Genomic DNA, 288,358 nt, shown 5'->3' on the forward strand with positions numbered 1-288,358 from the left:
TAAATATAATTGTTACATTCTCTTGTTGTGTTGTAGCTGTTTATCATTATGTAGTTTTCTTTGTCTCTTGTCACAGTCTTTGTTTTAAAGTTTATTTTGTTCAATATAAATATTGCTACCCACCTTTGTTTTCATTTTTAAAAATCTTAAAATTCAATTCAATTTAATTAACATAGCATATTATTAGTTTCAGAGGTAGAATTTAGAGATTCATCAGTTGCATATAACAAACACCCAGTGCTCATTCCATCAAGTGCCCTCCTTAATACCCATCACCCAGTTACCCTATCCCCTAACCCACCTCCCCTCCAGAAACCCTTAGTTTGTTTCCTAAGATTAAGACTCTCGTATGGTTTGTCTCCCTCTCTGGTTTTGTCTTGTTTCATTTTTCCTTCTCTTCCCCTATGATCCTCTGCCTTACTTCTTAAATTCCACATATCAGTGAGATCATCTGATAATTATCTTTCTCTGATTAACTTATTTTGCTTAGCATAATACACTCTAGTTCCATCCACATCATTACAAATGGCAAGATTTCATTCTTTTTGATGACTGTGTAATATTCTGTGTGTGTGTGTGTGTGTGTACACACACATCACATCTTTATCCATTCATCTGTTGATGGACATCTGGGCTCTTCCCATCTTTTGGCTATTGTGGACATTCCCAGCTCTGTAAAAACAGAAAGTAAAAACTTCTGTTTGTATGATAAATGTTTTATCATCCCTTCACTTTGTCTTAGTGTGTCTTTAGATCTGAAGTGAGTGTTTTGTAGGCAGTGTATTGATGGATCTTGCTTTTCTATCCATTCAGTCACCCTGTGTCTTTTGATCACAGCATTTAGTTCATTTATATGCAAAGTAATTATTGATAAGTATGGACTTATTGCCATTTTGTTACTTTATATGGTTGTTTTTGTAGTTCTTTTCTGTTCCTTCCCTTGTGGTTTGATGGCTTTCTTTAGCGATATGCTTGAGGGTTCCTTTTTGTTTATTTTTTGCATATCAATGACACGTTTTTGATTTGTGGTTACCATTAAGTTCACATGTAACATTTTATGCATATACTAGTCTATATGAAGTTGATGGTTGCTTAGTTTGAACCCATTCTAAAAGTACTAAATCTTTATTCACCACATTTTATGTGGATGATATAATACTTTACATCCTTTTGTGAATTCCTTGACTGACTTTTATAGAAATAATTGATTTTACTACTTTTGTGCTTTAACCTCTGTACTGGTTTTATAACTGATTGATCTAGTACTTTCATTATGTTTGTATTTACCTGTGAAATTTTTTCCTTCCCTGGTTTTCTTGTTCTTGATTAGAGTTTTTCCTTTTCACTCAAAGAATTCACTTTAACTTTTGTTGGTGTGGGAAACTCTTTATCTCTCTTCTGTTCTGAATGATAGCCTTGCTGGGTAGAGTATTCTTGGTTGCAGTTTTTTTTTCTTTTCAGCACTTTCAGTGGCATGACATATCATGCCACTCCCTTTTGGCCTGTAGTGTTCTGCTGAAAACTCAGCTGACAGCTCTATGGGGTTTCGCTTATATACAAGTAATTGTTTTCTCTTGGTGGTTGGTTTTTGGTTTTTTTTTTAAAGATTTTATTTATTTATTTGACAGAGAGAAAGATCACAAGTAGGCAGAGAGGCAGGCAGAGAGAGAAGGGGAAGCAGGCTCCCTGCTGAGCAGAGAGCCTGATACGGGGCTCGATCCCAGGACCCTGAGATCATGACCTGAGCCGAAGGCAAAGGCTTAACCCACTGAGCCACCCAGGTGCCCCTCTTGTTTTTAAAATTCTTTTTCACTACTTTTTGTCACTTTGTTATGTGTTGTGGTATAGGCCTTGCTGGGGGTGAAATTTTGGGGAGTTTTCTTTACCTCCCAGATGTGGATGTCTCTTTCTTTCCCCAGATTTGGGAAGTTTTCAGCTATTCTTTATTCAAATAAGTTTTCTTTTCCCTTTTCTCTCTCTTCTTCTGGGATCATTATAATTTAGGTGTTGTTATACTTGACAATGTCAGTCAGTTCTCATAGCCTATTCTAATTTTTATTACTTTCTTTTTTTCTGTTCAGCTTGGTTGCTTTCCATTACTCTTTCAGTTTGCTTATCCATCTTCTGCCTTTTCTAGTATGGTGTTGATTCCGTCTAGTATGTACAATTTTAATTTCAGATATTGAGTTCATCTTTGATTGGTTCTTTTTATCTTTTCTATCTCTTTGGTGACAGTCTCACTGAGATCCTTTACTATTTTCTCAAGTTTTATAAGTATCTTTATGACCATTACTTTGAATCATTTATAGGTGTGTTGTTCATCTTCATAATTTCATTTAGCTCTTTTGCTGTGATTTGTCCAGTTCTTTCATTTGGGACATATTCCTCTGTCTCCTCATTTTATCTAACTCTGTGTGTTTGTTTCCCTGTATTGGAAAAGTCAGTTACATCTCCTGTTCTTGAAAGTGTAGCTTTATGAAGAAGAGGTCTGGTGGTGTCCTATAGTACAGCATCCCCTGGTCACCAGAACCAGGCACTTCAGGGGTTTCTCCTATGTATGTTGCATGCACCATCCTATGGATGTTGTGCCTGAGCTGTGTTTGCCTTAAGTTCAGTTGGTTGGAATGGCCCAGTTTATCTGCTGTTTGCAGGGTTTTGGTTCCTGTGCTGTTAAGTGGCTAGTCTGGGGCCACTGTGGACTTGTAGTTGGGTGATGTTAGTAGGTCATACCAGATACCTGCCCTCAGCTTGTGTGCTGCAGCTGTGATAACATTGAATTTCAGGACCCTGAGAGGCTTTTGTTGGTTGGCAGCCTGCAATCAGACCAGATGCCTGCCCCCAGTAAGTCTTCTGAGGCTGCAGTTGCACTGGTGTGTGTTGTTATCTGCCCCCTCCCCAGCGCAGGGGTCACTTTGGAGTGGTGCTGTTCCCCACTTGGGCTGTTTATAGGATGTTTTGCAGCAGGAGCTCCTTTGGAGGGATGTTTGCCGAGTGGGACAGTGTTGGGTGGGGGAGATCTGCAGAGAATGCAGGGTCAGGGCATGTGGTGTTAGCAAGCTAGATGGAGTGTATTCCCAGAAGTGTCCAGCAGTCTAAGCCTGGGGTGGGAGGAGAAATGGTACCTGCCAGCTCTTTCATTCTTGAAGAAGTCTCCTTAAGATCCCTGCCTCTCTAGTGTATGTTCTGAGATTAAAGGACTTTTCTTCCTGCATACCCCAGGTGCTTTTGAAATTGTTGCTTTTATGCTGGGTGTTTCAGGGCAAGGACTCAGTTTCCTATCATCTTCTGGCTCTCCCAGTGCCAGGCCTTGCTGATTTTAAGTATTTGGAGTTAAGCCCCAGTGACTGTAAAAACTCACGAAGTTAATCCTTACTGGTTTTCAAAGCCAAATGTTGTGGGGATTTGTTTTTCCAGTGCAAGTCTTGATGTGGGGTCTGCCCTTCTCCCTCCTCTGTGCTTGTGGAAACCCTCCATCTGTGGTTAGTCTTGCCAGTTTCCTCCTTAACACTGCTTTCACAGTGGCTACTATCAGTTTTGGTATCTTGTGTTTTTGTTTTCATTTGCTAGGTATTTTTTTTTCTACTATTATTATTAACATGTATTATTTGTTTCAGGGGTACAGGTCTGTGATTCATCAGTCTTATGCAATTCACAGCACTCACCCATAGTACATACCCTCCCCAGTGTCCATCACCCAGCCACCCCAACCCTTCCACCTGCCTCACTCCAGCAACCCTCAGTTTGTTTCCTAAGATTAAGAGTCTCGTATGGTTTGTCTCCCTCTCTGGTTTCATTTGTTTCATTTTTTCCTCTCTTCCCCTATGATCCTCTGCCTTGTTTTCTCAAATTCCACATATCAGTGAGATCATCTGTTATTGTCTTTCTCTGATTGACTTGTTTTTTTTTTAAATATTTTTAATTTTTTAAATTTCTTTTCAGTGTACCAGAATTCATTGTTTATGTACCACCCAGTGCTCCATGCAACACGTGCCCTCCACAATACCCACCACCTGTCTCCCCCAACCTCCCACCCCCCCCCGCCCCTTCAAAACCCTCAGATTGTTTTTCAGAGTCCATAGTCTCTCATGGTTTGTCTCCCCCAACCTCCCCCCCCCCCCCGCCCCTTCAAAACCCTAGATTGTTTTTCAGAGTCCATAGTCTCTCATGGTTTGTCTCCCCCTCCAGTTTCCCCCAACTCCCTTCTCTCCATCTCCCCATGTCCTCTGTGTTATTTCTTATGCTCCACAAATAAGTGAAACCATATGATAAATGACTCTCTCTGCTTGACTTATTTCACTCAGCATAATCTCTTCCAGTCCTGTCCATGTTACTACAAAAGTTGGGTATTCATCCTTTCTGTTGGAGGCATAATACTCCATAGTGTATATGGACCACATCTACCTTATCCATTCATCCATTGAAAGGCATCTTGGTTCTTTCCACAGTTTGGCAACTGTGGCCATTGCTGCTATGAACATTGGGGTACAGATGGCCCTTCTTTTCATTACTCTGATTCACTTGTTTTGCTTAGCATAATACCTTCTAGCTCCATCCACATCATTGCAAATGGCAAGAGTCTATTTTGATGGCTGCATAATATTCCATTGTGCGTGTGTGCATGTGTGTGTGTACACACACCACATCTTTATCCATTCATCTGTTGATGACTATCTAGGCTCTTTCTATAGTTTGGCTATTATGGACATTACTGCTATAAACATTGGGGTGCACATGCCTCTTCAGATCACTACATTTGTATCTTTGGAGTAAATACCCAGTAGTACAATTGCTGGGTCATAGGGTAGCTCGATTTTCAACTTTTTGAGAAACATTCATACTTTTTCCAGAGTGGCTGCACGAGCTTGCATTCCCACCAACAGTGTAGGAGGGTTCCCCTTTCTCTGCATCCTTGCCAACATCTCTCACTTCCTGACTTGTTACCTTTAGCCATTCTGACTGGTATGAGGTGGTATCTCATTGTGGTTTTGATTCGTATTTCCCTGACTCCAAGTGATGTTGAGCACTTTTTCATCTGTCTGTTGGCCATCTGGATATCTTTTTTGCAGAAATGTCTGTTCTTGTCTTCTGCCCATTTCTTGATTGGATTATTTGTTCTTTGGGTGTTGAGCTTGATAAGTTCTTTATAGATTTTGTATTCTAGCCTTTTATTTGATATGTCATTTGCACATATCTTCTCCCATTCTGTCAGTTGTCTTTTGGTTTTGTTGACTGTTTCCTTTGCTGTGCAAAAGCTTTTTATCTTGATGCAGCCCCAATAATTCATTTTTGCCCTCGCTTCCCTTGCCTTTGGTGCTGTGTCTAGGAAAAATTTGCTGCAGCCAAGGTTGAAGAGGTTGTTGCCTGTGTTCTCCTCAAGGATTTTGATGGATTCCTGTCTCACATTGAGGTCCTTCATCTGTTTTGAGTCTATTTTTTTGTATGGTGTAAGGAAATGGTCCAGTTTCATTCTTCGGCATGTGGCTGTCCAATTTTTGCTAAGTATTTTCCTCTTTTCCCTTGGGATTTCTTCTTTGAGTCATTGGTTGTTTAAAATGTAATGATTTTTCCAGTCCCGCCAATTTTCCATTTCTCTTTTGTCATTGATCTCTAAATTCATCCGTTGTATTAGAGAAGATACTTGGTTTGCTGTTTATCTTTTTAAATCTGTGAGACTTAATTTGTGGCCTAACAATGGTCTGTTCTGAAAATGTCCCATATGCACTGGAGAAGGATATGTTGGGTATGTTGTTGGGTAAAGTGTTTTTATGTCTTAGACCTAGTGGGTTTATTGTGTTGTATTGTTCTCTATTTCTTCTGTCTGGTTGTTCTTTCCATTTCCATTTCCATTTGTTTCCAGTGACAAAACAGTTCCAGGATAAGAACTGGTGACTGGAGTATGGAGTCTCCAGTTCTTATTCTGGAACTGTTTTGTCACTTCATTTCTATTAGCTTCTGCTTCATGTATTTTCATGATTTGTCATTATATGCATAAATCTTTGTAATTACTATATCTTCTTGCTATATTGATCTTTTGTTAATATATATTTGTTTCTTGTAATATTTTTTGACTTGAAGTTTATTTTATCTGGTATTAGCATAGCTGTATTTGCTCTATTTTGGTTACTATTTGCATGGAATATTTTTCTCAGTCCTTTCCATTTTAACTTGCTTGTGTCTTTGGACACAACTAATTATTAAATTTTGATTTGAAATTTTTTATTTTTTATTTATTTTAAAGTGTTCTCTTCCCTTAAGTTGTATAGGAAAAAAGATTTGGTGTTACAAATGAAAGTTACACTAATACCAGCTTTTACATTAATAAATGCTTTTTCTTCTTTACATGTATTAGTCTCTTAAATCTGTAGAAAACAAAATGTGGTTACAAATCATTACTACAGTAATACTAGCTTTTGTAATTATCCATGTATTTACTTTTTCTGAACTCTTTATTTTTCCATATGGCTTTGAGTTACTGTTTAGCATTCTTTTCATTTAACCCTGCAGGACTCTCTTGAATATTTCTTACAGGCTAGGTCTAATGGGTCACAAACTCTCCCAGCTTTTGTTTATCTTGGAATGTCTTAATTCCTCCCTCACTTTAAGAGACCATTACTGCCAGATATAATATTTTGACCGTTTTTGTCTTTTACTACATTGAACATATCTGCCCACCCTCTCTGGCTTCTGAAGTTTCTGATAAAAAATCTGCTCCTTCTCTTATAGAGGAATCCTGTATCTGACAATTCACTTTTCTCCTATTGTGTTCTTTTAATCTTTGGCTTTTAGAAGCTTGATTATAATGTCTTTGTGTGTTTTCTTCGAGTTCCTCTTATGTAGAAGTTCTTGAATGTTTATATTCATGTTTTGCATCAAATTTGGGACGTTTTCAGTCATTATTTTTTAAAAATATTTCCTCTTCCCCTTTATCTCTTTCTTACTCTTCTAGGATTCCCACAATGTATATGTTGGTCTGTGTGATATTCCACAAATCTTTTAGATTCTGCTCATCTTGCTTCATTTTTTTCTGGAGGGCTGATAATTTCCATTGTGTTGTCTTCAAGGTTGGTAATTCTTTCTTCTGCTGTTCAAATCTGTCCTGAGTCCCTCTAGTGAATTTGTCATTTCAGTTAATTTACTTTTCAGTTCGGAAACTCTTTTTGGTCTCTACTTAGTTTTATGTTTCTTTGTTTGATGGTATTGGTTGTTTTCCTGACTCCATATCTTCCTTTAGTTCTTTGAGCATCTTTGAAAGAGTTGTTTTAACATTTTCATTTAGTATAAATCCCGTTAGTTCCTTTTTAGGACAGTTTGTTGTTTGTCTGCCTGCCACCCCACCCCCCCAATGTGTTCCATCATATGTTTTGTGATTTTTTTTTTTTGTTGAACACTGGACGTTTGAATCTAATAATGTAATTCTGGAAATCAGTGTCCAGATTTAATCCAATTCTTCTTTAAGGTCTGCTATTTTTTGTTACTTTCCCCTCCTCTTTTTTATTATTGTAGGCCATCTGTGTGCTGAAGATCAACCTGAGATATAATTTAAGGTCTTCTTAGGTCTTTTCTGAGCATTTCCCTTGGCATGCATTGTCATTTTCTAATTTTCCTTGTATATACTCTTGTTTTTTATGTCTTGCTTCTGAAAAGGGAAAACCAAAACTGAAACAAAAATTGAGTGGAAAGGAAGGACACAAACCTTTTAAATTCTCTGGAAGTCACTTCAGCCAAGAGGGAGGGACTTGTAACAATAGGGAAAGTGTATTAACAATGGCTATCTACCTCTTTTATCTACACCTCTGTGATCAGAAGCAGTAGTCAGCAATCAGCAGAGATCCCTGATATTTGGAGAACTGAGTCCTTTTTGTTCACTCTGACTCTTAAAAATTGTGCAAGCTCTCAGGAACATGCACACAGCTTATTACTTGCAACCTGACTGAGGATGTGGAGATGGGCTGCTGCTACTGCTTAAATTGACCAAAATTAAACATGTCAGTTTTTCTGTGGAAATTGCTAGTCTTCAACAGACTCCACAGAGTTCCAAAATAGTTATAGCAGGCAGATTCAGCCAGTGCAATTGTTGCCTAAGTGGGGAAGACAGATTCCTGATGCTTCTATTCCACCATCTTCCCAGAATTTTCAAATTAGATTTTAAAGGAGTCCCTTCAACTGGAGTAACTGAGGTAACTTATATGACATTTACCATAACGCTATGAAGTTAATTGTTCTTTTTAAAGTAATAATTTATGTAGTCATTTTATATATGTAGTTTGGTAAACAATAATTACTAAAGATTTTTTTCTTCTGGTTTTTTTATGTGTTTTGTTTGCTTTTTAATCTCAGGAAACTGGACATCAATTTGAGTGGATTTTGAAAAATGTCTAAAGGTTAACAGGTAGCATCTACATTCTGCCTTCTCCCCACTCTTTACAAAAGAATAAATGAGATGTTTGAGAAGAGAGCTATATTAAAAGAACAATGTTGCAAATGGCTTCAGAATCTGTGAATGCAAAACAAGTTAGGAATCACTGCACAAAGGTGAAAAGGCAGCAGCATCAGCAAATAAAGAATAGGTCTTCAATTAGTGATGGTGATGGAGAAGACTCCTTTATCTTTGAAGCAAATGAAGCTTGGAAAGATTTTCATGGTTCCCTTCTCCGGTTTTATGAAAATGGAGAACTCTGTGATGTCACATTAAAGGTGAGACTCCTTTTTTCTTTTTCAGTCTCTTTATTGCATTATGAAAAATGAGGGTTTCTAGAACCACACAAGGCAAATTTTTGGTGCCATACTTATTACAGTCAAGATGATTTTAGTCTTAGTCCTTTTTTATTGAAGGTGAAAGGACATAAGGAAAGGTACATAAAGGGAGGTTAGCATAAGATAAAATTATTGTACTAATAAATGTTAATATTATTTCTTAGTTAATTTAACTTCTGAGAGTTCTGGAACCTTAAAACGTTAAAGTTAACTATTAGTGAAATTCATAAATTGCTGTAGACCAATAAGCTTTTAACTCATGAATTTAGAAATTACGTAGAAAGGTAGGAAGTCTTGGTGTTTATTCTGTTGCACTAGTGTTTTAGTATATGTTCCTATCTGGTAATTTACCCTCTAAAACAATTGTCCCTTAAGTGAGATTATCTATATCTGATAGTGAAGTAGAATCTATTCAGACTTGGATAAAAAAGTGTAGTAAATTCTAAGTCTGTGGTCTATAGAATCATGCTATTCTGTTGCAAAAGACAATTTTAGTAAAATTGGAAAAGTGATAAAGCAGTGTGGAAGAACCCGTGTTCTAATTGTTCCTCACTTGTTTAAGGTGATTTTTTACTATTCTTATATGTCACTGTAATATTAAAGATTTTTTGGTGATTCATACGCATTCATGCAGCATTTTCCACCTTTATTTTGCCACTTTGGAGTCTCTTAGATTTTGCTTTCCACTCCTGATCAGACAAGTTTTTAGAGCTGAGTCATAGGGCTTGAAGGCATTCTTGAAGAATCAGATCAGAGGACACTCAACAAAAGTCTATAATAAGCTGAAAGCATAGGCTTTGAGTTTCAGGTCCATAATGTCTGGGAGTGTACTATTACATTACAAATAAATGAGCTATATTTTCTTTCCTTAAACTGTTACTGTCCTTACGTATTTCTGGGCCCTAAGATATTGAGAAGAAAACCATTATATAATTCTAGTTCTGTGTGAAATTTAACCATGTATATGTTTTAATGTAGGAACACTTAAGTTTTTTGTTCTGTATGGTATGTTTAATATTATATATACCATTGTTCTAATTTTCACCTTTGTTGTGAAATTCAGGGACCCACACTAGCTTTGGCAAAAACAAGAAATGTAAAGTCGGCTATTTGAATTCAGTTACCATTCAGCATATCAGTGTATGAATGGAAAATAAGTAGAGTATTACTGATTTTATAAATTTTATTATTGAATTTTAGAATGATATTTACAACATAGTACATATTTCTTAAGTAAAAAATAGGGATATAGCCATTTTGGGATGAGTGAGAACTAAACTCCTAACTTTGTTGTGTAACTTGGTCAATAGATTGAAATAAAACTCCCATACAAACAGTGGTTAAAAACTAAAATACTGTTTAAAACAATGACAGAGATCTTTTGGGAATGAGAAATGCTTCATTAATTTAAAGGGACTATCATTTTTTCAACTGTACAATAAGAGTGATGGTTTTTGTGAGGGATAAGTGAATTGATACAGGTGAAGTCCTTATGGCAGTGCTTGGTATAGAATAGATAACAAATATCAGCTATTTGGATCATTATGTGTACTATCATTGTTTTTTTCCAAGGGTATCAGATAATTCTGCTATGGTATATTTTGTTCCTATTCATTAGAAAGTGTTACAACTTGAGATGCCTGGGTGTCTCAGTTAAGTGTCTGCCTTTGGCTCAGGTTATGATCCCAGGGTCCTGGGATCAAATCCCTCATCTGGCTCCCTGCTCATCAGGGAGCCTGCTTCTTCCTCTGTCCATCTCTCCCGCTGCTTTTGCTCTCTTTCTCTGTGACAAATAAATAAAATCTTAAAAAAAAAAAAAAAGTGTTACAACTTAATCTTTTAACAGGTCTGTTAATGGATTTCTTTTTTTTTTCTTTTCTTTTTTTTAAAAGATTTATTTATTTATTTATTGGACAGAGATCACAAGTAGGCAGAGAGGCAGGCAGAGAGGGAGGGGGGAAGCAGGCTCCCCACTGAGCAGAGAACCCAATGCGGGGCTCGATCCCAGGACCCTGGGATCATGACCTGAGCGGAAGGCAGAGGCCCCAACCCACTGAGCCACCCAGGTGCCCCTGGATTTGTTTCTTAATTCTAAGTCAACATTTCTTTAACTGTCATAGAACAACTAAGTCAAATGGGATTATGGACAATTTATAATCCTCAGTTCAACATAAACTTCACTTTCTGTATTCATACAACTTTGAGGATTATTATTTAATATGAAGTCATATTTACATTCTTTTATTAGTATGTTTCCTTCAACCATTATTGCTTTTAGGGCAAACATTTTAGAAAGACCATTGAGCTGGCTAAGTCATTGGAGTGTGTGACTCTTGATCTTGGGGCTGTAATTTAAGCCCTACTTTGGGTATAGAGATTACTTAAAAATAAAATCTTTAGGGGCGCCTAGGTGGCTCAGTTGATTAAGCATCTGCCTTCAGCTCAGGACATGATCCTGGATTGTTGGGATCAAGCCCTGCATTAGACTCCCTGCTCAGTGGGGAGTCTGCTTCTCCCTCTGCCCCTAACTCCACTTGTGCTCTCTCAAATAAATATTTTTTTAAAAAAATCTTTTTAAAAAGGCAGTTGGCCAGATTTATTTTACTATTTGTATATAATGTCATTAGCTGATTTTTAAATTCCAAAATGAGCACCGTTTTATAAATAAATAAGTTTATGTTGGGGAAGGTATGTGCTATGGGGAGTATTGTGAATTGTGTAAGACTGATGAATCACAGACCTGTACCCCTGAAACAAATAATGTATGTTAATTTTAAAAAGAGTAAAAAAAAAAAAAAAGTTTATTTAGTATATATTTACTGAGGTCTTACTTACCCTAGTACATGGAAGGTATAAATAAACTTGGAATTTGAATAATATTCTATTCTTGCTTTGAAGGCATTTGAAGATTTTAGGTATTTATTTGACAGAGAGAAATCACAAGTAGGCAGAGAGGCAGGCAGAGAGAGCAGTGGGGGCAGGGGTTGTGGGGGGGGGGATGCAGGCTCCCTGCTGAGCAGAGAGCCCAGTGCGGGGCTCCATCCCAGGACCCTGAGATCATGACCTGAGCCGAAGGCAGAGGCTTAACCCACTGAGCCACCCCGGCACCCCATTTGAAGGTATTTGAAATTTAGCCAGAAGATAGGCACAAACACAGCTAACAAGGGTATAATTTAGTGATTGTCATTTTTGTGTTATTTTTTGGGTAGCATAGGAGAAGATTTATAAATTATGCCTGAGAAGTGATTGGAAAGCCTTCACATAAGAAATTATTATCTTGAGATCATTCCAGGGAGAGGTAAAACTTGTATTTGTATTATTTTGTTTATTAGTGAAAACATTTTAAACTGTATATCCAGTAGCAGATATAAAATTATATAGCGGGCAAGCTTCTTAAGGGCAACAATTTGGTTGGATAAAGGATGGGGAAATTTTTCTTGCAAGGGTATTGCGTGGCACTCATAATGCTTAAATTATACATTATAGATCAATAAGTAACATTTACAAAGATGCTTATACTCACGCTTTATGTAGTTTGAGGAAATGTAATTATTCTTAGTAAAGATCATAGATAATTTTACTTAAAGAGGCTAACAGATTATTAGAGGAAGGAAACCCCCTACATCACCTGTTGATGCAACCACTGAATATGTATTATTCATAATATTTGGCTTTTTTTTTTTTTGAAAGTACAGGTTTCTGTACTTTTTTTAAACAAATGTTTATAGGATTCTAATAAATACTTTCAAGATTAAGTGTCATTATTTTTTGGCATCAAACTTCTAAGTGACCAGGTTAGACAAAGTCCTCCAAAAGATTTCAGGGAAAAAAAAATATATGAACTATATTATAATAGCATACTTCCAGGGGGTAGAAATGATAAAATTATTAGCCTTATAAATGTAACAGATAACTCCTGACTGGAAGGCAGACATAATCTAATAAAGAGAAATGAAAAAGGAGGAGGTGATTTTATATTTAACATTTAAGCATTCTTTGTTAATCAGTGTAATAAATGATGGCTTTTACTTTCTGACATTCAAATAATAAATTGATATTTTGATTATTTTTTAAAAGATTTTATTTACTTATTTGAAAGAGAGACAGTGAAAGCACGAGAGGGGAGAAGGTCAGAGGGAGAAGTAGCCTCCGCATGGAGCTGGGAGCCCAAAGCAGACCTCGATCCCAGGACTCTAGGATCATGATCTGAGCCGAAGGCAGTTGCTTAATAACCAACTGAGCCAACCAGGCACCTGATATTTTGATTTTTTTCATGTTCAGGAAAGGAGGTATTTAAATATTTGTATTTGTAGATCCTTATTTATTCATCTCTAAAATATTATCCATTGTTTCCATTACTCAGGTTTTTAAAAAGATTTTATTTATTTATTTGTCAGAGAGAGAGAGAGAGAGAGAGAGAGCAAGTGAGAACACACATACAGGGGGAGTGGCAGGCCAAGGGAGAAGCAGGTTCCCCACTGAGCAAGAAGCCTGATGCAGAACTCAATCCCAGGACCCTGGGATCATGACCTGAGCCAAAGGCTTAACTGACTGAGCCACCCAGGCATCCCTCATTTCAAAATTGCTAACTAATGGTGTACTGTATGGTGACTAACATAACATAATAAAAAAATAAAAATTTTTTAAAAAGAGAGGAGAAAAAATAAAAAAATAAATTTCTGATGAAATGTTTTTGGTAATTTACTTTTATGTACCAGAACAGAAAATATAGAAATAAACTTCTGGTAATATAATGAAACTTTATAACGTCAAAGAATTAATGCATAGAAAGCCAAATGTTTTGATGTTGCTATTTCATACACATGGCTCAAAGACCTTTTTAAAATTAAGATGGGTATTTATTCTAAAAGGGCATATAGGGGATGTGATTGTATGTGTGTGTATTAAATATTCAAGTTTTAGTTTATATGAATCAAAGTAAAATAGCTATTGAAGGACAAAGCCTTATGAACAATATGAAAATAATTTGTGGTCCATTGATTTATACAGCTTGGATAAGAAAGCAGTGTTAATGTTTAACTGGAAATTGTAGAATACTATTTATGTAATGACAGGTTGTTGAAGCAGAGTTACGTCACGTGAGATTTACAAATATTTGCATAAAAACTAAATCCCAGTCATGGCATATGCAGATATTCTTTAAAAAAAAATATTTTTAGCCTGTTTTAAAAATGTTTAATATCAGGTTTCAGATCCCGCTTTAGGGCTGAAGTAAATTTGAGAACATGCCAAGCTTTCTGCTTTAGTCTAGGTTACACCTTGAATCTCAATAGAATCTAAATCTTGCCTTATAAATTCTTTTAAAAAAATTAAATACAGTATAACTAACAGAAATGATAATCTTGTATTTGTTGAAGGGATATTCATTTTTCCTCCACATTAGTGAAAAAAGGTCAGGGAGGAAGATTTATTAAAAAAAACCTTTATACATTGTAATACTCCTCAGACCTTTTTCTTTAGAGGTTCTCATTTTAAAATTAATTCCTAAATAATGAGACTCAACTATAAGTGTATTTATATAGTCAAAATGCTACATGCAAACAGGAAAATTGGTAAAACACTATCCTATTACTTGTACTTAATGATTATTTAACATAAAGTGCTGGGAAAACTGGATACTCAGTACCAAAACCTTCCCCAGATGGAAATAAAGATGTAAGTATTAAACAGGAAAATCATAAAAATACTGGAATACCTGAAGTTAATATTAATGGAATATTAGAATGATTCCAATTTTAAGCATAGCACCTAAGGCAGAAATCATAAAGACAAGGATTGATTTGATTGTGTAAAAATCTATAGGGGTGAATAAAAAAGTACATCATAAAAGAGAAAAGCTTGAAATATATATGACAGATGATTCACACTCTAAACATATGAGGAGTTCTTAAAAATACATATGAAAAAAGTCATAGAAAAAAGTTCATAGAAGAGATACAGATAGCCCAAAATTAATGAATGATTCAGTATTAGTAAAAGACAAACTGAAACAGTGGGATAATATTTTCATTCATCAAATTGACAAATATTTTTAAATAAGTTACAGCAAAAATATGGCACAAATATTGTAGGTAGATTAGAAATAGACAATTTATCAGTATGTATCCAAACTGCACCTAAACTTTGAAATACCATTTCTACTTTTAGAAATTTATCTATAGGTGATAATGGAGTGTGAACAGATTCAGTGACAGCAAAGTTTATTGTGTCATTTACAACAGCAAACTATTAACAGTAGTGTAATTTTTTATCAAATAAGGTGCTAAGATTTCATCACTTTTTATTATATTATTTCAAAATAATTTAAGAAATGAAAAACTTTAGTTAAGCTTATAGTAAATACTGCTAAATAATGGTTTATTATTTCTGTGCTTTGGTGTTCTCACTGATAAATTGTGAATCTTTTTTTTTTTTAAAGATTTTATTTATTTATTGGACAGAGAGAGAGAGATCACAAGTAGGCAGAGAGGCAGGCAGAGAGAGAGGAGGAAGCAGGCTCCCCGCTGAGCAGAGAGCCCGATGTGGGGCTCGATCCCAGCACCCTGGGATCACGACCTGAGCTGAAGGCAGAGGCTTAACCCACTGAGCCACCCAGGCGCCCCAATTGTGAATCTTAATAGTACCTACTTATATAGGGGCATTGGGACCACTAAGTGAGTTAATACATGAAAAGCACTTAGAATAGTACCTGACATGGTGACTATAATTAATAATACTGTGTTGTATATTAGAAGTTGCTAAGAAAAGAGATCTTTTTTTAAAATGAAATTGTTTATTTATGTGAGAACAGAGTGCATGTCCCAGCACAGGTAGGGGGTGGGGTAGAGGGAGAGAATCCCAAACAGACTTCCCACTGAGTGTGGAGCCCAACTCAGGGCTTGTTCTCATGACCCGTTGGAGATTAGGAACTAAGCCAAAACCAAGAGATGGGTGCCCAACTCACTGAGCCACCCAGATGCCCCTAAGAGAAGAGATCTTAAAAAGCTCTTATCACAGGGAAAGAAAAAGTTGTAATTATGTGAGGTAATAGTTACTAAATGTTGTAGTATTCATTTCATGATATATATATGTATGAAATGACTGTGTTGGACAACTTAAATTTACAAAATGTCATGGTCAGTTATAGCAATAAAACTGGAAAAAAGTTTTTTTAAAAAAGGGACACACAGATCAAAACAAGAATAGTGCCCAAGTAGTGCTAGAGGATGTGTCTTCTCATTCATTCACAGAATGCTCCTGAAATTTGAGATAATATAGAAAATCATAGTTTATGATTTTAGTATATATACATAAATAGACAATATATAGATGATAAATGGCTTATTTGGAAGAAAAAAATTGCAACTGGCCTACATTAAAATAAGTGACCAAAGGATTGCATTGTTAGAACAAATATACTAAATCTGTGTGGGTTTTGTCCCTGCTACCACATGCTCAATGCTGATCTAAAACTGATTTTTATATTAAACTGAGTCTTCTTTTGTTTTTTTGTTTTGAATAGGTTGGCTCAAAGCTCATCTCTTGTCACAAACTAGTATTGGCTTGTGTTATCCCCTACTTCAGAGCCATGTTTCTCTCCGAAATGGCTGAAGCCAAGCAAACACTGATTGAGATCAGAGATTTTGATGGTGATGCAATAGAAGACTTGGTTAAATTTGTCTATTCTTCACGGCTCACTTTGACTGTTGACAATGTCCAGCCTCTCTTATACGCAGCCTGTATTCTACAGGTTGAACTGGTGGCTAGAGCTTGTTGTGAATACATGAAGTTACATTTTCATCCGTCCAACTGCCTGGCAGTGAGAGCCTTTGCTGAAAGTCACAACCGAATAGACTTAATGGACATGGCGGATCAGTATGCCTGTGAGCATTTTACTGAAGTAGTGGAGTGTGAAGACTTTGTAAGTGTGTCACCCCAACATCTCCATAAGCTTTTGTCCTCCAGTGATTTAAATATTGAGAATGAAAAGCAGGTCTATAGTGCAGCCATCAAGTGGCTTCTTGCAAATCCTCAGCATCATTCCAAATGGTTGGATGAAACACTTGCACAGGTAGGGACTGAAATAAGATTGTGTGTAGAAATGAAGTGATATGGAAGCAAATTAGAGTGTTTGGTTGATCATGAATAGTGTAGATTATCCAAAGGAATGTAGAAATCCTTGTGTAATACAATATGAAAATGGCTTTCTCTTTACTTCACTATTTACTCACTGTGCTATTTAAGGATAAGTCTGAATTTGTTATATTTAATTAGAAATATCATTCTTTGTTTTTTAACCTGAATGTTGAAGATAGCACTTTGAAACTGTAGTAGTAAATATTTTATTTATGCTGATAGAAACAGGTTCTGAGGAAACAGCTCTAAGTAACTATTGTTTTATAATGAAGTTTCTAAATTGTAGTGAATTACTTTCCTATCTGGAAAGAACCACAAGACATAACTTTCCATTTTCTTTCCTCACACAGTTTCACTTCTGTAATCTCAGAAACGTGGCTTTTTTCTTATTTATTTACTTATTTACCTACTTACTTACTGTCAACGGGGTAACCTGGGTAGGGAGATAATAAATGGGCCTTAGAATTACTTTGAGGAGCGCCTGGGTGGCTCAATGGGTTGAGCCTTTGCCTTCAGCTCAGGTCGTGATCTTAGGGTCCTGGGATCGAGTCCTGTATCAGGCTCTCTGCTTGGCAGGGAGCCTGCTTCCTCCTCTCTCTTTGCCTGCCTCTCTGCCTACTTGTGATCTCTCTCTGTCAGATATATAAATAAAATCTGTTAAAAAAAAAAAAGAATTACTTTGAAAATAAGTTTGTCACAGAAACAAAAAGTTTCATTATTTTGCAGCTATCTTATTGGTGTGTATGCATATGTACTTTTAACTCCAAATCACATTACCTGGTTTGATCATCCCCTTAATCCACTAGAAAACCAGTGCATCTTTAAGGGAAGAAAGGTGAGTGCCTCTATTTAAAGTGGGGATGCATCCCTGACTTAATATATAACCTTCCAAGGTGACTGATTTGGAGAAAACAACACTGATTTCATATTATGAATGTTTCTGTGTTCAAGTAACAAAGAAATCCCGTTTCCATTTGGTCAGTTTGGCTCTAAAAGGCCAAAAAACCCCAAACATGGCAATTTTGTTTTGATTGTGCCTTTTCTCTGGCAGCAGTGGGGCCTTGTGATTATGACACTACCATTTTTGGAAGTGAGAAACTTGAATGAATACAACTGAATTATTTTATCCAGTCTACTTAGATCTGTATGTAAAGGGGGGAGGATGCATTTAATATGTAATCTGATTTCGTTAGACCATACTAGAAATCACTTTAGAACTTGGCTCATTGAATTTCTTCACATGTTAGAAAGGCTTTGTGTGGTAAATGAGTTTTAAAAAGACAACTCAAAATACTTAAAATACTACAAAGTAGAGTGTGAGCTAACTAATTACAAATTAAATTTTACATTTGTGATTATTCATGATCTTAGGTTCGTTTGCCGTTGTTGCCAGTTGATTTTCTTATGGGTGTTGTGGCAAAAGAACAGATTGTCAAGCAAAATCTAAAATGTAGAGATTTATTGGATGAAGCAAGAAATTACCATCTTCACTTGAGTAGCAGAGCAGTACCTGACTTTGAATACTCCATTCGGACTACCCCAAGGAAGCGAACTGCTGGTAATTAAATTACTCATTTTATCATCTCTACTGGAAGGATTATATTCCCAAACTTAATTGTAAGATGATTAGTATCTGATTACCTTAAAGTGGTAGTAATTGGCAAGTAAGGTCATATGTGAATCTTACTAGACATGATTCACGTAGTTTTGCCAATAAGCCAATTTTTTAAAAAGCCTTAAGTCCTGTGAACTTTGAAGAGCCTGCTGAAATAGCTCTCTCTTTCCCTCCTTTTTTAAAGGTTTTCTTGATACTTTCAGCAGAGTTAATTTCTCTATCATTTGTACTTTTAGAATACTTTGTTTGCACTTGTTTTATTTTACTGTGTTGCACTGAAATTTATTTGACATGTTTTGAGCTCTTCAGAGACAGGTAAATACCTTATTCACGTTTATATTTCTAGTGCCAAGGATGGAATGTGACACATATTTTGTGTTTAAATATTACTAGATTTTGTGTTTTATTAAAAGAAAGGCACTAGGGGCGCCTGGGTGGCTCAGTGGATTAAGCCACTACCTTCGGCTCAGGTCATGATCTCAGGGTCCTGGGATCGAGCCCCGCATCGGGCTCTCTGCTCAGCAGGGAGCCTGCTTCCTCCTCTCTCTCTGCCTGCCTCTCTGCCTGCTTGTGATCTCTCTCTGTCAAATAAATAAATAAAAATCTTTAAAAAAAAAAAAAGGCACTAAATGGGGCCCCTGGCTGACTCAGTTGGAAGAGCAATCTGACTCTTGATCTTGGGGTCATGAATTTAGCCCCATGTTGAGTGTGCAGATTACCAAAAAATTTTTTTAAAAAACTGAAAGGCACTAATTACATTTAAAATTTGTATAATAGATTATGTTAGACTCTTAGAGTCTAAAGGTCTTATATTTAAGTAGGCATGCAGCTTTACCTTTATTTGCCATAATTTTCAAACTATATTTTCCTAATAGTTCATGTTCACTTATGTTACTTTTTACAAGTATGAAAAATATATTTGAGGGATGATGGAAAGGAAATGAAAATCCAGGAATTTGGGAAGTGGTACTTTGAACAGAGAGTTTATCTACATTTGTTTTGCTATCCAATATAGTTATCAAATAAAGAGATCTGTGGAATAGCCTAAAAATAACAACAAAGGGGAGTACTTGATTATGAATAGTGGGATTTTATCTATGTAAAAAAAATGTGAATGTCATATATGTACTTATGAAGAAGTAGTTCTTCTAAATAAAACTGACCGTTGAACAATACGGGTTTGAACTACATGCATGGGTCTACTTCTATGTGGATTTTTTCAGTACTATAAATGTATTTTCTCTTTTTTTTTTTTTTTAAGATTTTATTTATTTGTTTGACAGAGAGAGAGAGATCACAAGTAGGCAGAGAGGCAGGCAGAGAGAGAGGAGGAAGCAGGCTCCCTGCTGAGCAGAGAGCCCGATGTGGGGCTCGATCCCAGGATCCTGAGATCATGACCTGAGCCGAAGGCAGAGGCTTAACCCACTGAGCCACCCAGGTGCCCCTTTTCTCTTTTTTCTTATTGTATTTTTTATTTTAAGTAGGCTCCATGCCCAGCATGCAGCCCAGTGAGGGGCTTGAACTCACAACCCTGAGATCAAGACCTGAGCTGAGGTCAAAGGTCAGGTTAACTGACTGAGTGACCCAGACACCCCTCTTATGATTTTCTTAATAACATTTTCTTTTCTCTAGCTTACTTTATTGTAAGAATATGGTATATAATATATACATAAAATATGTGTTAACTGACCATGTTACAGCATGTTAATAGCAGTAGGCTATTAAGTTAAGTTTTGGGGGAGTCAGAAGTTATATGCAGATTTTCGACTACACAGGAAGTTGGCATCCATTACTCCTGGGTTGTCCAAGTGTTATCTGTAGTTTAACATGGAAAGGACTGCTTATTCTCCTTTTTTATAGGTTTATGTCAAGAATTAAATTTTTTTGAAGTATAGGGTTTTTTTAAGTTGTGAATCCTGTTTCAGGAAGTAAAGGTATTTAATTAAATTCCTCTTTAAATTCAGTTTTGGGCACTTGGGTTGCTCAGTGGGTTAAAGGCTCTGCCTTCGGCTTAGGCTATGATCCCGGGTTCCTGGGATTGAGCCTCATATCGGGCTCTCTGCTCGGCGGGGAACCTGCTTCCTCCTCTTCTCTCTCTGTCTGCCTCTCTGCCTTCTGTGATCTGTCTGTCAAATAAATAAATAAAATCTTTAAAAATAAATAAATACATTCAGTTTTAAATTTAAACAACACCTTGGTAGCCTGATTTATATATATATAGTAGGCATATAGTAGACCCTTGTGTACATGATCTCTTACATGATTGCAAGAACTTAATGAGTAGGTTTTAGTGTAGGATTCAGTCCTTATTATGAGATAGATGGTTTTATTCCATTTTATGGATGAAGAGAACTCAGCATAAAAATGTGCCCAAGGCCACACAGAGAAACAGTATAGAAAGGATTTGCATCCTGATCTTTTTGTTTCATTTTTAGCTTTTTTTCTTTCCATTCCATGTTCTTAGGTGAACTGTAAAACTGAAATACTAGTTTCTACTGAAAATCTATTCAATAATTGAGATTACAATCTGGGATTATAATTGCAGTTGTGCCATTTAATAGTGTAATTTGGGGCAGATATCATAATATCTGAAGGCCTCAGTTTATTTATAAACAATTTTGATTTGCATAATCTTTAAAGCCTCTTCCAACTTTAAATTTCTTTGATTTAAAGTATTGATTTAGTTGGAAAAGATGACACAAGCAATTTTGTACATTTTTTAATGCCATTATTCAGCAAATATTTATTTAGTACCTACCACATGTCAGGTTCTGGGTAGGCATTAGAAATGCAGATGAAGAGGGCGCCTGGGTGGCTCAGTGGGTTAAGCCTCTGCCTTTGGCTCAGGTCATGGTCCCAGGATCCTGGGATCGAGCCCCACATCTGGCTCTCTGCTCGGCGGGGAGCCTACTTCCCCCTCTCTCTGCCTGCCTCTCTGCCTACTTGTGATCTGTCAAATAAATAAATAAAATCTTTAAAAAAAAAATCAGCTTTAAAAAAAAAAAGTTGAGGGAAAATGGAGGGGGAGGTCAACCATGAGAGACTATGGACTCTGAAAAACAACCTGAGGATTTTAAAGGGGCGGGGGTGGGAGGTTGGGGGAGCCAGGTGGTGGGTATTAAGGAGGGCACGTATTGCATGGAGCACTGGTTGTGGTGCAAAAACAATGATTACTGTTACGCTGAAAAGAGATTAAAAAAAAAAAAAAAAAGCAGATACACATAGAATATAGCCAGCCCTATTTTGAGAAAACTTGCAGTGCAATATAGGGAAATAGACATGTGAATAAATAAATGCAATGAAGTGGTAAAGGGATGTTGATATATTTATAAGGATAGTGGGGAACACAAAGAAAAGTGTGGCTATTTTTACCTTGGAAGGGTCAGAAAAGGTTTTATAGACAAATCAAACCTCAGTCTTAGTTTTGAATAATAAACAGATGTTTTTCTTGGTGCCAGTTAAGAAAAGGGGTATTCAGTTCATTTTTCATCTGTTGAATGCCTAGTACGGGCCAGACACTGGGCTAGCCCTGATTAGTACAAAATGCTTAACACACAGTCTAAACCTATCTTAGGCTCTGGAGACAGATACAGCATAATGGATCATTTCTATACCGTGTTAAGTGAACAACAGTTACCAAAAATTGGCTTTGAAATATCAAGGATGAGCACTGTATGCATGTTGCAGGAACATGAAGTTTAAGAGAAACTGAGGGAGAAGATCGGATTAGACAGTGCGAGGCCTTTATGCTGTGCTGGGCTTTAACCTGTAGGACAGTGGTTCTCAAAATGTAAAGGAAGTGGTGACCCCTTCCCATTCCCTTGGGAACTTGTTAGAAAATAAATTCTTGAATCTACCCCATGCCTATTGATTCAGAAACTCTGGAGGTCGGGACCATCAATCTATAGTTTATGCCTTCCAGGTGATTCTTGAACCACATGGAAGTTTTGATTTTTTTTTTTTTTTTAAAGATTGCAGTGAAATATGTATAATCTAAAAATTATCATTTAAACATTTTTAAATCTATAATTTAGTGGCATTGGCTAAAGTTTTTTAAAACTACTGATTTAGGTAATAGAAAGCTGTTGAAAGAGTCTTTTAATCTATTCTGTTGAAGGTCTGCAAGCAAAAAGACTACTAAGTGATAAAGGACAGGATTTTGCAGTAGTTGTAATAGCAGATGAAGGCCTGAACTAGAGCAGTGGCAGGGAGGGAGGGAGAGGGAGGGCAGGGCACCTCAGGGAAGGAAGAGGTTTCAGGTAGGTGAGGAAGAGAGAGCATTTGAGTATGTTGGGTTTTAGGTGCCTGTGGGACGTCAAGTGGAAATGTGGCTTAGATGTGTTGCTTAAAAGGCTAATTATGATACAGATGGAATTTAAAATCAAGGCATGTTCTCTTCCTGTGTGAACATGAAGTATGTGAGAAGCAGGCAAAGGATGAAACATGGGAAACATAGGAAAGAAAAATTATTGCAGACAAAGGAGACTTCAGTATTCTGGAAATCAAGAGAATTTAAGAAGTTTTCCAAAAAGCAGGGTGATCAGCATATCGAGTTGCATTAGTATTCAATAAGAAATTAACTTAAGGGTCACCTGGGTGGCTCAGTTGGTTAGGCATCTGCCGTCAGCTCCACGTCAGGTTCCCTGTTCAGTGGGGAGCTTGCCTCTCCCTCTGCTGCTCTCTGTGCTCATGCTCTCTCATGCTCTAGCTCACTCTCTCAAATAAATAAATAAAATCTTTTAAAAAAAAGAAATTAAGAGTTTATTGGATGTAGTTTTGACCTTAGCAAGAGCAATTTAACAGAGTGGGTGAAGATCTAAACCATACTACGATGGGATGTTAGCAGAGATAGCTGAGGTATCGTGTTCTTTGAGAAATTCAGATAAGGTGAAAAAAGAAAATTAGGTTTTTAGTAACCTAATGACATTGAAGTTATCCAAATAACTCATTTTTTTTTTTTTAGCAGTTCTTCAAAATTTTGACTTCCTAAGTATTTTTTCCACACTAATTTAAAAAAAAAATTAGGGAGCTATAATTCTGATCTGTATTTTCTGGCTTTACCTTTAGGTGTGCTGTTTTGTGTAGGTGGTCGAGGTGGATCTGGTGACCCCTTTCGCAGTATCGAATGCTATTCTATCAGCAAAAACAGTTGGTTTTTTGGGCCAGAAATGAATAGTCGAAGGCGACATGTGGGTGTAATCTCTGTGGAAGGTGGGTCCATTATTGTCTTAAGTCATAGCACATAATGATAACACACTTCTAAATATTTAAACTTTGAGAATTTCTATAAGAAAGTTGCTAAATTATAAAATGTTTCACTATATCACTAAGATATTTGTGTGGTGACTGTTTACTTGCCTTATGCCCATAGATGCTCAGCGAACAATCTCTTGCATGTAGGTGTTTATTGGGAGAGGAAAGTAGGGAAAAGGGAGTTAAAGAGTTAAACTCTTCTAAGTTATATTTGCAAAATAAACTAAAAAAAGTATTGAACTCAAATAATAAATATATATCAGCTTTTTCTATACCTAATTATTATTGAAATGAGATTTTTTTTTTTAAACTGGTTACTGAAAATGAACTAATTACAGAACCATGGGTAAACTGTTAAGGGGACTTTTAAAAAGTAACTTTTTTTCTGATTATAGAAAATATATTTTTTGGGGGGAAAATATGAAAAGATTCTAATAAAAAGTAAAAATCATCTGTAATCCAAATACCCAGAAATAGTTACAGTTGACAATTTTGTATGTAACCTTTAGCATTATTTATTGTATGTGTATTTTTAATAACTTCATTTAGAAAGTTTGATCATACTGTATTGAATTTTGTATTTTTTCATATAACATTTTTCATATAACATTGAGCAGTTTTTAATTTTACTAAACATTCTTTGAAACCACGATTAGTGATTTCATCTATGTAATAAAAAGTTGGGAAACCAAAGGTAGGGATAGGTTTGAGCATTTAAATAACTTCATATAGAACACATGTTCCCAGCATTTTATTAAGTAGAAGTTTACAATTATTTTTATTTGAGGGATGCCTGGGTGGCTCAGTTAGTTAGGCGGCTGCCTTCGGCTCGGGTCATGATCCCAGCGTCCTGGGATCGAGTCCCACATTGGGCTCCTTGCTCGGCGGGGAGCCTGCTTCTCCTCTGCTTCTGCTGCCACTCTGCCTGCCTGTGCTCGCGCTCTCTCTCTCTCTCTCTCTCTGGCAAATAAATAAATAAAATCTTTAAAAACAAAACAAAACAAAAACCAATTATTTTTATTTGACTATTTAAGTGACATTATTCATGATGATGAATAGACGAATATTTGTTGAAAATTATCATGCTATTCTAATTATATGTTGATCTCATGTATACATTATTTACATAAATAACTATCAGTTTACGTACTTGGAATCAAATGAAAATGCCTCTCTGTTTGACAGGTAAAGTGTATGCAGTTGGTGGACATGATGGAAATGAACATTTAGGTAGCATGGAGATGTTTGATCCTTTCACTAATAAATGGATGATGAAGGCATCAATGAACACAAAGAGGTGAATTAGCATGGAAATTTTTTTGATTTATTGGTGGAAAATAAAGCTTCCAATAATTGAAAGGGCTAATTTTCTACTTTTTATGTTTTTAGAAACTTTAAATACTGCCTTAAACACATTTTGTTAAATTTAGCATCCAATGTGATGCTTTGTTATAACTTTTTATAATTTCTTTCTTGAGAATGTATTTTATATTTTAGAATATAGTAATAAATAACATAGTTTCCACCTAAACCTGAGCCTGAACATTGATTTTTTTTTAAATTTTGAAATAATTTTAGACTTAGGGAAAATTGCAAAAATAACAGAGTTCCTACATACCAGTGATTCTCAACAAAAGATGATTTTGCCTCCTCTGTGGAACACTTGCCAATATCTGGAGGCATTTTTGGTTGTCACAGTTTGGGAGTGGGGACGTTGGGGGAATGGCTGCTGGCATCTAGATGAGAGAGGCCATGGATGTTGCTAAAAATCCTGTAATGCACAAGAAAGCCCTCCACAGCAAAGAATTTTCCCCATCCCAAAGTTTAGTAGTGCTGAGATAGAGAAATCCTGCTGTATACTCTTAACCCAGCTCCCCTAATGTTGACATCTTATACCATCATAGTACAATTATCAGGAAACTAAAATTAATACAGTGGTATTAGTTAATATAGATCTTATTCAACTTTTGCCAGTTTTTCCACATATTCCTATGCTTTGAATTGGGTTTTCTTGTCTAATTATATTGCTTATTAATATAATACAATGTAAGTAGTAGCAGAGATGGTAGGTGTTTTTGTCTTATTTATTTTTTTTAAAGATTTTATTTATTTGACAGAGACAGTGAGAGAGAAAACAAAAGCAGGGGGAATGGGAGAGGGAGAAGCAGGCTTCCCGCCAAGTAGGAAGCCTGATGTGGGGCTTGATCCCAGGATCATGATCTGAGCCAAAGGCAGATGGCTGTCAACTGAGCCACCCAGAGGCCCCCATTTTGTCTTATTTTTTATCTTAGTGGAAATATCTCTAATGTTTCCCTATTAAATGAGATACTGGCTTTAGGACTAAGGTGTAGGTACTTTAACATACTAAGAACATACCCCTCAGGGCACCTGGGTGGTTCAGTTAAGGGTCTGCCTTCAGCGCAGGTCCTGATCCCAAGGTAGCGGGATCAAGTCCTCCTTCGGGCTCCATGCTCAGCAGAGTCTGCTTCTGCTCCTCCCCACTGCCTGTGCTCTCTCACTCTCTCCCTGTCTCTCTCAAATAAATAAATAAATTCTTTTTTAAAATAGCCCTAATTTTTTACTCATTCTTTATTATGAGCATTAATATTAATAATTTTCATCTACAGTAAATTGAATATATGTTGATAAGTGGATTAGTCTAAAGAGGAATAGTTTCCATAACATGACTTAGTAAATGTTGACTAGAATTTTTTTAATGACTTGAATATCAAATTTTCAGATATTTTATGGTGAACAGATAGCTAATATTTGATCAAATCAAGATTCAAAAGCATAGGGCTCCTGGGTGGCTCAGTGGGTTAAAGCCTCTGCCTTTGGCTCAGGTCATGATCTCAGGGTCCTGGGATCGAGCCCCGCATTGGACTCTCTGCTCAGCTGGGGAGCCTGTTTCCCTCTCACTCTCTGCCTGCCTCTCTGCCTACTTGTGATCTCTCTCTCTCTGTATTAAATAAATAAATAAAATCTTAAAAAAGAAAAGAAAGAAAATTAACCATGTTTTCTTTATCCATTTATCTATCAATGGATACCTGGGATGCTTCCATGGTTTGACTATTGTAAATAATGTTGTAATGAACATTGGGATGCGTATATCCCTTTGAATTAGTGTTTTCATATTCTTTGGGTGAATACCCAGTAGTGGATCTTAGGGTAGTTCTATTTTTAATTTTTTGAGGACCTTCCCTACTGTGTTCCACAGTGGCTGCACGAGTTTGCATTCCCACCAATGCACAAAGGGTTCCTTTTTCTCCACATCTTTGCTGATAGTGTTGTTTCTTGTGTTTTTGATTTTAGCCATTCTGAGAGGTATGAGATAGTATCTCATTGTGGTTTTCATTTGCATTTCCCTGATAATAAGTGATATTGAGCATCTTTTTATCTGTTAGCCATCTGGATGTCTTCTTTGGGAAAATGTCTACTCATGTCTTGCTCCCATTGTTTGGGTTTGGGGTGTTGAGTTTGATAAGTTCTTTATAGATTTTGTATACCAGCTCTTTATTGGTAAGTCATTTGTAAACATCTTCTCCCATTCAATAGGTTGCCTTTGAGTTTTGTTTATTGTCTCCTTTGCTGTACAGAAGCTTTTTATTTTGATGTAGTCCCTATAGTTTATTTTTCCTTTGTTTCCCTTGCCTTAGGAGACATATCTAGAAAGATGTTGCTATGATCAGTGTCAGAAAATAATGCCTTTGCTTTCTTCTAGGATTTTTATGGTTTCAGTTCTCACATATAAATTTTAATCCCCTTTGAATTTATTTTTGTGTATGGTGAAAGAAAGCAGGCCAGTCTCACTCTTTTGCATGCTACTGTTAGGTTTTCCCAACACCATTTGTAGACAAGACTGTTTTTTTCCATTGCATACTCTTTCCTCCTTTGACAGAGATTAATTGACCACATCATTGTGGGTTTATTTCTGGGCTCTCTGTTCTGTTCAAGTGACCTATATTTCTCTTTTTATGCCAGTACCATACTGTTCTGATTACTATATATTTGTAATATAACTTGCAGTCTGGAATTGTGACACTTCCAGTTTTCTTTTTCAGGATTGCTTTAGCTATTCAGGGTCTTTCATGATTCCATACAAATTTTAGGATTGTTTGTTTCTAGTTCTGTGAAAAATGCTGTTGCTATTTTGATACAGAGTGCATTAAATCTGTAAATTGCTTTGAGTAGGATAGACATTTTAACAATTTGTTTTTACCCATGAACATGGAATATTTTTCCATTTTTGTTGTCTTAAATTTCTTCCAACATTGTTTTATAGTTTTCAAAGTATAGGTTTTTCACCTCTGGTTAGGTTTATTCCTAGGTATTTTATTCTTTTTGGTGTAGTTGTAAACAAGATTGTTCTCTTAATTTCTCTTTCTGGTGCTTCATTTTTAGTGTATAGAAATGCAACAGGGGCTCCTGGATGGCTCAGTTAGTTAAGTGTCTGATTCTTGATTTCAACTCAGGTCATGATCTCATGGGTTTACTTCTGTAGATTTTTTTTTTAAAGACTTTATTTATTTGAGAGAGCAAACAAGTATGAGCACAGGAGGGAGAGTGAGAAGCAGACTCCTGCTGAGCAGGGAGCCTGATGGGGGGCTCAATCCCAGGGCCCCAAGATCATGACCTGAGCTGAAGCAGATGCTTAATCGACTAAGCCACCCAGGTGCCCCAAGGGCAATAATTCTAAGTTTAGGGTAAGAAAAGGTTGCTTGAGAATGGGGAAAATCTTAAGGAAGTTCCATTTAAATTAAGATCTGAAGGAGTAGAAGAATTTATCCTAGGTAAGTGTTGGTGGGTAGAAGGGTGATGGGTGGAAAGAAATGAAGTCTGAAAATCTGGAGGTCAACATGAACAGAGAATATAAAGGAAGTCCAGTATGGTGAATGGTGTGAAAAATAAGGCTGAAATATTAGGAAAGGTTAAGGGACACCTGGGTGGCTCAGTTGATTAAGCGGCTGCCTTCAGTTCAGGTCTTGATCCCAGCCAGGGTCATAAGATCAAGTCCCGCATCAGGCTCCTTGCTCTGCAGGGAGACTGCTTCTCCCTTTCTCTCTACCTGCCTCTCCTCCTGCTTGTACTCTCTCTCTCTCTCTCTCTCTCTCTCTCTGTGTCAAATAAATAAATAAAAACTTTTTAAAAAAATAGGAAAGGATGAGGGTCTTTCAGGTTTGCCAAGAGTTTTTTTTTTTAAAGATTTTTTTTTTTTTTTTTTTGGGACGCCTGGGTGGCTCAGTTGGTTGGACGACTGCCTTCGGCTCAGGTCATGATCCTGGAGTCCCGGGATCGAGTCCCGCATCGGGCTCCCAGCTCCATGGGGAGTCTGCTTCTCTCTCTGACCTTCTCCTCACTCATGCTCTCTCTCACTGTCTCTCTCTCTCTCAAATAAATAAATAAAGATTTTTTTTTAAATTTATTTGACAGACAGATCACAAGTAGGCAGAGAGGCAGGCAGAGAGAGACAGGAGGAGGAGGCAGGCTCCCTGCTGAGCAGAGAGCCCGATGCAGGACTCGATTCCAGGACCCTGAGATCATGACCAGAGCCGAAGGCAGAGGCTTTAACCACTGAGCCACCCAGGCGCCCCCAAGAGTTTATTTTATCTGGTGAGCTTTCTCTCTCTCTCTCTCACACACACACACATACTTTTTAATAGCAGGGGATTGAAATGGAGAAAGGATTTGAGGAGGACCAGAGTGAAAACAGTTTGGGAGACCAAGAGGGTTATTGTAATATTTTAGTCAAGAAAAAATAGTGGCTTCGACTAAAGTAGGAAAAAATGGGATACAAAGGACATATTTGAGAGATAATTTGGAAGTATACAATCAAGATTTTATGATAATTAGATGTGGAAGGTGAAAACAAGAAGCAAGGATGATCCTTCAGTTTTTGACTTAAGTAGTTGGATATGGGTAGCGGTACAATTTTCTGTGTTAGGAAAAAAGATAACAGGATAAAATTTTTGTTTCCCTTGTGATGGGTGTATTCCTTTTCTATTGCTGTGAAATATTTACCCCACACTTAGCAGCTTAAAACAGTACCTGTTTATTAAAGCTCACAGTTCCATAGGTAAGAAGTTTGGCAGGTTTGACTGAGTTTTCCCTTTAGGGTCTTACAAGGCCAAAATCAAGGTGTAGGGTGGGCTAAGCTGTTATCTGGAGGCTCTAGGAAGAATCTACTTCCAAGGTCATTTAGGTTATTGATAGAACTCTGTTCCTTGAGATTGTGGGACTAAATTTTTATTTTTACTGGCTGTTGCCAGGTGTCACTCTCAATTCCTAGAAGCCACTTTCAGGTCCTTTCCAGGTGCTCCTCTCTGTCTTTAGACAAGCAGTGGGATGCAGAATCCATCTCATTCTTTGAGTTTTTGAGTTGTCTCTGCTACCAGCTGGAGAAAACTCTCTAATAGGGCTTGTGTAATTAGATTAGGACCATTCAAGTAATCTCCTTTTTGCCATATAATGTAATAGGATCATGAGAGTAAAACTAGAGGGTGAATATACTGGGGGTGGGGGGGTACATCTTAAAATTTGCTTATCACAGGGAAGTAGGCATGAGTTTCAGCTTAAAGTTAAGGTCGAAGAGGGGTGCCTTGCTGGCTCAATTGGTTAAGCATCTGACTCTTGATTTCAGCTCAGGTCATGATCTCAGGGTCAAGAGGGAGCCTGCTTAAGATTCTCTCTCCCTCATCCTCTGTTTCTCCCCCCCCTGCCCCCCACACCTCTCTTACTTGCAAAAAAGTAACATTGAAGAGCTAGCATGACAGATTTAAGGTAGAAGTTGGATATATGTCTGGAAATAAACATTTGAGTTATCATAAATCCATGGAAAGAATGATGTTGCCTTGGGAGAGAGCGTAAAATTGGTAGGAGGCCTTAGGCAACTTCATAATTTAATGATGGGGTAGAGAGGAAAGCACTGATAAAGGAAACAGAATAGCACCAGCCAGAGATTTAGGGGGAAATTCAAATGTGTGATTTCATGAAAATCAAGATGGTTTTGAGGAGTAGGAAATAACATTATTAGTTATTTTGGTTTGGGATGGTGAAGGGGAGGGAAAGGGAGGGACATTTACTAGGTACACGTCTGCATTATAGAACACCTGTATGTTCTAGAGTGCACACACATGTTCACACACCTGCAAATTTTTATAGCCACAGTATTTTATGTCATTGCTCTATACTCAAGAGAAAAGAAATTAGGGGGATTGAAAATGAGTAAAAACATTACCCTTAAGAATCCTCCCTAGGATTCTCTTTGGTAAACTTAGAATCTCGGTTGACCAGCTGCACTCTCCAGGAATATGGCTAATACATAGCTCTAAATATGGGCCAGTCACTGTTCTAAGTGCTTTACCTATATTATCTCTGCATCACAAATGGGTTACAGATGAAGAAGCATGGTAGAAGTTTATAAAGAACACTGTCCAAAGAACATACCAAGTTAGTGGCAATTTATAGTTTTAGGATAGTTTAATTTTTATTGCTGTGTTTTTAAAGAAATTGATATAATTTTTTTCTGATCACCATTACAGTGAATTAGCGTTGAAGAGGGCTAAGTCTCCCTCTTTCCAAGAAGAGAAATAAATGCCCTTCAGAAGTAAAGCAATGTGATATAAAGCTTGTAATATAAAAATTGATGTTCTTTTGTGTGGTACCATGAAACCCTGCATCAAAACACATGCTCAGCAATGACTTGAATTTAGAAATGAGATTGACTTCTGACCTCTACAGCAAAACATTTCTGCCAATTCATTAATCTCTCATTAGGCGATGTTTTACTATTGAATGTTTTGGACTCCATTTATATTATTTTGTTGGGTTTCACTTTATTTCATTTGATTTTAAAGTAACCTGTGTAGACTGTGTGTTATAAAACTCCAGAGGGCACTGTTCACATACAGTCACACAATTTGGCAATCTTGTAGCCACCTATTCAGAAACTCTGATAAATCTAAAAATAATGGGAAAAAACCCTCATTGAAGTTAACAAAGTAAATGACTTCCTTTAGCATATTTTTACTACCTTTTTTCGGAAACAAAACCAGATGCTAAAGTATGTTTTATTGTCTTTGCAGGCGAGGAATTGCCTTGGCCTCCTTGGGAGGTCCAATTTATGCAATTGGTGGGTTAGATGACAACACTTGCTTCAATGATGTAGAAAGATATGACATAGAATCTGATCAGTGGAGTACAGTGGCACCAATGAATAGTCCTCGTGGAGGAGTTGGCTCTGTGGCTCTTATAGTAAGTTATGTGGCAGTTTGCTCCTAGATTACATTGTATGACAGCCCTAATAAAGGTCTGCTATAGTCCTTTCTCCAGGTTGCAGATAATGATTGTATACCATATTATCTCATGAAACACTGCTTTCTTACACATTCTGGTCTACTGATAGGACCACATATAATTCAATTAAAAGTCTAATGTCACATTTTTTTTTCTTTCCTCATTTAGAACCATGTTTATGCAGTAGGTGGCAATGATGGAGTAGCTTCTTTATCTAGTGTGGAGAGGTATGATCCACATCTGGATAAGTGGATAGAAGTTAAAGAAATGGGTCAACGAAGAGCAGGCAATGGAGTTAGTGAGCTCCATGGTTGCTTGTACGTTGTTGGTGAGTGGATGGTATTTGTTTTAGTTTATTTAGTTTAATTTATTGCAGTATATACAATGATAGTGTCAAAGACAACACACATTATATTGGATTTAGGCTCAAATGGAATAGTCCTAAGATTTGCTTTCGAATTACTAAGGTTCACCTTCATGTTTTTTTGTTTATGCCTTCATCTTTCACATTTAAAATTTCTACCTTCATATTTTTACTAGGAGTTGCAAATATATCTAAAGTAGAGGATTATATTTAAATATGTATTTTTTAATGTAAAGACACAAATGTGCTTTGCTAAAATCTTTAAAGATTTAAGAAATTTGTTTCTCATCTTCATTTCACGGGAATTATGTTGACTCCTTTAAGCAAAGCAATGGATATTTCATATTTCATATTTCATAATGGCTGTTGGTATCTCTGCCTTGCTTTTTACTTACTGAATTGCAGAATTGGAAGGAACCACAGGCAATGCTTTCTCAACCTTTAATATGCATATGAATATTCTGAAGATACTGTTCAACTCAGGGGCGGAGCCCAAATTCTGTATTTCTAAGGCTCCCAAGTGATAATCAGTGCTGCTTCTGGTCCATTCAGCACACTTTCGGTAGCAAGGTTTTAAAGAACTATGAGATGGGAATAATGATGAGAATTATCTTTGAGAGAATTATTCTAATAGAGACAGTATACATGAAGCATCTCAGACTGCATCTGATACTTTGTAGTTACCCTGTAAAATGGGTGGCAGTATTGTGATTAGTAATTCCCTCCTTTACAGAAAAAGAAATTGTTCAGAGAGGTTGTAACTAGCATATGTCACACTTAGGTTGATGTAAACTGTTTGGAATTACATAACTTACAGTTCTTGATAAGAGAGTGTGGGATGTTATTAGCATTGAAATATCTGCAAGTAATAGAAGTAATGCTGAATATTCCAGTGCTTATGTGTATTAAAAGAAATAACATAATTTACCTTTAGATCTTGTCTGATCCTTACAGCTCTGTGAGGTAGCAAAGATTCAGCCTGAATAAATTACCTTATCATCACATGCCTTCTAAACCAGTGACAAAGCTGGAATTTGAACTTGGGTCTATGAGAACTCACAGTTCTTGCAGTACACAGTTGTTATGTCTCACAGCTCCCTATTTAGGAGAACTAAAGCCTTTATTATAATGAGAATGTGTTTTGTGGTGAAGATACTACTGTACACATTTGTTGATATTTATCAAATTATACACATAAAATTGGTGAATTTTAGTTCAATTAAATTGATTTAATTAAACCCATTAGAGAAGTTAACTGTTGTGTGTTGTGTTTTTTTTTTTTACTGACCTGAATAGACTGATCATAATAGCAACACTTCCTGTCCTCAGGAAAATAGGCTTAGTTGCTAAAGAGAGTTATTACTCATGTAGACTGAGATGGAGTCTAGAAAGAGGCACATTTATTTTTAAGGGAAAGAACACTGTCCAAATAATAGTCTCTGTAACCTTCAGGAATATATTAAGTAACATTGTTAGAATGGTGTATAGAGAGAACTGTCATCATCTAGATTATGTAGCATGAAGATGTAGTTTTGGCAAAAATTGGTGAGAATTCAGTCGTAGCCGTCTCGAATTATGATGACTATTACAGTATTAGGGGAAACAGTTGGAAAACTTTTGAGTCAAATGATTTCAGTGGTATTTTAGTCTCTTCTCAGGCCCTCTTACTATTTAAAAATATAATACACAACGTACACAGAGAAGGAATCTCAGTACTGTCTTGGATCCCTCTAGGAAGTGAAGGACAAATTATGAATGTTTGTGGGGTTTTTCTTCTCCAAAATTATCTGCTTCGATATGGGGACTTCGGTTTTTTCTATTTTAAGATTTTTAATCTTCGTATTGAGGTAAAATACTAAGTTATCTTGAATTGTAGAAAAATGTCTAATAGGAGTTGTGGGGTGAATTTTTTCCCTGATTTTCTCTTTTCTAAAATGTTTTTAAAGGATTGGGTTGTAGAAGCTATTGGATTGAGGTTTAATAGTTAATTTCTGTGACATGTACTATTTTTTAAAATCTTTTTTTTTATATATATATATAGGTGGTTTTGATGATAATTCTCCTCTGAGTTCAGTTGAGCGGTATGATCCTCGGAACAACAAATGGGATTATGTAGCAGCACTTACCACTCCCAGGGGTGGAGTGGGGATTGCAACAGTGATGGGCAAAATCTTTGCAGTTGGTGGGCATAACGGCAACGCGTACTTAAATACAGTGGAAGCATTTGATCCAGTGCTGAATAGGTAATTTTCATGTTTCCTGTATGCTTTAATGGGATCTTCCAGTAACAGATTATTCCAGAGTGCTAAAATACTACTAGATATAGCTATTAATATAAAACATTAGGGATATCTTATCTCCTTGAGGAAACTTGCTTTCAGTCCCAATAACAGGGAGTTTTTAGCTACGGCTGTTGATATTTTGAGTAAAGTAAATCGTGCTTTGTTTTAAGATAACAATTTTTTTCTTCTTTTTCAGGTGGGAGCTGGTTGGATCTGTGTCTCACTGCAGAGCTGGAGCAGGCGTAGCTGTGTGTGCCTGTTTAACCAGCCAAATTCGAGATGTAGGTCATGGATCCAATAATGTGGTTGATTGTATGTGATTTGAGTTCCGGCCACCAACAATTTAGTCGTAATTGATATGCAAGAAGGACAACCAGGATTTTGTATGACCACCTTTGAACAGTTTTCACTACTGCTGGAGTCTTATTTTAAATGAAAACTGTTGTATTGTGACTAAGTGCAACATTTAGAATGGTAGCTAAAGATCTGTTGTAATAAAAGTAAATTTGATACTTTCCACTTTAGCAAATAATGGGGTAGGGAAGAAAAACAATTTAACCTGAAACCATACCTCCTCTGAAAAATGTTTAAAGTAGTACCAGAACCTTGAAATCCCTCTTTAAAGACATTTGGATAAATCAAAATGTAAAATGGAATCATTTCCATTTTACCTGAGTTTTACCTTCTCTTTTGCCTAACAGTGTTAACTGTAGGCAGTGGACTTCTCCTAGAGGGGAGATTAGAACCTAGTCTTCAACACAAGTATATCAGGACACATAAGAGACCTGCTCCTTTTGAAGATCATTTCTACTTCGTGCTGATGAATTTATGCCTTGCTTTTTTTCTAGATGTCGATTTTTCAATTTCTTTGATATTTATAGAAGTAGAAAAAATGTTTACTCTTTTTCAGTGTCACTTGGCTGAATTTTCAGAAGCTTTATGGGCTTCTGCTGTAAGAAGCCCTTAATTACAGTTTGACTTATTTAGGGTACCAAACACCTACCTGAACTAATCCCATCTGAATAAATCTATACTTGTATTTTTTCATCTCATGCAAAAAGGACTTGTTTCATATTAGCAAAAATTGAACCAGAAGAAATATTATAGGAGAAGGCTTTAGAGTTGATATTATTCTGGTGCCCCGATGAGAGACCTTGAGAAGAAATGGTGCCGATTACATGACTCCCTGAGAGGAATTTGAAAATATGTCTCTTGTTTGATTTAATCATTTGGTTTTGAGCCTAGGATTATTATCTTTCCATTTTGCTCTTTTCCACCATCTTGATTTAAAAAAAAACCGGAATTTGGATGTATTTATTATCAGAAAATGAATGCATTTTTACAAAAATTCTTTATAGATTATGGTTTACTGATTAGTTCAAATCCATTATTACCAATAAAAGATATTGTTACTAAAAACAGCAAGATTGAAATTTACTGTTTTTTCTGTTTAATGAACTTCAGTATATTTATTGAACTTCAATTGAAAATATTTCTGCGCATTAATTTGAAGCCAGAATATTGATAAACCTACTGATTTAACAGCTCTTCGTGGTTTTAGCCAATATTATAAAATGGCCTATTCATTATATGTAAATATTTGTGTGAATATTTATGAAGAATATTAAAATACTCTGTTTTGTATTTGGAATGCACTTTGGTACCTCTCTTCCAGGCTTCCTTGAATTTTCCTGTCATCATGCCTCCCAATTTAGTGTAGTTTATTGCTGGTTCACAAGGAAGCTGGGGTATTGAGGAACCCATCCAGCCAGCTCTGAAGTTGATTGCCTATTAACTCTGATGGTCCTCGTTAAAAGGTAGCCTGGGCTTGTCCGCATAGTAGAGTAGAAAGCCACATTACAAAAGCCAGTGTCTATTGAGTTTATTAGACCAAAAAAAGAAAAAACAAATTGTAAGAGGATCTCAGGCTAATAGATAAAGGTCTTTCATGAAGCAGATTTAAAAGTTCCAAGTTAGGCCACTTTCTGCTGTCAGCAGCCTATAGGCAAGGTTATAAGTCTTTGCTGGAACTAAATCAGTGTTCTCTTATATAGCTATAACCATATTTCAGTCATTCCTCAAAACATTGAACTCTCTAGCACTCACTGGACTGGTTACCGTTAGCTGGGTGTGGAGCATAAATGTCAGCACCTGGCTTCAGCTGTCTCTTTCTTATGTCTGATAAGCTCTTATGTTATACTGCTTGTCTGGCTATGGTTACTAGTAGGTTTGTTATATTTATTTTGTGGAAGAGAGGATCATGGTCTTATTTCTAAGATTATTTCAAATAGTTTTTTTCTTTAACATATTTCTGCCTTTCATGTTTGCAGAATTTGGGAATATATAGGTATTAAATTTCTTTTTTTTTAAGGTGTTAAATTTCTATTTTTGGTTTTTACTATACCGTAGTCATCTAACATACTAACATACCCTAGCTACCTATAAAATAGAAACTACTCATAAGGGAAGTAAAGTGAAGTGAAGAAAACATGTTGGCTGTCTGTTATATTATGTGTAAATCATTAGAAACAGAGTTTGGGAGGACCTGACAATGGTTATGAAAAGATGAATAGTGGAACCAACATTCATAATTTATTAAAAACATTCATATAAAATGAGAATCAGGCTGAAGGAATCAATGCAATTGAAAAATGATTAAATTCACAGGAATAAAGAGATGACATTATTAAAAGAATATGGTTACTTAATTGTGAGGCCTTTCATTTTAACCTTAGATGTTAGTAAGAAAAGCAAAAAGTGATATAAAATTTTGAAATGATAGATGGGAGAAAAAGAAAAAGTGAAAATTTCCATATTATTATTTCTTCAAAAAGTATTGTAGGTGCTTTTGTGTGATTCTCCCATAAAGTTATTAAAGCCACTGCTTTCCTATATTAATTGTGTTGCCACTTAAAAAAAAAATTACCTAATACTGGTTTTGGTTAATTTCACTGTACTCTATGTAACTGATTATTTTAAATTATTTTAAATGTTTGAATAAACTTTGTATTCCCTCTAAGGAATATTATGTATTCTCTTAATTCCCACACACATTTTGAATTTATAATGCTGTTAAATGCCTAGATAAGAGATTGTTGAAATTATATAAACTCCTTTTGCAAATGGTAAACTTAAGAATTTTCTTTGTTACTTTTTTCTCCATTTCTTACATGATAGAGAATGCATTTAGAATCCAATGCATATCTTATCAGTTAAGAATGTTTTCTGTGTTTTTTTTTATATCAGACTATAAAGAAATTGTTGGGGTGTCATTTGCTCTTTCTCTTCTTTATGTGGAATTAAATGTTGCAATAAAACTCTAAAATATTTTCTTAAAACTGTATATAAATATAAATTTGTGTAGTAATACTCCCAACAAATCAAAATAATAAATTATCATATATATTGCTAAGGGCTGTGATTACAGTACTTGGATTCACACCAGTACTGTTTATTGATTCAAAATGTACTAGGGCGCCTGGTTAAGCATCTGCCTTTGGTTTAGGTCATGATCCCAGTATCCTGGGATCGAGTCCTTCATCAGTCTCCCTGCTTCATGGGGAGCCTGCTTCTCCCTCTGCCTCCCTCTCTCTCTCATGAATAAATAAAAAATTTTTTAAAATTTATATATATACTACATGTATCTATTATGAATAGCAACTTCTGTAAGATCTATGCAACTTCTCGTTTTTGACGCTTTTACAGAATCCTATGAAAACTATGTAATTGCTTATTCTCCATCCCTGAAACTTATTTAGTAAGTTGACTGTAATATTTTTTTTTTTTTCTCATAGGAAGGATTATTTAGGGGCGATGCTCAGTTAAGCATCGAACTCTTGATCTCAGCGTAGGTCTCCATCTGAGGGTCTTGAGTTCAATGCCCACACTGGGCTCCATGCTGGGCATGGAGCCTAATTAAAATAATAATTAAAACATAAAGGATGTAGGCAACTAATATAAGTAGTTTCACTAATCTTAGTAACTGATTAAAGCAATAGTCTCTTCAACAACTGTGGACTTGTATTGAAATGAGATTCTTGATGCATTAGGATGAATGTTGTTCTTCCAAGTAAGTGGTTTTTTTCCTCTTTTATAATTATGTTGCCAATACTAAACATTTTTCTGAAAATGGCCAGAAAAGTCCATGTGTAAGGCATCCAAGAGAATTAGTCTTGTCACTCATTTTAGTCATATGGTATTTTTTAATTAAAAAAAAATTCTTTTAAAGATTTTTTTTAAATTTTTTTTAATGATTTTATTTATTTGAGAGAGAGAGAGAGAGAGCATGAGAGGAGAGAGAGATCAGCGGGAGAAGCAGACTCCCTGCCGAGCAGGGAGTCCAATGTGGGACTCGATCCCAGGACTCCAGGATCATGACCTGAGCCGAAGGCAGTTGCTTAACCAACTGAGCCACCCAGGTGCCCCTAAAGATTTTATTTTTAAGTAATCTCTATACCCAGTGTGGGGCTTGAACTTACAACCCTGAGATCAAGAGCTGTATGCTCTACCTGCTGAGCCAACCAGGTGCCCCAGTCATGTTAATTTTGACCAGAATCTTGATTATGGCCATGTATACTTTATTCATTAAGCTTGATTAAAAATATTTTGTGTTACCCTCAAAAATTAAGGTTTTCCTTTACTGGGAAATTTTTTCATAAATAGACCATTCCAGTGGAAGATTTCTAAAATCACCCCGAGCCATAGTAACTTTTTTTTTAAGTTTTTATTTATTTGAGAGAGAAGTGAGTATGTGTGTGTGTGAGCGTGTGTGAGAGAGAGCACAAGCAGGGGGAGCAGGAGAGGGAGAAGACTCTGCTGAGCAGGGAGCAGGGTGCCCTAGGACCCTGGGATCATGACCTGAAAGGAAGGCTTAACCAACTAAGCCACCCAGGCGCTCCAGAGCAATAGTAATTTTAGTGAAAGAAGTATATAGCTTTTTTTTTTTTTTAAGATTTTATTTATTTGACAGAGAGAGAGATCACAAGTACACAGAGAGGCAGGCAGAGAGAGAGGGGAAGCAGGGTCCCCGCTGACAGAGAGCCCGACGTGGGGCTTGATCCCAGGACCCTGAGATCATGACCTGAGCCAAAGGCAGAGGCTTAACCCACTGAGCCACCCAGGCGCCCCACTGGTCACTATTTTTTTTTTGAGATGTAATTGACATATAACATTAGTTTTAGGTGTACACCATAATGATTCAATATATGTATACTTTATGAAAGAATCAACACAATCTAGTTAAGATTCATCACAATACAGTTATAATTTTTTCTTAAGGTGGGAACTTTCAAGATCTCTTTTATTAGTAACTTTCAAATATAAAAACACGGCATTATTACTACAGTTACCATACTGTAATTATAGCCCCAGGACTTATTTTATAACTGGAAGTCTGTGCCTTTTGACCACCTTCAACCACTTTGTCCACCCCCCCACACCCAACCTCTGGCAACCACTAGTCACTGTAGTTTTTTGTGTAATGTCTGATTCATAGATTAAAAATAGATGCACTATGGAAGTAATAAGCATCTATGTACCCACTCCCTAATTAAGAACTAGAACATTTCTGGATGCCTGGGTGGCTCAGTGGGTTAAGCCTCTGCCTTTGGCTCGGGTCATGAGCTCAGGGTCCTGGGATCAAGCCCCACATCAGGCTCCTTGCTCACCGGGGAGCCTTCCCTCTCTCTCTGCCTGCGTCTCTGCCTACTTGTGATCTAATAGTTAAATAAAATCTTAAAAAAAAAAAAAAAGAACTAGGGGCGCCTGGGTGGCTCAGCGGGTTAAAGCCTCTGCCTTCGGCTCAGGTCATGATCCCAGGGTCCTGGGATCGAGCCCCACATCAGGCTCTCTGCTCAGCAGGGAGCCTGCTTCCCTTCCTCTCTCTGCCTGCCTCTCTGCCTGCCTGTGATCTCTGTCTGTCAAATAAATAAATCTTTAAAAAAAAAAAAAAAGAACTAGAACATTTTTGATCACATTGACTATACCTTCATGTTGTTCCCAATTCCAGTACCCAGCTTACCTTCTCCCCAGAGGTAGGTAACTATTGTACTAAATCATTTTTTTGTTGTTGTTTTGTCTTTGCTTTATATATACATATCCCACATAATGTTTACTTTTGTTGGTGAACTTTATACAAAACAGTATTGTACTCACTATATAGTCTTTTTTTTTTTAAGATTTTATTTATTTATTTGACAGAGAGGTCACAAGTAGGCAGACAGAGATAGAGAGGGGAAGCAGTCTCCCTGCTGAGCAGAGAGCCCGATGCGGGGCTTGATCCCAGGACCCTGAGATCTTGACCTGAGCCGAAGGCAGAGGCTTAACCCACTGAGCCACCCAGGCGCCCCTCACTATGTAGTCTTAATGGTTACTTGATTTTTCCATTTAACAAGTTCATTTTATAATATATATTGGGTAGGGGCGCCTGGGTGGCTCAGTGGGTTAAAGCCTCTGCCTTCAGCTCAGGTCATGATCTCAGGGTCCTGGGATCGAGGCCCGCATCGGGCTCTCTGCTTCGGCGGGGAGCCTGCTTCCTCTCTCTCTCTCTCTGCCTGCATCTCTCCTACTTGTGATCTCTGTCAAATAAATAAATAAAATCTTAAAAAAAAATTATATTGGGTAATAGTTTTCCTTATTTTTGTTTTTGGCTTTTACAGACAATTCTAAATGAACATTCATAGTTTCTTGGTACAGATGTACAAGAATTTCTTTAGAGTATATATCTACAAGTAGAGTTGGTTGTAAGGTATGTGTCTGATTAGCTTTGTAACAGTTTTATAATACAGTTATTTTCCAGAATGGTGTGCTAGTTTACAATATGGTTTATCATGTGCTTACTACCAGAAGATCTGATTTTTGCCAATCTGGTAGGTGAAAAATGATATTTTATTGTGGCTTTAATTTGCATTTTCCTAATAAGTTGCACATGCTTTCAGGAGTTATTCTTGTTTCTTCAATGAAATACTTCTTGGTGTCTTTTGTCCTTTTATTTTTTTCTTAAAAGAGTTCTTCATAATAGGATACTAATATTTCTATTGTTCATTTTAATGCATTCAAATGTAGTTATTTTTATGTCTTAAGATTTTTTTTTAAGGTCATGATCTCAGGGTTGTGAGACCTCCGCGAGCTCTCCATCAGGCTCTGCACTCAGTGCAAATTCTGCTTAAATGCCCTCTGGTTCTTCCCCTGCTTGTGTGAATGCATGTTTGCTTGCTCGCTCGCTCTCTCTCATCCTAAAAAAAATAGGATTTAGTTTTTAAGGTATCTCTACACCCATCATAGGTCTGGAACCTACAACTCTGAAATCAAGAGTTGTATGCTCCATCAACTGAGCCAGCCAGGCACTCTAGGCCATAAGATTTTTCTTATGGTCTCCTCTAGAAGTCAGAAAATCTCAAATTTGTCTTTAGTCCATTTGGAATTGACTTATGTATGTGTGAGAAGTAATTTTTTTACTATGTGGATAACGAGTTTTCTTTCTACTGTTTATTGACTAATCCATCCTCTCCCTGGGGACTTTATCTATATGGCAAATTTCCATGTAAATATCTATTTTGGGACTTTCTTTGTCATTCCGTTGATCAATTTGTCTAACCAAGAGCTAAGGTGGCACATTATTTTAATTGCTGTAACTTGATTAAAGGTCTTGTAGCTTACAGGGCAAGTTTCCCCTCCCTTTAAGGAGTATTCTTGGCCTTTGGCTTTTTCATTACATATTAGAATCAGTTGTCAAATATTTGGGGAAGAAAAACAACGGATTCTTTTTTCTGTTTTTTAACTAGAATCATATTTAATCTGTAGTTACTTGGGGGAGTACTGACAGCCCTACAGTATTGAATTTTACTAGCTTTTGCTACTCTTTATCAGGGCAAGGAAGTTTCCTTCTATTTTATTAAGCTTTTATTATAGGAGTAGAAATTTATGAAACACTTTCCTCTTTTTTTTTCTTTTTTTTTTAGATTTTATTTATTTGACAGAGAGAGAGAGATCACAAGTAGACAAAGAGGCAGGCAGAGAGAAGGGGAAGCAGGCTCCCCGCGGAGCAGAGAGCCCGATGTGGGGCTCGATCCCAGAACCCCGGGATCATGACCCCAGCCAAAGGCAGAGGCTTTAAACCACTGAGCCACCCAGGCACCCCTGAAACACTTTCCTCTTGAAGTAAATGTGTTTATTTCACTTTAATCTGGTAATGTGGCGAATTACACATTTAAAATTTTTTAAATGTTGAGCCATCTTTACATTCTTGGGCTAAAGCCAACTTGATCATTAAGTAAGGATCATTTTTTTTTTAAATACAGTTCAGAACTTTAATTGCTGATATTTTGTTTAAGACTTTACATCTGTGCTCAGAGTGAGATTAATCTGTAACTTTGTTTTCATTGTTTTTAGCCTCATAAAATGAGTTATGGAATATTCTGTTCTATGAATTACTTAACATTGAGATGATCCACTTTTTGAACATCTGCTAGAACTTAATTATAAAACCACTAGGGCCTACAGTTTTCTTTTGTGGCAAAATTCACTACCAGTTCATTATTTTATTGATAATAGCATATTTTAGAATTTTTAAGTCGGTTTGGCAAGTTTTATTTTTTTAAAATGCCAACATTTTCTGGATCCCACAAGTTTTATTTTCATTATTTCATTTCATTAATGTTCACTTCTAAATAATTTTATAATGTTTATTACAAGTTTTTCTTTGAGCCATGAATTTAGAAGTGTATTTTTTTTTTTTAAGATTTTATTTATTTGACAGACAGAGATCACAAGTAGGCAGAGAGGCAGGCAGAGAAAGGAGGAAGCAGGCTCCCCGCTGAGCAGAGAGCTGGGGCTCCATCCCAGGACCCTGGGATCATGACCTGAGCCGAAGGCAGAGGCTTTAATCCACTGAGCCACCCAGGCGCCCCCTAGAAGTGTATTTTTAAATTACTGTTTTTAATTTCATTTGATCAGTGATCATGATCTATTTGATTCCACTTCATGGAAATATATCGAACTTGTCTTATGGCCAATTATGGAGTTAAATTTTGTTATTTATATAAAACTATTTTTGCACTATATCAAACTAGCAGTTCGTGCTGCTCAATCTTCTTATACGTTGCCATTTTTTCCTCTTTCTAATCTCTTCCTCAACAGAGGAAGTGTAATCATATTATAATTAGTTGTATGTGTTGAGGTTTTAGATGAGTTGAGCATTTTAAGTTGTGTGTTTTCAGATGTGTATTTGTTTCTAGGAACTTTATCCTGAAAGGGAGTTCTCACTGGTTAGTTTTGAGAGTTCATGGCCCAAAAATACTTCAGTGTTTTCAGACCTGTCTCAGAACCTTTGCTTTCTCAGTATTTGAGAAGGCAAAACCCCATTCAGTTTCGGTACTGTCCCGGAGCTGCTACTCCGAATTTTCCAGTTGTGGTTCACATTCCTGGTTGCTTTCCCCCTGCTCAGCACACTAAAATTCATCATCTCTCTTCCAACATTTGTTACTCAGTATTTTAGTTGTTTCCCAATCCACATGTAAACATATTTCTTTGGGTTCACTTTGGTCATTTTCTTTTGTGATCTTGGACATTCCTTCTGAGGTACTTTGTTTTCTAAAGGATTTTTTCTAGAAGTTACTTTAAGGAAGTTCAAAATCATTCAGTTTCTGTTCATCTGAAAATGTCATTTTACTGCCATTTTTAGATCTAAAATTTTTTTTTAAATGTAGTTGACAAAATCATGTATTTATATATTAAAGACTCAGGGCTGAGTCTGAGGTCCATACTGGGTGTAGAGATTACATTTATATATTGGGGGGGGGACACGATTTGACGTATATACATCCATCACCTCACTGTCGCTCTTATGTGTCTGGTGAGAACGCTTACAGTCTAGTCTCACCAGATTTCAAGTACACAATACTTACTGTTAATACTAGTTAATACTTTTCTTTCAACAGTTTGAAGTTATTACACTATCATCTGGTTTCCTTTGTAGTTTAAGATAACTACTGTCCTTTCCTTCCTATGGAATCTCCTTTTACTTTCTGCTACTATTCAAATCTTTTCATCTGTTCTGTAGTGCCTTTATAATGTATCTAGATGGGTGTCTATTTAGCATGTCATCTTTCTGCTCATAAAATTTCAACCCCTGACTCTGAATATCACTTCTTTTTCTGGGACCTTGCAGAGAGCTGAAATGAAAAGTAATAAAATAGTTTAATCTGCTGTTACACCACTGAATCTCTAATTTCAACTGCTGTTTTTCATTCCCAAAATATTATCTCATTGTCTTAGATAGCCTTGGCCTAAAGCTTTTTGATTCTTTTTTGCTTCTTTTTGTTTCTTTGAGCATTTCATGCATAGTGAACTTTATATCCTGTGGCTGGTAATTCTAGGTCTGAAGTCTTTGGGGGGTCCTAAATCTATTTATTGTCAATGAATTTTTCTTTATGGTGCCATGCTACCACTGCTTGTGATGATTTTGTGAATGCTTTCTTGGTTGAATTTGTGGGACTCCAAAGGTTCTAAATCGGCCATGTTTTTCTCAGGTTTTCCATTTCTTTTCTAGGCCATGAACTGCCCCTTGGACACTACAGCCCTCTTCTTGGTTCCTGGTCTAATTTGGGGTACTTGGCTCCGCTCCTCCCCTTACCATTCATGCAAGGTTTAGTCTCAGTCCCAGTGCTGATAAGGGCAAGTGTCCTCAGGACAACTATGGCTTTTCTATTTACCATTCCTGTTTATACATCATCCTTGGAGGCTTCCCTGCTTTCCTGAAAATCTAGTTAGCATCTTAAAATGTTATTTTATCCAGTAACTAATAGTAATGGGAAAGCCCTTCGGAGGGTGCTGGCTCACTTAGCAGGCACAGCATAGGACTCTCGGTCTCAAGGTCATGAGATCAATCCCCATGCTGGGCCTAGCACGCACTTTAAAAAATAGTAAGGTGGGGCACCTGGGTGGCTTAGTGGTTTAAAGCCTCTGCCTTCAGCTCAGGTAAAGATCTCAGCGTCCTGGGATCAAGCCCCGCATTGGGCTCTCTGCTCAGCAGGGAGCCTGCTTCCTCCTCTCTCTCTCTCTGCCTGCCTCTCTGCCTACTTGTGATCTCTGTCAAATGAATAAATAAAATCTTAAAAAAAAAAACCCTTCATTTAAAAAATAGTAAGGTGTATTTTATTTTTTTAAATTAGCCTTTAGTACTTCCACAAGTAGAGTGTTGCCACTGCCGTTCTAGAGTCAAAGAAAATGATGTAGCTTTGTCTTGATATTCTCTTAACTTTCTCTTACTACTACCGGACCCCTTTGTACAATTTAATTGAGTATATTAGGGGTGCCTGGGTGGCTCAGTGGGTTAAAGCCTCTGCCTTCGGCTCAGGTCATGATCCCAGGGTCCTGGGATCAAGCCCTGCATCGGGCTCTCTGCTCAGTATGGAGCCTGCTTCCTCCTCTCTCTCTGCCTGCTTGTGATCTCTATCAAATAAAAATAAAATCTTAAAAAAAATCATTGTAATTGAGTATCTTAGTAGACCTTAAACTGAGTTTTTAGTCCCAGGTATTTGTTATACCTGGAGGTTTGTTTTTCGTGTGTGTTTGTTTTCTTAAGATTTTATTTGAGAGCGTGAGAGGGAGCAAACAAGGGCAGGGGAGAAGTAGGACCCCCCCCCGCCGAGCCACTCAGGGTGCCCCCTGAAGTTTCTTTCTTGAGTAAATTTAAAAATCAGGAATTTATAAAGGATAATTCAGGATATATAACATTACTTTAGAATAGATGTGTCTATCACTTCTTGTCTCCAGTATGAGTTTTTTTATACACACCAGACCCTTAATTTGATACTATAAATCCCTTTATAAATGTGACTCCACAGTACTGGTTTTCATTAAGAGAATATTTGTGTTCTGCCTGAAGCTTTGCAACTTTTTTTAGTGTTTCCATTTTGGCCTCTGGCCAAAAGTAATAAATTTTTTACCTGATTCCCCTGCCCCCGCCACATTCATCTGCAAACAATGTTCTTTTTTCCTGTCTGGAAACCAGAGCCTAGGACTGAAATGATTCAGGGCTATTTGTATTATATTCTAACAGTGCTCTCATTTTTTCCTTCTACTTCATTTCTCAGTACCTATTCTAATGCAGTATTAAATCAGTGTGTTTTGGATCCAGCTTTATTGAGGTATAATTTATATAAAATTCATTTACCATGTTCATAATCCATCCTTTACGAAGTTTAGAGTTGTGCCAACATTACCATAATCCAGATTTAAACATTTTCATCAATCCCTGCCCCCACATTTTTATGACCCTTCCTGCAATTCATCTCCACTTCTCCCCAGGCAGCCAGTGATGTGATGTGGTTTCCTTCTTTAAATTTGCCTTTTCTGGGTATAGGTGAAATCGTATTCTAGACAGTTTTGCATCTGGCTTCTTAGTATAAATATTTTGAGGTTCACCTCAAAAACCAATCTATACTCTAGCATTTTTATTGCTGAATAGCATATATCCTCTTCTGTATATATCACATTGTTTATCCAGTCACCAACTGGTTACCAACTTTTGGCTATTTCTGAACTTTTGACAGCAGCAGCATACATAACAGAAGTAATACCAATTACCAAAGTAGTAATTAATAAAAGTTTATTGTGCATATACTGCGAGCATTCAAACCACGGGATGAGGCTCAAGGGTGTATTATCAAAGAGTTTATGGAGTGGGAAAGCATGACTATTTATTCTTCCCAGTGATTAACAAGGAACTGGTCAGTACTCACCTCTTATCAACTTTGGGAAACATTTCAAGTTTTGCTTATGAATTTTAGAATCATAAGCAAGAAATGACCCAGGTCAAGTTAATCTTGCAAAGTGAGTTCAGTGTGTATGACTAAACTGGTTTTGTCGGCCCAAGGAATTTTTAAGGTTGGTCTCCATTTGTTTTTAATAACCGCCCCCTTTTGGTCATTTCCTTGGCAGGCTGAGAGTACTATTAACCAGTACAGTGCTGTTCTCAGTTACCACTGTTCATCGAGTCACGCCACAGAATCACGTGTTCAGGGTTTTCATCCAGTTGTCAGACTGGAGGGCCGTGTAGTCACCATCTTCACTGTACCTGTGGTTACTGTTGCGTTCATCCAGTTGTCTGGTAATACGGTATGTCGGCGGCTGTGACAGGCACCGAAAACCCTCAAGAGCGGACAACGCATCGGAGAGGTGAGTATGATGGCTGTAAGGAAAACAGCACCAAGGACTGGAAGATTCCCCAGAGTGGAGATAACCACTTGGGGGAAAAAAATGAAACCCACTTACATACACAGGCACAACATGATGTGTTAGCATTCATGTCCTCACGATTTCTTTAAACACTCTTATATTCGTCCTGCCCTGATTCAGCTGAGCTTTCACCTGAATTAGGTCTCTGTATAATGTGAGCCAACAGGTAGTTTAACAAGATGCATTTCAGCGGAAACAAAAGATAAAGATTAATAGTTCCAGCAAACTGCAGAGCTGTCAGTTGAGAAAATTTCTAGCGTTGGGTTCAGATGGAGTGGGGGCAAAGCAGTGAGAGTCTGACAGGTTTTCCTGGTTTGCAGTGTGAACGTGAGGGAGACAGTGGAGCTGTGGTGAGGATTTCTCTGAAGTTTGTATCCAACTGTGCAGCTTTAAGCTTGCATGGCTCTGGGGGAAAAGGGAAGTTTTAGTTTTATAGTAATTCTAAGTCAAAAGAGTGGGAGAAAACTGGATGTGTTAGTTTTTGGAGTTCTAGCCAGATACTGGAACAAACTAGAAGAATGCAGAATCTAGTCTAGTTTACAGGTAGAAAACAAACCTCAAAGACAACAGCACTAGAATCTTACTGAAAGGCAATTTTTTAAAAGAGATTTTATTTATTTATGTATTTGTTAGAGCGAGCACAAGTGGAGGGAGCAGCAGGTTCCCTGCTGAGCAAGGAGCCTGACTCCGGACTCTATCCCAGGACCCTGGTCAGACACTTAACCCACTGAGCCATCCAGGTATCCAGAAAGGTTAATTTTTCTCATCGCTCCCATTATGATCAGAGATAATGACAATAGACTAATTTGTTTGCAAAGTAAATCCAGTTTCAATAAAGTTGACCTAATTAACTACCCAAGTGCAGCAAGTAAGAATAGGGACTGATTGGTTTGCTGGGACTTTTTTTTTTTTAAAGATTTTATTTATTTGACAGAGAGATCACAAGCAGGCAGGGAGGCAGGCAGAGAGAGGAGGAAGTATGCTCTCCGCTGAGCAGAGAGCCCGATGGGGGGCTCAATCCCAGGACCCTGAGGTCATGACCTGAGCCAAAGGCAGAGGCTTAACCCACTGAGCCACCCAGGCGCCCCTTGCTGGGACTTTTTTATGATAAGGAATCTCAGATGGGACTTTAAAAAGCTTGAGACTAGGAAGCCAAGCCTAGGACTTACCCAACAGTGTCCTTTTACAAAGAGAACAGATTCTTAATGAACCAATTAATTTTTTTTTTGAGAGAGAGGGAGAGAGAGCATGTGTGCACGCACGCGAGTGGGGTTTGCAGGGGAGGGCAGAGAGAATCTTAGGCAGCCTCTATGCCCAATGCAGAGACCTGCATGGGGCTCCATCTCACAACCCTGAGATCATGAACTGAGCTAAAAACAAGAGTCAGACATTCAATTGACAGCCACCCAGGCTACCCTGAACTAATTAAATCGTTTTCAAAATCTGGAGAGATCAGGTGGAGAGAAAGTGATAAACGCTTCAGCCTTTGTTGCAAACATACACTTTGCCAAATTGCTGTAAGTTACAGGTAGCTTAAGAGAGGAGAAAAAGGGGTCCTTTGAAAAAACATTAAAGAACCAGCAGTGTTTTAAATGAAATCATAAAAATTCTAATCATCTTCATAAGTTCATTTAGTTGTACGTAATTGTTTTGTTTCATCTTGCATTAGCAGCTTTATGAATCAATTTTCCATTAGAGCTTTAGAAATTCTTACCCAGTTTAGTGTTATGAAAGTTCCCAGAAGCCTGCATCTTTGAATAATTGTCAAGCTCTTTTCCATGAATTTCTTTTAAAATGAAGTATTTTTGCAGGAACATTTCTGCAAAATCATCAGAGTAAACAACTACTGTATATAATTGGCAAAAGACTTAAAAATCTGGTGACAACGGGGCGCCTGAGTGGCTCAGTGGCTTAAAGCCTCTGCCTTCGGCTCAGGTCATGATCCCAGAGTCCTGGGATCGAGCCCCGGATCGGGCTCTCTGCTCAGCGGGGAGCCTGCTTCCATCTCTCTCTGCCTGACTCTCTGCCTACTTGTGATCTCTGTCAAATAAATATATAAAATCTTTAAAAAAAAAAAAAAATCTGGTGGGACACCTGGGTGGCTCAGTTGGTTAAGCAGCTGCCTTCGGCTCAGGTCATGATCCCAGCGTCCTGGGATCGAGTCCCACATCGGGCTCCTTGCTTGGCGGGGAGCCTGCTTCTCCCTCTGCCTCTGCCTGCCATTCTGTCTGCCTGTGCTCGCTCTCTCTCCCTCTCTCTCTCTCTCTGATAAATAAATAAAAAATAAAAAAAAATCTGGTGACAATTCCTATATATACACCCCCAAAATGATGCAACTGGCAAGTAAATTTGGTTATTTTATATGATCTATAATATTTTAAGATCCTACTTGAAACTATGATAACACTGTACCAGGACATGAAATTCTTGAAAATCTTATTATTTCTTAATTATTTTAATGACCTCTATATCCCAGAAATAGGCTCTAAGAAGGTTAAGCAATTACAAATTATTTGACATTTCCCATGCAATTTAATGTATCAAATAAGACTAAATAAATTAGTACTTCTCTTTTCCATTCAGAATTTGATTTGGGGAAGTTTGCCAAAAATGTCAAAAGATTTAAAACATCTGATCCAATATGATCATTGGCCACTGTGACAAAATACTTTGTTATCCATTCAACCAAAGTGCTTGATGATTTCAGAGGCAAATACAGAGAAGTTTCATAGTTGTAAAAAACCTTAGCTTTTTTAATAGAGAAGACTCAAAGGTGTGAAGCAGGAAATATTTTCTAAGACACAGCTTTGTTTCCTAGGCAAATTACATTAAATTAAAAAAAAAAAACCCACTTTGTTGACAATTTCTTATTAAAAGCAGACCAATAATCTAAGAAAAAAAACTTGGTTCTTTTAACAGAGAGGAAACGAAATTTTAATTTTGCATCAGTACACTTTTGATCTTAAGTATCTTTTTAAAACTTAATGAAGGGGTCCCTGGGTGGCTCAATGGGTTAAGCCTCTACCTTCGGCTCAGGTCATGATCTCAGGGTCCTGGGATCGAGCCCCGCATCGGGCTCTCTGCTCAGCGAGGAGTCTGCTTCCCCCTCTCTGCCTACTTGTGATCTCTGTCAAATAAATAAAATAAAAATTTAAAAAAACTTAAATCCATTCTTATCTTGGCTTGATCACACACGAGATTCCTTTCTCAAGATTCCCTTTTCACAAACCCTCTGTAACTTTCTATATCCAATTAGGTTTTGTCATTTTTCCTTTCTTCTTCTGGAACATTTTACTTTAGGACAAAATTATTTTTTTTCCTAAAAAGGCAAAAACCCAAAGTCCTTCATACCTTTCTTTATGCAAAAAACACATTCTATTTTCCTTACCGTTTTTTTTTTTTTTTTTTTTTAAAGTAGGCTCCATGCCCAGCATGAACCCAACATAGAGGCTTGAACTCATGACCCTGAGATCAAGACCCAAGTTGAGACCAGGAGTTGGATGCTCAACTGACAGCTACCCAGGTGCCCCTCCTTACCTACTTTTCATCTACAGTTCATTGGGGTTTTTTTTCCCCCAAAGATTTTATTTGACAGATCACAAGTAGGCAGAGAGACAGGCAGAGAGGAGGAAGCAGGCTCCCCACTGAGCAGGGAGCCCAATGCGGGGCTCAATCCCAGGACCTTGGGATCATGACCTGAGCCGAAGGCAGAGTAATTAACCCACTGAGCCACCCAGGCGCCCCTACAGTTCGTTTTTTTAGCCCTATTATTTCTAATAGTTTTAATTACATATATTAGAATTCTTAGCTGTTTTCACTAGGAATTATGGATTCTAAGGAAAAAAAATTGTGGGTTGACAAATTTATAAATATATCTCATAGTTTCTAGAAGTATATTCTTCCTCAGGTTTTCTTGGTGTGGCACCAACCATGTTTACTAATGAACCCAAATATCTTTTATCTCCCTGTAGAAAATTAAAAAGCCCAAAGTAGGTACACATTAAATGCTAAATGTAAGTTTAGAAATGATCTAGACATTCAATGAATATCCATCATTCAGTGTAAATTAGTACAAACGTCAAGTTACTGGTTTAAACACTCATGTTTGGATTAGGCATCAATCAACCAACCATCTTATTTTTCTTTTTGGCAAATTTTGAAGACATACCTGGCTTTTATTAAACTAGCAAACTTAAACAAGTTTTTATTTATCTAAGATTATCTCAGATCATATGACCTTGAAAAACATCTGGGTTCGTTCTTTTATACTTCTGAGAGTATACTTGGTAAAACACTTAATTTTCTTCAAGTGAATTAAATAGAACTCTTTGTAATTTAATTTGGGTAATACCATCTGGAAGAAGAAAAATAATCACACCTGTAATATACAAAGGCATACATAAACATACAGACCCACAGAGATCTTAAAGCTTTTGTTGTGAAAATTTTACCCACATCTCAGGGACAAAAGTCAAAAGAATTGTTGGATCCAAGCTGGTTTTTGTTTTTTTTCTTTGTCTGTTTTTTGGGAGAGCGCACATGCCTGCGAGAGTGGAGGGAGTAGGAGCAGAGGGAGAGAATCTTAAGCAGGCTGCAAAACCAGCACGGAGCCCGATGAGTGGCTTGATCTCACGATCCCAAGATCATGACCTGAGAAGAAATCAAGAGTGGGACCTGCAACCAACTGGAGCCCCCCAGGTGCCTCCCAAACTGTGTTTCTGACAGATGGACATTTGTACACCGTAAGAATGCTTTCAGAGCTCTTTCTGGAGTCATTTGTCTTTTAGAAGCTTCTGCGTATCAGTGAAAGGATGCATTCCATGGTCTCTGAAAGGTTTGGAATCTTCTAAGGTGCTTCTTAAGGTAGACCTATCTACACTAAACGTTCCCCAACGTGGTCACCACAATTTCAAAAGTTCACTCATTTTCCGAAAGGGCAGAAGAGCCTCCTCCATAGACCACGCGGAAATTATCTTTGCCTTTAGGTGTCTAGACAGAGAGCCCTATTTTCCTAATGGTTTCAGAACATGGGGAATCACATTCCATGCCCCCACCATTCACCCTCTGAACAGAACAGAGTGACTCACCAGGAAGCTCCAGCAAGCAAAATGCAGGTGTGCACTGGCGAGCTCGAAGCACAAAGAGCAGAGCTCAGATCCCACAGACCTCCCCTCAGGGTCCAGGATCAGTGAGAAAGCAGGGAGCCCGGGGGCTTCGTGGGTACCAGCACCTGCTGGTTCACTGGCCTTGGCAGACATTTGGGGTCTACTCTGGATCCCACTTCTGTTGCCAGGACATGGGAAAAATTCAGAAATAACAGAAGTAAAACCAACCCATCACCAAAGCAGTAATTAGTAAAAGTATATTGTACACAGCAGGAGCACTCAAACCAAAACATGGAATGAGGCTCAGAGGAATATTTGTTCTCAAGCAGCTTATATAGTGAGAAAGCAGCAGCTGTTTGTTTTTCAGCGTTTGGTTGCAGGAGAATTTTCTTAAGTGGCGGGGAACTGGTCAGTGTGTTTCCTCCTACCACCTTTGGGAACTGTTCAGGTTTTGGTTATGATTTTCGGAGGCATAAACAAGAAATGACCCAGGTCAAGCTAGTCTTGCAAAATAAGCTAAATTAAGTTTTGTTTGTGTGACTAAATTGGTTTTGTCTGTTCAGAGAATTTTCAAGGCTAGTCTCTATTTGTTTTTAAACACTGCCATGAATGTTGATGAGCATGTCTCTACATGTTTTCATTTATCTTCATAGGTTCAACTGGAACTGTTGGGTTGTATGGTAACAATTTTTAAGAAACTACCAAACTTATCCACAGTGGCTGTATTATATCCTATTCCCATCCGCACAGTATGAGGTTGCTGGCTGCTTTTCATCGTCTCCTACACTGGATACTGTCTTCTTTGCTTACAGCCATTCTACTGGGTGTGAAGAGGGACCTTTCGTGGTTAAATCCATGTATTTTTTCCTAAGGGAAATGTCTGCTCTCTAGTGGTGCATTCTGCATATTGCACTTGGAATAAGGGCACTAATGAGAAGCTTAAAGCTAAAACTTGTTAAAATTTACATTCATTTCATGTTGTGCCTGCATTGCTTAACACAGAGTGCAATTTGAGGCCCAGGTTCAAAATGTTTTCCTCATTACCACTAATAGTAATCCTCAGGAGCTGGCTGTTGGCTTTGGTTTGGACTTAATCCCTAGAGGCACATTATGGTCAAAACTCTACGTTTTTGGGCTTCAGATCTCCCCACTTTACGCACGCGGATCTTCTGGTGTGTGGGTTTACACCTGTGAGTGGCTAATGCCTATGACTAAGGGGAGGAAGAGGACAGAGACAGTTTTGTTGACTCAAACCTACCACATCCTTTCAAGTCAGAGCCAGAGAAGGAAATAATTCTTACTAGGGAATGAATGTAAATTCTTTTTAATGAACTGCACACAAATGGAATGTCTAGTGGCTCCTTGGTATTTTCAGGTAACACTCTGTAAATATGCCTGTAGAGAGCTGTAAAGTTTTAGGAGAATGGGTCTCAGCTGACCACAGGCTCCCGGGTTCTGCGGAAAGAAGAGAGCACTATGCGCATTAAAAATAGCAAAGAAATTGATCCAAGGAAGGAACCTGGCCAGGGATTTACTTTCTTACAGGAATGTATATTTGGTAAGTAATGAAAGATGTGGCTTCAGGAAATGAGGGAAGTAGAACCAAACATTTAATGGCTTAACGTAAGAACCTACAACTTGGGCTTTAATAGAACAGGATATCACACTTTTTTTAAAAACGGAATGTCCGTCTGTGAAATTCCCCTAACTTCCTGTGTTGTAGGTGTACGCGTGATGCTAACAACGCATCGGACTATCCTTCCACGTCCATTCAACAACTTTGGATATTCGTTGTGTGTGTGTAGATACACATACACATAAATACATATGCAAAGGCCTGAACACAGAATAGTAGAGAATATAACGGATGGCCTCCCTGTGGTTGATTTCCTGCTCCAGTCACATGGAGGCAAGAGGAAGCAGAGAGGCCAAGCCATCCGTGTGACATTTTTGTACACAGTAATTCTAATATTCCGAACCAAGGTAGCTAGAAAAGTGTAAGGTTTAGAATAGGAGAAGGTCTATTCAACTTCAGGTTAAGCACTGGATAGAAGGGAAAATTAAAATACTCTGGAATTAAAATAATTTTAAACATGTATCAGAACTTTAAAGATGTTGCTATAACGAATGCTGCCATATATAAAGAACATGTAGAAACTTTGATTCATCCATTATTGCTGCCATGATGACCAAAACAAAATAAGGAGATACTGGAATTATTAAACAGGGACATATTTTTTTCTTCTGCCTTTTGAAAACTGGTGTTTTAGAGGCAAGTCCGGTGAACAGTATTGTTTAACTCTTCCCAGAAAAATGACCGTAAAATAAGATGTATGCTTGCCCATCTAGTCCCGCAAACGACTCCAAAGCGTTCTGTGCCTGTTTGGAACAGCGCTCACACAATGCACATGTGCAACTGTCCCCCACCCCAAGATGATGATTTTGAAGGACACTGGCTGTTTAATAAGTTCTGTGTATCCCTAAATTTTAACCCATCACACTTAACAAATATATTACTAACATTATTCACTTCACAGACTTTAGGATAGCCCTTCTTTTTAGTCACAAGTGAGGAAATACAGCACCAGACATTCAGGTGACTTGCACAAGGTAGAGGATGATGGAATACTGTTTCTGGCTTCTGGTTATTTTTCCTAGACACTGTATTGTGAAAGTGAGATGTGTCCTGCTGAGCCAAGGCATTCAGCCTTCAAAGTCATCAGTGTCTGAACTAAAGTTTTATTTGGTCCTATATTCTCCAACCTGGAGGGCCCTGGGTGGCTGGGTAGGGGGGTGGGTGGGAATCCATGCTGTTGCCTGTTTCAGTTATTTCATATTTGCTGGGATTTTAACCTTTAAAGCTTACTTTGCACTGCTCATGACTTTAGACTTTTGTTTTATGCTAGTTTCTTTAAAGGTTTATCACTAATTTGCTTTTTTATTGTATTAAATAAGACATGTCCTCATAAAAAGAAAAAAACCTGTCAATTTCAGCATGCACTAGAGGTATACTTATTAGTTCTAGTAAATGGAGAAAATCTGCAAGGCATGCGCAAAGCAACATCAGACTCGGAAAATCCCCCACGGTGCTGGTCACTGTCTAATGACACAGATTCTCAGGACTTCCTTCTCAAGTTGTATTTTATAGACCTTCTAATTCCTACCCACAACCCGATTTTATGAATTGTTAGAACAGAGTTAGGATACTGGTTGTAGATGACATTAAAACAGCTTATTAAAAAGCAAAAAACAGCAGCTTATATTGGTGCCTGGGTAGCTTAACTGGTTAAATGTCTGACTCTTGGGTTTGGCTCAGGTCAAAATCTCGGGGTCCTAAGATCAAGCCCCGCATCGGGCTGGTCGGCTTGTTCCTCTCCTTCCCACTTGGCATGTGTATGTGTTCTCTCTTAAATAAAATCTTAAAACAAACAAACAAACAACAACAACAACAAAACCCACAGAAACAGCTTAAAAAAAAAAAAAAAAGCCACATTTCCTCTAGCTCATTCCCATAAGCAAAATCCTTCATCATAAAAGTCAGACAAATCTGTATCATAATCTGGGTCTCACATTTTATTAGCTGCTTGACCATAACTTACTCACCTTTAGTTTATCACCTATAAACCATAATAATGACTAATTTGAAAGGTGGTTTTAAAAATATAGACTATGGAAAATATACAGCACAAGTAGTTTTTAACCCATGATCCTTTCCCCTTCCCCAGGTTTCCATTTTCTAGGTCTATTGTGCCACAGGGATGGGGATGTATCATGGATATAGTAAATGAAAGGAAAAAAGGCTGAGCAGCTCCATTTTGCTCCAGGGAATTTAGGACAAATACACAACACACAAGAGGAGTGCTGTCCTCTGCCTAATAGATAAACTGGCTTATACCATGCTGTGAAGCTTAAAATAACTCAGTCTGAACAGTGAAGCCATAGGGTGTTAGTTTTACAAAAGCATCTATATTAGGACTGGCTGGAGGTAAGGACAACGGCGATCTGAAGTTACCTGTCACCTGGATGGAAAAGAGACACGCCCATCCGGCAGCTGGGCACCCGGCCCTATGCTCCATGGTAACACATTCTGAGGCAGGTCACTTGACACAAAGCTCAGGCTACTGAATGGACCGAAGTAAACTTCACAGGGATAAGAGATCAGTCTTCCCTGGTTCTTTTACCTTTATTAAAATAAGCAAGTATCAGGTTAATAAGATTGCAGTCAAGTGAGGCTTGGGACTGACCTGTGACTAATTTTAGATTTAATCTCTGTAGGCCATAAAGAAACCTACGGTGACATTCATTCTGCACATCCAGTGGGCTGCAAAACTGCCAGTATTTCAGAGTTTTCAATTTATCCAGGATGAATGTCATTTGCTTGGACAAGTAATATGTTCTAAAGATTAATGGACCTTCAAATTCTGTATGTCCGTGTTGTGTATATGGTCTCACTTAGGGATCGATCATCACCTCCGACAGGGTTGGAAAAAAAAGAAATGGGAATTGTAAGCAGCTCATGGATGATGTTTGGAGCAAACTTGGGAACAGTCAATGCAGTGGGTTAGAGGCAATCAACAACCTAGTCCAGGTCTCCTTATTTACAAATTAGAAGAAAGATAACCTCATAGAAAATGAGCTAAGCACAGGAACAGGCATTCCACGGAATCGGAAACAAATGGCCAATACATTTGTGACAAAATGGTCAATTTCAGTTGTCAGAGGAGTGCAAATTGTATAAGGTTTTTCACATTGTATCCAAAGCTGGCAAAGATGTATGCCCAAGTTGATAAAGGCCTTATGTAAAAATCCCACAGCCAACATCATACTCAATGGTGGAAAACTGAGAGCCCTTCCCCTAAGGTCAGAGCAAGACAAGGATGTCCACTCTCGCCAGTTTTACTCAGCATAGTACTGGGAGTCCACTATAGCACTCGATAACGAAAAGAAATAAAAGGCATCCTGATTGGTAAGGAAGAAGTAAAACTCACTGCTCACTGTATGCAGATGACAGGATACTACAAGGAGAAAACCCTGGAGACTCTACCAGGAAACTACTAGAACCGATGAATGAATTCAGTAAGGTCGCAGGATACGAAATCAATGCACAATGCCATCTGCTGCATTCTTATGCACTAATAATGAAGCAGCAGAAAGAGAAATTAAGAGAACAATCCCATTTATAATTGCATCAAAAGGAATAAAATACCTAAGAATAAACTTAAGAAGGTGAAAGACCTATCTATACTCTGAAAACTGATTTAATGAAAAAAAAAACAAAACCTCTCAAACACTGACGACCGGAATTAAAGATGACGCAAAGAGATGGAAAGACATTCCATGCTCATAGGTTGGAAGAATAAATGCTGTTAAAATGTCTACATTACTCAAAGCAATCTACAGATTTAATGTAATCCCTATCAAAACACTAGCAGCATTTTTCACAGAACTAGAACAAACAATCCTAAGATTTGTATGGAACCACAAAAGACCCCGGATAGCCAAAGCAACTAGAAAAAGAGAAAGAAAACTGGAGGTATCACAATTCTGGATTTCAAACTGTATTATAAAGGGGTGGTAAATAAAACAGCATGGTACTAACATAAAGATTGACAGATCAATGGAATAGAAGAAAACCCAGATATGAACCCACAATTACATGGTCAATTAATCTTCACCCATAAAGAATATTCATCAATAAATGAATATACAAGGGCACCTGGGTGGCTCAGTTGGTTAATTAAGCCACTGCCTTCGGCTCAGGTCATGATCCCAGAGTCCCAGGATCGAGGCCTGCATCAGGCTCCCAGCTCTGTGAGGAATCTGCTTCTCCCAGACCTTCTCCCCTCTCATGCTCTCTCTTACTCTCTCTCTCTCTCTCTCTCAAATAAATAAATAAATAAAATCTTTTTAAAAAAATGAATATACAGTGGAAAAGAGACAGTCTCTTCCACAAATGATGTTGGTAAAACTAGACAGCTACATGCAAAGGAATGAAACCAGACCACTTTTTTTCATCCATAGAAACAAACTCAAAATGGATTAAAGACCTAGATGTGAGACCTGAAATCATAAAAAATTTTTGGAGAGCACAGGCAGTAATTTCTCTGACGCTGGCCATAGCAACATTTTTCTAGCTATGTTCCATAAACTATCGAGACTATGTCAAAATGAAAAGCTTGTGCACAACAAATCAAGAAAAGTAAAATGCAACCCACTGAATGGGAGAAGATATTTGCAAATAACTTATCCAATAAAGGGTTACTATCCAAAATATATTAAAAACTTACATAACTCAACATCTAAAAAAACCAAATAATCCAGAAGACATGAACAGGTGTGAACAGGTATTTCTCCAAAGAAGACAGACACATGAAAAGATGCTCAACGCCGCTCACCACCAGGAAATGCAAATCAAAACCACCGTGACGGGGGCGCCTGGGTGGCTCAGCTAAGCATCTGCCTTCAGCTCAGGTCATGATCCCAGGGTCCTGGGATCCAGTCCCACCTTGGGCTCCTGCTCAGCAGGGAGCCTGCTTCTCCCCCTGCTTGTCACTCCCCCTGCTGGTGCACTTGTACTCTTTCTCTGGCAAATAAAATCTTAAGGGAAAAAAAAAAGCCAAAAAAAGAAAAACCCTAAACAAACCACCATGAGGTATTGCTTCATACCTCTCAGAATGTCGAAAATCAAAAACACAAGAAACAACAAGTGTTGGTGAGGATATAGAGAGAAAGGAATCCTCTCGCACTGTTGGTGGGGATGCAAGCTGGTGTAGCCGCTGCGGGAAACGTTATGGAAGGTTCTCAAAAAATTAAAAATAGGACTGCTCTATGATCCAGCAGTTGTGCTATGGGCTACTTTACCCCCAAAAACACTAATTCAAAGGGATACATGCACTCCTATGTTTCCTGCATCATTACTTACCATAGCCAAACTATGGAAGCATTCCAAGTGTCCACTGATAGATGAACGGATAAAGAAGATGTGTTATATACAACAGGAGAGTATTATTCAGCCATTGAAAAGAATGAAATCTTGCTATTTGCAACATGGATAGAGCTAGAGAGTATAATGCTAAATGAAATGTCCGTCAGAGAAAGACAAATGCCGTTAAGATCTTACTCATAGGTGGAATTTAAGAAACAAATGAGTGGGGGAAAAAAGACAAACCAAGAAACAGACTCTTAACTATAGAGAACAAGCTAATGGCTGACCAGAGGGGAGGTGTGGGGGGGTGTGTGAAAAGATTAAAGAGTAAATTTATCACGATGATAAATAAATAAATAAGGGGGGGTGGAGAGTACACGCCCATCCACAGTTGGTATGAGAGCTTTTTGGGAGAAGTGGTTTGGTTAACATAAAAAATTTTAAATTTAACTTATCTTTTGATGCAGATATCCCCCTTACAAAAATTTATCCTATAAAAATACTTAAAAGAATGCAAGATGATGTGTATATCAAGATTCCTCAAAAAAAAAAAAAAAAAAAAAAAAAAACCAACAAAAAAAAACAAACCCAAAACCTCAGTAGAGCACTGTAACAGACTAATAGGATTGGGGGTGCCCAGGGGAGGCATGTATGCATAATGCAAGAATGTTTACAGAAAGGGTGATATATCCTTACTGCATAATATTTTGTAGCCAAAATAGGATTATCATAAAAAGACTGAAGAAACTGAAAAGAATGAGAATACAGTATATTCCACATTTATGTTTATAAACAAGGTGTAAGTGCATAATAAAAGTTCTGGAATGAAATGCAACAAATTTCATGGCTCTTAACTCTAGAAGGAAAGGGAGGAAGTATGTCTGCCCTTGCAATTTTTGCTCTGTATGCTTTTTATGTCATTTGATTTTTTTTTTTAATAGCCTATTTGTAAATCAGTTGAAAACAGGACTTTTTAAAAAAAATCCCAAAATGATCTACATGTATATGTAGGCTTGGGAAGCTCTGCAAAGCCACTCTAGCCTATCACTTATTCCCACCTTAAGATGCTTGGCGAATCCTCAGTTGCAATCCTGGGTGCTGAGTCCTGCCCACAAGAAGAGTTTCTTCAAAGACTGCAGGACAAAGATGGAAAAGCAGGGAGCTGACAGTGAAACTTGAAGACATACTTCTAAAGCCCATGCCGTTGAGTACAACTTATTTTTCAAATCCAAGAGTGTACGTAACTGTAGAAAAATATGTGTGTATGTGTGCCTGTGTGTGTGTGCTGTTGTTTAGATGATAATTTACAGGAATATTTAGCAGTAGAGAGCTACAAACCCATCATTGTTTCTGCCGCCTACCCATGAAGTAAGGTAAATGAGAAGTTAGGACTGGGCCCCAGTAATAGAGAAGGGTGATTTACAGCACTTACCCAGGACAGGAACATAGTCTTTTGAAGCTAAAATAGAATTGTCTGTTTAGAAAGTGTTCCAGGTCTGCCCTCCAGTCTGTTGGAACGGCACAGGTCTTTATTATCTGAGCCTTGATGTCGCACTAGAGTCTTGCCTTCAGTGGAGTGTGGTCTACGGGAAACCACAGACACCAACAGAGTCCTGTTCTAAGACAAAACAGACGAGACAAGGACATTTATCTGAGCACAGCCAAAGTACCCGCAGATAAACCTCTGGTCATATTACAGTAAAGACCCGTTGTGCTTCAGTCGTTTAGAATGGCTTGGAAGATTCTCAACAGCTAGACGTCCCAAGTAGCTGGGGATGTGACCATTGTCATGTCCAACAACCCTGGCAAACAGTGAACAAACATCTATTTACATAATCCAGGCTCCCAAAGTGCAGAAATGCTTGCCAATACAAAGCCTGAGAAGGACACAAAGGGCAAGGACAGCTCACCTGAGTCGGCACCAGTACTCAGTGATAACACCGCCGCCTCACGGCACCCCTAGACACCACAAGCAGAAACTACAAAGACATTGGTAGAAGTTGGCCTACTTAAAACAAACTTCACTTATAAGAGCCATATTAAAAACTGAAATGTGAAAGATAGAAATCTTTCTAACACAGTAAGAGGTTAATATCCCAAATACAGAAATCAGAAAGGAAAAAGAGGAACAGCCTGAAAGGGATCATCTATTCTTTTCTGTTGCTCAGCTTCCTCTCTCTTCCTTGAGAACCCTTCCTAATGGTGAACTCACTACATGATTGAGGTGAAAACCTTCCGCCCATCTACTGAGCTGGGCACTTGAACTGGGTGTTAGGGTATTGGTCATATAACCCACACTCTGCGAATGGCAGCTTGGTATGGGATGGGAAAAAATAGTACCATAGGGACAAAATGTAAGAAGACACCGTTTCCCACCTAAAGAATTAGGTGGGGATTCCCGCCCCTCCCCGTGCCTTGCATTCTCCAAACAGGATACCCAGGCTTGGTAAATGAACGGGTTATCAGTGCATGCTAAAATCACGAAGTGTCAGAGGTTGTGGGACCAGGGAAAAGCCCGTATTCACAACAGCGTTTCAGTGGTTGTATCCTAACCAAACATCCAAAGTCAGCATCACTAACAATTTTAGCTGCCTCCTGATAGGACACAATGTGAAGTACACCACATTCCCCCATGGGATCCTGCCAAATATCATCCAGCCTCTGAGACCTAACCCAGTTTGCGGGAAATACAGGATTTGGACAAATGAATTAAAGGATGCTTCGGGAAACACACAAATCCAAGATGTAGGACATCATATTTTTTAAAAGATTTTTTTATATAATGACTAAATGTTACACACGAAACTTGACTGAATCCTGGTTTGAAAAAGAAGCTCCAAGACCTCTCAGGGACAATTACACGAATTTTAACATGAACTGAGTATTAGAGGTCTGTTGAAAACTTTTCTTTTCTTTTTTTTTTTTTTAAGATTTTATTTATTTACCCGACAGAGAGAGATCACAAGTAGGCAGAGAGGCAGACAGAGAGAGAAAGGGAGAAGCAGGCTCCCTGCCGAGCAGAGAGCCCGATGCGGGGCTCGATCCCAGGACCCTGAGATCATGACCTGAGCCGAAGGCAGAGGCCCAACCCACTGAGCCACCCAGGCGCCCCTGTTGAAAACTTTTCTTAGATGGTACCAAATGAAATGCGTGAACTTTTTTGGACTGAAACCTAATTCAACATACATATATACATGGCACACATTTATCTAAGGACAATATGGTAAAATTTTAATTGCTGAATCTGTCCAAGTAGTTTGATTCAGGGATGGCTGTGGAAACATTCTTTACCGTAGCACCTAATTAGAAATAATCTCAGTGTCTAACAAGGAGGTTGGCTAAATAAACTGGTACAACCAACAAAGGATAACAACTACCAACATCTGTAACAGACAAGATAGGACATGGGACTTTTTTGTGTGAAAAAGATGAAAACCACAGATTTTATGACCTGTCAAAGCCTAGTCCAAATGAGATATCTGCCCTTTAGCTTCTCTTAATGAGAACTAAAAAGACTCCCTTTTCCCCACACATGCTTGCCTTTTTGTGCTTACCAGTTCCTGCTGCTTGTCAATTTTACCACAAGCTTGCTGAGTGAGGATGGGGGTCTGTTCAGCAGGACCAATGCAAGTAGAGGTCACCTAACCTACAGAACAAAAAATGAAACAGAAAGAGGAGGGTAGTGAGGTCTTTCTCAGTGTTCAGTCAGAGGCTAGAGGGTAGCTGTGGGGATATTGTGGTGCAGTAAGGGGAAGAAGTAAATTAAAGGAGCCACGAACATTTGTGAATGTTCATGCCAGGTACTATGCTAAGCTCTCCAGAACCATCTAGCCCAATCCTTACCATCTTACTACTAGTTAGACACCAAATCAACGAAGCTGATAAAGGAGAAAACCCCAGAGAGGTTAAGTGACTTGCCCAAGGCCACACAGCAAACTCAAGAACCAGGATTCAAATTCACCAAGTCAGATTTCAGCACCTCAGTTTTTCCTGATTTACTAAAATCACTGAGGAAGAACATGAGTTCTTTCAGAGTAGCAAAGGGAGGAGAGATCAGACGGCCTCTCAAAGCCTTTCAGTACCAACAAATCTGTCCACCCAACAAACATTGAAAACAGGCAAATTATGGTCACCGGTGCACCTGGCACTCAATGTCAGAAGAGAAGATACCACACTGGTGAGAGGTTAATCTGTGTGACAGAAGTTCTTAAAAATAAAAGAAGAGAAGGATGAGCTTCCCTCTGCCCACATGTCTTTCTTTTCCCATTTCAACAAAATAAATAATAAATGAGGGTGTGTTATTCCACCATGTCAGAATCTTCTTGGCTGTAAGTGGTAATTATATATAGCAATTTTAGGAATTACTTTATTCAGGCAAAATGAAAGCATGGATTCAACCCCAGTGATTTCTCTAAATTTTTATTAATTTTTTTTTTTTACAGCTCGATCCTCCTGTGAAAAGGAAAGAATTTGAAGATTAACAAGTCAATTACATTTTTTTTAAACAGCAATTAATCCTCATTACAGAGAACAACAAACAAAAGATCTGTGGCACATTATCTTTGGAAAGATCTTTTGCAAATTTTTCTTCTAAAAAAAGAAAACTATAATTTTCACAGATCACATATGTCTCTTTCAAAGGACTATACGAGGCGGCTAAATTTTATTCACAAAAGCCCCAAGTCGCAGTTCCATTGCTGAAGTAGATAAAATACATGGAGTCCCCGTCACTTGGGTTGCACATCTTCCCATTGAGAGCATCACTGCTTCCCTATCCTACGTACAAACTCACTGTGTGGACTAGACAGCTGGCACGTTATTCCACAAGAACTAAAGACAAATTCATATTTCAGACCAGTGATCGTTTATCAACTGGACCAACTTACTCCTTTTTTAAACAATTTTAATACCAAGATTTGACTTCCTCTAAAGTTATAAGAAAGCAACAAATATATAATATAATATAATATATAATGGTAATAAATAAAAAAAGGCAACCCTGCTCAGGTATCATCCAAAACATGATCACATTCAGAAAGAAACAAAAAACAAAGAAGATTTGGGACACATGCCTATAAACACACACACACACACACACGCACACATGCACACGCACACAAGAACAGTGTATACTTGATATCTGAGGGGAGATGTGCAGTAATTTTAACAATACACGTCGATGGCCCGAACAAAAGGCGAAGTTAATACTGCCCGTGTTAAGCATCACTTAAACGTCTACTTTTAAGCAAAGCACGTTACCTTCCTTAGGTTGGCCATCGCCTGGTCTTACCAGTGCAGCGGGGCCAGCCTTGCTGCCAGTGGTCTTATTCCCTTGTCCTTCCAGGCCAGTAGAGTATCATCTAGGCTCACAGGAGCTGTGTTTCCTTCCTGCCCTTGTGGGTAGAGAAATACAGGCACTTTCTTACCCATCACAGTACCTGTTGAGATCTGTTGCACAGTGGAACATAGTGTGATTTCCCTGGGACAATGGGAAATTCACAGCCCCCGTAAGCAGACAGATGGTGCTTGCCAGCTCATCGTTAAGAACTCCAGAACACGGCCAGTGTCGTCATTCTCAGTTGTCGAGAAACCAACACAACTGGATTGCATACTGGAGGTTCATATGGTAGAAATACCACCTGCGGTGTTTGAAGGAAAATCTGCAACACCATGTAATTCTGCCACTCCACCTCCAGCAAACAAAATGATGGAAGATAAAAAGGCACAGGAGAAACCTTCTATTCGTTAATTCTCAATAGGACCAAAAACAATCAAAAGAGACAACCCACTGCAGAAAGGGACAAATAAGTACCGCCATGATCTCCACACGCCTCAAGAGCCATATACACAACTCACTTTCCAGTGAGCAAATCTCTGCATCTGTGTTTCTAAAAGAAGCCCAACTACTCTAGCAAAATGGAAATACTGGTACTTGATGGTAAAGACTGTAACAGAATAAGTGGCAATGTTTTTCAAAGATTTGTGTAGTGTCTGGGGAAAAAAAATCCTTAAGAAAAAAAGCAGACCCGGTGGTGGGAGGTAGGGAATCAAGCCTTCCTGGATTCATTAACCTGAAGATGAATAAATACACATCAAACTTCATGAAGCAGGAGAACAAAAGGTGTAAGACCCACATTAACATGTCTTAAAGCCGTATCAAAATAAATACAGCATTATCCCCAAATTAGTATTATTTCAAAACTAGGTTTGGTCAACAAAGGCACAAGGAATACATCTAATTCAAACAGCCTTACACTCTGTGTGTGTGAATGTTTGCATGCATACAACACACACATGTCCTTTCTAGATTAGACACAAAAGCTGTTCATTTTGGAGGACATAATGGTTCATCTTTTTGCTTCTAAAATTATTGGGCAGGAATCCTAACAAAATAGTAAGCTCCTGATTCTACTACCATGAATATTTAAGGTACCAATTAAGGCAAATTTTCGGCCAGAAAGGGGTCGACTGTTAGGTTCTCAAAAGCCTGAGATCTGGAATTAAAGGATATAAACGTGTTCTAACTTGTCTGGGGGAGAAAGCAAAGTATCTTGGTCAAAACAGATCTATAAAATAAAGGTCCTTTTATTTAAAAAAATAAAATGACTCAGTGTCATTCACTGAGTGTGACGTAGAAGCCATTCTGTTGCGGTTCTCATCCTGACAATAGGCCTGCTGGACCCTTGCTTCTTCACCACAGCTTGCATGTGGTCAGTGTTTTCACATTCTTAACCCAGTGTCATTTGGCAAATTTCAGTGAAGCGTCTTTCATTCTTTAGCAGGACCCCTAGTTTGGCTAAAATCTCAAGCTCAGTGATTCACATTTTAATTATCTCCAGAAAGGACAGAAACATTCAACATTTTAAAAAGTAAAACAGTGTTCTTCCATCTCTTAGTAAAGACACACACACAGATACACACACGCACATGAACACACATAACTGTAGTGCCAAAGGCAAGATTTTACAATTTTCACTCCTTAAGATATTTTTGTATTTGTCTCATTTTATAATCTAGTCCTTTCAATTATCTACCTCAGTACAAATTCTGCCTTTGGGAATTTAAGCATGCAGTGAAAAAGTGCAGTGATTTTTAAAATTCTCTAGATTTCTATATACAACTGTAACAGGAAAAAGACCTTATGAACATTAAGGATTCATCAGCCACTATTTTTCACATACTCTATTTAAAAAGTAGCCACCGGGAATCCTTTTAGGTACAATGCAGTAAGAATCAGAAATATTCCATGTTCAAAATACTACAAATTGATCTCTGCAAATTCATTAGTTTTTTAAGGGACAAATTTTCAATATAAAGGTCAGGGGGGAAAAACACTACTCACAAAGAATAAGGCCACTGAGAAAGCAATTGGTTTTTTGGTTTTGTTTTTCTTTTTTTTTTTTCCTTTTTCTTTTAGAAGTGGCTGAGAAATGGACTCAGAAATGTCTTCAGTCACAGGTGCGCTGTTGCTCATGGATGGCGCGCGCGCATACACACACACACACACACACACTCCAACACAGTCTGCATAGATCAGAACCTGTCCGAAGAAGACATGGCCTCCCAAACTGACTTGTGACTTGTACTGGGGAATGGTGGGTTAAGGGGGACAGAGAAGACCAAGTGAATAAGGGGGGAAAGGACATTAAATAATCACATAAACCTCATTCTGGTGTCCTGTTTCACACATATTAAGAGATGGACACGATGTCACAACCCACCAGACAATTACTGCTTAATTAACGGAAGGTTCTGTTGAATGGCTCTGCTTCAGAACATCAGTGAATGAAATAGGTCCATCAAGAGATCACATATCCGGTTCTCATGCTCAGATATATTCCTGTTGGACGTAACTCTCTGGCCTTCACCTAAACATGAGGTGCCAAACCTCTGAACTAGCTACCGATAAAAAAGAATAGGTTGGATAAGACACTGAAGGAACAGCTTCACACAGACAATTCATACGTGAAAATCATCACCACTCCCATCCTCTACACATCCCTTTATGTATTGACCAAATCACCAAGTTCTTACATTCCTCATATGGACTTCTGACCTTTTCATTATAAAGATGGCATTCCCTTCTTCATTAGTAGTATGAAAATGACAAACATTCTGGGTAGGAAACAAAATGTAAAGGGGCAGAATGGGATGAAGGGAGAGAAAAATGAACCAAGGGTAGTGATAACACTCACTCCTCAATTTTAATACATGTGCAAATTCTACTTCTAAAAGGGATATCAAGAATTGGCTTTTAAAAATACTGAACTCAAAATAATGCTTCCAATAACCTTCAAAGTTTCAATTTAAAAAAATCTGTGCTTATGGTTATGTGGGAATTTTGATTGTTTTCTTTCCTTTTAGGTCATTCCCTATGAACTTGGTTTAATATCTCTAATACGGCAATAACAACATATGGGAAGGCCACAGTTCCTCTTCAATCCAATCAAATCTAGTTGATTGTGAACACTTTGGAGTGAAGGCATGCGGTGACAATTTTTTTTTTTTAAGTCTAATTAACCACCCAAATCTCCATATCCTCTCAGGAAGTTAATTTACCCTAGACAATCAAGGGCTCAGAAAGTCTACTTTTGCTATAAATATAAAATAATCTGTAGCAGAAAAATATAGCCTCTCTAAGAAGTAGATTTCATTTTTGTTTGCTGACAAAATTGTGAGTTGGTTAGACAACATGAGTTACCACATAACTTTAGACCACAGATCAGCACCTCAAATTCCAGCTCTACTTAAACAAAAATTAAAAAGCACTTTAGCCATCTGGTCAGGTATAAATGTTGGTTCCCTTCTTCCCCAAGGTAGAAAATTCAGAATATAGTCAATGGTGACTGCCTTTCGCTGAAGCAGGGGGTAGGGACCGCAGCGCCAAATCCTCCATTGTGCGTGCGAGCTCAAGATGGCTTCCCCGTGGGCGGCAGCTCCTCCCTCCACTGCTCCGACTTACGCTGACTCCCAGCAGTGACGGACAAATCAGAACTGGGGTGAACGCATGGTACTCCAGGCAATGGGGGAGCGGGGTGGGGAGGGGGAGTTGCCTTCGATTTCATAAATTGTGACAATACTTGGTATTATCAAAGCCACTGTTCACAGGCAGAAAGTGGGGTACAGTGGAGTCCTTCCCAACTTAGCTCTATAGATGACCGTCAAAATTTACTAAACAAATATTTCCCCCAAAACTTAAAAAAAAATCATCCACAGAACCCTACACCAAAATTCATTGTTTACAAAATTTCCTTCTGCGACTAGACTAGGGTGGCTACTGAGGTGACAGGAACGTGCTCTCAGAACTGAAACTGCTTCTCCTCATTTCATCTGCCATTTGCATCCTGCTGGTTAAAAAAAGTACGGAAATGTTTCTAGACCACTCACACGCCCACTCAGTCTACATTGCACTTCTGTCCTTTAGTTAGGAAAGGCAAGATCATCTCTGAGGCCAGCCTCCTCCTTTCTGCTTCTGCATAACCACCATGTCCAACCAACGATCACATAAGTTCTTGAAAGTTTAAGTGGACAAATGTCCTGGCCATCTCATGGTGCTTCTCTTCTCGAGTTTGGTGTCTTGATGAGACAAACGTCTGAACTGTTTTTGAGGCTTTCAATGTGCAAAAAAGTCCCCAAGCCATCAAATCAACTTGGGCCTCCATTAAGGTGTTTTGGTTGCTTGCTTTAGCCGCTGAAAACCCTGTCTTGTATAGTGCACCAGATCCATCAAACTGCTGTTGAGGGCCAAGGCACACACACTTGTGCTGAGCTGAGCAAAAAATTCTGCAAACAAAGCAAAACCAAAACCAAGTAAACACATTTGCACACACAGAAATAAAAATGGAAACATAAAAAGTCAACATTCCAGCAACTGTATCCCCACAATATTCCGTACACTTCATCACAGCAAAAAATCGCAGTCTCCTGTAATGGCTCACTGGTTCTCCACGTCCCTCTACAACACTGGAATGTAAGCCCTGGGCTGGTTCTTGATCTGAATCCATAATGCCTGGCACAGTGGCTTGTGCTGAAAAATACCCAACCTGCACTACTGGGTCAATGGATGGGTGAATCAAACAAAATCAAACCAAACCCCCAACATGTGAAGAGCATCATTAGTCTGCTAAGAAAGAAAGTAAAATACTAGGAGGCAATGAGAAATACAAGTGGCTACAGGTGGTGGGCCACTGCCTTCCCTACAGCCAGGAAAGAATCTGGAACGGCATTACTGGGGCAGTTACGTATCAGCATTTACTCAGTGGTCGCTGGACTGACAGGGAGCAGTTCCTCTAACAACAGGGAGCAGTTAGAGGGACAGGGAGCAGTTCCTCTAACAACACACACTATCCCATCTCCCGAACTTTCTCCAAGGTTTCTTCTTCTCAGAGTCGTCTCAGGAATGTTTTCTAGGCCACACTTCTTATACTGTTGCTAACCGTCTTTCTCAACAGATACTGAAAACAAACGTGCGACTCAGTATTTAGGTCACACGACCTCAGGTACCGAGCTGGTCGTGCGCAGAGACAGCAGGTCCCTCCCCCTCTTCAGCTGCCTCGCCCCTCTGCTGCAGGTCAGTTCAGGCTGACACAGTGACGCCAGAACTTCTGGGGGCAACCACTCCTAAGTTAACACGGAAGTCTGACTCTGCACCACAGAGCTCAAGAAAGAACTGCGGCTGGGTCACGAGGCAGAACGGAGGAGAGCAAATACCTACACACTCCCTTCTCTTCAGAACACGGAACATAAACTCCAAACCAACAACGTTCCTCCCTCCTGCTCCCCATGCCCCAGGAGTTACCACCACAGAGCCATTTACCTTTATTCTTCCTTGTAAGGACTTCAGCCTGCTCCCAAAGATCAAAGGCGGTAAGGACATGGGAAGTAATGGTGACATATGAAGATGTCATGTTTTGGATGGTGACAGGCATGCCGCTGCTCCCTACGCTGCCAGCACTTGGCTGGGACCCGACAGAGCCAGCAGGAGAAGGCATTGGAGAGAGAGGGGACGGTGTGCCTGTGGTTCTGGAAAGCAGGAGAAAGAAGAGAACTGGTGAGTCACCTAAACCCGCAGACTACGGACTACTTGTCTCTGGGATGCAGTCCAGTTATAGAGTTCTGAGGTGTACTAGCCAAAACAATCACTTCCAGAAGATCAGAGATGCCTTTCACCTTCAGTATTTGGGGAATTTATTTCAGGACACACAAGATGGGGCCCATCAAACAGAGAATGTAACTGGGTGGAAGCAAGGTGTCCTTTGCTGGATACGGAATCAGGAGGCACATTATGTTCCAAATACGCTCGTTCCATTTCCAGTCCACTCCCTCGGCCTGGAAGCCCTTCCTTCCCCCCCCACCCTCAACTCAGTTCTAGCTTCCACCAAGACAATGCTTCCCCGTGAAGATGGTTCTCATCTCCTACATCTTCATTCTCTCATCCAGTCAAACACGGACCGACACCCGCTCCATGCTCGGCACTCTTCTGGACCCCAGATAGACAGCACAGCCTCCCTCTGGCCACCACCTGAACTGGTCTCTTCGCATTTACCTATTAATTTACCCATTGCACTTCTCACATCCCATTATACTCTTGTGCCTATTTCTTTTCCTTCCTTGAAGGTTGGGACCATTTCTTACGAATCATGGCATTTCTGGCACTTAACACTGAGAGGAGGCTCTTCCTAAGTATCTACTGAATCGGTGCTTGGCCGAACCAAGGACAGGACGCCTCCGAGGAGACTGGGCAGGAGGCACTGCACCTCAGGGGATGCGCTCTTCTCCCTGTTCTCCTTCTGGCTACCTACCTGCACGGGCCTTGATGGGCCTCAAGTGAGAAACATGAGGAAAACACTGAGATGGGAAAGGTAACGGAAAGATCAAGGTCAAGCAGCAGGAGCCTCATGATTGGGTCCATCTGCCCTTTGGGGCTGCAGGGACCCCAAGTGTCCCCCACAGAATATATACCGTGAAGGACTAGAGAGCAATCTCCACAAGGGCAGAAATTCTTGTCTGCTTTGTTTACTGCTTTATCCCCTGTGCCTAAAAACAAGGTTTGGTAGAGAAAACCAAGTTTATAGTTTGCTATAAACTGGCTGGGCAAATGGGGAAGGAGTTATCTAAAATAATGTGACTGACAATTAATTAACTTAGAATTAACATCTGAGGTGAGTGGCATGAAAATTTTCGGAAGTAAGAAGTTACTTCTCAGTCAGGACTTTTTTTTTTTTTTTTTTTTTTTTTTTTTTAAAGAGAGGCCATATGGGAACCTCTCCTTTTGAATGTGCTAGAAATGGGGCAGTCTTCTAGGTGATATTCTTAAAATAGCAGAACTTATCAGAACTGGGAACTTCTCAAGGAATATAACCAAATTAAAAAAAAAAAATACTAGGCAAGTACTACAGGGTAGAAAATTTTAACTTCATATTAACAACACCTGCACAAAAATTCTGTTTCTCACCATCTTATGGCACAGATGAACACCTTCAGTTCACAAAGGAGGTGGGAGTTGGCGAGAGATAGTTTTCATTATTAATAGTACTGTCATGGACCCTAGATAAGGGGATTTGGTTCTAGAAAGTTCTTATTTACTGAAATGCCAAGACAATATGTCCTACAGACAGAGAAAAGACTTTGGCTCTAGTTGGCTCTGCCTCTGTTTTGTGTTGTCAGACTTATCTGTAGATCCTCAAAGCTCTAAAATTTTGACCTGAGATTCTCTGTAATTATCTTATGTTACTGACTCAGCAGACTTATAAACTTTCCTTGACTTGTAACCATTCCTCAAAGAGGTAGAAATACACTAATAATTTAAGTTTAAGGAGCAATTCAGCACACAGATGTAACACAATTTTTGGAAAGCCAAAGTCATACAAATGGCTGCAAAAGCAAGAGGTAAATATAGAGGTATATAGAGGTAACCTGATTCTGAGAATTATTTAAATTAGACTTTTCATTACCTTGCAACGCATGGAGAAGGCGCCTGGGCAACTTTGAAAAGACTGCTGAAGTGTTCGTTAAGAGCACGAGAATACTTTATTGCTATATCTTTTTTACAACGAAACATCGCCATGTTCAAAATGGACTGGCAACGCATGCTATGAACATAAACAGAAGTGAGAGTGAAGTGTTACTTTTGTAAACACAAGTACCAGCACTACACAAAGCCATCTAACTAACTTTTCACAGTCTAAGGAACACACAGAGCTTTCCTCATCTACGTGAGGAAGAACATCTTAAGACTCTTACTGTTCACACTATCCTCAAAAGGAAATCAGACATAAAGGGGTGCCTGGGTGGCTCAGTCACCTGAGCACCCCATTCTGGATTTCGGCTCAGGTCACGGCTTCAGGGTCCTGAGATCAAGCCCTAGGTTGGGCTCTACACTAGGTGTGGAGCCTGCTTAAGGTATTCTCTCTCTCCTTCTCTCTGTCCCTCCCCGCAAAGTAAACATTGGTGGAAAAACACTAATACATAGAAATATCATTTAAGTTATGAGATCAAAGCATCTACTGAGTCAACAGTAAAATGGCGGTAGATGCCTTTCATAAAAAGTAACTATCAGTGGGATTAACCCCTTGCCCACACACTCTACTTTCTGGTATTGTTTTGCCTTTCACTATTAATTTCCATGTGAAGAAAACAAATTTCAAAATTTTTTTTTTGTAACAGCAAAAGATGCAACAGCAAATACCATTTAGACAAGTGAAAAAAAATGTACACACCATAAAACAGCAAATATTTTCTCTTGTGGAGCAGAGGCGTCTGAGAAGGATTTTAATGACATTATAAATCTATAGGAAAATGCAAAAATACATCAGGTTAACCAAAGGCAGTTAGAAAAGCCAAGGCGCAAAATCATCTTATTATGTTTGTCTTGGTTTTATGTTGATTTTCCTGAAGATGTGAAGACATGAAAACCACGTAGAAAAAAACCCCAGGCTTTACAGCAGTAATTCAGGCCATTCAGCAAAGCAGGCAAAAACACGTCTCTTCTCTGGCCTGTCTACCTGCTGGGAACCACGTAGACTCAAGTCCTCACAGAGTCCCCTGCCCAAACATAGATAAAGAAGGGAGCTGACCCGGAGCTGCCAACACATCTGATAAGACAGCCAAACTGGAAAAACCCGCCTCTCCCTGAAAGGCCTGGCACTTCACAGTCCGCCTGGCAAAAGGACGGAGCTGGACCGAGTCCCTCCATTCTAGCACTTCAGCTAGGATACAACTTTCATGTTGGGCCCAAGAGATGGTCCTGGATCAGTAACTTTTTTTAAGGCTCTCTTTATTACGTCGTCTTCCTACTACATTTGAATCGATTCCAACAATAAAGGCGAGGATGGAGAAGCGCGAAGGAAGATGGCAAAATGACACGGCACTTACTTAATGAGGTCCACGCTTTCTGCGTACACCGAGTAAGCCGACTTGCACGCCGGGCTCTCCGACTCCATGGCAATCCCGCACTCAATAAGGGACAAGGCGGCCTCCAAGTACTTAAAAGCCTTCCCAACCTTGTCCGTCTGCAGAAGAACATGGTCAGCATTAGGCCTCAGACAGACTTAACTGTTTATTTTCTCAACGACATTCTTTACCTCAGCTTCCCTCCACTGTCTTCGGTTAATTATGGCTAAGGAAAAGCCTGAGAATAACTCGAAATAATAACCAAAGCCTGCTGGCCCTGACCCGCTGCAAAATCTCCTTTAGCAAAAAAGTAGTAGGAAAAAGAAAACAATCTTACTAAGACTACTCTCTCAAAGTCTTAAACTACATAATCAAACCAAGGCAGTAAGCACGTCATCGTTATGCATGTACAACTACTCACTATGTGATTCTCCTAAGAAGCAGATTTCCTACGCACCTAGACTGACGCAGACACAAATTTCTTTGTATGTGTTGAAGTTTATCATATAAGCAACAGGAAACATTATGGTTTAGGAGCATCTAAGGACTTCTGTCTAACAATAATTGTCTTCTGTATTTTAGAGCCAAACAGATTATCCAACCTCATGTGGAGGTCAGGGTTAAATGTGCAAGGCTATCCCTGAGCCAGCGAGGTTAAAACTTCAGAGTCCCTTAAAGGACAAGGAGAAACATGGAGGAGATCAAATCCTGGCGGTCACCTACACCTGAAGGCGTGCAGCATCGCGGACACGGCCAGCTCCTCCGGGACAGGGATGGCACCTCCACCTTTCCTCTACACTTGCCATATGCACCACGTGTTACGAGAGCAACCAATTCACTCGTATCCAAGTCTGCAGTTTCTGCTAATGCTTTCAATTTGCTACATTCAAAGAGAATTAAAAAGAGCCAAGATGCAAGTGGAGTATAAGGAGATGGTGACATATCGGCAAAGAAAGACAGTGTGGGGCTGCTAATTTTTAAAAAAATAACGTGGATCTTAAATATTTTTTCTAGAGAAAGTCTGGCTCAGAAAATCAGTAACAGTATGGAGGTTCCTCAAAAAGTTAAAAATACAAACACCCTATGATCCAGCAGATGTACTACTAGGTATTTCCCTAAATTATACAAAAATACAGATTCAAAGGGGCACACGCACCCCAGCATTTACAGCAGCGTTAGCAACAAGAGCCAAACTAGGGAGAGCACACCCAGATGTCCACCGACGGATGAATGGATAAAGATGTTGGGGGGAGTGTGTGTGTGTGTAAACATATATATGTATATATAAATGGAATATTACTCAACGATCAAAAAGAATGAAATCTTACCATTTACAGTGGCGTTGATGGAGTCAGAGTGTATTATTGTAAGTGAAATAAGTCAATCAGAGAAAGACAAATACTCTATGATTTCACTTATGGGGAATTTAAGAAACCAAACAGATGAACATAGGGGAAGGGATGGAAAAATAAAAGAAGATAAAAACAGAGAGGGAGGCAAACCATAAAACAGACTCTTGATTGTAGAGAACAAACTGAGGGCTGCTGGAGGGAGTGGGTGGAAGGTGGGCCTGGTGATGGGCAATAAGTAGGACACTTGTGATCCAACACTGGGTGTTGTATGTAAGTGACGAATCAATAAATTCTACTCCTGAAACTAGTATTACACGATATAGAAAAATAAAAATTAAGAAAAACTTGAAACATTAAGTATTATATTTAGTATGTGCTGTCAACTTCTTGTACTTGAAAAATATCTTATATGTTTAATAAAAAGTGTTTTACACATTTCAAAAAAAGAAAAGGAAAAAGAAAATTAGTGACAAAGAATAAAGATCAAATTGGCACACCCCCCACTAAACCAGGGGTACATGGCTTTACTGGTTTGCTTCACCGGTGAGAGTATAACTCCTCAAATTTGTTTACTTAATGCCATCTCTTTCATGGAAATTCCAAGATTTATACGGCCTCAGTTCATAAATGAAAGGAACTACAGTAAAAAGAACTATAGTAACTATATATAAGGTTACTATATATAAAATGACTATATAGTTATTATATATAAAGTTACTATATAGTTACTACATATAGTAACTAAAAAAAGTATAGTAAAACAAAAAAATTGCCAATATCCACTTCTTTGAGCAAAGTATTCTATAAGGCTAACAATGACAATATTCCTGTAATAGCTTCCTGGGTTGCTCTGGAGACAGTGTTCAAGCAGTTGTGTCCTCACTTCCCTACTCAACACTGAGTAACGCAGAGAAAAAAATACATTCCTCTATGCTCAGAGGTGCACTTAACTATGTGGAACACAAAAGGGACTGATGTGAGACCTTGTGCAAGTAAAGGAGAATTATTACTTTTCTTTATTTGACAGGCGGGGTGGAGAGAGAGCTTGACAGCACATGCAAGGAGAAGGTGCAGAGGGAGAAGTAGGCTCCCTGCTGAGCAGGGAGCCTGATGTGGGACTTGATCCTGGGACCCTGGGACCATGACCTGAAGAAAGATTCTCAACTGACTGAGCCACCCAGGTGCCCCCAAATAAAGGAGAATTAAAGAAGAATAAAGAGGCTGCCCATTCAGGTTTTTGTCCAAACCAGAGTATTTTCAGAGTGAAATGAGCTATTATTAGGTATTAAAATGAGATGCAACAAGGTATAAAGCAAGACTGAACTGGGCACACTGGGATATATGGGCAGCTTAGGTAGGGAGGAAGAAGAGGTGCATCTGTATAAATTAATTTGTATATAAAACAAAAACAAAGTTCCCTGGACTACTGTTTGAATCATGAAGGAATCCAGTGGCTGAAAGCGTGCAACGTCAACGTTAAGTTTTAGACAACCGGCTGACAAAGTACTGAGTATTTACTCTTTTGCAGATCTCAAAAGGTTCTTACAGTTCTGGCACCAACTTTGGGGAGCTCTGCCTCTGGAAGGCAGAGATGGGAAAAACACTGTCCTTTGGTGTAGACGTGGCCATCTTCATCGTAATCCGGCCGTCCTAGGGTCCTGGGAACCAGGTCACTCTCGAGAGGGGTCTACAGGTAGAGGCTTACCTCTGACCCACAGTAAGCAGCCCCCACAGCATCCCCATAGTAAGGACTTGATAAACATCCCACCCTGGTGAACAGGGGCTGATAACAGGTTCTTGGTCCAGGCTCCCCAGCTGGTCTGAGAGAGATGGCTGCCTACAGACTGCAGCCGGAGCACAAGCCAGGACCTGGGAGGGGGTGGCGGGCGGCCACCCTGCTCTTCCCCCGTGGCACAAGGTTCAATAGATGGTATCTGCAGGGGCTGAGGCTCAGAGAAAACATTAAATAAATAAAAGCCCCTGAGTCTTAGATGTTTGAACATGACAAAGGGCCGGCATTATCTAATTATACTGCCACAGCAATGTAAGAGCACATTTAATTATGGATGCAATTAACAACAAAAGCACCACTTCCCAGAAAGTTCCGACAGCCACTGGGTAAAGAGAGCTCATTTTGTAAAAGCATGTTTACCAACACTGCAATCATTATTACCTTCATCTTAAAACTTTACCTAAGGGCACTTGTCTACTCTTCCCTCCGGTTATTATCTCAAGGGCTTGGAGACAATTTTGGAGCAACAGACTACGTCAGCTTCCGAAATCTTTCAGGCTGAACACAAACTGATCGACTTTTAAGAGCAGAACACGTCTCCCACATCCAAAGAACTGACTCAGTGGCAAGAGGAAGCCCTCGTGTATTAAATCAGCACCAGGCAGACTAAACTTCCATTCATTTAGATACAAAACTTGTCACCAGGTACCCTGTATATTCGCCCACGTTCAGACTGAGTCAAAGCAAATAATTTCGCTAAGAATCTGTTACCCCTCGCTTGTTAAAACCCACTGATCCATGGGGCGCCTTGGGGGCTCAGTTGGTTAAGCAACTGCCTTCAGCTCAGGTCATGATCCCGGAGTACCAGGATCAAGTCCCACATCGGGCTCCCGCTCTATGGGGAGTCTGCTTCTCCTCTCTCATGCTCTCTTTCACTGTCACTCTCTCTCAAATAAATAAATAAATAAATCTTTTAAAACAAACAAACAAACAAACAAAACCACTGATCCTGCTTTACTTTGTGGCCTCCATTGGCCCTCTCCCACCCCCTCCCTACCCCCACCCTCACCCTGGAGTTCAGTGATAAGGAATTCAATGAGACCACAGAGATCTTATCAGAAAACATTCTACCAAAGGGACGGAAGAGCCAAACTGACCATTAATTCTGCTTTCTGCTTCAACTTTTTGGCCTCCTTCATGTGAAAATCTGCTTGTTGTCTGAAAGAGAAGCAAAGACCAGGGGTGGGTCAAAGGAACCTGGAATTACTAGACTGGACAGGATGACTGAAGACTAACGGGGTGAAAAAGGTTGGGAGAAGCCAGGGCAGAGGAGGGGGGAAGCTGAGAAGAGGCAGAGGAAACAGGAGGAAAGCAGCAGCAGGAAAAGCCAGGGTCTTACCTGTCAAGCTTCACCGGAGGCTTCCCTGGTTTAGAGTTACCATTTGGCAAAGAAGGCACTAGAAAAGGATATGCAGTATCTCCAGAAGACCCCTTTAAAAAAAAAAAAAAAAAAAATCATCATACAGGTCACACTCCAACAGTTAAAATCATTGACCTAAATATACCACCCCTCTAATTTAGCCCAAAATAGTAGCTTAAAAAAAGAGGAAATCATGCACTGTACAATTTAGCTTAGCAAAGCATTTTCCTAGCTAGATTCAGCTTAAACTGTAGGTTCTGAATGTACTGAGGACCACAACGACATGAGACAAGAATGTCCAAAAGCCAAGATAACCAACAAACCTAATCATAACGTTTTCTCTTTGTCAACATGCACCCGCCCCCACCACCGCCCCCGCAGGCTGGCAGGAAAAAAGGACCTTGTATTTGAGAAAGTGGCTACTTTTTTCCCATTACGACCAATAATGTAAGTATTTGATACCAAGCATGCAAACCAAGAACTAAGCTGGGTAACATTTTTTTACTGCAAAACACCTGATAGGAAATTAACACAAAAATCTATTCCAATTTTTCACCCCTGAACCACTTTGTTAAGGAAGAATAAATAGCCTCTAAACTTACATGGAAAATTTACCATCTTTTTCACTCTCACAAGGAGAACTTTAACCAGAAGTAACTCATTACTGCCTTATTAACAGGGATGAAGAGTCCTGAAATACCATCACGAGGAACCTCTCTTATTTGGGAACTTAAAGCTGTACTGATGGATAAGTTCCATAAGTTCCAGCCATCATCCCCCAACCCCCAACCGCCCCCCGGCCCCACCACCAACTTACTTTGTGCTCCTGACAGCTTCCAGATCCCTTCCCCTCTACTTTTCTGTGCTTGGGAGCAGAAGAGTCTTTGTGGCTGCCCTTGCTACTACTGGCACTTTGGGGAGGGTCCTGGCTGCAGGGGTCGGCTTCCCGCTTTGGCCTCTTTTGTGCAGGCTTGGCTGGCTTCTGGGAGGAGGAGGAGGAGGAAGAGGAAGAGGAGGATGACGCAGATGGGGGTGGAAGCGCTTCCTTCTTTGAGGGCTCAGAGGAGGGCCTGGATGTTCTGGAAGGAGACATCATGCAAAATTAACAAGACAGAACACGAACCATATAACTTAGTAGTTTAAAGAGAAAATGGCTGCTGACACCAAAAATTAAGAAATCATAGAGCACGAAATCCATTCTTGTAGAAAGGCCAAATTTCAGGGACTTTGGGTACCTCTGAGATATCTAGACCAATCTATGAATAATGGATTAAGCTGTATGGTTTGTCACTAAGCTCCCAGAGTCCACCACCCTACTCTCCCAAGTTAGTCTTATTAGCTGCTCCCCAACCTGTACCTTTCTCTGACAAGCAGGCTAGCCCAGATGCCACCTCCTCTTTCCTCCTCCATCCTCCCCTCCCCCAAATCTCTGTTGGCTCCCACCCAGTGACACTCCGCACTTTCTTTTGCCAAGTCATTTCATGAAACGAATTCTTGAATAAACCAGAGAATGAATAACAGTTATTTTTTTATATTCACACCTTCCTGGAGCAACCCCCTGTCCTGTGGCCACCTTTCTCCAAAGCAAGGGACTTAGGGAATAGGCCTGGGCACCCTCGGTAATCGCCTGAAGAAAGAGCAGTGAGCCCAGGCTCCCAGGGTTCAACTGTTAGCTCCAACTGTCAAGAATCTTATGACTGTGAACAAGTCATTTTCTTTCTCTGTGCCTCTGTTTCCAGTTCTGCAAAGTAGGGATAATAATAATAGCACGCTTCTTGTTTTTGTGAAAAATTCTTTTAGAAAGAAATTACTTCCACATGTTCAGGAAGTTTTCCATAGTTAAAATGTCTTTGAAAAACCTAAGTTTGGGCTCAACAAATTGTGATTTCGCAAAAGGTCCTCATGGATGAAAGCAACATGAAAACAGAGTGCATCACCAAAATGAGCCCAATGGTGCGCTGATCTGCTCCTACCGCATAGGAGAAATGTTTTTGCCCTTCAAGACCCAGGAAGACTCGATCACCTGTCGGGGCTATTGCTAATCTCTATACTCACTTTGTTTTAGAAGATTCTTTGTGGGAGGATGAAGATGATGACTGTGACTTGGTTTCTTTCTCCGGTCTGGCTTTCTTGCTATCATGGTCTTTCTCTGCTTCAGCCTATTAGTGTATTATAACAAAGTACACTGTTAAAACACAGATGTACGGACAAAACAGAAAAGACTACACAGCAAAGGTAAAGAGAGTCACTGGACTTTCGGCGACACCTATACGCACACAGCAAACTTCTAAGTACCTATACTGTGTGTGTTTCAGGGGCCAGAGGGAAGTAGACAATCAAGATTTGGTAATTTGTACAGAGACAGATTTTCGCACAAGGAAGGAGTATTCTTCCCGCCCAGAGAAGGGAGGATGTCTATGTCTAAGTAAGGGCTAACAACAGGAAGAGTACGTAATAGTTCTCATCACATCACTGACGTTTTTCTAAATAGAAAAGGATCAATAAAGCATGCATATTCACAGCAAGTGACAACGGATGATTTTATGAGTAAGGACATCCCCCTTTCTTTCAAAATGACCATCCACTTATGCCCACTAATTTATTCTTTGTATAAAATTAGGAGTGGAGTATTTAAGGCTCACTTTTCATCTAATGAAAAACAAGAATACTGTTGAGAAAGAAACAGGGTTACAAAACCCTCTGTGTCTGTAACTTATAGAGAGGACTAGAAAGACATACAACAAAAAATGGTTACTTTGGGATTCTCTTTTTTCTCCTCCACTGACACAACTGTCTTCCTTCCTTTTTAAGAGACTGTCTTTCTATCTCTCTATACATATATGGGGACACATGTTTCTACTTCTCAAGAAACTTGGAAAAAATGAAGGATAAGTATAATTTTAATGAAGGAAGAGTACAAGCAGAATTCTAATTCTACAGAGAGTCACATACCTCAGAAACATCTGTCTGCACCAAATACAGTGCAAGCTAAATACACGCAATGATTAAGAGAACAAAGAACTCTTCCCGGCAGAAGTCTTTCTCCCTGGTCAACAAGCAGACCAGGTTCACGTAGACTCAGTGACTTCACAGCGGCTTCCTTCCCACGGGTCTGAGCTCACAGAAGCACTCCATGGGAAGAACAGCAAGTGACAATAAAGTGATTGCTGGGAGTCCTTCAATTAATTCTGATGCTCATTTAGAACTAAACTCCTCCAACTGTCAGTTCACCAAGAGAGAAATCTGGGACACCACCCAGTCAATCTAGGACAATCCCTAAAAAACCTGAAATCCTCTGTTAAACCCTTAGAGGAAAGAAAACATTCTTCACGCTAACCGATTGTGAGAGGCCCCGATTTTCACCACTGTCTCTCCCTCATTCCCTAATTTCTCCAAGAAAAATGAATAAATTAAGATGGGCAGAGCTTATTAATAAGCAGCTTGGCCCCGCTCAGAGGAAAGGGACTGGGAAAACTATGCCCTTCCCCCACCAGACATTCTGCAAACAAATGTGCCAGTGTGCCTGTCCATTCAGCCCTTTGGATCTCCTCTGGAAAAGCGTTTTATCTCTTGTTTCAAAATGGATCACTCAAGGTGGCTTACAAAGGTACAGGTTCCTTGGTGTGTACACAAGTGAGACTAGGAAGAAGGGAAAATGTGGGGAGAGAAGAGAAACGAAGTGCAAGGGAAGGCTTTCCCCTCCTCCAGGCTGATTCTGCATGGCCTGCACATAGCCGACAGCCGCCAGACGGCCTCTAGACAGAACTTGGACATGGCTGGTCCAGAGTGACTAAGCTCAAAGACTCAGTGCACAAATGGGAAATGTAATTATTTTTATATTGATTAAATGCTGAAGTGGTGATGTTTTAGTTATACTGGATTAAATAAAAATTTAAAAATTATTTTCACTGTTTTTTTGCCTTTTTGTATTTTTAAATGTGGTTACTAGAAAATTTAAAATCAGATATGTGGTGTACTTTGTATTCCTAGGAGACAGTGCTGTGCTACAGTTTTCTAGAGGCGATCTGCAAACTGGGCTCTGAACTTTCAATTAGCAACACAAAGGAGGAATTATAAAATGTACAGGTTAGGAGTGCCTGGCTGGTTCAGTTGTTTAAGTGTCCGACTTTTGATTTCAGCTCAGGTCATGATCTTGGGGCTGCAGGATCAAGCCCCCGTGTTGGGCTCTGTGCTCAGCAGGGAGTCTGCTTGAAATTCTCTCTCCCTCTGCCCCTCCCCTTGCTCTAACAGCAAAGGTACAGATTACAGATTAGATAACAACAGAAATATGCTCAGAAATATAACCATTTATTACAGAAGACTGGAGAAAAAGCGCCCTGGGGGACCCTAGTAAGGAGAGAATGTGACGTAAACAAACAGGCACATCTTAAAGGCATAGGTGAAAGAGGAGAGGGAATTTCACACAGCTGTTTCTCTCGTGGCCTTCAGCAAGGAAGTCGGGGCCAGCAGCAGAATTCTGGAGCACAATTCAGAAGAAATGAAAGGCGCTGGCACATGGCCAGGAGAAGCCTCCTGGGGTTCCACACAGCACACAGATGCCCATCCAACAATTCGTAATGGTGACCCTTGAGAGACCATCAAGTCTAGCAGAGAAGAGAGAGTAATCTGGAAATGACTGGGTTAAGATAGAACCTTACCATTCTCCTTGTCAGTTAAGAACCTACTGTGCCCAAGATTGTCTGCCACCGGTGAGCCCACTAAATTCCCCTCCGTTTTAGATTAAGGGCTGGGAAGTTGGCCCAGCAACCAGTGCGAGAAGATGGGGGATTTCTCTCTGGGCAAAGTCACAGATTTGCTGAACTATCCAGACAGGCATTAACTTGTACACATGGTAGTTAGCAATATATACTTTTTCCAGTGGAAGGTAATTAATGACACATAGGATAAGTCCCCACGGGAAAACTAGGCATAAACTGTCCACAAGGTTACTTCCTCAAAGGTTACTTCCTTTAAAAAAAAAAAAAAAAACAAAAACCACACACACACACACACACACACACACACACACACACAAAAAAAAACAAAAAAGCCCACCAAACCCCAGAGGTGGAATGAGAGTTCATTTTTGTTTGTCTACCTTCACACTGCTTAGGGCATGCTGGTTAGGACCATAAACCAAAGTGGCAGACCTTAGACACCACACATGAGTATAAGCCTGTCACAGGGAGTCAGCCCTCACGAACTGGACACACCCCTGGCTTGTACCAATCAGTGACTTAAGAGAACGGCTACAAAACCCCCAAGAAATCACCAAACACAAACGCTGACACTAACACGAAACGCCCGTGTTGGCGCCGACTAGAGTACTATGCTCACCGCACTGACAGGCAGCGCGGACAAACCATCACATTTTGTAAGCTGGGACAAAGTAAGCCATTAAACCCAATGAGCAACACTCCCCTCGTGATGGCCCTTGCCTGCCTGACCTCAAGCCTGGGGGCCTAAGGTGAGGGTCTCTGTACACTGTGCACTTGAAACGCCATCATCTGCTGTCTGGAACAGTCACAGAGGCTTCCCTGGAGTAAGCATTTGTGAAGTGGCACAGAAAGTAAGGTGAGTGGCTGAGGTCCCCAGGAGCAGGCCCAGTGCTACAACTCTAAGCGGCTGGATTTAGGAAAGGGCCCTGAAACAGCACGCCAAGCAGTACTGAGCGGCGAGAAATGCAGTCTTGAATTCCAAGGCTGAAAAGCAGGAGGCAAGGTGTTCTTCAGATGTTTCTGGGACAAGCAGCCTTTTGAAGATGAGACGAGGGTGATGTATTCTCTCTTCAAGAGAACAAAGAAGTCTCCTGCACCCTGTGGGTTAGCCACAGACCAAGCCCCATTCCAGGGAACCCTGTGTCTGCTCTGGGCTTTGGGCTTCCCTTTCTCTAGAGGGATAAGCGCATCGACAGCACCTGATCTGCAACAGGAGGAGGCTGGGGGCTGGTGACTGGTTCCTAACTGACGTGTTTGCTTTTTTTAACCTGTGGGTCAGGCGGCCAAGGATTACCTGCCCGAGGCTGCCCCACCCGCAGAGTCACAGTCAAGTCCCAAGACCATAAAAGGAAGAGCTCCGGCTGTGCTGGGCCAGGTTGGCTGCCAAAGAAGAGCTCCTGCAGGGCAGCCGCAGGCCTGCCCCAGCATCTGGCTCACCGTCCAAGTACCCACAGGTAGCAAAGGGAAAGCGAGAGCAGCTTTTCCAAAATGGACACTCATTTTAGGCCACAGAGTTTCTACCAGGAGCTTAGCTACAACAGAGCCAAGGAGCATCTAAAAGGGAAACAGATGTAGAAGGTAGAGGGGTGTGGGGGTGGGGACGCAGCACACTGGAGTGGCAGGAATGGGGACAGCAGAGGGACTGAGCCAGGATGACACTCTGTCAGAGTCAGGATACTACCAATCTCGAACCTCTCTCCAATAATCCCCCCAAGAAGACACTTGGCCACCAAAAAAAAGAAAGAAACCAACCATCGTGTGTGAAAGAGAAGAACATCGCTAGACCACAGGAGCCAGCGCGAGCTCCAGCCCTACTTTTGCTAAGCAGCCAAGTGATGTTAGAGCCTTCCGCGATCCCATTTAGAAAAGGGAACAGCTGAGCTAGTGACCTGTAGTATCTTAGCGCTCAAAACTCTAAGACCGTTGTCTCCCTCATGGAAGCAAGCAGGCTTGGTAGGACCTGGGGACAGGAAAAGTAAAGAAGCAGCCTTCTGGGAAACTCAGGATTTGCCTCTGCAGGAGGTTCACTAAGACAATGACACAATGGACATCAGGTCCAATTAGCACCAAGAATGAGGGTAGGGATTGAGAAGACAGATTACAGTCACTAGGATAAATACTACAGAAAAGGAAAAATAATGCGCTTTCCCCCTTCTTCTTGGTGAGGAAATACACAAGCATAAAGATCGGTTTAAAACAGCCTCAGCAGGGGTGTCTGAGTGGCTCAGTCGTTAAGGGTCTTGCCTCTGGGTCAGGTCATGATCCCGGAGACCTGGGATAGAGCCCTGCATCAGGCAAGCCTGCTTCTCCCTCCCCCACTCCCTCTGCTTGTGTTCCCTCTCTCACTATGCCTCTCTCTGTCAAATAAATAAATAAAATCTTTAAATAAATAAATAAAATACAACTTTGGCTACCATCTCATACAGTTATGATGCTCTTCTTAGGGCAATTAACAAGGCATGAAGAAATCAGACATCAGTGACTTTAGGAAACTGTAAGGCATGACTTTTCAAACCCTCGATTTTGAAGAAGACTAACGGAAAATGTTGGTCTGAATAAACCATCAAGGAAAGACAGACCCTGGATACAAGAAGGGACTGAATGATCTGCAAGCAACAGAAACACAGTTTCCCACGACATCCCAGAACTTCCTCTTCCCATTCCCCAAAACTGACATAAATGACAGCTCCGAAATGTTACTTCCAAAAATGCCAAAGCTTCTTGGTCAGAGAAGCAGTTATTTTGAAAAATGAAAAGGCAGACTTGAATGAATATACCTCCTTGTTCGGCTATCTGTCTACACAATGGTTAGGACAGTCTGGCATTTTATTTGAGAGGCGATCCAGACAGTGACTGAAATTAAATGAGATATTACAGGGACGCCTGGGTGGCCTAGCCGGTAAAGCGCCTTCAGCTCAAGTCATGACCTCAGGGTCGTGTGAGATCAATTGCTTTATCTGGATCCTTGCTCACTGGGGAGCCTGCTTCTACTTCTGCCTCCCGTTCTGCCTGCGTGCTCTCTCTTGCTCTTTCTCTGTCAAATAAAATCTTTAAAAAAAGAGAGAGAGAGAGAGAGAGAGAGAGAGAGAGATCTACAAAATGCCTAGAACGCTTAACCCGCACACGGAGCGCCATGCATGTTAGACGTACTGTTAGAATGCTCTCTACTGCTCTGGGCTGACTGTGCTTATTCTACTGTACCTCTCGACTTCCATTTGTCCTCACGGCCTGGGAAACTAAGCATGGTTTACAAACTGTAGAAATGAAAACACAAGTTGTATTTGAAGTTCTAAACTGTAAGCTAGATGAAGAAATTTGTGGTTTTTGTAGGGAGCACTACGTCAAGTCACGCCTATTTTCTCCCACAGTTTTCTCCATTTTTCGTCATGAACTGCCCCCTGCCTAGTCCTTTAAAGGAGTAAATACATTTCTGCAGAGGCCATGGCTGACAGCTTCATCAGAGCCGCTTTTACCCACCATTACGTCCTTAGGGTGATCTTCTGCTTTTAAGTCTAAAGTGGCTTCAAGGATCTGTTAACCTCCCCAAAATTTGTGCTACATTTTGCACCACGAAAGGAAGAGACAGGATTTAAGCGAAAAACTAAAGTTCAGGGGCGGGGCAGGGGGGGGGCTGGTTGCCTCAGTCAGTAGAGCATGTGACTCAGTCTCACGGTGATGAGTTTGAACCCCATGACGGGCATGGAGTCTACTGAAAAATCAAAAAAGATAATAGAGAAAAAAAAAACAAAATTTCACTAATGTGAAGAATCAGGCACATTCTTCAACTGCTCAGAGAGTTTTCTAGTGTTCACACTTAAAATGAAAGCAATGAACAAACCGTCACCATCCACATTTGTGGCAAAGCGCTGAGGCTTGAACAGAGACCAGACCTGCCTGCCTCGGGGCCCAGGCACACATGCTGAGGGAGGCAGCCGCTCAGTGGGAAGGCCTGAACAGTGGGAGTCAGGGCCCCAACAGGAAACGGGGGAGCCCACCCACTCCGTGAAGGAGCTCAGATTCATACTCCCAATATTCATAATACCTGGAACCCAGCAGAATAAAACCAAAAGACCATGATTCTCTGATCATGAAATAAGTACACAGTTGGATTATTTTCAAATCAATTTATCAGACAGCTTCTAACTAGTGACATAGTTTAGGCAAGGAATTCCTCACTGCCTAGATCCATGATGTCGAAGGAGCCCACCAGAGGATACTCTCGGTCCAAAGAACCAGCTTTGTACAATCCCCAGCCCTGCTGTACAGCTCTGCTCCAGCAGTTCCCAGCTCTGCCAGACATCAGGATTCAAAAAACACCAATGAAGGGGGCAAGGGAGGGAGTGCAAACCCCGTTGGCAGCCATAAAGGCTCCCGGGGTGACCATCATGTGTAGCCAGGGTCTGGAACAGACCAGTCTGGTTCAGACCCCGATCCTGCCGGTATCACAGTGGAGGGGCAAAACAGTTCCCAGGGGCAGATCTCTGGTGCCTGCCAAAGCATTCAAGAAAGCATATATCTGACTCAGCTGAGAGTCATTATTTCTCCATCCTCTAGACAGAGAGCTAAGTGAGCTGCCCTAGTGGAGCAAGGCCAAGGGCTGGGAACAGCTCTTTAGAGGGCACGACTCACATACTCAACAGGGAGAGCTGAGACTCCCATTCCAGAGCTGCAAGCAATGCTTCTAGATTTGCACTGGGGTATGGACTGGGCTGAGAACTGTCTGCGGAAGCCTCCAATTTCTAACATTCCCAATTAGTACGTATTTTAGAAGCAGATACTTTGCCCCACTCCAGCTAATGCAGAAGGCTCACTAGAGACTAGGTAAGACCATGACGGCTGGGAGATGAATGATAAAAAGATATCGCAGGAGGAAGGGGAGGTAAAGGAGTGCCTTCTTAAAAAATATTTATTTTAGAGCAAGCGAGCAAGAGAGAGCATGCACAGGGGGAGGGGCAGAGGGAGAAAACCTTCAAGCAGACTCCCCGCTGAGCACGCAGTCTGATGCAGGGCTTGATCCCATGACCCACGAGACCATGATCTAAACCAAAACCAAGAGTAAGAGGCTTAACCGGCTGAGCCACCAGGTACCTCCAAGGAGAGTACTTTTGAACCTCTCTTGGGAATGAGATGTAGGGACCTTTTTCCTAGCCGGGCCCATCACAATTTCATCCATAAAGTTTTACACTTTTAACACACACCCAGACCGTCTTAAAAGTTTATCCAACCTGGGAATATACCCTCTTCTAGCTGAAACAGCACTGACCGGAACCGGATCCCACCCAGCCTGAGTTGTCGGCTGCAGTTGCGGTGGTGAAACACACCCTCACGTCTCATTTAACAAGCTTCTGGAAAAAACAGTCGCCCTTTGCCATTTGATAAAGTCATGTTATATTTTTAACCTAGTGGAGTAATTGGTTGAATCACAGACAGGACAGCAGGCTTCATGATCTTTCTGTCCTTTGTTATTCTTAGCTCAACTTCCAGGACTGAGTAAGAAGTTTTTTTGTGTACTTCTAAGAGTGTTAAAAAAATTTTTAACCCTTGTCAGCAGGAAAGAGTTGGCTCTTCTTGCGCCTTTCACTCTGAATCTTGAACAAATTTGGAAAGAATGCCACTGGAGGAAAAAGTCACTTATCTTTTGCCATGAAGCACCAGCAACAGTGTATCAGGAGCTCAGTGATTCTAGATCTAGGACGCAAGGAAGGAGTCTGTCCAAAACAGTGGTGTGTCCAAGTTAACTCTGGATCTTAAGTGGTGTATGAATGGTTTTTGTTTTTTTAAAGATTTTATTTATTTATTTAACAGAGAGAGAAAGAGAGAACATAAGCAGGGAGAGCGGAAGAGGGAGAAGCAGACTCCCCGATGACCAGGGAGCCCGAGGTGGAGCTCAATCCCAGGACCCTAGGGATCATGACCTGAGCCAAAGGAAGATGCTTCACCCACTGAGCCACCCAGGTGCCCCATGAATGTTTCTCTTTCCCCATTTTGTTTGTTCCTTAAATGAAATTTCCAAAAATTGTGATAACAAAATGACAGATTTTCAATACCTCATAATATACCATTATCAGTCCTGCTTATTACTCCACAAGGTATCCTAACCATGTGTTTAATAGCTCTATAACTTTTTTTTATAATGTTCTGCTTATGAATAAAAGCCTTTTATAGAGGTCACAAATTCTAAATCTGGTGGTTTCAAATTAATGAGGTGCTAGGCAGCCATGAGTTAAAACATAGATGTAGTACCGGTATTAAAATGGATCAGACCACAGGAGTAAAACTGGCATATAGCAGTTCTTTCAGTAATTCAGAACACTGATTAACATTTCAGTTCATGGAAGATATTCATTTCTAGGGCAAAACTTAATAATGGGTTGGGTGGTAAATACCAATGTTATCATAAAAAATAAAGGTGTACCCCAAAATGCTACATTATCCTATAACAAGATATCCTTTTCCATGCCTGCCGCACTTTTCTCAAACTAGCAAAACTGCTGAAGGGATCTAGCATTTGCTACTTCTTGGAGGCAAAGTGGGAAGCCTGTAGGTCCACAGTGACAGGGTCATTCTGGTGTAGGAGCAAAGGCTACATGAGATCAGAGCAGATTTCCCTCCTGTCCTAAGACAACTCAGGGCTCACAGCCAGCCCCAGGCCAACAGCAGGTACAATCCACCCGCTTCACTCACCTTTCTTTTTTTGGCCAACTTGCTTGAATTGTCTGCGCCTCTCTTCTCCGACTCCAGCTTCTTCCCTGCGGGGTGCTGCTTGTCCTCGGGTTTCCTCGGACGGCCCCCCTTGCCAGGAAGCTGGGGTATCCGAGAAAGAAGGTCCAAGGTTATCTTCACCATCAAGATTGGTGGGGGAGGAGTGTCCCTGAGTGGGGACAGCAGCTTGGGGTCTCTCCCAGGTCCTGGTAGCTTGTCCTTCCTGCGGTCCTCCTGGACGACCACAGCGCGCCGGCAGCCACTAGTCCTGCCGCTGCTGCCGTTGCTGCCACTGCCACCGCTGCCATGAGGCAGGCCCTGGCTCTGCGTCAGGGGAACCAGGGCAAAGTGCTCGGGGCTCCTGGCCCCCACATTGTCCTTCGTGGGCTCCGGGCCCGAGAGTGCCTTTGAGGGGGCCAGCGGCCCGCTCCTGTGCTGCTTCCGCTCGCTGGGGCTGGGCGCCACAGGCTTGGGCTCTCTGCTGTCTCCGGCACGGGGCCTCCCTTTCGTCTTCACCTTGGGCTTGTCTTTGGAAGGCTGGTCTTTGGAGCCATATGGAGGGGGTCCTGGCTCACTTTCCACCTGCAGGCCGGCCCGTGGGTCTGCCTGGGCCGAGGCCTTGACAGGCTTCTTGGGTTGTTTGGTTCCAACGGTCTGCCTCTGCAGGGGCTCCTGCTGCGTGGGGGACTTCTGACAGCTTCTCTTGCCGGTGTGGGGGCCTTCAGAGGAGCCCCGAGGGGCTTTGCTGGAGCTTTTGAGGGGAGGATCTTTGGATTCCGTGCACTCTTGACCGTGACTGGAGGTGGGGCCGCTGCTGTCGCCTCCACCCTTGCCCTTACTGTCTGGGTGCCGAGACGGGGGCTCTGCGTTCCCCTGCGCGTCTGGGGGCGCTGTGGGCTGGCTGACTTTGGTCAGCCAGTTGTCCAGCTGCCATTTGTTCGTTGTGGGAGGCTCAGGCTAAAAACAAAGGACAAGAGAAAAATGTGAACTGACCAAGGATGATAAGCTCTTCTGTGTTAGTCAACCAATTGTACAGGACTCCCCCAGGGAGATGCAGCCATTCCCAAACCTAAGAATTCGGTCTTTTTTATCCTTCTCTTAATTACAGGTCAGAGTCTCTCTCTCTCTTCCCCCCCACCCAGGTCAGAGTCTCTTAATAATTAACTCTTAACACAATCTTCCAATCTGTTTGTACTACATGAATTTTTGTTGTAGCACATGCTGACTAATGACAGACCATGAGGTACAGACCACTGACCACTGCTGAGAAATCTTTGTAATATTAAGTATTTTGTTTTCATGGTAATTACAGTGCGATTTAGACAGAACTGACACATTTGGCCTGTAAACAATCAGAAAATAAAGGGGGAAATAAAGAATGAACAGAATCCTTTTATCAAAAGGATTTTCAGAAGGCTAATGAATAAATTAATTCTTAGTGATTACCTACAGGCTTTATTCTGTTTTCTGAGACACTTTTCAATTGAAAATGACCTTCCTCAAGACTTGATTTCATCTCTTTACTTAAAAACATTCAACATTCATACATGACAAGGCTGGCAGTATATCACGGATTACAGCCTGACTTTCAAATTTTCACCTTGGTAAAAGAACAAGTGAAGTCATGTTAACCAACTAAATTGGTCCCTAACTTCAGTCCCACTTGAATTCTTTAAAAATCAAACATTAAGTCTCTTGTTAGGGACAATCTTATCTGAATAGGATCTGTTTTTCTGAGAAACACAGGGAGGCTCCAGAGCACACAATTAAAGCGGTGAGATTAGACTGATGATATGTACATCTGATCCGAGGAATAAACAGAGTTCCCAGATTTCTGGTATCTTAACTGTTGTTTAAATCTTTGTTGCTGACTGACTACTGATGAATCCCAACAGGTCTCTCTAAGTAGATTATTAAAAGCAGACCCAAGGACATTTGGATCTCCAAGTTCCACTCTATGTCTTGCACATAGTGGTGGACGTGCGATATTTACTTGAGCATTTTCACGGGCATATTACTGTATGTACACATCTTACGCCATATGGAAATAAATTCGCATCTAAAAGGGTGGGCAATGATTACACCTTTTGAAAGGGCAGTACATCACCGACATGCTACATGTTTCTAAGACCCATTCATTCTGATGGGTGGTTTGTATGAATCATATACATAGCACACCAGGATGTTAACTGAAAGATATTCCACGTGGAATCTAACTGGTGAGATGACAGATAAGGAGATCACTACAGTAGGTGGACGGTATTTTACAGGGAGAGACTGCTAACAATTTTCCTGAGTGGAACGTCCCAAACAATTCAACTCTGTAAGAACACAACAACCTAGTACAGCGAGACATGCAGATATATCGTAAATAGCTGGGAAGAAGTTACGTTAAAAAATGATCAGGTAGGTATTTCCTCGGCTTGGTGTGATTACAAGAGAAGAGGAACTTTAAGGAACCAGGTATGACTAAACTTTGGCCACAAAGAGGGCTGCAGAACTGTTTTTTCTGCCTGCCCCTTACTGCTGCTTAATCTAATAGATCTCCTTCAGTATCAACGCTACACCCAGGCTCTCATTTGAATTTCAGAGCAGGGAGGAGGGAAGAAGGAAAGTGCTCTAGCGTGCCAGGCATTTATTTTGCCACAGGAAATCTAAAACCGTATTCCATATTCTGAAAAGACAGGAGGATGGTGAAGGGTGGAGAAAAAGATCAGCACCCAATACCTACTTGTCAGACAGTATTTCCTGCAAACACTTTAGGGGGTGGTAATCCAGGCGGCTAACTGGGGACAAGGCATTACGATATATCCCTTGCCGCTCACCTTAGGAACTGAACCCTTCAAACTCTGTCTTGGGAGGGGTGCGGCTCTCCCACCCGGGCTGAGTTCACAGCCCACTGGAATCACTGACACACTCTACAGGAGAGGATTTATTCATGAACCAAAAAGGAAAGTCATTCCTGGTATAGATAACATCTGCTCTCCCCCCACCCCAAAACAGGGCAGTATAAGATACATTTAGTAGGAATGTCCTACTAAAGGAATGTCCTGATTACAGAAATAAAACACATTTTCTTCTACCGTGGTCCTAAAAATGTCCAGAAGGGAGGCATATGGCCCAAATGCAGGGTAAAATTGAGTCTATGTACCCAGACAAGGAGAAAGGGTAAGGCCAATCCTTTCTACAGACCTGCTATGGAGACGGGAAAATGTACAGAATTCTTTTAAGGTCAGATATTTGGATGTTGGGAATGGGAAAAACTTTAACATAAGGGATCGACTGAAACGGATTTCACAATGAATTTTAAGTCTAAGTGCTGGGTAGGATCAAGGTTTGGCCTTTGCTTTCTTGTCCTGCCTTTCCTTGTGCCCCACTGCCAGCCTCCCAGGGCTGGCGCAACCCAAACACTGCACACTGGGCGTGAAAAAATACCGGACTGGTTTTCATCTGGCGCCTTCATAAACGTCTGTCTGTCCCTTTACGTCTCCTAACTCCTCAAACTGTCAGAAGTTTGTGTATTTTAGGATGAATTGTAATGCTGAATAAAAAGTTTTGAGGTATATGCAAATATGCCCTTTTTATTATTTTATTTTTAGTAAAAACATCATCATTATTAGTGAGTAGGAGTCCTAAAATGAAAGGAAAAGAAAAAGGAGAGAAGTGTGAGAGAGGCCTGCTGTCATAGTGAAAAAGACCTCAGAGTTAGATGGCCATGGGCCTGAATCTTGGTGTCACTACCTTTTCACAGGGAAAAGACAGCTCCCCATCTCACAGGGTGGACAGAGAGCTAAGTCAAATAATTCATGAAAAAGTACCAAGTGTCTAGGAGGCAAATCAACAAAGGCAGTTTACTACAAAAACAAACAAACAAAAAAACTGGACAATGAATAGATTAGAAAACTAAGGAGATCCTCCTTGAATAACTAAGAATAAAAGCATTTTTTTCTGAACCGAAGCAATAAAAAGACGACGGTTTGTCCATCCTACATATTCTCAAAAGCTGAGATTTACATTTTGATTCACACTATAAAGCAGACACTGAAAGTGGCTTTCCCCCAAGTTCGCCGTCAGCCCATTGACAGACATAGGACATTTGAGATCTCATAAGATCACTGGACTACTTTGTCAAATGAACTTAAAATGGAGCCATAAAAAGCAAAATTCTCAGTGTTAAAACCAGATTTTTAAAAGGGTGAGAAAGTTAAAACAAGTAACTGTGGCCTATTGTGGAATTCATGTTACTCTCACACAGATTTACAAAAAGGCAGGTATTCCTTTTCAAGGCAGAGAAGGTAGTTAAATACACTAGAAAAAATCAAAGACCCAGACTAAGTATTTCTGGTGAAGTCAAGTGTCAGGATATGACATATAAACTGTGTCCCAAATCTAGACAGATCTGCTCATCAACACAAAGGTACAAATAGGAGCCTCTTTGGTAAGGTGCTTTAAAAAAATAAAGTAGGATGGGAACATTTATTTTTCAACTAAGAGTCTCTAAATCTACTCCAGTAACCTTCTGAGCAGTAAGATACAACGGTTTCAAAAAAGATACAATGGTTTCATTAATACAAACACCAGATTAAATTTTTCTTTCAAGTTTCAATTATTCAGCCAAGTCTGTACCATTTCCATTTTATTTCAACTAAATTTTATTATGTAATCTAATTCTCTTCCTTCTTTTATCAACCAAACAAGCATGCAGATTTTTCTAATTGAATAAGGTGAGACATAAAGCAAAGATCTTATAAACAAGGAAGAATCACACAATTTGTCCGCAAAGCCTAATCAGTATCTTTTTCCCTGGGGCACAGAAAAATGATTTCAACAGTAATTAGTATCACGCAAGGAAACATTCCCCAGAAATACAGAGAGTAGTGTCCAAAATCTGAAAGGCATTTTAAGTAGAGTTAATGCTGATTCATGTTTATTCACGCCAGAAAATATTTATTGAGCACTTACTCTGTGTCAGACATAAATTCGTATCTAACAAAAAAATGACACTCAGTTATTTTTCCGGCCTCCCTTGCCCTCCCCCGGCTGTTAAGCTCACTACGTGTCCTCCAGATGCATTCGGTTAATGCTCTAGTGGGACTGCCCTGATTGCTGCACGCAGAGACAAACACCGGGAACTTTTAACGCTTTCTTAATCAGAAAGGCTCTTTCCCAGGATTCCCATCTAAAATATGCAGAGTAATTTTCTCTATACAAGCTGGTCTAGCTCACCAAGAATGTCTTTCTTCCCTTTTCATGCTGGAAGACTACTGGAAGTAGTCTTCCCCAGCATAATTTTTACATGGCTACTCCAAATTTTGAGGGCATCTGGCAGCCCAGATTGTTATTAAACTTCTTGTACTCCACGATCCATAAAAAAAAAAATAGAATAGTATAAATCCTCCAGATAAACTTAGTGCTGGCGATTTGCCATCTCATCGGTTTATCTTACAGAATCTCCCAAGGGTGGGTGACAGGCAAACACAATTATCCCTGTTTCACATGGAGCAAAGGGAGCAAGAAACAGCCCTGGCAAAGCCACTTGGCCATCCATTTAATGCATGGCTTTTAGTGATTCAAAAATAGAACCTCTGATGACTTATTGTAGTTCACGTTCCTGCCATCTGCTAAACTGGGCTGCCTCCTTTTGATTTCCTTAATTCATGCATTCCTGAAATTTCAAAAAGAATTTTCATTAAGATTAAAACAGCAGCCTACTAAAAAACGAGTTCTCTTTTTCAATAGAAGGGAAAAGAAAATGGTGTGCAAACATTCTTAATGAGTTGCTCTTCCCAACAACGCTAGCAACAACAGAGAAGAACTTATCATTTTAAACAGGAGAGAGAAGACCGCTCTCCCAAATCTCTCGTGCCGAACGTCTGGTAAGAAGTCAACGGAAACGGCAGACTCTACGCAGCACGGGAGTTGGAAACAGCCGTCCCAGGGGGCAGCACCACTCAGCCCAGGGTCAGCACTGGCCCACAGCAGACTCTAGCCCCGAAAGACAGGACGCCGCCATCTTAGATGGCCTCTCTGCCTCCTGGAGGGGACACGGTACCTCAGGAGCCGGAGTTTCTAGGGGCTCATTCTCTTCGCTGTCACTTGAGCTGCTCTCGCTCTCCGAGTCCGAGGAGCTGTCTGAGTCACTGGTGCTCTCTGACTCGGCACTGCTGGAATGTGCTGAGGCCGCTGCTGCTGGAAGTGACTGCGGGGCACTGCGAAGCAACCCAGACAGAGTCTGAAGACACCTCACAAGGTGGATGTTTTCCCTCTCTACGTATTTCCCCTCTTGGCCACTTTGTTGCTACTCAAAAGAAAGGGCCTCAGTATTACCTAGTATTACTAAATCAACCATACCATCCAGTTCAGAGAAAGGCCCAGAGGGGCTCAAAAACCAGTGAAAAATCCTGAAAATAGCTCACCAAAGAATTACATAAAAGAGAAGCCTGTGGAATTTTGCTCCTCAAGAACATTTTGAGCCACAAAATTTACATTTGATGGTTTACCAAATTCTATGAGAATTTGGTAAACCAGAGCATGGACAGGCCACCTATTTTTCTAAGTAAAGTTTTGTTGGAACATGTCCACTCCCATTATTTTACATATTCTCTATGTCTGCCTTTATACCCCGGAAGCAGAGTTGAATAGTTTCCAGACAGGCTAGACAGCCCACAAAGCCTAAAATACTTACTTTCTGACCCTTTAAGTTTACTTTAAGTGGGTATATATTAGCCCAAAGAAGTTAATTTACCAAAGAAGAACAAAAACATTAAAATCTCCCTCTATTCTCTATATGAAAACTACCCAAATGGTAACCAGAGAATATTGAATATACTGAATATAAATGGGTGTTCCTCTAGACAGTGACCTCAAAGATAATCCAGTCACACTCTTGGGTAGGATGATAAAAGAGGCCTTTCTTTACAACTGGCTTAGCATCACCCCCCAAATACCACCCAAAGCAGAGATTAACTACTCCAGTTTTAAGAATAGGGCAATCAGGGCATGTGGGTGGCTCAGATGGTTAAGTGTCTGCCTTTGGCTCAGGTCATGATTCCCAGCTCCTGGGATTGAGTCCTATGTCTGGCTCCCAGCTCAGCGAGAAGTCTACTTCTCCCTCTCCCTCTGCCTCTCCCCTCTGCTTGTGCTGTCTCAAATGAATAAATAAAATCTCAAAAAAGAAAAAGAAAAAAGGAAGAAGAAGAAGAAGAAGAAGAAGAAGAAGGTGGTGGCAATAATTCTAGGTCAGTGAGAAAACACACAATGATCGCACTCCTGGAGACACACACAGAATTTCACAGCCCGTCTTAAAAACTTGCCCTGGATGGAATTAGCCACAGCAATAAATCAATAACTGAAATCTTGAAAGCCTCCACATCTACCTAAAATATGAAATAACTTACTAAATGAAATTGTTTATTAAAATAATTAGAAAAAATATATTATATAAAAGTCACTAGTTGGAAGTAATTTTAAAACACACACACTATGCTATGATGTAATTTCCTCATATAAAAACGTTACATGGAGCTTGTGATCCCTTTCACACTGGTAGCTTAAGTCAGTGATGACTGGAATGAGATGCACTCTTAATGTTATTCCTGCTTCTAATTTATGGCCACCTTTCCTTTTTTCTTTTCTGTCACTTTCAAGTTAGGCTGTTTTGTCATAATTTACAGGACCTTAAAAGCTACCAGAATTACTGAACAGAATATAAACAAATGAGCAGAGTTTAGGAATATACGATCTTCCTCCACATGAACTATCACATCGCCTGTTCGACAGGAAGAGTTTATTGTTGTGCTTGTCTCAGAATGCATGACCTCATCTCACCAAGTACAACAGCTACTGCAGTTTAACTCTTTGTCAGTGGAAGGCAGGTAATGGAATATTAAATCATTAAATTCAGTACCAGAGGAAAATATTATAAAGGTAGTTCAGATAACTCCCATTTCCAAAAACTAAAGCATCTTATTTTCTGAAATATGGCTGCTGTTTACAAAGTGAAAAGAGTGCCATTTTTCATCACACTAACATGCATTCTAGCTCATTTTTAAAAGCAGCTGAGGGGCACCTAGCTGGGCTCCATCGGTAGAGCATGGAACTCCTGATCTCGGGGTTGTGGGTTCAAGCCCCATGTTCGGTATAGAGATTACTTAAAATCTATTTATAAAATGAATTAAAATAAAATGAAAGTAGCTGAAACAATTAGAAATTCATGACTGAGAAAACAGGCACTATAGAAAAGAATTTACAGAAATGATTCAGCTTTATGATTTTTGAAAACAGCAAATAAATCTTCCATAAAAACTTTCATAAAAACATTGGGCTCTTTATAGCATAACCTTTAAAATACTGGTTATATAATACTGATGAAAGTGATTTCAGCTTATTTTTAAACTCTCAAAAAATTATTTTAATTAAAGATTTTATTTATTTTATTTGACCAAGAGAGGGAGCGCATGCACAAAGAGAGGGGGAGCACCAGAGGGAGAGGGAGAAGCAGACTCCCTACTGAGCACGGAGCTGATGTGAGGCTGACATGGGCTCTGTGCCAGGACCGTGGAATCATGACCTGAGCTGAAGGCAGACGCTTAACCGACAGAGCCACCCAGGCGCCCCCAAAATTTTATTTATTTTTAAAGATTTTATTTATTTACTTGAGAGAGTGAGAGAGAATGAGCACAAGCAAAGGGAGAGGCAGACCTCCACTGAGCAGGGAGCCTGATGCAGGACTTGATCCCAGGATCCCAAGATCCTGAGCTGAGCTGAAGGCAGACACTCAACCGACTGAGTCACCCAGGCGCCCCATAAACTCAAAAATTTTAAACATCTAAACTGATGTTTTAGGTGTGTACAGGGACTTTCTCTTTTATAGCATTAACAACCTCTCCAGGCTGACTAGAGCTTCCAAAAAATTTAGAGCTTCCAAAAAATTAAATAGGTACTTTCTTCTAACTATGATCCTTCATGTCCTTCCCCAGGATGAAGCTATGAAAGCACTAAATAGGGCTGTATTTCCTTCATTTGGTAGAAAAGGCAAACACTTTGTTCGCACACGCACACGATACCTTGGAGGTGCAGATGCAGGAGGAGGCTTCTCTGGGCTCTAGGAATTCACAATAAGGGGAAGGAGGACAAGGAAAAGAACAAACAACAGGTTAGGATACGCAGCTCAGCAATACCAGATTTAAAAGGATTCCTGGTATGTTGGGGTGTACAAAACTTACTTGTTCGTTGTCACTGTCCTCACTGTCACTGAGCTGAAGGTCATCTTCAAGCATGCTGAAATGGGCAGGGACAGAGACATCGTGGGATTTAAAATATTTCTAGAAACTTGTTTCAGCATACAAATAGAAAATATGCTTAATGATTAAAAAAAGAAGGATGGGATAGGTCTAATTTTAATTTATTCATCAAATGCTTCATTTTCCTGGAAATGAAAGTTTTACTACTAGAACACAGAAACACGTTTAGTCCACACTCCTTACCACCTCAAGACTGACTCTCTGACACATTCTGAGCATTAAAAAAGCAGAACTACCACAAGATTGGGATCTGTGGCCAGCCCTGAGACTCAAGTTCCCAGGTCTATAAACACAAAACAAACAAGAACAACAACAAAGACAAAAACACATGCACAACACACTCTACTTTCTTCTATAGTCTCTGACTGGAATAAGTGATTAACCATTAATAAGCTAATAGTAGATAAATACTTGTGAAGTGTTGCGAATGGTGTCAGGGCACCTTAAGAAGTGCTCTACGTGAACTCCATACACAGTAAGATACAGGAAGCTATTGAGGCCGTGGTCACCAAACCATGCAGGTACCTTCCATTTCTGTCCAAAGGACATGATTAATATTGTGCTTTATTTTTCACTGCCCCCCCATGCAAATTCTCACACACAAAGTCTGCTTAAACACTAATTATTTGAAAGAGTAGTAATACAAATAATCTTGTTGTCTAAACAGTATGTTTAACCTTACTGATATCACTCTGGTGAAAATAAAACCTCAGTTCATTTCCTCAAAGTTATCATCATACTTATATCTACGCATTCTGGCTTATGAGCAACCTAAATATTAAAAGCAAACATGACACTTCAATTTTTAAAAAAGTCATTTTCCAATCTGTACATGTTTACTGAAATCTTAGCCCTTCCCTGTTTCCTCCCTCTTACCATCTTCCATGGGGATGCCTATGTGATTCAAAAGAATGAATTAGTCGTTAACTGCTTGCTCCCACTTCCCCCCAAATTTATGAGCATAACTATTTGAGGAAATATTAGTGCAAGTGAAAACAAAGCCAATCTGCTTAAGTATTATTAATGCTCCAAAAAGCAAAATTATGTTGGAGGTTATAATTCTTTAGTATTTCTAAAAACACCTCTTCAACCAATAATCTGACCAGTGATTTTTACTACAAACCCATTAGCCTGCCACTGAAGTTAGCAAGCATGATTACTTTGAGAATCCTTGGTAAAATCACTGTATTTTCTAATGAAAATAAATGCTAAAACTTGGCTCTTTCATAAGGACCACCTACATGCAGTGTTGTAACTCTGCCAAGGAACTATTTTCACCAACAAATGTACTAAAACTATCCTGTAATCAAGTTTCTAAAAAATATGAAAACTGCTAGCTACTTATAAATGTAGAGGCTGCTTGATATTTACCTAACAAGAGCTCCCTTATTTTAGCAAGGCTAGAAAACACAACCTTCAGATGCAGGACTTAGCAGTAGATATCATAATCATGATGGTATACAAGAAAAAGTCACACAACAGTGTTACTTGCCAAGTCGTGCCTTGGCTGGGGCATACCTAAGCTAAAGATAAACGATGTATCTTTGAATAAATATAAGGTATAATACAACCCGAAACAAAACAAAACAAAACCCGACAGTGTATTCAATATTAACCACCACCAATAAAACCACAATAAGTGGACCTCTTGGTTTCTAAGTCACTGAGTTTTGCATAAAACTGATTTGCTTTAATTTCCTGAAACATCAATAATCAGGTAACTAATCACAATTCCTCTTGTAAGCAGGGGGTTAAATATTCTAAGTTGTCTGCCTGGCTTCCACAAATACATTCTGCTAACACATTAAGCTAGAAAGCATATGTTCTGACTTTTTGCTCTACTTGTTCTTAGGGAATAAAAGGGACTGTAAAAATGTCCCAGATTCTAAGAATTTCACCTTTAGAGTCTTACATAGACAATAACAAAATAAGCCTGCAGGTATGACACCTACAGAGATGAGGGACAGTGACCTCAAGGAAGAATGCTCCAGATATCACCAGAGAAACACTCAGAAAGCAATGATAAACCAATAGGGTCAAACAAAATCTACCACTTATGTAGGATATACTGGTTATTTATACATGATATTTCATTTAATCAAAATTCATGGTCCAATTTATTTGATACAAAAATCAGTTTGTTATTGTTAAGAGTGAGCTCCAATAGGCCCAATGTGGGGCTTGAACTCACGACCCCAAGATCAAGAGTCGCATGTTCTATCAATTGAGACAGCCAGGCACCCCAAGGCAAAAATCAACAAAGTGAATTGTCCATGTCTGCCACCTCTGCTAAAAGCAACCACAGAATCTTCCAGAAACCAGAGTTTATTATATCACCAGAACAGCAGCTCAACATAAACCAGCATGCTATTAGTGGGGCTAAGAAAGATACTTCTAAAAGCTTTTTTTAGCAAACCTGTACTGAATCTATAGTAAGAAAAAAGTTATTTAAAAACCGTATCTAAGTTTTACTAATACAGAAAATTATGAATGCCATTGTGATTTAAAAAACAAAGAATCCATATAGTTGGGGGAAATCTAACCCGATAAAAGATAAAGGTTTTATTTTTAGAGATAAGGACAAAAATTTAAAGGAAGCAGCTGCTAAAATCGCCAACTTGTCCCACCAACAAATCTATCTGAGGCCAAGCACATAACTCTAGCACACCTCCCATGGTACATGTGGGAGAACTGGTCCTTAATGTGAAAAATGGGAAAACTAATTACAGCACATCTGGGTGACCAGCTCTGTACTCACTAGATGGGAATCAAACCTCTTAGACCCTGTCTCACTCCTACCAGTTAGATCTAGGTCAAGAGAGCATAAGGCCCAAGGGACATCCTCAACTAGAAGCTTTTCTGGGACAGGACCAAGTCATTTTCACCTTCACATCTTCTATATCCAGGACTTGGCAGGTAACCCTAAAAGGCCAGCTGAATGAGTTGCACCCCACCTGCTGAGGACGTAACAGTACCAGAGAGCTGGCCCACCATGTCATCAGAGTCTCCAGACACTGCCTTTACTTACGGCCCTGCAGGCTGCCCCTGATCATCCCCTCACGCTCTGAGGGCAAGGAAACGGCTCAGAATGGCCGCCGAGCTCGCGCGGCCCCAGATCTGGAACGCAAAAGCCATCTCACACGATCGCCTTGCTCCGGCCCATAGAGGGCGTAATGGCTAGAAAACCTACGTGACAGGACCGAACCTAAAGCTCCAGACTCCCTGGACAGAGAAAGACTTTGATTTAAAAAGAAAACAGTAATTATCCTGTTGGAATAAAATGGATACACTCTTTTTCCCTTGTGAAAATAGATGAATTATAAACCTTCTATACTTTTAAAATTGGTTAAATGACTAATCTCACTTCCAAACACCAAGACAAAAGCAGCTATTTCAAAGCATATGCCGCCATGCGGCCTACCTTGGCACCGTTCAAAAGAAGCCCAACACTCAGGTACAGCAACTCTTTGAACTAACACGTAGACTTAACCACATTTTACATTACTGGTGAGGTACAGTTTTTACTTAAAGGTTACAAACAGTCCTCAAACCCCTTTGTACAAATACATTCTTCAGGCAGCTGCTCTGCAAAGCTCAGAGGGCCATGGACACGTTCCGGCAGGCAGGCTTCGGTGACTCAGAGCCCGATTGTTACTGTGTGAAGACACACAAGACAAGCCTTGATTCCTTTTCCATTCCCCAGTCCTGGGCTTGCCAGAGACTTCACTGCCAATAGTCTGTAACATCTCAATTCAAACCCCAAAACTACTTAAATAAGCTGATTTTTTAGATCAGCATTTCCCCCAACCCGGCCATACATTTTATTTGGGAAAGAGCAAGTGAAGGCAAGATCACGGTAATTAATAAGTCACACCCCAGGTATTAGGTATGTATAAGATGGCTAGTAATACTTTTCAGAAACCGCTAATGGAACATGTGAGAAGATGTGAACTTGAACAATCTCACAAACTGAAAACTGACTTGAGGATAGAACAGGCAACAGAGGGCAGAGAAAGAGAAAGAGGCTGGCTCCAAAGCAGAAGTACGTAATTCCCCAAACCTAAAATTCAATCAGGCTGTGATTTCCTTTTTTTGATCAAGGGTGGAAATAAGGACTGCAAATGTTTTGCAGGAGCCGGTGGAAGGCGACAAATTATGGAGAAAGCTCCACATATAGGAAATGAAAAACTGGAAAAGCAAAGCTCAAGAAGTTGTGCTACTGCATATGAGGGGAACTGTCCAAATGGGGACAGTGGCTGGCATTATTCAAATTCACGGAGGGATGGTCTATGGGAGATGATAAACAAGACAGGGGAAAGGGACCACACACAGAGTAATTAAGGTTTCGGTCGATAAAGTAAAAATTGTCACAGGTGTAAAAGACTATTTAAAATCCATGGATGGGGGTGCCTGGGTGGCTCAGTGGGTTAAAGCCTCTGCCTTCGGCTCAGGTCATGATCTCAGGGTCCTGGGATCGAGCCCCACATTGGGGTCTCAGCAGGGAGTCTGCCTCCCTCTCTCTCTGCCTGTCTCTCTGCCTACTTGTGATCTCTGTCAAATACATAAATAAAATCTTTTAAAAAAAATAAAATAAAATCCATGGATGAAGTGAAGATTATCTGAGGTCACATAAGAACATGAGAAAAATTACAAGAATATAAACAAGGGGAAATCTAAAGTTAGTAAGTAAGATTAAATCAGTAATCTTAACAGGGGTGGCTCAGTTGGTAGAGCATGCAACTCTTGATCTTGGGGGTTGCGAGTTCGGGCCCCATGTGAAGTGGAGAGATTACTTAAAAAAATAAGTATGACAGGGGTGCCTGGATGGCTCAGTTGGTTGGGCCTCTGCCTTCGGCTCAGGTCATGATCTCAGAGTCCCGAGATCGAGCCCCGCATCGGGCTCCCTGATCAGTGGGGAGTCTGCTTCTCTCCCTCTCCTTCTCCCTCTCTCCCTCCCTCCCACCCCCCTCTCTCGCTGCCTCTCTGCCTACTTGTGGTCTGTCAATAAATAAATAAATAAATAGTAAGTATGACAAATAAGGTATTAGTGCAAGAATGACATACTGGACAACCAGGAAAAACCTAGAAAAATTATTGCTAGAAATCCCATGTATTTAGTATTGTTTATACATGTATTTAATGAATTATCTGTGCGACAGTCTTCTTTTCACATTTACTCTCAGTACTTACTACATGCCAGGCCCTGCTCTAGATTCCGTGGATATAACTCTACAAACAGACAAAATCCCTGCCTTCTGACACAGTCTAAGAGATAAACAATAAAATATATACTTTCCCAGTGAAAAGGGAAATAAACAACTAAAATATTTTTTCCCAATGGGTAAAAAGCCTATGGAGGGGAATAAAAGAGTAAAATGGGTGTGAGTATTGCTTTTCTACATGCGGCAGTTAGGGAAGTGTACACTGGTAAGGGGATGGCATCCACTGCAGGAATAGAAGGTAGAGTGACTGGGGCACAGAAAACAGCAAGGAGGGGCGCCTGGGTGGCTTAGTGAAGCATCTGCCTTCAGCTCAGGTCATGATCCCAGAGTCCTGGGATGGAGCCCCACATCAGCCTCCCTGCTCGGTGGGGAGCCTGCTTCTCCCTGTCTGCACCCCACCCCCGCTTGTGTTCTCTTTCTCTCTCAAATAAATAAAATCAATAAAAAGGAAGAAAGAAAGAAGAAAGGAAAGAGGAAAAAAAAGGAAAGTGGGAAGTAAAGGGGAAAGGAAAGCAAAGAAAAAAAGCAAGGAGGCCAATGTGGCCACAATGGGAAGTATACCAGAATATGGGGGAAGAGAGATTGTAAGGGGGGTAAACGGGTAAGTTTCTGGCAGGCTCTGGAGGTCCTTTGCAGGGTAGGACAGAATACACATTCTTATGGAAACAGACCACATCTTGTGGATTTAATAGCCCAGCATCCCACAGTGGGTGGAATGCACAAACTGCCCTCAAGGCTAACAGATTGTTGGTGAATTAAAACATATCTTATTCAGGGGCGCCTGGGTGGCTCAGTGGGTTAAAGCCCCGGCCTTCAGCTCGGGTCGTGATCCTGTGGTCCTGGGATCGAGCCCTGAGTCAGGCTTTCTGCTTAGGGGGGAACCTGCTTCCCCCTCTTTCTGCCTGCCTCTCCCCCTACTTGAGATCTCTGTCTGTTGAATAAATAAAATCTTAAAAAAAAAAAAATCCGTATTCAATCTTTCAGTCCATTTTAAATTAGTCTACAGTCACTTACTGCAGGAAATTAGCAGTTACGATCAAATGTGAGACTTAAATGGACCTCCACAAGCTCCTTCAAAACCACGCTTTGCAAAGGCAAAGGAACTACTTCAAAGTTGTCACTGCCTGTAAGAATTACGACTCCTGATGTTTTCAAATGGCTTCAGAGCCTGCTGCAAGATCTATCAAGCCCCTTTAGACGTGGCAGAAATTCTCTGCCTCCCTCTCTCATCATTCAGACTCCAGATCACATGTCACCTCCTCTGTGAGACCTTTCCTGACCTCCCTCCTGGAAGTATCGCCACCACCCAAAAGAACTGCTTGCTCCCCAAGCCTGTCACCATCGCAGCACCTAGTCTGTACAACATGCCACCACATTAAGTTACAAGACACAGAAGACAAGAATTCTATCTTAGTGGCCACTGCTTCCAAGTACCTAGAACAGCACCGGGCACACGGCATGCGTTCACTAATTATGCCCCGAACGGAGGAGTGGAAGCAATTTTTGGAAAGATCTCCAAGTCACCTGGAACCAAGTCCAGAGAACAATATTATAAGGATTCCCAACTACTAGCAACTGAAAGAAAAAGCATTAAGACCTAGATTGGTTTTTTAAAACCACAGTACACAGATCCCAAAATGAACATTTTTTCGCCCTGACATTCCAAGTGCATGAGACCATCTCTCTGGCACTCTGCCACTCACATACTTTCACTGCACGTCCAAAAGCCTTCACACTGACACTAGATCAGACTGACCAAGGAGCACTAACAGATGGGACATACCAAGTCTGAAACCAGGACTGCACTTTCCAAACTAATCAGGACACAGGAGTGATTCCTTTCCCCAGAGGTAAGCTCCGGGATCCATCCCGGCAGCCCCACCCACCCAACCACAACCAGAGCCCCCTCCTTCTCTCCAGAGCCCCGCTACCACTTTCCTCGGTCATGCTTCCCTTTCCTCTTCACCTCCATGGGCCCGGCCTTCCTCCCCTCCTTCGGTCTCCTAGGATCATAACAAATACTCTTTTCCAGGTGATTTTATATATGGCAAATGAACAGTTCTGTAAAGAAAGCACTATCTATGTCGGAAGACAGAAGCAGGGCTGTCACACACTTGCAGGCACCTCTGAGTCCAGGTCTTGAACTCAGAAGGAGGACGGCCCGGCTCTCTGAGGAGCAAAACCAGCACAGAAAATGGCCCAAGACCCTACCAACTCCTGGTGCCTGAAAGCTGATGGAAATGGGTGTGAGAGGGTGTGACATTGGCCTGCAAGGTCTGAAGCTGCTTCCTGGGTCCCGCTCCCATCCAGTGGCCTTTCCTCCTCTCCCCACAGGCTCAAGGACAAGACCGCTGCCTTCTCTCCGTGCTGCTGCCTCCACACACTGCTCCGTGGGGAACCCTGCCTTCTCTTCCTCCAGCAAAGGGGGATGCAAGCTCTTCAATCCCTCCTTCCTTGCTGCTCCAAAAGACACTGAAGGTAAAAGGCCTTTTACCATCTAAAGGGCTTTATTACCAATCATTACAGAGAGCACAAGGTGTAAAACCTTGGGGGAAGTTCGAGCTTCCACAGAACCACTACAATTGCGGTCCCTCATGCTACAGTTTCTGTTCTCCCCCAGCCAGCGAATGGTTTAACAAAGCTCCTCCTTATTCCAGAATTCAAGAGCCAGTAACATTTAAAAAGGAAGGAAGAAAGAAAGAGAGGGGAAAAAGGAAAGAAAAGGCACACAGGGTTAAAAACTTTTTTGTTTTTTCCTGGTAAAGGACAATAAAAAGAAGCAAAAATCTCACCATGTGCCAGTACCACAAATGAAGTAAGTTTTATTACATGCACCAAAAAGTCCATCATTCAAACTGTAATAAATTAATCTTTATAAAAAACATCTCGCCATATTGTTCTCTTTTTCTTATTTTGCAACAGAGAAGTGAAATAGGACATCGAGGAGCTGGTGCTTGGGAGCAGTGATTTAACCGGGTCCCACATTCAGTCACGGTTAAAAGATAAAACAAGCTCTCTGCCTCGAGGACACAGTTTTTCAAAATATCCAGCCCCCAGCAATGAGCCCTTCCGAGATAGACGGAACCAGTGGCGCCCAGAGCCAAGGTGGAGCTTTACCCTGACATCCTGGGAGGCTGGCAGCTCAAGGGCAGCGACCAATTAGATACTGAAGGAGTATCACTTTGTTCTCAAAAACCTTTGGCAGTCGGATGAAAAGAAATAAGTATTACTTCAATACCATCAAGAAATGACAATGTGGGTTCAATCGCTGACTTAAAAACCTTTATTATGTACTTTAAACTGTTCTAAAAACCCCAAATGTATCTAGACTTACTTGGCCTTAATAAAGAACAGCTGGGCAACAGGACTCGTTCTTTATTACTTAGAATTAGGCCAAAAAAGTGGCAAAAAAAAAAAAAATCTCAAATTGTACACACCCCTAAAATTTGTTTTCCACAGCAAAAGCTATTTAAGACTGAAATTTACAACGCTAAGACCTTCTGTTTTCCACAGTTAATATGTAAAGAATGGCTCAAATGCTTTTCTTTTGAGAAAACCCCTTAGCAAACTCTCTTGTGGTACCTGACCCTTCAGCAGAAGAACTTAATCCAGGCACAAATGTAGGGCACTGCTTCGTTTTATAATGCAGCGGTAGTTTATGAAAGTCATTACTTGAAAGCAGTAGGAAAAAATCTAAGCAATGGATTTACATGGGAAATTAATGATGTCACGTTATAAACTTTTAATTAACAAAAGCATTTTACTTACGATGTCCCCTGCTGAGAATTAGTGTGGATTTTTGAAGATGTATCATATTGTTCTGTGAGGGGAGGAAAATGATCAGAGCAGCACAATGAGATACATTCTTGAGTTTATTCGTTATAAATCCCCCTTTTTTTGTGCTGTCCCCCTGACCCCCCGTCCTCACCTCTTCCACCTGAACACTTAGTCTACTTCGACTCAGTCAACCATGGTGCCTGCTATACACACTGCACTTGGTACAATCTCACCATTATAGAATACCACTTATGTTACCTCTAGAAAGACGACTTGCTCAGAATCGAAAAATCCTAGCCCTGCTGGCAGCACATCCTACCCCATGGCTGGCAACTTTCCTATACGCTGGAGACCTGACTTTCTCTGATGTCAGCTGGCAGTGGGGAACTCCCATGGAAGCCCCAGGACAGGGCTGCTCTCACTCCCACCTCATCTGCCCCTCCCCATCTATCAGTGATTTACTAGCACTTCCTTTTTGCGGCCTCTGACCTCTGTAGAGTGTGAGTTCCCTCTCACCTGTCCCCCCATTATTCAACACCTGCCCCCATTCACTTATTCATACTGCCTCGTAGACAAAAGATGTGCAAGGCATTCGACCCTATCCTCAATGAGTTCGCAAGTGACTGAGGAATGTGATAGGCACAAAAATATCTCCAATGGCGGCAGTGTGAGAGGAGCACACAAATTAACCACATAAATGAACTGTCTCGGGAATCTAAGAATGGTCTCTCTATTGGTTGTGACTAAAAGAAGGCAAGTCAGACAAAGAGCAAAATGAACTGTGTCACAAAAGATGGGGGAGATTCTGACAGAATGCTAGCCAAAGGGAGAGGGGGAGGAAGGCCTTCAGGCAGGAGACAGTGCGAGCAGGGGCTTAGAAGAGGGAAGATTTAAAATGGCACAGACTTGGTAAAGGATGGGGTGCAAAATGTGTGGATACCATGGGAAGACAGGTGAAGGTCAGATTTAAAGGGCACTGAATGCCAGGGTAGTAAGTTATAACTGTGTTTGGCAATGACACACCACCAGTAACAGGGACATGACAGACTCTTCAGAAAGACTAGTGGTGCCACCTGGTAGAACCTAGGAGCTTCCCTAGAAGGGAACGGGCAATATTAACCGTGAAGGCAACAAACTATCTTCTGGGAAGCTGCTTTAGGCTTGATGTAATAGGGAACTGGAAGTGGAATGGAAATCCGGGAGCCTTTTAGCCGGGGGTTGAATGAAATTTCCCAAAGTGTCATGTGGAGATCTTGCAATTAATCACTTCATCCTCACGGTGGCAGCAGCTCTTACATGGTGTTTGTAAATGCTTCCCCTCAGGGCTACTACAAACTGGAGGGGCTAAGGTCACTGTTCTCCTCACTCACAGGGACTCTCATATACCGGTCTTCACTGGGTGTGAAGCGCCACAAGGCTCTGGTTGTCCTTAGGTGTACTTCATTCTCAGCAGACTCCAAAACCTTAGGATAATTCTCTCTTCACCCAACATACAACTAGACCTCTCCAGGGTTCAACTAGGCCCCACTCTCACAAAATAAACAAGGTTCCCCGGAACATGGACAGACAGAGTGGCAGCAGCATGAAAAAACCACAGGATAAGCATAGATAGAGTGAGCCAAGACCCACTGGAGACGTGCCAGGTTCTGAAAATGCCTCGGAGCGAGGAGAGATGGGCCCACACTACTCCACCTGCTGGCCGAGAGGGCCACCCATCCTCCACCAAGAAAGTGCTTACCAGCTCCTCTTCAGCTAGATTTTGCTAAAAGGGGAAATCAAACAATTTAAAGGCTTAAAAGGTCTTTCTAAACCAGGAGTCAGCAATCATCAAAGCTGTAACCCAGTGGGAGGCATATGATCCACCAGCCAGACAGCCCTAGCAAATGGGGAGCGGGGACAGCAAGGGGTAAAGGGGCATACAGCAAGCCTGGACACTGAGCCAGCCATCCAGCAGAGCCCTGTGCCACTCCACTGCTTATCTGTCTCTGGAGAGGCTGCCAAGATGCTGAGAGAAAAAGATGCCTCCATCTCTGCAAGAAGCCATTAATTTCTGTTAATTTTACCTTGCCGCTTTTACAATACTATGGCAAGATGACCAGGTTTCTTTCTCTGCGTTTGGGGGAAATTCAGGTCTCATTCGGTATCTAGAGCAGAGGATGGCAAACTTTTTCTATAAAGGTCAGACAGCAAATATTTCAGACTTTGCATGCTGTACCTTGTTGCATAATAATAAATGAACAGGCATGGCTGTGTCCTGAGAAAACCTTCTTTATAAAAACGAGCTGCAGAACAGATCAACTCTCAGGATAGATCTCAGGATATGGTGGGCCCACCCCTGCTCTAGAGGAAAGAATATTCTGTTTCATGCTTTCCTCATCTTTTCTATTCTCCTCATATCCTTGCAATTTAAACTGTAAAAAATTCAGGGAAAAAATGTAAGTGAGAGAATAGAAGGAGGTGGGGAGATTTGAGGAAGAGTCATCTCCATGGAGTACCTCTGTGCAACCTTCTCCCAACATACATACATACCCTACTTCGTTGTCCTATTATTTTGGAAGACTAATACTTCAGAACTTGGACACGTACCATATACTAATAAACTAAATGACTGCAGAGGCGCCTGGGTGGCTCAGTGGTTAACCGGCTGCCTTTGGCTCAGGTCATGATCCCAGCATCAGGCTCCCTGCTCAGTGGGAAGCCTGCTTCCCCCTCTCCCACTCCCCTGCTTGTGTTCCCTCTCTCTCTGTGTCCATCAAATAAATAAATAAACTCTTTTAAAAGGGTGGGGGGGCGGCTGGGTGGCTCAGTCGGTAAAGCATCTGCCTTCAGGTCAAGTCAACATCCCACGGTCCTGGGATCGAGCCCCACATCAGGCTGCCTGCTCCATGGGGAGCCTGCTTCTCCCTCTGTCCCTCCCCCTGCTTGTCTCTCATGACCTCTCTCTCAAATAATTAAATAAAATCTTAAAAAAAAAAAAAAAAAAAAGCAGCAGCAGCAGCTATGTACTCTATTCATATAAATTTCTTACTTTTGTTAGGAAAAAAACACAAGAACCACACAAAATACCCCAATCTATTCTATATACCATTTCTGGGTTGCTTTCAGAGTCACATTCATGATGTGTGGATAGATCAGTAACTGTATTTGTTACAATTATGACACATTATATTTGTCAAGTACTTTACTAGGACATCATCATTAACTCTTTGAAACAATCTGAAATTCCACCTAAAGAACGGTTTTATGCTTGTGCTCCCTTCCTAGTCTTTCAAAACAGGAAGCCCTCATGTGTGCTGGGCTATTTTTCATTTTATTTTTTTTTATATTAAAACAACAAAAACTTTGCTTTGGTCTCCAATGCAATAAAAGCTCCACTTACTTTGGTTTTGGGTTGCAGAACTGATGTGCTGAGAATCCTAGAAAGAAAAAAAAAAATCTCTAGTTATTAAAATATTAAGGTTTATAAATCTAAGGCTGCATCACTGCTAACTGTGATGAACACTGATAAATAGGTTTTATTTTTTCTATTTATTACTTATTTCTTCTACTCTTACCTAGAACTTATTTTTCCTTGGGTGTTGAGCAAACATCTATTTATTTATTTCCACAAAGTATAATGTTTTACCTTAAAGCCAGTAACAAAGAACAACATTAAAAAAAACTATCATGAGAAAATATGTAAAGTATCTAATATGACAAATTCAGGTCTGGGTAGATATAACCTCTTTTGAAAACAGTTTCATGGAAAGAAATAGCTATGATATATTAAGAGTATGCATGTATACCAACCTGGACAGAACACAGATCTGAAGGTGCTATTCTATACCCTGAAGCTTATCCCAAAGTACAAATAAGCAAAGGAAAATGGGAGTGTTTAAAACACACTGTTCAAAACTACTTCAACGGAAACATGCAAGTCAGCAACTGATCCACTTGTTATTAAAACCAGCACTAACGTAGATGATCACAGCAAACCTGAAGAAAATTAGGAGGCATGAGAAGTCTAAGATCTACGTGTTACACATGTACCTAAATTCCAGATGAGGAATCAGACAACTACCTTGCTTACTTACCCTGGACTTCTGTTTTCCCATGTCTCAGTAAGAAGACTCAAATGAGAGAATTGACTGAAAAGCCCCAAAAACTTTCATAAGCTATAAAACCTTGTACAAATATATATAAGATGTTCCTACTCACATTAATTTGGAGAGTGAAGTGTTTGAAAACATTATGAAGCACTTTAAGAAGCTAAATTAGTGGCAAATTTAACCTAATCTGTGAAGATTTCAACAGTCAGTACTAGGTTAATCTAGCTCACAACAATACTTCAGACTTTCAACAGGTGTGGATACAGTGCCTGCTGTACTTGGAAGGAATTACCTTTGTGGGAAAAGGAAATTTGGAGGGCTCAGCTGTACTAGGCGTGTGTATTGCTGTCAAAGGAGGCGGCCATGAGTGGGTCATTTCCTGGAAAGAGATTTGGAAAAGAAAGGAAAAGTAAATTATAAATAGAACACTTACTGCTACATAAGTTAACTTTTTAAACTAATGTAAAGTGCACTGGTGGTAAATAAAAAGTGGAATCTTAAAAGTTATTTTACTTTTTAAAAGACTGCTACTTAACGGGTTATGTTCAAACGCTGAAAACCTCCAACTCACCAAACAGAAATCAGTCCAAAGAAGAAAATCAAGAATACAGAACATGAACGGTCTTAACACTGTATAAAGCATATAAACAGTAACAGGTATTAACAGAGCTTATGTAACTGGGAGCATGGAGTCTCTACTCAATGCTTTCTTTCTCCTTCAGCTTCTTTATTGCATTTCCTGGAATTATTTAAGTTCAAAGGAAGAAGAACTTTCCTGTTTGACTTAAGCAAACAAGTAATTCAGGTCACTTGTTCCACTTGGGAGAGTTTTAATGGATTTGACCCTCCCCTGATACACACTATTAGTACATACAAATTTTTTTTTTGGAGGAAGGGGCCTTAAAAAATTACCTTCCCTTTCCAGTAATAGAAGTTTCACTTCTATTCACTATTTTCATGGAGGCAAGATTTCTCCCTCACAAATTAATATATTTATCTTGACATGAATTCTTCTTTTCTAAGCACACTCATGACCTAACAGTCCACTTTGCTAAAAAACGGGGAAAACGGGTCAGATTAAACATGTGTAATCACAAATACATGCATGCATGTGTGTGTTCACACACGCACACACACACTTTGGTAAAGAGCTAAAATGGCATTGAAGATCATTCATATCAACTTTTTTTTTTTTAAGATTTTATTTATTTGTCAGAGAGAGAGAGCTCAATCAAGAGGAGCAGCAGGCAGAGGGAGAAGCAGACTCCCTGCTGGGTGGAGAGCCCGGTATGGGGCTCAATCCCAGGACCCCGGGATCATGACCTGAGCTGAAGACAGATGCTTAACCGACTGAACCACCCAGGTGTCCCTCAACCCCTTCATTTTTATAGATGAGAAAACTGAGCCAGAATGACTAGATCAGGCTGATGGCTGAGAACACAGAGCATGGGTTTGCTCCTCCGTTCTAACAGCAAGAAGTTCATTCCCACATGTGTCACACTTGCCTGGGAAACTGGCTTAAAGATGGACAGGCAACTTCCTACCAACAAGCTGATGACCCCAGACTGTGCTGAATTACTTCACTTGTACAACACGGTATATTACAGAACACTGCACTCTTTTCAGAGTGCGGACAACCTCTCCATTACCACAGAAATGCCACCTGATCCTTGAACAACTGGAGATGGATCTCTAGCAGTATTTCCATTCCCAACCTCTGCACCTTCTCCCTTGCCTTTCCCCACAGCCACTCTCTGGGCTGCTATCACCCCAGGACAGACATAAGTGACCTGCCACAGGGATAAGCAAAGTCTCCGAGGCTAGCTTTCTTAATTTTTGCTAAACGTGAAGACATACCCCTGCCCACAGACTAACCCTCTGTTTTGTGCAGCACAAAGGAAGAATTCTGTCCTCAAATCCCAGACTGGAATCTGAACTCTGATCCTTACCAGCCCCAGGGAGCCCAAGGTGCCTGAGCCCTCTGGCACCTGTTCTCAGTGAAAGGTGAACTAAGACCATTTATTTTCCTGAGGGGTGATAATTTATGTAGTGTTGTATTGGTCATAGAAAGTACTTAATAAATTAAAAGCATCCTAACTTCTAATTAAGTCTAGTTTCTCAAGAATTTCAATACTGCACCAAAGAGAGCTCCCTGCTGTTTATTTTACTATCCTTTAAGGAATGGGATCATTATATTGCTACAATGTAAAAATGCAATTAATTGAAGTGTTTGAAAGTATCCCCTCTCTTCGTTTTCCAAGAATTTCTTTAGAATCCCAATGGTATCTATGGTTTTTAGTCACCAATTATTCCCAGAAAATGTCTATTGTACTCACAATGCCCAAGGCTGCCCCAGCTATTAAATTAGGCCGTTGGAAAGTGCATAAACTCTTTCAGGCCCTAAGTTGTTTGCCAAAAGTCTGAAAGAATTTATATACTTCCCTAAATGCCTAGCTTACTGGAGGGAGTTAGGCCTTAGGAGAATCGCGGCCATAAGGCGAGGAGGCTGCCCACAATTGCATGCAAGGCCAGGAATTCGCTACCTGCCTTAGCAATAACTTATCATTACACCTGCCTCAGTCTTGGCTTCTAGGCACCATGGATGCTATAGCTTCTCACTCTCTACCTTGCTCCTTCTGCTCTAGACACACCACCTAGCTCCTGATGCTCTTCTATTATACTGACCTGTTCCCACCTCAAAGGTTTTTTGCATTCTTTCCTCTTCATTCACCTGCCGTAGGACTCACAGTACTTAGCAATACCTGACATTTTTATTACATAATTATCTTTCCCCACAATCCCCTTTAGAGCAAGAACTCAAGTCTTCTTCATACAGAATCCCCAGTGCCTAGGAAAGTATTTGAGACTTAGTGGGCATTTGCTGCATAAATGAATGAATGAACGCTAGTGCTGCCATTGACTGTCACAGCGTCACTGGGAGGCTACACCGAGGTCATGTCCCCGAGGACTGCACTGACTTTCCCAGGAGGCTGCCCAGGCGATCACACTGGAAGGGGAGAACAAGCTGTTTCCATACACACACTGAGGACATGAGGGCACAGTGCCCTGTCTGAAGCTCGTATGGGACCAATTCCTAGTTTCTAGTAGTGTCTATCTGGTATCTCCTTACCCCCATTAGCTTTCAGAAATACAGGCCACCCCTCCCCTTCATTAAAACACTTCCATTTTTAATATTTCCACCAGAGAACCAAATAGTATCATCTACGACTGATTTTTTTTTTTTTCTGTTAGGGAACTATTTACTGCTTCTATTGCCCATCAGAAAGATTTGCGTTAGGATTCTTGGCGATCTTCATAGATTACTCGTACAAGAGAAGAACAAGAACCATGAGGCAGAGGAAAATATCTGGATCAGCAAGAGAGGGGGAGCTAGATCACACGCCAGAGATCATCTATTAGCCCAGGGCCTTCAATTTACTTGCAAGGAAACCGAGGCCCAAGGCAGTACACATGATGTAGCTGGAGCTCCAAAGAGAGGAGAAAAGAAGGGGCACAGACTCCAAGTCTCTGCTGTGCAAAGTCCTGTGCCCCTTCTCAGTCCAGGACAGCCTTCTGTCTGGTTTCTGTACAATTTCCAAATGAAAATACTCCTCTGGTTGCCTGCATTAACCATTCACTTTCATGTATTTCCAGGTAAGGAAAAACCCATCAAAGTGATGTTGGCTTAGAGGTGGAGAGTTTATTAAATGGGTTTATTAAATTAAAATTGTTCGTCTGGTGTTCTAATACCATCATCCTAATTAAGGGATTCCACAAGTAATATATTAACCCACATCAAAACCTAAGAGTAGCATTTGACATATACAGAAGACAAACTTATCTACATTGTTGCATATACTTTTGTAGTAACTATAAAACAAATCACATACACTTTCAGAGAAAATGCTAAACCTTATTTTACAACTAAGTCATCTGTTGTTTTTATGACTCATCATACCAAAAGATTTCAGAAATCCCAGAAGGATGAAACAAAAGCTCGATCAAGATAACCTGTTTATTATTAATCGTTCAAGTTGCTTCAGAAATACTGCTCAATTCTAGCAGAACAAAGCATGTTTTCTTAGAGATATTTCTTTCTCAGAAGATCCTAACTTCAAAAGTAGGGGACAAAGAAAACAAAAACGATGGGACTACTTTCTATACTTTCTAAACATCTGGGCAGGCACTACCTTAGTCAAAATTTTTGCAAGTGAGAAGGTAAGCTATAGAATTACTGGTTTCAGGGGCGCCTGGGGGACGCAGTCGGTTGAATGTCTGAGACCCTTGGTTTCAGCTCAGGTAGTGATCTCAGGGTCATGACATCAAGCCCCGCACTGGGCTCTGGGAGGAGTCTCTGTCTCCTTCTACCAAACCAACTCCCCTGATCGCACTCTCTCTCTAAAATAAATCAATAAATCTTTAAAAAAAAAAAAAAAACTGGTTTCAGTTCCACCTTACTTTACAACGGAAAATTAAAGGAAAAAATTGGGCAAACATGTATTTTGAGGGAAAGTGAACAGTGATGATACAAATGAACAGGTCCATGTGTCATGTATATTTGCACTTCAAAAATAAAATCAGAAAACTTACAGTAAAAGATAAAGCAAGAATATCATTAAATCCCACACAGAGGAAAGTTAAAAAGCTGAAGAAAAAGGATGAGAAATAAACAAAACCCTTAGTTACTACTATTATAGTACTTGGGGGGCATTAAATTTAGCTCTAGATTTCCTGGAAATTAAAGCCAAAATGGGAAACTCAACAACTTATATAATTCTTCTCTGATAAAAAGAAAGCATGCTGGTTCATGAGAAGAATGGATTTATTTTTTCCTGGAGCTGAATTCTAGGAGGCATTTGTTGTCCTTGTGCAAAAAGCCTTGAACCTACACATGATGGGTTCAATGATATATCTGCAGAAGCAGTACAACTGTTCATGGCACCATCTCAAGAAACAAGAGTGAAAAATAACCCTTCACAGTAGGCTTATAGATGTCCATTTACTTTCTACTGCTTTTTAAAAAATTCCTTTAAAAATTCATGGCCTCACTAAAGATGAGGCCATACCTATCGGGTGTGACCTACAAAATACCAAGAGGGATACATCTAGCACTATTTAACCCCTTAAATTAAGAGGCCTTCTCTTCCTGAGAAGTGAGCCACTCTTGTGGGTCTTTATGAACAACCATCAGAAAAACCTGAGCGAGGTCTTGAAACTCTAGTCCAAATGCCTTGCAGCTTGTAGACTTTACTTTAATTAACAAAATCTGTCAGAGAGCTCCATTAGGCTCTTAAGAGTCCCTCTGTTCCTATTCTGGTTTATTTTGCATTGGAAGGTGTGAGGAGGGGAACTGTTTGAAGGGGTTTGGAATGGCAACTGTTCATTAAAGTCAAAGTCAATGGATATCCGTCTACTTCCTTCAGTATTTCTTCAAATGGAGAAACAGTAAAGGAACTCACCTTCAGAATCTCTTCAACACAATGAACTTCATTGGAGTAGGTCTGCTAAAAGTGGGGAAAAAAAAAAAAAAGGAAAATCTTAGCACAAACAAACAAAATCCAACTCAAGCGATGATACTAGTGGGTACTGGTATTCATCCAGCAACACTGCTGCAAGGGTGACCACCTTAGGACCACCTTTCACAGGCAGAGTAGTAGGAGCTTCACATTCTGGAGCAAACAAGACCAGAGACCAACCTGACTTCATCCGGGGGGAAACGCTTCTGCTGGAGACAAATGGAGACTAATTTGGACCCTCGGGTCAACATTTCCAAAGGAAAACGTGTACCTTAAAGAAAATTAGTAAATCTAGAGGAGTAATAGACATAATGAAAGTGGAGGCAGAAAGACAGGAAAGAGGGGTCACAGCTTGCTCCGTAGTAACATCTGTCCAGCCAGCCAAGGGAAATGAACACAGCGATGGAAATCAGGTGGACACCTCAGTGAGCCCGCAGTAAAGAGGCGAACACCAAATCAAGGATAGTTTAGATTTTCTGGGTAATAATCTAGCTGGCCAAGGACTGTCTTTAAAATAATGACATTCACTCTAAGGTCTCTACCCCTCCTTCAAGTCAGCATTTCACAGTATATATGCACATGTATACACACACGTACACACAAACATGCCCCGTATTTCCCCCAGAGAAAGACCCTAGGGAGAGAGGAGTTTTCCTAGTGGCCTCTATGAAAGATCTACTACTTATACTTTTTCCTAATTCTCAGCTAAACAAATGACAACTGCTACCACTACTATCACCACCACAGCCAGTGTCTAGGAAATGTCATTTTTACAGTCTTTATATCTTTAAGTGCAAAGAAAATGGAAAAGTAAAACAAAAAACACTAAAACAAACAACAACAACAACAACAAAAAACAACCATTTTTCCTTAACTAGAGACATGAAACAAATCCCATGACCTCATCCTTTTCACTGGAAAAGCAACTTTTTGCTCTGTGTCAATTCAGAGCCAAGTGCCCTGGGCAAGTTCTATACAACACACACCCCTCCTGTGACTGCCACTACTGTGTGCATAAAGCACTGGTCTTCCCAGTCCGTGGGGTCCAATACCTGCCTCACAGCTGGAGAGGAGAAGAAAGGGGTTTTTTCCTGGCTCTCATTTCTAATCTGAGTGTAAATTTAATACAGCATTAGTTGCCAATTCCTGATCTAGGATTCATTAACTCACCACTCCAGTTTAAGGATGAAGGAAAAGCAAAGAAAAGAGCATGTAACACTCACACAGTCGTGCAATCAAACTGAACAGGCATGTCAATGTTCAAATGTGATTTACCCTGACTGGGTCTGTTCTTAAAACATGCAAATTTCATGGAAACAATTGTGTTGAAATGTTTGCACTTTGATATTTTTGAGGAAGTTAGAAGGTATAACCAAAGAGTCAAGGGTATCCCTTGATGTCCTATCAGATCTGCCTTTAGGCATTCTGCATGTCACTAACTACATTTCCTTACCTGCTTTTTGGTTTTTTCAAAACCATTAAGAGATGCGTAAAAATTGGTCCAAACATAACCAAACCTTTTAGTACAAATGTCAGAAACAGAACTGAATGCTGTTTTGACCTGAGAGTAAAAGGTAAGAATAGTCTATGGTTTCAATTCTTCACATGCATCATCAGGAAAAATAACAATTATAAGTTGAAGGTGAATCAATACAATAGAGCATATAGCATATTACTACCGACCCTGGTCAAACAGTCCCCTCATCCCCATCTGTTCCTGGAATGCAAACAGGAATCCAATCAACATGTGTGGGAATCAACGAAATAGTGAAGCATGTTGGAATGAGAGAGAAAAAGATTTGCCCACTGCTTCTGACAGAATGAGATGTGAAGGCTGTAACTTCAGGACGCTAATAAAAGACTTTCCAATCTTCGTAATTATTCAAGGAGTCAACACTTAGCCAAGATGCTTTATGTCACTAAAAGATTTTTTTCCTAAAGCTTTATTACATGAGATGAAGCAGAACTGAAGAAATTTTTCTAAAGCTCAGAATTTATTAGTATCTGGGTAAGATAAATATTGCTAAGTAGACAAACTTTAACCCATTTAAAATTGTAAATAAGGTCTTAGTGTTCAAGCATTCATTCGTTTGTTTCATTTACTGTGATTTTTTCCTATTAGGTCCACTATGAGAGTGGGAATATTTCAACGGAGTGCAGGGATTCCATTCCAAATACATGAGGATATTAACATATTTAAAGACCTCTGAGCAGCACTGTTTATAATAGCAAATAACTGGAAATAATCAAATACCCCAAAACAGGAGTCTAGCTAAAGACCTTCACACATCCACACAGCAGTGTGCTACAGAGAATTAAAATAATAATGTAAATGTACGGGCTTGCATGGAAAGATGCTCAAGATATTTTCAATTTGTTCTTTAGAAATAATTTTGTATTTAGAGAAAAGTTGTGAAAACAGAAAATAGAAAAAAAAAAAATTCCCACAAACCGTTCACCCAGATTCCCCAAATGTCAGCATCCTACCACATTTTTTATTTTTTTCTCTCCCACCCATCTACCCTGAACCATTTTTAAGAGTAAGTCAGAGAGAGTTAATGCCCCTTCACTCTTAAATACCTCTGTGAGTACCAAGATGTATTTTTAAAATGATATTTAACTATTTAACAGAGGGGAGGTTTCCAAGATAGTCTGAATAACACGAGCCCATTTTATGTTCCATCTACCTGAGATTCTGATCTCTACTCTTCTGCCGACCCAAATTAGAGACTCTAGTTTAAGAGTGTATGTGTTTCAAATGTGTCTGCAGAGAAAGATCTGTAAGGACAGGCTCCCTTGTTTCATCAAGTACAGTCTGGCACCTCCAAGTCTGCTGCCAGAAGGAGACCTTCCAAAAGGGGAGGGGGGGGAAGTTCAACAAACCATTATGGCCCAATCCCTTACTTAAAATCCACTTTGGCCACAGGGTCTCCCACTGAGCTCTGCCATTCCTGCTGGGAGAATCCAGGCTCCTTGGAACAAACACTGCAGCCCAAGAGGAAGTAAACACTAAGCCTCTCTAAAGCACAGCCTAGTTAAGGCTGAAGATCTTCAGGTAAGACCTCCCCAAAGAATAAGAGGGGACAAAAAGCAACAACAAGGAAAATCTCTGCTAGCTGCACGAATCAGGAAGTTGTACCTCGCAGGTCCCTTCCTCGTCCAGCTCCTGCTCCCAGTGTGTAGACAGTGACTACAACCACAAATCCTACTGCCGTCTCTCACATTCAACATCTAGGTTCCTAGGGGAGCGCAGCTCTTCCCTCCTGCCCACTTGTGGCTACCTCACAAATCTGGTGTCTGTGTGTAGACTGACCTCGTTTCCTCACTAGGGTATGGCCTTAACACAGGAACCGTAATTCTATTCAACTAAAAATAAAATGATAGCAGCTACTTACTGAATACCTATTGTACCTGGCATGGCATTAACCTCTTTACCTACTATTATTTCCTCTATTTGATACCATCTATTGTAAAATGCAACAGCATTGGCTTGGGGGGCAGAGGCAGGGAGACTGCACTAAATGTCCCCATCAATTGTAGATCTGGCCCTCATTACAGAAACATAAAAATGACATACCACAGCTAACGTTACATTCAACTATGAAAAGCTAGAAGCTTTTCCTCTAAGATGGGGAATAAGACAAGGATGCCTACTTCTGCCACTTTATTCAACAGAGTAACTGGAAGTTACAAGGCACAGCAATCAGACAAGGAACAAAAGGCATTCAAACTGGAAAATAAGTAAAACTGTCCCAATTTGCAGATGACATACTATATATAGAAAACTCTAAAGACTTCACCAGAAAACTATTAGAATAAATGAATTCAGTAAAGCTTCAGGATACAAAATAATATACATAAATCTGTTGCATTTCTGTATACTAGTAACTATCAGAAAGAGAAATTAAGAAAACAATCCCAGGGGGTACCTGGGTTAAGTGGGTTCAGCCCCACTGGGCTCAGTGGGTTAAGTCTCTGCCTTCAGCTCAGGTCATGATCTCAGGGTCCTGGGATTCAAACCCTCCCCCCCAAAATCTGGCGCTCTGCTCAGCAGGGAGCCTGCTTCCCCACCCTCCCACCCCTGCCTCTCTGCCTACTTGTGATCTCTCTGTCAAATAAATAAAATCTTTAAAAAAAAAAAAAGAAAAAAAAAAGAAAAGAAAAAAGAAAACAATCCCATTTATAATTACATCCAAAAACAAACCCATACAAAACACCTAGGAATAAATTTGAACAAGAAAGTAAAAGACCAAGACTCTGAAAACTAGAAGACCCTGATGAAAGAAACTGAATACAAATAAATAAACAGATATATCATGCTCAGAGACTAGAAGAATATTGTTAAAACGTCCATACTACCCAAAAATAAAACATTCATACTACCCAAAACAATCCACAGATTCAGTGTCATCTATCAAAACACCAATGGTATTTTTCACAGAACTAGAACAAACAGTACTGGAATTTGTACAGAACCAAAATAGACTCCAAACAGCCCAAGCAGTCTTGAGAAAGAAGAACAAAGCTGAAGGTATCACACTCCCTGATCTCAAACTATACTACAAAGCTATAGTAAGCAAAACAATATGGTACTGGTACAAGAATAGACACAGAGAGCAAGAGACCAGAATAGAGTCCAGAAATATAAACCTATGCTTGTACAGTCAATTAATCTTCAACAAAGGAAGCAAGAATATACAATGGGAAAAAGTCTCTTTTTAAATAAATGGTGCTGGGAACACCGGACAGCTACATGCAAAAGAATGTAACTGCATCACCTTCTTACATCATACACAAAAATAAACTAAAAAATGGATTAGAGACTTAAATCTAAGACCGGAAACCATGAAAGTCCTGGGGGGGAGAAAAAAAAAAACCACAGGCAGTAATCTCTTGGACATCGTCTAAGCAGTACTTGTTTGGATCTGTCTGCTCAGGCAAGAACAAAAGTAAAGATAAATAAATGGGACCACATCAAACTAAAAGTCTTCTGCACAGTAAAGGAAACTATCAGCAAAACAAAAAGGCAACCTACTGAATGGGAGAGGAGAATATTTGCAAATGATATAATCAATAAGGGATTAACACTCAAAATACACACAGAACTCACGACTACTATCCAGAAAACAATCCAACTAAGAAATGGGCAGGATGCCTGGGTGGCTCAGTCGGTTAAGCCGCTGCCTGCCTTCAGCTCAGGTTGTGATCCCAGGGTCATGGGATCAAGTCCCACATCCGGCTCCTTGCTCAGCAGGGAGCCTGCCTCTCTCTCTCTGCCTCTGCCTGCCACTGTACTTGCTTGTGCTTTTTTTCTGACAAATAAAGTCTTAAAAAAAAAAATGGGGGGGCGCCTAGGTGGCTCAGTGGGTTAAGCCTCTGCCTTCAGCTCAGGTCATGATCTCAGGGTCCTGGGATCACGCCCCACATGGGGCTCTCTGCTCAACAGGGAGCCTGCTTCTTCCTCTCTCTCTCTCTGCTTACCTCTCTGCCTACTTGTGATCTCTCTCTCTCAAATAAATAAATAAAATCTTAAAAAAAAAAAAGAAAGAAAAAGGAAAGACTTAACAAAGGAAATAAACTCATAGATACAAAGAGCAATTTGGTTGCCAGAGGAGGGGAAGGGGTTTGGGGGAGGCTGAGGAAAAGGGATAAAGAGATACAAACTTCCAGTTATAAAATAAATAAGACACAGGATGCAATCAATGTACAGCATAAGGAATATAGTTAATAACAGGTAACAACTTTGTATAGTGACAGATGGTAGCTAGATTTATTATGGTGCTCACTCCATAATGTATATAAAGGTTGAATCACTATGTTGTACAATTGAAACTAATATTGTGTGTCAATTACACTTTGGCAACAACAAAATAAATCTCTGAGGGAATTCTGTATTAACACTCCAATTCTCCTATCAACTTCCGTGGTATGTATTATCCCGTTTTCTAAAGTGAGATTGAATTTTGGAGAAATTAAGGTACATGTCCGAAGTCACACAATGCTCTGGACTGGCTGAGGCTGGGTTCACAACAGTGTTAAAACTACCTTTCCAAACACTTCCAACATTCGGGCAAGGGACAAACACGTTTTAGCATTTTAAGGAGGGGACGTGACTCCAGTTGTCCTATGCATGACCAAACACATTTTTTTAAGAACAATGTTTTGCCTCTGTTCGTGCAAAGTAGTACTCTGGGATTCAGATCTAACTGCCTCTTAGCACTACAGGTGCGTCAGACTAGAAAAGGCATCAACACTGGCCTCGTTCTGATTTCTTACTCCTCTTGGAATGACACTGTAAGCATACGGAAATGCACTGATATCAAACTAAAATACGTTCGTAAATGTCTTCTAAGCATGACTCAAGTTTGTTTTAGTTTTAGTAAGCTGAAAAGAGCTGGAGGGAAGAACTCACCACTGAGACCAGGAAGCCCTTCGCAATACTGTATCTTAAGTCTCTCAAGTTTCAACAGAGCAGCACTTCTGTAACAACGCTGTTCTCAAACACCCTTAGTTATCACTAACCAGGAACCGCAGGGAGCACAAAGGCAGCATGCAGAGGAAGGAAGCCAAAAGATCTTGAATTCTAGCTCTGGCTCTGCTGAGGACTGGCTCTCTAATGCCGCCTGAGATTCAAGTTCTTTGGGACTATTGCCTGATGGTGATAAAGGGATAGTATTACCAATCCTAACCAATACACATCTGCTGGTATGCTTTCAGGCTCAAAACTCAGAACATGAAAATAAATTTCCAGATTTTAGCTTTAGAGACTTCTTACACACTAGTTCATCCAAATTATATGTCAATGTCTTAAGTAACAGACTACTGGAAATAAACGTACTGGGGACAAAAGGGAAATTTTTGCATTGCTTCCTCCTTAGAAACATTAGGACTACTCTTAGAATCTATTTTTCACCTATCTGACTGGCAAAACAAAAAACTGACAATACTGTGTCTATAAGATAGTTATGAGGAAACAGGCACTCTAATACACTGGTTGGTGGCAGGGTAACAGGTCACAACTTTGGAAGACCCCAATTAGGCAAAAGCCCCCAAATTCTAATTTTCTGTACTCTGACACAGCAATGTGGCTTCTAGCACCAACTTCTAGGTGTACACACAGTCATCTGTACAAAGTTAGTCACTTCAGCCTAGTTTGCAAATAGTAAGAGACTGGGAGCAATCTAAATGCCCATCTAGGGATAACTGGCTAAGAAAACTGTGATACGTGCCCCTTACACAGAAGTACTATGCAGCTATGACAGAATGAGGACTGTCTTCATGTACTGATTTGGGGGCAATCTCCAAGATGTATTGTTAAGCAATAAACATAAAGGAAAAAGGAAAAAAAAAATAGGTGCAGTGTATGCCAGGATCTGTATCAGTGACAAGACAATGGAAGAAAACATGAAGGTGGAGTTACTAATGATACCTGAAACACCACTGAGAATATGGACGAGAGGAAGCCTGGCACATCAGCTGCTTCCAGAAGGGAGAATTAGGGGGTCGGGGGGTGTCAGTGGGAAGCTTTTCTATGTACATATTTTTATCCTTTAAATTCTCTATCACAAAACAGATTATCTATTCATAAATAAAAACAAAATCAGGCTGAGATTTTTAAAAATAGGGATAAAAATTTTTACTCAAAGTACAGTCAAATGTCTTCTGCCACATTTGTCTTTACTTTCTATTAGTCTTCCTCTAAGTGACTTTCCTTCTCCCAAACACACACCTATGTGCATCTATTCCCAGCCTCTTCCTCACTGCTCGTAGCTTTGCGGTCAGCCTTCCATCGGCGCCTGTGAGGTGTTCCTGTGGAAATCCGGGACTACTGTTAAGGCGTGGGCCAGGGTCTACTAACTAATTCACTCTTTCTTCCCAAACTAACCTACAAAGTCCTTGAAAGAGGTGCACTGTTTGGGTTTGCTTTTTTAGAATCAGTCAAAATACTTAAATACTGAGCAGCCACATATGAAATACACAAAACCTCGTGAGGAAGAAATAAGACAATATATGTTAAAGCTAATGCCATACAAACAAATGCAGGCATTTATCATGAAGATGCCATAATCCCCATTTCCAAGAGATAGATTAGAGAAGGAAACCAAAAGGCCTGCCTGAGCAAGGTTCTGACGCAAAATTAATTTTATTCTGTGAATACAAAGTAAATTCCCTCAACAGCGAGGCCTATTACAAGAACACGCTCACACTGCTTGGGTGTGCCTACTTAGGCTGGAAAGTTATAAAAGTGCTAGAAATATTAGATTTCAGAAGCATCATGCCCTTTGGGCAACTATCTAAACGTCTACTTCCACACCTGGTATTTTAGAAAACTTTATAAGATCCCTAGACAGATTTATAGGCACACTTATGGTACAAATATTTTTAAAAACAAAGCTATAGATCATTAATATGGAAGGAGGGATAATGAGCTTGGAAACAGAACAGGGCACTCTTAACAGTGTAACAGTATTTGGTAAATTGCAAGCCAACTTTAACTGTTAAATTCTAAAAAATTAAACACCCTCCTATCGCTCCCCAAATATTTTCAAATAATGGAAAGGTTCTGAATAGACTTTAAAATGTGATATGCTCTAATATGTAGCAAAGAATCACATTTCCTTGGAACCCTTTTTTTAAATGCCAAACTGCCACACATGAAGGCTACCACAATTAACGTCATGCCAATTGCAGAAATCTCTATCTAGAGCTCTCCAAATAAATTTTTCAAGGAAAGACAATGATAAAGGACAAAATCATTTTAAAGATGAGGGATGTCTATAGGTCACCTACAGTTATCATCCACCAAAAATTTACTATGGAAAGACCATGCTTTCTACTTATATGGGAGGCTCTAGAAAGAGCGGTCGTGTGAGAACAGAGGTGTCACAAACACTGGCAGACCTTTTCTGGAAGTCTCCTTACTCCTTGACTCCCTACCTTCAACTCTAAAAGACAGCCTTAGTGTTTTCATTTGTTTTCCACAGCCTCGTTTCTTATTTGATGGGGTGTAGGGGTTTATTCATCTCTGTGTCTCCCAAGACCTCAGCATAATTCTGGACTAACACAAATGAGCAAGTAATATTTGTGAAACAAATTTGCTTTTGTCATTTCATGGCATCTCTGACAAAATTCAGAAACATGAACTTACCAAAAAGAATGAGTATTTTAGGCAAATCCTCTTTTTCCTATATATTAGAAGCAATATGTTTGTTCTCACGTGTAACATTCCAGACGGACATCTTCACAGAACAATGACACTTCTTAAAATACAGAAATCCTCAATTAAAAAAAATATATTACAACAAAATTCCATCACGACCACCAAACCCCATCAGATGTTCTTAAAGAGTATGGGGATGTGAATTTCTCCAGGCAAAGTTTCAGATGTAAGAGTAAAACAGGAGATCATGACTAGTGAGAGAGGGGGTACATCAGACATGCTTGGGTTGGGGTAAGGAAAGGTATGTCTCCTTGAGAGAGGACATCAAGAAATATTCTAGGGATGAACACAGAAGAAGAATGCTGGAAGCCTGGAAGATGGGGTGACACCCCAATTCACTTATTAAACAAAAGCTAATATCCCTGATTTAAAAGTTCACCTTCAGGTAAACTCCAGTTTTTATAGGCAAATTATTATTTCCTTGTCTTTCACGAACTAAAGCAAACTAAAAATGAGAAGAACCCTAAATATCATTACTGAAACTTATAAAACCTCACCAGAAGTATTCTGAACTTTTAAAGATAAGTATGAATATGTTTACTGTTCCTTTCCAGGCACTTTGATTTTACCTAATTTGCTTTAGTATCATTAATATTTAATTTTTCTAAAATGTGTGAAATTGGGGCGCCTGGGTGGCTCAGTGGGTTAGGCCTCTGCCTTCGGCTCAGGTCATGATCCCAGCGTCCTGGGATGGAGCCCCGCATCAGGCTCTCTGCTCAGCGGGGAGCCTGTTTCCTCCTCTCTGCCTACTTGTAATTTCTGTCAAATAAAAAGTAAAATGTGTGAAATTTATAAAAGCTCATAATTTAAGTAAACTACTTAAAATAGTCTGGAAATTCTGTTTAGATCTCTATTAAAACAAAGTATCTTTTCATTATGGAACCTAGGATCTAGTTCTTAAGATTTGTTTTAAATAGATAAAAATACGGACAGTGACTAGCCTTCCCCACATACATAATTATAAAAACTTCATCTAAATGTACAAATGAATGTGAATACTAGAAGTGTTGGTTTCATTTATTTTATTACTATTATTTTCCTAAGATTGCCTGAGTGTGTACATTTTAATGTATTTGGCAAGGCTTCTGTAGAGCCACAGGTAACAGTTCCAATTAAAAAAAAAAAAAATACTGGGGCGCCTGGGTGGCTCAGTCATTAGATGTCTGCCTTCGGCTCAAGTCGTGGTCTCGGGGTCCTGGGATAGAGCCCCGCATTGGGCTCCCTGCTCGGCGGGGAGCCTGCTTCTCCCTCTCCCACTCCCCCCCGCTTGTGTTCCCTCTCTCACTGTGTCTGTCTCTGTCTCTCTCTCTCTCTCTGTCAAATAAATAAATAAATCTTTAAAAAATACTCTTTATGTTTATGCACCATGTACAGAAATGTCTTCAGTAGATATTATTTATGATGATGTCAACTAGTTTTCTTGGTATAAAAGTTAAGTGGAAGGGGGTCTACCTGAGGCAGGTTTAACTGACTTAAAAACAAAGAACCTGGATGAAAAACAAATGTAAAAAACTTCCCACTGTTTGACAGTACTTCTGTCTAATCTTGGTAATGCACCACCTTTCTAACTTTTTGGCTGAGAACCACTACCATTCAGCATGTATTAAGGTATCAGAAATCTCCAATGCTCTTAAGACTTGAAAACACTGGGCCTTTGATGAGAAGATCACATGAGACCCCATGAAGCCCACTGTGGGCTTAGCAACCATGAATGATTTAGTAAGAGTGGCTAAAAAGGCACTGCTTTAAGGAAGGAAGAAAGAAAAAAAAAAAAAAAGGAAGGAAGGAAGGAATGAAAGGGAAAGGGAAAAGAAAGAAGGAAAAGAGTAAAGAGCGAGAAAGAGGCATCTCAAAGAACAAGTCTGGACACTGGTTCCAGTGATAATAAACTGACAAGTTCTTTCAAATGAACCAAACTATATGATCTATTCCTTCCAGAAACAACCCTATTCACTGAAACAATCTTAACAGTTTTCTCTAAGAGAGACTTAATTTTTTTTATTTTTGAGTGGGAACATTAATTTGCAAAGCATGAAGTCTTTCAATTAAAATATATCACTGTAGGGAGGGTGTTACACTGCAGTGTGATGGTGTTTGATGACCATGCTTACCCCCAATTCCATCCCACCCTTCTTTCTCCTGCACTCACTCGTGTGTGCTCATGCGCGCGCTCTCTCTCTCTCTCTCTCTCACACACATGCACGCGCATGTGATTGCTCTCTCACAAATCATATTAACTGATGGTTCTGAGTCTAAAACAACACTACTAAATTACTTTGTCAACCACGACCAGATTTATAGATACATAAACCTGTATTACTGCTCCTCCTTTGAGTGTATGGTCTATCAAACTTAAGTGGCAAACAGTGTTCAGGAACCATGTCTAATTCTATGTTACATAAGGTGCCTGGACTTCTTTTCCAAAGCTGAGCAAAAGCTAAGCCTAGAGAGGCACCAGAAAAAAATTTTCCATCAGTTTCTGGATTAGGTTGAAAGAAACTGAAATCATATGAATAAGATAAGCCATTTAATCCATGCTTTGTCTGAAAGAACATAAAGATTTTTATCTTGGGTTTATTCCAAGAATAATCTTAACAGTCCCCTCTGGGCTAGGTGTGGGTTGTCTGTCTCCTGGCATGATGACTTTTCAAAACAAAAAACAGAACCCAGTGGAAAAAAAAAAGACAGAAAATTACTGAAGCAGGCATATATGCTCTGAGGAAGCAATGTGAGCTTCAAACTACCTTGGGGATTACTGATACTATAATAAACAGAGGAGAGAAGGAAAATAAAGATGGCCTTGCCCTTTGTATCTAATTCTGAGCAAGTAAATTCCCCCGTTTCTTGGGGCTTTAATGTTAAGTAACAAACAACCAGGTTGCTTGCAAGGGTCTAGAAAAAGGGCCAAAGATCATTTTGGGAAAGTAGAATTCATTTAATATTGTAACATTATGAATGGTTACAAATCACTTATTCAATCCTATCATCAAAGAGGACCTAAAATGAAGAGACAATTTGCTTTTCCAAAATCTATTAAAAACCAGATTCAGTCATTCTTTTTTAGGGAAAAAAAAATAAAGTTTACTAATTCCACTGACTCTCTGGTAGATTTAATAATCTTTTTCTTTTCCTGCATTATCTTTGCATGTAAATTTGGTCTGAAAGTTTAGACAAACTGCAACAAGATCCTAGTAGAGCTCATCTCATAAAGTGATTTACTCTACTGGTCAAAGTGAAAAAGTTTAATAACAATGTTTTGAACAAATATTTAGTCACTCAACAAGTGCTAGGTTTTTTTTTGTTTTGTTTTTTAATATATAAATGCAAGGGGCAGGATAAATATATATAAAAATTTTTTCTTTGCAGGGCACCTGAGTGGTTCAGTTGGTTGAGCACCCAACTCTTGATTTCAGCTCAAGGTCACAATCTCAGGGTGGTGAGACAGAGCCCCAAATGGGGCTTCATGCTAAGCACAGAACCTGCTTGGGACTCTCTCTCTCCTTCTCCCTCTGCCCCTCCCCCAGCTCATGCACTGGCTCTCTCAAAAAAAATAAGCAAAATAAATTTTAGTGTTGCATGTATCTTAAACAGGTATTTCATATGTGCAAATCAAGAACACTCTTTGCGGGGCGCCTGGGTGGCTCAGTGGGTTAAGCCTCTGCCTTCGGCTCAGGTCATGATCCCAGGGTCCTTGGACAGAGCCCCGCATGGGGCTCCCTGATCAGCGGGGAGCCTGCTTCCTCCTCTCTCTCTCTCTGCCTACTGTGATCTCTCTCTGTCTGCCAAATAAATAAATAAAATCTTTAAAAAAAAAAAAAAAAAAACTCTTTGCTTGTAAAATAAATGTACTCTAATATCTGCTATTTTTTATTTATTTACTTTATTTTATTTACTTTATTTAAATTAAATATAAATATTTGTTATTAATTTATAAATTAAATATTTATTATTTATTTACTAATTTATTTACTTACTTTGATTTATTTACTTAAAGATTTTATTTATTTACTTATTTGAGAGTGTGTGAGTGGCAGGAGGAGCGGAGGGAGAAGGACAAGCAGACTGAGCCGAGCAGGGAGCCCAATGCCCAGCTCAATCCCATGACCCTGAGATCACCACCTGAGGTGAAATCAAGAACTGGATGCCTAACCAAACCAACTGAGCCACCCAGGTGCCCCTCATACCTGCTGAATTTAAAGCATTTTAAACATTCAGACTATATATAATCACTATTCTAAAAGTTGCAGCAGCAAACAGTTTATGCCCATCATATGACCCAGCTCACAACTTTCCCCACCTCGGTATTTTCCACTCTCACTCTCCCCGTTCTTCTCATTCCCTCAACAATGACACAGACCTGCAGTAAAGTTTTAAAAGTACTCCTGACTTAAGCCCAGAGCCCTTAACCTAAGACTCCCAACTGTCTGACAGGTTTTTTTTTTTTAATTTATTTATTTTTAAAGATTGTATTTATTTGAGAGAGAGAGCATGAGGGGGGAGAGGGTCAGAGGGAGAAGCAGATTTATTTCCCACTGAGCAGGGAGCCAGATACAGGACTCGATCCTTTGACCTGAACTGAACTGAACTGAACTGAACCAAGTGAGGTGAAATCAAGAATTGGATGCCTAACCAACTGAGCCACCCAGGCGCCCTGTTTTAAGGCAAGGGTAAGTCAACCCTATCTGTCGTAATTCACAATATTCTTGCATTTATTGTCGTTCCTGATTTCCTAGGCTACAGAATCTATGTGCCAGAGAAGAGAGAATATGAAAAATGGTCGACCATTCTAACAGTGGCAACAAAACAATTCCTTTTGAAAACTGCCTTTAAGAGAAGGGAGGGTCAAATGAGCAGAAGTAAATTACATCTGAGTCATACATAAATCCAACTGTGGTTCTCCTGACTACTCCTTACACCTGGCACACGGCCTGCTGAGAAGACGCTCTTGGAGCACAGGTCACTTTTTTACTGACAGTGTCATAACCACAGTGCCAGCCTGGGGGATGAGGATGGGAAAGGGCACACGCTATTTAAAAAGTCCTTTCACTCTATAAAGTTCTTTAACTGGTATACAGCCGAATCTTCTGTAAAAATAAGCAATATTATTTATACTGCCATAATAATGCTGTCTACCAAGTAACAGTAGGTGAACCTGAAGAATTTTAGGCTCCAGAGCAGGAAGTCTTATATGTTTTATCTCTCTCTTTTTTTTTTTAAGATTTTGTTTATTTAGGGGCACCTGGGTGGCTCAGTGGGCTTTCTGCTTGGCGGGGAGCCTGTTTCGCCCCCTCTCTCTGCCTGCCTCTCTGCCTACTTGTGATCTCTGTCTGTCAAATACATAAATAAAATCTCCCCCCCCAAAGATTATTATTATTATTATTATTTAACACAGATCACAAGTAGGCAGAGGGGCAGGCAGAGAGAGGGGGGAAGCAGGCTCCCCACCAAGCAGAAAGCCCAATGCAGGGTCTGATCCCAGGACCCTGGGATCATGACTTGAGCTGAAGGCAGAGGCTTTAACCCACTGAGCCACCCAGGCGCCCCTGTTTTATTATCTCTTTTAGTAAAACTTTTAAGAGCCATCTCAATGTCAAACATTGTATCCTTAATAAAATTCTCTCAAAAGCTTTTTGTAGGATAAAATAAGCCAGTTTCTTCTGGACTTAATTAGAACAAGTTCTTAAAACAAACATTATTTGTGACAGGCTTAAGTCACTTGAAAACTCTATCCCTTTCTAAATCTGAAGCTAATAGGTCCTCCGACTCATTTTAGTACACAGTTCCTACTTTTAAAAAAGCCCAAAGGTAGGAGTGCCTGGGTGGCTCAGTCAGTTAAGCGTCTGCCTTTAGCTCAGGTCATGATCCCAGAGTCCTGCCATCCAGCTTCATCAGGCTCCCTGTTCAGCAGGGCAGTCTGCTTCTCCTGCTCCGTCTGCCTGCTGCTCCCTCTACTTGTGCTCTCTCGCTCACTCTTTTTCTCTCTCTCAGTCTGTGTCAAATAAATAAATAAAATCTTAAAAAAAAAAAAAAAGAGCTCAAAGGTATAACCTGAATTCAAATCAATCAAGGAAACATTCACACTATAGTAACTTGAGGGTCCGCCCTCCTTTCTCGTTACTTGTGCCCAATTTCTCCACTTTCTTGTTGTTGACACAAGATTCACTACTGCTTCATCTTAAACAAATTCTGTCTTCTGAGGGGGAAAAATGTAAACACCATCATCTTCTCTAACTAGCCTTTGAGCACATAAATTTACATCCCACATAGACACAGGCTATGTGACCATGAACTATGCTGAATAAACTAATTAAGAACCAAATAACTCTAAGAATACTAAAATCCATCTCCTACACTTGCCCATACCAAAGTAAAATTACTTCAAAATATTCTTTTACTGCTGAAAATCAATTATTACTTATAAGTTAAAATTTGGGCAGGAGTCCCACAATCATTTGAATTTGACCCAAATTCCATTCGCTGGAAAACAAAAGCAAAGCAATAAAAGCCAAGCGGGGGAAAGGAGAGAGAGGGAGAGAAACCAGAATGGGGAAACATACACATGTATACACACACACGCAAGCTTTTAACCTGCCAATATCTTCCATTTGTACCTCTACTTTTTTAGAAAGACAAAAGAAACCATCAGTATTTGCCAAGAGATCTGGAAGTTCAAGACCAGAGTTTGAAAGATGGACCCCCCCCCCCAAAAAAAAAAAAGAAAGAAAGGAAGGAAAAGAAATCTAAGTGGTAAAGAACTGCTTAAAGTGTTTTTTAATTTCTTTACAAAGCACTGCCAAAAATGGGCTGTGACTGCATACAGATAGAAAACAATAACATTATACTTTTTCTACTTTTACTCCATTCTTTCATTAGAAAGAGACAGTGACAGAGAAAGGAAAATCCATAATCCAAACCAACAACCTCGAAAATCTCAGGAGATATTCAGTCTCTAGTGGCAGCCAAAAGGGGAAGGGGGAAAAAAAAAAAAAGCCGCAGCACAGCACACCACACCACCTGTCTGCTACCTGTCAAGTGTATAGCAAGGGAGGGGCCATGGGAGGGGCCGTACACCTGGGGCTGGAAGCTTACTGACCTTGTTTAGAAGGTCAGGCACACAGCAGCGCTCGACTAGAGGTTACTCTGACCTTTCTCCTCTTTGATGTTACCCCTAGCAGAGGCGGCAAAAGAGAAGAGAGGCAAGAGAAAGGGAGGGAACAAGAGAAGGGCAGGATGGAGGAAGAGAAAGGGGGAGGGGGAGAGGTTTTTTCCTCTTCTGAGGCCTCAATTTCTCACCTGCTTGATCCCCCCCTGAATGTCAGGCGCGCACTTGGTGGTACTTACTGCAGGGCAGCTGTTCACTGAGGGTACTTACCTCTGTGAGCATGTCTCACTGCCTTCCTACATGGCAAAAAGCTCCCCTGTTTTCCTACATCCCCTTGCCAGCCCTCACCGGTGCCACTAGGCCACTGTCTTTTGTGCTAGAGGCTGCAATGGCGGCCCTGACAGGAAAGAACTTTTAATCTCTTCCCTTGTACTGAGCCATAAGAAGCAGCGAGTGCTCCCAGCACAACTCCCCTGGCTCTGCTCCTAAAAATGCTCTCTCAAGTACACCGTTGCTTAGCAATATTCGCCTTCCCCCTGTACATTTGAAATTGGCAACATCTGTCCCTTTAGCAGTTTTGACTTGTGCAAAGCACCATGCTCACAGTTTAAAAACATACGGCTTTAGGAAATGGGCAATCCTCCACTCTTCCTGTCATAACCAGGCATGTGAAGACCCCCCAAAATGGTTTAAATCTTCACTCTGCTGTACTTTGCTTTCAAGGTTGATATAAAAATTTTCGTGATTTAAAAGTGCCAATAGCACAAAAGCAAAATATGGAAGCCACCACTGGGAGTTCCTATTAAACCCCAACTAATAAGTGTCTGCAGGATGACACCTGAGGATGGGCGGGAAGTAAATGCCATTCAGCTCAAAATTATCTAACTAATTCTATAACCAGGTATTATATACACATATGTATCAGAAAAAACATAATGCATATTAGTAAGTATGTATAACATATAAATACAGGCAATGTATTCACAGACTAGGATAGGCAATGTTCACGCTCACATCAGAACCCAACTGCATTGGGGCGCCTGGGTGGCTCAGTGGGTTAAGCTTCTGCCTTCGGCTCAGGTCATGATCTCAGGGTCCTGGGATCGAGCCCCACATTGGGCTCGCTGCTCAGCAGTGAGCCTGCTTCCCCCTCTCTCTGCCTACTTGTGATCTCTCTCTCTCTCTCTGTCAAATAAATAAATAAAATCTTAAAAAAAAAAAAAGAACCCAACTGCATTAACAAAAAGACACCAACACAGACAGACACACACACACACTGATCAATGGTAAAGGAACCTAAAGAGTCTAGAGAAAAAAAAAAAAAAACTCATTTAAGTAATTCCAGCATTATGTATTTCAAAACAAATGATCTTAAGTTTCCTAAGCTTTTTAAATTTATCCCTCAACAGTCATCTTAGTATTTTGCTAAAGTTACTCATTAACGTGAAAGTAGTTCATAATGCTGTAATTTTACACATAAGAAAAAAATCTAACATAAAAATGATTATTTTTATGGGTAGTATATAGGTTCTGCAAATAACTTTACTTACCTAATACACTGATGGGAAATAAAAATCAGAGTAATAAAAAGCATAAAAGTCAACAGAGAACTGAATGACATACTCTGTGCGTTGGAACTTTAGTGTGCCATTATTTTTGTTTCTTTAAAGAAATCAGGCTACAGTTTTCTTTTTGGCCAAACCAATTTTGACAGATTAGAAACACATGTTTTCAAAGACATTCTATAGGAACAGAGTTCCAGCTACAAAGGGCAGGGTGACCTACTGGTCTCATCAAGTCTACCTGGAACTCATAAGCAGCAGAAAAGACTAGGTGATACTTATGGCCACTAAAAATATATCCAAATGGTCCTTGATTCTGCAAATTTAATGGCAGCCCTGAATTCCCATTAACCTGCATGGATCTGTAATCCTGCTTAGCCAACAAACATGACTTCAACACCCCAGAAACCACTTCCCATCGTAGCTCATCACTCTTACGTGCCCAGATGCAAACAGAAATTCTGGTGAAGTGAGGCTTTTTACTGCAGTTTATGAGAGGAACCTGAGCAGACTTTGCAAGCGGGGATTCTCAAAAGTCTCAAATGTTCCTCCAAGTCACCCTCAGTGGTTCTGGCCTTGCAGGGTAGTGCTTTTGAGCAAGGGTCTGCCCCAAACTAGACAGACCGACTTCCAGATAAGGCTCTGCCAGGAACCAACTAATTACAAGCTCACAGCTTGTAATGGAAAAGGCTTAAACACAGTACCTGGTAGACTGTACATTCTTAATAAAATATATCATTTTTACTCTTATACTCTTACAAAAGCCTCAGTTTTTTTAAAATTTTCTTTTTCCCATCCTACTAAACTTTCCCACTTCTCCACACCACCACCCAAAAACCACCATTATTTAATTAATGTGTATGAAAACTTCTCTGGAAGGGGGGAGAGAACTCTGAAGGAATGAATGAATGACAACAAACTTTCTATTTTTTAATAATTATATAATATAATCCTTGCTTGTACCTTCCTCTGATTTATCCCTGAACAGCCAAGGTATCCTCAGCTTTGGAGCAGCCATCACCTGTGGACGCTTGTGTCTGCAATATGTTTCTAATAAGTTCTGAATTAATTAATGTGGGGAAAACACAGTAATTTGTAGAGGCTGGCTCCAGGCCCTGGGGACTGGCAGGATGGAAGAACCCTGGGCAGGGTCTCTGGTGCTGTCCACCAGGCAAGTGCTGATAAGCCCTAAGGGTTCAGCTGAGCCTGCCTCCAGGAGAGCCTTCGCGTCAAGCCTTTTAATAGACAAGAAGAAAGTGCAAAAAAAGCTTTTCCTGAGAAGAGGACCAGCCAGGGGAAAACAGTGACTGCCCACGTCAGCACTGCCCTTCTCCATGACTGCCCTTCTGCAGAGTCTACTGGGCGGGCAATCAATGAGGGGTCACTAGAAAGCCAAACCCTTACTTAACCAACTAGAGCATTCTTGAGAATTTCTCCATTCTGATGCTTCTGGCATGAGACTTACTCTTAAGGATGAATGCCACGCATGACCTATCCCAAGCAAGGGAACTAAAACACAGGCTGTAATACTCATCAAAATCAGTTGTGTCTTGGGGCACCTGGGTGGCTCAGTGGGTTAAGGCCTCTGCCTTCAGCTCAGGTCATGATCTCAGGGTCCTGGGATCAAGTCCCCACATCAGGCTCTCTGCTCAGCAGGGAGCCTGCTTCCTCCTCTCTCTCTGCCTGCCTCCCTGCCTACTTGTGATCTCTCTGTCAATTAAATAAATAAAATCTTAAAAAAAAAAAAATCAGTTGTGTCTTCATTACCATGTAGGGATAACTCTACCCTATTCTGGCATCCTGAAGAAAATCTATGGCCCTTGTACTGTTTCCACCTCTGAAAAAATACTCAAATAGAATTAAGCCCCAAACTCCTTCAAATCCTACATACCTAGTAACTTTGCAGAACAACCTGCTGGCAGAGTCAGAAATAAATTTCGAACAGTATTATCATAAAAGTGTTCTAAAAAATATTCCTCATTCAAGAAAAATTTCTATAGTATGATACTGGTAGCAGCAGTAGCAGCTGTCAGTAGTAGAAACATTTATTAAGTACCAGTTGAACAGAAGAGGCAGAGGAAGGGGGCACGGAAACTGGGGACAAAATTGAGTTATGAACAGAGAGAAGCTCTTCAAGCATGAAGAGGTCCTTCACTGGTGAAGACAAGGAAATGTTTTAAGTCACCACCAGGCCTCAAGCTTATTTTCCTTCTCTGACACTGGCCCATCGCTAGCCAAACTTTGTAAATTCTTTCCTCTGTGATTCAAAGTATAGTCTGAAGCAGTTTTACCCAGACTCCAGTCATTTCCACACGATCTTGACAAGGACGCCATATTATATCACAGCACTGCCTATACTATTTCCTTTAAATCAACTTATGATCAATTTAGTTTTTCACTGGCCTTGCCATAAGTAACAATATTTATGAAATCCTGAATTCGAAGTGCTGATACATTTTTTTTTTTTTTAAACTCACATTAAGATACATAAAATAAATACCGGTGGCATGACCCTGTTTTGGAAGTTCAGATACTAATCAATATTATTTGAACCAAAAACTGAACGGATGTCCTGGGACATTTCATTGATGTTTTTCAGAAAAGCTGTGGTGACTTCCCTACTTCATAAAGTCATCTTATTTTAGTAGTTTATATAAGTGTTGCCCATCCTCTGTATCAGACTCAGGAAACCTTAAGAAATTATGTGAATATGCCTACTCGTGGCTATCCTTACTGGATTTGTGACCCAGATGACAAAATTAACACTCTACGACCTGCAGTTCAGTACCATAATTTTCCCCCCATATGTTTCGTGATGCCCAAATCGATTAAAAGCTCTTTGCAACTAGCCCACATGGAGATCTCCCAACAAACACAATTCTGAAATCCTGAAAACACAGCAGGTACTCAGTAATTTATTAGGGTAAAAATATTCATTCGGGTCTCTTATTTTAAAAAGCATTATTTTAGGGGTGCCTGGGTGGCTCAGTGGGTTAAAGCCTCTGCCTTCGGCTCAGGTCATGATTTCAGGGTCCTGGGATCTAGTCCCGCATCGGGCTCTCTGCTCAGCAGGGAGTCTGCTTCCCCGCCCCCCTCTGCCTGCCTCTCTGCCTGCTTGTGATCTGTCAAATAAATAAGTAAAATCTTTTTTAAAAAAATGTGTTATTTTAAAATTTGAACAAAATTAAATGCATGACATAGAATTTCATTACTTCACCAAGACACCTAAGAACCACAATCAAACCAACCCAAAACATTAGGACACTTCTTGGGATCTTGATGATTTCTAAACATAGATATAAAGTCAGTAAAGGTAACTTGAAGATGGATAATATACCATTTTCCTATGGTGTGAATTTGCTTTTACTGTTCCTGCATGCCCACGAAGGTGGGACATCATACAACCTACTCTATGTCAGGCAAATGTATATCCCATTTCATCTTCCTATTGGTCCTGAAGCTCAAGAAGAAATGTCTCATTTAAAGAGGGAGGAAAATGAACCCAGGCATTCCGACGCCATAGTGCCATCTGTTAGACAGATTACCTCCCATTTTTATTTCTTTAAAGACTTCGCTCAAAACTACTGGGGTGCCTGGATGGCTCAGTCGGTTGAAATCTTGCTTTTGGGTCTGGCCATGATCTCAGGGTCTGGGCTGGGCGTGGAGACTATTTAAGAATTCTTTAGGTTCTGCTCCCTCTGCCCCACTCTTCCCTCCCCCTTGCATGCACACAATGCTGCTATGAGTAAGAGGAGGAGGAGAGGGAAGGAGGGAGGAAAGAGGAAGAAAGGGAGGGAGAAAGGAAGGAAGGAAGGAAAGGGGGTGAGATGAAGGAATAAATTAATTCAAAACAATTAAAAGTACCCAAATTTCGTATTCTAAGCCAAGGCAAAGAGGTGAATCTACAAAATTACTCATACACTCAGACAATATTAGAATAACTATGATAACAACATAGACACAGCAGCTATTAAATATTTACTATATGCCAGTCACTGAGGATTTCATGTACATTTTCTTATTTAAGCCTGACAACTACTTTATAAGAAAAATTCTATTATTTATGTTGTACAGAAAAGTAATTTTTAGTATGTATGTATGTATGTATGTATGTACGTATTTCAGTATTTAAGTAATTTGCCTGTAGTCTAAAAGCTAGTTTGAGATAATGCAAACCCAAGTCTTCCTTAATCCAAAAATCATACTCTTAACCACTACCTATAATGTCTTAAAAAGTCCCATCTAATTAGCCAAAAAACAAACAAAATAAACAAGATTACAAAAAAAATTTACAGTGTATCTTCATTCCCTTCAACAACTCCAAAGTTTCTAGTGTCCCATGGATTATATGTTCTATTATAGATTATTTACTCCTAGTTATTAACACATCAAAATTCTCAGTAATGATATCGACAGAGGAGAAACAAAATCATACCCAACAAGAAAGAACAGTTCGGAAATTCTCCAAAACAGACACACCCCAGTTCTTAAATAGTAATTAAGAACTATGTGCAATCTATACTAATTAAGTACTATGTGCATATCTGTACAAGTATAGAAACCTGTACCCTATAGAAACTTCAACATGAGTTGCCACACAACTACAGGAACAATATTGTTAAGATCAGCCTTTTGGGGGGTGATGGGAGTCTCTGGAGCTACCCAGGAGTCAAAGCTATTGTATCTCTTTCTCTCTTCCACTTCCTGTTTCAACCAATAAAGTCTGTTCATATCATAAAAATAAAAACAGAAACAAAAACATGTATAAATGTTGCTAAGATCAGAGGAAGGAAAGCAGCTCTTATTTGCTGAATGGGCATTGAAAGCCCATTTCCCATTATTTGCTACGGAAATAAGAAAAATTAATTTTGAATAAAAGGTATTGAAGAATATGCTACTGGACTCAGTATAGGAGACAGCATCAGCATTCAACTGCCAAGAATTCAAATTCCTTAAAAAAAAAAAAAAAAAAAGAATCGTAATATTTCAGAGCTGAGAAAAGCATGACTGACTGACTACCCACCTCCTCATTTAGTAAAACTAAGAGAGCAAAAATTTCTACACGGAAATTTTCTACAAGAAAAATGAGAACCCATGTTCCATGGTTTTGGGCGGTAGCAAACAACTTAAAAAAGTTAAGTAAGCTAACATTGTGGGGTTTTCTTTAAAATGACTTAAGTGTCTGAATCATACATTTAAAGGCTTATCAGAAAACATCTCTATATTTGGAAAGGGGCAAAAGATGAAGAAGCAAAGCAGGACCAACTTTACACAATTTCTTTTAAAGTGTGAAAATCAGGGGTGGGCTGGCTCAGTTGGAAGAGTGTTCGACTCTTGATCTCAGGATTGTAAGTTCAAGTCCCGCGTTGGGCACAGAGCTTAATTTAAAAAAAAAAAAAAAAAAAAAAAAAAAAAGTTTGAAAATCAACTGCTTTTCACTTTAACTAGATACCACTAAACATATTTCATTATAAAACCTGAAAAGATATGTCTTTTGCATGTCTGAGTTTTCATCCATCAGATCTGCCCGCAGGGCGAACAATCATAAGGATATAGAAATACCTGAATTCGCAGAGAGCGAACACTGTCACTCACAGGGCTCAAGCAAGGTCGGGGAGCAAGCCAGCGTGTGTGTCCTAAAGGATTAGCCAATCGCTGCTTTGCAGGAATGTAAGACCTATGTTGCCAATGCTTAAAGGGAAAAAAAAATTAAAATCCAGATTTCAATGTGACACTAATTTTCAGTCTAATTTTCAGTCCCTGGCCCTCCGAGGCTGTGGACTCTCTAAAGTTGGCTTTAGTGCTTCCTTCTCTCACAAATTGGGGGCGGGGGGGGGGCTGCATAGGGGAACACCATACAGGGAACACGCTCACTTTGAAGACATGAGTCTCTTTTTCTATGAAGCAAAGCCCCACCTATATCACGGACATCTTCAGTCCTCGGGGAGACCGTAAAAGGGCCGTCTGTGTGGGGGACACAGGATGGTCAGCCCCACGGCTGTACTGTGCAATGGTCCTGTTTGCCACATGAGCACCTGCCAAAGCCTGCTTCAGGGGCTTGGCATATGCAGCCTGACAGATCACCAGAAACACGAAACCAAGTAGGCAAAACAAACCACGGTGTAGTTATTTTACATGACTTGCATGGAATAAATCTGTGAACTATAGGTGAGTCATCACATAATAAAGGACTCAATTAGGTTCAGAACAACACACCAGTGTTTTGCCTCATGGTAGCAACTAGCTCACTGGGATCTTGAGAGAGTATAAGGAACATAAAGGACCCTGGTGTCCCTATTTTACTCTTTCCTGCAAGATAATTAATCTTACTAGAAAATTAAACCCAGGTTGCCAGCTGGGCATTTTCAGGGTCAATAATTCTTAAGTTACTAGGATACCAATTAATGATACCCAAGTGGCCTAGAAGAGTTAATGCCCCTACCCAAAATGGTTGGCCCATTCCCAAAAAAGTGATTCATTCAATGGCAAAATATTTAAAATTGAGAATCCTCCAAGATTAACAGCAATTTTATCATATGTGAGCACTTATAGAAAAATAAACCCAAAATTCACTGAAGGAAATTTGGTGTCTTATTTAATAAAGAGGAAAGCACCTTACATACATGACAGATACAGAAAAATCATGACTTTCCAAATTTTATAGTACATAAAACCACCTGATTAATCTCTAAACTCAATACTAAAAGTCCAGCAATTAGGAGGCTGGAGCTCTACTAAGAACACCTAATGATCGGATTAGGCTGCTTATTTTCAAATCCACACATCAGAATGCCTAGCGTGACCCAGGAAATACTTAGGATGAAAATGGTAAGTCAAACAATTTAAGAAATTGCCGAACTTAGTGCCTGCTTCCCATCCCGGTGTCCTAAATAGGAAATACAGTCCTGCATCAAACTATCCCCCCACACACTCCGATAAACATTTGTAATAGATTATCTTTCAGACCACAGATTCAATTGAACTAAGAACTTGAACTTGCTCAGCACAGAACAGGAAAATCCCCGTTTTTGCTCCTGTCCTCCCTTGTGCTAAACACAAAGGATAAAGAAGCAAAAGAGACACATGATTCTGCCCTCAAAATGTTTTTACCACCTGGAGATAACACCAAGAAGTCCTGAGACAGAAGCCTGGGTACCAGGAGCACGGAGGAGAAGCCATCTCTTTCAGGGTCTGGGGGATACAGAAGTGACAAGGAAGCATCAAGCAGGAGGGCCCTATCCCATGCATGGAGAAACAGGTTAAGAATCCCATCAAGAAAGCAACTGGGGGAGGGAGAAGTTGGAGAGCAGGCAATTGGAAATAATCTAGATTTTTATCTCGGGCAATGAAGAGGTACTGAAGGATTTTTTTTTTTTTCTTTAAAGATTCTATTTATTTATTTGACAGAGAGAGAGATAGAGAGAGAAAGGGAACACAAGCAGGGGAGAGGGAGAAGGGAGAAGCAGGGAGAGGGAGAAGCAGGCTTCCCGAGGATAAGGCAGCCTGATGTGGGGCTTGATCCCAGGATACTGGGATGATGACCTGAGCCGAAGGTAGACACTTAATGACTGAGCCACACCCAGGCGCCCTGTACTGAAGGATTTTAAACTAGAATGACTTGATTCGATTTTCATATAATAAAATCATACTCTTGTGCAGCAGTATGGCAGGTAGTTTAAAGAGAAGGAAAAGGGCAGAGAAAGACAGGTTAGAAAGAAGGTACAGTAGTTCATGGGTGCCTGGATGGCTCAGTTGGCTAAGCATCTGCATTTGGCTCAGGTCATGATCCCGGGGTCCTGGGATCAAACCCCACTCAGCAGGAAGCCGGGGTCCTGGGATCAAACCCTGCTCGGCAGGAAGCCTGCTTTTCTCCCTCTCCTACTCCCCCTGCTTGTATTCCCTCTCTCGCTGTCTCTCTGTCAAATAAATGATAAAATCTTAAAAAAAAAAAAAAAAAGAAGTAATAGTAGTAGTAGTAGTAGTGGTAGTAGTAGTTACAGCAGTTCAAAGTCAGCTTTAATAAAAATCTGAACCAAAGATGGGACCATGAGGGACAGAGAAAAGGAGAAGCTTTCAACGTTATTTAGCAGGCAACACCCACGGGACTGGGTTGACAAGTGGATAGTGCAGGGGATCGGAAGGAATGGAGACTGACGACCAGGAAGAAGGAGAATGTTTCGTGTGGATGAAGAGGTACAGGAAACGTTAACGAAATCCGTCAGAGGCGCTGAATTTGAGATGCCTGTGCAGCGTCAACAAGAGTGGGATTAAGATGATCTAGAGCTGAAAAAACTTTCTGCAGTTTTAGGCTAGAAAAATCAATTTGGTGGTCACGAGGGGGCAAGCTGTTAACTCTTGTGTGCAGATGAGATCACCAGCAAAAGGCTGCAGAATGAGAAAGGATGGCTGAAGGCAGAGCTTGGGGAAAAGGCGGGAAAGGCAGCCTCCGGTGGGGACTGTTAAAGCACGTGTGAAGAGGCAGGAGAAAAACCAGACAAGCGAGGGCAGTGTGTCAGGGCACGGTGGTCAACAGTGTCAGAGGCCATGTAGAGGCCAAGCAGGCCTCGCCCACCTCAAGAGTGCGCCATGACTCTGTCCACCTGACGTCCAGTGCCGGCAGCACCATTGGGGGCATGGGAACCTCGCAGCCTGCGATGGGTTCCGAGATTACCTGGAAGGAGAGGACGCACACAAAGTATGTTTACTTCTTTCTCAGAGCTTTGGCTAGGAAAGGAACAAGAAAGAGGTAATTAGAGTAAAACAGGCGTGAGGAAAGGCCCGACTATAACTACAGACTCTTCAGAAAGAGGCAAGTAATGAGGGAAAGGCTTAAAGTAACCAAAAGGGGTGTGCAGATTCAAGGGCAAGAGAAGGATCAGCCCCTTCTGTGAGATCAAAGGGAAAGAGGTAAATGGTGGATGTAAATACGGATTTGGAGGGCTAGGGAGGTCAATGTAGGAGAGAACTGAGAGATCTCGTACCTGGTGGCCTCCTTCCTTAAGGGGTAGAAACCTCAGAGAAAGCCATATGGCCACCACGACCAAGACTGAGTTTCAGTCATTGTGAATCATCTGTTCCACCCAATACGTGCATTTATCAGGCACTGACAGGAAGGCAAGGCCATGGAGAAAAGCAGAGATCTTAATGCTTCAAATGAAAGTGTTAAACAAATGAACATTACTCCACAAAAGCCACGTTTTGTGGCAGAAAGAGGATGGGAACTAGGAGCCAAGACTCCTGGTTTCATGTCCCCAGCTCTGCCACTTAGGAGTTCAAATCATTAAACTTCTTAGAGACTGCATTCCATGGCATGTAAAATGGTGATTCATGCCACCGGCCCTAATTCACAAGGTTGCTGTGACAATCAAGAGAGAAACAAATAAGCAAGTACTCTGGAATTAAAAAGGGGTGGGGTGTGGGTGGCAGTGAAATACTTTCAAGTGCCTTAGTCGAAGGGACAGATTTATACCAGGAACTGCCAAGCTATGGGAATGTGCCCCACAGGAGTTGAGTGCAAAGCCCCTATGCTGTCAGGCAGGGCTGGGCAGCAGTGCCCCTCAGCAAACCAATTCTTTTTTTTTTTTTTTTTTTTTTAAAGATTTTACTTATTTGACAGAGAGAGAGAGAGATCACAAGTAGGCAGAGAGGCAGGCAGAGAGAGAGGAGGAAGCAGGCTCCCTGCGGAGCAGAGAACCCAATGCGGGCCTTGATCCCAGGACCCTGGGATCATGACCCGAGCTGAAGGCAGAGGCTTTAACCCACTGAGCCACTCAGGCGCCCCTCAGCAAACCAATTCTTGAAATGTTCTTGATAACATCACCCCTAAGCAAATGCTGTCTTTCCCTAGGTTCTTCGCTGTCTTATTTTAACACTTGTATATCAAATTTTTAGGGCTTTATTCAAGCTAGCATCTTAACTTGGAATTCCTGGTCCCCTTGATCTGATCCCACCCACATTTCTAAAGCATACACCAATCAGTGTTCAAAGCCTTTCTACTTGCCCAACATCTCATTCTGATAACCCTCTTTCTAAATTCTACCTTTTTCCTTAAAGCCCAGTTCAAATTTTAACTCTAATTGCTCCTTCTACCCGCCCCCACTGAGCTCTTGTTACGTGCCAAATGCTGTTCTAAGCATTTGACATGGACTGCCCTCAATCTAGTGGCTCCCCTGTACAGATAAATAAACTAGTATCAACACGGCAAGGTCAAGTTTCCTGCTCAAGGTCTCACAGAATTGTAACCCCATGCTGAAGTGTCTGCCATCAAGCCAAATTAATTTCTCCTCTTTATTAAGCACCGGAGCTTGGATAAATTATTCATAAGGAACTGAAAAATTTCACAAACTGTCACCATTCTCAGGATGTAGGCTCATCTCCCCATCTTTCTGCTCTGCCTCTCCCCAAGCACTCTTGCTAGGCTCCTGCGTCTTCCCTCCATGTTCCTTCTCTCCACTTTACCGCAGCCTGGAATGCACTTTTGCCAATACCCAAAACTGAAGTGCTACAAAAGTCCACCCTCAAAGAATGTACAACTTCCTCTTCTGAAAGACAGCATAAAGTAGGGGTCATAGTTAAAGTAGGGGTCATAGTTAAGAGTGTGGATGCAAGCCAGACTACTTAGCTCTGGATTCCAGCGCCAGCACTTAAGGCCTGGGTTAACCCGGACAAACGAATCTATTCCCTCTGTTGAGTCTTTCGGTAAAACTGCAGTAATAACAATGCCTACCGCATGGGACAGATGCAAGGATTAAATGAGTTAATGCACAAATAGCATTTAGAAATGTTCCCACCGTAAAGGAAAAAGGAGAACCGGGTGAGCATTAGAAGACCACAATTAGCAGTTCAACACTACCTTGTTCGTACTGATGATACTTTGTATTGTTTTATACTATGTAACAAATGTACTGCATCAGTGTCTTTCTCTCCCATTAGCTCCCTTTATATCTAGTGGGTGTTCAAATGCTTGTTGACTAAAAAGGCAGAAACCTAGAATGTAAAGAGGTGAATCCTTCCAGACCAAACGGTTTCTGACAAGAAAAGAATTCTTAACATTTTTAAAGAATGTCCACATTATTTGATAATAAAAAAAGAACTTTTTCATAAGTTAACATGTTCTCAAGTATGAAAAAAATGTTAGAAGTAAATTCTACAGCATAAGAATTCTGTAAAAAAATAAAAATAGATTTTGTAAGTTTATAAGTGTTTGTAAGAACTGCAGTAAATGTGAACAACATGGAATGCTTTCTTTAATTCACGCAGCTCAATTCAAAGCTTCAAATTCCGGTCCAATATATATTTTCAGAGTTCTACTATTTGTACACTGGAACACACAAAAAACCCAAGATGATTTATCTAAGGGACAGAGCTAGAAATAGGACCTCTAATTACTTAAATACTGAGGCCCCTAGATTAAAACATTAAACCTCAAAACCCTTCAGCCAAAGGATTAAGGAGATTAGAGTGGGCTTGACAAATTACCACAGGGTTAGGGGGAAAAAAATGCAGACAGAAAGTAGGCCAAGCTTACACAAGGAATGAAATGGAAGTTCAAGAGAAAACTAATGCTGTGTGTGCACCCTGAACCTTTAGGGGGGAAAGGATTGTCAATCCAGTGATTTCAACAATTAAAGAAAACAGTATCAGTATAAAAATAGCTCTTATAAAGTTCTTGGAAAATGTGAACATGCAGCAAAGTTAACCTTGGAAAATAACGATTTTCAAATAGATCTTGGCAACTGGAGAAAAGAAATACAAGGCCAAAGAATAAACTTGTTATGATAACAGGAACCAGGATTCTCTCTTAAAAGGAATTCTGCTTAAACAGCTCATTAGGATTGGTCACTCCCATCAAACAACCCAAATCAAAGCTACTAACTCGGTCATCAACAGACTCCCCTTGGAATATTTGGTTTTCTGTCCCCGAAGATTATCTGTTGGCTCAAAATAAATCACAATTCATCTAGTCAAGAGCTAAAATGACTCCAGTGGCTACGTGAGAGCCTGGGAGAGCACTCGGCCTGGAAAGATTCTAAAGAGTTGAATGTCTACATTTTGGCAAAGGCACAACATGAGGGACCCAAGGGGGATCCAATAACTCTCCACAAACATCTCAAGTGTGAAAACAACGAGGAGGAACAGGAATTTCTTATCCTGGTACCAAATGTACTTTTGGCATTTTTTAGAAGGAAGAGAACATAAAACAAACAAAGAAAACAACTCCAATTAATAGCACCCAAAAAGACTTTCAAGGTTCAACTGCAAGCTTTCTTCTTGGGCTACTATATATAATTCCATTATTCATAGTAACTAATTTCTAGCAATTTTTGAGCTTCTCAAAAATATCTTGCCTAGGGTGCTTGGGTGGCTCAGTGGGTTAAGCCTCTGCCTTCGGCTCGAGTCGTGGTTTCCGGGTCCTGGGATCGAGTCCCGTGTGGGGTTCTTTGCTCAGCAGAGAGCCTGCTTCCCCCTCTCTCTCTGCCTACTTGTGATTTCTCTGTGTGTCAAATAAATAAATAAAATCTTTTTTTTCTTAATTTTTTTTAAAGAGTTTATTTATTTGACAGAGAGAGAGAGATCACAAGTAGGCAGAGAGGCAGGCAGAGAGAGAGAGGGAAACAGGCTCCTCGCTGAGCAGAGAGCCCGATGTGGGACTCGATCCCAGGACCCTGGGATCATGACCTGAGCTGAAGGCAGAGGCTTAACCCGCTGAGCCACCCAGGCACCCCATAAATAAAATCTTTTAAAAAAAAAAAAATCCTGCCTATATTACTCAGAATGTTTCCTTCAGAGTTGAACCTGTTTCTTCAAACTCAAAAAATTACTAGGATCAGGAAATTAAAGGTAGCAGCTTCCACTCAGCTCTAGCTGGTGAAACTGAAATCGCATTTTTCACCAGACTTCTCCAGTTTGTAATTATCCGCTCAAAGGAAAAACAAACACACACACACACACACACACACACACCCACACTCTCTCTCTCTCTCTCTCTCTCTCTCTGTCCCTCTCACTCTCCCTCTTCCTCTCTCTCTCTCTCCCCCCTCTCTCAGGCAAAACAAATAGTCCATAGGCCCAATCTAGTGCTCGGGGCTGTTTGTAGTTTCTGCTCTAAAATTTCTGTCCGTCACTTGCTACTATTTTTTCACTTCTATATTTAGGTATTCGGGGGCTCTAGCATCGAGCCAGCCTCTAAGCAGATCAGTGAGTTACTATTTAATATTTCTCATAGACTGGAAGTATTCTGCTCCAGACACCCAGCATCATCAGGGACTTGTGTACACAGATAGCCTCCCCACTTTGTTACCATTTCCTTAACACAAACATTTAAGTAGAGCAGGTCTGCCCACGCTAACAGAGCACTAACTCCTGGAATCTAATTTAATTTGCTATGAAAGAGTTACTGTAATAAAAACATCTTTAGAAAACTGAAGAAAGCTAGATAAGCTGGACAAGGTCGTATCAGAATCTTACTCTCCCCACAAGCCTGACAATGTTGGGGACACAAGAAAGGAAACAGGGACCGTGGAGAAAGGAGAGCAGAGTGTTTGGATTCTTCCTCCCTCATTCCTTCCCTGGGGCTGCTCTCATTCAATTCAGCCTGATCTTTTTGTCTGAGGCCCACCTGGGAGACACTAGGACCACCATGAAGAGGGCTGTCTTCTACCATGCTGGGGTGGGTTTTCAGCCCTTGTCGAGTAGTTTTCCTGTCCACACTCTAGAACAAACCTCCTGAAAACCACAGACGAAGATTCTGGAGCCTACGTATACCTGCAGAACCATCTCCTAAGGTGGAAGACTAGGGATTTTTATTTCCTACAACTTGTATCTTTAGCTGCCTTCCCCAGGCGGTTCTGATGTGCTGCCAAGTTTCGGAATGAATGCAAAAAAATCCCCTTGGATCTACAGTACTGAGTTTATACCCCAAGAGGACTTGTCACGGTCTCTGCACATCACGTGGCATTAGCCAGTGGCACACGCTGCTCCCTCTTACTGGAATACTGAGGCTGCCTAACCCTTAGCACATCTGCCATGGTCTGAAGGTCTATGTGCTCCCCAAATTCATGCTGAATTCCTAAACTCATGCGGAAACCCCAAAGGTGATGGCAGAAAGAGGTGGCGCCTTTGGGCAGAGCCCTTGCCAATGGGATCAGTGCCTTATAAAGAAGTTCCAGAGATCCCAGCTTCTTTCACCAAGTGAGAATACAGTGAGAAAACGCCAACTAGGAACTAGGAAGAAGGTCCTCTTGAGAATGTGATTACTCCTAGTGCCTTGACCCTGGACTTCCAGTCTTCGGAACTGCGAGAAATAAATTTCTGTTGTTTATAAGCTACCCAGTCTGTGGTATTTTGTTCACAGCAGCCCAAACAGACTAAGACAACCACTCACTTCTGTGACTTTTACTCGCTATTTAGGTCTTGTTTGAATTCTTCTCTGAGCTCCTTCATTCTAAGCCACAGCCCCTCTTTATCCCTCTTACAACAGATTGTGGATTCCTTCCTTTACAGCGCTTGCCCAAGTTCTTACAATTTGATCTGAGTGGCTATCTGCATGATGTCAGTTCCTAACTAGATGGTCAAGGTCCAAGAGGCTCAGAACCATGTGTTTTGCCCACCGTTTTAACCCCATCCCCAGCACGAGGCCTGCCACATAGGAGGTGCTCTGGGTATTTTAGTTAGAAGGTGCAGAGCTGCTGATGTGTACAGGGGAGAATGAACTACTGAATCTCACATCAACAGGATACGTGACACCAACACACCAAAGCTGAACTGCCTCAAGGGTTAGTTGCTCTTTTCAAGGTTTAAGGTAATAAGAGAACTAATATGGAAGTAGGAAAGACTATTTGCACATATGAATGCACAGTGAGTCACTATTACACAATTTTCCACTGTGGATTAATTTGCACTATTAGGCTGGCAGTTTACTGCAAATGGAAGGCTCAGTTTAGGAATTGCCATGAGTCAAGATAGTCCAACAACAATGAATTCACAGCCGCAGGTGACACCCAGGTTTTGGAAACTAGGCAGAAGATTTTGGTAACAGAAATCATTCCTCACTGATGCCATAAGAGGCCACAAGGAAATCAGAGACCACCAGGACTCAAAATCGGATTCATCTGGAGGGGTATGGCACGGGGCCACGTAAGGAGATAGAAGCAGCGACAAATTCAAGTTCATAGTAAGTTCTCCAGATGCCAGTCAGTTATTTGAATAAATTAAGATAACTGTACCATTTACATGCACACTTCAAACTAAGTGAAAAAAACAGAAAGCAATCATTTCTACTACTTTATAAGCAGAGTCTCATGTTCCCAGCGCGGTCTTCGGTTTCTGTTTCTGAAGACCCAACCCACCCTCATTGCTTCCCACCTGCTTGAGGCCCCTTGCCACGCGTAAGCTGCGCCAGGAAGGGCCTTGCTTCAGGGAATTTTCAGGCAGTCTAGTCCTAAAGCTTTAAATACCTATTATACGCAAACGTAGCCCAAACCTATCATTTCCAGTCTTAACATTTTTTTCTGAGCTGGTCTACAACTTGTCGCATCTACCTGGACAAATAATGACATATCAAACTTAATATCTGATCTACTCAGACCTCCTGGTTTTCCCTCCAGACTTGTTCCACTCAGGTCATGCCCACCTCAGCAGCAGTTACCATCCCAGCATCCAAATCTATCAAGTTAAACAATCCTTGATGTCTCACTTTTCCTCACCTCAGGCGCACTCCCATCTCCAGTCAACCAAAGCCCTACCAGGTCCCTGCCAAAAACATCTGGAATCTGCCTGGTCCACTCCTATTATCCTACTCCAAACTGTCATCATCTCTCAAGCCCTACCTGGTCTCCCTGCTTCCAGCCCTGTCCCTCAAGCCATTTTCTACCCAGAAGCCAGAATGATTTTTTTTCAGAAAAGGAAGATCCATCTCTGCCCCGCTCAAGACCTTCCAGCAGTCTCCATTCGTACTTAATAAGCCTAAGTAGAAAGATCACAGAACTGAGAGTCTGAGCTCCAGCTCTGCTACTAACTGTAAATCTTAGCCAAATTCTGCAACTTCCTCCTCCCAGGCCTTAGTTACAAAATGAAAGGGCTGTGTACATTTAGCTACAGAAGTCTAATATTCTAAACCCAGTACACAACTTAAAATGCCCATCTTGGCTTATTCCATTTCTGTGTCAATAAAACATCTATTTCATAAAGCTTGTAATCTAATCCCCCACTCCCCATCCTGGGGCCTATGCTCAGGAACACAACACAGACATGCCCCAGTTTTTCTCTCACTTTCATCTGATATCTTTGGGTGGAAAAGAGGGATGGGGCAACTGGGTGGCTCAGCTGGCTGAGCATCCAACTCCTTATCTCAGCTCAGGTCTTGATCTCCGGGTCATGAGTTCAAGCCTGTGCTGGGCTCCACGCAGGGCATGGAGCCTACTTTAAAAAAAAAAAAAAAGAGGGGTGCCTAGGTGGCTCACTCAAGTCAAGCATTTGCCTTTGACTCAGGTCATGATCTCAGAGTCCTGGGATCAAGCTGGGCTTCAGGCTCCCTGCTCAGTCGGAAGTCTTCTCCCTCTGTCCCTCTGCCTTCCCTACCATTGCTTGTTGGGTCTCAAATAAAATTAAAAGAGGGATAGAGAGGAATTTCACTCAGCCTTCAGCTTGGTTGGGCAGGTCCATCTGATGTGGCAACTCTACTGCTAGAAAGTGTCAGAGTCTCGGCTGTACCCCTCCGATGGGTCATTTCAAGCTGCTAGACATCTTCCAGATGACACAAAACTAAAACTGACACGCCCACAGAAACCAAGGGCAGATTTTTGTGAGCCAGGCCTCAATGTGGTCAGATTATTGACCTTTTGGGGCCCCTGCGTGGCTCAGTCAGTTAAGGATCTGCCTTCAGCTCAGGTCATGATCCCAGGGTCCTGGGACTAAGCCCCGCACTGGGCTCCCTGCTCAGCAGGGAGTATGCTTCTCCCTCCCGGTCTGCCTCCTACACCCCAACCATACTCTGTCTTTCTCACTCTCTTTCTCAAATAAAAGAATAAAACCTTCAACAACAACAACAAAAAGAATATTGACCTTTGGATCATTTTTGTCCTGTAGGATTCTAGGAAAGACTAAGTTTTAACTGTGAGAATGACTTATTCCAGAAAAGAGTATCATTTTTTAGGAGAACCAACTAAAATATACAAACCACGTTTGTTTCCCACAAAATGCAAGGGCAGTGTGGTGTAAGGAACTCACATGGACGTGGCTTGAGAATGAAGGAGAGCCAGGCAGTCAAGACGATTTTCCCAGTTTGGTTCATTTTTTAAAATACTGTTTCATGGAAGCCGTGGGGAAGGGGGTGGCAGCAAAGAAACAAACCGCAAAACCCTCAAACCCAGAAAGCCAGAAAAGAAAACCTCCTCCGACTTGCTTTAGGACAAATTAAGCAAATAAAGGAAAACCACTTAGCTATCCCCACGCCCCTTCTCTCAGGGCTACCAAGAGCCAACTTCCTCTATCCCCCATTCTCTAGCCTTCTTCCCCACCGTCACAGTCACACACAGCCCTAGATACTCCTAATATTCTGGTTGTATATCCAGAGTTTACTTGCTCGGGGGTGAACTCCCTGCGTTTTTGGAGCCCCATCTCTATGCCTTCTTTTGATTCATTAGAATATTAAAATTTGAGATCTTAATACCCCTGCTTCCTGGACTGACGCCCCCTCCACTCTGAGATCTTAGGTCTGAACTCCCCCTTCACACCGGCTGCGCGGGGCCCTCCATCTGCCCAGGGACTCCAAGGCAGTTGGTACTACAGCCGGTACTAGCATGAGAACCCTGAAGAGAAACTAGACAGAGCCATCATATTAAAATGAACGCTTGCTGCAAACACAGGCCAGACACAGAAAAGTTTACATCTACTCAAACTACTGCCAGCAGATGACCCTGTGCCAGGAAAACCCCATTCTCCAATTACCGAACCTGGGGAGGATCTTGCTCATTTCAAAGATCCACTCAGAAAATACTCACGGGCCATCTGGCATGGTCCTAGGTTTGAAATACACACTAAATCTGAGGAGCTTTGAGGCCTTAGAGAAATCTCAACTTGGCTTATCTGTCTTTCACCAAGGAAGGAAAAAGTTAACCAGGACTCTCCTCTGGAAGGTCTACTGGAAATCCGATTGGGTGACCACAGTAACCAGGTTCCCAGCTTTAAGGCTGCCATCTGAAACTTTTTCCAAGTACCAAGCAGTAGGACAGTCTGCACTCAGTCTGCCCTCTAATTGTTTCTGGTGTGGAGGCTGACCTACACACTACTAGACTGTCATCGCCCCTGTGGCAGGGACCAGTACTGGCTTGGCATTTCACCCCCCACTTAGACATATGGTCCAGCATTTGGTAAACAATGTAAACATTTGCTGATTTTTCTTAAATTTGCTTTAAAGCAATTTTTAGTTGCTTTTTTATTTTTTTTTAAAGAAAATACGTTTAAATTCACCTCTCATTGGTTTTTTAAACTGGGAAAAACAGAACATACCTTATTTGACAAACAAAGCAAAGAAATTCACACTAAGTTCGTCACTGAAAAAATTATAAAGCAGGCTGACTGGCCATTATGAGGGGGGGATATCTCACTTCATCCCACTCCACCCTAATTTGCTGCCTACCCCTCCACCCAGGACAGCACAAAACGTTTAACAAATATCTCATTACAGTGAATCTTCATGACTTGAGGTTAAATGTAGAGCTCTGCCAGCTTGATCACTTCCACCACTTGCTGTCCTCCCCCTTTCCCATTTTTCCCTCAGCCTCCACACAAGTCCCATTCTGAGGACATCCAGACTCACTCCAGCTCAACAGCTGACTGCGGACAGAGCATAACCTCTTCTAAACCAAAAGCTGACACCCCAGAGGAACAGATTTTCCTCCTTCAAGATAAGGGTTATCTTTCCTGGAGTCTGTTTGGTTTTTGTTTTTAAGCCTTAAGGAATTTTTACCTTCAAGCCCCAGGTAAGACTGCATTCTGGTTGCACACTGAAGCCTTTGAGCAATGGATATGCAAATTAGAAGGTTTATACAATAGCTGTGACTAAACCAAGGACAGTACCTTAACAGATAAGCTTTCAGACAAATTCACTTCAAACATTCCACTTTGCACTACTAATCTGAATTTTGGAGTAACTATTGCTAATTTAGAATTTCACTGATAAGATGTGGGCCCTGATTCTCTTCATTCAAATACAATGCAGCCATTTACCAAAGGAGCGGAGAAAGGAATTTTTTTGTTGTTGTTTAAAAAGATAAAAGTATTTTGGTCACTTGAAAAAAACATTGCTGAATAGCTTTCTATATAGTCTTTGTGACTCACTTCAAAGGAGACACCCCCAGTCTTCTTAGGTGGTAAATAAAAATACATTAGACAGAACTTTAGTTTCAGATTTTCCTGTAATTTACACGGAACACATCTTTAGAAATACTTTGCCTTCAACATTTTAATCTCTTATTTTTACTTTTTTATGGTTTGGATCTCAGAAAAATCAACTGGAGCTGAGGAAGTAACCCACATTGGGCTACCTGCTCAGCGGGAAGCCTGCTTCTCATCCCACTCCCCCTGCGCGTGTTCCCTCTCTCTGTCAAATAAATTAAAAAAAAAAAAAAAAAAAAAAAAAAAAAGTCAGTCAATGTTCCCCCAAACAAGTAAAGACAAAAACAAAAACAAAAACAAAAACCCATGACAGCTCAAAATCTTCCTGAAACTTTCTCATGATAAATACCATGACTTGGCTGTGGGCCATACAGATGTATACATTTTTCAAAACATAGCAAACTGTACTCTTAAATCTATACTTTACAGCATATAAATTATGGTTCAGTAAAAATACTGAAAAACAACAACAACAAAAAACCTTCCTGAAAATCACATTTCAGTATCTGTTAGCAGTAATTCCTTTCATACCTGAGTTCTCTGTGGGGCAACAAGATCCTAAAGCCAAAAAGGAATCTCACAACCCAAAAGCCATGGATACCCAGGTCCCCAGTTCTCCAGAAACTTCCATCTCGAATTTTCCTTCACACTGGAATTGCCCCAGATACAAAACTCCACTCACCTCAGCTGACTGAGACGGCATCTTCAGCTTGGTGAGCTTGGCTTTGGCAGGCACTTTTAAGTCTGTTTTTTCAAAGGTCTGTTGCCGGTAGTCTTCCGGCAGTGGTTTCAGTTCAGGAGACTCACTAGGAGCCTGATCTTGACCATCCATGGGCCGGACATAAGCCGTGGGCTTCTGCTGCATTGCAGCAGTTTTTGAGGGGAGGGAGGGTGGGGGGAAAGTCTGAGAAGGTGGCTGGGGAGGGGCCACGCCAAGGCTGGCAACTGCCACTAAACTGTCTTGAGGAGTCTCTTTATCGTGGGCTTTTACCACGAGGTCTTTGGGAGATTTGGCCGGGCAATAGCCTTTGCTGTTACTGTTACTGCTGTGAACCTTGCTGCTTCCTTGTGTCCTGGGAAGAGTTTGCTGGTTGGAATGTACAGGTGACAGTGGGGGAACTGGAGAAGGCAAGCAGAGTAAGGGAGCGAGCTCCCTCTCTGGAGCCAAGCCTGTCACCAGAGCACAGCGGTCTCCATCAGCTCTGCGCTCACCCTTTTTGTGATGACTGGAGCCGCAGCCCTCCTGACTGAGGCGATCTTGGGTCAGGTGCTGGCTGTCTGGTGGGCCACAGCTTTTGACATGAGGATTTGACATTGGTTCCATTCTTGGCTGTGCCATCTTTGGATTGTGGCTAATGTTACCAACAGGAAGTGGTCCAGAGGCAGGAGTGTTAACAGGCTGGTGGTGGGCACTAGTGTGGAAGGAGTGGGGTGGAATGCTGCTCCCCTTCTCAGGAAATAAAGGATATCTTGGCTTTCCCAACCTACTTTCAGAAGCATCCAAGTGATGAGGGTGGGACTTGGTACTAAGGAACTCCTTCACTTCTTCATAGTTTCCCAACATGTTCTGTATTCGACTGGATAGCTCATCACCTTTTTCTGTCTGGAAAAAGATAGCAGAGTTAGATTGGGGCGGGGGGCGGCAGAGGGCACTAAGGAAAATCAGCATTTAATAAATAATGTTACATAGTACCATTTAAAGGGAAAAAAAAAAACTTCAATTTAATGTGTAACCTAACATTTAACATGCAGTTTAAACTCGGTTCCCCTGTTGAGAAGTCTGTCCTGGACAAACATTACTAAAGACAGGAGACTAACATTACAAAAGAAGATCACAAACTCTAGCAATTTGAACAAGGTTCAGAGAATTTTCATAGTTTGTTTTAAAAGACAATCTAAGATAAGTTGTCTTATTTCCACATATATGGCCCTTGTTCAAACTCACCTTCATCACAGAGTTAAATATGGTGATAAATCAGGCTTTCTAGTATTCAATAAATAAATAAATACCTTATAGGGCTCTCCAAAAAGGGGGATCTTTTCAGGAAAGGCCTCTTTCTCTTGGTGAGCTTCCTGGTTGCGTCTTTCCTTCTCTCTAATTCGAAGCAGGTTTCTGTCTTCATTGTACAAGCTGTTTCAGATGCCACAAAAGAATAAAAATAATGAAATGTATCAGTGTCCAAGTTTTGCTATGCATATGTGCATGTATGAGGGAGACCAGGAGAAGTCAACAAGAAGTGATGACAAGGGTAAGGTTTTAAAGAAGGCCTAAGTCCCTCAACCAACTCCTGGATTAAAGGCTGTGACTCTCTGGCCTTGGTCCTGGCTCCAGAAACCTAAGCATTCACTCTGGAATACTGACTCAGGACTGACTCCAAACTGAACAGTCTTTTATAGGCAGTCGTGGAACAGAGACAAGATTAATGATATTTTTACTTTCAGCTTGCAAAATATGGGGTAGAGGTAGGAGCTTTTCATCTGACGGAGTCAGCAGGATGTGAACTTTAAGAAAGGCTGTTTTCCTGGATCAGTATTATACATTTTGGAAGATTAAAATCAAAAGGCTTATTTCATAATTAAAAGATTACCAAGCACCCAAAACAGCATTTACTTTATTCTCAGCCTATTCTACTGGGAGTGTCTTGGCATGTTAAACCCAAAAAGATAATTTTTATTTCTCATTTCAAATATCAGGGATGGGAAAATCCAATTTTAGATGTCAGCTTTACCTACCAAGATGTCTGATAATCTGATTGCCCTACTTAAACCACATAAAAATACATCCTAAATCATCAGCCCTGGCACCAAAAGGGGTTAAAAATGCATTCACTGACAAAAGGCAGAGAAGGAAACCAACCAGAGTGCAGTTTTAGCCAGTAGGTAAACCAAAGTGGGCCTGCCTCAGGTGGGGAACACAGGCCACACCCTCTTGACCCCCCACATGGGATATATAATAATGAAAACAGGAACTATAAACTGAATTTTTGCCCTCATACACTTGCTTCCAGGGCAGCTACTGAATCTTTGCCCCCAACATTATGTGAATAAATAAGAAGGAAAACATTAGACTGTCCTGCTAAAACCGTATGTACCTTTAGAAACTCTGGTCCTGATCTCAGACACCCCTTTTTCCTGACCTCTCTGTTCTCATGACTTCTCTTATTCCCTCTTACTGCTCTCCCTGCCTCCCCAACATCTTGTCCCTCTAAACTAGCTTTTTCATGGACATAAACACAATCTAAGCTATGGTTCTCATGCCACTGTCCACATTTTAAAATACCAGGCATTTGGTGGCTCTTTGTTGATGCAGAATAAACTAAATCCTTGCTTTGGCGCTAAAATCCCCCCAAGAATCTGGAACAGATCTACTCTAGATATTACCCCCCACTGTTTCCCTGCAGGCCTGCCCCATGCATTCTAACCAGCCAGCCATGTCCATTCCCCAAACATACCCTGTTAAAAGCAGTCTTTTGCATTCTACTCCCCACCCCAGAACTCTGAACGATAACCAATTCTTCCAAGACCAGCTTACCCATGAAATAGGATTCTCCTGCAAACCATCTCTGTATTCCAAGCATTCCAGACTATTCCTTACTCCTCCTTGGTATCCGGACTTTGATGCTTTCATTCTAATCACACACATTTCCTCTGCTTCTCTCTCAACCTCACATCCCCATCCCCAATTTTCAGCTACCAGCACATCTCCTGAGTGGTTCCGATGATACCCACTCTAAAGGCTTCCTCAAATCCACCAAGCCTGTGCTGATGGAAGATACTGATTGCTTCTCTCTCCTCCTCACCTTTCCCCCAGAATGTGAACTCCATCAAAACAGAACCTCTCATTTATTTCTCTCCTGATGCTAATGCATGGTACTTTACACAGAAACTAATCATTAAATATTTTCAAATTAAAAAACAGCCACTATGCTTACAGTGTATTTTTTAAAACATACTTGTAATTAAAAATAAACTCTGGAAGACATATGCAAAAACAATTTTTTTAAAAAACAGCCATTTAAAAAAGTGATTTTTCTCTATCTCCATAGCCTTAAGGTGGTAGGGAGTCTAAGCTACTTGGCTATATTCACCTAGATGTGGAAAAGAATTCCCTGCTTAGACCACCACAACAAAAACTTTTCCTAAACGATGGATATCTCGATAGCCTACTTTATAGGAGAACTACAAGGGAACAATTTATGTTGAAGTCAACATACTGAAAAGAGGAGAAAAAAACTAAATCAGAAACTGGCTTTGGAGTCTTCTTTAACAGAGTTTGAATCTCACATGTTTTGGACAGTCAGATTCATCTCTGGTTGAAAGAAGCATGGTGGACTTGACCACTCAGGAATTCCTTTCAGTTATTTTAGAATTTTGGTAATTCCTCAATGGCTTTTAAAAATTTAAAAAAAAAAAAAAAAAAAAAAGGAGGGTTGATCAGGAAGTGACTTTTTTCCTTCAAACTTGCTCTTCCCGCCACTTTGTTTGCAGAGGGGGTGGGGAATGCAACTGTCCTGTGAGCAACCTGAAGGACGAGCGTCCCTTTTTCCAAAGCTCCGTGGTATGAGGACCCCGCATGGGGTGCACACAGCAGCAGCTTCCTCAGAGCATCTGCTTTACCATTCTCTCCCTTCCTGATTCTGCAGGTTCCAACACTCGAGTCCCCGCCCACTTCTGAATTGCTACCTTTGTCTCCAAAAAGGTAACCCCAAATGGCAAAATTCTCAGCTCCAGATTGAAAACTGGGGGTGTGAACAAGTAGTGCCTCAACCATCAGGCTGCCTGGGGTCCTCACGTAATTTTCCTATCAATGTCACACATACCTGTAAGAAAAGCTACTCTGGCTAAAAAGTACTGAAGTGTTTCTAAATTGATCAGCACCGCCTTATCTTGATATCAGTTCGGTAAGTTTTCCCACACACTTCTAGGTTTTAGTTCTTAAATAATAAAAATTGCTATGGAAATAATAAGAACCCAATTTTACAACATTCCGAACACTGGCTTATTGCTATGTGATTCAAAAATCAAGGTACCTCCCACAGGGAAGAAATCCCATTAAATTAGGGACTCTGTTTAATTAAAGGTTTTACTTCATTAGATTAAAAAAGTTAAAACCCACATCAAGATTTTTATTGGCAGACATATGGAATACTATACCAATTTTGAAACAAGCTTTGATTTTTTTTTTTTTTAAAGATTAACCACTACCCTTCTTCAATTGAAAAACCCAAAAAATAGTGAGATGAGAAAAGACCTCACAAGTGGCCATGGTAGGTAGGATGAGTTTTAGGAGGTCTAGACTTTGTGAAAGAAACACACTCTCCCCGCTCACCCTCCCCTGGGTCTCACTCCCCAAGGCTCCTCCCCAAGGGCAGGGCAGAAGAAGGCAGAAGAAACAGGAAGTGATGAGTCCACAATTCCCAGGACTACACTGGATCGGCTGTGGGCTCTCACTCTTCTGGACTGTCTACCTTCTCCTTGCCATTGACCAGGTTTTACCAGTTGTACTGGGGAGAGCTTTCTGGTTTATTTGGGTTTTACTTCCTGTAAGTTTTCAACGGTTTAAAGAATGGTTTCTTAAGGTTCATAAGCAATTTTTTTCACGAATATCTTCTTTTTCTTGGTTCCATTTTGGTATCAGGGGAAACACAAATTTTAGAAGTATCAACATAATAAGTAGCATAAGTAAGTAAATCACTGTTCAGCCTTACACATCATTTTTAATCCAAGCTACAAGAAAAGAGCGGGTGGATGGAAAATTTTCAATGAGGGGATTTTAGGTAGCAGTACATGTTCTACATGATTCACAGACTGTTAATTACCTTTGAATAATTACAAGTTGGCTATCACTTCATTTAATTAAAGGTGGCGTTTCTCCTCTGGTGTAGAGGAGAAAACATTCTCCCTCTCAGGATAACCTCATCCCAACATCAGCCTTCATCAACCTTTCAGGGTCAGACTTCCTCATTGTTCCACACAGAACAGAGTGAGGCACAAGTGCTCCTTCCCTGCTCCCCACAGAGCATTTTGTATGAGATGAGGAGTTCCCAAACCAGTGAGCACTAGAATCACCTGGAGGACCTGCTGGAACGTGGAGCGCAAAGACTTACCCCCCACCCCGAGTTTCTGAGTCAGCAGATCCCATGCAGGGCAACTTTCTGGGTGGTTCTGAGGAGTACAAGAGAGCATATTCTTCTTGGGCTCTGTGGATCACTTTAATAAAGCTTACCAAAAACAGGAGCAACGATGACAGCTACAACAAGGCTGCCAAGGACTGCCACCACTCAATGTCTGCTATTCAGTCAACACAGATGTAGGCACATCACACCTGTCCCCTATTTAATTTTCACAACACCTCCATCAGAGGGAGAGTATGACCCCCATTTTCTGGGTGGGGGAGAAAAAAAAGATAAAGCTCAGAGATTAATCTGCGGTAAATGATAGACCTTAAAATTCGAATGCAGGTCTGCTTGGCAAAAGCGCATGTATTCTTAATCACAGCTCTGCCAGCAAGGTCTGCACAGCAAGGCTGTGGTAAGTAGGGCAACAACAAAGGCAGTGTGCTGTACGTGTGCTCACTCACAATCACTCCTAATTCCTTGTTCTCAAAGATAAGCGAGGTTTTATCCCTGCCAGCAGAGCAATCTCAGAACCACGAAATATGTTTGGTTAAATGTATCCACACGGGTCTGTCTTTGCCGACCGACCTGACACAGAGCCCTTGGAGAGAGGACCGGGCAGCAGCATGAAGTTACTCCTCCAGTTTAAAAACTGCATTACAATTCTTATTTTAGAGGCCTTTTTTTTTTTTTTTTCCCTTTTTGGACCCCTTTTTAATTTACACATTTGAGGTCCCTAGCTCCATGATAACCTCTGGATTCACAAGTCATCTCCAATGCGCTAAGGGGCTCTTCACATTCATTTCTTTCAAGGACGGGCTGTAAATAAACTTGCACCAAACCTGCCATTCTACGCCCGACATCAGGCCCCCCTCCCAGGAACTTCTGGCCACTGACCTAGGCCATGTTGCTTGGGCCACGATGCCTGTTGTCTGGTCAGCCCAGAAGTCCCCACCTAGGGAGAAAAAGGCCACCAAGTCAGAAGAGGCTCTGAAGCACTGACAGCACTCATAAACAAGGCCCCAGGGGTAGGGGATGTGTGTGCAAAGTCTGACCCCCAGAGCAGATAGCCAGGAGTTCCACCACAAAACCACCTAAGTAAAATAGGGACTTATTGTCAGTCGCCACACGCCTGCTTTTGAGACATATACTACTGTCCACCAGCTGTGGAGGTGCAGTGCTAATACATCAAAAAGATCCCTGCAAAATGCAACAAACTACCTGCCTCCACTTTTATTATTTTCTTTTAAAGATTTTTTATTTATTTATTTGACAGACAGAGATCACAAGTAGACAGAAAGCCAGGCAGAGAGAGAGGAGGAAGCAGGCTCCCTGCTGAGCAGAGTCCTGGGATCATGACCTGGGCCAAAGGCAGAGGCCTTAACCCACTGAACCACCCAGGCGCCCCCCCCTTTTTTTTTGTTAAGCGAACCAGGAACCAAAGGGGAAGCCCTAGGCTTGAGTTTCCACAGCCTGGTGTGCCCGGCAGAACACAAGTGCACAAGCCATGGCGAAGGGGGGCTGTGCCACAGATGCCTGCTGCGACCAAATTCTGCCGCTCTCATCCACACAGGAGCCTGAGCGACGCTGGGAAATGGAAAATCTGCCAGGATGCTCTCACTCTCTGAGAGGTGGTGAAACTCCTAAGGAATTCAGAGCTGCCCGTTCAGCCGAACGCAGTCATTTAGTCAAGCCCATGCTGGGGCCTGTTGGGGCCCATTGACTCTGACTTTTCAAATGTTCCTCCTTGGAGTTGTGGGTGGGTGTGGTAAACCACTCTGATAGAAGGACGAAATCACAGCTCCCTAGGGACTAATGAGGGCGATCCTCTTTCTCACCCTGCCTTGCACTGAAAAAGGAAAGGAACAGACGTGGAAGGAGGAACAGACGGTACCAGGAAGGCCCATGTTGAGGGTGAGCTGAGGGGCAGCATGCGGCTAGGCCATCGTCTGGCTGGGAGCATCTTCTTCCAGGCTGGAGCCCACGGGCCCTGCTGCTAATCTAGGTTAGTCATGCAGGATCGCTGGATGCCAGTGGGCGCTTCCATGGCAACACTGGCCCACGGGGCAGGCTGTGCACAGCTGACTATGCATTTATCACCCTTGACTGGCCACTTCACACAGACCTGCCCCTGATAGATGTGACCAACTCTCTAGAACTCACGTTTAAAAGTTTAATTCTCCCTTGGGGGACAGAGTGTAATTTCTCCAGTGTAGTCATCTCCTGAGGCATGGAAGAGACATTTGGCCGGAAGGGAAAGAAAAATCCTCAAATCAACAACGTACATTCATTTTGGAAAAGAAGGAGCCTTTTTACTGCTTTAGAAGCAGCACTACACCACTCTGATTTGAATATACAAAAGATCAAACAAAACGAAAAACTCTCAAATCTGTTTCCAAAAGTTGGGCAAGCCTGGTTTAGAGACAGTGACAGAACATGTCACAAACCAAGAGGCAGAAGGATGGCAGGTTTGGGATCTTACTCTTGTGCAAGCGACCTTTCTATTTCATTTTGAAAACCACCCCTGTTGACTTTTACAGTCTATCTTCTGGCCCTTTTTTCCCAGGTTTCTCTAGCCGGACAATCTAACATCCAGGAAACATTTTTCACACACTACAGAAAAAAGTCAATATACTTCAAAGCACAAAGTTTGCTTTGTCATTAAAACTGTATCAGTCATCAATACAAGTTAAACATGAGAAATCAACACGGCTCCATGTTAGAATGAAGAAGTGTTGCTTCAAAGAATGGAAAATCTTTTCCTTCGCTTTGTGCATATGAAAGAATTTTCAACAAGCTTTCTTGTAATAAAAATCACGAGGCTTAATCTTTCAAAGATTTCACCTTTATTACTTCCCCCATCACCTAACACACATGACACAAAGAAAAAACAATCAAAGACTTAATCCTTAATTTCAAAAACCAAATCTGATTTAATATAAAAGATAAGTATCAGCCAAGGGAAATGACAAAACAGCATTATGTCACCGTTGTTTTCCTGGAGGAGCTCCCAGGGGATCTTCTCAAAGTAACAGCTCTCTGCTACTCACTTCTGCTTGCCACAGAAGACTCAGCCTCATTAGAATACTGCAAGAGATGTACAGAACTCCCATTTTGCAAAATTAAATCAACCTTTAAGTTTTTTTATGTAATTTAAAGGCATACTATAAGTTTTAAACTAAGTGAGAGAGCCTCTACCCAGGCAAACTTGAGTCAAAGTCAGTCACTTCCATCCTAATGAGAGTCATGTTAATTTACCTTTCAAAATCAATCTGCCACTTACTTTGCTGCATGCATGTTAATATGTAGCAAAGGTCTGAAAGGATTCACTTATAAGAATCTATCAAGAAGGAGCACCAGGTTAGGGTGGAGGAGGTAAGTGGTAGTGTGGTGGTTTAAGGAATATTTTAACTTTTTTTTCCCCCACAAGAGAGTATCCATTTACTATTTGTGTAGTTAAAATTTTTGATTAAAAACAAAAGAAAATGCCTCGTACAACATCAAGATCAGGACTAAAGAAATACAAAGGTGTTGAACATTTCGTCAGTAATCCTCACTGGAACCTATGAACACAGTTTTGGATGCTGGACTCAGTCTTCTTCTTTTTTTTTTTTATATCTTTTTTACTTATTTGACAGAGAGAGAGGGAGACAGCGAGAGAGGGAACGCAAGCAGAGTGAGTGAGAGGGAGAAAAGCAGACTCACCACTAAACAGGGAGCCCAACTCGGGGGCTTGATCCCAGGACTCTGAGATCATGACCTGAGCCAAAGGCAGCCGCTTAACAACTGAGCCACCCAAGCGCCCCTAAATATGTCTTTTACCTTTTTTTTTTTTTTTTTAATATTTTAGTTATTTGAGAGAGCGTGCGCACAAGCAGGGGGATCAGCAGAGGGAGGAGGAGAAGCAGGCTCTCCTGGGCCGAAGGCAGACGTTTAACAACTAAGCCACCCAGGCATCCCTGGACTCAGCCGTCGATCATTACTAATAATTACAGGCCATCTGCACAAGGCAGTGCATTAGAGACTATGTTCCAAAGTCCAAACACAAGCGGCTGTTATTTAGAAAAGTATCTTATCTTAACAGATCATAAATATATTCAAGAGGCATATTTACCCTATAGATGGAAAAGCACAAGAATCTGTCTTCTCCAATGGTCTTAAAAGGCCAGTGAGGAAAGCTGTGTGGATGGGGATACACAGCTCTAACAAGAGGAGGATGAGGGGAAGAGAGACAGATGAGCAACTGCATTTCTGTGTAGGACATAGTCCCTTATCTTCTAAACATGTTTGTTTTTTTTTTTTTTTTAATGCATTTTAACATTTAAAAAAAAGAAGAAGAATTAGTACTGACTGAGGAAGGTCATCATGCAAATGGCACAATTACACAAACCCCAAGAGTAAGAAGAAATCACTCCTCACCTTGAAGATTTGACAATCTATATGCTAGGGGTTAGTAAATAGACCATTTGAAATGTGAAGACATTAATGTTACTGAGAAATTCCAGAAAACGGCAGTCTCTCGGAGGGATCCCTAAAATGCTGACAGTTTTTACTTCCAGTTCACTGAAAGCAGATACAGAAATCACCCTCCCTTCCCACAGTGGCAAAAGGCTCACTAGAGATAAATCTGCCACCTGACTATTTCTGTCCCCCCATTTAATTAGAAAGGTCCCCGGTGTTCCGAGCTCCCTCAGTCTGCCTGCTTTACTGGCAACTGCACATTTGGCACCAATGAGAAACATGGGTAGCAGCTGTTGGCTCTTCCCCTACAGGTCTCATTTGTACTAGGATCAACCAGAGCACTGGCCTCATTACCATGCCGTTCTTCTTACACACTCAACTGACCATGAAGGACCACATCACATACCTATAAAATAATGAGGCTGGCGAAAGTCTGCTCATTACAGCCACAAAATAAAAGAATGCAGTGGTCACAAACGAAGAATGTAGACTAGCAAGCTCAAAGTTCTGGGCTTTTCTTTAAATGCTTGTCTCATTTATTTACACTCAACAACAACAACAACAAATGTTTGGGGTATTAAACCTATTAAGCATCCAAAATTCAAATGAAGCGTTGTGTGGACTTCTTACTTCCGACTCGGAGTACAGCCCCAACAGGCTCCTTGCCTGGGCAACTCTGCTCCACACAGGTACCTCATCGAATTTTCTAAAAATCATGAATCTGATCTTATTATTCACCTATTTATAACTTTTTCCGAGCCAAATGCTGCCTACAGGATTAAAGATGATTGGTGGTTAAGCCAAGCACACCCTTCATGGTTGGGCTTCAATGAGAAGCCTCTAACTTTTAGGGGGTAAGACCTCTTTCTGCTTATTTCTCACCCCAAAGTAGATTAAGACCCATTTCTGCCCCTCTCTTCTAGACACTACAAAAACAAGAAATTGGGAGGCATGGGGCGGGGGCCACAGTCCTTGCCTCTGCCAGTTCTCTCATGAACTCCTCCCTTGACTTTCAAAACCTTCTGAAATATCCCTGCCCCTCCGTCACAGTCCCCAGCCCCAACCTCCACTCTCACCTCCCATCCCTGCTGTGAATGATTCCTTTCTCCGCCATACATCTGTTTTTGCAAATCTGTCCATGTTTACATTTACAAAAACCAGATAGAGTGCACACGTGCCTACAGATTTTATTAGAATGAGCTCCTTAAAGGCAAGGACTACTCCTGAGAGTACAATGCTCAGTAAAAAGTGATGCTTATTACACACATTTGACTTGATTATATTCAAACATTACTCAATTTCAAACAATCCAGAATTCTACTCAAGTCTGCCAGTCTTATTCATTATCTGATGACAAAATATGATTCACTGTCTGATACCTAAAACTGACTTTAGCAGATTGTTGTACCCATCAAATAACTCAAGTTTGGAAGGAGGCTGACAGCTCTCTTTCCTAGGTCAGCCATGAAAGCTGCCTCAGAAAACACCGTATATTTATCAGTTAATATTACAGGCTTTCATTTTTCAGTTTGCTATATTACTAATCATGAAAGTCCAAGTATACTACACACACACACAAAAAAGTGTGAGTTATATTTATAGCAAACACACATTTAATTTTAAATCAAATCAAGTAAGATTCAGAATGATATTAATAAGCTGCCTCTAGGACTAAAACTTCAACAACAAAAATCCCACAATGAAAAATCTCTCCATGCTGTTAAAAATGCATAGTGGGGAAAACAAAACAAAAAATACAGGATCTAAGGAGTTTTAAAACACAAATGAGGGGCACCTGGGTGGCTCAGTGGGTTAAGCCTCTGCCTTCCGCTCAGGTCATGATCTCAGGGTCCTGGGATCCAGCCCCGCAGAGCCTGCTTCCCTTCCTCTCTCTGCCTGCCTCTCTATTTGTGATCTCTTTCTGTCAAATAAATAAATAAAATCTTAAAAAAAAAAAAAAAAACCACACACACACAAATGAGATTATGTGGCTCCTCCTACTGCTGAAAGATCACCACAGGCTTCCCTTAGCGTTCAAGATTAAAACCCAGAAGGCTCACCTAGAAGGCTCCATCCCAGCACACCTCCTTTTTTTTTTTAATTAACATATATTATTTGCCCCGGGGGTACAGGTCTGTGAATTGTCAGGTTTACACATTTCACAGCACTCAGCATAGCACATACCCTCCCCAATGTCCATTACCCAGTCACTCTATCCATCTCCCCCACCCCCTAGCAGCCCTCAGTTTGTTTTGTGAGATTAAGAGTCTCTTATGGTTTGTCTCCCTCCTGATCCCATCTTGTTTCATTTTTTTCCCTCCCTACCCACCACGACCCCGCCCACCTCTCAACTTCCTCATATCAGGGAGATCATATGATAATTGTCTTTCTCTGATTGACTTATTACACTCAGCATAATACCCTCTAGTTCCATCCACATTGTTGCAAATGGCAAGATTTCATTTCTTTTGAAGGCTGCACAGTATTCCATTGTATATCTATACCACATCTTCTTTATCCATTCATCTGTTGATGGACATCTAGATTCTTTCCATAGTTTGGCTATTGTGGACATTGCTGCTATAAACATTCAGGTGCATGTGCCCCTTTGGATCACTTTGTTTGTATCTTTAGGGTAAATACCCAGTAGTGCAATTCCTGGATCATAGGGTAGCTCTATTTTCAACTTTTTGAGGAACCTCCATGCTGTTTTCCACAGTGGCTGAACCAGGTTGCATTCCCACCAACAGTGTAGGAGGGTTCCCCTTCTTTTTCCGCATCCTGTCCAACATCTGTCATTCCCTGACTTGTTAATTTTAGCCATTCTGACTGGTGTAAGGTGGTATCTCATTGAGCACACCTCCTCTTAAATGCTACCTCCAGATATATTCCCCTCCCTTGCCCTTCTCAAATACTAGCCACAACGGCCTTTTCATGCCTGGAATGAGTGGAGCAGTGCATTGCTGATCCCCACCTGGATGCTCTATCCAGAGAGCTGAGGGCCTTGTCACCAACACCTCAGGTTAAGCGCACTCTTCCACAGGTCCCAGATCCAAATGGGCACTTGGCCCCACCAGCAGGAGTTCTGCAGCACTCCTCCCTGCTTCATCTCTTTATCACTATCTAAACCTATCTTGTCTATCCATTTATCTGTTTAAATTATGTCTGGCTCTCCACCCTCACCTCCTCCAAGAATGTAAGTTTCAGAAGGTCAGATACCATTTCTCTCTCCCAGCACACTGTGTACCCAACACTAACCCATTAGGCTAAACGAGTATTGGCTGAATGGATGGAAATCGGCATACAGATGCAGAACCTCAAGTAGTGGTTTCTTTTAAAAACAAAACTATGATAACAACAAAAAAACCATATAATCTGAAGCTAACAGAAGCATTTTCAAGAGACAGTACAAAAGACAGTATTTTTTTAAACCAGGCAGATATGGACAGCATCCTACAAATAACAGATTCATAGATCAAATTGTCAAGTACCACACAGAAAGCAAGAGAAAGACAAATCATTCCTAAACTCATCTTGTATCTCACGAGACTGCTGAAATGCCTCTAAGGGGATTAAAAAAAAAAAAAAAGCAACTCTTCTCTCAAGTAATTATTCAGGAGCAAGTTTATTTTTTGTTTGTTGAGAAGAGTCTTGAGAGATCAAACATACTAAGTGGTTATTTTTTGTCACTTCACATCCTGAGCACCCGCTAATTCCCAACATACATCCAACTGAATGAATTACATTCTACAGAACAGCTTAAAAACTATACAGATTTACCATTCGGAGGAAAAGTCCCTCCCAATGACTGAACGCACACACATTCCAGAGAACCAATTGCACCGCATATGATAAGAAGAACTGTTTGAAACCGGGCCAATGTACCAAGTACTGCTTCAGCCAGAATAAATGCTCAGCATTTAGACTTGCTAACCAACAGCAAAAAGCAACAGGAAAAGGCTTACATTTGGAAAATGAAAGGAAAAACAATGTCTATGTATTGATAAGAACAGTGAAGAACAATGGGATAATAAGGAAACTGGCAAGAGGTGATTTATTTTTCTAAAGAAGAAAATATTAAGAAACATTTATTCCTTACATGAGTACAGAGAGACCCATCAGCACATTTCAGTTACTGAATAAACAAACAAAAAATGGTACGGCTCCTCCTCTATTCAGCTAATGAAACTCACTCCGTTACGGGAGCCTAGCAAGGACTAAACCCAAGGATGGATCTTCCATTCTCTGGTCAACTCACAACCTCCAGTAGAAGCTGCTGCCAACTACATGTTAAACAGGGGAAAGAAGCCGCTGTGGACATGTATATACGATATGATCAACCTTCTACCACAGAAAAAAATTCTTTTTCAGGCTCCAACATAAAAACACAAAGATATCCAAACCTACTTGCATATCACACAAAACAGATGACAACAATGTAAGAAACGAGTGTTGGTGTGTTTTTACAGAATCGTCAAGCTTTTTCTTTACCTCCCTACTTACAGTCATCTTCTTTTGGTTAATTGCACATGTCACATTTGTTTTCACAGAAAGAAAGCTTAATGTCACAAAAACTAGAGGCAGCCTCATTATTCTATTCCATTTCATCCCACAGACATTTCAAGAAGGAAGAACAGGGAGATTATTATAGGAGAAGAAAGCTGGAAACATGTATTGGTATTTTATATGGCAACAAGCAACAATTACATGTTTCTAAATATTCTCATTTTCATCATAACCCCAGCTCACCTCCTACCACTGGCTATAATTGGCATCTCCTTAAAGCTAAACAGTAAGTCATTGTTTTTCTGGAGAAGTCTCCCTTCATTTTGACCTCTGCTAAGCAGTGTTATGAGCCTTACAAAGCTTGTCAGGATTCTTTGGCCTGGATTTTGGCCCAGCCACAGACATTTATATGCAGAATATATCATCTTTTCCCCATCACTGCCAACAAGCAGTTCACTTGCTTAAAACAAAGGGTATTTATCAAACTTAATACACAACCCTCTACCTTCTTCAACACAAGTAAACTAGAATCTGAGAATTCACTCAATTTTTTTTTTAAGTACATTTCAGGAGCTTCAAAGATTGTGTCTTTTATAATGCTATAAAATTTCCATTTTTAACTCTCTGAGAAGCAGAAGCAAATATATCCATTGTAAGGAAACAATAAGCAAACATTTAAAGTTACCAAATGCACTGATGATTTATATTAAAAACCTCCAATTGTAAAACAGTTTCTTCCAACAGAATTGCATTTAAATATTATGCCACTTAAAGTTATTTAAGAGTACGAAGGCACTTCTATGGTTTTCCAGAGTCCAACTAAGATCTTAAGCCTCATAGAATAAAAAACAGAAAATCTACTTGTTTCCAGTCAATACTGACTCCCCGTCTATATTCTAGACCTAAGGACAAAAGAAGTAAGGGTTCTACAATCTAGGGGGAGAAATACAAAAGGGGGGTAGGGGCAGACTGCTAAGAGTGATTGCAGAGGTTGGTTCCAAGTGCTAAAGAATCAGGGGAGAAAAACACCAACTCTCAAGGAAGGGGGCTGGGATGATTTAATTAAGAGCAGTGACATCTGAGCTTGAAGAATAGACAGGAGTTTGGAAGAGGGGAGGAAGGTCCCCACGCCCCTTCTGAGAAAGCATGTAAGTTGTGGAGGGGTGATCAGTCACCATGGGGTGTTTGCACCATCTTACTTCATTCCCCAACTCCAGCTCCAAATTTCTCCTCAAAGGGGTCCAAAGAACCACTGACAATTCATGGGGATGACAGCCTTTTGCAGCTATCCGCTCCACTTGGCTGGCCTAGAGCCTCCGTGATATTTTAGGGCGGCAATCCCCCGAGAATTGCCTGTGGACTTTCCTCAGCCTGGAACAATGACCTCAAATTACTTTGCACATAAAAAACCCGTCAATTTTAGGAAAAGAACTGAGTGGGGATGTCACAGTTTAGAACGCAAATGGACTTAACTGGCCTCAGATGATGGCAAAAACAAAACTGACCACTCCTCCCACCCCTCCATTCTCCTCATAGCCCCAAAGAATACAGTCCGGGTGCCCACTTGCTCTGTAAAGTCTGGCCTGACTTCCTAATTCAAATGATTTTACACTATTTTCAAGACCTCTTCCTGTTCTTGTGTTTGTTGAGCCAGCAGTCATAATTCCGTATTTTAAAAGTTCAGTAATAAATTCAAAAGGAGGGGCACCTGAGTGGCTCAGTGTGTTAAAGCCTCTGCCTTCGGCTCAGGTCATGATCCCAGGGTTCTGGGATCGAGCCCTGCATCGGGCTATCTGCTCAGCAGGGAGCCTGCTTCCTCCTCTCTCTGCCTGCCTCTCTGCCTACTTGTGATCTCTGTCTTTCAAACAAATAAAGAAAATCTTTAAAAAAAAAAAAAAAAGAATAAGGCTACCAGTGGCAAAGAGGGGGGAAAAAAAAACTCCAATTTGAATGAACATTGATCAATGCTTGAATTTCAACCTAAAAATGTACAGTAACCAAAGTTTGCAGAAACAAAAAGATGAACTAGACCAGAAGTTAGCAAACTGGCTCGTGAGGTGAATCTGGCCTAGCTATCTATTTTTATAAATAAAGATTTATTGCAACACAGCCCTACCCACTTATTTCCACACTGTGTATGGTCACTTTGGTCCTGGAACAGCAGAGGTGACTTGTTACAACAAAGACTGCATGGACAGCAAAGCCTGAGATACTTACCATCTGGTCCTTTACAGAAAAAGTTTGTCAGCCCTTGGACTAGACCCTAAATTATCAAGAAACATAAAGGTGAATTTTTTAAAGTTATTTTGAAGTGTTTCATTTTAAAGGAGTACAAGACTATTTCAGAAATAGTTCCTTCTGAAACATGTAAGGCTTTCAGTAACAACCAAATTTCTCTCTTATCAGCTTTCCTGACCTGAGGGGGAAAGATGAGAAATCTCCACCCTTGTCTCTATCTAGTTTTAATAAGCCTTACTCTTTTATTCCAAAATATTAGCATAATGTAGTATGTGGTAAAAAGTGTGCCAAGCTGGCAACCTCCAGGGTCTGGCACCACCTGCTGTATGATCTTATCTACTCCCTCCAGGATTTAGCTCTAATACCCTGCCTGGCCTTGTGGTCAACAGCCTCAAAAGGCTGGTTGAGGGTGGTAACCTCGACCAGGCTGAAGATGGTAAAAAGTGTATGTTGGTGAAAGTTTGGGAAACGTAGGGGGCATAAAAACCATTCCTGTCACTGGTTCCAGCTGCATCTTCAACAGAGTAATGGACTTCACACTACAATTATGTAGGATTTTTAGGATGACGTGAATGGGGAAGGACAGAATATGAGGGAGATTGCAGAGCAAAAGAAAACCTAAGGAGAAGCTCTGGGATTAAAAACTCCCGAGGCACAGTGAGTCCATCCAACTTCCCTGAGCTATCTACTCCGGCAGGCGGGTGTGGTTTGTGGAAAATATGAAGAACTAAGCCAGTGGTTGCTATTTTCTTTTTTTAAGACTTTATTTATTTATTTGACAGACAAGAGATCACAAGCAGGCAGAGAAGCAGGCAGAGAGAGAGGAGGAAGCAGGCTCCCTGTTGAGCAGAGAGCCATGTGCGGGGCTTGATCCCAGAACCCTGGGATCATGACCTGAGCCGAAGGCAGAGGCTTTAACCTGCTGAGCCACCCGGGCGCCCCACCAGTGGTTGCTATTGAAGGTCAGAACTTACTGTTCCTCAAGTGTCCTGGTTCTTGACAAGTCTGGTGAGAGACTGCATCACTGTATTTAAATACCTTTATTTAAATAAAAGGACATTTGTCAGGTTGACAGTGTGAAGACACAAGCTGCCAGCCTTGATAAAATTAAACTGAGATCTTCAAATAAAGGTAGAGTGAACCCCTAACACATTTTAATCGTATTCCTTGGATTTAAAGCCTTGTAGGGGATCTCTCACTAATTATGGCTATCCTCTCTCTGCCCTCAGGGTAATGTTGCTTCCCTACAACTCTAGCCCAATCACACACTCGACCATTCCCTTACAATAAAATAAATGAGAAGTGGCTGAAATGTTTACATTAGACTTTACCAAAAACGCCGGAGGATAACAGAACAGAAATAAACAGGTTACATCCAACCAGGTAATTTGACTGACAAATTACAACTTGCCCACTTAACCTCGGGGGCCCCTGGTTATCTACGGACCCACCACCAGGTTACTTGGGAAGGCATTCTTTCACTCCCAGACTTCTCTCATTCATCCTGGATCATCCACGCAGGGTGAGTGACATTAACTAAGTCCACCTTCCACCTCTTTCAGGAGAGACCCTCATCTCCCTACGGATGACTTCCACAGCACGATCCTGGAAGAACACGACCCAGCCATCCTGGCACCCCTCCACTACATGTGCTCCTTAAGCAGCAGGCTTTAATTACATTCAGTCACATGCATTCCACTGTTATCCAGAAATAGGGAATCCTTACAGAAGACAAGGGTCTGTACTCCCCCATGAAGTATCTTGACTGGGAAAAGGGCTAATCCAAAAAAAAAAAAAAAGTAATGATTTTGGACTCAAGCCTTCAAAGCACTCTATAAAGAAGGCTTTGCTTATTTTAAAGAAGCAGTCACCATATGCCTAGTCATAGAAGAATTTTTAGTCTGTGACAGTCAGGGGAGAAGTCATTTTAAAAACAGTGCCTGGGTGGCTCAATTGGTTAAGTGTCTGCCTTGGGCTCAGGTCATGATCCCAGGATCCTAGGATCAAGTCCCATGTCAGGCTTCTTGCTCAGTGGGAAGTCTGCTTCTGCCATTCCCTCTGCCTGTGCTCTCTCCCTTTCTCTCTGTCAAATAAATAAATAAAATATTTAAAAATCATCATAATAAAATAAAAACAATATTCAAGACACGCCCGGGTGGCTCAGTCGGTTAAGCATCTGACTGTTGATTTCAACTCAGTTCATGATCTCAGGGTCCTGGGATCAAGCCCTGGTTGGCTCCCTGCTCAGCGGGGTGTCTGTTTGAGGAGTTCTGTCCCTCTTCCTCTGCCCCACCTCCTGCTCACTCTGTCTCTCTCCAAATAAATAAATCTTTAAAAATAATTTAAAAACACACAGAAATGATACCTTGAAAGGAGAAAAATAAAACAGGAATGAGTCCATTTACTCATCTTCTAATCATCTTCCCACATACATACCGAAAAATAATCCTAAAATTAGTTCTATATCTTCACAGGGGTTTGGGTTATAGAGACATATACACTGTCAAAATGTACCAGAACACCTAAAGTTTGTGCGTTTCCTGGCATACCTGACTTATGGTTAAAGGGGAAAAACCCTGTAAATAAATACTTTAGTTAATGACATACAAGCTGAAGTATTTGGGGATCTGCAATTGACACAAGGAGCATAAGAATTAATGGATGATACAGCAATGAAGAGATGAGTACATGCGTGTTAACACAAATACAGTGCTAATAGTTTAATCTAGGAATAAGGCTTTTTACTATGAAATTCTCCCAACTTCCTGAATGTTTAAAAAGTTTCCTAATACAATGTTAGGGAAAAGAGCCACAAGAATAAACAAGTAAATATGGCAGGATCCAAGAGGCTACCAAACACGGGTAGACCCCACACGGTTCCATCACACACACCTACAGATACAACACGGGTTTAACCAGAAGTCTCCATCAGAGGGTTAAGGGGGCGGTGGTGCACCTGAGTGGCCCACCCTGCCAAGCGTCCGACTCTTGGTTTCAGCTCAGGTCCTGATCTCAGCCCGCACTGGACTGTGAGCTCAGCAGGGAGCCTGTTAGAGATGCCTGTGTGGCTCAGTCAGTTAAGGGGTTGCCTTTGGCTGGGATCGTGATCCCAGGGTTCTAGCATCGAGTCCCATGTCAGGCTCATTGCTCAGTGGGGAGCCTGCTTCTCTCTGCCTCTGCCTGCTTGTGCTCTCTCTCTCTGACAAATAAATAAAATCTTTAAAAAAATAAAAATAAAAAAGTGGTGGGTAAGTGGGAAGCACAAATTCAGCTATTAACTAGTATAGTGGCTCCGTGAAAGGCAAGGAACTGAAGAGTGGTCCTGAACTCTGTGAGGTAGACGATGACAGCTGCTGTTGGCAGAAGTGAAACAGCCTGAGCATATGTGTGCCTGCACGCTACACTAGTTTATCTGTGTGTGCGCACTGAGCAAAACCTAACCTCGCTCCTTCAAAACCTTCCGCTCTGCTCTATCGAGAAACTACAAGGGATCCAGCAGAGACACATGCATCTGGAGGAGGACATTTCAGAATCCCATTTGGAAAGCTTTCAGGGCAACCTCCTTAGCCGCCACGAGACTTAATTCACCTCTCCCTCCCCCCTCCTCCAATCTTCACCTTTGTAAAAGAAAAATCATTGTTTTTTCCCCTACTTGAGAACTAGGTTGGTTGAGGTTTCAGAAAATTAATCTCCTCCAATTCTTTTCCTACTTCTTCACGTACAGATTTAGTGCCTATAAAGGAACCACTGGAATCACATTTCCTTCTTCATATTTCAAAGTGTTTTTCCTGCAAGTACTTCCCTACAAAATTACCAAGCCAGAAAGCTCTGGGCTTTAAGGAGGGCCTGATTCTATGGTTTCCCTAGTTTAAGTTACATCTGATATCTAAGACACAAAAGGCCCGAGATTTTAGACATGCATTGTACACAAGTAAATTTGTAATACAATAGGTGGTTACCGTACACCTACCAATCTCCCTTTCTGCATATTTTCTCCCTTGAGTTGAAAAATACTACTGCAGTCAAGCTCTTCCCCACTAGATATGTTGAGGCCCCATGTCACTCAGAATTCTTTCCTTGCCGCTTTAAAAGGCTCGCTTTAGTTCTCTGCTAATGGGCTCCCTCACCTCTGACCCCTCCACGTCACCTCCTGCAACAGAGCAACGGGATGGCCACTCAAGGTCCCCGAATCCAGACAGCTGTGTATCAGTCTCCTAAGCAGCTTGGCTGAACTCGAGGAAGGCAGAGAGGAAGCTGAGTAATACACAACAGGATGGGACACTCTGGTCACCAGCATCAGACACTTGTACTTGTTAAGAGCATAGTCTCTGGAGTGAGGGATGGGTTCACACATGTGCTCCAGGACTTTCGAGTAGTGTCCTCTGGGCAAGTCATTTAAGCTGAATGTCAGCCATTTTAAAAAGGTCGTGGTCATCACAGTACCAGTTCCCTAAAACCAGTGTGAGGTTTAAGTGACTAATGCCTTATAGTACCACAGTAAACTGAAAGCACTCAGGCAAGAAAGAAAGGAGAAACCCGAAAATGTCTCCAGATGCCCCTCCAGCTGTGCTCTTTTAAAAAAAACCCAGGTTATATACTTTCCAAATTTGCAGTTTCTATCTATGCAAGGCTTTGTCCTCCCCACCACCTCTCCTTTCCTCACCACCACCTTCAGAAGTGTTTCTTCCATTTCTCCCTTTCCTACAGGACTGTGGAACCCACATGGTGCCCAGCGGCAGCCTACACACTCGCACTACCTCCTAAACAAACAGGCTAACTGACACACCTCTGAGGCCGGCACTGGGTGAGCCGGAGTCTGAACAGATGTTCTCTGAGGCACAGATATCCGCATACTTGTGAAGAGAGCAGGGGTTCAGCTCTGGCACTACAGACATTCTGAACCAAATCATTCTGTGTGTCAGGGAACGCATCCTAGGACGTCTGGCAGGATCCCTGACCTCCACCTTAGGTAATGGTAGCACGCTGTTTTCCTGGCTGTGACAATCAAATATGTTTCTAGACTTTGCCAAATATCCCAGAGGGCGGTGGGGGTAAAATAACCTCCTTCTCTTTTCCCTGCCTCCCCTGTGTTGAGAGGCACTGCTGGAGAGTATCAGAAATATTCCCCCAAGTCACAGCATTCGTTTCCTGCTGAAGCAGCAGCTACCACAATCGGCATATTCAGAACAGGCACGGGAAATCGTAATGACTACATCTGTGACATGTCAAAACTCTGTCACTACTAGCTACGGCCGACAGGGTAAGTCACAAACTCAAAGCTCGAACTGTACCAAAGGTTCAAAACTGTTGTAAGAATTAAGTGAGCTAATGCATACATAAGTGCGTAGCCCAGGGCCTGGCAAAGGGTAAGTATTCACTACCCCCTGAGCTACTATTAGTAAGCATATACAGGTTCTCCCCTCACCCATTCTTTCTATGTTCCTCCCACCTATCTCCCCAAGGACAAAGTAAAATAATTCAATACTAAACACAGTACAATGGTCCCTAGAGCTGATAACATATGCAGTGGGGTAAGACCAGAAGAAGAAAAGGAGAATCCAAGAATGGCAGGAGAAGTATGGTGTCCTGCAGCAGAGGCAAAGGTGTACACACATTCCCACTCAACAGGAAGAGGCAGAAGGATGCCTGTTCACTCCAAAACGATTTCTTATAAGGAAGCAGCATCCTGAAAGAGGAAGGGTACAAGGAATTTCACATCTTCTATCCAGGAAAGTTCCATCCACATAATTCTCCCTTTTCAAATAGTACAGGGGTTCTCTGAGTTACAAATACCCCACAGCTTCAAATAGTTGTATTGTCTCTCCTTAATTCCCCATGCAGTAAGTAACCAAGTTGTGGGGAAAAGGCACTTCCCAGCGCAGGGCACTAGCAAACACTGACCTCACATTTCTTCTGTATGTTTCTTCACCCTGAGAGGAATTTTACACATACTAGGTTGCCCTACTCTCATCTCGTTCCCTTTTCCTGTTTCATACACCTCAGTTATGAGACACACACACAAAAAAATGCTCCATTTTCTCCATCCCTCTTTTCCTCCATAGTAAACCAAGAAGCACTGACCAAACAGGTAAGTGTATTAAGGACAAAGATGACATTTATGTGAGTCTAGAGTAGATGAGTAGAGGCTGTGAGGCAGCTGTCACTTGCCGGCTCTGTAACCATGATCAGTCAATCACTGAGAGTCAGTCACTTAATCTCCATGAGCCTCAGTTTCTTTATCTGTACAATGGCAGGGATAACCCCTGCCCTACAGATTCAATGATATCAATTATGTGAATTCTTGGCTCAAAGCTCAAAACATAAAAGAAGGCACAATAAAAGGACTGCTATTATCATATGCCAAAATTATACATAATGTCTGTATCCTTCAAATACCCAAAGTTTACCAACAGAAATACTCCCAAGAGAATTCATTTTTTCCACCTTTTCTCCCTATTAAACCTAAAGGTCCCTTACAACACTCATCCCTCTCACCAAAAGAACCAACTTAAGCAGAAGATACTGTCTTATTCAAGCATGATTCATCTGCCTTGTTTAATCAATTGTACTGTTTTCCATTATTTTACCACATGTTTGACATTTTGGCACCATAAGTGAAGAAACATTCCGGGTTCAGCCTGGGGCCTAACCTTATCACATGATTTTCGTTGCTACTTCTGCAAAATATTTTCTGTGCTCCAAACCCATTTCTGGAAGAAGAGCAGTTTGTAAATAGGAAACCATGCATGCTTTCTTTTTAAATTCCCACCATCTATTGAAATAACATCCACTCTTATTCAATTCAACTATGAAATTCAGCAATTCAACTATGAAAACATAATGAAAGAAATGATTTTGAATTAAATAAGAAAGGTTTCCTCTCCCCTTCCCCCCACCCCTCCCCCCCCAAAAAAGATTACAGTGGCTCTTGCTGTCCTATTTGGGCACAATTTTTAAAGAAATTCTATAAACATACAAGACCTAAATTTTTCTATTCCTGATAATCTAAACAATTGAAAGTTTATAAAGTTAAAGACAACTGCCAAAAATCTGTTTATTTCCTTATCACTTTTAAAATGAGATCACGAAAGCAAGAACTGCAATTTTTTTATTGGCTAATTTTACTTTTTTATTTTTTAGGGATTTTATTTATTTATTTGACAGACAGAGATCACAATTTGGCAGAGAGCCCAATTGGGGGGGGGGGGGGCTTGATCCAGGACTGGGGGATCATGACCCGGGCTGAAGGCAGAGTCTTTAACCCACTGAGCCACCCAGGCGCCCCTTTTTATTGGCTAATTTTAAACTAACATTTCAAAGTACAATGAGAAATGACCATTTCAGTCTGCATTAGGATTCCAACCTCTGCTGAGGCAACATCTGTGTTTGGTGTGAGCACATGTATACATGTAACCTGTGTGTACGAACAGAAAAGAATCCCAGGTCTTCGATTTTTAGTTTGTGAGCTATACTAGTAGCTCTTCTTCAATTATGACAGTCTTATAAATAAACACAAATGAGCGAAGCTCATAAATATGGTATTCAGAGTAGTTTCCATACCCAGCATCATGAACAGACAGTAACACCTATGTGTGGCAGTATGTTAATATCTGTCACTACCTTGGCTCCTAGCAGAAGGTATAAAATAACACCTTGCTTTAGTCAATATTAACTAGGCTGCTTTTGGCTTTTAAAAATATACTCTTAGCATGGCATTTCTAAGCACAAAAAGAACTTAAAGTCTTATGTTCCTCTTCAAATTTAAGACAAAATGACAAATCTAAAATAAAAAATCACAACAGCCTAAAGTAACCACCACTTCATCTTTTTCCCCACACATTCAATAAATCACCTATCAAGCATATATCAAGAATGATTCAAAATTTTGCAACATTTATGTGTAAAGAAAAAGTGGAAAAGGAACAAGAATGAATTGTTTGGTCAGGTTGTTGAAAATTACAGAAGATGCTTCCCTTAATTAAAATTAACTTTAATATATTATTGCTTTTGTTTTTACTGAACTACAGAACATTTCAACGAGTTGAAATTGCATCTATTATGGTCAAGAAAAAGTGAATGAAAAAAAGTCTGCTCAGAAGTGAGATCCTCTCAGGGCACCTGACTGACTCAATCAGTGGAGCATGTAACTCTTCATCTTGGATTGTGAGTTCAAGCCCCACGCTGGGTGCAGAGATTACTGAAAAATAAAATCTTAAAAAAAGAAAGTTTTAAAAAAGAAAAGAAAACAGATCTTTTCTACAGCAACAGAGACCACAAAATCCTCCTTCTGCCTAAAGTCCAATATAAGTCACCTATAGAAATATGATTCCACTCCAGAGAGATTAACAATGCATTCCTCTGGGACAAAAGCAAATGTGTATCTTCACTTCCTCCTGGAGAAACTGAGGCAAACAAGATTTCCCAGACATCCCCCAGATAAACAAGCGTGTCTGCCTAGTGATTCAGGAGTCCCTGGCACCCAAACCTACTCTTTTCCACTCCATGAAAATCTGCAAAGAACAGAGTAATCCTGAGAGAACTCCAAAAGCACAAGTAAAGTATGGCTCTCTCCCGTATCAACACACATTGTAAAGGTACAGTGATTGAGTCTGGCAATGGCTCTTGAATAGAGAGAACAGGATGGCTACTCTGGAGGGAGAGGAGAAGGCTCTAGAACCCTCACCTCTTAAACCAAAATAAAATCCACACAGATAAAAGATATAAAGATACGGCTTTTAAAAAAATATATCACCAATACTCAAAGAAACCTTCTGGAAGAAGACTTAAGGAATTAAGACTTTGCAGGGAGGCAACTTAAAATGAAGACATAACAATTATGAATATCTACGCAACAGAAGAACCATGTCAACATTCGTAAAGCAAAAACTTCAGAAGATTATTAGGAGAAATAAAAGCTCATTGACCGTATCAGACTCATTTTATCTCTCAGTCCACAAAATGGACAAAAATAAGAATATAGAAATTATGTAACACAGGTCTAACGCACAAACCCACATTTAACTCTGGACCCTGAAGGTAAAGAATACACATTCTTCTTCTATGTTCACAATACGTTCATAAAATTATCACATATTATGCCACAAGAGGTCCACAACTAAATATGTTTGGTTGAAAATGACTGCAAAGCAGAGGTACAGGAGAGATGAGGTGATAATGAACACAGGATCCCTGATGTAACTCGTATAACCAAACACAGCTGTGACGCAGGCGGCGGGAAGAACTTTCAGTTCCTATAGTAGTTCCTTGTGATCACATTTTTTCAAGAAGCCACAGAATCCCTTGAGAAAGAGGTACTTACACCAGCTGCTACTTCCTAAAATACCCAAGGTAGAAGATTATCTATTTCCTATTTCTGAGAGACTAAAAGAACTCCACCTTCCACTGTGTTTTCACATTTAATTATCTTCAATGAGAAGTTCGTTCCTGGGCTTTTTCTTAAACCCCGGAACACATATAACTTATTAATTCAAGATCTGTTTTGGGCAGAGGGGGAGGCCATCTTTCACCACACTTCCTATAGCAGTCTTTCACACGCATAAAAGGTCGCTTTGTAAATTAACCTTCGTATTTAATAGCCAGGCTAAATATCCTCCTTACTGTCTACATCTTCACTTCCTCATGACTGGACTCCCTGAGCTGGGACTTCCCTAATTCTATCGCCAATCCTTATTTGATGGCTTTCCAAACTAAGTGTACTATCACATTTCTTTTCCACATGTTTAACTTGTTTATATTTATGCACCAATTAAGGCAAGTTCTTCGAAAACATAGTCCCTATTTTAAAAGTACAATTTGTTATGGAACTCATTTTGGCTTTATCAAAAAACAAAATAAAACAAAACACAGGGCTGAGTTTTGATAGAATTAATCCACAAAAATAATTTTTATTTCAAGAAACTGCCTCATGGCAGTATTTCCTAAAACCATACTTGCCCTGTTGAAAAAATGCTACCTTTCCACTATCATCACTTATTTCCATGTATATTCTGAAAGGGCAATTACTTTTAACACACATCATGACCTGCTTTTTCTCCACTTCAGGTCAACTTTGTCAGAGGTCCTTGAGACTGACGTGAGATCAAGTTCCACACTCCATTATTCTCTGTCACGACATCCCATTTGTTTTTGTCATGGTGCTTTAACAGTTTGTGATTGTTTCATTGGCCAGTTTAACTTTCTGTCCTCCACCCAACCTCCCCACCCTGCCACCAGCTCTGAGAGTCTCTTCACATGGGGGAGGCAGACAGATGGGTCTTAACCAGCTTAGAGCCCTGCACACACTGTGGCCAGCTCTCAGTGAGCAGCGAGGCATTCATCAATACACAATATGGATAATATTAAAAGCACTGTGAACTGGTCACAGCCATAAAGCTATTAATGCTGATATAATCTTTAAAGGGGGTAGGTACATTAATCCCCAGAAGCAGTGAATTCCAGTGACATGCCATAATGTTCTGAGGCTCCAAAGCTGAAAGCACACTGGGCAGACTCATGAAAGGCAGCCATGTAGGAGACTGCAAACCAGGGCCTCACAGCTCTTTTACAGAAAAGCAGCAGGAGTGCTGAAAAGATGATTCACTTTCACTACCATCACTCACACACACACACACACACACACACACACACACATCTAAAGACAACTTCAGAGCATTTCATGAAGTATTTTTGTTCATAAAATAGATCTATCTTTTCCTGAAGTTTGGAACACACGACCGACTGGGGGCATATGGTCACCACCTTCCTCTAGCAGGACCCAAGTTTTAAAGATAATTTCCAGAAGCTCCACGCAGATAACCTATCTCTGCATGCAAGACTGCAGTGAATGGGAACAGCTAATTTTTGCCTGAATGTTTTTATTTAAAAAAGAAAATGCATTTAAATGACAATATCTAGGTTTATTTTGCAGTTCTGAAATAAGGGATTTATATATGTTTATAAAATGTATATATGTAAAATTTATATATATTTACAAAATGTAGTTTAATATAAATATTTAACAAAAACATATACAGCTATTTGCGGGGTTTATGAGCTGTGTGTTGAAGATTCACTTCCTATTTTGACAAAAACATGCACTTATAACTTTAAATGTTAATTTGGTTTTAAGTATTCCTGGATACAAGTTTCTTCGTCAAAAAGCCCAACCAATTTTATATATACTATAAAGTATTTTCTATGAAAAAACTGCTGTTGTGTTTTTAAGCCACAAGTATTTAAAATATCATTTTAATAATCAAATGCAAAACTGATCAGATCTCAGAACCACCAGTTCCACAGTTCAGCTGCCTCTAAAGATAGCAAAATAACTTGCAAAAAATTGACTGAATTAGATCAATTTGGATATGGGCTAGGGTGGACATATAGTCTGAAAACAGTTCAGTGGTTTTTTTTTCCAAAAGTAAAGCATAAAACTATCCCAGGACCCAGCAATTCAACCAAGCAAAAAAGGAAAATGTACGTCTACATAAAGACTTGCATGCAAATGTTCACAGGAGCATTATTCCTAAGTCCCCACCCCTAACCTATGAACACAAACACACACACATGAGAGAGAGAGAGAAACAACCAGTCCATCATATTCAAGCAGCAGATTGCTATTCAGTTATTATAAGGAGAGAACTGATACATGCTATGCCATAGATGAACCTCAAAAAAAAATCGTGGAAGTGAAAAAAGCCAGATGTTAAAAACCACAAGATTCCATGTAGGTGAAGTACCCACAGAAAGCCACATTTACAAACAAAAAGATTTTTGTACGGGGCAAGGAACACGGATTACCTATAAATGGACATAAGAGACCTTACTGGGGAGATAAGCTGTCCTAAAAATGATTTATGGTGGTGGCTGTATCACTTAGTAAAAATAATAAAATTGTACACTTGAAATGGGCAACTCTTATGATATGTAAAATATACTTCAAAGCTGTACAGGGAAAGAAAAAAAAACTTGGGCTAAGAAAATAATTCATAAAATGAGAAATAACATAAGAGATAAAAAGATCTGGGTGACAGTGAATGTATCCTGATTAAAGCAAGCTACTCCTCTCCCCCTTCTGCCAAAAAAGTCATTTACCAAGCAGCCACAGACCAAGTAGGGATAAAGTTTCTACTCCACTCTTTAAAATAATAGGTAACACCAACACCTTGGAGGTACCACCAGAATATGGGTGACCTCAGGAAGAAACCAAGTTTTATTCTAGAATTATCATGAGAACTGTCATGATCTTTTCAATGCCTATGAATTAAAGTCCACATTATGTAAATCTAATGATTTTCACTTTATCCTTAGAAAAACATGACTTAAAATAAGAAAAATATGAAGCTGTTTGTAAGAATAAGGCAGCTCTCAACCATCGGCAAAATGATAAAAATTATCAAACTCAATCTTTTATTAACTTCCAATCTGGTTAGGGGTTTTCTTGTCTTCTGGGCACAGTTCCCATTAAAAACAAACTGTTTAATCAGTATTCTGAATTTTACTAAAACCAAGTGACACAACAAGCAGGCAACATTCATCTCTTTATTCTTTCCAACATTTTCAGCTTGAAACTGATTTTGGAAACAAATGTAACATACTGGGTTCCACTGTATCTTTTTACAATGCTAATGTTAGTATATGTGCCTGCCTAATTTCTTTCCTGCAGTGCAAAGTTTATATTTACACAGCTTTTTTAAATGGAGAGTTAGCACAAGCATGGTTTAACTCTAAAAGAGAAGTGAGGGGTAAAGAGAGCTACACCAACTGCAAAATAACAGAAAACCCTAATTCTTAGAAGTGTAATTACAGATCAACGCTACTTGGGGAAAAAATGAGAGTTAGCTATGTGTTCCTGCCCAGAATTTTGTACCAATAAATATCCCTTTTAACAAATTTTTTAAAGTATTTAAAATTCAACATATTAACTCAAGAGGTTCTGTTTTCCTTTAAAAACACACACACCAAAATCATAATATCATGTACTCGAGACAGCTAACACTATCAACTTACTAGGTAGGCCATCTTACTTAGAAATGTCTATGGTAAAATATTAATTTATCAATCAGGAGAAAAAATAAGTAATTTCTGCAAAACCAGGAACGGGTTTCATTCCTTTACACAAAACAAAGGGAACTGGTTAGTTTTATACCACTTTCCAAAAATTTACATCCACAGTAAATCAGGTACACCTGCATTTTTAAGGCAACAAGAATAAGGGGAGCAATTTAACAAGTCATCCAGATGCACATTTTCAGAATGAAAGTCGGGTGAGAGACCAGGCTCTATCATGACCACATATACTACATGCACCAAATCAAAATTTAATTACACTGCAGGACACCATTTGTGAATTGTGCTACATATTTTATCAACTGCTCCCCTTTTGACAGGGCCATTTCCTGAAGGAAAGTTCCAAGAACTGTAAAGTTACAACACCTACATACCAGAAAGTGTTTCCTGAATTTTGCTACATGAACTAACATCTGCTATAATTTGAACATTTACTTCCCAGTAGGAATCCCATTTAAAATTTTTGTTGAACATTATTTGTTCAACAATAGTAGATGCAGACAATGTTTTGTTAAAACAACAACAACAAAAAACCCCAAAACCACCACTACCACCACCTTTCAGTTTCATACAGTTTGGATATAACTGACCAATTCACAGTTGTAACTTTTCCCCTGGGAACAAAAACATCTGCCACCTGATAAACTGGAGTATGTGTGGTAGAGTATGCATTCGTAGTTTTGGGAGGCAGCCCAGAACAGGAGAGGGCAAATTAAATATCCAGGCCCCTGAGAAGAAACAATTCTTAGGAAAGTGCTGCATAATCAAACTTGGGCATTACTTCTTGCTATCTTCCTTTTCCTTTTATTTCTTAAATTTTAAGTGCATCTGGACACTTCAGCAGTTAGTTTGTAACAGATACATAAATTTACAGAGATACAGCCTACTTTTCCTATCAACCTCTTGTCTATTTCAATGGGGGAAGGAGGCCATGTGTATATATCAGGATATATTAAGTCAAAATGTAACTGCACTGCCTATCTCTCACACACATATCTCTCACATACAGACTCCATTTCACAAAGGGTAGTAGGGTGGGCCTCTGGCCTCAAAGAAGGTCTCCACCCAAGCTCCACCCCAGACCTGTCCAATCAGTATGGCGGAGAGGGGGTTGAATCGACACATTGGCAAGCACTCCTGGTGATTTTAGTGTCTAGTCAAGTTTGAGAACCTTGAACTTAATAGGACTACACTGCATCTAAAATATTCTTTTCTCTAACTGACAGTCCAGCAGTAAGCAACACCAAAAAGAAATGCAAGATCATGTGGGGTAAAATACAGGTAAGCCAGTGACTCAAGAGTTAACATCCTTAACTCTCTTCTAGCCCACCCAAAGGATCATATCATGTCAGCCCACAAGTCTCCAAGTATTCATTATCACATGAGCCATTATGGAGGAACAACAATAGTTTTAGAGTGTGGTCAAATTGTGGGTGCCCTTTGAAGGGTGCCCTTTAAAATACCTAATACCAAAGTAATGGCCATTTAGGTATCAACTGACAATATATATTTCCTCCTTCAGTTAGCTTCCGTTCTTTTTGACAAGATGTCACTACTGGGATTCCTCTTACTATATTAACTTGACATCAAATTCCTGCCTGAGTAATAGCCTTAAGAATCTGGTCATTCAATCAGGTTAAATTAAAAACAAAGCCAATAAACCATAACAAGGAAACACGTTCACCAGAGAACAAGACTTGCAGGATATTAAGTCCGCTGGCTTTGTGGCTGTTGGGTTAAGCTTTAACTCACTGGGGATAGCTTGGAAAAGGGAAAAGTTTGCACAGAGGAAAGATTCTCAACACTGATCACTGCCAAAACACAAAAAGTCCACACTTGGGATTGTTTTGAAGTTAATTTTTACTTTAGGGTCTCCAGGGCATTAATACCAAGAGATCTTATTTTTCCTCTTGAGGCCTAAAGCTAAGCACCACCTGACACATTTGTATTTGAGAAAGGTATTACTGTGCATTCTACCTGCTTTATTATTCGAGCAAATGAATACATGTATACTCATAATAAAATTAACAACAATCTGAAGCAGAGCTAAAATACTACAACGTTATCTCTCCCAATTGTTTTCACTTACGTAAAAAAGGTAATCATGTAAGCTGCTGTAAAGTTATGTACACACCCTATGCCAACAAAATGTAACTGAACCACAACAGAGATTATGATATTCAAGCTTGTTATGTTTATACTTCTGAGCCAAGAAACTTTGTCCTAAAGATGCAGACTGAACTTCCAACTAGTACGGAGGGGAAAATCAGAATACACTACTCGCTGTAGTTCTCACTACAACTCATGTACAGGACTTTCTCTTTTAAAAGACAGATTCTGGAATTAAGTTTATTTGCCAATCTTGGAAAACAAACGAAATAGAGAAATTCCCTAATAGAAAACTAAGTTTATATATTTAGAAGCAATCAAATTGTATGTTATACCTCAAAGCAGTAATGAAGATAATTGGCTTTGTAATTCCTCCACTCTACAGCTACTGGGTAATACATAGATTTGGATGTTCAAACCAACTGACAGTAGCAAAATGAGATTTCCCTGTACCCAGTACCAAAATGAGATAATCCCCATGATTAAGACAACATTTTTCATTACTGAAAATACATGAAATTTAAATTGCTTAAATGCAGCATACACTAAATTCCATTTTCAGAAGCGTATAAGAGCAGCTATTGAATACCTTTTCACAGAATCCCCTAAATCTCTTGAAAGATCACGTGCTTTAATGTTGCCAAAGAACATCCCCATAAACCAGCTGACTGAAAAAATGACTCAATTCTCTTTCTTTATCTTGGAAGAAGCTGTCGTCTGTGAGTCAGGAAGCTCAGCTGGCTTCTCAGGATGAACCAGAAGGAAATCACTTAAGAGACCTGTCTGTGTTTCTCTTCTGTCAAGGACACTGTTTACAATGGCGTCATAAGGGAAAAAATGAAGACATTCACTGGGTCAGAATACTGCATAAATTATTTCCCTCTTGAAATCACTTCCTTGAACCGCACTTTCCAAAATACCGGAGCATTCTTCTTTGATATTTGCTCATACTCCATCAGAGCTTCTTTGCTTTCATGAATTTTCTTCTAGGGTAATCAGCAGTTCACAAATCAGGAGGGCAGAGGACAGAGCAAAACTGGTTCTACACCAGTTTAAGAGCAATGCTTTTTGCAATGGAAAAATTTCCCTCACCAGTCAGAGATCCACCAAAAACCGGCTTCATAATAATCTTGGGAACAATCTGATTCTGCTTTATTATTATTATTTTTTTAAACTTCATTAACTTCAGTCAAATTCAAACAAAAACGCTGTGGGAGAACTGACTAAACCTAATTTCCTTTTGCAATTTGTCTGAAAGTGCTTTCTTGCAAGATGTGCTCAGCCACCAGATGCTACTCTCCTACAGAATTTCAACTCGCCCCTCCCCTCCCTCTTGGGGGCAGGGAGCAGAGGGCTTCCCCAGGAGCACAAGGTGCGTTTTGAAACTGGTTAATTCGTGGCTGTAGGTGAAGGTATGTATATATTCCTTTCTACAACTCAAAGATTGCTTCAAAGAAGGAGTTAGCAGAGATGAGGAACCAGACAAAGCCCTTCTTTCTGTTTTATCCATCAACACACTCCTCAATCTAAAGCAAGCTAATCCTCACAGCAAAATTTAAATCTTCAAACTACTAAGATTCCAAAGGCTTGGCATTCTCAAAAGAGGGCATGCCAGGTTGTATACTCTATAAAGCATTCCGAGCCTGAGATCAGATTTTGGACACTAAGGCCATGATGATCTATTTCACATTAAAGAAAGCAAGTCTGTTACAATTCCCAACAGAAAGTAGTCAATGTATCTGTTGTATTTACAGATTCCAACCTGAGAGGTGAGGCATAGCATATGTCTTGCTTTAACTGATACCGCATTTCTAAGTGGCTGCCTTTCTCTGCAACTCCAATATTCAAACCAAATATTAAATGTTTTCAAAATATTGACCCAAAATCTAATTTTTTTAAATGTAGGGAAGTGACCTCTCATTCAAGAGATGTCTCCCCACTTCTGGGAGAAAACAATGAACCACAAAGCAAAACAAAATAATCAATTTCCTACTTTTGGGCGCTCCCCCCCCCCTTATTTTTAGGTTTTAAAATGAGGGAGGGGACCGGTCAACTTCAATTTATAAAGGTTCATAAGCTAAGAAATACTTAGGTAGTCCCTCCCTCACTCAAAATACTTCTAGCTTATGCTCGAGATAGTAAAAATGTGAGACAACATCTTAAGGAGCTGACAATAGAGGACAAATACACTGCCTAGCCTATTCACATGAAAAATTAGTGATATACCAACCATAAGCATCAAATGAAGAATATTACCTTACAGCAATGCCAAACCATGACAGAAAAGTGCCATGGCCATCTCATGTATTCACTGTCAGGGCCAAAAAATTCATTTTCATCCAAGTTCTCATCTACCTGTTCTACTAAGGAAAAAAAAAAAAAGTCAAACTATTTTAAATAGTGCACCATGAAACGACTGTGTTTAGAACAAATTGAGCTATGAATCTTAGGGCCAATAAGTCCAACAATCCAAACTAATTGTTCCAAGAGCAAACAGATACTATGGGTGGCACTTGGGCAAGATTTTACAACCCTAGATTATAAATCAGAGGTGATGGTTTTGTTTCTCTTAGCACTGCTCTCAACAATTCCACCCAGCTTGAGGTTTCCTTGAAATCCAAAAATATGTGCCATCTTCTCTTCAGAGAATCTAAAAGAGAATCTTTAGAGAATCTCAAAGATTACCTACTGTTCCACAAAACACAATGTCTAGAAGTGCCTGGGTGGCTCAGTCGGTTAAGCATCAGCCTTCAGCTCAGGTCATGATCCCAAAGTCATAGGACCAGGCCTATCCCTGCTCAGTGGAGAGCCTGCTTCTTCCTCTGTCCCCCCTCCCCACAAATAAATCTTAAAAAAGACAGACAGACAGACAAATACAACGTCTATATGAGCACGGACCACATTCCAGATCTAACTGTAGAAAATGAATACTTACAACTTGTGAGATATACTCCCATTATGCAGGCTAAGAAAACAACAGCCATCATGGCCTCAGTGGCTTTGTTCCTAATTCAGGGGCCTGTCTGAAGGCCAGGTATTAGAGCAGAATATACACAGTCCTCCTAATCCAATTACTAACAACATCAACTACCATACTGATAATTCAGATTTTTCCCTTTTGTAGCAAAGCACTTTTAGCAGAAATTGCTTTTTGTACACTTATATTGAGGCTCTGAAGCTTCCTTTTCACAGCTCACCTAAGGATTAAAGGGGAAGGTCTGGAAGTAAGGAAATGCTACAGAGCAGCTCCAGTCAGGCACTGTTCTTTCTACCTATGTGTCCTCAGGGAAGAAAAAGGCTGGCTGGGCCTCAGTTTCTTTAACTATAAATGTGAAAAATAAAAGGACTTACCTATTTAAGTGACTAAGAAAGATCAAAGACATAATCCAATTAAAGCAGCTGTGCCTGGCACACTACATGCAGTGTCCAATTAGCTATTACCTCATTTTACTCTTAAAGAGCTGAGGCACTGAAATCTCTTGCACCTGAGTTCCGATCCCAGCTCTCTGTTACTGAATTCCGTTGGATGGTATTTACTTAATTTCTTAGACCAAGGTATTTTAATCGAAGGCTTTATTCCACAGACCCCCTTGGCAGTTAAATTTCATTAAAGGTTAGCAAAACAAAGATGCAACTCTTACTTCTCACCTAAGTTTTCCCACTACTTGGTCCCAAGAACCCCTTTCTTAGAATAACCGAGAATGTGGGGGCAGGGGATAAACCATGAAACTAAGAGGATTAAACATCCAAAGCAGATATCGCACTATACGGAGTAGTTGCTTCTCTTCCTGGAAAGTTCTCTTAGGAAAAAAAATCTCGAATTTTATGTGGCCCAAACTTCAGTGTTCAAGCATCTATTTCTTTCACTGGTACACCTGGGTTTTCAGACCTGAAACATATTTAGCCCTCTAAGACATCCCCAAATCACTGTACTACATCAAATATCAACTGGAAGACCTCTATTACTTCAAATAGGTGACGCCAAACTGCTTTCTAGTAAAACTAAAAGTTAAAAAAGGACTTAAATATAACTCCTGTTTCCCTTAGCACCAGATACTGTCACAACTAAAATGAGTTCACACACAACAGTCTGACTTGTGTAATGATCACTGATGCCTTGTCATCACTCCTTAACACTCATCACAAAAAAAAGGAACCAACCATGGAAAGTCAGAGCCCGGGGTTCTTAAAAAGAGCGTTCCTCTGACAGCAACTGTAGTTCATTACCCTCTCCCCTCACCAGCCCCGGTACATTCCCGGTCTTTGCCTACTCAGCAGATTCTCGCAAGCTGTGCCGTTTGATGTGGAATACATTTTAGCAGTAAAATTTTCGATCACTCACCAGCCAAATTCTCAACCACCTTCTCCAAGGCGAGGTGTTTTTACATTAAGTGCCTCCAAAATTCCGACCAAAATACTAACCGTCCCCCCCTCCCCGCCACTTTCAAATCAAGAGACCTAAAGGGAGGTGCACAAAGAAACTAAATGAAAATTTGGGCCAAGGCAAACAAGTGAAAACAACTTAATTCCTCCGAAAATAGCAATTATTTTGGAAGACGGAAGAAATTTAACTTCTTACTTTAACTGAACCCCTCTCCTCTACTCCGCAGGAATTGTCCAGTATGCTCTCCCAACTGTTTGTCCCCCCACCCCGAGTTTTTTGTTTTTGGGTTTTTTTTGTGTGTGTGTGTTTTTTTAAATCTGACGTTAAGTAATGAACCACAGCATCGGGAATGATGAGAAAGCAATGACAAAGCTGCTTCCTGCCGGTCTTCTTCGCAGCACCCCAACCCCCCCCCCCCCACCCCCGCCCGCAACCTTCAATTACCCTAGCCACGAACACAATTTAAAAAAAGTTTCTCTCGGCGCCTGGCTTACCTTGACTGGGCTGCCATCATTCAGTTTACAGAGCTCAAGGACTTCTGTCCATCGGAGCCTTCAACCCGCGGCCCTTCCGCCAGCGCCGCGCTCACCATTTGCTGGGGCCGGGCGGGGACGGTCTCCCCAGCGCGACTCCCCGGTGTTACCGGACTACCTGCTCCCGAGCCCGGGCGTCCTCAGTGCAGCCTCGGGCTCCGGCCGTATTGGCTCCCACTAAGCCTGATGGACATCCGGGCACTGGGGCCTCTGCAGGCGAACTACACTTTGGACCAGCTCGGGGAACGTCGCGTCCGAGTGCAGAGCCAGTGAGATCCCTCGGGGCGATTTCGCAGAAGGGAAACCGGAGAAGCCCACGGCCACAGCCCACCAGCGCACAGCTCCCAGCGAGCGGCACCAGAGCTCGGGCCGGCGTCGGAAGAGAAGCGAAATCGTCTGTCGGCTCCCTGAAAGTTGCCGGAGTTCGCCCGAATACCCCCTGCCAAGAAAGTTCTGGTGGTACGGTCCGCCTCCTTAAATGGGCACGGCGCTCCGCCGGCCCGAGCCGGAGGCTGCGCCGGGCGGGGGCAGCGAGCCCGGACGCCGACGCACCCCGCGCGCCCGCTCGCTCGCGGTCGAGCCCCGCCTGCAGGCTCCTGGCTAGCGCTCTCTTGCCAGGTTTTAACAATGTACAAACACACCGCGGGAACACACAGTACCCGGCCGCTCAGAACTCCAGCTCCGATCTGAGTATTTGTTGAATATTGGGCCCCAAGAGGCCGCAGGGAGCAAGACACACAACCACAGCAGCAGTAAACCACGTTCGCTCCTTTTGATCATTCCAATGCGTGCAGTCAGGAAATGTGCAACTAACGCACCCTTGTTTTACTTTGCTCGCTTTCGGTTTTGGTTTCATTACATTGAGAAAACATTTACAAGACGCCCTTCCCTTTCTTGGGACAACATACAGATTACAAAGTAAACAATAACTCATTTTGGGGTTGGCATTTTAAAAACAATCACTGAGGATGCAAACCATCAACGTAGTGAACACTCTTCAAGAAGTACAAATCCAAACGGGTCCTACACTAAGAGGACCAGGGAAGGCATTTGAGCAGTGCCTGAAGGTAAGCAGGGCAAACCTTAGGTGGGCAGAGACGGAGGGCGGCTGGGCTACCCTATCTCGCGGGCTCCAGCAGCACACTGTAGGAACTGGAAACTTAAATGAATGCCTGCCCTGGAGACTCCTCAGTTCCCCCTGGAGCCGTTCCAGTGTTGCCCGCCTCACAAAGAGGTACTCTGGACTGTATTACTAACAAGCCATGGAATACCGGCATGTTGACCTCTGGCGAGAAAACATACAATGCTGGTAGGAAGGCCCAGTGCATTTTTACGTGTGGTTCTGGAAGTGTGATCAGTGGACTCCGGGGAGTCCCCAAGAACCTCTCGGAGGTCAGAACTATTTTTAGAGTAACACAAAGACATGGCCTGTCTTTTTCACTGTGCTGACATTTGCAGTAATGGTGCAAAAGCAATTGTAACTGCTGGCGTGTTAGCACCAACCAAGGCAGTGGCTGCAAACGGCACTAATATCTGGGCATTCTTCACCACCACACACTAGCAGGTAAAACAAGGAGCCTTTCCGAATGTCCTTAATAAAGCAAGCAGCAGGAATGACGACTTTCGTTAAATCTCAACAAGGCCTCAAGTAGAGGTCTTTTTGATGTTCTCTGTGAGAAAATGAGAAGTACACACAAACAGCTCTGCTCCTGCAGAGTGAAGGAAAGGAAAGCACTTGTGTAATTGAGTTGTGAGCTAAACCAGCTGTTTTGTCAGGGACTACCATTTTTAAGCGCAAGAACAACTAATGAACTGTGCTTTTTCCGACTTGGGTTTTCAGCAGTCATTTTCTCAAAAATGAACAAAGTGAGTCTGTTGCCTCAAGGAAAACAACTGACAGTATTTATTGCCGATGATAAAACTGGAGCTTTCAAGCATTTCGGAAAACTTTACATCTGCCACTGTGAGCTTGATAGTGTCTCAATAATTAAAAGACTTTTCCAATGAGATCAGAGGAGGACATAGTCCTGACTTCATTTTGCCTTCAACTCTGTTCTTCTTGTTGTTTTTTCCCCCTCCAGCTTTACCTGTTAACTCACGCAAGGGATCCAGTGGGCAAACATCCAGTGAGGGGAACCGAAACTACCCCCTCTAGCAATAAGGGCTGCCCTCACATCAGCAAGACCCTGCGTGACTAACCCCAAGACAATAATCAACCTGACCTTTTGCTGCTATGCTGCAGAGTACCCACCAATCTTTGTTGTGTTTTCCCTATATAAACTTAGACATATTCTCAGCACCTTGGAGACAGTTCTTAGGCCATTAGCCCATGGTATTCCTGGTACTGGCTTCACTGAAATAAATTCCTTTCTTGTTTCACCAGCCCTGGTCTCTCAGCCTTTAAATTTTGTTAGCGGTGAATGGCAGAACCTGGTTTGTCGCCGCCTCCCACCTACCCCCCTGGCCAGGTGTTCCTGCACCCTTGGGCTCCAGTAACAAATTTTCTGCTGAGTCGGGCCAGGAGCTGTGCTGCCATTTTGTCCAGCCCTCTTAGGATTCCTGGTTCTCCGAGCAGCTGGTTGCAGGGCGCCAGAGCTCGTCTGTTCATTTCCTAAATCAGGGACTACGACAGGTCGGAGACAACCACAAGTGATTAGCTGACCTCAGGCAGCTGGAGAGTGAAGAGTACAGAGCTGCCAAAACTTGTTTTGGGGACACTCCTTTCCCCTAGCCCCATATAGGCACAAACTGCCTTTGCCACATTTTGTGAAGCAGAGAAATGAACTAAGGAGTAAGTGGGCCTAAAAGACTTTTTGTTCCTAGTAAATGCACGCTGGGCCCCGTCCTTCTCTAGTTCCCTGCTGTCCAAGCTCCTTGAAACCATATTGGGCTTGCGTGGTTCATTCATATGATTTGCAACAAGGAATTTATAGAATTTGTCATTAGAAGTACTGTTAGAAGGAGAGAAGGGACGAGTGGCAAGTAGAAAAGTCAGGATATGTGTTTGTAAGCTCTCTTGAAGTGTGTGTAAGAACGGGAAGTACTATTTCCATATCCCCTCAAGGCCCCCCGAGGAGAAAACTGGCTGACTAGTCTATTTTTAGCTATGACCCTATGACTAAAAAGAAGATAGTATTTTACTGTAACACCGCCTGGCCTATGTATGTTAAGCGCAGAGGAAAGATGCTCCTGAATGACTCTCTTAGAGCTCTTCCTCCCATTCAGTTACCACCAAACAGGGCGTTTTGATTTGGCTCTAGCTTGTGGAGAAGCTGTTTGGTTCAGTTAATGAAGCCCCAACTTTTGAGGAAGAATGAATGCTACAGAGGTACTCTTAGCTTCATTTAGTGTTTCTACTGTGTTCTTTCTGAACTTTTGCCTACGAAGATGGGAGATACTTCTTTTTCCAAAGAAAGTCCATTAGGACATACTTTGAATAAATGCGGCAGAGGGCTAAAAAGCAACCAGAGAAAAAGCCTGTTTTGCAGGAGGGAAGACAGGAGATGGAGATAAAGGAATGTTAGTCCAAACTTTGAGTCTACCTCCACCCTTGCTGGGGGCACCCTGCCACCTCTGCCACCACCTCCTCCACCCTCCTGTTTCCGTACCACCACCGGTTTGGCTGGCACAGCTGGCTCCTTCATTATCCTTGGTGCTTCCAGTGCCATGGGCTCCTGCTCCCCCTACCTTCACCATCAAGGAGCAAAAAGCACCCCAAACTGTTGGGCCCCCTCTATACGAGGTGCGAACTAAAGCACCTCCCAATCAGCAGGAAGGAGTCCAGGAGCTCCCCTAGACTCAACCCACCTACTTCAGATTTCCCCCCAGGAGCCCCAGGTAAAACTGACAGTGGGGAACAAACTGATGGACTTTTTAGGGGACACAGGTGCAGAATACCTGGTATTAAAGCAAATTCAAAGTTGTTAATTAAAAAAGACATGTCTTTAGAGTTATCAGAATTAAATACAAAACTCATTCTACCAAGGTTTACTAAAGTCGAGTAAGTTCATGTTATCTCTGTTGCAATTGGTCAGCAAAAAGAAGACCCAAAGTGATGGCTAATTTAGTCTCTCTCATGAAGTAATTGTTAAAAGCAAGTCGATTTTTAAAAAGGTTTATAGAGGGGCGCCTGGGTGGCTCAGTGGGTTAAAGCCTCTGCCTTCGGCTCAGGTCATGATCCCAGGGTCCTGGGATCAAGCCCCACATCGGGCTCTCTGCTCTGCGGGGAGTCTGCTTCCTCCTCTTTCTCTGCCTGCCTCTCTTCCTACTTGTGATCTCTGTCAAAATAAAATATTAAAAAAAATAAAATAAAATGAAATAAAATAAAAAGGTTTATAGATAAAAAAAATTTTTTTTTTTAAGATTTATTTGAGAAAGAGCAGAAGCACATTCAAGGTGGGGCGGGGATGGGGGTAATTGTTAAAAGCAATTTTATGGGTAATTGTTAAAAGCAAGTCGATTTTTAAAAAGGTTTATAGGTAAATTTTTTTTTTTTTTTTTTTTTTTTTTAAGATTTATTTGAGAAAGAGAGCAGGAGCACATTCAAGGTGGGGCAGGGGTGCGGGGGTTGCAGAGGAAAACGAAGAGAATCCCAAGCAGACTCCCCACCGAGCCCGGAGGCAGACAGGGGCTTGAGATCACGACCTGAGTGAAAATCAACAGTCAGACACTGAAATCAACTGAGCCACCAGGCACCCCTAAGAGTTAAGTTTTAAACAGCTTTCAAAATCTTTGGTAAACTAATACTTTGAAATTTCACTAGTTAAATAACAAATTGGTTTGAACTCACTGTATATGTAAGTCTTTTCCAAGTAAGATAAAATACTGAAACATTACTTACTAAACACAGGTTTATCTGCTTTTGGCCTATTATTACAAAGAAAATAAAGATAGTTGGGCCTACTAGTAAACATATTTTATGCTTCATTGAAAGTTATACTATGAAAGAACATATTCCTAAAAATTATGAAATATATTTGTAAATTTGTCAACCTAAAGAATTCTGGTTGTAACAGTTCACAGTCGGTTATTAAAGTTTTCATTGGATGTAATTAAGACTGCTAGATGTGATAAGGAGAGCAACTCTCTGTAGGGAAAGTAAGATGTGCTTCTGATAAGAAAGGTTAGGAGAATGGGAGTACAAATTTGTTGCGGAAAAAGAAAGTAGTTCTGTCCCAAAACGAGACTGGTTAGAGAGAGAAAACTTAGGATAAAATCTGAATGTAAAAAACAAAAACAAAAAACAAACCCTTGTGGAAAGTTTGTGAAGGGGAATCTTTGGAAAACAGTTTTGTGCATGTTCAGGAGTGACTAGGATTGGAATGAATGAATTTTAAAAGGACACTGGTATAAGACTGGAATTTGGGTTTCTTTTTTTCTTTCTGTAAAAATGACAAAGTTTTCTTAGATTATTGGTCTACTCTTGATAAGAAATTGTAAACAAAGTTGTTGTTTTTTTTTTAAATCTGCCCAAAAAACCAGTTTCCATGTTTTGTCTTTATCAGGTCTTTGATTAAGAAGATTAAAACTTCTCATTATTAAAGAGGCTAAGTTTTTGCTAACGACTATGTAACCTATAGAATCTCTTATTGCCACTTGGGTTAAATAAATAATTAAATGTTATATTTTATATTGATTTGTAATTCTATCTAGACATGTTTCTTTAAAACCTGAGGTTTTAAAAAAATGATTAATTTAAAAAATAATAAGACCTGAGGTTTTCAACAATACCTCCCTAAAATTCAAATTCTAAATGAAGTCTTTTTGACTAATCAGGCTTGTTTATTTATTTGTTAAATTACACGGGAAGCACTGTCAAATGATGATAAACCTTCTTAGGTTATACTGCATGGGCAAATGCTGTAACTGTCCTAGAATTTTTTTATTTTATTTATTTGAGTGAGAGAGTGAGAGAAAGAGAGAGTATGAGGAGGGGAGGGGCAGAGGGAGAAGGAGAAGCAGGCTCCCCTCTGAGCAGGGAGCCCAATACAGGACTCAATCCCAGAACCCTGAGATCATGACCTGAGCAGAAGGCAGATGCTAAACTGACTGAGCCACCCACACACCCCTCTGCCCTAGAAATTATATGAAATTCTTAAAGTTTTAATATGTCCTGGTATGAGGCCATCACTTGATATTCTACTTACTGAAATGCCATATGTCACAGAAAGAACTGGATCTCCTTATCAACTGCATTATAATGAACTCATCAGATCTTTAAGCAGCCCATCTCTGAGTCTTCTGTCATTTACAATTATTGTTCTGATGCTCTTGCAAAACATGTTTCATCTTCAAGGAAACTCATGAAAAGGACTTTTGACAAATACGGGTTTCTGATATCCTTAAATCGCAAAACTAAACTGGATAAGAATTTCCAAAACTAATGGAAAAGTTGCAAACAGAACAAGATTTAGTAACAAGGAAGTAAATGAATTGAGGAAGATGTTTATAGTTTTTATGACTCTCCTTTGAAACACTGTTCTCTCATGTTTGCTCTTCCAGATTTAATGACATTTTTTTCTCTTAAAATATCTATGACTTACAGAAATATGATAAAATAGTCCTTTATGAACGAATGGAAACATTAATCTTTTCTCCCAATCTGAACCCTCTAGAATTCAGGAACTCTCAGTAAGTATTCTCTTTCATGACGATTATAATTGATGACATACATTTAATAAGAATCTGTTCTCCTTATAACGGAACACCACTGGAAACACTGGTTATATTACCAAGGCTTTGTGTGGAATGTCATATTTGACAGAGACATACATAGACTCAGATATGACCACATACTTTTAAGGAACTGAAATTGACTTTATGCAGCCAACAGACCCCCTTGAAGATGTGCCCGGATACTCTGCTTACCGAGTTCCCAGCAGCCTTACCAAGTGAGTCAAGAATGTCACTTCCTGGCAGATGCAGGACTTAGGATGCTTGGGGGACCTCAAGAAGAGAGGAATTCACCCAAATCTACAGGTATTGCAGTAGGATCTGATGGCAAGTATTTGACTTGACTTCTCACCTTGAGAGGCTATTCAATCTGAAATTCCTTATAAAAAATTCCAGCAAGGGGCATCTGGGTGGCTCAATCAGTTAAGCATCTGCCTTCAGCGCAAGTCATGATCACAGGGTCCTGGGATGGAGCCCCACATCGGGCTCCCTGCCCAGTGGGGAGCCTGCTTCTACCTCTTCCTCTGCTGCTCCCCCTGCTTGGGCTCTCTGTCAATTACTATTCTTGCTGTGCTTGTGTAAATAATTAGGCCAAGTTTGTTAAAAACTGGACTTGTTTTACAAACTGGTCTTACTATGGCTATCTTTGTTGGAAATGAGGGTGATTTTAGAGAGAAAAATGATGTCTCAATAACACACTTTTGTGGATGTTAGATTCTAGTTTTGATTGTCTTTAAAGGTTTGTTGTTCACCTAACCTACACAGCTTGAGGCAAACTTCAGAGAAATTGCCACAATAACTCACGTATAGACAATCTTCGTGTCTGTCACTCCATGAGGATAATAAAAAGACCCATGGGCATATAACTGAGCAGTTGAACAAGGGGAGGCACTTGCTCGTTAGGAGTTCTTAACACTCCCTTCTCAGTCCACATTAAGTCTAAGGTGGCCCACTGGACTAACTTTCTCAAATTATTCACCGAGGTCAAACAGGACCTCCCTGAGGAAACACAAGTTGGAGGTGAATATTTCTCTGGGTATACTCTGCTCCCCTGGTGGGAAGGTACAGCTCATCACCATATGTTTCCCTTAGGAAAGGAACAGATAAATGCCACCCCCACCCACACCCCACCCCACCCCACGTGTGGGAAATGAAGAACACGGCAGAACTGAGTAGCTAACTGCTGACTAAGTCCAATGGAGTAAAGCTGCTCCCCTATGCAATGAAAAGCTAGATAGTATTCGGGGATCATCTCAGCCAATTCCTGACAACTGTGTAACTCAACTATCACCTTGATGGATTGATTCTATGCGGCCGGGATGGCAAAAATCGCTCCTTAAAAACCACAGAGTGTACCCCACTCTATGGGGTTAGCTATGGACTTGTGGAAATAATGGATGGCTTTCCCTTCCTTATGATTGGATTAGTTGATGTACTTGGGGATGAGCTATCTCCCACTAATTAAATTCAAGTTAAATTCCAGCAATTTCTTGTAACTGGGGTATTGTTAAAGCTCAACTTCAGGCAAAGAGGGCTTCTTTTTTTTTTTTTTTTTAAGATTTTATTTATTTATTTGACAGAGATCACAAGTAGGCAGAGAGGGGGGGAAGCAGGCTCCCCGCTGAGCAGAGAGCCCGATGCGGTGCTCAATCCCAGGACCCTGAGATCATGACCCAAGCTGAAGGCAGAAGCTTAACCCACTGATCCACCCAGGTGCCCCCAAAGAGCGCTTCTTGACGGTTTTATCCCTTAGCTATATTTGTCCCAGAAGCTGCCTCTATCAATGTGGGGGGCTTTAGCCAAGCATACAACAGCCACCTTTGTGCAAACCCAGCATGCAGTCACTCTCCTAAATGATGAAACCCCAGCAATTCAAAAGGAAGCCCTTCAAAACTGGACGGTCCTTGACATTTTGACTGCAGCCCAAGGAGGAACCTGTGCTCTCATTAAAACAGAATGTTAGGTCTCTATTCCAAATTACTCAAAAAAATGTAACTGAAGCCGTGAAAGATTTATACAAACACATAACTGCTACAGATGCCCTACTTCTAGATCCTTTCAGCAGCTGACTAAATTCGATTCCTTTTGAATGGAAATATGCCCTGCTAAGCATTGCTGTATTTCTTGTTCATCTTTCTGATTGTTGTTTGACTCTGTATTTGTCACACAGAAGCCCATGCTTGTACCGGCTCAGAGATGCCCTTACCATCCTCCTCAGCAGGGACACAAGAAACCAAATTCTCCTAGCCTGTCAAAATCTTCCATTCCAAAATTCCTACATTACCCCTGGTCCGCGGGAAGTAGTTACAGCAGAAGTGACCATCGTCTGTCCTCCTTCCGTTGAAAGGAATGATGAGGCGACAGTAAGGATTTGAAGAAGGACCCAGTCTTTGCCATGATTTACTCCATTTTGCCTTCAACTTTTTCTGCTTAATAGCTTTGTTTTTCCCTCCAGCTTATCTGTTAACTCAGGCAAAAACCCAGCAGGCAAAACATCCCGTGATGGGAACCAAAACTACCCCCTCAAGCAATAAAACTACTCCCCTGATGCCAGCAAGACCCCACATGATCCACCCCAAGACAACAGTCAACCTGACCTTTGCTGCTGCTGCTGCTGCTGCTGCTGCTGCGAGTACCTACTGATCTCTGCTCCGCATCTTCCCCATATAAACTTAGAAGTATTCTCAGCACCTTGGAGACATTTTTAGGACATTAGTCTCTGTCTTCCCAGTGTTGACCTCACTGAAATTCCTTTCTTGTTTCACTACCATTAGTCTCTGGGCCTTTAGATATTTTTAGTGGCAAGTGGCAGAACCTGGTCTGTTTGCCCCCCAGTTGTTCTTGCACCCTTGAGCTCCCATAACAAGATGAGGGAAATAAATGTGATTTTAGAAGATCTGCCTAACTTCATGACCAGCATCTTCTAATTGATACAAAGTCATGCATAGGTAGAACAGTAACTGAAAGTGTATGACAGAACAATGGATTTTAATGTATCAAAGTAAAAAAATAAAACACCTCAGTGACAGGATATCAGACTCTATATTGTGACCAAGCTTTAAGAAAATATGACTTATATAGTTTGGGTATAATGTCAAAGGAGGCATTAAAATACTGCTGTCCTTTTCTGTGTGAGGCTGGATCGTCTTCATAGATTTCAACAAAACAACACTGGAACAGATAGAATAAAGAAACATATGTGAGAATCTATTGTATTAACCTTCTACTGTGTTAAGAATAAAGAGATTTGCATACGTAAAATAATGCCATAGCTGTCATCAGTTTATTTTATTTTGGAAGTAGTTTTTTTCAATAAGAAAGTATTTAAATTAACAATGGGTTTATTATTTTAAATATTTAATGTTTTAAATATCTCAATATCAATTTTTTTAATAAAATATTTTATTTGTCAGAGAGAGAAAAAGAGAGCACAAGCAGGGGGAGCAGCAGACAAAAAGAGAAGCAGCTTCCCCACTGAGCATAGAGCTCAATGCAGGACTCAATCCAAGGACCCTGGGATCATGACCTGAGCTGAAGGCAGATGTCTAACTGAGCCACCCAGGCATCCCTCAGTTTTAATTTCTAATCCAGTAAGCATCAATAGATAAAACCCAAATATGTAAAACTCCTTGAGGTTCTCAATATAATTGTGGGGCACAAACTTTTCCATGTCATTTGCTAATACTTCCGTGTCCACCTCACCTCTCCACACTCATCATGGCTTCTTCGGCATTACAGGTAATATTCTTATAATTAGTCCCATGTAACCTCTTAGCACCTCCATCAGCTTTGAAAAAATATGGTCAGATCACCTGAGGCTTGTGTTTTAAAAAAAGTGGAGTCTAGAACGACTGAATCAAAGTCCTCGTGGGCTGAGGTCCCAGGGATATGCATTTCAGCACATTTTCCAGGTAATACTTGTCTGCTTCTAGGTGAGAACCACTTAACCTAGAATTCTAAATGCCTATTTAGAAAATAATGTTTTTTTTTTTTTTTATTTTTTTATTTTTATTTTTTTATTTTTTTTTTAAAGATTTTATTTATTTATTCGACAGAGAGAGAGATCACAAGTAGACAAAGAGGCAGGCGGAGAGGGAGAGAGGGAAGCAGGCTCCCCGATGAGCAAAGAGCCCGATGCGGGACTCGATCCCAGGACCCTGAGATCATGACCCGAGCCGAAGGCAGCGGCTTAACCCACTGAGCCACCCAGGCGCCCATAGAAAATAATGTTAAGAGCTTTTTGATTCACTATTTATAATGCCTGAATCATTTTATAGCAGCAGCTGGACAGCATTTATCTTCATTGTCAGAGACCTCTATCAAAAAATAATACACCACTGCATGCATAAATTCATAGAGTGATAAACCTTCAAGGAAACAAAGTATAAACTCAGGGGAAAAGTCTACCCCTAAGAATTTTCTGCTTGCCATTTCCTCCCATGTTTCTCCTACTCTTCTCAATACAAACTAGGATCATCTGTGCTTTAAACAAATTGGTATCAGACACCTAAGTAAGATGAAACAGTATTTCATAAGAGCATTTACTCATCACAGTCTCCACTTACCACAGGCTGGAAATGTAACAACAAAATTACATGTTTCCTCTGTGAACTATGTTAATTGTTCTGGCACTATTTAAATAGAAAGAAATGAAAGAATATAGCGAACAGTTCCCCAAAAAGAAAAAGGGAATCACCAGATCATGATTACACCTGAGATTACCCAGACTGTCAAAACTGTTTGTAAATTAGAGAGGGTAATTTAAAACTGAAGCGGGATTATATTTGACTTGTAATAGATCTAAAAATACTAGAGGAAAGTGCAAGAGAAATTTTCTGGAGTTAGACACTGTCTGTGGCTGAAGTACAGCAATAGAAACATGGGTGTTACCACTTCCAAGCGTCTGGAAACCACCACAGTGTCCCCACCACAGACCTGTTCAGTAATGAAACTGAACAAAGACAACATTTTTAACCTTTGGTGGGGCGGAGGGGCACAAAATTCTGTGGTTTTCCAATGAAATTTGAGGAGAAAGCCCCACGTATTCGTCCGTTATACTCTGATGTGTTCATGATCTCCCTGGCATGCACTGAGGGAGCCCCCTGAGGTCCTGTAGACGTCAGGTGGAGAATGGCTGGGCCCCGAAGCACGCTCAAACTGGACCAGCTCACAGACCCAACTCAGTTTTCAAGTAAGAGGTAAGATCACCTGTCAATCTTCACTGCCCCTTTAAAAACTTGGAGCTATCTTATTAATTGCCCAGTGCAGTGAAGAATTGCTAATGAAAATAGAAAGATGTTACAAGACATCAAGACATCATCTATACAACAAAATCAGTTTCTCCGTACAGTGAGAATATGCTAATCAGTTTACATTTTCTGAATTAATCCTAGAGTGACCAAGTAGGCTAAAACCAAAAGGTACACAATGTAATAAATAGTATAGAATTTATAAGGTGAGTGCGACAGACTATTTTACAATCCAAGCTATGTTCTTGAATCACAAGAGTATCTTTCTATTAGCTTTGTAAGTTAACAGTCTTTATTTTTTTTTAAAGATTTTATTTATTTATTTGACAGAGAGAGATCGCAGGTAGGCAGAGAGAGAGAGAGGAGGAAGCAGGCTCCCTGCGGAGCAGAGAGCCCGATGCGGGGCTTGATCCCAGGACCCTGGGATTATGACCTGAGCTGAAGGCAGAGGCTTTAACCCAGGTGCCGCAGTTAACAGTCTTTATAAATGACACCTGAATACAAGCAGTGGCAACAATATATGGCATATGTAACACATTGTAAGTACAATCACAAATATGTCTAAATATTGTGAGCTAAAGCAGAATCATCTTTCGTGTTCCATCATTTAGCAAAATACAAAGGCACATGTTTAAAATGTGTGTGTGTGTGTGTGTGTACATATATGTATTACCTTTTTTTTTTTTTTTTTAATTTAGAAGGCAAAATCTTTTTAACATACCTTAGCTGAAATTAAAGGGCAGGGCGGGGGGGTGGGGTGGGGGATGGAGAGAGGTTACATAGGTTGCCTTAATCCAAAATGTAAAATGCCTCATTCAATGTACTATACACATTTGGTCCACAACATTCAATGACTCTACTCTTTCATAGCATTTTGGGTCTAAAAGTTACATAGGTCAAATCTCCTAAGGATTATTACTTCATTTCAGTGGAATGTTGTTTAATGAGGGCACTGCAAAATTCGCTTCACCAAAAGACTGCTCAAGGTTCCCAATGGAAGATCTCACATAAAGCAGAAAAAGAGAGAAGAGACAAAGGAAGAAAAAAAGGCTGAGCAGTCTGAGGAGGACAGAACTAGCAGGGAAAACTGTATCATAAGCATCACTGGAAATTAACTGGCTCCCTCTTAAGTTATGACCTCAACACAAAGCAGTCCTCCCCTCACCTCTCTTGACCCTCTTCTTCCCCAGGCACTATTCCAAAGCTTTATTCTCCATTTCTCAGGTCCTTTACTGTGGTCTTCAAACTGGTGACCCAAGGAAATTCGCAAGAGGTATGAGGGCAAAGGTTTTAGGTAAACCTCTTTCTGAGGTCCTTAACTCCCAAATGCCCTCTTCAGCCTTTCCCTTCATTTCCCACTTGCCTTTCCCTACCTGACCAAGAAAAGCAGGCCTCTCACTCATCCCAAATCAAGGGTACACTTCTCCAGGGTGTAAACACCTCTGAGGCCAGGAACAGATCTATGTAGGAGAATTCCTGAGCTCCAATCAAGAAATATTCATGGATGGTTCCTCATTAAAGACATTCAGGTAACCAACCTGTAGCAAGGCCCATCCCTTCTCTGGCTAGCTATACAGAATTACAAAACTAGGTGGAAGATTTTCTCTCATAGGTTTGAAAATGAAGACTTGCAGTTTTTTCAACATTCTGGGGGGGGGGGGCGTTTACAGAAGCAAAAATGTTGAGGACTACCACCCAACTTCAGCTCACTCTTCACTGAATGAATGTCTTTTTCTCTATTTCTAGTTTACACTTTTCCACATCTCCTTCTACTTGTGCATTGTTAGAGGATCTCTCCTCACCATCCCCAAGATCCCTGCCCCTCCACACCAATGACTTATTCTCAACCTGCAAACAAGCTCAAGTTTCCAAAACCCCATCCCAATGCATGCACGCACACACATACACACACACATACAGAGCGCCTTAAAAAATTTTCTTTTTGGACTTTTTATTGAGAAAGAAAGAGAGAGAGATCACGAGCAGGGGAGAAGGGTAGAAGGAGAAGCAGGGAGCCCAGTGTGGGACTTGATCCCAGGACCCAGGCATCATGACCTGAGCCAAAGGCAGAAGCCTAACCGACTGAGCCACCCAGGTGCCCTATTTTTTTTTTTTTAACTTTAGAATAATCATAGCTTTATGGAAAAGTTGCAAAGAATTCCCATATACCTCCTAGTCAGTTTCCCCATTTTCACACTTATAGCACTATTTCTCATTGGCCAAAACTGAGAAATCAACACTGGTATATTACTTGGAACTCCAGACTTTGTTTTGAATTCAGTTTTTCCATTAATGTTCTCTATCTGTTCCAAAAGCAAATCTACGGTATTGCACACTTTGTTCTGTGAGAGTATCTCTGTTTTTCTTGGCTTTTCATGACCTTCACAATTTTGAGTTCAGGCCAGGTGTGCTGTGGAATGTCCCCCTCACCTCCCCCAACAATCTGGGTTTATCTGATGTTTTCCCTTGAAGGAAAGGACGGAATTACACTCCACCTCCTGTAGAGTGTGGGTGGTATCTACACATCCTATTTGAATTCTTCTGTGGGAAGGATTAGCTTCTTCTCCATTTATTAATTCATATAATCATTTCTTTATATCAGTATGGGTTCATGGCTACTTTATCCTTTGGGTTATAGTTCAGTGCTACATGATTTATTTTATTCATCAAATTATTCCAGCCCTGGCCATGGGGTGCTCTCAGGTTAGCTCTTTGTCCCTTTGACTTGCTCCCATACTTTTGTCTTTTTTTTTTTTTTAAGATTTTATTTACCCATTTGACAGATCACAAGTAGGCAGAGAGGCAGGCAGAGAGAGAAGGGGGAAGCAGGCTCCCTGCTGAGCAGAGAGCCCGATGTGGGGCTCAATCCCAGGATCCTGAGATCATGACCTGAGCCAAAGGCAGAGGCCTAAACCACTGAGCCACCCAGGTGCCCCCTTATTTTTGTCTTTTGAGTACTTCCCTAACTCCTGGTCCTCCAAGATGTTCCAGGCTCATTGATTTTTCTCTACCCCGGTTCTAGAACCAGCCATTTCTCTCACGTATCAGTCTCCTCTTCTTAAAAGCTATCACCTGGGGCGCCTGGGTGGCTCAGTTGGCTAAGCACCTGGCTCTTGGTTTCAGCCCAGGTCATGATCTCGAGGTCATGATCTCAGGCTTGTGAAATGGAGCCCCTTGTGAAACGGGTCCCACACGGGGATCCCTGCTCATTTGGGAGTCTCCTTCTCTCCCCCACTTTTCCCCTCTCCCCCTCTCTCCCTTTGCCCCATCCCCCTGCTCTAGCTCTCACTAAATAAATCTTTTAAGAAGAAAGAAAGAAAGAAAGAAAGAAAGAAAGAAAGAAAGAAAGAAAGAAAGAAGGTCCTGGGATCAAGCCCCACATCGGGCTCTCTGCTCTGCGGGGAGTCTGCTTCCTCCTCTTTCTCTGCCTGCCTCTCTTCCTACTTGTGATCTCTGTCAAAATAAAATATTAAAAAAAATAAAATAAAATGAAATAAAATAAAAAGGTTTATAGATAAAAAAAATTTTTTTTTTTAAGATTTATTTGAGAAAGAGCAGAAGCACATTCAAGGTGGGGCGGGGATGGGGGTAATTGTTAAAAGCAATTTTATGGGTAATTGTTAAAAGCAAGTCGATTTTTAAAAAGGTTTATAGGTAAATTTTTTTTTTTTTTTTTTTTTTTTTTAAGATTTATTTGAGAAAGAGAGCAGGAGCACATTCAAGGTGGGGCAGGGGTGCGGGGGTTGCAGAGGAAAACGAAGAGAATCCCAAGCAGACTCCCCACCGAGCCCGGAGGCAGACAGGGGCTTGAGATCACGACCTGAGTGAAAATCAACAGTCAGACACTGAAATCAACTGAGCCACCAGGCACCCCTAAGAGTTAAGTTTTAAACAGCTTTCAAAATCTTTGGTAAACTAATACTTTGAAATTTCACTAGTTAAATAACAAATTGGTTTGAACTCACTGTATATGTAAGTCTTTTCCAAGTAAGATAAAATACTGAAACATTACTTACTAAACACAGGTTTATCTGCTTTTGGCCTATTATTACAAAGAAAATAAAGATAGTTGGGCCTACTAGTAAACATATTTTATGCTTCATTGAAAGTTATACTATGAAAGAACATATTCCTAAAAATTATGAAATATATTTGTAAATTTGTCAACCTAAAGAATTCTGGTTGTAACAGTTCACAGTCGGTTATTAAAGTTTTCATTGGATGTAATTAAGACTGCTAGATGTGATAAGGAGAGCAACTCTCTGTAGGGAAAGTAAGATGTGCTTCTGATAAGAAAGGTTAGGAGAATGGGAGTACAAATTTGTTGCGGAAAAAGAAAGTAGTTCTGTCCCAAAACGAGACTGGTTAGAGAGAGAAAACTTAGGATAAAATCTGAATGTAAAAAACAAAAACAAAAAACAAACCCTTGTGGAAAGTTTGTGAAGGGGAATCTTTGGAAAACAGTTTTGTGCATGTTCAGGAGTGACTAGGATTGGAATGAATGAATTTTAAAAGGACACTGGTATAAGACTGGAATTTGGGTTTCTTTTTTTCTTTCTGTAAAAATGACAAAGTTTTCTTAGATTATTGGTCTACTCTTGATAAGAAATTGTAAACAAAGTTGTTGTTTTTTTTTTAAATCTGCCCAAAAAACCAGTTTCCATGTTTTGTCTTTATCAGGTCTTTGATTAAGAAGATTAAAACTTCTCATTATTAAAGAGGCTAAGTTTTTGCTAACGACTATGTAACCTATAGAATCTCTTATTGCCACTTGGGTTAAATAAATAATTAAATGTTATATTTTATATTGATTTGTAATTCTATCTAGACATGTTTCTTTAAAACCTGAGGTTTTAAAAAAATGATTAATTTAAAAAATAATAAGACCTGAGGTTTTCAACAATACCTCCCTAAAATTCAAATTCTAAATGAAGTCTTTTTGACTAATCAGGCTTGTTTATTTATTTGTTAAATTACACGGGAAGCACTGTCAAATGATGATAAACCTTCTTAGGTTATACTGCATGGGCAAATGCTGTAACTGTCCTAGAATTTTTTTATTTTATTTATTTGAGTGAGAGAGTGAGAGAAAGAGAGAGTATGAGGAGGGGAGGGGCAGAGGGAGAAGGAGAAGCAGGCTCCCCTCTGAGCAGGGAGCCCAATACAGGACTCAATCCCAGAACCCTGAGATCATGACCTGAGCAGAAGGCAGATGCTAAACTGACTGAGCCACCCACACACCCCTCTGCCCTAGAAATTATATGAAATTCTTAAAGTTTTAATATGTCCTGGTATGAGGCCATCACTTGATATTCTACTTACTGAAATGCCATATGTCACAGAAAGAACTGGATCTCCTTATCAACTGCATTATAATGAACTCATCAGATCTTTAAGCAGCCCATCTCTGAGTCTTCTGTCATTTACAATTATTGTTCTGATGCTCTTGCAAAACATGTTTCATCTTCAAGGAAACTCATGAAAAGGACTTTTGACAAATACGGGTTTCTGATATCCTTAAATCGCAAAACTAAACTGGATAAGAATTTCCAAAACTAATGGAAAAGTTGCAAACAGAACAAGATTTAGTAACAAGGAAGTAAATGAATTGAGGAAGATGTTTATAGTTTTTATGACTCTCCTTTGAAACACTGTTCTCTCATGTTTGCTCTTCCAGATTTAATGACATTTTTTTCTCTTAAAATATCTATGACTTACAGAAATATGATAAAATAGTCCTTTATGAACGAATGGAAACATTAATCTTTTCTCCCAATCTGAACCCTCTAGAATTCAGGAACTCTCAGTAAGTATTCTCTTTCATGACGATTATAATTGATGACATACATTTAATAAGAATCTGTTCTCCTTATAACGGAACACCACTGGAAACACTGGTTATATTACCAAGGCTTTGTGTGGAATGTCATATTTGACAGAGACATACATAGACTCAGATATGACCACATACTTTTAAGGAACTGAAATTGACTTTATGCAGCCAACAGACCCCCTTGAAGATGTGCCCGGATACTCTGCTTACCGAGTTCCCAGCAGCCTTACCAAGTGAGTCAAGAATGTCACTTCCTGGCAGATGCAGGACTTAGGATGCTTGGGGGACCTCAAGAAGAGAGGAATTCACCCAAATCTACAGGTATTGCAGTAGGATCTGATGGCAAGTATTTGACTTGACTTCTCACCTTGAGAGGCTATTCAATCTGAAATTCCTTATAAAAAATTCCAGCAAGGGGCATCTGGGTGGCTCAATCAGTTAAGCATCTGCCTTCAGCGCAAGTCATGATCACAGGGTCCTGGGATGGAGCCCCACATCGGGCTCCCTGCCCAGTGGGGAGCCTGCTTCTACCTCTTCCTCTGCTGCTCCCCCTGCTTGGGCTCTCTGTCAATTACTATTCTTGCTGTGCTTGTGTAAATAATTAGGCCAAGTTTGTTAAAAACTGGACTTGTTTTACAAACTGGTCTTACTATGGCTATCTTTGTTGGAAATGAGGGTGATTTTAGAGAGAAAAATGATGTCTCAATAACACACTTTTGTGGATGTTAGATTCTAGTTTTGATTGTCTTTAAAGGTTTGTTGTTCACCTAACCTACACAGCTTGAGGCAAACTTCAGAGAAATTGCCACAATAACTCACGTATAGACAATCTTCGTGTCTGTCACTCCATGAGGATAATAAAAAGACCCATGGGCATATAACTGAGCAGTTGAACAAGGGGAGGCACTTGCTCGTTAGGAGTTCTTAACACTCCCTTCTCAGTCCACATTAAGTCTAAGGTGGCCCACTGGACTAACTTTCTCAAATTATTCACCGAGGTCAAACAGGACCTCCCTGAGGAAACACAAGTTGGAGGTGAATATTTCTCTGGGTATACTCTGCTCCCCTGGTGGGAAGGTACAGCTCATCACCATATGTTTCCCTTAGGAAAGGAACAGATAAATGCCACCCCCACCCACACCCCACCCCACCCCACGTGTGGGAAATGAAGAACACGGCAGAACTGAGTAGCTAACTGCTGACTAAGTCCAATGGAGTAAAGCTGCTCCCCTATGCAATGAAAAGCTAGATAGTATTCGGGGATCATCTCAGCCAATTCCTGACAACTGTGTAACTCAACTATCACCTTGATGGATTGATTCTATGCGGCCGGGATGGCAAAAATCGCTCCTTAAAAACCACAGAGTGTACCCCACTCTATGGGGTTAGCTATGGACTTGTGGAAATAATGGATGGCTTTCCCTTCCTTATGATTGGATTAGTTGATGTACTTGGGGATGAGCTATCTCCCACTAATTAAATTCAAGTTAAATTCCAGCAATTTCTTGTAACTGGGGTATTGTTAAAGCTCAACTTCAGGCAAAGAGGGCTTCTTTTTTTTTTTTTTTTTAAGATTTTATTTATTTATTTGACAGAGATCACAAGTAGGCAGAGAGGGGGGGAAGCAGGCTCCCCGCTGAGCAGAGAGCCCGATGCGGTGCTCAATCCCAGGACCCTGAGATCATGACCCAAGCTGAAGGCAGAAGCTTAACCCACTGATCCACCCAGGTGCCCCCAAAGAGCGCTTCTTGACGGTTTTATCCCTTAGCTATATTTGTCCCAGAAGCTGCCTCTATCAATGTGGGGGGCTTTAGCCAAGCATACAACAGCCACCTTTGTGCAAACCCAGCATGCAGTCACTCTCCTAAATGATGAAACCCCAGCAATTCAAAAGGAAGCCCTTCAAAACTGGACGGTCCTTGACATTTTGACTGCAGCCCAAGGAGGAACCTGTGCTCTCATTAAAACAGAATGTTAGGTCTCTATTCCAAATTACTCAAAAAAATGTAACTGAAGCCGTGAAAGATTTATACAAACACATAACTGCTACAGATGCCCTACTTCTAGATCCTTTCAGCAGCTGACTAAATTCGATTCCTTTTGAATGGAAATATGCCCTGCTAAGCATTGCTGTATTTCTTGTTCATCTTTCTGATTGTTGTTTGACTCTGTATTTGTCACACAGAAGCCCATGCTTGTACCGGCTCAGAGATGCCCTTACCATCCTCCTCAGCAGGGACACAAGAAACCAAATTCTCCTAGCCTGTCAAAATCTTCCATTCCAAAATTCCTACATTACCCCTGGTCCGCGGGAAGTAGTTACAGCAGAAGTGACCATCGTCTGTCCTCCTTCCGTTGAAAGGAATGATGAGGCGACAGTAAGGATTTGAAGAAGGACCCAGTCTTTGCCATGATTTACTCCATTTTGCCTTCAACTTTTTCTGCTTAATAGCTTTGTTTTTCCCTCCAGCTTATCTGTTAACTCAGGCAAAAACCCAGCAGGCAAAACATCCCGTGATGGGAACCAAAACTACCCCCTCAAGCAATAAAACTACTCCCCTGATGCCAGCAAGACCCCACATGATCCACCCCAAGACAACAGTCAACCTGACCTTTGCTGCTGCTGCTGCTGCTGCTGCGAGTACCTACTGATCTCTGCTCCGCATCTTCCCCATATAAACTTAGAAGTATTCTCAGCACCTTGGAGACATTTTTAGGACATTAGTCTCTGTCTTCCCAGTGTTGACCTCACTGAAATTCCTTTCTTGTTTCACTACCATTAGTCTCTGGGCCTTTAGATATTTTTAGTGGCAAGTGGCAGAACCTGGTCTGTTTGCCCCCCAGTTGTTCTTGCACCCTTGAGCTCCCATAACAAGATGAGGGAAATAAATGTGATTTTAGAAGATCTGCCTAACTTCATGACCAGCATCTTCTAATTGATACAAAGTCATGCATAGGTAGAACAGTAACTGAAAGTGTATGACAGAACAATGGATTTTAATGTATCAAAGTAAAAAAATAAAACACCTCAGTGACAGGATATCAGACTCTATATTGTGACCAAGCTTTAAGAAAATATGACTTATATAGTTTGGGTATAATGTCAAAGGAGGCATTAAAATACTGCTGTCCTTTTCTGTGTGAGGCTGGATCGTCTTCATAGATTTCAACAAAACAACACTGGAACAGATAGAATAAAGAAACATATGTGAGAATCTATTGTATTAACCTTCTACTGTGTTAAGAATAAAGAGATTTGCATACGTAAAATAATGCCATAGCTGTCATCAGTTTATTTTATTTTGGAAGTAGTTTTTTTCAATAAGAAAGTATTTAAATTAACAATGGGTTTATTATTTTAAATATTTAATGTTTTAAATATCTCAATATCAATTTTTTTAATAAAATATTTTATTTGTCAGAGAGAGAAAAAGAGAGCACAAGCAGGGGGAGCAGCAGACAAAAAGAGAAGCAGCTTCCCCACTGAGCATAGAGCTCAATGCAGGACTCAATCCAAGGACCCTGGGATCATGACCTGAGCTGAAGGCAGATGTCTAACTGAGCCACCCAGGCATCCCTCAGTTTTAATTTCTAATCCAGTAAGCATCAATAGATAAAACCCAAATATGTAAAACTCCTTGAGGTTCTCAATATAATTGTGGGGCACAAACTTTTCCATGTCATTTGCTAATACTTCCGTGTCCACCTCACCTCTCCACACTCATCATGGCTTCTTCGGCATTACAGGTAATATTCTTATAATTAGTCCCATGTAACCTCTTAGCACCTCCATCAGCTTTGAAAAAATATGGTCAGATCACCTGAGGCTTGTGTTTTAAAAAAAGTGGAGTCTAGAACGACTGAATCAAAGTCCTCGTGGGCTGAGGTCCCAGGGATATGCATTTCAGCACATTTTCCAGGTAATACTTGTCTGCTTCTAGGTGAGAACCACTTAACCTAGAATTCTAAATGCCTATTTAGAAAATAATGTTTTTTTTTTTTTTTATTTTTTTATTTTTATTTTTTTATTTTTTTTTTAAAGATTTTATTTATTTATTCGACAGAGAGAGAGATCACAAGTAGACAAAGAGGCAGGCGGAGAGGGAGAGAGGGAAGCAGGCTCCCCGATGAGCAAAGAGCCCGATGCGGGACTCGATCCCAGGACCCTGAGATCATGACCCGAGCCGAAGGCAGCGGCTTAACCCACTGAGCCACCCAGGCGCCCATAGAAAATAATGTTAAGAGCTTTTTGATTCACTATTTATAATGCCTGAATCATTTTATAGCAGCAGCTGGACAGCATTTATCTTCATTGTCAGAGACCTCTATCAAAAAATAATACACCACTGCATGCATAAATTCATAGAGTGATAAACCTTCAAGGAAACAAAGTATAAACTCAGGGGAAAAGTCTACCCCTAAGAATTTTCTGCTTGCCATTTCCTCCCATGTTTCTCCTACTCTTCTCAATACAAACTAGGATCATCTGTGCTTTAAACAAATTGGTATCAGACACCTAAGTAAGATGAAACAGTATTTCATAAGAGCATTTACTCATCACAGTCTCCACTTACCACAGGCTGGAAATGTAACAACAAAATTACATGTTTCCTCTGTGAACTATGTTAATTGTTCTGGCACTATTTAAATAGAAAGAAATGAAAGAATATAGCGAACAGTTCCCCAAAAAGAAAAAGGGAATCACCAGATCATGATTACACCTGAGATTACCCAGACTGTCAAAACTGTTTGTAAATTAGAGAGGGTAATTTAAAACTGAAGCGGGATTATATTTGACTTGTAATAGATCTAAAAATACTAGAGGAAAGTGCAAGAGAAATTTTCTGGAGTTAGACACTGTCTGTGGCTGAAGTACAGCAATAGAAACATGGGTGTTACCACTTCCAAGCGTCTGGAAACCACCACAGTGTCCCCACCACAGACCTGTTCAGTAATGAAACTGAACAAAGACAACATTTTTAACCTTTGGTGGGGCGGAGGGGCACAAAATTCTGTGGTTTTCCAATGAAATTTGAGGAGAAAGCCCCACGTATTCGTCCGTTATACTCTGATGTGTTCATGATCTCCCTGGCATGCACTGAGGGAGCCCCCTGAGGTCCTGTAGACGTCAGGTGGAGAATGGCTGGGCCCCGAAGCACGCTCAAACTGGACCAGCTCACAGACCCAACTCAGTTTTCAAGTAAGAGGTAAGATCACCTGTCAATCTTCACTGCCCCTTTAAAAACTTGGAGCTATCTTATTAATTGCCCAGTGCAGTGAAGAATTGCTAATGAAAATAGAAAGATGTTACAAGACATCAAGACATCATCTATACAACAAAATCAGTTTCTCCGTACAGTGAGAATATGCTAATCAGTTTACATTTTCTGAATTAATCCTAGAGTGACCAAGTAGGCTAAAACCAAAAGGTACACAATGTAATAAATAGTATAGAATTTATAAGGTGAGTGCGACAGACTATTTTACAATCCAAGCTATGTTCTTGAATCACAAGAGTATCTTTCTATTAGCTTTGTAAGTTAACAGTCTTTATTTTTTTTTAAAGATTTTATTTATTTATTTGACAGAGAGAGATCGCAGGTAGGCAGAGAGAGAGAGAGGAGGAAGCAGGCTCCCTGCGGAGCAGAGAGCCCGATGCGGGGCTTGATCCCAGGACCCTGGGATTATGACCTGAGCTGAAGGCAGAGGCTTTAACCCAGGTGCCGCAGTTAACAGTCTTTATAAATGACACCTGAATACAAGCAGTGGCAACAATATATGGCATATGTAACACATTGTAAGTACAATCACAAATATGTCTAAATATTGTGAGCTAAAGCAGAATCATCTTTCGTGTTCCATCATTTAGCAAAATACAAAGGCACATGTTTAAAATGTGTGTGTGTGTGTGTGTGTACATATATGTATTACCTTTTTTTTTTTTTTTTTAATTTAGAAGGCAAAATCTTTTTAACATACCTTAGCTGAAATTAAAGGGCAGGGCGGGGGGGTGGGGTGGGGGATGGAGAGAGGTTACATAGGTTGCCTTAATCCAAAATGTAAAATGCCTCATTCAATGTACTATACACATTTGGTCCACAACATTCAATGACTCTACTCTTTCATAGCATTTTGGGTCTAAAAGTTACATAGGTCAAATCTCCTAAGGATTATTACTTCATTTCAGTGGAATGTTGTTTAATGAGGGCACTGCAAAATTCGCTTCACCAAAAGACTGCTCAAGGTTCCCAATGGAAGATCTCACATAAAGCAGAAAAAGAGAGAAGAGACAAAGGAAGAAAAAAAGGCTGAGCAGTCTGAGGAGGACAGAACTAGCAGGGAAAACTGTATCATAAGCATCACTGGAAATTAACTGGCTCCCTCTTAAGTTATGACCTCAACACAAAGCAGTCCTCCCCTCACCTCTCTTGACCCTCTTCTTCCCCAGGCACTATTCCAAAGCTTTATTCTCCATTTCTCAGGTCCTTTACTGTGGTCTTCAAACTGGTGACCCAAGGAAATTCGCAAGAGGTATGAGGGCAAAGGTTTTAGGTAAACCTCTTTCTGAGGTCCTTAACTCCCAAATGCCCTCTTCAGCCTTTCCCTTCATTTCCCACTTGCCTTTCCCTACCTGACCAAGAAAAGCAGGCCTCTCACTCATCCCAAATCAAGGGTACACTTCTCCAGGGTGTAAACACCTCTGAGGCCAGGAACAGATCTATGTAGGAGAATTCCTGAGCTCCAATCAAGAAATATTCATGGATGGTTCCTCATTAAAGACATTCAGGTAACCAACCTGTAGCAAGGCCCATCCCTTCTCTGGCTAGCTATACAGAATTACAAAACTAGGTGGAAGATTTTCTCTCATAGGTTTGAAAATGAAGACTTGCAGTTTTTTCAACATTCTGGGGGGGGGGGGCGTTTACAGAAGCAAAAATGTTGAGGACTACCACCCAACTTCAGCTCACTCTTCACTGAATGAATGTCTTTTTCTCTATTTCTAGTTTACACTTTTCCACATCTCCTTCTACTTGTGCATTGTTAGAGGATCTCTCCTCACCATCCCCAAGATCCCTGCCCCTCCACACCAATGACTTATTCTCAACCTGCAAACAAGCTCAAGTTTCCAAAACCCCATCCCAATGCATGCACGCACACACATACACACACACATACAGAGCGCCTTAAAAAATTTTCTTTTTGGACTTTTTATTGAGAAAGAAAGAGAGAGAGATCACGAGCAGGGGAGAAGGGTAGAAGGAGAAGCAGGGAGCCCAGTGTGGGACTTGATCCCAGGACCCAGGCATCATGACCTGAGCCAAAGGCAGAAGCCTAACCGACTGAGCCACCCAGGTGCCCTATTTTTTTTTTTTTAACTTTAGAATAATCATAGCTTTATGGAAAAGTTGCAAAGAATTCCCATATACCTCCTAGTCAGTTTCCCCATTTTCACACTTATAGCACTATTTCTCATTGGCCAAAACTGAGAAATCAACACTGGTATATTACTTGGAACTCCAGACTTTGTTTTGAATTCAGTTTTTCCATTAATGTTCTCTATCTGTTCCAAAAGCAAATCTACGGTATTGCACACTTTGTTCTGTGAGAGTATCTCTGTTTTTCTTGGCTTTTCATGACCTTCACAATTTTGAGTTCAGGCCAGGTGTGCTGTGGAATGTCCCCCTCACCTCCCCCAACAATCTGGGTTTATCTGATGTTTTCCCTTGAAGGAAAGGACGGAATTACACTCCACCTCCTGTAGAGTGTGGGTGGTATCTACACATCCTATTTGAATTCTTCTGTGGGAAGGATTAGCTTCTTCTCCATTTATTAATTCATATAATCATTTCTTTATATCAGTATGGGTTCATGGCTACTTTATCCTTTGGGTTATAGTTCAGTGCTACATGATTTATTTTATTCATCAAATTATTCCAGCCCTGGCCATGGGGTGCTCTCAGGTTAGCTCTTTGTCCCTTTGACTTGCTCCCATACTTTTGTCTTTTTTTTTTTTTTAAGATTTTATTTACCCATTTGACAGATCACAAGTAGGCAGAGAGGCAGGCAGAGAGAGAAGGGGGAAGCAGGCTCCCTGCTGAGCAGAGAGCCCGATGTGGGGCTCAATCCCAGGATCCTGAGATCATGACCTGAGCCAAAGGCAGAGGCCTAAACCACTGAGCCACCCAGGTGCCCCCTTATTTTTGTCTTTTGAGTACTTCCCTAACTCCTGGTCCTCCAAGATGTTCCAGGCTCATTGATTTTTCTCTACCCCGGTTCTAGAACCAGCCATTTCTCTCACGTATCAGTCTCCTCTTCTTAAAAGCTATCACCTGGGGCGCCTGGGTGGCTCAGTTGGCTAAGCACCTGGCTCTTGGTTTCAGCCCAGGTCATGATCTCGAGGTCATGATCTCAGGCTTGTGAAATGGAGCCCCTTGTGAAACGGGTCCCACACGGGGATCCCTGCTCATTTGGGAGTCTCCTTCTCTCCCCCACTTTTCCCCTCTCCCCCTCTCTCCCTTTGCCCCATCCCCCTGCTCTAGCTCTCACTAAATAAATCTTTTAAGAAGAAAGAAAGAAAGAAAGAAAGAAAGAAAGAAAGAAAGAAAGAAAGAAAGAAGGCTATCACCCAATCTCCTGCCATCCCAGCCAAACTTCCTAAATGAAGCTTCCTTGGTGATGTCAATGACCACCCTCCTTGGAGCTCTCCTCTGTGGACTTTTAGGATGCCAGTATATCTGGGGGGAACTCATTTTATAATCTTTCTGCTCACACATCCGGAATTCATTATAAGACGTTAGAAAACTTCACTTAACTCTCAGTCTCTGTATGTGGTCTTGGACAATATCATCAATGACTCTCCAAAAGTTTAACTCAGCCCAAACCTCTCTCCACAACTCCACGTTCATTCTTTCCAGCTGCCCAGAAACATGATCCTGGGTATGAAAAGGCACTTGGAAGGCTGTCCAAAATCTATCATTCACTTAGTGAAAAGTGTGTCACCCTGGAGATGCCAAGAGACACCTATCATTCAGCCTGACCTGCTGCTTAGTCTGCAAAGGGCATTTTCTTTATAAAGGATACAATGCCTCCCACCCCAAAAAAGGGATGGGAAAGAACTGAGAGAAGAAGGCTAAAGTTGGTTCCATTCTTATAAATAAAAGCAGAAGGCAGAATTTAAAAAGGGCTTCCAATCAGCAGATCAGGAGGGACATGAGTAACAAAACTAAAAAATGTCATTATCCTTATTTTTTTTAAAGATTTTATTTATTTATTTGACAGAGAGAGAGATCACAAGTAGGCAGAGAGGCAGGCAGCGAGAGGGGGGAAGCAGGCTCCCTGCTAAGCAGAGAGCCAGATGCGGGGCTCGATCCCAGGATCCTAGGATCATGACCTGAGCTGAAGGCAGAGGCTTTAACCCACTGAGCCACCCACGCGCCCCTGTCATTATCTTTATAATGTGTTTAACTGTAATGAACAGCAGTAAACATCTTAACACCTACTTCCTTACATTTCTAACTAGGAAAAAACAGTGAGTGTGCACCACAACAGGTGGTGTGGGGAGTAGTGCCACCTTAAAAAAAAAAGAAAAGACAACATGAGGTAGAGAGACAAAAGACGGCCTGAGAAACAGCCACAGGCCAGACAGTGACCCCCAGCAACTCAACAGGGCCAGAATTAATCAGACCCCAATTCCATCAACCCATTCCTCTCCCCTTGGTCCCTTGGTTATCCACCAGTATCCAACATCCAAACTAAAGATCAGTTACTCCTTTTCCTGGTTCCTTCTCCACATGTAATCACCACCCAAATCACGGAGGTCTCTTGAGATAGTAAAAATGCAGGGGTGCAGGGATACAGGGGTGGGGATCTCTTCACTTGAACTACTTCTCTATTATTTTCAATTTAAAGATTCTTATTTATTTTCAGATTGAGTGAAAGAGAGAGCATGCACAGGAAGGACAGAGGGGAGAGAATCTCAAGCAGACTGTGCTCAGTGAGGAGCCAGACGCAGAGCTCGATCCCATGACCCTGAGCTCATGACCTCAGCGGAAACCAAGAGTCAGACATGTTAACCGAATGCGCCACCCAGATGCCCCTCTATTATTTTCAATTTACACTAGTCTCTAAATGCTTTATCTTCCCCTGGGCTGAATATGCTACCACCTCCTGTTTTATAAAAATATTTAAAGATATAGGAAGATATTATAATATAGTGTAAGGTTTAGGGGGGAAAAAAAGCAATCACAATACAGTGCATTTGTTAGGAAACCACTTCATCAAAATTTACTTAAATATGAATATTAAAAAGTTTGACTGGGCCTCTGTACCAAAATGCTTGCCATAGATATTTCTGGATGAAAGGAGCAAATGGTTTGTCTTATTCTGGGCATCTAAATATTTTCTAATTATTATAAAATGAACATATAGCTGCATTCCTAGCCTTTAAAACAAAACAAAAATCACAATTATTATAAAAAATAAACTATAATCAGGGGTGCCTGGGTGGCTCAGTTGGCTAAGCAGCTGCCTTTGGCTAAGGTCATGATCTGAGGGTTCTGAGATGGAGCCCCACATCAGGCTTCCTGCTCAATGGGGAGTCTGCTTCTCCCTCTCCCTCTACTGCTCCCCCTGCTTGTGCCTCACTCATGAGCATGCACACACTCTCTCTCTCAAATAAATAAATAAAATCTTTAAAAAATGAAATAAATAAACTATAATCAAATCTCAGTTCCAGAAAGGAGACCAAGGTCATCTAATCCACATCTCTATGCAAGAATGCTCTCTCTCTACCAAGACTAGTCTAAGAATCTCAGGAACATCTATTGTAATTGAAAAAGCAGCCCCTCCCACTGCTGGCCCGGGATGAGACCAGAAAGTTCGGTGCTCCACAGACCTAAAATTGGCTTCCCTGCAGCTGTCATCATTGGTTCTACTTCTGCCCTCTTGATCCTAATGTAGCTGTCCAGCTTTCTTATGCTTACTGTTTGAGAGTATTTCTTATTCTTCTTCCCTTATACCTATGCATGTTTTTAAATTTAAAATGCATCTAAAATAAAATAAAATGTATCTACTGTAAGGGTATTGTGTTGGGTGAAGCCCGGTCTGCTGGATCTTTGCCTTGTAATTGAAATGTTCAGTCACTTATTTTAATTATTGATATTGTTGGGTTTAAGTTCTACCAACTTGCTCTTTATCTTCTATTTTCCCTCGAGATTCCTGTTGCGCCTTTCCTGCATTCTTTTGCAGATTTTCAGGCCCCACCCAAACGTACAAAATCAGAAAATGTGGGTGTGGCCCAACAACTCGCATCTAGGTGATTCTGTTTTACACGTAAAGTTTAGAAACCCCTTGGGGCGCCTGGGTGGCTCAGTGGGTTAAGCCGCTGCCTTCGGCTCAGGTCATGATCCCAGGTCCTGGGTTCAAGCCCCACATCGGGCTTTCTGCTCAACAGGGAGCCTGCTTCCTCCTCTCTCTCTGCCTGCCTCTCTGCCTACTTGTGATTTCTCTCTGTCAAATAAATAAATAAATAAATCTTTAAAAAAAAAAAAAGAAAAAAAAAAAAAAGAAACCCCTGCTCTAGGGCTAACAGAATGCATCCTTAATGTACCAAATTCTATTTAGCGTCAATCTTGTACCTATTCCCAGCTGACACTTTGATCATCTAATTCCTTTTGGAAATTAAAAATAATCACAAGGTCTTCTAGAACCCCTACCATTCTCTTACTTAGTTCAGGTTCTTTCTCATACATCATGATGGGTTGTTTTTGTTTTTGTTTTCCAATAGCTTAAGAATTCTTTCTCTTGCCAACCTCTCCCCACTTAGCCTTCAACACTACTGCCAGAATATATCATTCCTAAAATACACATCAGATGTTACTCTCTTATGAGAAAAAAAGGAAAAGAGAAGATAAAATACGCATTGCCTGCGGCCTTCAGGATGAAGACCATACTTCTTGCAGGGACATCCAATGCCCATCCCCGTTGGGTCAAACTTCAGCAGCCCTTCCCCTCGGCCAACCCCCTCCACTGCTTCTTCAGCTAATCGCCAAAGACACCCTCCACCAGACACCTCTCATGCCAGGCATCTTTGCACGAGAGTATTTTCTCCCTTGGAATGCTCTTTCTCCCCTCTCCAGCTGGAGACCCCCTACCAATTTTCAAATCCCAACCAACACAGGTCTTCTCAGAGCCTCCTCTGCTATCTTAAGCTTCAAGCTCTCCCACAATCTCCCAGCTCTCCTGTATATCAAGTCACGAGGTGGGACAGGATCAAGGGGAAAGTGTGCTCGTTAGAGGAAAGGCAGCCAAAAGATAACGCTGCTAATAGATAATGACTGAAACAGAGGACTGTGAGGAACTCCCGCTCTCGGCAGCTGCGAGACTGCTTCCAGCACCAGGGCCCGAGGAAGAGCTCTGCCCCCAACCAAAAGAACCTTCTAAGAAGCCCTCTTCATTATGTAATCGCTGGACTCTGCCCTAGGTCCACAAATGGAGATCACTGAACTACTGTCGACATTTCAGAAAGTCCAAAGGAAATCACATATTTGCCCATGGAAAGTAGGAGCAGGACTCTGCTCTGGGCCTTCCTGGAGGGTATGCCAACTCCGTGTGGTAACACCAGGGAGCTCACGCTCACCAGGAAGTCTGACTGACTGACGAGCTTATGTGGTTTGATTACTTGAAAAATGGGAAGACAGCAAAGATGTTTATAAATGGAGTTTCTTTCGTAGAGGGGTTCTTTCAAAACATGGGGTCCAAAGGAGAAGGGAGAAAATAATAATTTAAAACACACACACAGAGGACATGACTTAGAAGACAGGTACTTCACAGATGTGAACTAATAATGGGAACCATTCAGATCCTTCAGACTGAGCCCTAGTCCACAGCCTTGACTCTAAAGGAGAATCACCTGGGGATACGGAAACATTCCCTGTTTCCCGTCACTCGGGGCCACACCCCAGGCCAATGACTGGAGGTGGGATGCCTGCGTCAGTATTTTTTAAAATCTTCTCGGGTAATTTAATGTGAAGCCAAGTTTGAAAACCTCTGCTTTTTAGCCTTGCTACCTCACGTGAGGACGGCGGAGCAGCAGCGCTGGCAGCCCTACATGGGAGGCTGCTTAGAAACACAGAATCATGATCCCAGTGTCCTAGAACTGAGTCCCACATCAGGCTCCTTGTTCAACTCGGAGCCTGCTTTGCCCTCTCTGCCTGCCGTTCCCCCTGCTTATGCTCTCTCTCTCTCTCTGACAAATAAATAAATAAAATCTTAAAAGAAAAAAAAAAAGATCTCATCTCCCCACATACAAAAAGAGGTTATGTCTACTACTGATGTTTGCCTGTGATAGCCAGGCTCTCCCTAAATGTATTTTTTCCCCTAGCCAATGTTTGAATCCAAACGATTCAAAAAACTTAACTTGAGGCACAAGTTTTGCATTCCACTGGCGGACAGAGCCTCTTCAAAAAATCAGGGGGTTTCATTTGAGGTCCTGAGCTCTGAGCTGCCACGCAGGTCACACGCCAAACAGGAAGATTAAAATGAAACCTAAGCAGCATTTATTAAGCATCTATTATGTCCAAAGCCCCGCACAACCCAATAGGAGAGCTTTAAAAATCCTTGTCTTCTAAGTACTTACTAACTCAGGGAAAGGGCATTTTTCTATGTCCTAAATATCTTGAAAATATAACAAATGTAAAGAACAAAAAGTTGGGGGTGCCTGGGTGGCTCAGTGGGTTAGGCCTCTGCCTTCGGCTCAGGTCATGGTCTCAGGGTCCTGGGATTGAGCCCCACATCGGGCTTCTGCTCAGCAGGGAGCCTGCTTCCCCCTCTCTCTCTGCCTCTCTGCCTACTTGTGGTCTCTGTCTGTCAAATAAATAAATAAAAATCTTTAAAAAAAAGAACAAAAAGTTGATTAACCAATTATATATCCCTTCATGATCAAGGATCTCTAAGTCACGGAGTTAGTTTTAAACATCATGTTTAAGGATTCCTTTAAGACACTTAGACCAGTTTTAGTTCACAAGTGTTGCCCATAGTCTCAGAAAGGAGGCGACTTCCTGGCTAAGAACGCATCCAGTTCCAGCAGTCCCCGGTGAGAACTCTCAGCTGGAACTCTACTCCCAGTTGACAGACTAGTTAGTGCCCTTTAACATCTCAAAGCCAGCTGGCCTCCCGCCTTAAAATGATTAACAACTTAATGGGTCCCTAAGCTCCTACCACTTGGAAATTCACAGAAAGATGACTTTTTGCCAAATACAAAATGCCCTCAGTGTGTGTGCTTGAGATGTTCAGTAACAGTCCTCAATATCAAAGTCTGGGCACAGTGGCAAGGAGGGTGCTGGAATAATTTTGCTAGTGATAGGAACTGTGAGTATTTGCTGAGCACCCACAGTACACAGTGCTTTGTCCATATTCAATTAATTTCCACCACAAGCCATTAAGCCAAGTGCAGTTTCACCATCCCTGCTTTACAGAGAATGATGGTGAGGCCCACGGAATTGGGTGATTTTCTCAGTCACACAGCTGGTAAGTGGCAGGACTGAGCTATGACCTTGCTCTTCATCACTGTGCCAACTGGCCTCTGGAGAAGCTACCGTTACACTGTCGAGCCGTCAGTCACTGGATCACTTTTTTGGTCTTTTAGGAAATACTTTCCCTGACATTTAGCTATGTTTCATCACAGTACTCCCAAATTTGACCTTACTTTTTGAACTCGGCTAGACGGCTTCTGCAAAAGGCAAACAGGGATATATTATCACAGTTGGTCTGGTCTGGTGTTCTCCAGGTGTGTCTGGGGGTTGAAAGAAATTCCAGGGGTGCCCGGCTGGCTCAGTCCATAAAGCACGTGACTCTTAATCTCAAGGTCATGAATTCAAGCCCCACATCGGGCATGAAGCCAACTTAAAATAAAAATAAATATTTTTTTAAAAAGAAATTTGGTATCTGGGACCAGGGCATCTACCATATTTTAATGACTAAAGATAACAATAATTATATATATACATATATATGTATGTGCGTGTGTGTGTGTGTGTGTGTGTGTGTGTGTGTGTGTGTGTGTAGCAAGTTGAGGTGAACATGGAACTCCAGTGTGGGTTTTTTTTTTTACCTGATGTTTCAGATGCTTTGAACACTCAAGTTTCCTGCCATGAAGATGTGGTTAAGAGATGCCCATCTCCCTCCTGGCAGAAAGTCTGTCTTTAAAGCTATAAACTAACCTGATGAAGTCTGAGGGATAACAGTAAGGCAGTTATCGATGGTGGTGTCATGTAGGACAATCACCTTATGAAGAGAAAGTGCTTTCAGAATAAGAACTTGGCTGAAACAATTTCAACTAACAGCATTTCTCTCTCCTCTCTACCCCTCTTCTCTCTCCTTTAATAAATGCACAGTCGCAGGGAGCCATACATGCAGGTTATATATTTCCAACAACCTTAAGTAAGTGGATCACAGCTGATAAAATAACAAGCAAAAAAAACCATTTTCTATGCAAACAATTTCCCTAACGCTCATACATTTATTCTCAGAGTTGAACCAAGTTCCTGGGAAATACACCATTTTGAACAGCCTCACAGCCCACACTGTAATATTTAAGCCCCAGTTTTTCCATCAGCTTTGATGACATCTAAAGCATGCTGCCCCAAACATACTTGGCAAGTGCCTCCTTTGTGCTCAGCTTACTCTGCTGGCAGATCGCAGAGCCGCTCATGGATGGCAGGCACCCTCTTTGTGGGCAGTCTGAAACTGCCCTTGGGGGACGTGGGATTTCCAGAAGTTGTGTTACACACAAACTCCGCTTACAGCTCTGTCAAGATGTACCTATCCCACGTCCTTGTGTTTTCTTCATACCTCTTTCCTGTCAACAGCTGACCAGGGCTCTCTGAATATTACCAAAGCAGGGGTGCTGACGGCTCCCACCCAAGGGGGCCTGCTATCTTCTACAAGCCTCGTAGTCTTCAAGAAGTGCCGAATTGCTACTACTCCAAGTGGCTATTGCCTCTGGTTTCCACCTGGATCTGAGTTATCAACTCTTGAGGAACGAAGTCTTCCACACAGAAGGCTGACTATCAGCCAAGTCTAACTCAGCCCAGTCCATAAATTGATTATTGTCAAGCTCCTGCTGGACCCCTCACTCAAAGCTCAGAACTGTTGTGGTCAGACCCTGCTCAGGAGAGGGCGAAGGGCCAGGAAAAAAAAAAATCACAGAGGAGTTTTCTAGGGACTAGGATCATCAGGCCATTCAGGCTGCGCCCTAGAGTTCTACTCACAGAGGTACACTGTTAAATAAAGGCTTCACCACGTGCAACACTACCTCTTGAACTTGAGAGTGTAAGACTCCTAGAAGAAAAACAAGAGGGAGTGGCTATTGCATAAGGAGCAGAGAAAAAACAAGAAAGGCCACTAATCTTATCTCTTCCTTATTTTATAGGTAAGAAACTCAAGCACCAGGGTTTCCCAGGTTTAAATAGACTTTAATATGATTTCTTAAAAAACATAACCACAATAAAATGATCCCATCTAAAATGTTTTCTTTAAAAACATAAAAACAGGGGGGCGCCTGGGTGGCTCAGTGGGTTAAAGCCTCTGCCTTTGGCTCAGGTCGTGATCCCAGGGTCCTGGGATCCTGCTTCCCCCACTCTCTCTCTCTGCCTGCCGCTCTGCCTACTTCTGATCTATCAAATAAATAAATAAATAAAATCTTCTAATAAAATAAAAATAAACATAAAAACAGGGGCACCTGGGTAGCTCAGTTGGTAAAGCACTACCTGACTCTTAGTTTCAGCTTAGGCAACGATCCCCAGTTCGGGGATCAGCCTCACATCAGGCTCTGAAGTCCCTGCATATTCTCTGCCCCGCCCTACCCACACCCAGGCTCGCATGCGTGCTCGCTCTTTCTCTAAAATAAATAAAATCATCTTTAAAAATTAAAGAAAACAAAATTTTTTTCCTTAATATTAATTACTAACATTAATAAAATTTTCCTTTAATAGCCTCAAATACCCACTCTTCAAATTTAATTAGTATGCTTAGATCAAACAGGATTTTTTTACTACAGGGTTATGTCTCTTGGGTTTTTTAAATAGCCTATACATTTTTTTGCCTACAGATTTGTTGGGAAAAAAAGACTACTTCCTGTAGCGTACTCAGGTTATGGATTTTGCTGACAGCATGCAGGAAGTGTCCTTAACACGTTTTTCGGTCCACTGTGTTTCCCATAAGCTGACTCAACCAGATCCCTGTCCAAACTTCTGGAAAGACTATTCCAGAAGTGGTTTGTCTACACCCCACTAAATCACATCAGGGTACACAACAGTTTCCTCTTGATAAAAAAAATCTTAACATTAAATAACAGGTTTAAAACAGGTATAAATAACAGGTGTTATCAGCCACCCTAAACCATCCTATTGAAAAGCTTCTCACCAGTTTTTAACCTAATGATATTATCAGCTACTGATGATCACTGCCTATTCAGTTTGAGAATGCAAATACTGAAATGATAATATTTCAGTGCTATCACTTTATTTGTTAATGTTTTTCTACAAGTAACTTTTCCTCCTTAATTATTTGGCTACCCACTTTGTTCAGGAAACTAGGATAAATGCTTGATACCTTGTTTTCATTTTTTAAAAATTATGAGCTGGTTTCCTACCAGTTTCCAAAGGTGATTAATCGATGTTGTTGTTTTAATTACCAGTTTAATGGGTGCCTGGGTGGCTCAGTGGATTAAGCCTCTACCTTCGGCTCAGGTCATGACCTCTGGGTCCTCGGATGGAGCCCGGCATCAGCTCCCTGCTCATCAGGGAGCCTGTTTCCCCCCTCTCTGCCTACTTGTGATCTCTCTCTCTCCCTCTGTCAAATAAATAAATAAAATCTTTTTTAAAAAATTACCAGTTTAAATCCCTGGGTTTAAACATATTTGTTATGTTTTAATCCACTCGGTTTTATTCTTCTAAGCTTTTATGCTACCATTTGGCTGCTGGGAAACCCTTCAAGTTGTTTTCCGAGTCTTTTTGTTACCACCCGAATGGTCTTTAATAGGGCATTGCTTTCTGGTAATGATGAGGAAATTGTAGGCTCATGGTGTACATTTCTAGACCCAGACCTAAAACTGGTCTTCACTTCCGTTAAGACCTAGTTTCTTTTATTGGGAAATGGTATGTAAAATCCACACTGTGGGATATGGAAGAGAGCCTTGCTGCTGGCGTGGCCATTTTTTAGTTTTTTCCCCTCCAAGAGATAGAGGAAGAAAATGAAGGGTTTTTTGGTTTTGTTTTTTAAAGATTATATTCAGGGACACCTGGGTGGCTCAGTCGGTTGAGCATCTGCCTTCAGCTCAGGTAACGATCCCAGGGTCCCAGGATCAAGCCCCTTGTTGGGTCACCCTGCTCAGCGGGGAGCCTGCTTCTCCCTCTTTCCTGCATTTTTTTTTTAAAGATTTTATTTATCAGATAGAGATCACAAGTAGGCAGAGAAGCAGGCAGAGAGAGAGGAGGAAGCAGGCTCCCTGCTGAGCACAGAGCCTGATGCAGGGCTCGATCCCAGTACCCTGGGATCATGACCTGAACTGAAGGCAGAGGCATTAACCCACTGAGCCACCCAGGCACCCCTCTTCCCTGCCTTCTGCTTATGCTATCTCTCACTCACTCTCTCTCTCTCTCAAGTAAAGAAATATAATCTTTTAAAGAAATAAAAAGTAAAAAGATTTTATTTTGGGCAACAGAGCATGCAAGCAGGGGGAGGGACAGAGTGAGAGAACCTTAAACAAGCTCCACGCTCAGTGCAGAGCCCGATGTAGGGCTCACTCTCACACCCTAAAATCATGCATGACCTAAGCCAAAATCAAGAGCCAGATGCTCAACCAACTGAGCACCCACGTGCCCCAAAAATGCAATTTTAGAAAAGACAGTAGGCATCATTAGTTTCCATTGATATTTTTAATTAAATTTAGGATCACCCTGTTTTTACTTACCCTGTTTGATTTTGAAAACTTTGTTTCTTAACAGTAAAGTAATACCTCTGTCATTACTAGCCACTTCTGTTGAGAAAAGTTTACACTGTTTCACCAGATCATTTGAAATACAGATAGTCTTCACTTCACAGAGTAATGAAGGACCATAAAAAGCTGAAATTCTGGTAGTGCCTGGGTCGCTCAATTGGCTAAGCCTCTGCCTTCAACTCAGGTCATGATCCCAGAGTCCTGGCATCGAGCCCAGCATTGGGCTCCCTGCTCAGTGGATAGTCTGCTTTTCCCTCTACCTCCCTCCGCCTGTGCTCATGCACTTGCTTATTCTAATAAATAAAATCTTAAAAAAAAAAAAAAAAAAGGCTGAAACTGCAAAATACAATCCTAATAATCAATGCAGAAAATTACAATTGTTGGGGTGTCTGAGTGGCTCAGCTGGTTGACCATCTGCCTTCAGCTCAGATCATGATCCTGGGGTTCTGGAATTGAGCCCTGCATCGGGCTCCCTGGTTGGCAGGAGTCTGTTTCTCCCTTTCACTCAGTGTGCATTCAGTCTCTCTCAAAAAATAAAATCTTTTAAAAAAATTACAACTGTTCCATGTCCTTTACAAATTTCTGTCAAAATACTAAAATGTATGCTATGAGTCTAAAGGTTTACAGGGAAAAAACTTCTATATAACTTACAAGTCACATAACTTAAAAGTAACATAGAAGTTATATATAAATAACATACAAATATGAGAGATAGTTTCTAGGAAAATGAAGAGTAAAACTAGTATTTACTAAATATGCTGTAATTTGGGGCACCTGGGTGGCTCTGTTAGTTCAGTGTCCAATTCTTGATTTCGGCTCAGGTCATGATCTCAGGGTCATGAGACGGAGCTCCAAGTTGGGCTCTGCACTGGGCAGAGTCTGCTTAAGATTCTTTCCCTCCCTCTCCCTCTGCCCCTTCCCCCGACACTCTTACCCTCAAAATAAAGAAATAAATAAAAAATAAAACTAGATGTAAAACATTAACACATGGAGAATTAGAGGGTTTAATTTCTTTAAGAAAAAACTTTCTAAGAGTACTTTGAACAGTGCTTGCAGTCTTGTCACATAACTCACAACACAAAGCAGACATCTCTTCTACACCTTGGCAAGCCGTCATACTCCTCTAGGCATGGATCAACTTCCCACATTTTAACCTTGGCTCTTTCAGTGTAGTGAAATGTCTCAATGTGGTGAAGTAAGCGTTCCTTTAACATGAGTGCTTCTGGGCACCTCATCCCCCCGGGGACATCACCCTCCTCCTCACCACAACCTCTTTCCTCACTTAGGTCAACAAGCACCTCTCCACGGTGTTCCTCTGTGGCCGCACATTTCCAGTCAGACACTTCTTCTGTAGCTTTCTTTGTGCTCCTTCAGCATTTCTCTCTCAGCATGGTCACTTTCTCTTTCTTTCTGCACTTTCATATTTGTTGGCCAATTCTCTCTTTCGATTATCCATTTCTGTGAAATGCCCCAGGGGTTTATCACTGGGAGACAAGGAGCCAACACAACTACAGGGACCAATCACCAGCAGGCTTTAAAAGAAGTGACACCATTGGTTACCGATGGTGATGCCCTTTGTTATTTATACAGTGATTTGCGGAGTAATGAACAAGTTTGGACTTTATGAAATTGCTGTGCTAACTGAAATCTGAACCACTGCGTTTCAGGACTGCTGTTACTGAAACCATGATAATGGAAATTTGTGCACACTGGAACTGTGCAAAGCAAGGACACACTATGATTCCTAACAGTAAAGACAAACCACCAGCCTGAGAAACTATTAGATTCATTTCTTTCATTGTTGCTTTCCACTTTTAAGGGCTGGTTTCACCCTCCATAATTTTGGTTTAATTCTGCTTTATAATTATGTATAACATTTAGCAGTCCCAAGGTGAGCCACAAGGCAAGGTATATTCAGGAAAATCTAGTTTCTATTTTTGTCCCCCCATCAATGTTTTGGTTATCTATTATTCTTTTAATATAAGCAAATGCATATGCATTTTCATATTCTTCCCTTACTGAATTTTACTATATATTTTTTAAAAGATTTTATTTACTTATTTGACAGAGATCACAAGTAGGCAGAGAGGCAGGCAGAGAGAAAGAGGAGGAAGCAGGCTCCCAGCTGAGCAGAGAGCCCGATGTGGGGCTCGATCCCAGGACCCTGAGATCATGACCTGAGCCTAAGGCAGAGGCTTAACCCACTGAGCCACCCAGGCGCCTCTTTACTATATTTTTTAAAAAATTATTTACTTAGGGTGCCTGGGTGGCTCAGTTGGTTAGACAACTGCCTTTGGCTCAGGTCATAGTCCTGGCATCCTCAAATGGAGTCCTGCATCAGGCTGCCTGCTTGGCAGGGAGTCTGCTTCTCCTTCTGACCCTACCCCCTCTCATGCTCTCTCTCTCTCTCTCTCTCTCTCTCTCTCTCTCTCATTCTCCTTCTCTTGAATAAATAAATAAAATCTTAAAAAAAAAATTACTTATTTTAGAGAGAGAGTGCACCGGCACATGGGCAGTGCAGGGCGGAGGGCAGAAAGAGACAGAATCTCCAGCAGACTCCCTGCTAAGCGAGGAGCCCCACTCCTGGGCTCAAGGCTGGGACCCTGAGATCATGACCTGAGCCAAAATCAAGTGTCAGATGCATGGGGCACCTGGGTGGCTCACTCGGTTAAGGGTTTGCCTTCAGCTCATGTCATGATCCCAGTGTCCAAGACTGAGCCCCACAATGGGTTCCCTGCTCAGCAGGGAATGTGCTTTTCCCTCTCCCTCCGCCCCGCTCTCCTGCATTCTCTCTCTCTCTCAAATAAATAAATAAAATCTTTGTTGGAAGGGGAGAATCAGATGCTTAACTCACTGAGCCACTCAGGTGCCCCCCTTCTTTCTGTACATTTAAAAAATACATCATTTTAAAAAAAAATAAAAAATACATCATTTTAAAAAATGATGTATCTTAGAGATTACACAATAGTACAGAATAAAGTCCTCATTTCATTTTATACCTTTAAAATGCTCCATTATGTTGAAGTACCAGTTTTTTAAGTTTATTTGTTTATGTACATGTGTATGTAATCTCCGCACCCAATGTGGGGCTTGAACTCAGGACCCTGAGATCCAGAGTTCCATGCTCTTCTGAATGAGCTAGCCAGGTGTCCCAGAGTACCAGATTTCTTTTAAACCAACTTCCTAATCATATTTGGATTATTTCATCTTTTGCTATTACATTTAGTCTGTAATGAATAAACCCATAGATACTTTTTTCTTATTGTTGCCAGTGTATCTTGGGGATAAATTCCTAGAAGTGAGCTGGCTGAATCAAAGAGTGAATCTAAATGATTTTGCTACTTCCTGCCAAGCCCCCCTCAAAGGGTTATAGCATTCTGAATTCCCCGCCAGCTATGTATGAAAGTACTTTGTCCCCCTACAGTCTTATCAATAAAACATGCCAAATTTTTTATTTTTACCACCCTGATAGACAAGATATGAGAGCTTAGTGTAGTTTTCATTTGCATCTCTTTTAATTTGCATGACTGCACATCTTTTCTTATTAAAGGAACATTTTAAAAATATAACTGCTCTGACGGGTTTGATATTTTAGAATAAGAGTTTTCAAAGAAAATCTTCACTCAGGGCGCCTGGGTCGCTCAGTCAGCTAGGTGTCTGCCTTGGGCTCAGGTCCCAATATCCTGGGATCGAGCCCCGCATTGAGCCCCGCATGGAGCCCCGAATCGCATTGGGCTCTCTGCTCAATGGGGAGCCTGCTTCCCCCTCCCCCTCTGCCTGCCTCTCTGCCTACTTGAGATCTTTGTCTGTCAAATAAATAAATAAAATCTTAAAAAAAAACCAAACCTGTAACTAGGTACCCCTCATCAAACATGAAACTCAATGCTGTTTATGGATTAAGTCCAAGAACAAAGAGCCCAGAAAGGTACTTTGTCCAACGACAAGGATATATCCCCTGTCCCACATGAGCAGAATAATTTCTATTCAGGATTAAAAATTGAGAAGTGAGCAGGCTTACTGTACAGACTTCACACTGTGCAGTTTACTAAACAGATTCTGTCATGACAAAAAATGGAAACGTGGGGAGCCTGGGTGGCTCAGTGGGTTAAAGCCTCTGCCTTCGGCTCAGGTCATGATCCCAGGGTTCTGGGATCGAGCCCCGCATCGGGCTCTCTGCTCAGCAGCGAGCCTGCTTCTTCCTCTTTCTCTCTCTGCCTGCCTTTCTGCCTACTTGTGATCTCTCTGTCAAATAAATAAATAAAATCTTTAAAAAAAAAAAAATGGAAACGTAAAATGAAAAATAACCTACCTTCAATGAGACATCATTAAAAAAAAATCAAATAATTCGAGATTCTTTGACTGAAGCAATTATACTTCTAAACAAAAACCCCAATACAGAGGTTACGGGGGTGGCTGAGTCAGTTAAGCATCTGCCTTTGGCTCAGGTCATGATCCCGGGGTCCTGGGATGGAGCCCCAAGGTCTGGGGATGTCTGGGGATAGAGCCCTGGGGTCCTGGGATGGAGCCCTGAGGCAGGGCTCCTTGCCCAGTGAAAGGGCCTGTTTTTCCCTCTTCCTCAGCCTCTCCCCCATGCTTGCGAGCTCTCTCGCTGTCAAATAAATAAATAAAATCTTAAAAAAAAAAAAAAATACAACCACACCACTCCATAGCCTATTTCTCATCAAACCTCTCAGCAACCATTTACCTTTTCCCTTCCACCCACGATTAAAAGTGTTAGAGTCAACACAACCCCGGGCAGAGTACACAGTTGGTTCATCCTTGTTCCCCCACAGCACCGTGTGCCGTAGACTCTCCATAAATACTTGGTGAGTTAAAGAATGAAAACACCCTCCCATAGCAACATGCCCAGACTTTTCCATGGGAGGACCTTTCTCCTGAATTATAAGTTAGGGCAACTCCCTAGTAAACCTTTCAAATAAATTCAACCACCACCTCTTGAGTGCCCAGCCTGTGCCAGTGTCAAGCCCTGTCCTTGGCAGGGGCATGCAAAGATGAGTAACACACAGCCTTTGACACCCCGGGGGGAATTCAGTCTAGTGTGAGAAACACAAACTATAAAGTACAATGGGAACATGCCACCACAGAGATAAAACGGTGTGGGAACACAGGTGAAGGAACACGTAATTATGCAGTGAATGAGGAGAAAAGGTGAGGTCAGAAAATCCACAAAGTACCATCCCCGTCCCCTCCCCACAAACACACAGGCTCCTGCTTGCTCTAAAATGCTATTTGAGAAACTCCAAAATGATCAAGTCTTTCCACGGCAGGTCCCAGCTTCTCTCCCCGCAGCACCAAGTCCACAAGCAGCAGACCTGTAGTGAGTGGGCACCTGCTCTGCTCGACCCTCTGCCAGGCACTTTATAGGTTCTTATTTAATCCTTACAATAACCTGATGATTTGGCTGCTATCACCTCAGCTTTACAGATGAGGAAACAGAGGCACAGGTTTTTTTTTTCCCCCCACCAAAACTTATCCTATAAGTGGGAATGCCAGACGCTGATACCTGAGCCCGGTTCTGGCTCCAGAGTCCCCGCCTTCTTCCCCCCTCTTCCCAGTCTCATTTCCTACCTCTAGGCTCCTCACACTATAAAATATCAGTAGTATCAAAGAACTTTAAAAAAAAAATACTTTGGGGGCGCCTGGGTGGCTCAGCCATTAAGAGGCTGACTTCAGCTCAGGCCATGATCCCGGGGTCCTGGGATTGAGCCCTACATTAGGCTCCTGGCTCAGTAGAAAGCCTGCTTCTCCCTCTCCCACTCCCCCTGCTCGTGTTCCCTCTCTTGCTGTGTCTCTCCCCGTCAAAATAAATAAATAAAATCTTAAAAAAAAAAAAAAAAGACTTTATTTATTTGAGAGAGAGAACACAAGCAGGGGGAGTGGGAGAGAGAAGCAGGCTTCCCGCCGAACAGGGAGCCCCATGAGGGGGACTCGATTATCAAAGGGGCCCAGAGTACCAAAGTACTTTAAACTCTGTGAACACAAGTTATTTTAAGCTTCTTCTTTTGCCTGGAAAGCCCTTCAGTCACCCCTCATAAATCTCTCTCTCTCTAAGTAAAATCTTTAAAGAAAATAAAAATAAGGGGCGCCTGGGTGGCTCAGTGGGTTGGGGCCTCTGCCTTCAGCTCAGGTCATGGTTCCGGGGTCCTGGGATCCAGCCCCGCATCGGACTCTCTGCTCGGCGGGGAGCCTGCTTCCCCCTCTCTTTCTGTCTGCCTCTCTGCCTACTTGTGATCTCTGTCTGTCAAGTAAATAAATAAAACCTTTAAAAAAATAATAATAAAATAAAATAAAGAGAAAAAATAAAATTGACTTCCCTACCCTCCAAGTTACTTGCTTTCTCAGATTAAAGGGGTTTTTCACAGTTTCTAAAATCTGATTTCTTCTCCCCCACCAGAACATAGGCTTCATGGGGGCAGGAAACATAATGTCTATTCTGTCGTACTTCCAACACCTAACCCTAGCACTTAGCGGTATTAATAAATATTTGCATACCTGCCTCCTTATACTACTAACTTCTTGGAAAAAAGACTGTCTTAACCAGTTCTGAATCCCCAACACAGGGGAGCCTGGGTGACTCAGTGGGTTAAAGCCTCTGCCTTTGGCTCAGGTCATGATCCCAGGGTCCTGGGATCAAATCCGGCATATGGCTCTCTGCTCAGCGGGGAGCCTGCTTCCCCCTCTCTCTCTGCCTGCCTCTCTGCCTACTTGTGATCTCGATCTGTCTCTCTCTCTCTCTCTCTCTCTCTCTCTCTGTGTGTGTTAAATAAATAAATAAAATCTTTGAAAAACAAAGTCTTTGCATCCCCAACATATAACACATGGAACCACCTCAATAAATCTTTGCTGAATTGAAACCAAATTAAGGTTATGGCAGGACCAAAAGGATTTTCCCTGGGGGAAAAAGTAGTTTTGGAAGATCATTCAAGGCATGGGACCAATATGGCCAGAAACACAGAGGCAGGAGAAGAGGCAGCACTTGGTGAAAAGGTGCTCTGCACAGCAGGGAGCCTGAGAAAGGTGAGGAAAGCACTGGAGAGGGGAGCAGCCCAGCAGGATGCAGTGAGACCTGGCAGTATTTCTCTTTAGGCAGCAATGATCTAGGCAAAGTTTTTAATGGAGTTGTGGATTTTTTTTTTTAAGATTTTATTTATTTATTTGAGAGACAGAGAGTATGAGTGAGAGCACAAGGAGGGGAGGAGCAGAGGGAGAAGGAGTTACAGACTCCCCACCAGCAGGGATGCGGGGCTTGATCCCAGGGCTCTGAGATCATGACCTGAGCTGAAGGCAGAAGGTTGACCGACTAAGCCACCCAGGTGCCCCCAAGCAATTGTGTTTGGAGTTTTGTTTTGTTTTTTAAGATTTTGTTTATTTATTTGACAGGCAGAGATCACAGGTAGGCAGAGAGGCAGGCAGAGAAGGAAGCAGGCTCCCCGCTGAGCAGAGAGCCCGATGCGGGGCTCGATCCCATGACCCTGAGATCATGACCTGAGCTGAAGGCAGAGGCTTTAACCCACTGAGCCACCCAGCCGCCCATGCAGTTGTGGTTTTTGAAAGGTCATTCCAAACAGACAGATAAAGGGATTACAAAAATCCAACCAGCACTGTCAGTAACATTCACAAGATGGAAGGAAAAGAAAGAAGGCCTGGAGTCCAAGCCAGAATCTCCTATGCCACAACATGAAAGCTCATTTTTGTATCAGGATCTGCGTTTTTAGCTAGGCATCAAAATTCCTTTCTGAATTTGATTTACACGACCAAAATGTACCATCCAGCTTTTTCTCTTAAGTGTGTACTAATGCTTTCCTGTGACTCCACATTGTTAACCTTCACTATATTTTATATGAATGCTCTTAGTTACAAGAAATACCATCCTTTCAGGAAATCACAAGTTAGCAATTCTTGAAGCCATTTCCTAATACCTTCATTGGCACTTAAAATCCTAGGAGAAAAGCAACTTCACAGTTACCAAAATGATAATGGTGGAACAACCGCTATTTACACTTAATATAAATCACTGAATGCACACAAACTTAAACCCAGAAGTTGAAATCTGCCATAGCACCACATTGACCAAGATGATATGATCCCGAAGCCCCCAAAGGAAAGTGGAAATGAGCAGAATAAGCATATTTCTCACCGTAGGACACTTAATTCCTTCTACAATCCCATAACGTTTTACTGAGACTGCCCTTAGAGCATTTATCATGCAGTTTCATAATTTATCTGTGTGTCCATCTTGCTAGCTAAACAGACAGGGACTCATATTTTTATCATCTTTGATACATCAGATTTTTTTAAAAAATATTATTTATTTATTTTACAGAGAGAGAGAGAGCACAAGCAGGGGGAGCAGCAGAGACAGAAGGAGAAGCAGGCTCCCCACATCCCAGTACCCTGGGATCATGACCTGAGCCGAGGGCAAATGCTTAACTGACTGACTGAGCCACCCAGGTGCCCAAATGCAACAGATTTCAACATTCCCCCGGCCATAGTGTTTAATAAGTACTTGCTGAATGAATGAATGAAAACAATTCTCAAAAAGGAGGGCTTTCCTGATAAAAACTCTGTCAGTCCTCGCTGTGATTCTAGGAAATAAAGCTCGACAAATTTGTTATTTGGATACTTCCTTTCTCTTTACCAAGCAATTTGCTTCCAGAAATAATAAGGAAAAAGAGAAGTTGCTACACTAGTCCAAATATTTGCATTAAAGTTTTTGCATTAAATTAAATTTTTTTAAATTTGCATTAAAGTTTTTTTAATTTAACACCACAATTTGCACACTTCCTTTTTCCTATGATAAAAGGTGTGGCGATTTCAGAAAAAAAGACAGGGACTGAGGATAAAACGGGAAGCCCAGTGTAAAATTCAGGATCAACTACAAAGCAATTCTGTAGGTTATTTCTATAGAACATGCTCTCACCCCACCCCACCCCTCCAACAGGCTGCAGGAGCCAGTTGTGATGGGCATGGGACCCAACCTAACTGGTCTCCCCACCTCTAGGTCCTGCCAGCTCTACATTTTGCTGCCAAGCTAATCTCCCTACAGCACAGCCTGTGATCAACAGGACCTAATGAAATCATCATTGTCCTCCCCCGTCCAACGCCTCCGTGCAGTGCAATCGCACTCCTTAAATAAAGTTCACTGCAACAACAGGCCAGAGCCTCAGGGAGGGATCCCTGACCTATCGCATACCCACTAAGGTAAATCCTACAGATTCTCCTTTCCTGGTTTTCTTTGTCCTTCTCACTTTTCACCCCATGTCCGCTCCCTCTTCCAGGGTTAGTCGGCCTAACCTAGATTAGCTATGACCAATAAAAATATAATGGGGGCTACAAATGTAAGTCTCCATTTGCCAACAGCCACATTAAAAAGGTAAAAAGAAACCAGGGCAATACATTTTAATGATGTTTTACTTAAAACCAATATAACCAAAAAGTAATTTCTTCGTTTGATTTTTAACCAATACAAAGTTAATGATGAGATGTTTTACTTTTTCTCCTCTCCAGACCAGTCTTTGAAATCTGCCTATACTGTTCTTTTCCAGGGCATCTCAGATCAGACCAGCCACGTTTCCAGCGCCACACATGGCCGGCCAGCAGCCACTGTACTGATAGAACAGCCTGGGCTCAGATACCATGACCCCACAGCACCCACTGCCTCCCTCCTTTTTCACCTCCTGCAAAGACTTGATTCCAGCTGAAAACAGACCTTCCCCCCAAGCCTGTCTTCTTTCATGGCACTCCTCTGGCTGTCCCTTGGGTCCGAAATATCTTCTGGTCCTCTCCAAACTCCAATACCCAGCTCCAGCACTACCTCACTCATGAAGCCTTTCTGGTTACCCCCACTCATAATTCACCTCTACCTCCTGGGTACTTCCAGTTCTCATCTTGCAACTCTGTAACAACATTAGTGCTGTCGCCTGTTGTACCCAACAGACTGCAAACACCTTAAGGGCATAATACTGCTATTTCTATTATAGCTCTTAAAGAACACAGCACACTGCTTTGCCCACAGCAGACCATGATATGCTAGCTTCTGATGACGTAACTCTTTAATTTACCAGCTTTATGGTAAGTGTACCCTTAACATGCACACTCAGGGTACAGATGGTTCCAAGGTAAGTTTAACCACTGAATGCGTAGGTGCATCCAAACCCTGCCTGCTGGGGGGTGAGGGGGACGCGAGGGGGAATCAACGCTAAGTCATACTCTGACTCAAAATTCTAGCAAACATCCTAGATCAGAAGTATTATCTTGACACAAGAAGAGAACTGAGGCTAGAATCCCTGGAAATTCAGTACAGTATCTTGGGCCTAATGCCATAATAATTCATCAGACATCTAACTATTAAAAATAACATGTTGTAACATATCAGAAAATGGAAAGTCCCAGATTAGATACCCTTATCTCTATGACAGAGTGCCAAAGTGACAGCCAGGAAAACTCGGGGCCTGGTCCCTGCTCTGTAATATTTGACGTTCCTGTACCAAACCTTTAATTCTCTCTACTTGTGGAGTGAGGAGGAAGCACAGTCCCCACCCAGGGCAGAGATACGGTCTTTCACTCAGGCCCACCACAGTGTAAACACCACAAAGCTTTCCCGAGGGACCCTGTTAAAAGGACATGCAGACACTGCTACTCCTCCGGTCAAAAATAGTTCTCTATCTGACTCCAACAACTTTCCAGCAGCCTAAAAGCCCTACATAATCTGGCTTCCTACTGGCTCTCTCCGACCTCATCCCTCTCCCCCTGGTCACCGCTCCAGGATCACTGGTTGCCTCGCTCAACCTGCAAAACACATGCTGCCCCAGGGCCTCCACACAAACTCCCCCTCCCTGAAAAGTTTCCCCACCCCCAGGCTCCAGTCATCTGCCGGGTTTATGCTCTTTCAGGTCTCCAACATTTCCGCATCAGAGAAGCCTGTCTGATGTAAAATACAATAGAGCACCACTTTCCTGCACAGATCTGACACTGCTTACCCCACCAACAGGCCTTCATAACCCAGAGCTGTTACATGTTTACTCTTCGTCTTTCCCTACACTGGACATGAGCTACGGGAAAGCAAGATCCTGCTGGCTTTATTTGTTCCTGTATCCTCACTGCCCAGAATAATGCCTGGAATGCAAAACAAACAGATATTTACTGGCTGAATAAGTGAATAGGCAACATTTTAACCTTCCTTTGGAAGTAGCAGAACAGGAATGCCTGAGTGGCTCAGTCCGCTAAGCAGCTGCCTTCAATTCAGCCCAGGTCATGATCCCAGGGTCCTGGGATGGAGCTCCCTTGTGCTCCTTTCTGAGCAGGGAGCCTACTTCTCCCTCTCCTCTGCCCCCACCCCCACACACCTGCTTCTGCTCTCTCTCTCTCATAAATAAGTATTTTTAAAAAGAAAAAAACGGAGGAGCACCTGGGTGGTACAGTCGGTTGAGCACCTGATTTTAATTTTGGCTCAGGTAATGATCTCAGGCTTGATCTCAGAGATCAAGTTCCACGTCTGGTTCTGCAACCAGTGCAGAGTCTGCTAGTCCCTCTCCCTTCCTCCACTTGAACGTTGCGCAAACGCACGTGTGCGCTCTCTCTCTCAAATAAATAAATATTTTAAAAATAAATTAAAAATTAAGAAAGGAATTAAAAAGGGTGGCTGGGTGGCTGAGTGGTTAAGTGACTGCCTTCGGCTCAGGTCATGATCCCAGGGTCCTGGGATGCAGGCCCCCGCATGGGGCTCCCTGCTCGGCGGGAAACCTGCTTCTCCCTCTCCCACTCCCCCCGGCTTGTGTTCCCTCTCTCGCTGCCTCTGTCAAATAAATAAAATCTTAAAAAAAGGAAAAAGAACATAACAGAAGAGACCATTCCCTCACTTTTTCAAATAGTTTATAAAGTGTTTTCATTTTGATATAATACATGCACATCAAGAAAAAAAATTACCCATACGTTTATAAATTTAAAAAACAAAAGTCATGCTACTGGGCGTCCTAAATAATCCTATTCCCAACGAAATTAACACTGCAAAGGTTGGTAAATGTCCTTTCAGACCCATTCTATGTATGTCTACATTCCTATTCATAAAAACAGAATCATATCTTTTGATTTTATTCTGCAATTCATACACTGTATCATGCCATGTTTACCTATTAATATTATCTCACTTTTTTTAATAGCTACTCTTCTATTTTGTAGGTATATCCTAGTTTAGAATTCAGCCCCCTATTGATGGAATGATTCCTGTGTCTTTTATTTGAAAAGACAAAAATAGAGTTTCTTGGGTTTGTTTTGTTTTGTTTTTTTCCAGGCCAAATAATCTGCCCTCTGGGCTAAGACATTAGGATCTCACCTACACATCCTGAAACATCAAGCAGAAACTGATGTAGATTAATGAAGGAACAGGGAGAAACTCCACACAGAGGGTACCACTTAAGACCTGAAACCAATGGACACAATCTTCTGCTTCCTACCAAAGGGCCCCTTCAACTCTCTTCACAATTCAACAAGCATTTTATAAAGCTACAGATAATTCTCAGGCCCTCTGTTTTCTCCTGTTCTTTTTTCTCTCCTTCTGAAAGATGGATTACCTCAGTCCAGCACTAAACCCCACACAGTCTCAAAAAGAATACCACCTATCAATTCTCTTTCACCCATGTGTTCTGCAGAAGAGATCCGTAAAAGGTCCCTGTGAGACCCTCCAATAGCAGACTTTATTTCCTGAGCTGCCTTCATGATTTATACAGAAATGTCTCCCCCTATTCTGTCCCCAGCAGTGATCCCAGAGCAGGATGTTGCTCATAAATCTTTTCCTTCAGCTTACCCACCACCCACTGACCAGCTTATTTTTACAAGAGTTGCCATTTCCCATACTCCTCTAGTGTAAGCCCCCATGTCACAAAGTCCTGATACCGAGGTCTTTGTCCATCGCAAGAACCAGGCACAGTCAAAATGTCATACTTCTGCCATTGTGAATGCAGAAAATTCTACAAGGCGCCATATATAAAGGAATGTTGATGTATTTAAAAACACACCCTGACTCCAGAGAGACAAAAGCTGGCAAATCCCTAAGAGGCCATGACCATTTCTTGATGGTAGAAGTGAATTCTCATTTGTTTTTAAAATGTTAATTTATGGGGCATCTGGGTGGCTCAGGCAGTTGAGTGTCTGCCTTCAGCTCACATCATGATCCCGGGGTCCTGGAATAGAGCCCCTCGGCAAGCTCCTTGCTCAGCGGGGAGCTTGCTTCCCCCTCTGCCCCTCCCCCCCAGCTTGTGCTCTCTCCCGCTGTTCACTCTCTCAAATAAATAAAACCTTAAATATACATATAATATTAATTTACTGACTATCTTCTTAGTCCAGGTATAACGCCAGCCTTTGGAGACACAAAGATGACAGCCCTTAAATCAGCTGTCTGATCACAGAATCTCGTAAAGCAGCATCACAGCAATTTAGGAAATAAATGCCATAATAACAGGCAGTATCTCCAAAAGGCGGGGGACCACTGCTGCCCACAGGTGACAGCAGAAGCTGCATGGAGCAGGCAAGTGAACCAACAGTTGAACAGCATTTGATATGCTGAGCCATCCTTCCTATGCTCTCTTCTCTTGGCCCCCAACCTAGCACTCCCTTGTTTTTCCTCACAGTCCATTCCTTTCACTTCTCAAGCTCCTTGAAACTTCTTGCCACTGTGTTTCCTCTTCTTGGGCATTTTCATTTTCTCACCCTCCCAAGAAAATCTCATGGATAACTGTGGTCCAATTTCTACTAAACAAATCTGTATCCTAGGTCCAGACCTTCCCCAGAGAGCTCCAGTCTTAGATAACCAACTCCCCACGTGACATCTCCCCTTCTAAGGAGGTGTTTAGGGATCTCAAGCTTAAACGCGCCCCCAAAGAACTTACAGCACGTCCAGTCTTCCCCACCTTGCCAGCAGCATCTCCCAGTAACAGACCCAAAAAATTAGGCGTTGTTCTTGACCGCTCTCTTTTATACATCCTTTCTGTCCAAATACCTACAAATCCTTTGTCGCTATTTGTCCAAAATTATCCAGAATCGATTTGGTCCTTTCCAGCTCTCCCATGAACCACTTAATAGGCCCCCAACTGGTTTCTCTGCGTCCTCTTCTGCCCTACTGCCTCTTCTGCTCCATTCTCCATTTGATAAGTGACCTTCTAAAATCATGTCAACCATTGACCTGTTTACAATTCTTTGAGGACTTCCCCTAAATACAAAGTCAAATTTCTTAGCATGGGTCACCAGATCATTTCCTGGCTTGGTACTCTATTCTCCAGCTTTACTGAAATTTATTCAGTTTCTCAAAAGAGCCTTATGTTTTATTTGCTTTTAACCCAAACCTTCCCAAGTGTGTTTCCCCTGACATGGAATACATTTTTCTTCTCCCCATTCCACCACCCAACTGTTTCAACTGACTACCTCTTAACCAAACATATATTCATTATCTGCCCTACCTCCTCCTTCTCCAAGAAGTCTGCCTCGATTATTCTGCAAATCTGCATTTAGGTGCCCTTTCCATATGCTCCGGCAAAGCCCTGTACTTCCTGGGCAGCACTTAGAGATGAAGGAAGCAAAGGCAGCATATGCCAAAGCACATAATTTGAAAGACAAAAGCCTGCAAAAAGAACTTCTGTACAGCTAAGCACCAGGGTTGATGGAAAAATTGGAGATGAGACTTGAAGAAAAGGCGGAGACCCTGGGGATGGAGGTTTGGGTGCCTCATTAAGGGAATCCAACTATAAACAGTAGATGATAGGGAGCCTTGGAAGTTTTTTAGGGAAAGAAGCAAAATGAATGTATGGGGAACCTCTTAGCTCAATGCAGTTCCTCCTACTGAGGAGCAGCGATGAAGTCAGAATGGACAGCACCGGACGCACCTTGAGAGAGACAGAGGAATCCGGAGAGGGAAATGATGGCAGTGTGGAAGCAGTTCTGGCTCACAAATCCAGATGTGGGAGTCACCTATCTTAGGTAGGACAGCCACAGTGAGACTGTACAGAGAAAAGATGTGGTAAGAAGGAAGCAAGTTGAGGACAAAGGGCTGAGGAATGACAACTTTTATTAAGCAGGAAAGAAAGGAAGTTGTGTGTGGAAGTGGGAGGGGCCGTCAGAAGGGTAAAGAGCTTATGAGCCAGCGTGAGCATCCCAGGGACGTTACTGGGGAATAGGGAAGGCAATATCCCATCATGTGCCCTATTTACTCGGGGGCCCTCTGGACATAGTAGGTGCTGAGCATTTGTTGAAGTGTAAAATAATACACTGAGCTCCTCTGTCCAGGTTGCATATATTCCAAAGAAACTACATATATTTCTCAGATTATCAAGACACTATCTTACTACAAAGAGATACTGGGAGAGATAGTCCAAAACCACACCCATTCCCTGATTCAAAGGACGCTAGATGTGAATCCTTATGAAAAGAAACAACACAATTTTTCTTCCTACAAATAATTACCCTCTAGCATTTCAAATTGAGAGTTTTAATGTATTCTATCTTCATAAAGGAGAGACATCTTTAGTGTAAAAAGGTCATCTGAGTGGATGGAATAGGGAAGAGGTACAGAGACTTGGACAAAGACAAACACTGACGGAGAAGACTGGGCATGGGCAAAGGGAAGGTGCAGGCAAATACCCAGGAGCTGAAATCGACCCACGGTAAAAGGCCAGTCAGCAAACTGGCAGAACTGAGTAACTCTTACTGATTCAAAAGTGCCATTAGCCTCCTAATGATACCAAGTTATCAACATGTCCTTTCTGAACCATAACGAAGGACCTACATTGAAAATACACGCAATATTCCTGCTTTTCCGGCTACACTGCTTTCCTAGACACAGACTCAGAATGCCAAGCAGAGGGAAAAAGATGTTTTCCCCTATGGGCCATACCCTTGACTCCTCTTTTGCTCAGGGTTGAGAGAAAAGGATTAGCAAGTGCATGTAGAGAACCTGTGCGTTAACCCAAGCCTAACACCCTGGCTCCAAACAGACAACAGTACTGGGAGATGACACTGGCAAATTAGCCTGAAAAGTAAAATACATGCGATTTTTTAAGCATTTTTAAGGCTTGCCGTACTTTAAAGCAATTTGGGTTTTTGTTTCGTTTAGCAATATGTTCTTATTTATTTATTTTTTTAAAGATTTTATTTATTTGAGAGAGAGACAGTGAGAGAGAGCATGAGCGAGGAGAAGGTCAGAGAGAGAAGCAGACTCCCCGCGCAGCCGGGAGCCCGATGCGGGACTCGATCCTGGGACTCCAGGATCATGACCTGAGCCGAAGGCAGTCGTCCAACCAACTGAGCCACCCAGGCGTCCCAGCAATATGTTTTTAAAAGGTCAATGAAGATAAATAGGTAGCAGTAAATCACTGTTTACACAATTCTGAAGACTTTACACACAGGCCTTAAAATGTACTTTTTGATAATTGGGTCACCAAGTAATTGCCCCAACTGTGACAAGATTTCACAGAAACACCAAGTTAACGCATTAGTAATACAGCAAGAACTTTGAGCTATCTTTGCCATAAAGAGCAAATGAATACCCATGACAACCGTCCCCCCCCCCACAGCAACAACAGAGGCAAATTCAATCATTCATTAATCACAGGTTATTTGCAAAGCACAGAGATAATCCTGAGGGATGAAACAGGCCTCTGCTGTAAAAGTAGTTAACAATTTACACAGATGTGTGAAATAACACTGAGACAAAGGAAAATAAGCACCAGAGGTTGTATCCTTCTGGGTCTGATCAGGAAAGAGAAACCACACAATAATATGAAAAGAAATTTCATATAAAAAAATACAACTTTCATAGGGGAATTTTTTTTTTAAGATTTTATTTATTTATTTGACAAAGAGAGACACAGTGAGAGAGGGAACACAAGCAGGGGTGGTGGGAGGGAGAAGCAGACTTCCCGCTGAGCAGGGAGCCGGATGCGGGCTCGATGCCAAGACCCTGGGATCATGACCTGAGCAGAAGGCAGATGCTTAATGACTGAGCCACCCAGGCGCCCCTCACAGGGGAATTAAAGACAACTCTAAGGGTACCCAGAGCTGAGAGAGGGTACCCAAGGAGGAACAAACTTTGAAGAGGACCCCCTCCCCAAAACTGGAACTGGGATGTCACTGGCAAGGGCGTGCTGGCAGCCTGCTGGGTGGCAGGGAAGTTGGCTGGAACTGGTCTACAGTCCTAACAGAGCAGCGAGAACTGGTCTACAGTCCTAACAGAGCAGCGAGAAACCATCCTCTGGGGTGCAGAGCAGGAGCTGGGCACTTCCACAGGCACGAGGCCTGGAGAGTGCAGTGTCTGCACTGAGAGGAGAAAGCCAAGGGCTGCAAAGCTGCCAAGACTGTGGGCACCGAGACAGAGCACCACTGGGGATGGGCACACCCACCATGTGGGTGCTCACAATGACACGTGTACAGCGGGAGTGAGAAAGAGAAGCAACTGCAACCAGGAAGAGAGGACCGCCCCCCCACCCCTCCAGTACCCTCTACTGGCCAAGTTTAACACCGTGCTCCGGGTGAAGGAGAAAGAGTTGACTTTAACAGAGCAGGTACTGAAGGGTGAAGTTGGAAAAGGGAAGCAATAATGAAACTGGGGCACAAAGGAAAGGACAAAGGTCAGAGTGCACAAAAAGAGCAATACATTTCTTGGGGGATCAGAGTTCTAAAAGAGCTATTATTTCAGTGGAACCTGGAAGAATGAGAAAGATTTCTGAAAGACGGGGTGAAGGGGAGGCTGGAAAGTGACAGAAAACTCATTCCAGGTTAAGAGGATGGTTTTATTATTAACTCTGGGATGTTGGGCAAACCGTTTCACTTCTTTAAGCCTACCCACCTTATAAGATACCCGGGAGGTTAAAATGCAACAGCGGACTGTTAATAATGCTTTGAAAAAAGTTTAAAACACTAGGACGCCCGCAGGGCTCAGTTGGTTGAGAATCTGACTCCTGGTTTCGCCTCAGGTCATGACCTCCAGGTCGCAGGATAGAGCCCTGGGTAGGCCTGACACTCAGCACAGAGTCTGCTTGAGATTCTCTCTCTCCCCTCCTTGGGGGCAAGTGTGCGTTCTCTCTCTTTCTGTCTCTCAGAAATAAATGAAAAAATTAATTAATTAAATTTTTAATTAAAAAATTAAAAAGTTTAAAGCACTATATGAAAACCACTTGTAATACCTTTACATTAGTAACTAGAATGCAAGCTCTAGCATGGGCTCCTACCAGCTAACTACTCTCATCCTAACCTCTTCCCTGCCACCCACTCCCCCTAGCTCCTGGGAGACACCTATGACATCAAGGCCCTATCTGTGTAAGTCACTGCTGAATGAATGAGCGGATCTTGGATTATCAGAACAGAGAAGAGTTTTTTTTCCCCCCCCAAAGATTTCATTCATTTGACAGACAGAGATCACAAGTAGGTGGAGAGGCAGGCAAAGAGAGAGGAGGAAGCAGGCTCTGCGCTGAGCAGAGAGCCCGATGCGGGGCTTGATCCCAGGACCCTGAGACTATGACCCGAGCCGAAGGGAGACCTAACCCACTGAGCCACCCAGGCGCCCCCAGAGAAGACTTTTCATTTAAAATCAAACTAACCCAGGAGCTCCTGGGTGGCTCAGTCGTTAAGCATCTGCCTTCAGCTAGGGTTATGATTCCAGGGTCCTAGGATTGAGCCCCCCATCGGGCTCTCTGCTTGGGGGGAGCCTGCTTCTCCCTTTCCCACTCCCCCTACTTGGGTTCCCTCTCCCACTGTCTCTCTCTGTCAAATAAATAAATAAAATCTTAAAAAAATAAAATAAGGGACGCCTGGGTGGCTCAGTTGGTTAGGCAGCTGCCTTCGGCTCAGGTCATGATCCCGGCGTCCTGGGATCGAGTCCCGCATCGGGCTCCTTGCTCGTCAGGGAGCCTGCTTCTCCCTCTGCCTCTGCCTGCCATTCTGTCTGCCTGTGCTCGCTCTCTCTCCCTCTCTCTCTCTGACAAATAAATAAATAAAATCTTTAAAAAAACAAAATAAAATAAAATAAAACTAACCCAAAGGAAATATTTCCTTAAAATAAAAAGGTTAAAAAGTATTATTAAATATCCTCTCTACATAATTAGGCATACTTATCTTGATGGATATCCTAAACTATATATATATATATATTTTTTTAAGATTATTTATTTATTTATTTGAGAGAGAGACAGTGAAAGAAAGCACATGAAAGGGGAGAAGGTCAGAGGGAGAAGCAGGCTCCCCATGGAGCTGGGAGCCCGATGTGGGATTTGATCCAGGGACTCCGGGATCATGACCTGAGCCGAAGGCAGTTGCTTAACCAACTGAACCACGCAGGTGTCCCCTAAACTATATTCTTAATGTAATATTTTAACAGGAAATATGAAATGAGGATTTTATTGAGACATGAATGAGAAGTGTTACCTACCATTTAGGAATTACCCAAACGCTCAGTAATATAAATCCCACAGTAACAAACAAAAACCATTCTCATGCTCACTTAAGCAGCCCATATACTTAAAAAAAAAAAAAAAAAAATCAATCTCAATCACCTGAGCCCACAGTTTGCAGGAACATGTGATTAGGCAGGTCACACACTGCCACACTGCCAGACCCCTGTCACTGACCAGGTGTTCCAGAGCTGGGTCTCAAGAGCACAGCAGGCCTATTTCCCAAACAGTGCCCAGGGGAGCCCAGGCTTTTAAACCCTAAAGGTGCTTTAGGAACATCAGAGTACAAATTCTCTAGGCCCTGTATACTAAAATTCTCAAAGGCAGGTCAACAGAAAGGGAAACAAATTAGTATTTATTAAATACTGACTCGTTGCAGGCACACTGCTGGGTTTTAAAAATACAGTATCTCTCGTCATTCTTTTTTTTTTTTTTTTTTTTTTAAGTAGGCTCCATGCCCAACATGGGGCTTGAACTCACGACCCTAAGATTAGGAGTCGTGTGCTCTCCTGAGTGAGCCAGCCAGGCGCCTCACATCATTATTCTTATTTTACAGATGAAGGAAGTGGGGTTTGGAGAGGTTAAGTAAACTGCCCAACATTACACAATCTAGTGGGGCGAGAATTCAAGCCCGGGTCTAACGGATTTTAAAGCAAACTTTTTCCCTTAAATTTCAGCTGCCTCCAGGTGAAAATCAATGGCAGACTCTCCCTGGGCTCGGTAAGACCTCCACTCACCTGGGTCACTACTGTAGGTTGAGGACATGGGGACAGAAAGGAAAAGTAACACTGACACTAAGAACTGTTCCAAATATCCTCCCCTCTCATTCCCCTCGTTGCCTACGCTCTCAAGTCTTTTGTTTTTGTTTCTTTTTTAGAAGCTAGCACATATATTTAAACATAGTTTTTAGACAAGATATAGTCTCGGCTCTCATTTACGAAATATCTTGTCGAATCAACACCTCCATTCTTAAGGACAGTTCCCTATCTCAGTCATCACGCGCACGCTGGAGGAAACTAAGTCTCACCCGATGTTGAAAAGATAATCTGAAATGAGAACTGCTACAACTTTTAACCGTTGAGACGTTGATTTATTACCAGGCCACCACCTGACATCTGTGCCATGCTCTACAGACCGCGAGGTGCCCTCCAAGACAGCACACACCATCTCACCAGGAGGACGACAGCAGCTTCGCTAGAGGTGAGCTAGGGAGATCCGAACTTATCCTAGGCCGGGCACCACCTCTGTCCCTCAATTCATCTTTTTCCTGCCGTTGGCTCATCAGTCACCCAGCACTACCCCTTCTTTCTTGGCCCTTCTCCACCGTCTACACCTCAATGTTAAGAAACCAGCTCTGGATGCATATTTCTGTAACTAGGGGAGCCAGGTCGACACACTGTCCCAGGAACAGCCTTTGATGTAATACTCCTTCATGGTGTCAGAAAAGCAACAGTCCGCTCCAGAAGATCTCTGCCCCAAACCTCAGAGTTTCAAATCAGAGCTCAGAACATGCTTCCTTGCCACAAGCTTCTGCCAAGGCAACATGGACCAGGGGGTTAAGGGCACAGGGTCTGGTGATAAAAGGAAGGTAGCCGGAGTATCAACCACCAACCGGTCAGTGAGCGTCTCCTTGCCTTTTTTCATCTGTAAAATACACCCTCACAGGAAACCGAGATTGAAATGAAATCATGCCTATCAAATAAAGACATATTAGCACAAATTCTGGTCTCTGTGCTCCTCAAACCTTAGCCACTATTGGCATCTGAGCTCACAAAGACAATGCTAAGGGAAGCATCTCCCACAGGCTCAGCATTCCGGTATCAGATTATGGTCGCCTCCAAGACTCTTATCTCTGGTTGAATCAGGCCGGCTGGAGGACTGCTTCTCTACCCACCGTCCAGGGACCTGCCTGCCCCCTCCAGCTGTGACCTCTGTTCCTTTCTCAAGTCGTACCACTTGTTTGGAAGATACACTCAGAAGGCGATTACCAAACATCTGGAAAGTCAGTAAACACATTAGAAGTCTTGGGTGCCCGGCGCCTTACAAGTTCCACTCGAGTTACAAAGGGCAGTCTCTGACCTTCAATTTAACATCTGGTTGGAGCTTAGACTAACTAACAAAGGAGCCAGGTGAAAACCCAGCAAGAGATAAGCTTGATGGGGAGTTGAGTACACAAGGGAGGGAGTTTACCAAAGGTGGACCTTCAACTCTGCGGGGCTGGATTTATTAATATTTATTTGGGCTTTGGCTCTATAAAATGCTAGATTATTAGTGTTCATAACAGCATCGCTTTCAACAGAAACACTGAACATGAAGTGTTCAAATACCATCATTTCGGTGAAAGGTTTCCATCGCATGCAAAGCCCTGCACTACACAAATAAAAAAGGAATAGAACTTTCACCTTTAAAAGTAAAACTGAAAACAACAGCCTTTGGACTTCTTTACAAAGTTTTGAGGATTCACTTGAAAACTGGCCTTTCTGCGCCACACAGGACTCAGGGAGTTTTTTCCTTGAGGTTGGGTGGGGAAAGGAGCAGAGGAAGTGTCTAAGCCCTTAACCACCTCGGAGGTACAGAGGTCAAGAGATCTGCCTTGGTCCCCTTAGGGCAACAATCACATCTTCGAACCCAGCGCTCTCAGATCTCCATCTTGGAGGAGGACCCACGAGGCCATCTGGAACCGGGCACACTTATCCCTTATTTGAGAGTCACAGCCAACCCCGAGTAACCTCAGCAGCCTCCTCACGACCTTATCAGAAATCTTCTTCAGTGTGAACAGTCAGAATTCCAATGAGGAGCAACCCCACACTCGGCACTAGGAAACCCTGTTTTCTTTTAATTAAAAAAAAAAAAAAATGGGAGAGGTCACCCCTCAGCTTTGTTTACAAGTAATGAGTCCAGCAGTCCCCATTTATCACCCCTGGAGATTCTCTTACACTTTGATGTGAAAAGAGTCAAGGCCCATTGTGATTTCAACTACTCCAACAGCACTCCTTTCATTTGCAAACGAAGCCCCAGCCCCAGCAAGAACCAACTGTCAGAAAAAATTCATTGCCTTTCCTTCCAATGATTTATCAGAGATGGGGGGAGAGAAGCTGGCTTTAAGACAGACTTTCTAGAAAGGATTCCCAGCACATCCCTAATGAATTCCCAACCTTTGCTGGTTCTTTCGGCCCCAAATGCCCCTTTCCCAAATTCCACTACTCACAAAAGGCGACCTTCTCTCTTGAAACCATCCCCTTTGGAGGGGCTTTCTCTCTCTCCTTTAAGCTTTCAGACAAAGGCCGAGTGACTTAGCTTAACCCATTTTTTTAAGGTGTTCTCTTCCTCAGGGCAATGCTCCAGAATGAGAAAAATACCTGGCTTGGCCATAACAGACGTTCGACCATCCCAATAACTGGGTCACGAGACCTCTGTTTTAAGCCATCTTTGTCATTCTCTGGCAGTAAATGGAATGGAGTATTAAGGAAGTTTAAAAGGGAAGAGGATTTAAAGATTTCTTAACATATCTTAAGTATCCAACAGCGTAGTCAAAAATACACAGCATGACTAGTAAGGATTTGTCAAGTAAACCTTAAAAATTAGAATATAACATACATTTAAAATGTATACAGCTCCTGCTGCCATTTGCAACATGAATGGACCTAGGGACCTAACGCTGAGTGAAGTCTGTCAGAGAAAGACAAATACTGTATGATTTCACTCATGTGGAATTTAAGAAACAAAACAAATGAACAAAGAATAAAAGAGGCAAAGAAAACCCAGACTCTTTTTTTTTTTTTTTTTAGATTTTAATTAATTATTTGACAGAGAGACACAGCAAGAGAAGGAACACAAGCAGGGGCAGTGGAAGAGAGAGAGAACAGGCTTCCCGCGGAGCAGGGAGCCCCAACAAGGCTGGATCCCAGGCACTGAGCCACCCAGGCACCTCAAAAACCTAGACTCTTAAACACAGAGAACAAACCGGTGGTTGCCAGAGGGGAGGTGAAGGGGGGAGGGGTGAACTAGATAAAGGGGATGAAGAGTAGAGTTCTGTGATGAGCACTGAGTAATGTACAGAATTGTTGAGTCATTATATTGTACACCTCAAACTAGTAACACTGCATGTTAATTATATTTCAATTTTTTAAAAGTGCACAGTTCACAAATGCATTTCACAGAAACATACTCTTGTAACCGGCACCCAGATCAAAACACAGAACAACACCAGCACTGTTGCACTATCCAACTATTTTTAGCAAAAAGACTTATCTTGACTCTAACTGAGCTTTACAGCTAACTTCCATTCTACAGGAAATACCCAGGATAGAACCACAGGGATTGTCAACCTCAGCAATGCTGACATTTGGAGTCAGAAAATTCCTTGTAGTGCGGGCCATCCTGTGCACTGCAGGATATTTAGCAGCACTCCTGTCCTGGACCCACTGGATTTTGACAACTAAAAATCTCTTCAGATGTTGTCAAATGTCCCCCCAACCCTGGGTAGGGGGAGAATTATTCCTGGTTGAAAACCACTGACACACAAGAACAAGTTAAAAACATTAAGAGTTAACAAACAGATAAATCCACAAAGTAGATCACATAGAGTTGACTCAATTCTACAAGCAGTCCATCCCTCCCACCCCCATCCCCACCATTCCAGACTTCAAGCTCTATTACAAAGCTGTCATCATCAAGACAGTATGGTACTGCCACAAAAACAGACACATAGATCAATGGAACAGAATAGAGAGCCCAGAAATAGACCCTCAAATCTATAGTCAACTAATCTTCGACAAAGCAGGAAAGAATGTCCCATGGAAAAAAAGACAGTTTCTTCAACAAATGGTGTTGGGAAAATTGGACAGCCACATGCAGAAGAATGAAACTGGACCATTTCCTTACACCACACACAAAAATAGACTCCAAATGGGTGAAAGACCTCAATGTGAGACAGGAATCCATCAAAACCCCTGAGGAGAACACAGGCAGCAACCTCTTCGACCTCAGCTACAGCAACTTCTTCCTAGAAACATCGCCAAAGGCATGGGAAGCAAGGGCAAAAACGAACTATGGGGACTTCAACAAGATCAAAAGCTTTGCACAGCAAAGGAAACAGTCAACAGAACCAAAAGACAACTGACAGAATGGGAGAAAATATTCACAAATGACATATCAGATAAAGGGCTAGTATCCAAAATCTATAAAGAACTTAGCAAACTCAACACCCAGAGAACAAATAATCCAATCAAGAAATGGGCAGAAGACATGAACAGACATTTCTGCAAAGAAGACATCCAGATGGCCAACAGGCACATGAAACAGTGCTCCGCATCACTCGGCATCAGGGAAATACAAATCAAAACCACAATGAGATACCACCTCACACCAGTCAGAATGGCTAAAATTAACAAGTCAGGAAATGACAGGTGCTGGTGAGGATGCAGAGAAATGGGAACCCTCCTACACTGTTGGTGGGAATGCAAGCTGGTGCAGCCACTCTGGAAAACAGCATGGAGATTCCTCAAAAAGTTGAAAATAGAGCTACCCTATGACCCAGGAATTGTACTGTAAATACCCTAAAGATACAAATGTAGTGATCCGAAGGGGCACGTGCACCCAAATGTTTATAGCAGCAATGTCCACAATAGCCAAACTATGGAAAGAACCTAGATGTCCATCAACAGATGAATGGATAAAGAAGATGTGGTATATATATACAATGGAATTCTATGCAGCCATCGAAAGAAATGAAATCTTGCCATTTGCCAACAATGTGGATGGAACTAGAGGATATTATGCTTAGTGAAGTAAGTCAATCAGAGAAAGACAATTATCATATGATCTCTCTGATACAAGGAATTTGAGAGACAGGGCAGGGGGTTATGAGGCATAGGGAAGAAAAAAATGAAACACAATGGGATCGGGAGGGACACAAACCATAAGAGACTCTAAATCTCAGGAAACAAACTGAGGGTTGCTGGGAGTGGGACAATAGGGATAGGGTGGTTGAGTTATGGACATTGGGGAGGGTATGTGCTATGCTGAGTGCTGTGAAATGTCTAAACCTGATGATTCACAGACCTGTACCCCTGGGGCAAATAATACATTATGTTAATAAAAATAATTAAAAAAAAAAAGATACTGTTTGTGACAAAAATAAAAGTAGATGATTATCCTTAGCAATCATTTTAGTGTTATGTGTTGATTACCCAAAGGGATCACAGCAATAAAATACATTTTCTGGATTAAAAAAAACAAAAACAGAAACAAAAAAACAGATGCCAGGGCGCCTGGGTGGCTCAGTGGGTTAAAGCCTCTGCTTTCGGCTCGGGTCATGATCCCAGGGTCCTGGGATCGAGCCCCGCAAGACGCTCTCTGCTCAGCAGGGAGCCTGCTTTCCTTCCTCTCTCTCTCTTCTCTGCCTGCCTCTCTGCCTGCTTGTGATCTCTGTCAAATAAATTAAAAAACAAAACAAAACAAAACAAACAAACAAAAAAAACAGATGCCTGAGATTTACTTTAAAACACTTCAGCAAAGAAGAAAAATTTAAAAAAGACAAAGGATAGATTTCTCAAGTGTAGCAAAATACTGAGAAATGTTGAATATGCGGAAAGGTTAATGTCTGAATAGGGACGCCTGGGTGGCTCAGCTCAGTCCTTAAGTGTCTGCCTTCAGCTCAAGTCATGATCCTAGGGTCCAGGGATGGAGCCCCACATCAGGCGCCCTGCTCCACAGGAAGCCTGTTCTCCCTTTCCCACTCCCCCTGCTTTAGTTCCTTCTCTTGCTGTCTCTCTATCAAATAAATAAATAAATAAATTTTTAAAAAGTAATGTCTGAATACTTCTATGAAAAAAATGTCTTTAAATTTTTATTTGAAAATTTTCTTTTAAAGCAAAGGAGAGAAAAGGAAAAGAGTAGGCAAGAACTATGATTAAGTCCATACTAAATTAGATTACCAAGGCCAAACAGAGCCAATATTATTTCTTTATTGCTGCTTCAATGCACAAGATTTCTTTTCCTCCCTGCCTTTAAACTCTCTCTTCTTAACACGAAGTCCTGGATGACCTCATGCTTCTGGTAGCTTTAATAAGAGGTTCTTCTTATATCTATGAACATCTTACTTACATTAACATACACAATCCAGCATCTACAACTTTAGCAACAAAAATGGTGGCAGTGTGCATTGTACTTTATAAAAAAGGCATCGTCTGATGAAGACATCCAAACTTCTTGGTCAAGAGCCGAAATGCAACTGCACAGTCCCTCACATGTTAAATGTTATTCTGTGTAGTAATTTAAGAATTTCACAACCCAAACAAACTACTTGCCCCCAGCATTTCCCGGAGTCTGATTCACACGTTCAGCTATTAACTTCTCCAGGCCTTTGCTTCCTCTCCAGTACACGGAGGCCGATTACCATCTAATCTGACCACTTTACAGGGTTATCATGAGCTACAGAAAACAAGACTCTGATTCCGAAATAATGTCCTCCAGGCTTCTAGAAACCACAGGAACCTGGAACAAAAATTCTCTTCTTCCTAGCCCTGTTCCACAGATTCTTAAAGAGGCTAACTGCTACAGCTCCCGGAAAAAAAGGATTATCATCATTGAAGCCTCCCAGAAAGAAGGAAAAGATTCTTTTGCAAATCAGGATACCATAAACTTAGGATCCCTATAAAGATGGTGTAATCCAGGGCAGCTGGGTGGCTCAGTGGGTTGAAGCCTCTGCCTTCGGCTCAGGTCATGGTCCCGGGGTCCTGGGGTCCCAGGATCAAGCCCCGCATCATCGGGCTCTCTGCTTGGTGGGGAGCCTGCTTACCTTCCTCTCTCTCTGCCTGCCCCTCTGCCTACTTGTGATCTCTGTCTGTCAAATAAATAAATAAAATCTTAAAAAAAAAAAAAAGATAGTATAATCCCAAACAGTTTAACTCAATGTCCACCTTATCTATCACCACAGACCAAAGTGTCACCTAAAAAAATCAACTTAGACTAGTATCCATTAGAAGGCAGTAAACAATATTAATCCATTCTCTTCCAGCTCTCAGCATTAGCACAGCTCAGGGCTGAAGGCAAAGAGAAAAACCACATGCAAATGAATCTGAAACTTACCCACCAACACAGTGAACCGGAACCTAGAATAATCTAAAGATGACTCTAGGGCGCCTCGGTGGCTCAGTTGGTGAAGCGTCTGCCTTCCGCTGGGGTCATGATCCAGGAGTCCCAGAATGGAGTTCTGCATTGGGCTCCCCTGCTCACTGCCCCACCACTCCTCAGGGTGTCTGCTCCTCACTCCTCCTCTCCCTCCCCTCCCCTCTTTCGTGCTTACTTTCTCTCAAATAAAATCTTCAAAAATAAAAAAATAAAGGTGACTCTAAACATGACTCTATGTTACAAGAAAGCAATCCCACTTCTATACCTCCAAAAGAAATGAAAACATATGTGCAATATTATTCATAATAGCCAAAAAGTGGATACAACGCAAATGTCCATCAATTGGTGAAGAGTAAATAAAACATTGGTATAGCCATACAAAGGATTATTTGGCAAACAAAAAAGAATGAAATATTGACACATACTACACAACATGGATGAGTCTTGAAAACTTTACACTAAGTAGCCAGTCTCTCACACACACACACACCCGTATTATATGACTGCATTTATAGGTAATGTTCAGAACAGGCAAAACGATTAAGTATATTAATAGGTGCCTGGGGCTGGGGTAGGAAGCAGGCAGCTGCATCTACTGGGAGAGCAATTCTGAAAATGGACTGTAGAAATGGCTGCACAACTCAGCAAATTTACTAAAAAATCATTAAGTTGCATACTTCAAATGGCGTGTAAATTATACCTCCATAAAGCATTTCTTTGTTTTTGTGTTTGTTTCTTTAATATATAAAGACGATGCTACTTGTAGAAAAGAAAATACCACGCAGCCGTGTTTTCTTATACTCTGTGTGTGATTTAGGACAATCCCGCTGCCAGTATTAAATGTAAAATAGACCACAGTAAAACTTTTAAGTGTATCCACATGCTCTGCAAATAAACACACTCTGTGTTTTGTTCTTAAAGGTCTGTTTCCTCTATGATTCTTCTTTGTACAAATGCTATTCCTGGAGTAGCTCACAAAACAAGCTCTTCTATCCAAAGAGTTGCCTCTGAACAAAGCCTTTCCCCTCAGAATTAAGGAAGCTTCTGACTCCCTTGAAATCCACCATTCTACCATCATCGCCAAAGTGGTGGCATTAATAATTCACTCAGGATTTACATTGCAGGAGGTCCTACGATAAGCACTTCACACACATTCTTCTTCTTATCCCCATTTTTTTTCTTATCCCCATTTTAACGAGGCTTTAAAAGTTGAGCGATTTGCCCTAGTAACCAACGTGCCACAGATCTAAAAATAGATATCCCACTGCAGGGTCCCACACTCCGGCTAGCCCTATCACAGATGTAATACTAGCTCAACTGGATTTTACTGGAGGAAATTATGCAGTATTTCAACAGTTTAGCCTCCCTCCCCCCAAATTTAACCGTCCCTTTGGGAGATAAGTATTTCTGAAAAAGATTTCCTCAGGTCTGGGATAAGCCTGAAGCCAAACTCTTCTAAACCCCTCAAACTGAGAGACTCATCTTCAATACTACTTCTGACAATGTCACAAACTTAATGATTAGGAACCATTTTCTAAAATAAAGGGATGCAGTATGAGTTCTATAGAGGAAACATTACTGCACTTGTAAATCAGGCCTTAAACGACTTGCTTGGCAAACACAGGAAACCTTCCTGGTTCCCCAGTTCACAATCCAGGTGTGGATTATTTACAATACCCAGGCCAATCACTGTTCCAGGAAAACACGGCAAACAGCCATTAATCTCTCTAGTAAGCATCTGGAAGTTAGGCCCCTGATTTACTCACACAAAGAAAATCTGTCCATATAATAGGTGTTAATCGGCTTAACACCTTGTAGCTTCCTTCCTAATTGAGGACTCTCCTCAATCAGGAGAGTTAAACATTATTTCAGATTCTCCTGGGGAAGGAGAGCTTCCAACAGTACAGTACTATAGTACAACTCAGCACTCACAAAATTCAATCTTTCAAATCTTCCCAAATACTGAAAACCATATCTCGGCAGATTTCCTAAAATATGTATAAAAAGTACCTGCTCTTAACGGCAGAAAACACTAAAAACGTGTCCCACAAATCTGGTGGTGGAGCCTGAAATAAAATTACTTTCATTCTTCTGTTCTACCTTCATGTTTTCCACCCATCAACAAGTAACATTTTCCCAAAATATATCGCAGTTCTACTCTCTGGCTTCACTTACCTGGGCCCAGTTTCAGAAGAATGTAATTTAGTAGGCACTTTGTAAAAATTAACTTTAGTTTCAGGATTCCAAGAAGGAAATGAGACATTTCAATCAATAAGTAAGAGTAATAAGGGTAAGAAGGGAAACAGACTGGTGAAATGGCAAGAAGCCACATTCTCTCAATAAGGAAAAAGAAAAGTAACTAAAAACTCCAGGAAAAATGAAAACACCATTCAACGATGAAGCAGTTTAAAATGTGGCATGAATCTGAACAATTTACTCAGCTAAAGAACTGATCTGTCCTGACCAAAGTGAACCTTCTCTTTCAAGTAGTACCTGTGATAACTTTGAGCCCATATGAAATATGACCCTATATGAAATACTAAATGAAACCCTAAACCCTATTTTGCTTCCTGGTGAAAATAACATAAATAGGGCTATTGATTTTTCAAACTTATATTATCAATTTAGAGACAAAGCTCTTAAGGTACAATTATAAAATGAAATGTGCTGTCAATGTGGACTATTTAAAACTAAAAGCAGAGCTAAGAGTTGGAGGGTGGAAGAGGAAGGAAGAAAGAGTAAGGATAATTATATTATCATATGAGCCTGTGGAAAGTACAAAAGAAAGAAACAAAAATATTTACTACAGACTATATAAAATACACCTAACATAGTAGTTTAGTATAAAATACACTGAGATGGGGCACCTGGGTGGCTCAGTGGGTTAAAACCTCTGCCTTCGGCTCAGGTCATGATCCCAGGGTCCTGGGATGGAGCCCCCCCCCCCCCAATTGGGCTCTGCTCAGCAGGGAGTCGGCTTCCTCCTCTCTCTCTGCCTGCCTTTCTGACTACTTGTGACCTCTGTCTATCAAATAAATAAATAAAATCTTTAAAAAAAATAAAATAAAATACACTGAGATATTTAAAAGTTAAAGATACTTAAATTTATGAAATAGGATAAAAATAACAAACATCACAACTGAATAGAAAACATAAAAAGTATACGATACGATTAAATATAAATAAAATTTGAAAGCAAACAAAACAAATTCAAGCTGTAAAGTCAGAACAGTGGCAGCCTTTGAGGGAGTTAGTAGCTGTGAGGGGACAAGAGGAGGCTTCTAGAAAGCTGGTATTGTCACTTGATGGGCTACACAAGTGTGTTCACTTTGTGAAAACGCACTGAACTGTACTAATAATGTCTGCCCTATTCAGTTTGTTATACACCAATAACAATTTTTAGAAAGAACAAAAAGAAAGGGGAGGAAAAGGAAGGTGGGGGTAAATATAAGTGAGGTGAGATTCACTAGTGTCTAATATTGATAAATCTGTAAATCAGAGAATAAGCCTATTATTAATCAGGACTAAAACAAATATTATCTTTACAGATGACATTAATATTCTGCCCACGCTTATGACTTGTGATAGCCCTGAGCAAAGTAAGGGCTCACACTCAGACTTTTATTTAGTTTGAACAATTAGAGTCGCAGACTCAATACACATCTGTTTCCTTTCAAGTACGAGCTAGCCCTGGGCCGGTTCCTCATGAATTTGATGGTTTCTTTTTCTCTGGACTACTGAAAAATTAACCTGTCATGATTAAACATTTAAACAGTGAGCTATTGATATATATTAAAAATTGAGCTCCACTGAGGACTTCCCCTAGCTTTATCACTTGTACTGGGTATTAAAACTAAAAGGAGCACATCAGGGAGGCCATGAGTTGAAAAAATAAAACTGGTTCTATAACTGCCAGAATGTTACTATAAATGCCATTTACCCTTCCTAATAATTATTAACAATAGCAAACATATGTAAATAATACAAAATACTTTTTTTATTTATTTGTTTTTCTTTCTTTTTTTTTAAAGATTTTATTTATTTATTTGACAGAGAGAGATCACAAGTAGGCAGAGAGGCAGGCAGAGAGAGAGGAAGGGAGGCAGGCTCCCTGCTGAGCAGAGAGCCTGATGTGGGACTTGATCCCAGGACCCCGAGATCATGACCTGAGCCGAAGGCAGCAGCTTAACCCACTGAGCCACCCAGGCGCCCTATTTATTTGTTTTTCTTAAAGACTTCATTTATTTGACAGAGAGAGAGAGACACACACACAGCGAAAGAGGGAACGCAAGCAGGGGAGGTGGGGGAGGGAGAAGCAGGCTTTCCACCAAGCAGGGAGCCCAATGTGGGACTCGATCCCAGGACCCTGGGATCATGACCTGAGCTGAAGGCAGACACTTAACGACTGAACAACCCAGGCACCCCAAAATACTTTTTAATCTTGCCACTGATAATAGCTTATTATAATTGATTATGTTACCAGAATTTATATAGGATGCAAATTATATAGAAAATTACATAGAAATTTTTAAAAATCAAATGCCCACAAAAATCTTACAGTTGAAATTTAAAATTTCTTCATCCTCTTAAAGGTTCACCATTCTGATACTTAGATTCCTTGGTAGGAAGACCCAGTTTTAATATGCTATAGACTTCAAGTCTTCCTAATTGATGAAATTCAAAGGAACCCGAGTCAAAATGCCAACATTTTTCTAGAAAAGGCCTAATGATAAAAAAAATTAAAAATTAATTTAAAAAATCAAATAAATAAATTGGAAAAGGACTAATGACTTCAGAGGAAACATGGAAATGTAATCAGATGTGAATATAAAAATTCTAAAAACAAAAAGTAATGAAAAGAAGTACCTGAATATTAAAATCTATGGAAATACAGTGAAACAGTAGGGCATCATTGCCAGAAGAAACAACCAATGGAACAAAAGAGTCCAACAGAAGACTCAAGAATATGGGGCGCCTGGATGACTCAGTCGTTAAGCATCTGCCTTTGGCTCAGGTCATGATCCCAGGATCCTGAGATCGAGCTAGGTATCGGGCTCCCTGCTTGGCAGGAAGCCTGCTTCTCCCTCCCCGACTCCCCCTGCTACTATTCCCTCTCTCGCTGTGTCTCTCTCTGTCAAATAAATACATAAAATCTTAAAAAAAAAAAAAAAAAAAGACTCAAGAATATGATGGAATTAAGATGCACCACTCAAATTAGTGGAGAAAAGACAGGTGATTTAATAAATTATATTGAAACAACTGGCTAGACTTTTGCTTTAAAAAAAAAAAAAAATGGCTCCTGGGGCACTTGGGTGGCTCAGTTGGCTAAGCATCCGACTTGATTTCAAGCTCAGATCATGTCAGGATCTTGAGATTGAGCCCTGTATTGGGCTCCCCTCTCAGCAAGGAATCTGCTTGAGACTCCCTCTCTCCCTCTGCTTCTGCCCCTCCCCCAGTTCACGTGTTCATGCATGCTCTTTCTCAAATAAATACATCTTTTAAAACATTAAATAAGGGGTGCCTGGGTGGCTCAGTGGGTTAAAGCCTCTGCCTTCGGCGCAGGTCATGATCCCACAGTCCTGGGATGGAGCCCGTATCAGGCTCTCTGCTCAGCAGGGAGCCTGCTTCCCTCTCTCTCTGCCTGCCTCTCTGCCTACTTGTGATCTCTCTCTCTCTCTCTCTCTCTCTGTCAAATAAATAAATAAATAAATAATCTTTTTTTTAAAAAATAATAAAATAAAATAAAACATTAAATAAATTGGGCACCTGGGTGGCTCAGTGGGTTAAGCCTCTGCCTTCAGCTCAGGTCCTGATCTCAGGGTCCTGGGATCAAGCTCAGCATCTGGCTCTCTGCTCAGTAGGGAGCCTGTTTCCCCCTCTCTCTCTGCCTGTGTCTCTGCCTACTTGTGACCTCTCTCTGTGTGTCAAGTAAACAAATAAAATCTTTAAAAAAAATAGTATGAAATAAAAATAAAAATTAAAAAATAAAAAATGGGTCCCTAACATCCCTTGGACTTCTCATTCTCCTACTAATATGGAAATTTATAGCACACACTGGACACTAAAATTAATTACAGACAGATCAAAATATTAAAAAGTCTAAGATCTGGGGCACCTGGCTGTCTCAGTCAGTACAGCATGTGACTCCTGATCTCAGGGTGTAAGTTCAAGCCCCACATGGAATAGTGAACTAACATTAATATTCATTAAAAATTTTAAATATGTAGGGGTGCCTGGGCGGCTCAGTGGGTTAAAGCCTCTGCCTTCAGCTCAGGTCATGATCCCAGAGTCCTGGGATCCAGCCCCGAATCCCCCCACCCCACATGGGGCTCTCTGCTCAGCAGGGAACCTGCTTCCTCCTCTCTCTGCCTCCTCTCTCTCCGCCTGCCTCTCTGCCTACTTGTGATCGCTGTCTGTCAAATAAATAAATAAATAATCCAAAAAAATTTTTTTTTAAATGTAAAAGTCTAAGATCTCACATGGGTCACAAATGAAGGGAGCCAAGCAGTAAAGTAAATAGTGAGCCCAATAGTGTAGAAACTGTAGCAAACTAGAAAGCATCTGAGCTCGTCTGACCTTTTTTTTTTTTTTTTTTTTTAAAAACATCAAGTCTTTCTGACAAATACCTGACAAAGAGATGTCTGCAGGAGGGAGCAGGTGGGAATTCTGGAGTTCTGGCTGACCCGCAGGTTGAGAGGCTGAACTTGGTGGGCACCCCTGAAGCCCACTGGTGACATATACCACTTGGTAAGTTCTGAATTGGAAGTCTCTAAGCGCTGGCCTTGAGGAAGAGAGCAGCAGCCCTCCAATGGTATCCAAGCACTGCCATGCAGCAGTGGGAGCCCAGTGTTGTTAAATCTTGTATTTCTGAAGAGAAGATGGAAGTCTAGATGGTTATGTAAAAAACATGGGCAGATCTCTCTTTTTTTTTTTTTTTTTTTTTTGGAACACTGTGAGGGGCCAAACAAAACCCATCTGGTGACCAGATCCGTCCCAGAGGCCACCGGCTCACAAGTTCTGATTTAAATGCAAAAAATGAAGGCATTCAAGTGCCAGCAGAGATCACATGATGTTATTTGCACAATCTCGGAGCTGGAAAGACCTTTCTCAGCACAATCAAAACCAAAACCCATAAAGGACAAGGCATTTAACTGCATAAAAATGTAAAACTTATGTGTAGCCGAACATCACGAGCAAGCCTGAAGACAGCTGACAACAGCGTCCCAGAGCTCCAGCAGAACGGGGGCTGCTGTAGCCTGGGTCACATGCCTTCCTCTGTGGGGGAGGACAGTGCCCCGTGTCTAACAACAGTACTCCCGGGGCCACCTGGAATAGAGGAAGAGTTTCCTAAATGAGCCAGAAAGGGAAGTAGGAAAGCATCCACGCAGGACCTTCCAGAATTACAGGCACCATCAACTGTTACTGAAGAAATATTGAGTAAGCTTGAGTCGACATGCCTCATACATTAATATGTTTCTGAATATCTAACAGTAAAAATGAAAATTGATCAGTGACATTAAGAATTCCCTCTGGTTAGCAAATGAGTTATTCTTAACAACCGCTTCAGAATGTTAATAGGCTCCCCTCGGCCAACCCTGATCATGTAGGAGATCGAAGAAGGAAGTTAACTATATATGCACCCTCAGGAGGAGAGATCTGAAAGCAGTACAACGAAACTGACAGCATTCCCTCCTCCAAAGCTCTCAGAAGGTGGATTTCATGAACAGGTGGCTCATTTCTCCAAAGCTGTGTAATACCGACCAAGATCTTAAACAGAATCTGATCTACTATAACAGCCATATGTTAAAGACATGAGTTAGGAGGCTCAGAAAGTACTAGACTGAAAGAAAATATGGAGCCAGTCTAACAGGTTTGGCTTCATGCAGAGAAAACGAAAATTTTCCCATATTTTCTCGCACCGTAAAAATGAAAAGGATCAAGCTTATGCTTTCAAAAATACATCATCAACTTGAATATTGTCCTATCTTTGAATCGTGGATTTCACCGTTACCTGCTGCTGCTGCTCTGGACTCTTTCAGTAAACGCCATTGCTGCCCGTCAGTGCAAAATAACAAGTCTGCTCATCTGAAAGGGAAAAAGCAACCTGTGAATATTAGCCCGTAAGTCGACTCAGAGGTATACATGACTTGCAAGAAAATCTTACTGAAAACAGAATTCAGTGTTCTCATGGAACTAGAAAGTGGTTCTTCTTCAACCCTCAAGTTGCAGGAACAAACTAGTTACTGTATACCAAAGGCCAAATGTACTTTTACTTTTGATGCTGCTACTCAAAGCCCTTTCAGCAAGAAGAAATGTGCACAAGTTTATCATGAGGAGGAAGAAAGGAAGTAACACCCCCCCCCCCCCCCGCGTCTATTCTTGCCGAGTACTGTGTTGAGCCCTTTCTAAATGACATTTCACGTAAACATTAAACTTGCAAGGTAGATGCTAATACCCCATATACCAATAAGTAATTTTACAAATAGGAAAACTGAAACTTGGTTTTAAGAAATTTGCCTGAGGTAACAGGTTGTGTGAGCACCCTCCCTAGAATCAAAAGGTAGAAAGGTAAGAGTATGCAAAGAAAGGAAATCAGCCAGTTGGTTTTTACATAAGAATACCTAATTTTAAAAAGTGGGCCAAATAAGGGCAAAACGTAAGAATTGACTTCCACTTCTGAAAGGTGCTTAAACCCCAAAGACATTTTTATTTTTGAGCATTCTCTCAAAAGTAGCAGTCAAGGGGTGCCTGGGTGGCTCAGTGGGTTAAAGCCTCTGCCTTCGGCTCAGGTCATGATCCCAGGGTGCTGGAATTGAGCCCCACATCGGGCTCTCTGCTCAGCAGGGAGCGTGCTTCCCCATCTCTCTCTCTGCCTGCCTCTCTGCCTACTTACGATCTCTCTGTCAAATAAATAAAATATATTTTTTAAAGATTTTATTTATTTATTTGACAGAGATCACAAGCAGGCAGAGAAGCAGGTAGAGAGAGAGAGAGGGAAGCAGGCTCCCCGCTGAGCAGAAAGCCCAATGCAGGGCTCGATCCCAGGACCCTGGGATCATGACCTGAGCCGAAGGCAGAGGCTTTAACCCACTGAGCCACCCAGGTGCCCCAATAAATAAAATATTAAAAAAAAAAAAAAAAAGAAAGAAAGAGAAAGAAAAAGAAAAAAAGAAAAGGTTCTACAACCTGGGCAGACGGCCTTGGTTCTGTCCTGTGTATCTCTAGAAACAACCTTTCTATGGTTAACACTATCACCAGCTGTTTCCTTTTCCCTTTCTTGTATGTATTTGTAATTTACCGTACTTCTCCTAACTTGCTTTAAATAGTTTCCATTTTTCAACCATCCTTAAGGCCAAGGATCTATTACAAATGATCTTGGTACAGATTTAACAAACTATGTGATACAAATGAAAACACACTGAACTCCTAACAGTTTTAGCTTGCCTCTTATGTTTAAGAGACTAACTGTTACACTTCCCGTACAGCTGAAACACTGCATATAGTCCAGCTCTACTCTGACACCTGATAAGGTCTTTTATCTCCTCCTCCATGAAATTAAATTTGCTGACAACAATGTTTCCGGACCAGTAGATATCACTATCACTCTGTCTCCTCCCCCCAAGAAAGAATGCAACATGGATGCTACAAATATTCTAATTAAACTCCCACAGGTGGAGCTCTAAGTTTTTCAGGGTCAAACATGCTTTGAAGTAGCACACTCCTCCACCCTGCTATAGTAGCCCTACAGGGGCTTAGGCAAGTTTCCTAAATTCTCCATCTGAAATCCCAATCATTCCCCCCACCAACCCTACCACCTCCATCGCCCTTTTCTCTCACTTTCCCTCTCTCCAACACACTTTTACTTCCCTTCCCCCTCTTTCTCTACCCTCCTGCCCCCTTCCCTTTTCCACCATTACTCCCTCCTCCTTCCCTTTCTCTCCCTTAACCTGTTTTGCTGCTCTCATTTTCTCTCTCTTGACATCTAGGGCTGGGCACACAGCAGGTGCCCAATAAAACAGTGTGTCATTTCAGCATTATTCTTTGCAACACTGAAGAGTCCATGATGGCAGTCTCCCACACCACCCTCCCAATCAAGACATCCACCTGCTTGCAGGCCAAAAACGTGCCCTCCCTAGGGCTTGTTGGAGAGCAAGAGGGCATGCAGGAGGAAGTAGGTTGGGTTACGGAGGAACACTGACCTTGAGAATGGTCCTAAGTTCTATTTGTTCATTTAAGTCACTAAGCCAGCAAATATTTCCTGAGCATCTACTCTAAGCCATGTAAAGAGAGTAAGGGTGAAGAAAACAGGTTTACCATCACTGAGCTTGCAAACTATAGGAGTTTAGCAAAGATGACACATAAGAAAAATTCACAGATATTGAATATTAAAAGGTACTATAGAGGGACGCCTGGGTGGCTCAGTTGGTTAAGCAGCTGCCTTCGGCTCAGGTCATGATCCCAGCGTCCTGGGATCGAGTCCCACATCGGGCTCCTTGCTCATCAGGGAGCCTGCTTCTCCCTCTGCCTCTGCCTGCCATTCTGTCTGCTTGTGCTTGCTCTCTCTCCCTCTCTCTCTCTGACAAATAAATAAATAAAATCTTTAAAAAAAAAATCCTTTAAAAAAAAAAGGTACTATAGAGAAAAATTAAAATGTAGAGTGCCAGCAAGGAACCAAGGTAAGGTGTTGCAATTTTACATAGGGTGATCAGAGACTCTAACATCTGAGCAAAGACCAAAAGGAAATGAGGGGCAAACCATGCAGAACTGCAGTGAAAGATGGTCCTAGAGCTCTAGGTGATAATGATGCGTCAGTGCAAATGCATCATTTGTAACTAATATACCACTTTGCTGGGAGATGTGGGTTATGGGGAGGCTGTGCACAGGGGTGGGGAGGGGGGTACGGGGCAGACAGGGAGGTCTATAGGAAATGTCTATATCCTCTGTTCAATTTTGCTGAGAACAAAAAAACTGCTCTTTAAAAAGTCTATTTTGGGGGTGCCTGAGTGGCTCAGTAGGTGGGTCTCTGCCTTTGGCTCAAGTCATGATCTCAGGATCCTGGGATTGAGCCCCACCTCGGGCTCTCTGATCAGCAGGGAGCCTGCTTCCTCCCCGCCCCCACCACACCTGCCTCTCTGCCTACTGTCTGTCCAATAGATAAACTCTTTTTAATAAAAAAATAAATAAAATAAAAAGTCTATTTTGGGGGCACCTGGGTGGCTCAGTCAATTAAGCAGCTCTTGATTTTGGCTCAGGTCCTGATCTCAGAGTCCTGGGATTGAGCCCCGGCATCAGGCTCCATGCTCAGTGGGGAATCTGCTTGAGGATTCTCTCTCCCTCTGCCCCTCCCCCAACTCACATGTGTTCACTGTCACATACACGCAAGGGCTCTTGCTCTCTCTCTCAAATGAATAACTAAATCTTCAAGGTCTATTCTTTTTAACTGTCTTAGAGATGGACAAGTCCAACACTGAAGGGGTCAGCCAAACCTGTGGGTTTCACCACCGGCTTCTTGGGTGAGTAGATACAACAAAAAGTGAAAGAAACATTCTCTGAGGGATCCGGTGCCAGGGCACAGCCAGGAACTTGTCTATTCAACTCAAATTCTTTATTCTTTAATTTGCCAGGTGGCAGGTGCAAAGAGGCTGCATCCTCAGATTACTGTTATCTCAATTATGTCTCACTAAAAAAAAAACAAAGTCAGCCCATGAAAGACTGTTTAGGTGCTGATGTATGAATCACATAGCTGTACGGAGCAGCCATGCAACTCACAAGGTTAGGTTAGGTTGGAATGAAGACCTACGATAATCAGGAAGTTATTAACATAAACTACTGCTAAGAAAGGCAATTAGTATATGCTTAGATGTCTCTTTCAAAGACTCTTTCTCAAAAACATGGTCACAAAACTGGACCATTTCCTTACACCATACATAAAATAGACTCAAAATGGATGAAACACCTCAATGTGAGACAGGAATCCATCAAAATCTTAAGAGTAGAACATGGGCAGCAACCTCTTTGACCTCAGCCACAGCAACTTCTTCCTAGAAACATCGGCAAAGGCAAGAGAAACAAGGGCAAAAATGAACTATGGGGACTTCATCAAGATCAAAAGCTTTGCACAGCAAAGAAAACAGTCAACAAAACCAAAAGACAACCAAGAGAATAAGAGAAGATATTTGCAAATGACATTATCAGATAAAGGGCTAGTATCCAAAATCCATAAAGAACTTATCAAACTCAATAGCCAAAGAACAAATAATCTAATCAAGAAATGGGCAGAAGACATGAACATACATTTCTCCAAAAAAGACATCCAAATGGGGGGCGCCTGGGAGGCTCAGTCGTTGGGTGTCTGCCTTCAGCTCAGGTCATGATCCCAGGGTCCTGGGTTCATGCCCCACATTGGGCTCTCTGCTCGGCAGGAAGCCTGCACCATACTCTCCCATTCCCCTGCTTGTGTTCTCTCTCTCACTGTCTCACTCATTCAAATAAATTAATAAAATCTTTTTGAAAAATTAAAAAAAAAAGACATCTAAATGGCCAACAGACACATGAAAAGATGCTCCACATCACTCGGCATCAGGGGAATACAAATCAAAACCACAATGAGATACCACCTCACACCAGTCAGAATGGCTAAAATTAACAAGTTAGGAAATGAGAGATGTTGGCGAGGATGCGGAGAAAGGGGAACCCTCCTACACTGTTGGTGGGAATGCAAGCTGGTGCAGCCACTCTGGAAAACAGTATGGAGGTTCCTCAAAAAGTTGAAAATAGAGCTACCCTACGACCCAGCAACTGCACTACTGGGTATTAACCCCAAAGAAACAAATGTAGTGATCTGAAGGGACACCTGCACCCAAATGTTTATAGCAGCGATGCCCACAACAGCCAAACTATGGAAAGAGCCCAGTTGTCCACTGACAGATGAATGGATAAAGAAGAGGTGGTATGGGTGCCTGGGTGGCTGAGTCGGTTAAGCAGCTGCCTTCGCCTCAGGTCATGACCCCAGGGTTCTGGGACTGCACCCCCCTCGGGATCCCTCATCAGTGGAGAGTCTGCTTCTCCCTCTTCCTCTGCCTGCTGCTCTGCCTACTTGTGCTCTCTATCTCTCTAATAAATAAATAAAATCTTTAAAAAAAAAAAAAAAGAGGTGGTATATATACACAATGGAATATTATGCAGTCATCACAAAAAATGGAATCTTAGAATTTGCAATGACATGGATGGGTATTATGCTAAGCATAGAGAGTATTATGCTAAGCAAAATAAGTCAATCAGAGAAAGGCAATTATATGATCTTACTGATATGTGGAATTTAAGAAACAAAACAGAGGATCATAGGGGAAGAGAGGAAAAAATAAAACAAGAGGAAACCAGAGAGGGCAACAAACCACAAGAGATTCTTAATCTTAGGAAACTGAGGGTTGCTGGAGGGGAAGGGCAGTGGAGGGATGGTTGGTGCTGGCTGGACGTGAAGGGGAGCATGTGATGTAATGAGCAGTGGGTGTTATATGAGACTGTTGAATCACAGACCTGTCCTCTGAAACCAGTAATACACTGTATGTTAAATAACTGAATTTAAATTTTAGAAATGACTTAAAACAAAAATATAGTCACATGTGTACAAGGGATTATGTGCAATAAAATATTATTTAGAGCATTAAGAAAATTGGTACTGACTTAAGACATGCCAACACAAAAATGGCAAAATCAATTATGACACATCATGAGATGCAACAGATCAAGAGAATACGTTTATCTAAAACAAGATATATAACGTACAATGTGAGCCAATTTGCTTAAAAAATGCTTTTTATTTATGCACCATACACAGGCAAATGTGCATACATGCGCACACATGTGTACACATGTGTACACACACATACACCAAACTGTAACTGGTGACTTCTCCGGAAAGGGGCACATCCATTACATATGCTATGAATCCTTTATTATCTGTATAAACACATTTTTTTCTAAATACAGGGGCTGGGAGGAAAATGGACTGGCCTATAAATATTGAAATCAGAAGGTCTTAAGTTTTCACACATTTTTAAATATTATTTCCCTAGATTATAAAGACAAAATGTGATGGGCGGGGGGCGTTAGACAGTTTAAAATCCCCCTATTAAAAAAAAAAAAAAAAGCAGAGAAAGTACCAACTTGGCTGTACAGCAAAAAAGAGGATGGGTTCAAGTGAGACAGGTGATCAGTTCTGGCAAATTAAACCCCACCAGCCTCAGTGTTCCCATCCGTAAAATGGAAAGTAGCAAATTTTACAGTATTACTGAAAAGAGTGAATTATACACCCTAGCTAAAATGCCTAGCACACTGACACATCAGAGGCACTCAACACACAGGTGCTCTTGGGGCTTGGACGGGGAGAGGAATACATAGCAGCTCTTTTAAGTCAGCAACATCTATGTTACATTTTATATAGGTTAAACAAATATGTTTCATTTGCGAATGTACCCTGCCAGGTCTTCTATAGTCCTTCCAGCCTCTTGCAACAAATTTATTCAGAAGTAAAAATGTCAGGGAGCCTTGGTGGCTCAGTCGGTTAACCATGTGCCTTCCGCTCGGGTCTTGATGCCACAGTCCTAGCATTGAGACCCTGGTCCAGCTCCCTGCTCAGTGGAGGCTGCTTCTCCCTCACCGTCACTCCCTACCCCTCACATCCTTTTCACATGTGGTATCTCAAATAAATAAAATCTTAAAAAAAAAAAAAGTCATGCATATCAAAGTGCTTTTCTCACCAAAATAGCAGGTAAAATAACTCGAGTAAAAAATTTTTTTCCTTCATTTTTTCTGGTTATTTTCCTGCCAATCAAAGCACATGCTTGGGGAAATTCATATGTTGCTTTTCAGCGACAACAGAGATAAGGTCTCAAAGCCCCATGACCATGACCCAGTTCCCAAAGAAGAATATGAGGAAAAGAACTCGGTCCAGATTCCAGAGGGAGAGTGGACTGGTCAGTAGTCCCTGTCAAGTCTACTTCCCTTCCCCACACATTCTTCCAGGAGTTAACAGTCTCCTGGTAACAGGCAATGTGTCAGGGGAGAGTCATGGATCATACACTGTTTGCGTCAGCATTCTCCCCCAACTCTGCACCACGCCGATCATGGCCCCAAACTGAACTGATCACTCACAGTTCCTTTAGCTCTCCAATGACATGTGGCACCCTTAGTTCAGAAATCCATAATGGATTTCCTTGTCTCTTCACCTCAAAATCCTTGTTCAAGAGGACTCTGGTGCTACCCCAAACTCAAGTAAACCTTTCCTATCTTATTGGGTCTCTCATCATTTGGCTCTCTGCCCAGTGATACATTCTCAAAGAGGCCTTGCTGGTTACAGTGGCTAATGTAGTACTGTTGCGCCTTCAACCACATCCTTCAGCCAACCACTCTCATTGCTGTTATAATCTACACAGGTTAGGAATGTGTCTAGCTGCAAGTAACAACTTCTTAATAATGGAAATTTATCCTTCCAGACCAAGTCCAGAAGAAGATGGCTAGTGGTATAGTGTTAGTTGTTCAACAAGGCCATCAAGAACTCTGGCCCTTCTGCTCTGCCATATTTAGCATGGCATCTTCATGTTTGTCACCTCGTGGTATAAAAAGGTTGCTGCCATAACCAGGTATCTTACCTACATTTAAGACTGGAAGAAGATGAGAAGAGAAACGTGTGGCTCTGGCAACCAAACCCTTCTCCTTTTGTTGGGAAAGGAAAATCCTTCCCCAAGATGTTGCTTATCAAAAACCAGAGCCAGGTCACATGGCCTCCTAAAGCTACAGGGGAGGCAGGTGAGTCAGGACACAAATTGTTAGCACTGGCTAAGAACAAGCTGATCTATCGCCTAAGACCAGCACAATGCAGTCCCACACACAATTAAGGTTCTTTTAACAATGAAACAAACGGGAATGGGCATTGGATAGGATAGGAACAGTGCTGGCCACACTTATTTTTCATAGTACTTACCATCTGCAATCACTTTACACAAAATAATAAAAATAAATAAATAAATGTTAACTGCTCACATCCTTTCAAAAGAATACAAGCTCCTGGTCTAGCTCCACATATACACACCCAGAACGTGTATTTTAAAATAGTCAAGTTGCTCACAGTAGGCAGGTATTATACTCATATATAAGCACTGAAAGTAGCGGGGATTGCCCAGGTTATCCTGTAGTGGCAAATTAACCTCAAAATCTCAGGGTCTTGACAGAACGAAGGTTTATTTCATATTCACTCCTCATGTCCATTGCATACTGGTGTGTTGGGGTAGGAAAGAGGGCAAAGAGCTTTCCTCTACACTGAGAAACCCAAACTGTTGGAATCTTCTACTATTTCAAAATGTGTCTTCAGGGTTTGTTATAGTAAAAGAGAGTTGGAGGGTCTCAGGAGAGCCACTTAAATGCTTTAGCTCAGAAACACATGTTACTCCCCCAGACAGCCCACTGCACGGAATTAGTCATGTGGCTTTTTTTCCCCCAAAAGTTTTATTTATTTATTTCCCCCCTCCCCCCAGTAATCTGTGCACCCAACATGGGGCTCGAATTCATGACCCCAAGATCAAGAGTTGCATACCCTTCAAGAGTCCCATGCTCCTTTGACTGAGCCAGCCAGGCACCCCCGGAATCAGTCACATGATTCTATGTAATCATAATGAGGCAGAGAAACATAAAGAACACATGAATATGGGTAGTAAATGTTTCTGCCTCATTCTCCATGGGCTGGTACAACAACGCTCCATCCCATTTTAAAATGCAGACCCATGGGAAAAAACTCACAGTTAGGGATACTCAGTAAAGCAATTATTTCATCTTACAAGGTAATACTTACCATTAAAGGCACACATACACACATTGTTCCTTCAGGAATAATAACAGGAAATATCTATGTAGCACGTATTATGCTCTGCTCCAGTACTTGCCAAATTTTAGTACCTTTAATCTACTCAGCTACCCAGTAAGGGAAATCTAATTAGGAGTAACAACCTTATTAACCCCGTCTTGTAAGGGAATGGAAGAGTGTTAGAAGCCAGTTCTGCATGCGTCCATGGCATTTCTGCAAATTGTACAAGCAGAGGCACGAACTGTCTTTGTTCCAGACAATGTTTAAGGAAGTCTGTATAGAGAACAGCCTTAGAAAAAAAGAGACTGTCTCCTACAGCACAGGGCAGCATGTTTACTGCTCAGTATAAACAAAATAACGTCTCCCCCTCCGGAGCAAAGGGCAGGCATGCTTACTGCCCATTATAAAGGATTAGGATTCCCTTAGCTCAGGATTCCTCTCCTGTAATGCAACACTTTTTATTTCCAGGTGTCATCTGACTCTCTCCACATCTCGCTTTGGAAAATGGTGCTTAGGGAACCAGTGTAGGAATATGTTGACACTCTGGCTACGGCTATTATTATGAGCAATAAAGTCATTCCCGTGACCCCATGAAACTGTGGCAGGTTAACCTGTTAGCTTGAAACTAGGGTAAAATCTCAGAGCCTTCACAGTTTTTTGACAAAAATTTAAGTAATTTGCCTAAGGTGTGACAGCTAGTAGGTGGCACATGCAAGATTCAAGCCCAAGCTGTCTGGTTCAATAACCATGCTTTTAACTTTTTAAATTCTCTGCTATATGGCAGTAGTTCTGGAAGTGTAGTTCCAGAACTAGCATCTTCAATATCACTTGTGAACATGTTTCAAATGCAAATTCTTGGGCATTACCCCAGACCTACTGAATCAAAAATTTGGGGGGCTTAGGGGATGGTAGAGGAGACGTTATGTATTGACAAGTCTTCCAGAATATTCTGACAATATAAGTTTGAAAATCATTGCTATACTGCATATATTCGCCGAATCTATAAAACTGAAGGAAATGGTATATCCTGATTCACATGGGGATATGACTGACCTTTCATAACATAAACAGCTATCAAACTCTAAGGGAGGTGGTTCCGAAGCCCTTGCATGTCATTTTTTTAGGAAGGTAAGAATCTCCATGTGGTGCAAATAAACACCACATGTCTTTTTAACAGGCCTGCATAATATTTTCCTTTGGAGTCACAAATAGATGTCCAGAATGCTAAATGAAAATACCTGCTTTTTTATTCCCATAATGATCAGAAAGAATTACTTAGCCAAGGGAGAAACACTATTTATATTTTAGAGTCAAGCTGTAATTCTTGAAAAACAGGAAACCACGTATCAACAAAGCCAACTCAGTGTACCATAGTGGAAAGGGCACCAGGCTTTGAGTCACAGAGTCAAGTCACTTAACTTCTTCAACTCAATTTCCTGATTTTAAAATGGAAAATGAACTCCAACTTTAGAGCTGCAATTAAGCTTAAATGATACAGTACTTGAAAGCTGTTGGTAAATAACTTTTATGCTACGTGAATGTTAAGTCCACCTACATGAGTTCTCTTTCTCGATCGTGGTGTTATCACAGTTTCTCCAAAGTTTAGAGTACTGCCTGGCACACAGAAGATGCCCCACACATATGAGGTATTAGGAATGGATCTGAAGCAGTCTGTTAATGATGTAATTGACTTCTCTGGACTCCACTTGTCACAATAATTTCAGCCTTTTAATAGGAAAAAGTCACTTGAACAAGAAATCCTTAGTCATGTTTAAAATGGGCCAGCTAATTTAAGAAAATCAGCTGATTTTCTTCCCCTGGAGAACACTACTGAAGGAGTTCTGTCCTAAGCATAAGACAGAAACACCTATTAGCAACCCTGATGGCCTTAGAACCTCAGGATTTCAAGTCTACAGTACTCTCTTGTGCATATGTGAACAGTCAGGAACAAAGGATGTGTACCTACAAAGAACTACATATTTCACATTTACTTCTACACTGTGGTAAAATTTTAATAAATGGATTACAGGGTTTATGAAATCTATTTTAATAAAATCTGAAATTCAAGTCAGCAAATACTAAATAAACTACTACTGTATAAATAAAAACTACTACTGTATAAATAAAAAAGAGGGACAGCTAGAAAACTACAGCCAATTAAGTATCATTTGGAAAGAGAATATATAATTTAATGAGGAAAATATAATCTACAAAACTTTGTAGATTTATGTTAATGCAGTTCCTTAATTTGTACTCTCTCCAAATCCTTTCTCAATCTCCTGAAAAATTAGTTAATAATCCAGAGTTCTTGAAAAAGGGGAACTTGAAGCTTTTAGCTTCAACAGACATATCTAAGTTAGCAAATGAATTCAAGTTGAAGGTCAGCTTTCAGTACAGGGCTTTAATAGTAAGCATACTATCCCAACTATGTCTTATAATGATCCAAATATTTATAAATAAATTAGCTCTATCTTTTAAAAAGTGAAAGCATCAGTCGATCTTAAGATTTGTAATTTGAGGGCGCCTGGGTGGCTCAGTGGGTTAACGCCTCTGCCTTCGGCTCAGGTCGTGATCTCAGGGTCCTGGGATCGAGCCCCGCATCAGGCTCTCTGCTCAGCAGGGAGCCTGCTTCCCCCTCTCTCTCTGCCTGCCTCTCTGCCTACTTGTGGTCTCTGTCTGTCAAATAAATAAATAGAATCTTTAAAAAAAAAAAAAAAGATTTGTAATTTGAACGACCAATTAACTTCATCAATGCTTATGTAAATTCATTTGATGAAAGCACAAATTACAGCTGAGCATAAAACTCCTTTCACTTGCTTCTTAAAAAATTATTAAGAGACATCTGGGTGGTACAGTCGGTTAAGGGACTGACTCTTGGCTTCAGCTCAGGTTGTGTTCTCAGGGTTGTGGGATCAAGCTCCAGGCTGGCTCCTGGGCTTGTGCCGAGCATGGAATCTGCTTAAAGAGTCTCTCTCCCTCTCTCTGTGCCCCCTCCAGCTTGTGCTCTCTCTCTCTCTCTCAAATAAATAAATATTTTTTTAGAATTCCAAAGGAAAACAATATTAATTTTTAGAACTGCAAAGGAAAACAATACTAAAAAATTTCCGGAGCGCCTGCATGGCTCAGTGGGTTTAAGCCTCTGCCTTCGGCTCAGGTCATGATTTCAGGGTCCTGGGATCGAGCCCCGCATCGGGCTCTCTGCTCAGCAGGGAGCCTGCTTCCCCCGCCCTCTCTCTGACTGCCTCTCTGCCTACTTGTGATCTCTGTCTGTCAAATAAATAAATCTTTTAAAAAACAAAAAAAAAGTTTGTCCTTTCTAAACTTAATTTTTTTTTAACCCATCTTTTCAACTCAAGGCGATATTACTTCAACTGAACAATCACATGGCTACAGTGACTTGTGGACGTTTTCAGACACGCAACTCATATGTATTGTAATGGGACAATACTCTTCCAAATTTAATCCAAAATCTAATTAAGAACCTTAGTTAATAAAACAGTAACTTTTAGCTCAACCCACCCCTTCCAAATTCAGTCAAGCCAGACAGGAAACAAAAGAGACAGCCAGTTTTGATGTAGTCTAACTACTACCTCAAAGTACTAAGTTTTAACACCCCACAGTGAAACAGTGACTTCTGGTGGCAAAAAATGCAGGCATACTCCGCATTTTGCCAGAGAAAGCAATGTTTAAAATTACTGGGCTTTTCTGACCTTAAATTCTCAGTCCCTGGATGACCTTTGTATTCAAATTTGACACACTGTGATTCTTCAAGATTGTGTTTTTTACAGAGTTGAAGAGTTAAGCAAATCACAAATGCCAAAGCCACTACAGAAATCTGATTGCTACAGAGAATGTATAAGACATGTTATGGCTTATAAAAGGATATCTACATATTCCTTCAACACACTGAGCCACCCAGGAGCCCCTAAGCTCATTTTTTCCAAAGCCTTGTGTCGTAGTCTTCAATGTCTTAAACATCCCAAGTCCTTTCCGTGGTTCCCTCTCTCCTAAATCAGCTAAATTCAAATTAATCTTTCTAGTTTTACACGATAAGTACTAGAGTTACTCTTTTGCTTTCTCTCCTAGTTTCCCTTAATTCTCTTGGGTCATTACTCTTTAGTACTCTCCATGCCTTTTCTGCACCTTTACCTTCAAATACAATATTTTCTAACACTGGCAAGGGACAACGCCTTTAAATTAAAACAGGAGAACCATCCAGAATTTTCAACTCTCCTGTGAATTTATTTCCAGAATATCCACTCAAGGAATCTTTTCCACTAAAGATGAAAGGCAAGCTAAGGAAATACATTAGACAGAGGAAGTAAACATTGAAACAGGGCCATGCCTAGGTATGCTCAAGTCTCTGAAGAGAACTAGATTCATAGTCCAAAGGTCTTTTTCTTTTACCGGCCTTCTATCTCCACCAGGAGCCTGACTGACGCACAGAGCTCCGGGAGAGGTATCCCACCTCTGCCTACCTTCTACGAAATCTGCCAGACCTTGCTCTGAAATAATCTTGCACAAGCAAAATCCCCACACTTTTCAGGGCGCTCCCTTGTCTGATGTTTCTGGGTCTCAATTTCTGAGTTTATTTCACTTTGCAACTGTCCCAGGAACTGGGTCTTCGCCTTAATTACGGTTTCGCCTTTAAGGTTTTAAATCTGTCTGGTTCCTCGATCATATGTCATTCCCGGCCCCCAGCCCTCAACGTGCACTGACAGTGTTAAAAAAGCCCGATCCCACAATTTAAAAAAACATAGCAAAACATGGTCTGCAAGCGCCCCCTCTCCCTCGTACCTCCCCTCCCCGCAAAAGAGACTGGCTCCCGGAAGAAACGCACATATCTCCACCTCCAAAGCCAAAGGTCTTCCTGGCACAATCTGCATAACAATATTGGGGTGTATGTGAGTGCAGAAACTCCTGTAAGTCCAACCTACTAAGAAAGTATCGAGACCTTCGAAGGTCCCTTGCAAATTCATTAATGTAACTACCATTACGTTAAGGTGGGTACGATTTACACAACTTTCCAATTCCTCTCCCTTTTATTTTTTATTATTTTTTTTAAAGATTTTATTTATTTATTTGACAGACAGATCACAAGTAGGCAGAGAGGCAGGCAGAGAGAGAGGAAGGGAAGCAGGCTCCCTGCCGAGCAGAGAGCCCGATGCGGGACTCGATCCCAGGACCCTGAGATCATGACCTGAGCCGAAGGCAGCGGCTTAACCCACTGAGCCACCCAGGCGCCCTCCTCTCCCTTTTAATTCGACGACCCTGGTGTTTGCAACGTCGGGGGGCTCGAATGCAGCAGTCACGGGAGGATCAGACACCGGCGGGAAAAATTATCAAGAGAAATTAACCAGTTCCACGTTCTGCAGATTCCGTCCCCCTGCGCCCCAGGGGCAAATCACAGAAAGTGCCTTCAACTTTCCCCCTCGCTCTCTCGAGGCTGCGGACCACCGAACACGCGCCTTCCTCTCAATCACCATTAGATCGGACGAGATCCAGTAATTCTCCCAACCACACGCAAAGAGGAGGCTGACAATGACGGGAGGGAAGGGGAACTCGGGATGGATGAGAGAAAAGCCCCGCTTTTACTCCCCGAGAAACTTCTGGGACACTTCTATTACGCAACCCCGAGACTAGGTTCCAAAACAGAACATCCTTCCGCAAGACGCGGGGCGCACCGGGAGACGTCGGATTTGGGAGAGTAGGGAAGGAAAATGGGTCTCTTCCTGTGTTTCCCACCGCTCCACCCCCAGTTCTCCCAGACGCTACCTGCCCCGGATTTGCAAGGGTGATGCGAGCTCCGCGTCTCCGTCGCCCGTTCCCACCGGAAAAGTGGAAACGCCAGCTACTTGAGTCAGCGTGCTGGGAAGCAGGCAGCGAGGCGGGGAGAGCCTGGGCTTCCCAGAAGTCAGCGGCTGCGGCTTTCCCGGCGAGGCTGACCCCCAGCCCGGGGGCGCACAGGGGCTCCGCTTACCTTCCTGACCTTTGCTCCTCCAGTCTCAAGTCGTGCGCCCTCGCCACCTCCGCTCTCCCCTGACCTGTTGCGGTGGGGAAGGGGCGCGGGTGCGGAGAGCGAAGAGGAAAGCGTCCTCCCGCAAGTCAGAGGCGGCTCGCACCAGTCTCCGCTCGCGAGCCGCGGAGGCGAAAATAAAGCTGCGCCCGCGACGCGCGCAGGCGGCGGCCGAGTGCGCAGGAGCCGCGCGCTAGTCCGCAGGGGCCGCGCGCTAGTCCGCTTGCTAGCCCACAAGCTCCGCGCGCCCGCAGAGCCTGAACGCCCCGGAGGCAAGGCCACGCCCTCCTCAGGAGGCCCCGCCCCCGGTCTGGCCCGCCCCCACCCTGCAGCCCCGCGTTAGGCGGATCAGCCTGGCCCGCGCCCTCTAGCTGGCACCACCCAAATGGCTAGGAACGTCGCCACCCTCCTCGGGAAACCGGTGGGAGGATCCAGGGGGAGCGGCAGCGGAGGATGGAATACTGCGGTGACCGCACCGGCAGCGTGGGTGACCCTGCCCCGGGCTGATGTGGGGCGCAAGAACCCTTTCTCTTCCTCAGAGGGATTCAGCTCAGTGTCAAGTTCTGACTAAAAATGTCAAGGCGACTTTCTGCAATTTCCTATACAATTTAAACAGATTCTGTGCCCTTTAAAGGAGATAACACATCTGGAGAGTGTTTTCCAGTTTATAGAGGGCTTTTCACACTCACAGGCCCAACTCATCTTCACAACAACCTTATAAAATAGATACATCATTATTGCCATTTCCCAAATAATGAAACCGAAGAGCTGAAAATTAAGTGTTGTGCCCACGGTCCGCAAGCTACAAAGTGGCACGGGAAACAGATCTCCTGATTCCAACCTCTGGGTTCTTGCATTTCACTGCCCAAACCCAGAAGATCCTCGTAGGGGTAGGGGTTTTGGCAAACAGAACCAAAGGAAGAAGGGAAAGCTAATGTCTAGTTGAAATGCTAGCTGTTCCTTCTATGAATATAAGGAAAGCATCGAGTTTGGTCTTTGCGCCATCTCTCCTCCCTCACGGAAAGAGATGCAGAAAGATTACACTGAACGGCTCAGATGGGTTTTTACAGTATCATAATGGTTTAAAGTGGGTGAAATTATTTGGATGAAGAAGATTACCTTTCTCAACAGTAATATGATGTAAATGTATATTAATATAATGAATGAAAATAACCCCTCAGTGCCCTTTGTATTTCTTCTCACCCTTCTCTTCCCCTTCCTCCTCCTCCTCCTTGTCGCTATTGCTTTGCCCCTCATTACTCCTTCCTCATGTACATGAACGGTGTGGATTGAAAACCTAATCAATAGATATTTGCATTTCCAAATTAAACCTTTGGTTACCTGGCTTAATTTCCCATGGACTGTGTTCCAAAATATAACTCTTCTTCCTCCTCCCTATGCTCCCATGATGATATTGATTTGGCTTACCTTAACCGCTTAAATAATGAAGGTGTCTTGGTGTGCCTCCGGACAAAAACTTTAGAGGTCATCTATGAGAAGGAGTCACCTCTGACAGGTGTTTGTATAGTTCTTAAAAGTTTCTAATAGAGATTGGTATTAATTCTAATCAGAACAAACATTTTAACCTTTTTGTTACGGAACTAATACATTTCATTGTAATATATATGTGCATAATATTTTATAATCTAAAGGTCTTTACTATTCCTATCTAAAATTTTTTCCTTTGTCATGTTCCTTTAATCATCCTATTCTACCTCCTAATACCTTCAAACTGTGGTCAGCTTAGTAAATAATGTTGAGAGTTTGATACTTTTATTTTCCTGCTTTTAAAGCTGAAGGATGTAATTTTGCAACAACTTTTTGTAGAAGATGATGTAGTTTTGCTTCAGAGAGTAGCCCATTCCATTTATATGAATATTCTTAAGGCAGTGTGCTAGGTGATAGGCCATATCAATGACAAAGTTTCCAGTGCCTAGCAGAAACAAACAAGTAAATAAATAATTCCAACGCATAGTTCTAGTGATTAATTTCTGGAAAGATGGTAGGTTATTTAAAAACACTAAAGTAAGGGGCGGCTGGGTGGCCCAGTGGGTTAAAGCCTCTGCCTTCAGCTCAGGTCATGATCCCAGGGTCCAGCCCTGCATCCAGCCCCGCATCCAGCCCTGCATCCCTCTCTCTGCTCAGCAGGGGGCCTGCTTCCTCCTCTCTCTCTGCCTGCTTCTCTGCCTACTTGTGAACTCTGTCTGTTAAATAAATATATATACATATATATATTAATATTTTAAAACACTAAAGTCAAAATTAATTTTTTAAAAATTTTATTTATTTATTTGAAAGACACAGGGAGAGTAAGAGATGAGAGAGGAGAAGGTCCGAGGGAGAAACAGAATCCCTGCAGAGCTGGGAGCCAAATTCGGGACTCGATCCCAGTATTCCAGGATCACGACCTGAGCCGAAGGCAGTGGCCTAACCAACTGAGACACGCAGGTGCCCAAAATTAATTTTTTTAAGATTTTATTTATTCATTTGACAGAGAGCACAAGCAGGAGGAGCAGCAGGCAGAGGAAGAAGCAGGTTCCCCACTGAGCAGGGAGCCCATTGTTTTGGGGCTCAATCCCAGGACTCTGGAGATCATGACCTGAGCCAAAGGCAGATGCCCAACTGACTGAGCCACTTAGGTACCCCTAAATTTTTTCATAATAAATAAAAAGCAGGATAGTTATTCTAGTGAGTTTTTTTCTTTCTTTCTTTCGAAAAGTTGTCTTTCTGAGGCACCTGGCTGACTCAGTGAGAAGAGCATGTGACTCTTGACTTTGGGGTCCTGAGTTTGAGCCCCATGTTGGTGGAGCAATTATTACTGAGGGGCAGAGGGAGAGGGAGAGAGAAAATCTTAAGCAGGCTCCACGCCCAGCATGGACCCAGTGCGGGGCTGGAACTCACGATCCTGAGATCATGACCTGAGCTGAAATCAAGAGTCAGATGCTTAATTAACTGAGCTTCCCACACGCCCCCACTTTTCCCTTTTTAAAGAGTATTTTTAAAACTACCTCTTGGGGCGCCTGGATGGCTCAGTGGGTTAAAGCCTCTGCCTTCAGTTCAGGTCATGATCCCAGGGTCTGGGGATGGAGCTCCGCATCAGGCTCCCTGCTCAGCAGGGAGCCTGCTTCCTCCTCTCTCTCTGCTTGCCTCTCTGCCTACCTTTGATTTCTGTCTGTCAAATAAATAAATAAAATCTTAAAAAAAAAAACAAACTACCTCTTAATGTAAGGACTCCTGGGATGCTTCTTGACAATTTTCAGCCATGTTTTCACTTAAAATTTAAAGACAAACAAGTGAACACCCTGGGACTCACTGAAATTCATAGGCTGTATTCTCAAAGCACCCGAATGGTACAAAGAGGCAGGAACATAATGTTAAAATGGAGACTGGTGGGAAATGTGCCTGCACCATGAAATGGATGGCTGTTGCTTGGCCAGCCTAAAGCGCTCTTAAACTCTGCAGTCAGCAAGACCAGCAGTTTAAATTATGTTACTCCAGGGGCACCTGGGTGGCTCAGTTGGTTAAGCGGCTGCCTTCTCCTCAGGTCATAATCCCGGAGTCCAGGGATCAAGTCCCACATTGGGCTCCCGGCTCCGCAGGGAGTCTGCTTATCTCTCTGACCTTCCCTCTCATGGTCTCTCTCTCACTCACTCTCTCAAATATTTAAAAAAAGAAAAGAAAAATTACGTTACTCCAAAACTACTGTATGTATATTTCAAAGGGATAATTTCTTCAAAGTGTAAATAAACCTCAACCAAACTGAAAGCTGAGTATACACTTGTAAAAGAAAACAAGCAGGGGCCCCTGGGTGGCTCAATGGGTTAAGCCTCTGCCTTGGGCTCAGATCATATCTCAGAGTTCTGGGATCCAGCCCCGCATCTGGCTCTCTGCTCAGCAGGGAGCCTGCTTCTCCCTCTCTCTCTGCCTGCCTCTCTGCCTACTTGTGATAGATCTCTCTCTCTCTCTGTCAAATAATTAAATAAAATATTTTAAAAAGAAAAGAAAAGAAAACAAGCAACCCAGAGTTGGGAGGTGTACAGATGAGGAGAAAGCGACAGTGAGGAGGGAGGTGGAACATTTAGCCTAAACCAGGTAAGGGAAAGTGGTGGAAGAGCCAGTTCCCCAAAAAAAGAACACAAAGAGGGGGTAGTAGGACTTTGGGGCAAAGATTACAAGGGGCAGTGATAAGACAGAAGACAGGAAAGGTCAACAGGAAACTGCTGGTAAAGTAACCGCCATGCCAAGCTAGAGTTTTCCTTTCATCCTAAGTGCAGTAGGTAGGAGACTTAATCAGGCTGTATTTTATTTTATTTTATTTTATTTTATTTTATTTTATTTTATTTTATTTTAAAGATTTATTTATTTATCTGACGGAGAGAGAGAGTACAAATAGGGGAGAGGCAGGCAGAGGGAAAGGGAGGAGCAGACTCTCCGCTGACAGGGGGCCTGATGTGGGGATTGATCCCAGAACTCTATGAACCCAATCTGAGCCCAAGACAGTTGCTTAACTGACTGAACCACCCAGGCGTCTCCGGCTGCATTTTAGACAGACTACTGCGGCTATCTTGTGAAAATGAATAGGAGGGACGCCTGGGTGGCTCAGTGGGTTAAATGTCTGCCTTCATCTCAGCAGGGAGCCTGCTTCTCCCTCTGCCTGCCCTCCCCCTGCTTGTGCTCACCTGCTCTCTCTCTGACAAATAAATACAATCTTAAAAAAAAAAAAAAAAAAAAAGGAAAATGAATAGGACACTGGAAGGCTGCCGTCATAATCCCCAAGACCACGTAGTAAGAAATCATGCTGAGAGCTCAGCATAGATTGTAGGCAGATACAGAAATTCCTAGCTTTACATCTCAACCAGGGAGGCAGATAAGCAAATGTAAACCTGCTGTCTTCCGCTCTAAAAAGAACTAGGCGCAATATTACTGTAATTAAAATAACTTCTTTATTTCATCATGAATATTTAGCAGAAAATATGGTTCCAAGTAACCTGACATCACTTTTTCTAACCAGTACAGTAAAAGTTTCATATGGTGTGGGAGTTTTTACTCATTGCTAGTACATACCACTTCCCAATCTCAGTGGGGATTAGAAATGTTTTTTAGTTATGTGGTAATATTGTTAAACTGATTTCATATTTATAATAGCAATTTGAAAAATCCCAATTAATCTGGAGCAAAAGAACATGAGCACAACATCCATATTTTTCTCTAAAAAAATTAATGCGGGATTTAACTGAATTTCCATAATTTATCAGACATTTCACACACAAAATTTTATTTAATTCTCTTGAAAACATGTGTCTATATATAATTCATGTATAAAGAAGGAAAGAGCTCAGAGAGATCATCTCCATCATGATTATACAGAAAATAAACAGAGGAAGTACTTGAACCCAGCTCTTCTGTGGTTCCAGGTCATGTTCTTACCACTGTACACAGAATTAGATTAGTATAAATATCTCAACTATGTCTATTACAGTTAAATCCACATCAGCAGGCCTGAGAGAGTTAGCAATGGGTTTTTATTCTGACAGTGACATCTGGAGGGTTAAATAGGATGAAGATAAGAAAAATCTGAGTAATTATGGGAAAATCAAATAGCTAGGAAGTACAAAAAGGAAAGACATGAGTCAGAGCTAGAGTACAAGAGCCAAGTTATGGTGCCCCCATGGGAGAAGGATTGGTGGTAAGAGTACTTACCAACTATGGCACAACTTCAAGAATTCAATACTCAATACTATGATTCACCTCAACCCATATCTCTCTTCTAAGTTCCAGACTTACTTATTTATTTATTTATTTGACAGAGAGAGAGACAGAGAGGAGTCACAAGCAGAGGCAGGGGCAGAGGGAGAAGCTGGCTACCCGCTGAGCAGGGAGCCCAATGCGGGGCTCCATCCCAGGACCCCGGGATCATGACCTGAGCTGAAGGCAGACACTAACCGATTGAGCCACCCAGGCACCCATGAAAGTTCCAGACTTTCATGCTCATTTGTTTGCAGGAAATTTCCACATGGTTGTGCCATAGGCAAAACAAATCAGCATACGAAGTATGAAATACAAATCATTTAATTCTGTCCCCCTATTCTTTCCCAACTCATCCAACCCAATTCCTCCTACTTTGTTTTCAACTTTTTATAATGGTACCATTATAGACCCAAGATTCAGGTTCAAATGTTCATTACCTACCAAGTCATATTTTACTTTCTTTTTTTTTTTTTTTTTTAAGATTTTATTTTTTTATTTGACAGAGAGAGAGTGGGAAGGGCAGAAGGAGAAGCAGACTCCGGGCTGAGCAGGGAGCCCAAGGTGGGGCTCGATCCCAGGATGCCGGGATCATGACCTGAGCCAAAGGCAGACACTTAACCGACTGAGCCACACAGGTGTCCCCATATTTTACTTCCTATTTAAATATCTCCCTCCCCTAGACATTCCCTTCCCTTTCTTATTGTATTTCTTCATTCTTTCATTGAATAGCTACTAAGTGTCAAGTACTGACTCTGTTCCGTTCTGGGATATAATGACAAATAAGAAACTTGGCTTGTCTTTGCACAGTTCACATCTAGAAGGAGAGTATGGAAGGCAGAATTCTAAATGGCCCCCAAGATTCCCCATCCTGGTGTGTATTTGCTATTTAACTTTTCTTTCCTTGAATGTCGGTGAGCCCAACCTAATCAGGTGAGCTCTTTTTTTAAAAAAAAGAAGATCTAGAGGCCAAAGGAGGAGGAAGGCAGAGATATTTGACGCTATAGCAGAAGCTCTCCCATTGGCCTTGAAGGAGAAGATCACCATGTTATAGAGAGGGCCATGTGACAAGGACCGGAAAGTGTCTTTGGGAACTGAGAGTAGTCTTTGGACACAAGCTGCAATAAAACAGGAACCTTAGTCATACAACTAATTCTGCCAAGGGAACTTGGAAATGGAACCCTCCTTGGTCAAGCCTGTGGAGGAGGATACAGCGGCCAAAACCTTGATTTCAGCCTGGTAGGATCCTGTGCACAGGGCCCAGGTAAAATATGTGTGCCTTCTCAGTTACAGAAACTGTGAGGTCAAAAATGTGTATTGTTTTCAACTGCGAGGTTTGTGGTAATTTGTTAGGCAGCAGTAGAAAACTAAAACAAAGAGATAAATTCATTGTTCTACCAGTCTGCTCGGTGCTATGAGGTATGCGTAGAACGCTATTAGAGCATAGATAGGAGCATCTAACAAACACTGATGGACTCAGGGACAACATTCTGTCAGAGGCAGAGCCTAGGATAATAACGAAGAGAAAGAGGGAGTTGGGGGAAATATGAGTCATTAGCAAAGGGCATAATGCTACGTGGACAAAGGGAGATAAACACACACAAGTCCCAAAGTGATGGAGTTCATGGTGAATTTTAGAAACTAGAAATACTTCAGTATGCCCGAAATTAGGAGGAAATTGGTAAAAGATGACGATGGAGATGTAAGAAAGGGCAAGACAAAAACCCAGCCCGTGACCCTTCACTGATTGTATAACATATGCTGGCCCAGGGTGTAGACTCAGCTGCGGTGATGTATCCCTGTGTGCCCGAGTTGCTTATTTGCCTTACATCCAGTCCCAGCTCACCCAGTCTCCGCTGTGGATCACAAGGGATTGATTCTTGCAAATCACCTTTCCTAGGTTGCTGTGCTGGGAAACTGACTTCTGTCTAGCTTTGGCCAATGGATGTCACTGGAAGGAGACTGGAGGGCAGAGTGAGAGGAGACTCTGGAGTGTCTCTCCCCTCCCTCTGCTTTGGGCAGGGCTCCTAGCCAGGGGCTGCCCCTCCTCCCTAGCTCTAGCTGCCCCATGTCCTGATCAGCAGCTCTGCCTCCTGGGGTCTGCTAACACTGTCTGGCCTTAGTGCCAGCCTTGGAAGTGACCATTGCTTCCTGCAGTTGCTTAATCCCCTGTTTGGTCTTTCAGTTCTTCGGTCCGAAAGACTGTCTTCTCTTATTAAATTCTATTAAATTACCTGGCAGGAGTGTTATTTTCCTAATTGGATCCTCACTGAATCAACATGTTTTAGAGACAAAGAGACTGAACTTCAGAGGTGCCTGGGTGGCTCGGTGGGTTAAGACTCTGCCTTTGGCTCAGGTCGTGATCTCAGGGTCCTGGGATCAAGCCCCAGGTCCGGATCTCTGCTCAGCAAGGAGTGTGCTTCCCCTTCCCCTTCTGCCTATTTGTGATCTCTCTCTCTAATAAATAAAATCTTTTTTTTTTTTTTTTTTAAAGAGAGGGGTGCCTGGGTGGCTCAGTGGGTTAAAGC

General features: G+C 41.2%; 2 protein-coding genes across 8 annotated transcripts; one reads left to right on the top strand and one right to left on the bottom strand.

Annotated features, from left to right (window-relative positions):
* The first annotated feature begins 8,348 nt into the window (after positions 1–8,348).
* Positions 8,349–37,486, top strand: LOC111157553 (kelch like family member 8). Of its 5 annotated transcripts, none has more exons than XM_022519081.1 (9): positions 8,349–8,694; positions 16,277–16,675; positions 18,262–18,448; positions 23,573–23,716; positions 24,944–25,055; positions 31,840–32,008; positions 32,219–32,378; positions 34,456–34,657; positions 34,893–37,486. In XM_022519081.1, the coding sequence occupies exons 1-9, from the start codon at positions 8,473–8,475 to the stop codon at positions 35,014–35,016; spliced, it is 1,719 nt and encodes a 572-aa protein (XP_022374789.1). In that variant the 5' UTR covers positions 8,349–8,472; the 3' UTR covers positions 35,017–37,486. The 5 variants fall into 5 exon arrangements, with proteins under 5 accessions (XP_022374789.1, XP_022374797.1, XP_022374781.1 ...); XM_022519089.1 differs by having other exon boundaries at positions 16,505–16,825; XM_022519063.1 differs by having other exon boundaries at positions 8,473–8,694; positions 16,277–16,825.
* A 29,955-nt stretch (positions 37,487–67,441) lies between these two features.
* Positions 67,442–193,118, bottom strand: LOC111153808 (AF4/FMR2 family member 1). 3 transcript variants are annotated; one of them, XM_022513073.1, is made up of 21 exons: positions 192,838–193,118; positions 157,472–157,592; positions 156,144–157,064; positions 118,126–118,170; positions 112,959–113,045; positions 111,958–111,994; positions 108,570–108,621; positions 108,299–108,301; positions 99,502–99,556; positions 99,343–99,380; positions 96,330–96,486; positions 90,260–91,234; positions 80,913–81,016; positions 79,675–79,936; positions 78,837–78,928; positions 78,595–78,655; positions 74,336–74,472; positions 73,681–73,749; positions 72,916–73,053; positions 70,779–70,984; positions 67,442–69,745 (listed from the first exon to the last, which is right to left on the bottom strand). In XM_022513073.1, the coding sequence occupies exons 1-21, from the start codon at positions 192,855–192,857 to the stop codon at positions 69,624–69,626; spliced, it is 3,702 nt and encodes a 1,233-aa protein (XP_022368781.1). In that variant the 5' UTR covers positions 192,858–193,118; the 3' UTR covers positions 67,442–69,623. The 3 variants fall into 3 exon arrangements, with proteins under 3 accessions (XP_022368781.1, XP_022368773.1, XP_022368764.1); XM_022513065.1 differs by lacking the exon at positions 108,299–108,301 and having other exon boundaries at positions 118,126–118,167; XM_022513056.1 differs by lacking the exon at positions 108,299–108,301.
* Positions 193,119–288,358: the final 95,240 nt, after the last annotated feature.

The sequence above is a fragment of the Enhydra lutris genome, unplaced genomic scaffold, assembly GCF_002288905.1.
Source record: "Enhydra lutris kenyoni isolate GAN:26980312 unplaced genomic scaffold, ASM228890v2 scaffoldscaffold3, whole genome shotgun sequence".
In the NCBI taxonomy this organism is placed as follows: Eukaryota; Metazoa; Chordata; class Mammalia; order Carnivora; family Mustelidae; genus Enhydra; species Enhydra lutris.

Excerpts from the sequence above, each read along its gene's own strand:
- LOC111157553 (XM_022519063.1), top strand. The coding sequence starts at position 8,473 with ATGTTGCAAATGGCTTCAGAATCTGTGAATGCAAAACAAGTTAGGAAT. Across the intron at positions 32,009-32,218 it reads TTGGCTCTGTGGCTCTTATA|AACCATGTTTATGCAGTAGG; the intron begins GTAAGTTATGTG and ends TTCCTCATTTAG. Across the intron at positions 34,658-34,892 it reads TTTGATCCAGTGCTGAATAG|GTGGGAGCTGGTTGGATCTG; the intron begins GTAATTTTCATG and ends CTTCTTTTTCAG.
- LOC111153808 (XM_022513073.1), bottom strand. The coding sequence starts at position 192,857 with ATGATGGCAGCCCAGTCAAG. Across the intron at positions 157,593-192,837 it reads ATGATGGCAGCCCAGTCAAG|CTTGTACAATGAAGACAGAA; the intron begins GTAAGCCAGGCG and ends CATCTGAAACAG. Across the intron at positions 73,054-73,680 it reads AAAATATTTGCTGTTTTATG|CATGCGTTGCCAGTCCATTT; the intron begins GTGTGTACATTT and ends TTATGTTCATAG.